The sequence below is a fragment of the Coturnix japonica genome, chromosome Z (assembly GCF_054131305.1).
Source record: "Coturnix japonica strain WE chromosome Z, WE-NBRP24, whole genome shotgun sequence".
In the NCBI taxonomy this organism is placed as follows: Eukaryota; Metazoa; Chordata; class Aves; order Galliformes; family Phasianidae; genus Coturnix; species Coturnix japonica.
In genome coordinates, this window is record NC_140702.1 from 39279445 (window position 1) to 39565387 (window position 285943).

The 285943-nt window shown below is 36.7% G+C and overlaps 1 protein-coding gene and 1 long non-coding RNA gene across 3 annotated transcripts; one reads left to right on the forward strand and one right to left on the reverse strand.

The window, feature by feature from the left end:
• Window positions 1–21102: 21102 nt before the first annotated feature.
• Window positions 21103–158044, reverse strand: RORB (RAR related orphan receptor B). The gene is made up of 10 exons (XM_015849152.3): window positions 157588–158044; window positions 59141–59226; window positions 54686–54827; window positions 51477–51878; window positions 35396–35517; window positions 33959–34091; window positions 32374–32481; window positions 29677–29787; window positions 24948–25060; window positions 21103–24588 (listed from the first exon to the last, which is right to left on the reverse strand). Exons 1-10 carry the CDS (start codon window positions 157592–157594, stop codon window positions 24433–24435), a joined length of 1380 nt encoding a protein of 459 aa, XP_015704638.1. The 5' UTR covers window positions 157595–158044; the 3' UTR covers window positions 21103–24432.
• A 164-nt stretch (window positions 158045–158208) lies between these two features.
• On the forward strand, window positions 158209–166430 carry LOC146753932 (uncharacterized). 2 transcript variants are annotated; one of them, XR_014939779.1, is made up of 3 exons: window positions 158209–158345; window positions 159491–159655; window positions 162418–162525. It is a non-coding gene; the product is annotated as an uncharacterized LOC146753932 (long non-coding RNA). The 2 variants fall into 2 exon arrangements; XR_014939780.1 differs by lacking the exon at window positions 159491–159655 and adding an exon at window positions 163913–166430 and having other exon boundaries at window positions 158219–158345; window positions 162418–162631.
• The last annotated feature ends 119513 nt before the right edge of the window (window positions 166431–285943 follow it).

Genomic DNA, 285943 nt, shown 5'->3' on the forward strand with positions numbered 1-285943 from the left:
ACCTGACCTTTTGCTGCAAGCTCTGATGTTTCTGCAATGAGATTTGAATATAAAGTTGACCTCAGATGAATTTATTCAGGAAACAAACACTGTGACTGAATTCTAGTGACCTCTGAGCACCAACTGAGCACCTGAAATTACAACCCAAGATATTAATTAAATCTCAGTTTTACCTTAAGTGACCTCTGGATTAAAAAAAAAAAAAAAAAAAAAAAAAAGCTGCATTGTCCTCAGATGAACCCAAACATCTCAGGTTTTCTTGTTGACCTCAAATGAACCATGGCAGCCTAATCAGATCTCAGGTTGACATTAAATTTCCCTACTTCAAATGAGAACAGCATTGATCATAAATGACTGCTATACATGTAATTGGATGTCAACTTGACCTCAGATGATCCTGGACTTCAATAAATAACTTAGTTAACCTCAAGCAATGTCTTACATATATCTGTCTCATGATGATGTCTGGTTACTCCTCTGGACAGCTTATTGAACCTTAGGTTGACCTCAGAGGATGTAATGGTGATTATCTAGCCTTCAAATTGACTTCATATGATCTCTGAGTAGGAAGTAATGGCTGTGGTGATCTCCAGTGATCCTGATCAATTTTGTGCACTCTCAAGTTGACTCGAAAATGATCCCAGGAATCTATTTGAATCTCATGTCCACTTAAATCTTGTGACCATTGGGCCTTCTAATTCAACAACTCCTGAAAAATTCTTGATAAGAAATTATCTATTTTCTCATTATTACAAGCCAAGGCCACATAGCTGAGCCTGGGATCTGTGGACCCCAGGTATACTAGAACCATGGTTTTTTTGGTTGTTGTTTGCTTGTTTATTTGTTTGGGATGTTTTTTTTTTTTTTCTGAAAAGGAGCACAGTACATCAGACTAAAGATGGTGGCTAACTTCAGATGACATCCGTTCAACAAAATGTAGTGGCACTTAAAAATAGAGATCCTCTGACTGACAGAAGTTGGGGTGGCAGATCTCATAGTAATATCCTTTAGTAGTAGTTCTATGGAGAACTGCTACTTCAGAAAACTTCAGATTAGAGAATATGTCAGTGTTTGATCTCCAACAATCTCCTCAAGTAGAAAGCTGAAGTGGTGTTTGACCTCAGTATATCTTTATTTATGAAACTTTTCACTTTGTGTCTTCTTCCTCCATTGCTAAATTGTGCCTCAGTAGTTCAGTGGATTACTCCAGGTAGTCCCTGAACAACACATGAAGTAGCTAGACAAATCGCCTATGCTTGACCAATAGTCTGCAATAACAGTTAAATTATACCCACCTCGTTATGAAGTTTAGAGCATGTGTGTCTAACAGTATGTCTACATGTGTAAAAAAGGTAACAATTGTCCATTTAGTCCCTACATGTATTTCTTGGGTATCCTTAAAATGAGGAGGACCTTCCACCATGAATTTGGGCTGCAATCAATCTTTACTGATTTCTGAGTTGTAAACGAGTGTGTGTACTGACCTCCAGTTACATGGGTTTGGTCATAAATTATTTACTGAGAATAAATGTAGATCTTGGGGACCTTACACAGCCATGGTAATGATAGTGGCTGTTCATTTCAGCTGAACATATTTTAATGATGAGGGCTGCTCTGAAAGGAGTGCTTCCTGTTTAATTATGTTGGCCAATATAGTCAGAGGTGGATGTTGGTGACATGGCAGTAGAGAATGAAAATTCCCACCAACATTCCATTATGTTTTGTTGCCACGTGACAGATGGCAGCAGAGAGGCATTTTGACAGAATGGTGTCTGACCTGGAAGTGTGTATGAAGCAAAGGAGTGTGATTGAACTCCTTCATTCAGAAATAATAGCACACAGTGACATTCATTGATGCTTGCTGAACATTTCTGGAGACCAGACTATGAATGTGAGAATAGTGAGGCAGTGGGTGATGCAGTTCAGTAGTGGTTACAGCTACAGTGGTTCAACTCAGCTGGCGTAGATTGTTACAAGTGTGGCATGCAGGCTCCTATTAATCATTTGTGAAGATGAGTAGCTAGTGATGGAGACTGTGTTGAAAAATAGTGTTTTATATCTGAGAATTTGCTCTATCTATCAAACAGTGCTCTTTTACGTATTGTATTTTCCATGAAAATAAATCAGAAACATTACTTTCAGAGTGACCTATGTATGCAGATAGCAAGTATACCTGTGCTGCTTGTGTATTAGTGCACGTGGCAGCATGTGGAGGGGAGACAGTGGTAAGGGTTGTGACAGAGGGCTCACATTTTCTGCATGGGCAGAGCTAAGGTGATGAGGTCTGGCTGGAAGAACGCCAGACATTCTTTCTTCATTTGGTGAAATCCTAACATGAATGGATATTGACCTAAAATTAATAGACTTTCTGGAGGGCTACAGCTCTGATGTTTGAATTAAATTTCTGTAGACACATCTATATTACTATATTTTAAGTACATAATAGATCATTATGAAACAAATTGGATAGTCTGAGTACAAAATGGATTTGCTGTCTTTTTCCTCTGCATGAATGTGTGCACTAATTGGAAACACTGGGATTCCCAAGAGACAAGTCAGACAGCTGGCTTTTTACCCTCTATGTGCCAGCAAATTTCAGATAATTGCTTTACCTACCTACATTCTTGCTTCTATTTAATGAATATGACAAAATTATCTATGTGAATAAATCTTAAATTGTTTTACTTTCTCCATCCTTTAAATATAGCCATGTTGGTTCAAACCCATGTGAACACTGAAGACACCAACACAAGAAGTGTTTTTAAGTGATGCATTTTTGGCCATCAGCAAGGTCTGACCACTGGGAGAAAGATCTGGAAACATCAGGGAAGCACAATTTTAATTAATAGAGAGCCAGTGAAGATTTTAATTTATCACTGACTTCCATTAGGTGGGCATCAGAAAATCTTAGTTTTCTTATGGCTTTGCACCTTCATAATAAGAGTCTTGCTTTTGCTAATTTTGCTAATTTCCTAATTAAAGGGATCTTCTAGAATCTAATCCTATAACCTTCCTTAGCAAGCATGGATATTAAATACCAGTATTCACTTCAGTCTCAGGCCGCTATGCTTGATCCCACTCTTCATTTTACATGGTCCACACTGTCATTTCTCCTCTTCTGCTTGTTATTTTGGGGCTTAGTCTAGCTGAAGGCGTTCTTTTAGTAATGTTTCCCATATTGCACTCTCCCTTCTTGCCTGCTTCACTAATAATGGACTTAGTCCTCAACACCCTCCTACTTGTTTTCATGCCCTTACCTATCTCAGTACCTCCATCCTATGGGATCTGGTCCTCGATCTTGTCTCAGCCTCAGTCATCTCTTTGAGCAGACCACAAAGGGGAGCAGCAGGAGGGATTTTCTGCTTCAGTGTGAGAACATGCACAAAAAACAACAGAACTATTTCTTTTTTAAAAATCTGTTCCACTGGAGGATCACTGTCTTCCAGTCAATACTTGCTGTAAGTGCTATACTCTCATTACAACAAGCCCGTTACTATATTCCTTATCAAACCAGATCTTAACCCTATCTCAGAGGTAGTGGCAAAATAATCCACTGGCACCCATGGAGCAGAGAATCACTTAGTATGCAAATGATAACCATATTAGAAAGCTCTCTATTCAATATGTAAACTGTTACCAAAATAATAAACATCATATATTATGCATTTGTTTGATACCAAGCATCTTATGCAGATGCTTCTTGGGACTCTGTGTCTTGAACACAGCTCTTGCCATGGTTAGATTTGCCTGCAGCCTCCTACTTTTCAAATCCCTTAAACCCAAAAGAATCAGCATACACAGTTCCTTTCCAGGCATGAAGGAAACAGTGCTAAAAAAGCACATTTTCAAACAGACACATCTACAATAGCTTTTTTTCTTTGATTTGTATTTATTTAGGTGCTAAGTCCGTCTCTTCTTTAGTGTCAGACATACATATTGCTCAGCAGTTGCACTTGGCTTCTCAATGCTGATGCTTATGTAAGAATGGCCTTGAGCAATGAGAAACCTCTATTACCTGTTTTGCAAAGCTCATATCCTGTTGCTCCTCAGCACCATGTCTGCCAAGCACTGTTTACATAATGAGTTATTCCAATAGCCTTAAGTTTGGAGTTTTATTGTTCTTTTGTTATAAATAACCAGACACAAAGGTATAAATAAAAAAAAACAACAAACAACCAACCAATCAACCAAAGAAATAATAAAACCTTGACAGTGGGGTTTGGAGACTCTCACATCTGTTGTTAGGAAATCACATTATAAATTACAAGTTCTGCACCTGTTTTTTGTGGCATTCAATTTTGGGTACGAATCCCTTCCTCATAGATAAGCTCACCAAAATGCCTGAGCTCAGCAAGGGAGTCTGCAGCTCAAAGGTTTACAATTAAACTGGTAGGTAAGGGAAATGTGGGCTCACAAAGCAAACCATCCCCTGCTTCTCCTCATAAAACTGAAATCAAGGGTACAGCAATTGCAGCATGCAGGGACCACAACATGGAAGAAATTATAGACAGTGCTGGTGCCAGCTTTCCAATTAACATTTGACAGGTCTTGTAAAATTACCATTTATTTTAGCAAGCATCTGTTTTACAAGAACAAAGACAAACCAAACAACAATGAAACAAAACCAACACCTCGTTCCCCAGCCCTCCGCAGCATGAAAAACACTGCAAAATATAAAGTGCTTTTTCAACTGCTGCTGATGTTTACTATCCAGTTCAGGAAAAGACAAAAGTAAATGAAAATAAAATAATAAATAATAAAAATGAAAAATGAATGGTAGGGAAAGAGAGAAGGATATTTTATTTTCAGTGTAGCAGTTCTAGGGAGCAGAGCCTTGCAGTTAGTTACACCCACCTGAACCCAATCTCTTCTTCTATTAGTGGGGTTAAAGCTTACTACTTGGATGACAAATGGATAATACAGAAGATAAAAATATTGCTTAGAAAGAATTTAGAAGAGTCTTCTTTCTCTTCCCCCCTCCCCCCCCCCCTTTATTTTTTTTTTTTTTGACCTACATCTCACAGCACACATAAAATCAAAGATTCAGACACAGTAGTAAGGCAAGTTTAAATGCTCTGTGAAGACAGACCTGTAGCTTGAATCCAGCACAAGATCCCAGGTGGACTGAGCTTCTGACATGCTTCTGGTTTTGCTAGTGTCTCCAGGGTCCTCTGACTGTCATTGCTGAGTGGCTCCCTCCCAGTAATTCTTGGTATTTGGAATAATTACCACCTTTCCTCTCCTTGGACTGGTAGATCTAAGCACCTGTTCATCCATGGGTTGCAAAATGGCTTATAGATTGGCAAAAAGCCTATTCTAAATGTTGTAATTCCCCCCAATTTTCCAAGCCCAAACTTTTGCAAAATTGTTTTCTGTGCATAATGCTCTCTATAACAATGTAACGAGTAGAGAGAGCTCTGTACGCTCACTTCTTCCTATAGATATATCTCATTAACTAGGTAAGGTCCTTAATTTAGTTTTCTGTCTTGAATATGCAATTGCATGCAGCTTCCTTAAATACCTGGTAGAAAAAGTACAGACATTAACTTGATATTGCTGGCAGTGTGCCCTCTGCTAAGATGGTAAGGTATGAAGAGTAATATCCTTTCATATTCACTGTTCTAGGCTGTGCTGAAGTGGAACATCACAGCAAAGAGAAAGATTCCTTCCTCTCCATTGCAATCTTAATTCCAGTCTCTATTTAGGTGCTGAATTCAGGTTAGTAAAAGAGATGGATTAAGGCATTGAGCTCCCATGCTGTCTCCATGAAAGCTTTTCTTTGAAATTCTCCATTATCTGAACAGCTCTGTTAACCAAACCTATTATCTTTCTCTGTTGGTTTTCAAGTTGAGAAAGGAAAAGCAACTTCTTTAATGGCCCACAGATTGATGATTAACATTTTACATGTCCCTGCTGGTAAGTAAAAGAACTGCTTTGTGGACAGTGAAAATGCTGGAGAGAAGGAAGCGGGAGTCAACTTATGTTACTAAGTTGCACTGCTTCATTAATCACAGTCTTTTTTATTGCATTGCTCAAAGCCAAATCCACTCAACTTCTTGCGAATGGATTAGATCAAAACCAAGTGCTCTTAATGCACCTTTGACATCTGGCCTAGCAGCTGGCTATCTGCTAATATTGCTCTTAAGAAGTGTCAGGAGCCACATTTACTGTGACCATTCTTGCCCTTCTGATTTAAGCTACTGTAGAGGGCAATGAATTACCTTAAAGGAGCTCCTCTGGAAAGCCCTAAGTTTTATGCTGGACCCCTGCCAGCCTCACTACTTCATGAGTATGAACAATCAGACAATTGAACTGATTTGACTTAGCCACTCCTGGTGTTTCATTGCCTTTAACCTTGGGATGTAATGATGGTAATGCCATGCTAAGTGCTTTTCCTACCAGGGGGAATAGGGTTTGTCAGCTCAAGTAGGGCACCCATTCTTGTTAGCTGAAAACTGTGCTGATTTGCAGTGAGAGGGGAAATAGATTGAGCATGATTAACACCACTTTGAATGCAGCTTATTTTCTTCCAACGCCTTTGAAGGTAAGAAGTGCCACCGAGATTTATTTATTTGTTTTAATTGTAAGTTCATTACCAAGAAAACTTGCCTGTAGCTTTTTATTGCTTTTCTTTATTTCCCCACTTTCCCCCCCTCACCCTCCCTCTCCGCCAGTGAGATTCTTTATCTACTGAAGACTCAATAATATCAACCTGAGGAGTTTGTACTCCCTGGCCTGCAGGCAGGGCAATGATGAGCTAGTTTGATTTGGGGCTGCATTAAACATGGAGGCTATTGTTCCTTTCTGATGAAGATGCTGTGAGAGGAATTTTCCTTTCCTGGCCCTTCAAGTTTAAGAAATAAGGTCTGGTCAGTGAAGCGTGCTAGTTCAAATCTGTCAGGACAAACTATGGAGTACTCTGCTTTCCATATGGCATGCTGCCATTTTTCTTTCATAGTTATTTTCCTGTGGCATCTCATGTTGTTATCTGCTTCTGACTCTCTTGACTTGACAAGAACCTGTGTGAGAAAATGATGCAGGACAGAAGAGGAGTTTGAGTCTTTATACTAACTTGGCCCTTCTCAGACAGAAGGCTCTTGGAGAGGTGTCAACTTCCATCATAGATGCTGTGGTCAGAAAGGGTTGTTGTACTTATCTGTTCTGACCCATAGAAAACAGAGACTTCAGCTATGTCCAGGGCACTGAGCATGAATCTGCTCTCTGGAGACTGTACAAGAAGCCTATATGCACAAGGAGCTTTTAAGGAATCTCAGAATTACAATGGTTGGAAGGGACCTCTGATGATCACTGAGTTAAAATGCCTCCTGAAGCAGGTTTCCCGAAGCAGGTGGAATGGATAGGCATTCAGTCAGGTCTTTAATATCTTCAGAGAAGGAAGATCCATAACCTCTCTGGGCATCCTGTTCCAGTGCTCTGTTGCCCTCATGGTAAAGAAATTCTTCCTTATGTTCAGACTGAAGTTTCTGTGTTCCAGTTTGTGCCCGTTGCCCTTAGTCCTTTTGCTTGGCACTAATAAAATAACCTTTACACATTTATAAGCACTGATGAGATCCCCTCTCCATCTTCTTCAGGCTTGTCATACTGGCAGCTGCTGGCTTTTGTTGAGAAGGGAGAAAGAAATTTCCATAGAAAATGTTCATCTTTTCAATTTCTCTTTCCCTATTGGGAAATAGGGATATTATATACATATATATATACATATATTATATGCATATATACATACACACACACACACACACATATTATACATATATTGTGTTATATATATTATATATACACACACATATATGTAATATATATGTACACATACATACATTATATACATATATATATACATATATATTTGTATATTATATAATATACAAACAACAACTTCCCAAAGCTTACTGCTTCTTATCAAACAGTAATGCATGTTCCAAAACTTTTTACAATGCTAGAATGAGTCCAAGTCTTCAAATAGTCAGTTACTCCCTCTTGGCATCTACTTAGATGCAACTCAGAGAATGAGGCTCAGGGCAGCTGGAGTTGGGGCAGGAATATGAGGACACAGTAGTGGATATAGCAGAGATCTGCTTCTGTTGGACTTAAATGGAGAGAATTCCTTGTTTTGAAGAGGTCCAAATTCAAACTGAAACTAACATGTGGAAGAACTTATTTCAGCAATGGTGTTGGAGCACAGGAACAGGTTACCCAGAGACACTGTGGATTCTCATTTTACAAAGATATTCAAGACCTGCCTGGGTGCTCACTTTTGAGGTCTGATGTAGGGAACTTGTTTTAGCAGGGGATAGACTTGATGATCTCTTAAGGTTCCTTCCAACCCCTGTGATTATCTGACTCTGTAGGCCAGCCAGCCTTCGCAGCAAGGGGAAGTTGAGAGACTTCTCTAGTGTATCAGAACTGCTTTTACACCTGAACTAGGGTGCAGACTCCATTTATTTAGGAATACTGCATCAACTGTACATCAGTGATGCCAAGCCTAGACCTGCCTCTCACATGGAGCACGTGTTTTCTTATTTTGGAGAGCAAGTTGTTAATTCTGGAACCTTCCCAGGTGTTTTCATGCAGATTCATCCATACTTCCTAGCTGCTGTGGCTGCAGCACATGTATGGATGAATTCAGCTGAAGATGATGGAGAGACTGTTTCTTTCTAACACTTCTCTTAACTACAGGTAAGTGGTTAGCAGAATTGCTTTTAGAAGTAGATACTGTACAATTAGGTAATGGCATTATCTAAATTTCAGGAGAAAACTTTTAACCTAGCTATAATGAATACTATTTCAAAGCCTTCTGTTTTCAGCCAAATTCTGTGTCTAAAAGCACTGCTGTGAAGGCAAATAACCAGCAACAACACAGACCCAGAAACTGAACACATTATATTCAACCTTCCAGGAACAACACTGGACTGAATTTTGTTCAATATCTTCATAAATGATCTGGATGATGGCATTGAAAGCACTCTCACTAAGTTTGCAAATAACGCTAAACTGGGTGGTGAGATGTACCTGTCATGGGAAAGCCATCTTACAGACAGACCTTGACAGGCTAGAATAGCAGGCAAGAAAGAGGTGCATGAAGCTTAACAAAGACAAGTCCTGCACCTGGACAGCATCATCAAACAGCTCAGTGTAGGCTAGAATCTTTGTGGCTAGGGGGATGCTCTGCTGAGTGGGACCTTAGTGTCTGCTTCTTGGCAGACAAGAAACTAAACTTGAGTTAGCAGTGCTGCATGCAAATCAGAATCTATATTTCTGCAGGCTGCATTTATATACAAAATGGTGAGTGTTTGGTAGCAGCTATAAATGGTCTACCATTTTTCTACTTTACATTTGAAAATAAGTAGCTTATGTATACATTTATTTAACCGAGTTTCATGCCTGTACAGTGATTTTCTGCCTCCAGTTAAATCACTGTCAAATAATGTTGCTGGTTTCATTGGAGTAACTATGGGTTAAAACTATAAAAAGAGCAGTTTTTTTGACTTTCAAAGGAGTAAGTCCTTCCTTGTTTCATGTGCTCCTACTTTCTTACAAATACTGACCAAACAAATCTTTTTGACCATTAAATAAATGATTATTGATTTAAAAACTCTCTATAAAAATAACATAATGGTTGCATTCGAAAAGTGATTTGAGGAGAATTTTCTCTACTTAACACTGGAAAAGCATAATTTCCATGAATTCTAAGAATGTAACAGATCAGTCCGCTGTGAGGCACACCTGCTTGCATCACTCTGCAAGAGGCTGGATTAAATATTTTTACTAAAAATTAATCGTTCCAATAGAGGGCAGTGTGTCAGTGACTCCCTATGTGCAGCACTGCCGTGCAAAGGAAAAGGAAAGAACATTATAGAAGCTCAGAGGTCCAAGTTAAACATAGCATTGTCAAGAAATTATCTTGGGAAATAGCCTAAATAGATACTGGAAAAAGCTTTTAATGCCTGAGACTTTTCTAATGGAGACCAATTGTTAGTTCAAGTGGCACTAAATTGTGGTCTGTAAATCTGAAAAAAGAACATTAAGGGTTATTCTTTGTGTTGTTGTTGCAAGCACTCACATTCTTGGTCATACTTAATAAATCCCACTGAGTTGCATACAGACATTAAATGACTGAAAAAGTTTACATGGAGCTTCTTTATCTGACTTCAGTGCTTTTTGTTCTGATTCCTATCCTTTCCATGGAATATCATACAATGATGCATTAAAAAAAACAAAAACAAAATCACACACACACACACACACACACACACACACACACACACAAAACAACCAAAAAGAACAAACAGAGAAAAACAATACAAAAACAAACAAACAAAAAACCAACAAAAATTAGATCTAATACTATTTATTTTCCTCTTTTTGTGTTTATTAGCATCAGCGGTATTTGGCCTTAAACAGCTCTTGCTGGATAACACCTCTTTCTAGAGGCTGAAGGTTCAACGCTTTTGATATTACAAAGCTTACTTGATTGTACTCACTGAATATTTTCAACTTAAGCAAAAATGACAAATTTTAATTTTCCTCATGGTACTTTACATCTTATAAGAGTTATGTATAAATGTGGTCAGTTCAAGGAAGTGGATATATATTTGTATGCAGAATAGGTTACAGTAATAACAATGAATCCTGATTTACAAAGAGCCACACCTTCTCAGGGAAGTTATTTCCAATTATACGATAGGATTACAGAATTTTCTCTTAAGGATGGAAATGTCATTGCTGTTCAGACTAACTTGCATAGAACAAGTCACTCTGAGAAACTGGAATAATAACTCACCTCAGAGAGAGGCAGAGTAGGTTTCATTAGTAACCCAGATGGCAGCAAGTGAGTGATGCAGACACTGCCAAGACAATCTGGGTTTATTTGATAACATCTGGAAACTTTACAGTAAAGACGAAGACAATGCTTACACCTTAAAATTGCCAAGAAATAGATAAATAGATATACAGATGCCAAATCATCTGCTTGCCTAAAATGACAGGAATAATAAACAATCAGAACAAAACTCTCCAAAAAGTATTTTTTAAGCTTGGTGTTGTGCTCGTTTTCCAGCAGGCCTCTCAATTAGCTGTACGATATTATTATCATTTAGATCATGAAGAGCAATATATTAACCTCTTAAAGTAGCATTTTTAAAATTTTCTTATTTATTCTGCAGAATAAATGGTAAAGGTTTTGGAAGTAAAGAAATTTGGAAGAAATAGTTTGGAAGGTAAAATATTCTGCACTAACTGAAGCTGCTTGGATGGCTATATTCAGATGGTTACTTAAGCACATGTCTAGCTTTAACCTCATTGGTAGAGGTATTGATTTCTTTGGATAGTGAATGGGCTTAATGGGTGCACACAAGCTAATGCCTCGGACTCCACTGGGACTCCTCAAAAACATGGCCTTCAACCTCTCCTCTGTTATAAGGCAGGGATGGTAGAGAAGAAAATGGATAATGGTAAGGAACCTTTCCAAGGGACAGAAATAGCAGAGTGCCCCCGGGATGTACTTCCCTCTTTGATTTGTTCTGCAGTATACACATGGCAATTCAGTAGCTGCAACAGGCAAACACAAAGGCCAGGAAACAAAAGGGAGAAATCCTGTATCACCCTGCACCTCTGCTGGGAGTGTCTCTAGAAACATTTAAATTTCTACTGTCGTGAGAATATGTGCAAGTTGATTAGGGCAACGTGACCATTTAAAGATGATGAAGATGTCTAATAGCATCATCATGTCCCCAGCAATCCTCTTTCCTGACATTTGATGTTCACTGTGCTACAGAATACATTGTAGTGCCTCAGCAGAATTGTGGGGGCCCACTTACAAGCCCAGTCAATGAGAAATCTGACTTCTAAGATGATTGGACATTTTGTTGTTAGGAAAGTTATGTCAAAAGATGTCTGATAATACTTGAAAGCCAAAAACTTTCTCAATGTTTGATCTTCAGCAATCACAGGGACACAAAAATACCCTAAACCTGTACTTTGTTAGTCATGTAGTCATTTAGAGAAGTTTTGCGAAGCCCATCAGCTGCTGCTGTGATTTTCATGGCTCTTTCATTGTAACTGAATGTGTTTTTTTTATTTCCAAATTGTAACAAAAACAGGGGGATAGAGAACACAGTTTTTAAAGCCCTCTGATAAAGGATTTTATTAATCTGAAGAAATTCCAGACAAGCTCAGCATTTGCTCAGAATTGCTATTGGTTAATTAGTTGAAATGGAAGCAATGTACACATCAGCTTTATTAGGGCTGGGCTGAATCTGCTGATCGTGGAGGTAATCTCTTAAGCTCAGTACTGCATTTATTTTGTGGGGATTTTCAAGGGAAATCACAACAATTATTTCTAAATCACAGATGGTGCCTGATCTGTTTACTCTTCTTCATGCAGAGTTCCAGGCTTTTGTATGAAGCATGTCTGCTACACACTCTCTAAGGACGCTTAAATGCCAGCTTTTGTTTCCATTGGAGTTGCCCTAGGTTGCTCAAAGAGACCATTCATGAGAGACCTGAGACCTTAAGGAGCAGCGGGCAGATGTCATACAGGGTACCCTGTATGACCAACAGGGTACCAACAAACATCTCGGGCCTGCTACACTGAGCCCCTAAGGGCAGGACACCACGTGAAAAATTTGCTCTGAACTTTGGAGAACAATAGGTACATGTAGAGTTTTAATGCATGTCAGTAGGGATAGTTTTTATTAGTCTGTTTAATATAACTGAGATAAAACCTTCTGAATTCAGTTCCTTGATCTAACTGAACCTTGTATGTCTTCTGTATATCTTGTTTTTCTCATGTACACAGACCATTGAAGATACAACGAAGCTACTGCATATATAGGAATGTAAGCAAGCCTTTTCCAGGAACAGAAGTATGGCCCATAACGCCAAAATTACCTTAACCTTTCACAACAAGCCGGCACTTCACATCAGGTACAGTACAGATTTGTCTCTACCCTACCAAGGGAACATTCAATCCAGTTTTCAAAAGATTTGTCTTGTAGATAAGGATGGGGCATAGAGGTGTAGAGTGGAGGTGTATGAAAAAGGAGAAGAGACAGAGAAATTGCTGAGTCAGACTTTGACTGACCCCATCTAAATGCTGGACTATTCTGGGGATGTTTATCACATTTCATGAGATCGTTCCTGCTATAGAGATATTGCTCAGAGTGCCTGGTAAGTGATCATCAGATGCACCTATCTTACAGCATGATGTGTAAGGCTATATTTGCATGCACATGTAATTAATTAAACAAATACCTCTAAGTGTGTAATCCTTCTGGGACTGACAATTGTTATCTGATGTTGTATTGTGTAAAGCATTCCACCAATGTGTTTCTTGAAAACTTATATTAATCTCTATCATCATCCATCTTCAAGGAACTGTAATGTGCAAAACGTGTAAGACAGTTTGTACATGCAGAAATAAATCTGCCATGAGGCTGTGGAGCTGCACTGACATCAACCGGGCATCATGGAATAGAGGGTCTGTGCTGTTTGCCAATTTGTGCCAATGACTGTTTGTTTGCCTTTCAAGAGAGGAAGGTATTTTACTATGTCTTTTCTTCCTAGGCAGGCAAGAAAGGTATTCTAGTCCTAAAACATCAAAGACCGAAAGAAAGGAAATACAAACTGCACAAAATCTGTTTGTATTGTTTCAGAATACATTGTTTCTGATTTTCTACCTTAAAAATATGTGGGTTAATATGAAATAATGATACTCTAGCAATGGTTATTCAAATACCACCAGCGTACTTATCACAGAGTTCTGTATTTGGAACACTTGAATACAACAATCATGCGACTAGTAAACTTCTTGTTTTCATGAAGTCTGAAACATAGATGCTCATGCATGTACTTATTATTACATTTATCTGCATGTCATGCATGTACTTACTATTACATTTATATCAGATCGATGCAAAATCTCTGGATAAGTCTTAAATCTCTAGGACTTGAAAACCTAATTAAGCTAAGATGCATTTATGGCATTTCAGAACCTAAACTTGCATGCTAGCATTGTGATTTGAGAGCATTTAAGTACATAGCTGGCTTTAAGTTTATCTTAGCAACTTGAAAAATGAGGTCATGGATATTCTTTCTGAATTTTCTCCTGCTTTGAATAACAGGATAGACTGCAGTTGTATTATTGTGCAGCACGCCTTCATGCAAATGTCTCTAGCTCTAAGTCTTCTACTAGCTGAGGCTTTCCTTAAAATAATAGAGAAATAAATGAAGAAATCCAGTAATTTACATATTCAAAAGTTGCAGCTGTAATTTAAATTGCAAAACTGAGCCACTTTTGGTGCACTGGTGGAGAAATACAATAGTTAACCTAATAGGCTAAGAGAAATCATGAAAGTGAATATAGACTCCTTATGTTTAGGCTTTTATTTTTACTCTTCTTCTTTTTTGAAAATGCATACAGAATATTTTTTCCTGACAGATTCAGTTGATTTCAAGGGTGTTGGGGAAAAAAAAAACAAAACAGGTTTTATTTTCTTATGCATATGTTGTTTTTTTTTGTTTGTTTGTTTTTAATTTTCTTCAGCATTAAAGAAAGGAACTTCATCAACATTGATTGTCATTTACAGAAAACATTCAAAATCATGTGTGCAGTATGATGGAATGCTAACAGTATTGAACTAATAATTTACATGATATAAAATAAGACAAATATCTATTACATTCTAAAGTAATATAGAAACTTTTCATTTGACAGGGTTGCTGGTCCTAGGAAATTTATGACAAAAAATAAAACCCTCAAATGGTCACTTTCTAAATGAATCAGGCTGTAGTTTTACTCACATACACATAAATTAGGTCTGTTATATTAAACAAGGGATAAAGATCAGAAGAAAACTGCAGGTGTAAAAATGCTGTGTGAACTCCTGGCTTCACGTAAATCAATGGGAGTTTTGCCATTGGTTTCTTTGGAACCAGGGTTTCACCCAGTTTGCCATTGCTTGTTTGTGGTTTTTGCTTTTTGCATCTAAAAGCCAGTTAAGATACATTATGGTTATTATACAATTAAGCTTCAGAACAAAAAATAAAATAAAACAAAATAAAAAAATTATTGTGAGGCATTTGATTTTAGAAATGAATTTTCATTCTGCTTTTCAGAGTGATTCATTTTGTTCTATGCATTTTCTTTGATTGTTTTGACAGGCAATGCAACTCTTGTGGGTTACCAACTGTGGTAGTAAGTGGTTTGCAAGTAGAAGCCCCCACACAATTCAAATTAAATTGATTTAGAACAATATAGCTACAGCCAGGTACCAAACAGCTTGAGACCTGGAGATCCGATCTTAGCATGTCATTTCACTCTAACAAAATGAACTGGAAATAGAATAAAAAAATTAAATATTTGAAAGTGGGAAGTATATGAAAAATCAGTTTCTCTCATAATCCTAAAAGCAAGGAAGCATTTCCAGGGATATTTCAAAAATATTAGGAAGTTTCATTTAAATCTAAACATCTATTTTAATTATGCTTTTCTTTTTGTACAAATTGGTAATCAGAAAATACTAGCCATTAAAGTCATACTGGGATGCAGGAAAAGCATCCAAAAAGTTTTTGTGTAATTTATGCTCCTACCTGTGTTATTATAACTGTTTATGAACTGGACACAATTTCTTTCTCTGTTACCATCTTTAAAACAGGTATCTGGTGAAGGTCAGTTATGGCTTCGGATTACAGCTAATGAGTGACCTGACCTCAGGTTTTAATAAGCAATTAAAAGCATACAAAAATATTTTGCTCCTTGGAAAGAAAAAAAATGTTTCTACTATTATAATCCATGCCAGAAGAATTCATAAAAGCCATAAGCTGTACGGAAACATTATTAGCTTAAGCAACCTTTCTTCAAATCATATTAGTCAAATGCAGTCTGCAGTTATTAATACAATTCTCACTGTACAGACTCACTTGGAGCAGGTTTGATTGACAGCCCCATCATTTCCCCCCCGCCCCCATTACAAACAGAAGTATACACTAAGCATCAACGGCTGGTCAAAAGGCTTTATCTATTACAATCAGTTTCCATAAAAACTGAAGAATACAATACACTTATAGGAAGCAAGTACATAATTTGCTCTTTGATGTTTTTCCTCTTTAAGAAAAATCATTACAAAGTCTTATGCTTAAACAGAGACATAGAAAAAATCTGTGTATTCGCTGTCCCCGGTTATATACAGCAAAAATTACAGAGACAGCATACATAGTATTAGACCTTCCACAAGCATATATTAAAAGTAATTACATTTGAAAAAATATTTCATTTGTCTTCTACATTTCTACAATACGTACTCAGGTTTCTTTCTTCTTGTTTTGTTTGTTTAGTTTTTAAGTAACTTTCTGTAGTGTTAATCAGAAGAGGCAGACAGTGCAGTTGTGAAATAAGGGATTTTGTTGCTATTCTGATTCTTAATTTATTTATACCATCCATCCATTACAGTCGGAGTAATTAATTTAACATGGGAATTATCTCACAGCGATTAGCATGAACCTGAAAATACCCCACGTGTTCAATTTAGCTGGGTGTTGATAACAGCATACTCAGAGTTCTGTTGTGCTTTACTCGTGGTCATAAGTACAATCGCAGAGCTGCTCTGCAGCCTGCCAGAGGTCACACCGCAGTCATGCAAGAGGCAAAGACTGCTGCGGCTAGTTAGTTCATTTGCTAGGATCTCAGTGGCTTTGTAAGAATAAGTGCATGAAAAAATCCCTGTCTGCTGCACGAGAATGTGTAGCCCACATTTTCTAAGGTAACGTATTGTGACAATTTCTGATTAACGACAAAACACCTTTTTTTTTGCCTGATTCTGACATTGAAGCGACATGTTATAAAAACACAACTGTAGTGCATCTGAATCTGAATCCCCATAGAAGCTGACAGCCTAATGTAGTAACTCTGACTTATTAAGCTGCGTGTCTAATCAAGACAAGTATAAGTGCTTTTTATTTATTTATTTATTTATTTTTACCCTTTTTTTTTTTTATTAATTATTTTTATTTTATTTTAAATAAGCTGGTTTTATCTGAAACAGTCTTCATGGAAAAGCCTGCTCTGGGGTTGCCCATCTGACCCCATTTGTTTTTCCATGCAACCAGTTTTTCATTAGTCAAATAATAAGGGACCAACACGATCATAGTACTGAAAACTAGGAGACAACTCTTTCATTCTGTCCAGACAGAGTTTTATATAGAAAACACTTTACTTTTGCCAATGTATCGCCATAAACAAGAGTCTCAGCCTAGTCCTGGAGCACATGCTTTTTTTACCAACAGCATTATCTTAGATCACAAATTAGCAGCTCCATCCAGTGTGTCCAACAAATATGCAAAACCACTGTGATATCTACATTAGATGAAGTTTTTTCTTTATGTTATTCTACAAAAGACCACGTGCAAAGCAAACATTTTCTGCATGTACAGTTACAAAGAAACACATAATTTATTTATTGCTGCTATATCCAATGGTGTTTTCTTTCTCTCCCTATGTGCTGCGCTTGAATTGTGAGGGTGAAGAAAATATGCAAATGTAGTACATAATGTTTCTGAACTCCTTGTGAGCAATATTGTCTTCACTGACTGCAGTAACACCCAGGAAATATCCCTCCTTTTACAGTGTGTTTTGTGCATTGCTTTCTTCCATCAGGATGCACAAAAAAGAAAGATTTTTTTTAGAGGATGCTGATGCATCCAAAATGCCACCAAACACTTGGGCTACCTTTTTAAGTGAGCTACTGACCTGTGAGTTACCACTGGAGAAATTTTAGGTCTCTTATTTTTCTCGATGGCTTTTGCCTGCATTTTAGACTGCATAAACAAGTGGCTTTTTCAGTTGAGTGGTCTGCTGCAAAAGTTTTCTGGGACAGCAAGTTTCTGGTGTGGTGGACTCTATGACAGAGAGTCAGTCTGACTTGCAGGGACAACATAAGCAGGGACAACACAGCTAAGTGAGGAGATGAAGGCTGGGAGGAAGAGACTGAAGGAGACTACCTCCTGTCTCCTGGGTGCAGCCGTCCCTTTAGACTGCATGTGAACTACATCTTTGGGTAAAAGCAAAGGTGAGTCATGTTAACACCCAAGGCCTCATTCATTAAGAAGTACAACTAAAAGGAGAAAAAGAGATAATATTGTCTGGGGAAAAATAGATAAGTTTTTCAATGGGTAGTTATCCCGCTAGCAAGAACTTCAGTCATTTAATTACAGTTTCCAGCAACCTGAGAATTAAACTCAAATCAGAATGAGACAGTTGGTGAAGAATACTATTAGGAAAGCATAGGCTCGGGCCTCTCCTTCCCAACTTTTGATGAGGTTATATACTCATCTACATGTTGGGAATTCAGAAGACAGAAATAATCAAAACTTACACAAAACCACTGTGAGCAAAGTGGCAACAGCCATAATGAGAAGTGCGGAAAACATATTGGTTGGAGATTCAGAGTCATGAATATGACTGGTTCATATGACTGGCAAGATAGCAAGAATTGCAAATTACGGTTATGTGCCGTTGTGATGTTAAGCCTATTGAAAACTCTTTATGTAAAACTAGTCATAAGTAGAAGTGCATTTCACATTTCCTATTAGTAGGAAATGCGAGACTTTTTCACCAGTGCTGTTTAAAAATGGGTCATGTTTGCTGAAGATGTGAAAAGGACTGGTAAGACCATGGAGAAGCACTGCTACAGAGGCCTGGGTGTAGCTGTGGTTTCAAGATTCCCTGAGAGAAAATGGCAGCTCATAGCCACTTCATTTTATACTGCTTGCTCTTTATAGGCATTTCTCCATGTGGTAGCTCAACAGCACTGTTGTTATCCCTGCTGACGTAACCATTTTTTCCACCGTTGTTTTTATTCCTACATGCCTGCAGCAATTCTGAATAGGATCTCACATTAGTAGTACTTAAATTCAGTACATTTAAACTGCACTTTCTCACACTGATTGTCTAAATTCAGTAACTTACACAGAGGTTGCTTACATTTTGTTCTGAAAAGGATATATCATAAACAGACTGGTTTACCTACTGACTGGAGGTTGACTTGGAAACAAGAGGTGAGGTGAGTCCTGCAACAAGCTGAGGAAATTCTGTCAGTGAATTCAGTTTATACCAATGCTACTTCTGATCACTGGCTGTAAAGCCTTGTCTGGGTCATGTTCACTGGGCAGCTCAACCAGTGCCCTTCAAAGCCTCTAGCATTCTCTTCCTTATTATCACCTTATTATATTTCTGTAGCTATTTTTAATAATGAAACATCCCTGAGTGGCATACAGTGCAATATCTGCATCGAGCAGTGATTGTCATTTACAAAGCGTGAAACATAAAAAAGAAAGAAGAGGACTGAGTCTCCAACACGCTGTTTCTAGTGGATGTCAGAGATAGGAGAGGCAGAAAGTGCTGGGATAGGATGTTAGACGTAGGTACTGTATTACTGCCAGGAGGAGAAAGCTGTTCCCAGGTTTCCACTTCACATGTACTTAAAAAAACCAAAACACTGCTGTGTTTTAATTTGATATGGTTGCCCAGGCTCTATATTCCTGGGATGCCAAATAGCCAGTGGCTCTGAAAGAAGGAACCTTCTTCCAGTCTGGACCTTGGTTCTTCTGGAAATGGCACAATCAATGAGAAGTCAGAAGGAAGGAAGATGTGGGCAGCTTGGATGTGACTGATATGTGCTTTGCAGCACAGCTTTACAGGAGGTGAGAGACAGTGTGGAAAAAAGCCATCAGTTGTGTAACTCTAGTTAAGCTGCCCGACTGCCTTGCAGACTGCTGTGGACTTGCAGTACAGTGGTGTGAAGCTGAGGGGCTGATGCATAGCAGTAGTTTTGCACCCTCCTTGTGCAGTAGTTGCTAGGTCAGAAATCCCAGCAACACTAACCCAAATGGGAAATGAACATCCATGCAAGCTGTGACCATGAAAGAAACAAATCAATATTATCTTCATGGACAAGTGCAGTAGCTGCTCCACCAGAGCGCCTTAACCTCACACAGGTGTTGAGACAGTGATGATGTTCAGGGCACAGCAGAGAATAAAATGGTGCCTTGGAAATGAATTTGAAGTGAACTATAGGAAGCATGAACTAAAAGTATTAAAAAGTAAGAGTGATGACATCTCATATCAGAAGGGACCAAGGGCCTCTGACTTCACAAGGGGTTGAGCACCTTCTGTGCAGTAGTGAGATGTCTCCATTTCTAGCAGCCTGTTAGAGCTATGGGAGCCTGACAACACGCAGAATCAATTCCTAAATGCTGCCTGTCACAAGACAGTCCTAAAATATATGTTGTTTTTGGAAATCAGTTGGTTCATATGAATGCTTTCTCTTGTCCTGTTTTTTGCTTTCTTGTTTGTTTGTTTGTTTTCCCTAGCAATTACTACAGAAATCCTTCCATTAGAAGAAAATATGACTCTTGGAATTAATTCTTTATACAAAGAGCTGGCAAGAGTGGTATTTACACCAAAATTAAGTCCCTGTGGCAGTGTAACAAATAGTCTGCATCTGCCTGCTTGATGCCAAGGATAATTTAGATCAGTGTGGTACAATGAACTGAGAGCAATGTGAGAAGACTTAATATATGTTTTGAATATTCTTTTGTCAAATATCTGGGGTTAATCAGTCATTAAAAATTGTGTCCCATCTGAAAGAATTATCATGAAAAAAATCAACAAGCATAGCCACTGCTAAAGAGCAGATGTGACAAGTCCTAGTTCTAGAGGTTTAATTGAAGGGCTTCAGATACTACTGTACATTAATGAAAGCCAACAAATAAAGCACTGTAGTAATATTGTCTGAATTTTGTGATTGGCTCTGCAGTTACTTAATTGAACTTGTACTATTTCATTGTTTACAGTCTGAGGATAACTTGAATGTAAAAATCTGATAATGAGAATTTAAAATGTCATATACAAATGACTGTATTAACAGTGATGACAGAAATCCAGCCTGTAGCATTTCATCACTATTTCTTGTTCTGTGCACAGTTAACAAAGGGCAGAAGTACTAATTTACCTGTGTAGCCAGACTGAAATCACAGAAAATTAAATAAGTTTTATCAGCACTGGTTAGCACCAGTAAATATCTGAATTAATTTTTGCTATGAAAATAAACAAATTTCTTGCTCAAATTCTGTATAAAATAGAAAAAAAAAAAAAAAAGAACAAACTATTTATAATATTATTTGAAGATAATAATTTGTTCAGCAATATTTGTAGTTGTTTGTACAGTCCTGCAAATTTTGTGTACCATTGCTAGTGCTTTTAGGACAAAAGAAAATAATCCATTTTTAATCTCAGACTGGATGCTGCTTGTTCTGTGGTCTCTGGTGAGTTATTTAACTGCTCTGATTTCATTTCATTATCTTTAAAAGAATGGAAATAGTCCTTACTGATTGAAGAGATCATGAGGTTGCAGTGACTTAAGAATAGTGCTTTAAGGATAAAACTCCTTATATATAATAATAATAATTGTTAAATAATATGTCTTTTTCACAGGTGATCTTCACTTTATCATCTAGCCTACGGCATAAATCATAATACCAGCTAAAGATGGATTGGCTCATTTAACAACAATAAAGCACTTTCAATATGTAATACATGAATGTGGATTATTTATAAGCATATCAAACTTCTTTGTTTATTAACCTTAGTGACAGTAATAGTTATCTCACTTTATATTCTGTGTATTGGCTAAATATGTTACTTTTAATGTACTGAAAATAACAGATTGTTATTATAATGGATTTCAAATTAGCTTATATATATCTAATATATATATGTGTAAAGATGGTCTCATACTGAAGAAGACAAGGAAAACATGAATCCCCTGCAGTTAAAATTGAACTCCTATAGGATTCAGTTTGATTTATTTTTCCAAATATATACAAATTGACCTTGCGTAAATACTGGTTAATTATTATTATTATTATTTTTAATATTAGAAGTAGGTGGAGCATGGAGTCCTGTTCATGGATTTGTCATGTAAAACAGTCTGCAAGCAGATAAAATAACATTACAAGAGGATGTCAACCTTAGGTCTTAAGTGGTAAAAAACAGCATCAAAAGCAATGTCTTACTACATCAACTGAAGACATTTTAATATAATCATTGGAGTATGTGATAGAAATTTGGTACAAAAAGATTATTTTAAATTTGCTTTATTCTAGGGATAAGAAATTTGGAAGATTGCATCATTTTTACAACAAATCTCTGAGCAAAATTAATTTGGCTGTGCAGATTTGTATCTGTTTTGTACTCAGAGTAGATTAACAGAGGAACATTTATTAGCTAAGGGTTTTATAACTGCTCTTGCATCAAGTCTAGGATTGCTAAAACAAGGATAGATACGGAGTCATGAGGTGTGTGTGTAAACTTAGATAGTGACTGGTGGTGGGCGAGGGGAAACTTTACCCAGAGTTTGGATTAGGGTGTGAATTACCTGTTGATGCAGAAAAAGGAATAGAGGACTGACATGGGAACTATGTGGTCTTCTGGATAAGCCAGGGGTTTTAATCTATCACTGGCACTAGTTTCTGCAACCACTCTCGGCCCCAGCCATGTCCCCATGGGTTCCTAGTGACACAGCTCTGCCCTTTGGCCTGGCAGTGGGGCCTTCAACTCTTCCTCACCAGCTCTCAGTTCATAGTGCCTTCTTGTGAGCTTTGAAATAAGGAAATACATCTGTTCACATCCCTGCCTCTGCTCTCTTTCCACTGGCAATTCCCTAAGGACACTTTTCTGGAAAAAACTCCCAACAGATAGACATGATGATATGGACAGAGACATGGCAAGAAGTGAATACCTGCTCTTCCGCAGGAAAAAGTTTATGGATTTTTTTTATTTTTATTTTTTTAACTCTGGCAGAATCCAAATACATTAATCATGACTGCAATTAAACTTAATCTACAAGACTGTGTCTGTGGCAGTCTTCCACTCCTCTCTGTATTCACCTTTGGTTTTGCATGCAAATGCATATAAGATCAATTTAGAGATGGACAAAAAGAAAGCCCCAGTCCTTTGTTTGCCTTCTGAAGTGAGCATCAAATCAACCCTATGTACGTATATATATATGTGTGTGTTTAACATATATGTATATATGTGGAATGGAAACCATCAGTCTTGTTTAGGTGATGGTTTTGTTGGAAACAGTGTTATGTTCGTAACACTCCATAACCATGGCTATTGTTCACTTTGACTTTCCTCCTCCCTTCCTTTCTCTGCTGCTACTTTTCAGAGCTACATTTTAGGCTTCCTAAGGTTTTCACCTTAGGTTTTATTTCAGAAAAACAAAACAAAACCGAAACCAAACAACCAAACAAAACAAAAACAAAAAAACCCAACAAAATACCAAAAACCAAGCCATGTCTTGCAACTATTTTTCAAATAAGCATATAGTAAAAAAAAATAATCTTTTGTGTAATCAGAGAAGTGGGTGAGATAGTCTATGCTTTTATTCTGTGTTTCAGATGACTTCACTAACGCAGGTCCCAAAATGTTCACTCTTACATATGCTGTACCCCTGTAGCAGGGAGAAAATTGACAAAAAGCTTTTCCTCTCTCCACTGAAATAATCCAGACAAGGCTTTTGCACCATTAGTATATTCCTGATGTTTCATTTACAGACTGCACATATGCACTACATTACACATTTCAGGAGTGATCCTGTCATTACACACTGGCTTTGATGATTTAACTCTGACTGGCAAAGCAAATTGTGATTGCCCAAAGTGAATCTAATATATTACTTGGAGAGCAAGAAATGCAGGACAGCCTGGCTGAGCATCCTTTAAAAGTAGGCATGGGACTTTTAAGCTACAGCATGTATGTATATAATACATACATACATACATATGTATATACAGCATATACATATATATATATGTATTTCATACATGCACAGTATTTTCAAAGACAGCTACAAATTTCCACATGCATTAAACTATCTAAAAACATAGAAATAGGCAAGACTAATAAGTGGAATTTTCTTAAATTATATTTCAACAATAAACAGCAAGAGTAATACTGCAAAGTACTGCTCTATTCTCATTTATATCTACAATAAAATTCTATGAACAGTTGTCTCCCAAAACGTATCCCAATAAAATAAAATTAAAAAAAAAAGTAACATCCAGTGTCCTATATTTGTATATTCATTGTAAGTTCAAAGACAAACAAAAAAAAAAAAAAAAAAAAAAAAAGAAAAAGAAAAAAAAAGGTAAACAAAGAAAAGAGAAAAAAGACATCCCCACTCAGAATTGCATATTTACATTCTTCAAACTGTAGCGGTGAAAAATAATTCTATTAAGTGCAGAACATTCCTAGTGTTGCAGTAGTGACATTTTTAATAAGTTCATTATGAAAACATTTCTTTTTGTCTTAACAGTGATGCATTCCATGACTACGTGAAAATTTCATTATCCCCTTCACTTGCAGCCAGTGGTTGAGTCTGGATTGAAAAGCTCCTTGTATAATGGAGGAAATAGTGTGTTCACTATATCTGGGTGAGACTGTTTAAATACCTGTAGTTTCTCTCCGTGCAAGTTGCAAAGTGCAGTAATGGTTGGTATCTTGGCTATTAACTGTGAGACATAAAAGAAGAGGGAGGAAACAAATTTAGTGCAAGTTACTGATTCCAGGATTAATTAATGTAGCATCTTGTTGGGAAACTGCAAGTGCCAAAACCACATTTAACAAGGAACTGCCTCTTGGGGCTCTCATTAAAATAGTCTGATTCTCACTAAGGTACCAATAAAATGATTCATGGACTGAACAAAATATGATTTAAGAGGAAAGAAGAGAGAGGAGAAGAATACAACAATGCTCACTTTGATACAATGGGAGCAAATAGTATGATAATTTTATGTTAATGTAGTAGTGGAGAAGTGGCTAGAAAAAGATATTTGTCTGAGAAAGGCTTAGCTCTTTTTTAACAATTTACCTTTGTCAAAGTCTCATCATCGAGGTGGTTCTTCTGGATCACATGCTGAAGTGCAAAGTAAATCTTTTCCTGAAGCTTCTGGACCTTCCTTGGCTCTATTAACCAGGCTCGATCTAAGAGAAAGGAAGGCAAGAGCTAAGGACAGGTGTGGGATATGTCATGGATGAACAGTGTCCAATGCTAGCAAGCGTCTATAGAAAATGTAATTCCCATGAGGAATGAAGATAGTTTTAGAAGCAAATTATCTTAATCAATTAAAGGATCACCTGAGAGATTAATCGAGATACACTAAGCATCCAACAACTAAATAATTGCTCCGTATTTCTGTTTAAATCAGTGTTAGAGAACGATGGGAGTAGAAATGAAACAAGATCCAAAGCATTTCACCACTTTTTGCTGGTACATTCAGTGCTCTAACTTCATATTGCCGAAGTAAAAAAACATAACGTGCAATTTCAGTGTCTTAATACATAAATGATGAGCATATTGATCAAAACAGTTATTTCTTTGAAAACAATGGAATGTAATAATTGAAAAATTAAAGCAAAATATATCTCATTATTTACTAGACTAACATTTTGAGACCATATGTTATACTCTTTATAAAAAGAAATGGCTTCCTTCAAAAGAATTTCTTTAATAATTCAAAAGAATTACGAGCTGTTGAAATGTCCTCAAGTGCAAATTTCTTGTTATTTAAAAATATTCTCTTTTTAAACAACGCAAAGGAGAAGATAATCTGGAAGAATTAACAATTACAGATATAGCTGTTTGGACTTATACTGAACTCAAAGCCCAAGTGTAGGAGGTCTTGCCACAGGGCTTGAATCTTAACATACACATTGAAAGGTGTGGGAATATCCTTTTTATTTCCAGTGCTCATTTCCCTACCTCCCTGAGTTACTAACATTATCCATAGAAATAATGTAAGTTAAAAGACTGAAGAGTATTTCAGCACATAAGAATCAGGATTCTGCCATTTGTCTGACTGTCTGCAGAGATGTTTCTATGGAAAATGTCCATCACCAAATTCTCTGAAAAGAGATAAACCCAAGCCTCTAGAGACTTAGCAGGTAATCAGACAAAGAAAACAATATTTGTGCATAGCTTAAAGAATCATGATTTTGGAAGGTAAACCAATACTGACATTGGCCACAGAAACAGAATTAGCTGAGAGAACACACAGTATTGACAAAAATAATCTCACAATAATATTTAGGCTTTACAGGCTAAGTGTCAAATTTTATGTTCTTGTAAAACATGCCTTTCAGTAGTATTAAATCAACACCTAATAGGTAGCAGGCTGAAGCTAGAAAGATTTATCACAGAAAACAATCCTTTAAGATTTATCTTTCTGCCACAAAGATGAGCTTAAAAATAGACTGAGGCTGTGGGAGCACAGGTTTCATCACTTGCCTGTCATGGAGTATGCTGTATATAATGCAAGAGTTCTTAAAATCACAGCGTAGGCTAGGTGAAACTTCTACTATGAATATTAAGTCCATCTCCCAAAATGTAGTTCCCATTTGCAAATTCATTTGGACTTTCCACATACCTCTAAATATATTCACAAAAGTGGAAGAAAAAGTCAATAGATCAATGGCTACCCATATGGGATTTGAAAAACTGATTCAGCTCTACAGCTTCCCTTTAGGTTTTGACTCTTCTATCTTTGAAGACTGCACTAGCCACTGGGTAAGAAAACACTGTAGAAAAGGGTGAAAGATAAAAGGAAAGCTGTTCAGCAAGATTTTCAGAAAAGATACTGGCAAGGTTAATGTCTTACCACCCATTTCCAACATATATGCAAGTGGAGAGTCATTCTACATCATTAACCTTAGAATCAGAAATCAAGTGCAAGAATCACCTCTGATAACCTTAAAGTACAAAATCTGGATATGTTCTCGTTGTCAAATGGAAAATGGGCCTCAAGCTTGACTTCAGAACCTGAACTATTGTGTTAACAGATGTTCTTAGGTCATTCCACCCCTGCTGCTATTGCTCTGTTCTCTGTAAATGCTGAGATTAAGAGCACAATAATCACCTTTCAGTGCAGTGGCCTCTGTAGAAGAAAAGCATGAATATGAGTGCTCTCCAAAGAGAGTGGCTATGTCCCTAAATTAGTGAGTGGAAGAACAGATGCAGTTTATTCTCAGAACCAGGGCCTCCTTTTTTTCACCTTTATGTATGTTCGCAAGATGAAACACTTTACTGTGAAGAAACCAGAACATCTAGTGCAGAGGGAAACTGATTATTTTTCTATCACTTTTTATTATTTTTCAAAGGAAATAAATGACAACTTTCAGTGTCATTACAATTCGCAGACTTAGCCCAGCTGAGATAGAGCTTATTTGAGCGACACAAATTGGCAGTCTTTTAATGGAAGAGAGGTTGCCTCCTCTCAAGGCTATGATGCTTCAGCCCATCCTGTCTAATTGCTTCTTCCATGTCTAAAGATACTCTTGCTTGCAGACAACATGAAGGGGTCAGCACACATTAAAAACTTTCACTTGTGTTTTTGGGTAAAGGAAAAAGAGATATTCAATGTGTCCTCTTGCTAGCAAGTAGGAAAAAAACAACTTGGTCATTAAATGGGAAACTGTGGGTCACTGAAGTATTTCCATTAGTATTACCAGCTTTAACCTTCAAGCTAGATAATGGTGAAAAAACTTGGAATTACTTTTGTGTATCTTAGCAGAGGATGCTATTCAAGAGATACCCAGCTTTGAAGGCAGTGTCATGGCTGATGTTTATCATGACTGAAACGTATTACTAAAGTTAGTGGAGAAGGTTTTACAACACATGCTTGCAATACAGTTGGCTCAAAGCCAGTGCTCAGTTGCTAGTTATTTCAGGCACTTAGTACAGCTGTGGATGTGCGAGAGATGTTGCTTAGCTGAAAGTCATTAAGAACTGCAAAGCTCAGAACTTTAATTTCCATCAAATGTCTACCTGTAGCTCAATGCACTTCATAAAGGACTTGATCAAAAATCCATTAAATCAGTCCACTAAAATCAATAGGAATCTTTTCGTTATTCAAATAGGCTCTGTCCAGGTCTAAGGACACTCAGAGATGATGGAATATTTCTGTGACCAGATTTTGTCTAATTGGGCTATAATTTTATTTGCCTAGATTAACTGGGTGACAGAAATATTACTTCTTTTTAGTTTGACTAGAAATCACATATCCGAGTATTTTTCTTTCTCCTTACAAATGAGATGCTTTCATCTGAAATAAAGTGCTTATAAGCCAGCACTGAAACCATTTTACTGCTTCTGTCTCTTCCGGGAACACATGGATGTTAAAATAAGAAAAACCTGCTTGTATGATTGAATGATTCAATCATTCACTTCATTTTTTGTTGCTTGGTTCTTAGCATGTTGCTCAAGAATTTACAGTTTAGATTGCCCCAGAATTCCCAGGTTGTCCTTAGCTTTGCATGGAGTCAGTCTGTTGACAGGTCCCTAATGTCAAACATGAGCAGATGCTGCACATCTCCATCACGGTTTGGTCTTATTTGTGGAGAAAAGTACTGCTAGAGAGGGACCTGTCAGGGTACTGTGAGTCCCCTGTCTCAGGAGAAATCAGGGCCCCTCGGAGGTGTTTTACAGGCAATTTTCACTTCTATGCAGAAATAGATGGTGGCTGAAGAACATATGTTGCAATGGAAGCACATTGGAGGGTCTATTCTGGAGCAGCCAGATCTCGTGCTATACACAGGCATTGGCTTGACCATTTCAACCCCAAGGAAGTGGCCACACACAGCTCAGAGGGAAATCAGGAGTAGAGTTCTTTCTGGAGGTAACATTAAGGAGGAGAACAAACATGTTGACACCATCTGTGCTAGTCTAATTCTGCCTAATGTAATCTCCTCCACAGATGTACAAGAGGGCAAAGTGACCTAGAGGAAGTCTTTAGTAGAACAGACTGGAAAAATAATTAATGGTGGGATTGTTTGTAAAGACCTTTCAAAAGGTTACTCTTAATGGTAGTTGGAAGCCTTACTCCCCTGAGGCATGTTTAAGATCCCATGCTAAATTGTAAGGCTGCTTATGCGGAGCTGTGGTATGTGAATACTTGAAGAAGAGCATTTTACTTCTGGAATTACTACCTCTTAAATGGAGTTAAATTCAGACAGAGCTTCATGGAGGTTTTTACTGCTCATGTTCTTATTGACATAGAAGAATCCATTCATAGCTGAAGATTTTAACCTGCTCAGGGATGTGAGGTTTGAGCTCACTGAGGATCCAAGCAGGAACGTGCACCACCTTGGGCAACATATTTCTCTGTGATCTGAAGCAATGCCAGCAGGCACAGCTTGTCTGCATGAACCTGCTCCATGCCTATTACCCTCATTCTCAGCACTTATTTCTCTCTCATTTTCCAGTCTGTCTTTCTCTTGCATCATGAAATAACTTACAGACACTAAGGAGATGGTCCTTGACTGAAACATAATCAGTCTTTGCCTGCAGGTTAAGATCAGGTAGACAATTCAATTTTATTGTTATTGTTTTTTAATAAATAACTGGTATGTTACATATTTTGCCTATCTGTAAACTTCTGTGATGGGTTCACCACATTTGGGTTTATCTTCAATATGTATAACTGCTGACATTCTACCAAAAAGAACTGGAGGTGTGTTTGAGTAATGCAGGTATTCTTCCTAATGCGTACATACATAATATTCCAGTGTAAACCATTATTTAAGCAGGTAGACTGGAACAATACCTGGTGATATCAGAACAGCAGATGAAAACAAGGCAATCTCCTCCTCAGTAAGCTGTAAGGAACATAAATTCTTTGCAAAGTCAAATGCTTCATTCACCAGATCATCTGAACCTACAGACCACAGAGGAAAAAGTCAAAATTAGATATTTATTAGCTGGCTTGAAAAGTATATAGGTTTTTTTTTTTTTGGGGGGGGGGGGGGCGGGGGGGGGGAGGGGGAGGAGAAGAAAAGAACAAATGAGCAAATGTCTGTGTCTTTAAAACATGCCTTTTATCAGCTATTAAAATTCCACTTGCTCTAAAGATCAACAATTTAACTAGTTAACAGCGCTCCCTGTTAACAGGTGAGGTCTTGGAAGACTGGAGGCTTGCCAACGTGACTCCCATTTACAAGAAAGGTTGTAAGGAGGATCCAGGGAACTACAGGCCTGTTAGCCTGACCTTGGTGCCAGGGAAGGTAATGGAACGGATTGTCTTGAGGGAGATCACGCTGCAGGTGTGGGATGACCAGGAGATCAGACCTAGCCAGCATGGGTTCATGAAGGGCAGGTCCTGCTTGACCAATCTGATCTCCTGCTATGATCTTGTGACCCGCCTGATAGATGAAGGAAAGGCTGCTGATGTGGTCTACTTATACTTCAGAAAAGCCTTCGACACTGTCTCCCATGTTATTCTCCTGCAAAAGCTGGCAGCCCGTGGCTTGGATGAGTACACTCTCGGCTGAGTAGGGAGCTGGCTGGAGGGCCGGGCCCAGAGAGTGGTGGTAAATGGAGTTAAATCCAGTTGGAGACCAGTCATGAGTGGTGTTCCCCAGGGGTCGGTGCTGGGACCTGTCCTCTTCAACATCTTTGTTGATGACATGGATGAGGGCATCGAGTGCACCCTCAGTAAATTCGCGGATGACACCAAGGGAGTGTCAATCTGCCTGAGGGTAGAGAGGCCCTGCAGAGGGATCTGGACAGCCTGGAGAGCTAGGCTGATGCCAATGGGATGAGGTTCAACAAGACCAAATGCCGGGTTCTGCACTTTGGCCACAACAACCCCAGGCAGCGCTATAGGCTTGGGGCAGAGTGGCTGGAGGACTGTGTTGAGGAAATGGACCTGGGGGTACTGATTGATGCTTGGCTGAACATGAGCCGACAGTGTGCCCGGGTGGCCAAGAAGGCCAACAGCATCCTGGCTTGCATCAAAAACAGTGTTACTAGAAGGAACTGGGAGGTCCCCCTGTTCTCGGCATTGGTGCAGCCGCACCTTGAGTACTGTGTTCAGTTTTGGGCCCCTCACTGCAAGAAAGACATTGAAGCCCTGGAACGCGTTCAGAGGAGGGCTATGAAGCTGGTGAGGGGTCTGGATCACAGGCCTTATGAGGAGCGGCTGAGAGAGCTGGGATTGTTCAGCCTGGAGAAGAGGAGGCTCAGGGGAGACCTTATTGCTCTCTATAACTTCCTGAAGGGAGGTTGTAGTGAGCTAGAAGTTGGCCTCTTCTCTCGTGTAATCAGTGCTAGAACTAGAGGGAATGGTTTTAAGCTATGTCAGGGGAGATTCAGGCTGGACATTAGGAAGTATTACTTCTCAGAAAGGGTAGTCAGGCATTGGAATGCACTGCCCAGGGAGGAGGTGGAGTCATCGACCATGGGAGTATTCAAGAAACGTTTGGATGTTGTGTTGGGGGATATGATTTAGCTGGGAAGTATTGGTAATGGTTGGACTAGATGATCTTCTAGGTCTTTTCCAACCTTGATAATTCTGTGATTCTGTGATTCTATTTCATCTACGACTAAATCATGCAGCGGAACACAAAAGTTATAAAAAATTAAGGGCACAACTCGTACAAAAAAGAACAGAGATTTAGAAAGAGGTTCTCTTTTCCCAGTGTGAAATGTTATTTATAAACACATATTAAAGCTAAGGAGGAAAAATATATTAATTAACAGTATGAATATTCTAAAAAATATTTGAAAAGGACCAAAATACATCCAGTAATACACATGAACACACGTTTTATTCATGCAAGGCAGTGCAATGTTATTTTTTTTTTTCAAGTAAATAAATCTATATGGCAAAGTTTTGCAGTAAATTACTGTTCTTGAATTTGGTTCTGCTTGCATCATGCTAAATTTGCCAATTATGTCTGCTCCATAACCCATAATTCCATGGATTGCCGGAACACACCCACTGACATTTCAGATAGAACTTTATATCATGTTCAGAAATGAAGTAATTGTTTCAAAAGACAAATCTAAATGAGCTTAAAAGTTTTAAGCTAAACAGCATATTTGCTAAGTCCCTTCATATGTTTTGTCATAGTTCATCATTTTAGTCCCCTCTTTGCTGGAATGAAATTTTTTTTTTTGCAAGACACAATTAGCGGGACTAATTTGATATATCAACTATAACTGACCTGTGGTGATAAACCACTTAGCTTCCACCATAACCTGTGTTTTATTCAGAGCTTTAGATGGCAGAGTAAAAAATCTGATAAAATCCTTATAGTGTTCTTTTTCTTTAGAGAAAAACGCCTTCTATTACTGGCAGCCACTGGAGCAGCTTTTCCATTTCAAGTTTAGAGATTCAGAGGTTTTGGTTTCAACATTTACTGAGGGTTTTTAATGTTTATCAGTGCTTTCAGAAGGATAAATCTGACATTATTTGGACCAATATTTATTGAAAGGATTGAAAAGAAAAGGTCCAACATACCCAAGGCTTTGAACATCTGCATCCCTCCATACTTCCCTTCAAACAGAACAGTATTGTTGAGTGGGTTGAAGGCACGGCACATTCTCACCAAAACCACTTCCAAGCAGCCTATAGGAGAGAAAAAAGAGCAGAAGTACCACAAATTATTGCAGGCCAAAGCCTTCTGGAGGAATCAAGATAATCTCTCACTGAATATGGGAAAAAAATACATCTCCTTGATTTAAATACAGGAAATGGGTAATATCTTTCCAGTCAGACTAACTTTTCCTTTGGCTTATTTTCTTCAGTGCAGCAAGTTGATACTGTGGACTTAATATGAATTTAGACCTGGGCATATAATGTTAATTTGAAATACTTTATCCTGCAAACTTTGGTTTCCCTTATTTTTCTTTTAGGCTGGGAAAGAACCAAAGGAACAGATTTTTTATTTTTAAATTTATTTTTCTTTAAATATTTTTAAATTTATTTGTTTATTTATTTATTTTTTCTTTTAATTCTTCCTACAGAATTTCCTGTTTAGGGAAAATGAAGGAAAAAAATAATTTTAAGCACCTTCTAAATAAATCTGAATTTCCTACAAAAGAAACTCTGAATTTGAGAATTCTTTTGCAGATACATTTTTAATGAAAGTCCAGATTTTGTAACTTCTTCTGCTGGGCATTAACTGCAAAACAGAAAATACTCCTGAGATGTCTGCATCCTTTGTCCTTTGCATCTCTGCTTCCTCAATCCAGTCTCACTTAAGCCACAAACCCCTGTGTTCAGAGCAAGGAACACACCCACTTTCAAATGGAATGAACAGTTCCCTCTTGAAACAGGAAGTACTTCTTATGCTTTAATGAGTAGCCTCACACTGCATCACACCCTTTACACATGGAGGGAGCGAGAAACTGATATGACAGGGTGAATGCAGTTAATTACCAGCAGTGGCTCACTTGGTCATGCCATTTAGTCCTACTGAGTTTAGTAGAGTTATTGCATAATCACAACAAATCTTGTCATGCTTCCTACCGAGGACAGAAATTATCACGTCCCACATCAGGGAAGGAAACCTTTTTCCACCTTGCCCTTAAGCACACATGTGCACACCCAGGCATGCACAGAAAGCATGGCCAGAGCACGCTGCTGTAATCCGCTCTCATTTAGTCGAAAACCAACTGGCGCCAGCATGGATTTTCCCTCCTGTGCACTGGCTGGAGGGTATCTCTGGAGTCTCATTAAAAAGATTAGAGATGACCACAGAAGCATTCACTAATGATAAGTGGGGATTTACAGGGTGGCAGATGACTGATTCAACCAGCTCAATTCACGGGGTCCTTCCACTACATGTCAGGTTGGGGACTGCAGTTGCTGCAATGACTCTCTGTGTGTATATTTAATAAGCACAAGTGGCTGTAGAAAGTAGTGGATCAGAAAACAGTAACATGATTAATGGGTAAGACTATAGAAGGGTTAATGCAGCTAATGAAACAGACTGAAAAGTAAGGTTCTATCAAAACGAAAATGAGCCAAAGAACAGGACATCTGAGCACATTTCTACTGTACTGGAAGCTAAACCAGTCTCAAGCATTTGGTGTTTACCCACCTGACTTAAGGAGGAGAATTTGGTCATTCTGGCAGAGCTCCATGAAGCCTGTTATCCGCTTTGCAAACTCCACCACATACTGGATAGCATGAGTGATCTGAATGGCACACTGCTGCCAAAGAGCTTCTCTGGTCTTCCGGGAAAACACAGAGGGAAGAGCAAAACAATAAGTAAGTGAGTTCATCTATGTGCTAAGAACTTGCAGGAATTCACAGTCCTCTGACTAACTCATCCCCTCAGCCCCCACCATGTCATAACCAGTGGCATCTCTGCTTTTCAAGGTGCCTGACAACTTTCATGAGAGGGCTGTTTTCACATGTTGGTTGCTTTAGTGGTCCAGACTGTGGCATTACCTCTTCAAAGAGGGAGAATACTTCAACCAGTGTTGAAATGTGATTTTAATGTTGACTTTTGCACATGAGAGACAGCGGAACAAACAATGTAAACAATTCAGTGTACTCTTAGGGAGAAAGTGGCACAGTGTTACTGAGTCATATAACAGAATATTTTTACTTGTTTGAAACCTTAAAAAATAATTGGGGTATAATTACTGTCTGAATAATGACTACAGGAAATTTTTGTCTCACTGATAACTATTTCCTTTGAGCATGCACATGTGCAAATGCACACTGGTGCCTTGGATGAGCTGCAATAACTCTGCAAGCTGCAGTATGTTTTCACTTCTACTTGTACTTAGCCCTATGGCTTTCCTAGGACAAGCAGGAGTCTCTTCAGTCTCTTGCACAATCAGATAAGCTCCCAGCTGATATCTGTCTGTAGAGTCAATGCTAGTGATGGAGACACAAGAGTGCAAGAGCACACCTTGATTTCTGTCGACTGAGATACATCTGAAGAGGTGTCAGTAAGAAATATTCTGAATGGGACTTAAGAATTACAAAGGCAGAACAAAAATTCATTGTACTGAGACCATTTTTTTTCCCCATCCACTTCTGAAAAACCTCACTTTAAAGAGAAATTTAAATTTATCATTATTTACTGTTTATGGGTGATATTTGGTTTCTCACAGTGAAAAGATCTGTTACTCATGTAGAAAAGGAATGTGCTTCTAACATCTTTCAAAATGATAAGGGAAAAACGGATTTCTTATAATTTTTTGAAAAGCCTTACAAGAGAAAATATCCAATTCTCATCACATTAAAGTTAACAGAATTTCTACATAAGGTTTATACATCTAGAAACAAGCAATTTGTAGAAATCTGGATTCTATGACCATGTCTGAGTTTTGACATTAACAAAAATCCCAACATGATGGAAAGCTATTTCTTGTTATGAAATATCACTCCTCTGTTTTCAGTGACCAGGGTCCTCTAAGATACTTAAAATAATACTTTAACCAGCTTGTCCTTGTCAAATAATTCATGGTTAACAATTTCAAAACATAGGGAGCAGCAGAAGAAGTATATTGTAGGATTGTACCTTGCTCTGGTAAACCTTTATTTCTTCATACGTGTGGGTCTGCCATGCTAGCTGGTGTAACTCCTCCATTGTATATTGGCATGTCTCCAAGTGAGATTTAATGATATTCTGTGCAATTCGATCTGAGGAGAAAGAAGATCTCACATGAGACATTTTGGTGAACAGTAATTTGCAACAGCAAAATGCTGAAAACATTAAGTTGCAAAAGAAAGATAAATATATATTTTTTAACCTTCCCTTCCAATTATACTTCTCTCTCTCTTTCCTTCTCTCCCTCCTTTGTCTCTCTTACAAATATTTCTGAAGTTGTCTGTTGCAAGATGTTTCAGTACCAAATACAAAGCCAAAGGATGTTTGACAACAGATCCGCACATGAAAATAGCAATGAATCTTATGAAACTATTTGAATTCTTTCATTCTGGAAGTGATTTTTTTTTTTTTTTAAGTATTATTTTTAATGTTTTCAAATAAGTGTCTTTCGGACATCCCAATTACTTGAACACTTCTGTCTGTCCCAAGACTGTGTGGCTGCCCACACCCGGCTGCTCAGTCCCAACATGGGCATTTGCATTACCTTGGTATGACTTAAATCAAAGAAGCAGGAAGCTGGCCTATCTTTCCTCCAGTTAGGTTTTAGCTGTTTAATTTCTGAATCATCTCAGTGGTCTCTAGCATAGACACTGGTGCTAGCAAGGTGTGAAAGCTGCAACTTGGTAGCCTATTTTAGAGGAAAGAGGAACAGCCCTCATGCTCTGTGGCAGCACATGATTAAGTTACATTAAAGTTATTCTGAAAACAGCTTTACATACTATTTCAGAACAAGAAGAATGGGATGCAAGGGGAATAGTAAGCATTCTGCGCTGGCTGGAAATCCCCTTGAGACTAACAGTAAACTTGCCAGGAAAGTAGTGAAAAAAGACCTTGGCTCCAAAAGCCACTTGAGTGGATTAAAGATTTTCACAAGAAAATTCTAGCATCATTTCATTAGCACTGGATATTGAAATGTCTCGATTAAGCTATTGAAATGTGATTTCTTAACTTGCAGCTTTGAGACCTGTATGTCTTAAGTGGGCAGTGGAACTGAACTGAAGCACTTGTGGCAGAATGTGCATTTATCAGAAAAAATATTATTCAAAACAGGAGAGGACTCTGGTAATGCATTAGCTGAGCCCAAGTGTGGGAAATCTAAAGAACTAGGAATGTCATCATTTACTCATCCATATCCTCAACAGTCTTCTTACAATGGGTGGATCAGGTTCTTTGGAGTCCCAAAATATGATTATTGTTTTGGCCAAATGTTATCTGAATTTAAAAGCACCAGCAAGAAGGAAAGCAGAAAAATGAATGTAAACATACATTTTGCCTGCAATAATGTTATAGGAGTATGATTTAAAGGAAAAATGTCTGTACTACTGTCACAGTTAATAAACAGGCTGAGTGGAGAGGGTCTGAAGAAAGCACAGAAGAGTTCCAGGTTTTTGTACCAATGAGAATATCTTCTCTAATCAGTCTTTACAGGTACATTTTACAGGTTGACAGTGCCCTTAGGTTTCCTATGAAAGAACGGACTCAAGAGTAATGATAGCTAAAAGTGCATATTAGCAATTACAGAAATCTACCCAACATTTTGCCACGGAAGAATGAATGCAAGTTTTACTTCATGATGTTAAGATATTGCATATAGTAGTTAAAACATCACAGATAAATGTGCACGTTGGAATAAAAATTGAAAAATGAAAATGAAAATGAAAAATTTTAAACTACTTTTTTTTTTTTTTCTAAGGACGAATAAAGGATAATTAAAGAAATACTAGTTAATAAACCCTGTTTTGTAAACATATTTCAGACTTTCACCCCCATATTGACATATTTAAAACAGTTTTAATAAAATCCATTTTCTGAAAACATCATAAGCTATAGTACTGTAAAAAGCATATACCAGTACCCTGTTGGGAGCATTCTCAACAGCTGTGTTTCTCCTATCCTACAGGATACAAGGTTCCACTACCATCTTTCCACACATCTGGTCTTGACTTCAAGTCATTTTCATTTTTGTTCTCATTTTCATTTTTATTTTAATTTAATTTAATTAAATTTCATTTCATTTCATTTCATTTCATTTCATTTCATTTCATTTCATTTCATTTCATTTCATTTCATTCACTACCTTAAGCCAGAGATTTCAAGGGTTCCCTGACACTAGGAAGCTGCAGAGATGTATCTCTAGCTAGAAATCCTGTTTCCATGGGATGCAAAGGACTAGAAAGACAGTAACAGTCTTGTGACCTCAGTGTACTTCTCACTGAAATGTTGTTGATGTCCATAAGGTACATCAGGTTTGCAAAATTCATTGTATGAAATAACAACTAAAGAAATGTTGCTATTAAGAGTGATAATAAAACTTTGCAAAAGTTGCCTTTATCAGGAGCATCTGCTGCAAGTTCTTTAGTAAAAATTAATGACTTCAACAAAAAGGAATTACTGAGACTGTATGAAAATATACAATCAGAAGTAATAATCACAACTGTAAACTGCATTATTTTAAAGCTTATCTGACATAGTATGTAAATGTTAGGTGTTTTCTCCTCTGCTTTCCTCTGAGTTTATTATATCAGAGTTATGGTATGCAGCAGGATCAGCTAAGACTGCATAACACCATGAGGAATCTCGAAGGCACAGCGTAGCCTGGCAGATTGACTCTTGCTGATATTTTTTGTTGGAAAACAGATTATTTTTGAACAAATGCTGTAATTCATTAAGAAAAAAAATGATCTCTAGAAGGAAGTATTTACTTCCAGAGAGGCACACTAGAAACAAAATAGGATCACGAGAAACAACATCATCCAAGAAAATGATTGATGGCTTTAAACAATATGAGGTCTTGAAAAATCAGAAGTAGTCAGAGAAGATACATCTTGGAGTGATCAGTCGTTTTTCATTTCTGGATTGTCCATGTACCAGTTTTCTGCACAGACTCCTAGCTATACTGTCGCATTCATTCCTAGTTGGTTTATAGTGCCTCTGAATTTCCAAAGAAAAGTAAAGCACACCAAAACAGTCTGTGTGGTAAGCACCTGTTCTGAAGTAAAACACACAAAAATGATAAATATTAGAAGTGGTACCTTACAAAATCCATGATCTTTAAAGAAAGCTGATTTTATGGGTTCATCCCTTGGATTATAGGAAAGTCTTCCAGTAGGACTGGTTTCCCAGCACAGATAAGAATGGGAGATTTAATATGTCCTGCTTTCACAGAAATCTCCAACACAACAGGAGAGACAAGAATTTAATTACAGCACACAGCTCAAATCCCCAGTGAGAGATGTCCCTACCAGAACTTGACTAAGCCCTGACAAAAGTGGTGCAGAATAGGGAAAATGTGCTTGAGATATTTCAAATTCTTCCCCCTTGCCCTTCCAAATAACTGATTAATGAGAAAAATTGACAAAACAGGTTCTTTGTCAAATAAATAAGTGGACCGGCAGTGAGTTTTGGACAGCTCAGACCGGGACAGAGTAAGCTGCAGGGCATAGGAGGGCTGAGGAGGTTCCCTCCTGCTGTTGGAGCCCAGAAAGATGTTGAATTATCAGGAAGACAGTGTCGTTCACTGGGAGAAATGCCCCCAGCATGAAGAAGACATCAGCCCTTTTGTTCCTCAGAGTGTTCTCATGTGACAAGATCTTGACAACAACAGCCTGTGTTTTTTAACAGCCCTGCTGCATGTACCTCCATTACACGCCTCTGCTGCCAAAGCTTGCTCCTGAAAGACTTGCCAAAGATTATAGTAAGAAAGAATGGAAGAAAGTAACAGAAAGTGAAACAAATCAGAAAAAAAAAAAAAAAAAAAAAAAAAAGCTAACTAAAATTTAGAAAGAAAGGCTGAGAAGCTGTAAGTTGAATAGTACTGCTACCCAGTGAGTAGGAGAAGTAAACAGCACCCGGCAAGACACAGAAACAGTATTCAACAATGAATTGATGGGGACTTTTCAATGCAGCACTGTAAAATATAGTCAAATTCATAGTAAGAGATGTCCAGAAGAAGCTGAAAATCATACTTCAGGAAGCTGAAGATGAGAGATTATCTGTCAAAAAGATTTGTTCCTATTCAGAAAACAATTGTAGGCTTTTTGAAATAAAACAATTGTGTATGCATGTAATTCTATGGTTTGTAAAATGCAATTGGTCAGACTAGATGGTAGCAGAGTTGTAACTAGAAGGAGTGACAAAAACATGAATGAAAGATGTACACATGTGCTGTGAGAAAAACAAAGGCTGTCCAACATGCAAGGGAGCCTGGTAACAAAACAAATGTCTACAGAATGTGCTCCTGGTTTTGCAGCATAGTGGATGCAAATTAGGCTTTTAAAGTCCATACAAGAAAGGGAGAAGAAAAAAACATGATTCTGCAATGCTGGCCAAATGAACAGAGCAGTAAGCCCTATCATCATTAGTGCAACAAAGCTTTGGATGTCACTGCCATTCCACCATCTGTCTTTCTTTCTCCCCAAGATTTACTGGGTAAAAGACACCTCAAGCACATACATGGGAGCAGCCTGCAAAGGCCAGCAAGATGCCAACTTCTGGGACAGATATAGGCCCGGCCATGGCTTCTGTCCTGCCCTTGTCTGTCACCTGCTGAGTAACCTCTTTACCAAAACTTGTCAGAACCTAAATTTTTGAGACACTTCCTTCTCTTTTTTGGAGTTGCACAGTAGTTAAAGTACTGGGTGCTCCTGACAGAAAGATAAGAGAAATAACAAGACTGAACGGCTGAATTCAATCAGCAGAATTGGCCAAAAGTGTATGTGGCAAGGGAAAAGCAACAGTGCACAGACGGTACAGCTATGTAGCATAAATGTGGGTCTACAACTTACAACTTTTAGAACAGCAAATGACCTTTTCTATTTCCATTTTTAGCTATTCATCTGAATTATTCCTTCCTTCCTTACCTATAAAAATTCTTTATTTTAGGTTATAGTAGATGCCTCACAAAAGGCACACTGAAAAGATTATGATCGCTCAAATATGCACTGCACCAGTGGGTTAGGAGCTGCTTAAATCCAAAGTAAGTACAGAAAGTTGAACATTGCAACCTAGATAATATAAATCAGCCTAGCACAGACCTGCAGGGGTCTATCATCAGCTGATGAGTCAGCCTTGCCTTTTTCAGACATTTCCGTGTAATATTCAGTGACATTCTACCGCAACACTGAGGAAAAGCTCCAGCTTGGGGTCAAGTTCAGTGCTGGTGGGTATGAGTGTAATAACTCCAAAGACTGCACACAACATTCACCAGCTGTGAATTTGGCCTGCTAAGTGGAAATTATCCACAGGATTTGGCAGTGTCTGCTTCCTACAAACTCTGTAGTTCTTTCATTTGCCACTCTTTTCTCACGAGAGATCCTAGTTTTTCTCACCGTTCCCTTATTTTGCACTGGGAACTGAAGAACTTTGAAGTATGCCTCCTAAAACACTGATAATCATCCCCAATTAAAATGAATAATGAATTTTTAATTTGCCACTTACCCTTAGGATCCAGTTGAGTAGCTAAGAGCTCATCTCAACTTATATCCTAAGTTGAGCTCTCACAGGGATCCACTTTGAATTAATGCTGCAAAAACATCACAGCTTTGCCTGGCTGCTATAAGCATGCACACCAGTTCATAAAAATATCAAAACTCCAGATATAAATTCTAAATAAAATTTATTTTATAATCAAAAACTTTTTTATACTCTAAATAACTCTAGTCTACTACTAAATCAACACTTCTCTGTGCTCTAATAAAAGAGAATCACAGCTACTTAATATGATCTTTTTTTGAACTAATTTCACTATGAAGATTCCAAAAAAAAAATAAAAATTAGACAGCAGTAGAGGCAGCAATGCAGGCAGTGAAGAAAAAGTATGTCCTAAAGTGGCTGTCATACATGAATAATGGGTCCCCAATTCTTTTTTCTTTAAATGGTCTGACTGAATTTTTTTTTTTTGCATAAAAACAAAAACAGTTTTTCCTTAAAGTGTTGGCAAAAAACAAACAAAACCCCCCAAACAAACAAAAACAACCCTCCATATTTCATTTATCCCCATTTTCCTCAAACCATAATGCAGAATTTCTTTCCAAAAACCTTTGTAGATTGACTTCTAATTTCCACAGCTCTCATTTATTTAACAAATTTGTAACACCACTTCATATGCAGCCTAGGAAGTTGATACAAAACATTAAAACTCCCATATGAGACTAGAAGAGCTTGAATATGGCTCAGGCATAACGTTCTCTTGTGTTCAAGTTATTGAATGCTTAGCATCAGGCACAGACTGAACATTAGGTGAACATTATATGTGTGAATTCTGTATTTCCTCTCTCTCTCTCTCTTCAAACAAACCAGTGTATTAATTGCCTTTCAAAAAACAAACAAACAAAACAAAACAAAACCTCCAAAACCAAACACACAAACAAAAAACAAGCAAACAAAAATGCAATCATTTACAAAACATGACAATAAAATTCAAGATCCTACTCCAAAAGAAGCTAGAGGATAGACTAGGAACTCAGTTAAATCCTAGAGGATTTACAGATGTGTAAAGGTCTCCACTTAATGATACTTTTCCTGGGTTGTAGCCAATTTAGTGTAGAATGCATAGTTTGAACTAATTAGAAATCATTTAGCTGGCAGCAAAAGCATGATCCAAGGCAATGGCTAGAGATTATAGGACATAGGCTCTATAGGCACCATATAATTATCACAAATTTGTTGAGATGAGCTGTTTCTTAGCTTCTTCCAGCAGAAATTTCACAATTATATTAAAACTGAAGTTGTTAAAAATAAGAATATGGTTTCATTTACTACGTTTGAGCAAACATGGTTAGTGTGGACATTGGTCACCATAAAAGCTAGAAATACACATGGAACTGTTTGAATACTAAGACTCTGTTATTAGAGTTGGAAGCATTTCCTTTGTAATAGTCCTCAAAATGTTGGAGTCTAAGCAACCATTGGAGTACTCTACTCACTGAAATAGATATATATTCAGATATTTATAAGTATTTAATATCATTTAGGTAAAAATGATGTAATATCATTTAGGTAAAAATGAAGAGTAATGACAAAACATCCAACAGCAGTTCTGTATCCCTGAAGACATCTGCATTGGATCAGAGTGACATCACCACATACATTAAGAAGGTGAAGCAACCTGGTTATTGTAAGCAATTCTAGATTAAAAATAAAATAATAATAATAAAAATCATGCAGTCACAAAAAAGAACACAAGACAGTGCTCTGTATATGAATATCTTGCCTTAACTATTCCAATTTTTTATGTAATTTTCATCTGTGCAGAAGTATTTCACTATGAAAAACTGTATTCTGATATTCATCTTCATCATTTGTCTGACTTTCAAGTTTCACTGTATTTTGCCTCGAACACATGCATATTCTCCTCTCATGTTTCACTTCAACCTTTTCCTTATATGTTTCCACTCTTGTACAAGAATAGTGTTGTTTTTTGAAATGAATCAGAAATGCATGGACTATAAAAAGGCATTATTCACTACAGAGCTGGGAACATAATCATAAACTGCATAAAAGGCTTCCTTTACTATGGGAGGGAAAACAGTCAAGTGCATGAGGTGAGCAATTAAATCTACTTCATAGAAGGTACGTGGTGTGTGGAAGAGAAGTATGGCAATAGGAACTCACAGCTAAGAAGCTGCATGCACATTGGGATAAAAAAGAAAAAAAAAAAGATAAAAAGAAAAAAAAAAGTTAAACCCAAGTTTTTATTGGCTTCCTTGTAGATGAAACTTAGAGAACGACTGAAAAATATTGTACGGGCTGACAAAGAAACACAGCTTAATCTGGACCACAGATTAAGCTCTCAGAAAGCACAGAGTAAGTGTACATACTGTCAGTGCCAAACTATAGGAAAACACCACGCAGAAACACTAAGGAGAAGGCAGCATTGACACTGGGATAAAGGAGTTGCTCAGATCAGGCAGTAAGCAATGTATCACTAATAATTCAACGCACATGGGTTTTTGAGATAGCATTCTAATTCTGTATACTGCAGTGATTCCTAAATCATCACTGCTTTGTCCTGCTGATTCTCATCTGCAGTGCTGTGTTTGCTGTGTCATGGCCTTGCCAGACAAAGGTCCATCATATGCCCCATACTCTCTATGCTCTGGCAGCCGTTCTTGCCTTTTCAAGAGTTTCTCACAGAAGGGCACGTATAATTTCTTTTGCTACTGTCATTACTGTGTTGTATGATAGGGAATCTGCTGAACAGCTATTCCTACACCTGACAGCACTAGCTCGCCTCAGTACTCATTATACCACTGGCTTTGTACATGGTTTATAATATGATCAGATTCACTGTACAGTGCTATTTCTGAAAAGAATATCATGATGTATGGTAATATATGGGATGCATGATATGGTATTTTACATATTTTGACTGCTAGAAATGGTTGCTTTTTAACTGTCTTTTGGATTCTCATTAAAGTGAATATGCTCTGTCATGTTTGCTTATGTAAAAAAATATGTCTTCTGAGAAAAGGAGGAATTTTATGTTCTTGCTTTATGTACTTGCTTTAATGTATTTGAAATATTCTATTCCTACTTTAAACAAATATATTATCACACTTCAGAAATGTGTCCAAAAAGCAAGAATATAATAAATAGAACAAAGATCAGAAAATGTTTCCCATGCTCAACCTCAGTTAAAAGATATCATATAAATGTACTAATTAAATACTTGATCCAGTGATTTATACTTTTCCAACAGTCATAACCACATGGACCTCGTTGTCCTGGGTGCTGCAAAGAAACACAATCAGTTGAAATTTTCAATTTCTTGAAAAGATGCATAATATGCCAAAATAATTATTTCCCTCCATGTGAAAAGAACTGCTAAATACATTCCTACTTGCAACATTTATCACTGTAAGCATAAAGGACAATAACTAAAATGACCTTTTCTGTAACTTCTATACTGCACAGTCTGTAGTGTGATCAAGCTCCATTGACTACTGTGGATAAAATTGATGAAGTTTTATTAGTCAGATGGCATTTGACACATGAACTTATGTAATTGAAAGAGAAGTCAAATTCCATTCAAAAATATACAGAACATTTTACAATTCACAGGAAAACCCACTCTTCTTTGAGAGTATCTATTGTAACTTCAAATAGTTTTAGATTAATTGCTTGATCATGTAAATTTGAACTAGACATAGTTAAAAAGGCACACTGTGTCTTCCTCTGAGTACAGTTCAGGAGAAATGCCAGAATCAATATGAGACCATCCAAAATCCACTGTAGATACGGTGAGACAGTGGATAGGCATTTGAAAATCACAGGGTGGAAAATCCAGTACTTAAATACAGTAACTTCTAGAATGCACTCTTTATTTTCTAAATCTAAATCAAGAGTCATAACACAAACTCTGCCCTCTCTAAATCTTCTAAAGCCAGTAAGTGCTAAAGCATGCATTTAGTTAAGTATAGTAACATAATCTGGTATTTATGAGCATTTGTGTTGGGCAACATAGAGTCAGTAAAACCTGTATGTAGACCCATAATTAGTCTGCTTCTGATCTATAAATTTCCTTCAGTAAATACATATGTTTACAAATAAGGATTGCTATTCTGGAGCTGAGATTAAAAAAAAAAAAAAAAAAAAAAAAAAAGCACACAAAGTTTCAAAAGTCTTACATTTTTTCCAACATTTCTGCTAACTATATGGAATTTTTAGTAGCTAAATCTATTTCTAAGTAAGTGTTTAAAATCACAATCTGCAATTATAAAAATCTATTTTCACTTCTACATCAGCCCAGCTTGATTGTTTCAGCATCGCAATACTCAAATTTATTCCTTCCCTTTTCTGTCCATTTTCATGAAGTAGATGTGTTTCCTAAGTAAGCTAGGCTGTCAGATAGGTTCTAAATCTATATCTAAATCCACTTTCTTCTTTAGTGTACAAAAAGGGAAATTAATAAATTAATTACTTAAACAACAACAAAACAATAAGGGTTATTCGTTTTCATACATGGACTGAAATGAGCACAGAACTGAAATACCTTTAAATAGGTAATGATGGTAAGAAATGGTGCCCTAAGAGTATCTGTACAGAAATGCATGTTACACATTTTTAATTCTTCACTAGATGGCAACGTTGCTCTGCTGAAACACAGCTGCAAGGCTTCTACTCTAGCTGTAAACATCTGTCCAGAAAAATCTGACAGTCAGCTTGGGAGAGAGGATATTAAACCATGGCTTAGAAAAAGAGATAAGGAAACATAGAGGACTGTGGTTATACAAGCATAATTTCTGTTTTACTGTGTGGTGAGCCATGGCCTTGAAGTTACAGACAAAAGGGAACATCAACATAGCTGTTACTTGTGTCACCTTAGGTATGGGTTTTAAATATGAATCAGCTGATCCCTACAAATAACCATTCAAATAACATCTAATGATGAAAGTGTGTTCTGTAAGCTGTCCATTAACAAGAAAAAGTTATCACCCTTGGAGAAGTGCTTTTGCAGCCATCCAGGACAAGGCACAGCATACTTCTTAAGAATAAGCACAGAAAATTAAATCACTTTCTTCAGAAGATAACGGGAAGGTTTCTAGTTAAAGAACAAATGTATGGGACCAGCTTGCAATTATACCATTTAAGAATATTCCCACATGAAGATTCTTCAAGCCAGAACAATGAATAAACTTAATGCTAAGCTCGTGCTTATGGCAAAGGAAATTATTTACTAACTCTACAGTACAGAAAATTGTGGACTATATGTCCTGAGATGAATACATGAAACCATCTAAATTAAGGCTTATATATGCACCAGGTGTTTTTTGCAGTTATTAAGGAGATTCTGCTTTTACATATATATTTTGAGTCAGCTTCTAACATTTTGCATGTTTTACTTTGCTGAAATTTTCTAGCCAATGAATAAGATTCAAGAAGGCTGTATGTAATATGGGTTTTGGCAAGTACCACAGGTGATGCCTCTAGTTTCCATCACAAAACTGCAATAGTGGGATAAATGTCCATGTTAAGATACAGATAAGATCAGGCTGGGGATAGGGAAGACAAAGCTTGATCCTATGTGCATTACTATTTAGCTTCAGTTTTGGTAGATACTTAAGCTCTTCAAGACACTGGATACTTTTAAATACTGCAGAAGTTGAGGAAATATAATGGAATTATAAATATTTTTATTTATTTATTTATTTTATTTGTAATTACAGGAGCCCTGAATATATGACCTCCTGTACTTTCTGACACCTTATCAACTACATAAATACATAGGGCACACTTCGATTTGACCACAAATTAACTTTTAACCCATCTGTTTTATCCATGGTGCTCACTGCTATTTTTTTTTTTTCCAATTTTAAAAAATCATAGTATGATAATCTTAATGACAGCTAAGGCAGGGAAACCTTTCCCTTAATTTCTGCAGACCAAGAACAGAGCCACACATTTTGTGAGAAAAGCATGATGCTCAGTTCTGTAACAGATAATGTTATGCACATATATTGAAACAAGGCTGTCTTCAATTTGACCAAGTCTAAAAATAAGCCTTTAATACCTGCTAATTTAAATTCACACTTAGGAGTGAGTATTACCATTCCTCTGTGGGACTACCAGGGTCAGGAAACAGAGATCCGTTTTTCCTTAAAGAGTTCCTGAGCACTGTCTGACCTCTGCCACTCTCTCTGTGAGGAGAAAACTGTTCCATGTACAACAAAATCCTTGCTTTGAACACAGGAGCAGATTTGATGCCAGAATTTGAGTTCTTCCCACAAAAGGAGAAATTTCTGCCTTCTCCCAGAACTGCAGTTGGCCAGGGAGAAACAGGACAAATCACTGTGTGATCATTAGGCCTGTGTGGTTATTTACCAGCATCAGAGTGATTTCTTGGTGTTGATGAAATACTGACTGGGACTGAGCATAATTCTACCTAATGGGAAATGTCTCACTTTTTTCTCCATCACAGGCTCTGGCAGTTACATGAGAAATTTGTTTCTGTATATGAAAGACTGTTCTTCCTTAGACTTAGCCTTCTCTTCTACACAAGACATTATCCTGCTTCTCCCATGTTCAGATAATATGCATTTATATCCTGGAACATTCAACTCATTTGAAGGAATATAATAGTTCTATTGCCTCTGAATGAACCCTATATAACTTTAATTTGTCAGCACCTCTTTCTCTTACACCCATTTACTGACACTGTATTGAGTAAGTAGGCATGCAAATCAGGATGAGCTATATTTTGCTTGCCATACCACACTGATTATATATTGAAATATCTCTTGAAAGTTTTGAACCTCGAAGTTGTTAAAAAGAACAACTTCCATATATACTACTAGGTCTACTGAAGATCAAGGATCTCTTACATTTAAATGAATGCATATAACAGTTAAAGATCAAATTATGTCTGACAATTTGTATTATTTGGAGGAGAATTAAAAAATTAAAATGTGAAGAAAAGAAAGTAAGTGTTACATAAATCGTTTGGTAGAGTATCTGTTGTAGTTTAAGCTGGAAGGTGGCTGAGCACCACGTAGTTGTTCACTCACTCCCCTCTTCCCCATGGGATGGGGGAGAGAACTGAAAAATGCAAAGGAGAACTAGTGGGTTGAGAAAAAATTATTCAGTAAGACAGAGAAAAGGGTAATAATTATGACAAATATATATACATATAAATATATGGAACAAGTGATGCAGAAGTAATTGCTCAGCATCCCCTGTATGATTCCCAGCTAGCTTCTGGGCAGCAGAAGAGAGCCAGATGCACTCCCACCTCTTTCAGAACTCCTTCCACTTGGCGTCATATAGTTTGGAATATTCCTTTGACCAGTTTGAGTCAGCTGTCCTAATTCTGTTCTCTCCCAGCTCCTTGGGTCCTTTGCTGAGAATGGCCTTGGCTCTGCACAACACTGCTTAGCAGCATCTATAAACTTCAGTGTATTATCAGTGTTGTTATGCTTAGAACTAAATCATAGCTTCACATCAGCATCTCTGAAAAAAACAACTCCATCCCCTCTGAAACTAAGTATCATAGAAAATATTATTTCTACAAGAAAGTCAACTTGACAGGGAAATGAAGAACTGATATTTGATTTCTGAGAGAATGTTACTGCTGCATAGTGAGCAAAAAGAACATGCTGAGATAATTTACGCAGTTGCAGCAAGTTGTTTAGTCAGTTGCAGCAGGGACCCTTATTAGAGCTTGTATTACAGGCATTTAACATTTTCATTAATAATCTGGAAGAGAGGTTTTACAGCATGTTAATTAAATGAGTAGATAGTTCTAAACTGAGACAAGTCACAAAACATCAGTGAGGACTGAGATCTAATGTAACAGGATTTAAAAGGATAGAAAAATAAGAAAAAGAGATTCAAGTTTAGTCAGAGATTCAAGTGCAATGAGAGTTGTCTCAATATCTGACCCATACATTAAGAATGTAAGTGAGAAACAAAGCAGTAACACTGAAGGAGTAAGAAGTGAACTGGATATTGCTTAGCATATGATGGAGAAGCTGCGAAGACTGTTTTGATTCTGGGCTGCCTGTGAAAGCATGACTTGGAAAGCTTACAAAAAACTTTAAGGAGCTCAAGGCTGGAAGGATTCTCACCGTGCCTTTTTGAGGAGTACTGCATCAGGTAAGTGGTAATTTTAATGTGTGTATTTGAGGAATACGGACACCAGAGGAGCACAAAAGCTGGAAAACTGAATCTTGCAGAAAGTCTTTAGCAAGGAAAACAACTAACATAGATTAGATACTTAAAACAACAGTCCGCTATATCATCAGGCAGGGTAGTATAAGAAATTTCTATCAGGTATGAGGACAATGTGGTACAGCTTTTCCAACTCTTACATTCTCTATGATTTCACCTACCAGTTAAGACCATAACTGCTATGTAACACGATTCGAGATTATTCCTAAGTTTCATTGGAGTGAGCAAAATACAATGCCACAGTAAAATTTAATCTCATTTTAATATGAAATCAATGCACCCTTCTGCCCAGAGTTTTCCTGCTTTGTCTGCAAGACTGGAGCTATGCAGGTACTTCCACAACCCACTCCAGCATTAGGAGATGTTTTCTGCTTGTTTCTAAACCCTGAAAATATAATTCACCTCCACACTAATCCTAGGACTTTATGGTACATCTCTTTTACTTTTTTTGGTAGTGTCATTTCTCTGTTATACTACATTATCTCTCACTAATACACTCACCTTCATGTTGCAGGTATCTTAAATTACATAAAAGCAGAACTTGGGTAAAATCTTAGCTATACAGAAGCCCAGTTTTCAATTTAAATGGATGAGAGGCAAATCCCTTCTTCTGTTGGCTCAGACACAGACCCTTTGTCATGTTTTACTCTCTATGTTCAGGGCTTTTTCTCCCTTTCTGTGCTCAAGAACTGGAACACTGGTTTGATGATATGAAAGACTGGTAAATGTGGTTTGAGGTATAGAGTAGTCAGTTTTAGACCTGGGAAAGCAAAAAGCTTGGTGAAAATCTAAGAGTGATGCATTGTTTCTATGTGGTCCTGAAAGAATTAAAAGTTAAATGCTTCTCTACACCTTCACAAGTCAGAAGATTTCACTGACTTCAGTGGAATCCTTTAGTAACTACAGATGTAGTCCAAAGGCCATATTTGCTCTGTTGAGCTCACTTCTATAATTAAGTGTAAAAACTAAATTGTAGATTATCAGAAAGGTTGTATTTTTGACACATTCTTGGGTATCTCTGGGAACACTGCCCATAACTGTTGAAATCCTTTCTCATCTGGTTCATTGTCCTGTTCCAGGAGTGAGGCTAGTACAAGTCCCTTTTGAATACTATTCATACAACAAGAAGAGCTAAAAAGGAAGGTAAAGAAAACATTCCACTAATCCTCTGCACAACTACACTGTGGGAATAGGTCTTTATTGGACAGCCTAAACCAAACGTGACCTAGAACATGTCACAGGGATACAACATGGGCACAACGACATGTCAAATCTCCAGGGCTAACTGCAAGTCTGACTAGATGTATACATGTAAACATCTTAGCATACATTCATGAGGCAGTAAGGCCAAATCAGAGCTGTAGGTGTTTATGGTGAGACATTAGTTCTTTTGTTACAAGTGCTCTTGAACATCTTTTCATCTTTTTTCTTTTTCTTCTTTTCCTTCCTCTTTCCTTTTAATTAAATCCCATTAGAGAAGTGTCACTGTTTTGATTATATCCTCAACCACAGCTGAATCAGCCTACTTCACTTGTTAAGGTGGGATGCACCAAATTAGGATGCAAATCTTTCATTACATTTTTTTTTACAATGGAGGTATTATCCCTAGTTAAGCTTGAGAGATAAGATGAGAGGCAGTAGATGTACACAGATCTCTTATAGAAGAATTACCTCTAGTCTTTCAAACTGTATTATCTAATAGAAAGGTCTCTTTGCATCTTTTCAAAGAAGAAATGAAGGGACAGATGCGTCTCCAGGGCATTCAAGCAGAGAAGTGGGGATATTCTCACAACTACCTTTACCCTAGCTGAGTTTGCCTATCTCACGAGATCAGACAGCTTGCTCTGCATGTACACCCACATACCAGAAACAGGGAAATGGTGCCTTCTGACAATGAATTAGATGCTATTGGAATTCTGAGTGTTGACAAGAATATGGCTGGCTAGCTGAGGACATCATTTAAGCCTCCTAGTAATGAGCACATTTGAAGCATGTGCCATACTACTAATTATCACTTGGTTCTGATTGATTCATCACCTGCTTCAGTGCTCCCATTTCATAAATAGGAACATAAACTGCTTAGTTTAAGAAACAGAATAATATGCCCAGTTTATTTAACACAGAACTGACTATATTTTGTCAATTACTGTCAGACTGATTTTCTTTCCTTTAGTCCCTGTATGTGTGTGCACATATGTATATGACTGTGAACAGTTAATTACTGTATGACCACATATAGAATGCTTGTATAGTATTTTAATAACAGCAATAGTATAATCTGGTTTGCATTTACACATTGCAACTGAGAAATAATAATTTTCCTTACCTATTTCAGTCATGGATATCCCCGGAGCTAACTGCCCATTGTTGAAAGAGCTATAGGTAAACAAGTTTGGTACAGAGGTGAGGTCATAGATAGGTTCCTGCTTTATCTGTTTGATTCCAGTCATGTCTAACCCAGACTGATCTGGAGAAGGCTGGGCAGAATCCACGTTGTAATAACCCTCAGACTTTGGCAGGTCGATGACATGCCCATTTGAGTAGGTGCTGCCCGTTTCATTATTCAGATTGCCCAAGCCATTGCTGATGCTGTTGCTGTAAACCCTGGCAAGGGCTTCTGCCTCACCGCTCTGTTGCTGCCGCTGTTCCTGCAGTCGCTGCTGGTGCTTCTGCACTTCAGCATACAAGCTATCCCTCTGCTTTTTGGACATTCTTCCAAATTTCACAGCTGAAAAACAAAGCATAGTGTAAGCCACTGTCATGTTTCTCTTCTCAATTTCTCTCAACAGCACTGCTCCCCTGATACTCACTTTTAGCATCACTTTTGCTGTGGAATCTTATATTTCTCTTTTGGAAGAGAAAAGATGCAGAACTTTAAACCATATTCATCTCACAAAGGAGAAACCATCATCTGCTTGGATTTACAAGGTGACAGTAACTCTTACTAGACAGGAGGGGCCTCAGTCAGGCAACTCACTTTCTCCTGTGAATGTTAGAAAGTAGATGCATCCTTTTCTTATCTCTGTGATCAGCGAACAACAACCCAGAGATGTATGAAACACACAGTCTATAGATTCATAGTTGTTGCATTTTACCAACTTTCCACAAACCTCTAAACTGTGCGCTAACAGGATTAGTACTCTGGTTGAAAACAAGCCCTACAGCCCCATTATCACATTCTTTCAATGGGGTGTTATCTTCACACTTCAAAAATAAAAATCTTGCAGGTTAGCTTTAGAACCTAGAGGAAAATAGCAGATTGGAAGGTAAACAGAACAAATGAATGTTGTCTTTTTCACAGAGAAAAGTCTCAGGGATTTACACACTCAATTTACATAATCTCCATGCACAAAATCCATGCATTCCTTCTAATGAGAAGGGCAGGAAAACATCAGAATGCAAACTACTGTCCCCAGGAATAGGGCTCACTACACTGAGATTGAAATTTTCGAAAATGACGGTCTGATTGCTAAGGAACTACAAGGAGTAAACATAGCCTATATACACAGTGGTCATTGATAATTATCTGCTCTTTATTTTCTCTCTCTCTCTTTAAATTCTGGCTTTTTACTGGCCTAGATATTGAGATGTCAGAGAACAGGAAGCTATTAATCATGCTTTAAGACAAATGAGATCCGTCAATTAGGATACATTCAGCAGAATTTATCAGAGAACAGATAGGAGGACATTTCTTTGGAAATACTTATTTTACATATTATGAGGACTATTTTCAAATGCTACTTCCCGTCCACCTGTAATGGAGATCATCACTCTTATTAGTGGCTTGGTTTCCATTTTGGCTCCATTTCAGTTATAGTCCTCCAGAAGATTCTGAGCCTACAGATGCTCATAAAATACATATATATATTTATTTTTTTTAATAGCAAAAAATACCCAAACAGTAACAATGAAACACAGAGAAAGAGAACTCTATTAGAAGGAAATGGCATAAAATTCAGGAGATGGTAGCCTTTTCAATTTATTTTTCTTGTTACCAGTACCAGCTTACTTGCAGACCTCCGCACAGACTGAGTTTACTTCACATAGACACTGGCTGCTCTGCAACCAGCCCACTGTGCATTGCACACTGTTATGGACAATATATAATGACTAGATTTTGAGAAGTACAACTGCGTGTTTTCTTCAAATGTAGGGTCTCCGTAAAAACAAATACCCACAGTTTACTCTCATTATGTATTCATTAATTGGATTCTCCAGCTGCTGTCAATTAGCATCCTGCCTCTGCATGATAAAAATGAATCTGTTACATGGCTGAAAGGTAAAATTCACATCCAGTTTTTCTGTCAAAAAAGATCCATGCAGGCTATTTTAAACTTGCAAGAACTCTCCATATGATTAAGTATAAACACTCTCACATCCACAATGAGAGAAGAAAGAGATGCCAACAAAAGAATCCCTCTTTGTACACAGCAGTCCCTGCATTATAGGTTGGGAAGACAATGTCATGTGTTAAATACTTCTGTGATATCTCAAATACTTGGACGGTATTACTTTTATTGGGAAAGTACATGCTGTTAAATTACTGAAATTTTCCTACAGTGCTCTCCAGGAAGAAGCAATAGCTATGGTGTGAAAGTATACTGCATGCTAGACCCAAAAGGACTCCATGAATTAAAGGTGAGACAGCAGGGTCCTCTCAGTCTGCTGAGACAGATGAGCAAGTTGTTTCAGTGAGACATGAAACATAGTGAGGTAGGAAAAGAACTATTATAGATATAAAGCAAAATTATAAAGTCTGAACTATCTTATGAAATAGGTCTTAAAGTAACTTCATCAGTGCCTGTTAATTCCAAAGAACAAGTTTTATGAACAAATGCTGTCACGTAATCAAAGCTAATATAGCCTTACTGAAGCAAATGTAAGCTGCCTTCAAGGACAGAACATTCTCTTCTCGTACTCACTGACCATTTCAAATGTGACAGTGAGCTGGACAGCCATTGCATTAGCAATGAAATGTTTCTCTTGTAGATCCAGGCATGGACAGGAGGCAGTGCACCAATTAAATGCTTTTTTTCACAAGGCAAAATGCTTGGTCAAGTGTTCTGAATAAAATAAACAGCTGAAAAACCTTAATATTATCAAGGTGTACTCTTTTTTTTAAACTGCCTATTCACAGTCACAGATCTTTAGAGATCACAAGGAAAGGGATGCTTCCTCACACCAGTATTGTGGTGTGTATAACCAGTATAACCAATGTTGTTAATATAAAAAGTTGTCTAAACTGGAATACAAATCCTTCTCTCCATAGATAACTTTCGTGATTTTGAGCAGAACAATGCAGTTCCTATCCAACTATTTCCCTTCTAACCTAACATTGTTTTCCATTTTGCTATCTTCCCACCCTCTTCATGAAAATAGCTTCCACTGTTAAGATCTGTGTCTCACAGTGTGTACGTTACAAAGCAAGGAGCTTCTCCTCTCTCTTTTTCTAGAAATCTACAGGGAGTTTAAGTAAGTCAGCAGAGAAGAAGAATTTCAAATGTTTAGGCATAAAGCAGGAATCTGACTCCTTACCATCTCTAGACATTCCCAGGGCAAGACATTTCTGCAGTCGGCAGTGTTGGCAACGATTTCTGTTGGTTCTGTCAATTAAACAGTTTCTCTGCCTTGGGCAGGAGTAGGAGGCATTGTTCTGCTGACTCCTCCGAAAGAATCCCTAGGGGCGACAAGGAAGAGAGAAGGAGTATTACCATGTGGGTATGTGCACACACACATGCACACACACACATGCACACATACACAGCCATGCAAGCTCTCATGTAGCATAATGTTATTTTTTGCTAGGACTTTGCAGATGCACTAGCCTTGTACAGTGAAATTAAAGAGCATTTACTGCTCATAAGGAGGATTTGTAATTGTTCAGTAAAGAATCTAACACTACTTTGCTAAAGGACAAACAATAAAGAGTTACAGAATATATTCCTATTATGTAATAACTACCATGGATCATCTAATTCTTGCACCTCACAGATGAAAAGCTTGTCAGCATTGGTAAACAGATAACATTAAAGTACTTTTTCTGACTATTTTCCATCTATTGAAAGAAACTTCTAACATCCGGCACTGGCTATACATAGGATTAGAAGCTGAAGTCTGCTGTTAAATTTAATCTGGCAAATGTTGATCTGATCTGGAGAGCCCATACACTTTGGGAGTGAAAAGTAATTCAAATTCAAACATTACAAAAGCACTAGGATTTAATGGCTGTATCAGGTAAATCTGACACACAAAGGAGAAAGCAACACCTTTAGACACTACCATGAGAAAGTACAGATATTTTCCATATCAATGGAATATAACATTAACCATTTAATCTATCAAAAATAGTTCAACACTCTATATCCTGGAGGGTTTGTCTGGCCTGTTGCTGGCCTATTTGCTAAATTTTTGAGGGTGAGAACATGTAATGATTTATGAGCTCCTAAACACTACAAACAGCACTAAGAGGTACTATTTCTGTAGAAATGAAATGAAGTGGCAGAAATTAAAAGAAAGATGAAACCAGGGAGAAAGCATTTTATAATTCTCTTTTCTTTCCTGTAAAATAAAGCATGAGAGGATCAGTGAGTTGAGAGTGAGGGATAAAAAACAAAGAAAATAATTTAATTGGCAAACTTAGCAGCTTTAGAAGAAAGTAATTGCATGGCTGTTTGGTGGGAGAGATGAAGGATAGCACAACCGCTGCAAGAAACTATGAAGGGAAAGCATCATTACTGTACTTAAACTAGTCACTGGCAGAAGTGACACCAAAGTGCTTGTGACTTTCCGTGTTGGTTTGTAAACAGCTCTCAGTGGAGTCAGAAAAGAAGCGCTGACTGCACTCATCAGGCAAAACCATTGTTATCTTCGTTCAGGCTGACAGAAGATACTAATAAGGGATGGGATTTACAACTCCTGTGGGTTTCTGGGGGAAGGAGTGGGAAAACAACAGGGTGATGTTGTCACAGGGCTTGATTTCCATGCTACAGGTAGCACCTGTAATCCCTCTTCAGTCCCTGAAAATCAAATTAGGGTGGCACGAGATGTCAGTAAGAGTGCAATAAGCATGATGTTCCACTGAAGAGACAGCAGTGATAGTTCCTGAAATCGATGATCCCAAAGAAGCTTAATTCATCTGGCCCATGCTGGCTTTATCAGTGATTACACTGTGCAGTGACTATTAAATTAAGGTTTATGATTTGCATGGTTAAGAGCATGGATATCCTTTAGGGAAGCTCTCAGGAAAAGTTCATTGTGGACTTACCTGATCCTAGTTGACCAAACATTTTTTTAGCAGTGGAGATGAGCTTAATGTTACTGCTAGATGGATGACAATTGCAGATATTTCTTATCTGTTTGTTGAACCTTACAGCCAATTTTGTTTTTGACGTGAGGAACATTTTCTGCTTTAGATTTTAGCAGCTCTTATGTGATATGGATTCGAGAGAACAAATGAGTTAAATTATGTTAAAATAACCCACACAACCACCTAGCATCAACTATGCCTTATCACATAGTACTGTTTTTATCTATTAAGGCTGATCTCCTCTCACAAGAATTTGTTTGTATTTTTTTCCCCACTAACTTCGATCTCTTACAAGAATTTGTTTTTTTCAGTCACTGCTCCTCTTAGGGAAAAATCAAGGATTACATAATGAAGTTAATCTACAGCAGGTAATTTATTTCTCCAAGGAGACTTTTGTGCTCTGTTCTTTCAGCAAAGATCTAAGTGCTTTCTTACTGAGAAACCTTTCATTTCATGTTGGAAGATTTTTACATAACATTAGTTATATTTACTGGGAATAATGCTGTTCTGGAGAAGCGGGACACAAGTCATTACTGAGGAGTTAAAGGACATACAGAAAGACAAGTCTTCCAGTGTTCTCAGAACCGACTAGAAGTCTTTCTGCATCTTAAACAGTTCACTTTATCCATCACTGGCAGTCTGAGAAGGGAATGGCCTCTTAAACTGTCCTCTAGATCCTTGCTGCGCTGTGGATTACAAGAGACCTCTCACCAAAAGGGGTCACAGAGACACTGGGATGGAAACATGTCTTTCAGTTTTGTTCTTTCCTTGGTGACTGCTGGCAGAGCCACCATTTTCTTTAGTGGGCCCAGCACACTGCTCAGCCTATGCAGGTGTGCAGTATGTAACTGCTGTAGCATTTACAATGCCCCTTAAGCTCTTACGATATGCATTTGCAGTGGCAGAACTAATGCATAGACAGAGAGTGAAAGGACAGAGAAAGTCTGTAGCATTGCCAGCGGGAGTGCAATCCTCCAATGCCATTCCCCAAAACGCTGAGGCCCTCTGGTGCTTGGCTTAATGTGCGCGGTCTTGTGAAAGCCCTTCTGGCCTACTTTGTAATACTCTTCCTCTTAATTAGTTCAGATTTCTAATGCATTCAGACAAAAGGAGCTAGAAATGACAAGTTATTAGTATATGGGATGAACAAAGATTTATTTAACTGCTGGGCAAAGAGGAGCAGTGTTGCACTACCTGAGACAGTGCTTAAATGAAGAGAGAGCTCACGCAGAGGGAGATGACCTCCACTGGGCCTGATGTGAAGGCTGGACATCTTTTTTTCACAAGAAGCTTGCAAAACAGCATTAGACTAATTGATGCGATACTGCAAAACTGGCACAAAACTCATAGATTTTAAACTGCTCTAATTGGAAGAAAAGCTCTTTATCTCAATAAGTGGTCCCCACATAGAGCTAAGGGTATTGTCTCTCCTTGAGGCACACACAAGGGTCAGAATTAAGCCTGATCACATCTACAGGAGACTGTACCCCTCAGTGCACTGTGGAAGCTGGATATAGAGTCAAGATGTTCCTTTTCTGCTCCAAATGTTTTTCTCCTGTAACTTTTATTCAAATATTAAAGTATTAGATCAATTAGTACAGTCCTGTTTCATGTAATTGTTGTAAGAAAATGCTTATTTCCAGTCCAGTCTCACAAAAAGACAGTGTCACAGGGTAAGCTTTTCATTTAACACCCTTAAAGTTTCTGAAAGAAATCAGATCTTTGAGAATATATTCCTTCTTAACACACTGACACTAAATGCATTGTTTTGTGAATGAGTTTATGGATGAGTTTGTAAATGTTTATAGACTTTTCAGTTGTTCTGAAATATCTTAAAGCATTAAGTATGGAGAGACTTTCCATTTCACTCTGCAATTATCTGTCCAGTTTTGAAAGTACAGGCTTGGGATTTTTTACGTACAAGAAGGAGATGCTGCCCTTCATCTTTACAGCTTTGCTGTTACAGTCAAAATAATACCAACATATATACTATAAAATTCTGGTGTTCCATAAGCAATTCCTTAGATAAAAAAAGGCACAGAGTCTTTCTAAAATTGTAAACAAAAACCTTTCTTGTGTTTGCTTGGTGTCTGATTAGAGATATTTGAGCTGATGTCTGGGATAATATGCTAATTTTTTTTTTTTTTTTGTCTAGCATTCTATTCCAAACAATTCCACTGTGCTGAAGCCTATAAGAAAGAAAGCAAAGGATCCTTTTACATTACCCATAATGTCATAATGTAAGGTATTTTTTTCCTTTTGGAGATCGCAGAATACAAAGTGTATAAAATAGGACTAAACTGACACCTGTAAGCTTTTAAGATTTGAACTGAGATATCACATCAACTTCTAATGCTGCTCAGGCTGTATAGGAAACAAGGTAACAAATCCAGTTCTCAAGCTTATTTAACATGTGTGACTTCAAGTTGCCTGCCTTTTTATCAGCACTTATGCTGCATCAGATGAGATTAATTCATGTTTCAAAAGAGGAAGTAACTCTAAAGGCTATTTGATGAAAAGAAGAGAAACCAGGAAAATTAGGCATGAAATGCATGTGTATAAGCAGCAGGCTTTATGGCCTTTGGTGTTACTTGCTTGAAAGAGTGTAAGAGTGTATTATTAAACACGCAGATGCCTGAGGCTAATGCAGATGCTGATGACTGTGCTGTATTAAAATCTCATACCTTGCAGCCTTCACATGTGATGACTCCATAATGTATTCCAGAGGACTTATCACCACAAATTTTGCATGGTATCACTTCAATTTGTGCTGAAAAATAAGACAAACATTTTGAGTATATAATTCTATTTCGTTTCTTTCTTTCTTCACACAAAATCTTTCCCCCCTCCCCTGAAAATATGAAACTGCTTTTTATTGTACTGTGTGTTTCTGAATGCTTTGATTTGGCAGATTTTAATTGCTTCACATTATGTATCTACTGTTATCCACATAACTTGTCAACATTTCAAGCTATCTCATGATGATTAGTTTTTCCTCATACTCTTCTCTTCTGTTTTTACTTGTTAATTTAATCATTATTATTGCTAATGACAGTCATTAGAAATTCTAAATAATTATTATCTGGATTCTTCTTGCTTACACTTTTACAATATTCATGACTTTACTATTCATTTTGCTGAGGTGGTTTTATGTGGTATGTTTTGATGTATTTTTCAGACCTGCAGAGGTGATGAAGTTTTCATATCCTTCAGATTATGGGTTAAAAACATTCACAAATAACAGTCTCACTGGCAGAGACAAACTTGTAAATGATGGCTTAATCTCTCAATCATTTCAAGCTATTTGCTTGAGAGTAAGGGCAGAGGTAGGTAAGATCCACAGACTGAGGTTAAGTACACAGTGGCTGTGTGATGTGAGAGACAGGAGCTATCTGAAAATGTTTGAGTCTGCATGTTTTTCAGATCCCTTGTTTTCTTCTGTGAGATTTCATTGTTCTCCTCAATTCTTTCACCACTTGGAACTAGTATCATGCTTGCTTAGTACTACTGGTAGATATCACTTGTTGTTTAACCCCAGTAGACAGGCCAAGAGCTTCTTGCTCACTAGTTGGATGAGTGAGAGAATAAAGAGTGAAAGCGAGAAAACTCATGGGTTGAGATAAAGACAGTTTAATAGGTAAAGCAAAATCTGTGTGTGCAAGCAAAGAAAAATAATTCATTCACTACCTCCCACTGGCAGGCAGATGTTATTCACTTCCAGAAAGCGTACTTTCATCACATGTAATGGTTACTTGGAAATGCAAACACCGAAACTCCTAACATCTCCCTCTCCTACTTCTCTTCCCCCAGCATTTTTTTGCTAAGCACAACTTTATATGTATGGCATACATCCTTTGCTCAGTTGGTGTCAGCTTTAATGGTCATGACCCCTCCCACATTTTTGCACACACCTAGCCGTATTATCATGAAAAGCAGAGAAATCTTTTGCTCAGTGCAAGCAGGTTTCAGCAACGAACAGAACATTGGTGCGTTATCAACATTATCTTCATCACTAATCCAAAACATGCATCAGGTCAGTTACTAAGAAGAAAATCGACTCAATCTCAACTAAAACCAAAACAGTATCTTCCATACTCAGGTTAACATTATCCTCTGTTTACTGCAACATTAGTCACTCATCAAATATTTGGGCACCCTGGGTGAGATCTTGCATGATAAGGGTGACCTTGAGGACAATAGTTGCTCGCCCTTAGTACTTTGGTTGAGTATGTTCAACTCCAAAATGGACTGATAGTCAGGGAAATAAGATAATAATTCATAAGTACATCCTAGAACAAGCATCATGTTTCAAATCAGTTGGTACACAAACAGTCTGCAAATGCTGGAGAATAATCATAAATGACAGCACTAAATAAGACATGCACTAAGCATAGTTGCGTTGTGAATACTGTACCATTACAGTCTGGATTTTGCCCATACTGTTTATTACTCCTTTCAGGAGACCAGTTTTCTAGGAGTTCTTTCCTAGACTTCCTTGAACCAAATCTCAGAACAATCCTGCAGAGTCATCACATTCCCCACTGAAAGGTACATTGCATCCCCCATTCCTTGGGAATTACTTAGAGTAGGTAAGCACTAAAGGTGAACATTAAAGGTCTCTTCTATATAAGTCACTAACTATTCCCCTGAAACACCATGCCCCAAAGGAAGGAGGAATTAGGGTCTTTTATCAGTGTCATAAGAAACTTCTGTTTTCCACTGTCAGCTCACTTTCCTGAGATGCTCTCTCTGATCAAGCACATTTCTAGGAAAAGTAAATATTAGCTTAGACAAGCAAACCAGTTTTTTCAGTTGCCCAGAGGCCAGGATGTATAAGATGAATTTTACTGTAGGGAAATGCAATTTATTGTTAATATATTTTAGGTGGAGATAACCCAGGCAGAAATCTTGGCTGCCCTTGAGCTTAAGAAAGTTCATATTTAGAAATGGAATTGTCTATGTCATCTGTCGTTTTGGGATTAGTTTCTGTATCCTGTTTTGTTTTTGCAGACCAAGAGAGGTAGATTTACTTCTTTCTTAAAAAGCTAATGTACACAAGCCATCCAAGCATAACACATAAAAACAAAGGAAACTCTGCATAAAACGTAACTTCAGCTTCTTGGTAATTTTCCCCTTATTCCCACTGCAGTAACTAAAACATTTCTACATGCAACTCCAGGTACTGCTTTTTCAGAAGACAGGTGAAGCCACTACTCACAGGTCTCTGCTTGAGAGTCATGTGGAGGGTGCAAGGCTAGGCTCTGGGACCTTGCACTGCTTTATGCACAAAAGTTCAAAGACATATGTCAATGTCAGAAGCAGAGACTACTGTGACAAGATGAGATCTTCAGGAAAAGTAATGACGTGGGAAGAAGAAAATAAAAACAGTGTGAAGGTACTTTTAATGCGACTTGCATATATTGTTTGTAAGTGATAGGAACAGAGACAGAATTATTGATCCTGTGACACACATTGCATTTAGCAGAGTGCTCATTACTGTGAGCAATCAATAATTCCATACGTGACTTGCAATTATAAGCACTACACTAGAGGTAAATATTTCTGGATCAAGGCACTAAATGTGATGGCTCTGGATTTCCATTAATATGAAATAAACACTCCAGGCTTGTGATTCATCAATTAATTCAAACTCTTATTCAAAATTAACCATTCTATAAATTAGTAAGTACAGGATCTCTAGAAAATTGCTGCCAGGCCTCCATAGAAAGCTCACAGAAAACACAGTATCTTTAGTAAAGAGAAAACACTTCAGGAAGTTTGGAAAAGTAGACTCTGCTGTTGCTTGCTAGATATTTCTTTTTGTTCATAAGACAGCAGAACAATTTAAGGATTCGTAACAGAAAACTAGAGTGATTAGTTGTACAGGCCGGATGAAAAAGAAGACACTGTATTCCCCAAAACATCTTGAATTACTGTAATTAACACCCACAGTACCAGGTTTCTTTTGCAGATTTAATGATTGTCAGGGACTACTACACATTTTCACATTGTATCTTTGTTCAGACAATTATAATTTAGCTTTGTTTTTCTTCTTTCCTCCTCCTCTAAGGGCAACAGTTTAGGGAACTGCATATACTTATCATATGTATAGCTGTTATGAAATAAGAAGCTCACTTCTGAATTTCTCATAAGTAAAAAATACATCGATTCAGTACTGACTCCTGAACACAGAAGTAAAAAGGGAACTGACAAATTGTGAAGTTGCCATAATGATAATTTCCAGCAGCATATGGAAACAACTTATTTTCTTCAAAAAATGAGGAAGTATATAACAGCAAAACTACTTATCTGTGTTATTAAAGCCTTTCCACTTGCCTTCTTATCCATCTACTTTAATAATGTGTGTAAGAAAAACAGCTTCTGTCTTTTTCAAGCAATAACACAGATTTTCAACTGCACATTTGTTCAGTTTTTCAGCAAGCACATTCAGTTTTCAACCTGTCTTGAGATGTATCACTCAATAAATGTCTGCAAAACCACCATCACCCAAAACATTAATAATGTTTGGATACATGCTGCATTGTGATTGCTCCTTATCACTGATTGTAACTTTTCTCATCAGTACCACAGGCTTGTCCTTCCTCTCTGTGATATTCATCTTGTACTTCATCCTTAAGGTTAAAGTTCACTTAGTCTGGGAACTTCCTGTAAGCTTATATGATATCCTACAAACTGGAAAGCAGCAGTGAAAATTATTTAATTCTACATGACAAGTATTAACACACCAGTTTACCACCTGGAACATAATTCATTTTCTCAGGACAACAGGAAGAGCAGAATTCTATTAAGTAAATACAAAATCCCTCTCATACATTTGAAATGAACCCTTTAAATATGAAACATTCACTATTTTGTCATACAGTGCCCCAAGAGAAAAAGGATTAAAGATTTGTCTCTTCATTATCAGAAAAAAATTTACTCACTAGCACAAAATTCATTATTTTGAAAGTAGGGCAATAACCAGATTTCCAGTACTGCTATTGTGGTGAAATCAGGAATAAATCAAGAAGTTACAGTTATTTGCTGAATTCCTCATGAAACAAAATAAAAACTCATCAGGGCAACTAATAGGTCTACATTATATTTATGAAAACTGCTGTTTACATGGATAGGTGGTCTGACAAGAAAAAAACAAAGCTTGCATTTCAGCTAAATACTCGAGGAACTTAATTCTCCATAGTTTGCTGATACAGGAGGAATCGTGTTGAAATCTCAAGGCTAATCAGAGCAGTGGTAAAAAATAAATACATATTTAAAAAATAGCTCCTTTTCCAGTGAAAGCTTTCCCAAAAATCTCAAAAGGAGTTCTTTTGGGGAAAAAAAAAAAAAAAAAAAAAAAAGATAAACTGACCCAGAGGTCTTTTATATTTGTATCCCTAAATGATTTCAAATGAAATACATTAATTGTTCTCATATAGTTGCCAGCTCCTTTGCTTTTTCCATCGTGGCATCTGTGACAAGTTTTTTCCTTACATATTACCACCAATAGAAGCTTTTACTACAAGCAATGTTGTCAAGTAAAAGTTGGTATCTTCTTTGCCTCCAAAATTAGCTATTATCTACAGCACTACTTGAGGTGCAGCTGAGGATACTAGCTGCATTTTCCAGCCTCTGCTGTACCTAGTGCAGTGAGAGCTACATCATTAACAACATCTAAGTCAGCTAATTAATACTAGGTAATGTTAATTAATATGTCTGTAGTTACATGTTTGCTGTCAGCCATACCACAAAAGACCCATTAGAGCGAGCAGACATGATCACTCTGCTTCGTAAAATAGAAACATTTATACACAGTGAGACATACAAGTCTGGACTCTGGGCTCTGTGCCATCTATGAAGACTGCTGGGTCCACCCAGCCCAGTGCATTACTGCAAAGCTGATGATTTTCAAATCTGTCAGTCCTGCTGCTCGAACGTGGAGACATGGAGATGCCCCAAAAGCAGCAATACTTATGTAACTGTACATCTCATGGAGTACACATGATAGAACTGATCTATACGCGGTTTGTAAGAACTTATCACAATTTTCAAGGAAAGTGGTAGCCCTGGCTGCTAGATATTAAGAAAACTGACAGATCATCACTCAAAATAGCAGAGTGATAGATTACTGCTAAAAAAATTGTTTTTCCCATAAATCCACACACTTGTCATGTCTGATTTCTTTCATGGTCTCACAGTCTCAGCTGAAGTTTATTTAGCTTATAGTGTCACTTGGAAGGTTTTTTTCATGACACATTTTCTTTTCTCCTTCCTCTTTTATGGTGTACCATAGAGAAAAACAAATAAACAAACAACAAATCAAAACAACAACAACAAAAAAACAACCCACATCACTAAACAAAAAGCACAGAATTGCATATCAGTTTATTTTACAGATCAGCTCAGGCCTTTAATGCATGGCTATTCTAAAGAGTACTGTAAAAGAAGAGACTTCAAGAAAAAAAAATCTGTTTTTGTTTGTTTGTTTGTTTGTTCGTTTGTTTTCCAGTGGATAAAACAAGCAGACAGTTCAAATGTGTATCCTTATTGTGGGACTTAAATTTCCTTTTAGATGGAATAGTCAGGATAATACCTTAGAAAATGGCATTACAATGTATGTAGACAAATGTTCTGGAGTTTGAAAATAAGGTGCTACATATCAGCCTTCTTGCAGGATTCATATGTGATAAAAAAAATATTTATAACCAAAGTCTGGAACTATATTTTAGATGACATTTTGTATCTGTTTCTACCATGACCATAATAGTGTTTAGAGACCACTGTCTAATGCTTTGAAATAGACAGATAAAATGAGTTCACATTATTATAGCTGCTTTAGAGCTAAAGGCAATATCCAGACTGCTTGTATAAGCTATTCTTTTTATTTATTTTTTTTTTTTTGTTGTTATGTACCAATTTTGCGATAAAACTTGAAAAAACTGTCTCTGCTTATTGTCTTTACATTCAGTTGCAAAGCTGAAATTACATGGAAAATAATAATAATAATAATAATAATAATAATAATAATAATAATAATAATAATAATAATAATAATTTAAATGTCATTTATTTTCTTTCTGAAGGGCAACTACAATGGATCTAGCAGTGTAATTTAACAATTGATGCACAGTAATTTTTTGTTATATTTGTGATGACTTAGGTATAGAGAGGAGATTTTTAGCTAGACATATTATCTTTTATTAGACTCAAAGATGTTTTTGTTAGAAAAAAAAAAAAAAAAAAGATTTTGGGCATCTAGCTTTTTATTTCACCTGAAATAGGAGCAAGAGACTTCAGGCTTAAGGCCGGTTAAGAATAAATGCTAAGAGCAGAATTTCATTATGCTAATCAACTAGAAAAGCTGCAAGATATGCAATGCTAGATGATTCTCTAAAGAACAAAGATGGTTGTGAGGAAGAGAACCATAAGGGTTTTAAGAGTACAGAAACAATGTCATTCTAGATTTGACATACATGTAATTTGGATTATCAGTTCTTTGTGACTTTTTTGTTTCTTTGTTTTGAGCAGAATTGATGATGTTAAGACAGAGTGGTTGGGGCGTGTGGGACGCTGTCTGGTTCTCAAGCTGGAAGGTTGCAGAAGGTAAGCAGAACCCCTTGTATATTGTGCAAGGCAATGATGGAAAGCAAAGATCAAGTACAGCTTAGTCACCTGATTCAAAAATATGAAAATCGACTCATCTCCCAGAGTCTACAGGTCAAAAGTCTGACCGCTGAGTAGCTGTGCTCAGCAAAGTCACAAAGGCTCAAAGGACTGGTAAAGTTTGACTCATTTTGTGCTGTGTAAGTCTGCACTGATGAACATTTCTATATTAATCCATTAATATATCCATTAATCCATTCTTTTTTCTGGTATCTCATATGCATGGAAACTGCATGTGTAACTTCAAAGGATGATGTTGCAGTAAAACAAGTTAATATGCAACAAAAAACAAGCTGCCAGCCAACAATTTGGACTCCTTAGTTGAGTTAAAATCAGAGATATTTAATTAAATACTCAAAGGCCCAGCCTAGGCCCTCTGGAGAGCTCAGAAACTTGCTTTATTTGCAGCAAAAGATTTAAGTATATAATAAATGCAGAGTTATTACTGTACAGTTTCTACTTCCCTCAAAGACTCAAGCAATGTTTCTGCTGATACTGCACACTTTCCCTAAAGAGATTATTATGGTAATCCCAAATATTATACTACCCAAGCTATCTTACATTTGAGCTCATCAGATCCAATGTTCTGCAAATAATCTCCAGCAGCTTTAGACAGTGTTTATATAAGCTGGTCAGAATGGTACTTTGAACAGTGATGACCATGTTTTTCTACGAAATTCTCTACAGAGAAAATGTGCACTTGTTCACAAAAAAAAAAAAAAAAAAAGAATAGCAGCTTGTACAGAGAATACACAAAGTTCTTTCCAGAAGCACTGTATCTTCGACAATCTATTTATTGTAATTAATTAATTAATTAAGAGTGTTTTCCTTACACACTTTACAATATTGCAGCAGTTTAGCAGAAACAATTCTTTTCCCTCCTTACTTGTCTTTATTTTTTTCAGATATCTATCCACTTTTTTTTTTTTCCTTCTTCTTCTTTATTTTTTGTTTTTACCTGAATAAATTGATAAATGGACTTTGCAAGGGAAAGCCCAGGTGGCAAAGGAAATGTTTATGATCTATTTCATCCATTGAAATTTTAGTGTAGTCCTCCACACCTCAGTTGTTATACACTACATATACAGAGATTAGTGCTATGCGGGCACAAAGCCCTGCAGCGTAGAGATTTCAGAGAACAGACTGAGAAATATTTGTGTTTTAACGTTGTGAGATCACACAATTTTATTCTTCTCACATCCAGATGGTGACCAAGTGAAAGGAGGACCACTGTACAGTGCAGGCCACAGAAGCAACTGGCACTCAGCATTTTCAACATTCACGACTCAAGTGCCAATAACCAGAGACTGAAGCCAGCCTCAGTATAACTGGAGGCTTCAAGTATAATCCTATTTAACTCCTCCTCCACTACTGCTTATCTTCTGAACTGCTTCCCAAGCACTTTTGCTGATAAGGAGACAAAAACGTGCAGCAACACCACAGCTGGAGATCTAAAAGAAACAGCAACATCCTGTGGGATGGGTGGTAGAAGTGCAATATTACACCGTAGTGCATATGATTAAGGATTTAATAGGGTTGTTCACTCTATGAATGCAAACAAATTAGAGCTGCTGGATCTACAGAGTGTAGTTTCAGAGAAATTGCCAGCTGGGTCAGAACTGTCTTTTATCATCCCACTTCTTGAATATTTTGTTTCTAATATTTTACTTCATGGAAAATTTTCCTACAAATTCTGGAACACTCAGAGAACATAGAACATTTTTCCTTTGTGAGCATAGGTAGATAAGATAACAGTATTTGATTCAAATAGTAACTACATCATTATTTCTGGAAATTTTTAAGTTCAACAATGCCAGAAATATATTAAAATTATAATAGAAACAGAAATATCTCTATGTGATACTTGGAAGAGAAAAGCATTTTACCTTTCACAGCAGCTCATCACTCAAATAACCAAGCATTGCTTCATTTTTTGACCATTCAGTAGTATTGAATGTTCAAATATATACTGACTTTCATTGAGGTCTCAGGTATGGTCTACTTTTTCTAAACAAAATAATGGAAAAAGTAAGAAGGGAGGCTGAGATTTAAAAAAAATCAAACCTAAAACACAGCCCGATAATTACTGCCATGTTAATTTTCACAGGAAAAAACTGCATGTTTAAAATTTCAACCATACTAGGGACAAAAAAGCACCTGAATGCCCAGAAACTGTTGCATGCAGTAGCATACATAGCAAGTTCCAAAATTCTTACATTCAGAATGAACCTTCAAAAAGTAAATACACTTATTTATATATAAACTATTGTTAGAGTTACCTGTAATAATACCTCAGCAGACACTGCACCCAAGTTTGGCATTTTACTTTACAACATAAAAAAATGTTACTTAAAATGACTTAAAAGCATTCTTGAAGTACCTTCAGTAGTTACTAATACACCTGGAAATTTTTAATTTCTACATTTGTCCCTTCTTCTATGTGTAATTAAGCTAGTGAGAACACACAGAAAAAATATTCACATCCATTAATGATTCAAAATGAGGGAATTTGTCATATTAAAAGTATCCTGCTGTGGGAACAAAACATAAAATAAAATACTACTTATGCTTTATCAATTAGCCTGATACCTATTAGATTAGCATAGCTGATGGCCTATACCACATTACTATAACTAGCTTAACACCCCTCTATATTTCCTTGAGTATGCATGACTGCAAAATAATTTAAATATTTAACTATCATTTCCTCAATGTCCTCAATATACAATCTCCAATATGAATTATTACAGTTGTATCACTTACTGTAGGAAGTAAATTTCACAATAATTACATTTCTGTAATTGGTATTTTCTTTTAGCAAATCCTGAAAATTAAGCACAGCACATAAAGCAGTCCAGCAATAAGCAGCAAAAAAGTATATAATCAATCATGACAGACTATGGACTACAAACCAAGGTGTGAGAATAACAAATCAGAATGAAGGGAAGCACAAAGGTTTATTTTGCACCTTGACAAGTGAGATTTTTGTCAACATCTGTGTCTTTTTTCCACCCCCTCTGAGCTTCAGAAGTCCTATTTCTGTGTAAGTTTCATTCCTAAAATCTTTGAAAATTTATTAAGCAAATGTAATTAAAAATTCTTAGTTGTACTACTTTCTGAATGACTTATGCAAGGTATCTTCAGACAAATTAAGTCCGATTCAATTACTTTTTTTCATATACTTTATATGTATAAAAAGTATACATTTAAAGTATATTCATATACTTTAAAGTATATTCATATACTTTAATTAACAAAATTTTGGCAAACCACAAGATGTAGTGCAATTTAACAAACTAAAACATTTTAGTAAGCTAAATATATTGCATATTTTCAGTCCTAAGAAACCACTAATTAATTCAGTTTTTTATGTGAAATGTGTCAGAGCTTAAATCTTCTTGCCAAAATAGCTAACTGTAATGTTCAACGAAAAGTTGGGAGGGAAGAATGCATAAGAATAGTTTATTCCTTTACTTCTGTTAATGACCATGATTCACTAGAGAAAGTTGTCTTAAAAATGGGTGAGTTGCTTTTACTTTCTCTCTGCAATTTTTTTTTTTTATTTTTTTTTATTTTTTCTTTCAAGACAGGATCATCAGTCTGAAAAGGCCCAAAAGGAAGAAGGAACAGCAAAGTGAGTTTCTACTGGTAACGATTCTGGTTCTGAGTAGTGCTAACTAAATCTGGAGTAATTCAACACACTCAAGTGGAATTGCAGAAGTGCAGCAAAAAGATCTAACATACACAGTTTGGGACTTTACGTAACAGTTATTACAATCAAAGGAATAATTCCCCATCCCCTTTTCTGGATCTCTCTCTTTATAACACCTTCCCCATCCTTTAGACACAATATAACTTCTACAAGGCAAAATGATAAGATGTATAAACAGCAACAGTAAAACAATAAAATTGATTTCTGCATGAAATAACTCAGATGTGTTCTCTGCTTAGAATTTCTTGAATTTTACCATATTTTTTTATCACCACTATGGATTTTCACTTTTACACATTTTTATTTAAAATCTTTTCTCTATTTTTTAAATAGCAATCAAATCAGCTGGAGATATTCTTGGATTTGCATCTGTTGCAGTCTGAAAAATGTTATACTTCCCAACTGTCTACTTACCAATTTAATCTGCCATTTTTTAACACAGTAGGAAGAATTAATCTTTAGTAAAAGAGGAGTTTTCTCAAGCATAGATTTGGTATGGTGTGATTAATATTTTCCTAATTATTTTTCATGGGAATACCAGACTTAAAAAAGTAAGAAGAAAAATATTTGAACTCACCCGTTGCCTCAGTTTTTATTCTGTGTTGAATATCACACATTTTATAGTAAATAAATAAGATGCCTAGGTGCAGAAGAGTGTTCTCTATGTGGTCACACCTGTGTTGCTGCAAAAATGGAGTCTTAACAGACTGCATTAACAAGATTAAGTGGAAGAAGTGCTAAAGGCATAGACTGTTCCATTTCATTAAAGAAGGGAGGAAGACTGCTTGAGGAACTATGTAATGAAATATTTTATTCTGATACCATCTTTTCATAGAACGCATTTCTTAATGCAGCCCAGTCATTTTAAAATAATACTTATTTTCTGGAAATTTGGCACATTAATCTCAGTTTTCTTTTGCTATTAGTTGCTTTCATTTCAATTGAATATTAAAAAAATGCAAAATTAGAATATCAGATATAAGATTATAAAATTATTACAAATTAAAAAAGAACACCTCGTGACATAATACATGTATCATACCTAAGTGTATCCAGACATAAAATGTTAATTTCTTCACAGTGTTCCTAGAAACTATGTGACAGACCTGACTGAACTGCACCTCTTGGACAGCCATCTCATTGAAGTAACATCAAATGAATTCTAGTTGACCTTGGTTTGTGCAGCTATTTAGGTAATGTAGGAGTAAGATAGAGGTTCTAGGGGCATGAAAGTTTTTGTTTTATTATGAATCTCCTAATAGTTGGTCAGAGCCTGGTACAATGCTTTTTTTCTAGGTTCCCATGTTGACCCTTGGCTAGTATCACAGCCTTGTTCACAGATAATACATTTTATAAATATATATATATTTATACACACACATATATATTATGATGCAGAAGCTGATGTAGACAAACACAGATCACCACAAGTTTTACACAGGCTTTCTGTCAAAAAGAAAGTGAAAGAAGACATAAAATGAAAGTACTGTTACAAGATAGCTAACACATTAGTCTTTGTGGGATCTTTGCACTCAGAAAGAATTTCCCTTACCTGCCTGTTACACATTCCCAGGCCTTTTTGCTAGGATGGCTCTGTCAGTTTATTTCACTTCAAGGTAACCTTTTCTTGCTACACCATTTTCTCATGTCCTAACCTTTTGCAGAAAGCAATTGTTGGAATAAGACATTCAGATTTTAGCAGTTCTGTTCTGCTAGCTTTGCATATTCATTCCCTTGGAATTTGTGTCAAAGATGAAACAGAGAGGACTTCAATTTCAATACACAGTAAAGCTCACACATAGAGAAGATTGTTAATCCTACCTACTATTGAAATAAGATGTTCAAAATTGCTACAGTCTCAGACTTCACTTTTCAGAGTTCTGATTAGACACAGAAGTTGAGGAATTTACAAGAAAAGAATCTGATGCAAGGGTAAAAACTTGGAGAGGGTTCCAAAGTTTACGAAAATAAGGATGAATATTGAAGATTAGATGTACAGAAAACAAACAAACACATGAGCTGGGAATAGGCAGCCTGAAAAAACATTTTTCCAATAATGAGGAAAAAATTCTTTGAAGGATAATAAGAAACAGGATGAGTTAGTTAGTTATAATAACTCATTTGAATCTACATAAACATTACACAGCTATTTTTTTCATGACTGTTCCAAGCACCAGTCACATAGGCTACATGTGATGCTGTGGGATCACATCTTAAACATCTGTGGGATCACATCTTGTGGGATCAATCTTAAACAAGGTACCAAACTTTTGGCTTGCTGTGTTTCAGATAAATAAAAATTCTCTGGCTTGCTAAAAAAACAGGAATTGCCTTCTCTCTATTATTTCATAAGTAGAAGTCTTTGATGTTATGGGGCATAATATTTCTCGACTGGATAAATAATTGGTGTATAATTTTCCTCCTGTTGCAACAGCATCTCATTCTGCTGAAGTAGTGATTGCTTAACAAGATTTCTATGTCTCACTGTTCCATAATATATTACAGTTCCCTATTAGACACACCACTTGCAGATAAAAAACACGGATCAAAGAAATGGCCAAAAGAAATGAACAACATTTAAGGTTTTTTGGGGGTATTATTCGTGTTTTTTTTTTTTTCTTTCTACCCCCCTTTTTAATTCGTGTAACTGAATATTATTTCTGCCTGAGTCAGAAAAAAATCAATAGAGTGCTGCCAAATATTACAAACCTATCTGATGCAGGAATTAACATCAAACTGGTGCTGAGAAACAACTCAGAGGCATACTGGTTTTCAAACTGAGAATCAACACTTGAGTACCAGCCTAAAAGTAAATTGTAGTCTTGTATGTCTTACAGGAGGTACTCCACCTCCATCAGCATTGATGCAGGAAGAATTTGGACTCAGAATTCTTTGGTTCCAGAAGAAAATGGCAGTATTTAAACTCTTACAAAAAAAAAAAAATACAAAAAAGAACATACTTTTCAAATCTAAATTCGCAGTGTTCAAAATTTATCTCACTGACTCAGCTGAAAAAAATGACACTGAAGTACAACTACAAGAGGTGAACAAATATAAAATGATAACTCCACTCATTTATAGGATAGAGTCTTGCAGGCTCTGATTTCCATGCATTTCTAGCTGCATTTTGACCAGAAAGTTTTCAAGTTTTCCTATGAGATTGGCCAGAAATAAGAGAGAATCTGAATAAAGGGCTGGCATATAATTAGTTGCCTTTTTTTTTTTTTTTTCCTTTTTTTTTTTTTTTCCCCCTGTAAGAACTGTTTGTGAGAGATAATTTTAACATAAAGAAAGGCATGAATGTGAGACTAATTAATGCTATGAAATACAACCTTATTCTTTAACATCCTGGCAGTTAATTCTTTCATCAGTCCAATTTGCTTTGCACTTTTAAGTATCTTGTAACACACAATCACAGAATTAGGTGATTTAGAAAGAAAATAAACATCAAAAGTTATTGCACAGACACTGACTATTGTACTACAGGAAAAAGCAAATAAAGAAACACAATGCTCCTGAAAAACAAAGGTATTCAAATAAAAAGAGGTAACTTACTGGATATTGTGGGTATTTCATAGGACTGTGAATACTTGAGAGCACAATTTTCTGGAGCCATCCTAGGCATGCTGATAGTTCATGGAGTCCTCCAGCTGTGTACGTAAAATCTGTTCTAAGTGATAAGCCTGGTCTAAATAGCTTGGCTGGGTCAAGAGTAATCTGGCCCTCATTTTAGGGACTAAAAAACATGGGGATTACCAAGCAGGTACAGTGGGATTCACTTCTACCCAGCCTCTTTGCTCTTGCTAAGAGCAGGAACAAGATGTCTCCACAGACAGAAATATTTTTCTCTTGCTCCAGATTTATTATTTTATTTTATTTTATTATTATTTTTTATAAATCACAGAAGCATCCATCTGTCTAGGGAGCAAAGGGAATGACACGAGTTCAGAGCTTGTACATATAGGTTCTAAACCTATAAGAGCTTGTACATATACAAACACGAGTGTATGTATATGTACAAGCTCTTATAGGTTTAGAACCTCGTTTGGTGTTAACTGGTGCAGAGCTGCTGAAGTAAGTGAAGTCAGTCAAATGATATTAACTGCAGGTCAGCTCCTCTATCAAATTTATTCCCTCATTACACTGCAGTTAAAAAATAAAGGAAGACAGTGTTATTAAAGAGGCCATAGACTGTACTGTTCTCCTCTTGAAGGCTGCATATTCAGGCCCCAGGTCTCAGCTTCCAAAGCAAGAAGAAACTGAGCAGCTGTTTCTAGTTGGTGGCTCTGAATGATTTCAAAGACGAAGCTTTTGCTCTTTCACTGTAAAAAGTAGGTATTGTCCTTGGGGAATGTGATCAGATGAGCATGCCGCTTGCTCTCTTTTTCTTTGTATATTCTTCAGCCATGCAAGCTCTGATCCACCTTGCAAATGTCCTTTCGGAGGTTGGCCTTCCTCCCTTGTGGATACAGAACAAAAAGAATAGCCTTACTGCATCCTGAAGTCTTGTGATCTGTAAATCTAAGTCTCCATGGCCTGGGGGACATTTCAACAAGGTGAATCAAGTTCTATTCCACTTGTGACATAAGATACAAAAATGGTGATTCTACCTCCTGGTTTAAAGAAAAATCAATATAATTGTATATAGATTCCAGGGGCTTTAATCAGGGCTGCTGTATATACAAGGGAATCACAGCAAAAGGATAGGTGGCAAGGTATTCTGTTGGTTCTTTCCTTTTTGTTCTGTTTTGTTTTCTGAGACTGGGTGAAGAGTCCCCCCATTAGAATGGGTGAAGAGAATAAAAGAGAGCATGCCATAAAAGGTCAATTAGAGCACTGTGCAGTGCTTTTTAAGTTCAAGGACTTCTGAAATGATAACAGAGGCTATACCTTTATGTACAGAAAAGAAGGATCTTTGGAGAACCTTATAACGTTAGGGTGACAGACTTCCTCTGTTGGTATGACCTCTAACAGCTTTGAAACATATTGAATTAGCTTTATGAACTGAGAACTAGATGGTTATCCATAGAAAATTTGAAGAAAATCATGGGCATGTAGGAAATAGTAACTCTGAACCAAGTGGAAATTGCTGACCTCAGACTTTCAGCTGGTCTATTATTAAACTTGACTGTAAAAATTTGCAGTGTCTGGGAGACTTGTTCTGAGTGAATATTTGTCTCACCACTTCTCATTTCACTTTCCAAGAAGCAAAATGCTCCTCTTGATAAAAAGTCTGTTTCTTAAAATGGATACTGCATCTCTTTGGAACACATAGGAGAAATCAAGGGCTAAATCCAAGAAGTAAATCAGGCATATTAGGCTTTCACAATTTGGATGTTCACAAAACTTCCTGGTAAGACTATCAAATAATGATTGGAAGCTACTGATTTTGCAAAGCAACCATTCCCAAGTATTCATTATTTCAAACTTCACATTACACCTTGCGTCAAATTCTCCCTATTGGATTTTAGCAGTGAAGTGAATTGTTTGCCATCAACTATTGCCTGAAAAGATGGGTCAGTTATTATGCTTCTGGAACTTTATTTCCACAAGTCTATTTTCACAGTGGTGCTACTTCCAGTGGGGCTGTAACTATCAGTATCATAAAAATGTACCTAACAGAGCTCTTTTGGAACCAAAGTGGTCATGAGTACTCCTTGAGATCCTTTGTAATGCTATATTGTGAACTATGCAATAAAAAAAACCACTTTCAAAATATAGTAGACATGGTACCAATGGCTCACCATTGAGTGATTAATTTGCCTTCAGATGAAATCTGAAGCAAGGTCCATGTTTACCATCACGAGTCAAAAGAACTATTCTGCTGAAATGTATGCTTAATATATGTGTGTAAATGCAGTTTTCTTTTATAAAAGCAGAGCCATTAGACATACTTTTATTATAACTGGAGATCATCAGAAAAAAACACAAAAGTTCACACTGGGCAAAGCATTTTCTTCCACTCTACATTTATAATGAATTGCAGAACTTCTGGACATGGAGCTAACACTCTTTGCATTCACAGGTTGCTGAAGATTTGAAGCACTGGATAGATTCAGTCAATGGGTTATGTTTCATACTTAAATGATTCACCAATACCATGCTAGTTTTACTATGATTAGAACTACCAATTAGTATTCTCTTGTTTGTTACTTTCTGAAAAGTAGAAATTCCTTGACAGTTGAACATATTGGCCCAATTTATTCAACTTTTTTTTTCTTTATAGTCTGAGTATGGATTATACAGTCCAGCAGTTAAAAAAAAAAAGATGAATAACTATATGTCCCAGGTTTTGGCCAACTACAGAAATGATTTTTTTTTAATGATAGCTTTATTAAAACCTTACAACACTCATCTCTATTGCAATAATGCATAATTTTATATTTAATATGTATGTTATCATCTCTCTTTTACAGCCACATTTACTCTAATAATCTCTTCTTCCCATAGATTGACATTTTGTCTGATCTCAGCTTTATAGCATATTGGGGGCTGGTGGTTATCATTAAGGAAGAGTTCCCTTTGAACCAAGGAAAAAATCTTACTCTGGTGGACTCTCACTGGCCATACTTACAGTAGCATCATAAGAAACATATCAGTTGAACTGCTGTGCAAAACATGGGATGGAGAGAGTAAATTTAGCAAGGCTTTGGTTTTGAGGCTCAACAGCCTTGATAAGAACAAAAGACTGCTTTCTCATGCATCCCCTAAACAAGCCTCATTCACTTGCCTGAATCTTTGTGCCTCTATAAGGAAAATAAATAAATAAACAAATGACCTTTCTGGAGCAAGAGAATCACTGTTGTCTGCTTCAAAGACCATACTGGCTGAACTGTTAATGAAAGCTGTAGCTTATGCAAGCCTCTGTGACTCTCAAGAAAAGCTAAGATAAATCATCCAAGGTTGAATTTTTGTCATTCCTGAGAAAATCACTCTCTTCAGTTCTTTATAAAGCAGCAGAAGCAGCAACAAGACATTTTCCTGAACTTACTGAATTGGTCTTGAAAAATAAAAAACAAACCACAATGACTTAAGCAAGTATTGTAATTACTTTAAGCATTAACTGAAATATTTTAAAGTTTGTACAAGCCCAAGTCTTCAATACTTCAAACTAAATTTGAAGTGAAGCCTCTTGATTTTACTCTCCTAAAGCACTCTGACTAGATTCTACCTCCTGCACCGCAGTGCACTTTAAACTGTGGATTACACTCTATAATGTCTGGTTGGAATTCTAACCAGACAGAACTCGTTATCCATCAATGACCACAATTACCTTAAAAAAATGAGTGAAGCCAGTGTAACCACGCACAGTTCAGTCTGAGGATTTTATATATCTACTTCAATGTAGGGAAACAATAAACTGTCTAAGTCATGATTGCATTGTATCTTTCGTATTTTATTGCCAGCAATGCTGCCTTTGAAGAGTGCCTGTAGTCTGCCTGGTCCAAAAACTGGAAACAGTGGAGCAAGATGACAAACACAGCAGAATTGTTTCAGTAGAGATCTTCTCATGAATTTTTGTTACATCCAGCTGGAGGGAGAAGGGAGATTTTATACTTTACAAATGGAAACACTGCCTGCCACGTTACAAGGTCAGCCACAAAGAAAGCTTCACTGCTGGGTTTCTAATCTCAAATCTTGTGCTCATTAATAATACAGAATACAACATCAAACCTTTCTAAACAACAAGCACAGAACTTTGCTTTAATAACTCTGTCAGCACTTTTCATTGCACCCCTGAAGATGAGAATTGTACTTTTGACAGAAGGAGTGAGTGCTTTTAAGTCACTCTACTAAACTCTAGCACTGGATTCTGTTACCAAGTGCAGTGTGTGAATAATCAATGCACAGGTCAACAATTAAAAAAAAAAAAATAAAAAATTACTAGCTAAGGGTCATGTGTGTGGCAGGCAATAGAAATGTAGTGGAGGATGAGGATGCACCAGCCAGTGTACTATGCTGATATTTTAACTGCTGTTTTCTATAGGATCTCCAAACACATGGTAAAGCCGCTAGCATCAATCTTGGAAGTCCTCCAGGATGGCATGAAATGGAGTACAGAGACACTGCGATCAGTATGACAGCTTTTTTCTGGTTGCTGACACATATGAAATGCTTCAAATAAAGGCCAAAGAAGAAAAAAAAGATCTCCAGAAATTTTGGTGCTTTGACAACTGTCATCTAACAGCATTTTAATTCAAGGTGAAGACGGTAAACCTGTATGAAATTACTAAATGCCTCCACAGGATATGACAAGTCAGTAATTTACTATTGGATCCATGTGTTTGTAGATTAGTCACACTGAAAATTTTGAGTAGACAAAGTAAATATCTTAGGTGTGTGTCTAGGATAATCTCATAAAGAATTTAATTCTGAAAGTTTAACAAATTTCCTCATAATTCATCTAATCAACAAAATGGCATCAGAACGACGGTAAAAGAGTGAATGGATTATTCTGGAACCAAGTGTAAGTGACTTCTTGCATTTATTTATTTTTTTTTTGAGAAAATCTCTGCCTGAAGTATCTATTTTATTTGTTTATTTGTTTGTTTGTTTGTTTTCTCATAAAATAATGTACATATCTAGAATGTGTCCAGAGAAGGGCAATGAAACTGGTGAGGGTCCTGGAGCACAAGTCTCATGAGGAGCAGCTGAGCAAGCTGGGATTGTTTAGTCTGGAGATGAGGAGGCTCAGGGGAGACCTCAGTGCACTTTACAACTTCCTGAAGGGAGGTTGTGATGAGGAGGGGCTTGGCCTCTTCTCCCAGGCAACAAACAGGACATTAAGAAATGGGCGCAAGTTGTATGAGAAGAGGTATAGATTAGACATAAGAAAGAATTTTTTCTCTCAGAGAGTGGTCAGGCACTGGAATGGCTGCCCAGGGAGGAGATGGAGTCGCCATCCCTGGCAGTGTTCAATAGGTGTCTGGATGAGGAGCTACGAGATCTGGTTTAGTGGCTTGTTGTACCATTGGTAATGGGAGAATGGTTAGATTAGATGATCTTGTAGGTCCTTTCAGACCTTGTGATTCTATGATTCTATCTGCTACTTCATTAGGACTAAATAGAATATTGCTTTCTCAGCATAACTGTACAGAGTTTGTGGTTAAAACTACAAGGGAAAACAGAATCTGTTTGTACACACTTCACAGTTAGTGTCTGTGAATGACAACCACAACAGAAACGTGGCCACATAAAGAGGCAGAGCACAATAGCTTTTAAGCTTCAAACAGCAGTAAAGACCCAGAAATGTAAAATGTAAACCAAACAGAATTTTGGGGACATTTTGTTAATTAGGGATATTTGCATTGTATATTAGAACTGATGCATCGGAGCTCTTTCTGAAGACACAATAAGAACCCTTAGTAAGAGGTCCTCACCTCTTTGAGCAACTGACAGAGTCTATCACTATCTACAGGATAAAAAGAAAGAGCAATACCAAATGAATCACAAATATAGTTTCTAACACACTAATGAAATAGTACATCTTAGAGTCCTAGATTAGAATCTTGATCCTAGAAACAAATCCCAGGTCCTTAGAATCTTAGAAAGTGTAAGAAGAAAAGAAACTACCAGTAGAAGAGTAATCTCTTGCTGGAGTTTTTTCATTGCTAGTGCGGTTCTGTGACCTAGGGCTACGTATGCTTCTCTAGAAGACAATAAAAGAAATAAAATTTATTGAAAACAAGAAAATGATTAGATGCAGTATTGCTGTCTCCAAAGGAGATATGGTACATGACAAAATTTGGTTAGAAAATCTCAATCAAATATGTGTTTCCTGTAATATTAAATCTGATACTTGTCTAAACAAGACAAGTCTTCTTGTCTGAGGGTGGAAGAGTTTCTGCTCTAGAGTCTGTGACTGAAAAATTTAAATGAATTTGCTTGAAAAAGTTAAATAGCAGAACAATTTTACTTATTAAAGTTAAGTATGAAGATACAGTCATATTCTTAAGTACTGAGCTGCAATCATATTATAGCTGTCAGAAATGGCATTGCTATTAAAAATGTTTTAATTGGATGGTATACTCAGGTCTGCTTATAATGATCTTTTTATCCATTTTTCTTTTCCCTACAAGTGCTTTTTCTGTGGGGGGAAATTTTATGACTTTCTATCATCTGCCCCTTTGCACAGTTCTCATGTAAAATGTAATTACTGTGATTTTCTGCACCTCAAAAGTGCAGCCATTTTCCATAACTACACAGACGGAAAGAAAATGACCTGAATTCAAATTATTGTACAAGAGAGAGACCTTACTAACATGGCTTTTATTACTCAAGATGACAGTGAATAACTATGGATAGCACCAGAATTTTCAACTCAGGTGGTTATCCACTTGATTATTAACCAGCCCTACCTCATGTTCCCTTGGACACTAATGACTTCTCATGGCATGTCTTAGAAAAGCTGCATCCTACCAAGAATTATCTAACTAGGTAAAGGGAAAAGGATAATGCTAAGGATATCTATTTTAGGTGCAGCCCAGGTTAACATTTTCCTATTTGGTGTCTTCAGTTCTTAGATCAATGAAGGCAAAAGAAATGTAAAGTCCTGCAGCATTAGAAGCCTTTCCTCTTACTTTCTTAGCAATTACTGTTAAGCAAATCTGTCATTCAGACACAAATATTTTGCTTTGCAAAACAATACTAAAAAAATAACAAAAAGCTTTATTAAACATGTCAGGGAACTGCTATATCTGCTAAAAATAAATGTAGAAATGAAGAAAGAAAAAGAAGAAAGAAAAGCAATTCAAAACAGATGTTTTCAATATGTCTACCTGAAACCTTTTATAACAAAGTTCCCTCTCCACATCAATGATCTAAAGCTTTAACTGGCAGACAGTAAAGTCTGATGGGAAAATAATGGTCTTTTAAATACCTGGGAATGAAAGGCAAATTGAGTTAGCACAGTGTAAGAGGCAAGTAATTACATAATGTCAATCCTGTTTTATACAGTTCAGTCTTTAAACAGCATGCAAAAAGAAGACATGTCTGGGAGAAAATATGAATCTTCTTACTTCCAGTGACTCATGCACTCTTTTCTCAATACAAAGTTAGGGACATTACATTTAACAACAGGCTCTTTGCTTAGGGGTATCTCAAATGCTGCTACTAACACTAGTAGTCCGTGACTCTAAAATTTTCTCTACCTTTTGTCAAAAATCAGTAACTAACTATGAGAATACAAATCCTTACTGGGTAACTTCCAAAATGATCCCCTCTGCAAAAAGAATGTCTGTTGTCTCAGTAAAGCAAAACAAAACAGGAAATACATAAAAAATTGACCTAAACTTAAGGCTCAAATCGTAAGCAATTTTATACCCTGACAGAGATTGTGTTCAATAACTGAAACACAAGTAAATCACTGAAAACAAGCAAAAGGGAGCTTTAGATGGCTCATGTCTAAGGTTTGCACTGATTCACAGCCTTGGTTTACTGTGTCTCTCATACTTGTATCATTACTTGTCATATACCACATAGACTGATTCAGCAGGATTTCATATTAAAAAGTCAGTGTCAGAAAAGGCATCTAGAAAACAGAGCAAGGACAGACCGGAAGCCAGAACTCAGTGCCACTTGCTGACTATATTTTCTAAGAAAGAAGGTCACATGGCACTGTGAATTTCCAAGGATATGCTATCTATTAGCCTATATTTGCACCAACAGCAATCATTATTTGTCCATCCTACATAGGAAATAGTAGATAATGATCTTGGTCCAAACTGGTATACTCACTTGAGGAAATTTAAATGATATGTGAAGATGCGGTCTTAGAATCCCTTGCGTAAGTGATGCACCTAGAGGTATTTTAGATAGGATCACAGACACTGAGCTGATGAAGAAGGAAATACTAGCTTGGAATTGAGAACAGCTATTATGATCATGATTTTCTTTTATTATAGACCTCCATTGTTAATCTTAGCAGGGTGCACACAATTAAATATGTGTGATACTGAGTATCTCAAAAGATTACAAGCTTTGACAGCTTGGCTTCCTCCAAAAAGGTATAGATTGCATGTTTTTCCTGTGTAGAGCTATGGAGAATTTGAAACTTTTCCTCCATCATGGTGCCTACAAGTGGTTAGAGAACAATGTCTGGATTAGAGTTCTTTTTTCCCTTTGCCTTCTCCTATCCTTTACTGCTTTCATAATAAACGAATTCAGCACTGTTGCTTGCTACTCAGTCTCCTTTTCCAAAAGCCAGCTTATGATACCTTTCTGCTAGACTCACAGCGCTTTAACTCCTTATTGTACGTTGACATTCTACTTATCATCTCCTTTTCTCAATGCTCTTACAGATTTAAAACAGACATACATAAAAATATCCTTAAATATACTTCCCATGCTTTCTGTCTGATAGAAACTGAATACGTGAATTCTTTTTTCAAATCCTTATTTCTTTCCAGGAGCCAGAAAAAAAAAAGAAAGAAAGAAAGAAAGAAAGAAAGAAAGAAAGAAAGAAAGAAAGAAAGAAAGAAAGAAAGAAAGAAAGAAAGAAAGAAAGAAAGAAAGAAAGAAAGAAAGAAAGAAAGAAAGAAAGAAAGAAAGAAAGAAAGAAAGAAAGAAAGAAAGAAAGAAAGAAAGAAAGAAGACAAAAAATAAAATGGGACACTCACAGTGTGATTTGCAACTGCCCATCTCTATCTCAATATAATGTGAGATTTTGAAAGTGATTGTCTATTGTCATGCCAACATGTCAACTATTTCTACTGCCTATTCACCACTGTATGAATGACTCATACTTCCTCAACTGCCCTATGCACTGGTCATTCACTGCAAACAAGTAATGTTGCATATGGAATTTTTCCTGCAAAATCTTGTTCTCCTTTAAAAGTAACTGCAGTGCTCAGCTTTTGTATCAAGGAAGTATCTCAGAAACAATCCTCTGCAAAGCATCCAATGACACTACCAGGCACAAGAAAAACAACAGCAGATCTGAAGAGGTTAGATTACAAGGCCATTAGAATGACCTTACTGTACTTCAGTAGTCAAAGTGTATTGGAGAAGGTCACGCCATAACCTACTGCAAAAGAAATCATTTGGTCTCTAAGTATCATTTGTTTTGATTTAAAAACTATTGATGAAACTCATATATAAACTGAGCAATGACACACAGAGCAATAATGTCAGAAATGTCAAGTCTTGTGAAAGAAAATTTTCACCTATCACAGGTGAGGAAGTGTCACATAGATTTACATGAAAAGTTAATTGAGGGTTTAGTAGTAACAGTCATGCTGTGATTGCTAATTATGTTTTTGTTAACTGAAGTACTATAAGGGATATATTTTCCAAAGCTAATATATTAGTTAAGGGCTATTCTTTCCTGAAACTTCAAAACTGTGAATCAAGCAACAGAACACAAATGTTCTCTAAAACAAAATTACATTTACATTGTATTTAAATAATAGTTACAGACATATTCAAGAATATCCCTACTCATAAATAGCTGAAACTCCCTTGCTGTGACTCAAGATATCTCAACTATGTACAGTTCCTCCAGATATCAAGAACAATGAGAAATACAAAGTAATTTATAACATTTGCTACATAGAAAACATGTCTAGTAAGTGAGAAACACTCTCCTCTAAGTGAAATCACTCAAACATACACACAAAAAACCCAAAACAAAACAAAGAAACTAAATCATAAATTTTAATACAATTAGTTCAGTGCATGACATGTCATACGAATCTGAGAAAGACAATTTTAAAAAGTAACTTCACATAACAAGTTTAATTCACATATGATTAGATAAAGTATAATTATATTAATTTTAGATAATATTATTCATATGCTGTTATTATTTATTTATTTATTTATCTATTTATATTTGCCTTAATTTTGTTTGAACTACGTGCAGGCATTAAATGTCCATGGTAATTGCAACACATATCAATGAAATAACTACTAGGTATGGTATATTTATAGCTCTTATCATTGAAAAAAATGTATTTTTTATCACAATAGTCTCGTTCAACATCAGAAGCACTGGACAATATAGTTAGATAAGGTATATAAATAATTAAATTAAATTAAATGCTATTATTTCAAATAATAGCAGTGAATTCTATATCCTAAGTGCTTTTAACAAATATTTTACTAACTCTCCTCATACATTTGAAAATGACTATTTCAAGAGATGGCCTGTCACTGCTGAAGTCTGTTGATGTAATATGTTTCTTCTAATAGCTGGGTAACTGGAATTTTTAAGTTGTCCGTACTCAGACCAAACATCTGCATTCATTTTTCAGCATATTTCCTTGTTCTTTCAAAGTGTTGTTGGCACCATCCCACTTTCCATTTAGGACAACCTATATAAAATGTATAGCCACTCAAATCTCCCCTCCCAAGCTAAGAAGTTAAAAATTTGCAATCTGAATTCAGATTCCTTTCAGTAGTACTTCGTTTATAATGCTTACAGAAAGACATTCCCCCCCACTCCCCCCCCCCCCCCCAAATAAGCACTGTTTATTTTAACAATTTCAAGTCAATAAACAAGTTCACTTAGAGGTTCAAGCTAATAAATAACTGTAAGGTTCCAAATAGCCCTTATAGTCATTAAGCAGGGACTTAGAAGGAGCAGAAGAGGTTTTGAGGTTTTGAGCTCTTCTTGATATGAGAATGAAAAAAAAAAAAAAATGCAGAAGGAATACAGTAGAAAGATGCAGTTGGTAGAGAGAGGGTTAATTTTTTACTTTTGGGACAGTGCTGACAAACAAGATTTTACCCCAGATATCTCCCAAGACTAATAAAAGCATATATTTCTATTTATTCCCTCTGGATTACATTTCTATTAATCTCCAGATGAAACCCTGAGTTCACTGTTTCTTTAACATACACCCCAGTAACCAAGTCATCTTTGAGCTTCTTCTTGTGAAATGTGCAGAATAATATTATTTATGGCTGCAAAACTGTGGCAGGTTAGTTGGACGGGTGCTCACAGAAAGCTAACACCACTTGCTGCTATTTCTCTTTGCTTTTCTACAGAAAATGATTTCAGAGAAGCAAGAGATTTAAAAATATAAGGGGAAATGTAAGATATTGGAAACATTTGAAGCCATATTGGAAACATTGGAAACATAGGCAGTAGAAATGTAACATATTGGAAACATGTCTCAAATAGATGAATGAATTTTTTTTTCTTTTCTTTTTTTTTTTTTTTTTTTTCTTTTTCTTCTCGTTCGTATTGTTTCTCCTTTTGTTTAGGGAAGGTTCAAGATCTGCCTAAGATCCAGAGCCATGCATTTGATTTCAGTCCGAGGTTTCACTTGAGTAGTACAACCCTGTTACAGTTTACACAGTATCACTTTGGTCAATACAATTGAAAGCTGATATTAGCTGATCAGGTATAAATGATTAGCAAGGCTGAATAGTCCTTGTGACAGGATAGTTTTCCACTACTATTTCTTCTTCTCCTGCTTCTACAATTTCAGATCCTAAAGCTACTTCAGAGTGCCATAATATTTGAGAACATAACAGCAGGTCTATTTTAAATTTATGACTTATCACACAGTTTATGTGCTAAGGCATATGAATTCCAGTTGTTCACAGAACGTCTTCTATTTGTCTAATAATTTCTCAAAAACTTATATTGGTCTTAGTGTGCTTAAAAGATATAACGTTCCGTATTTCTTCACTTGCATTGCTAATAAGAAGCTGCCTGCCTACATATGACTGTATGCTTTTTTCAACCAAACTGGAGAAATGAATACTAAACTTAGTGTTCCAAGAGATAATAATAGTTTGTGAAAAAGTAGTCTGGACCCATAAATAAGTGAATGACTTGACTTACATTTACATCTATAAGTAGTTTAATATCAATGATAGATACAGTATGGATAGCATTTGAGAGCTAATTCAGTTAATGTAAAATGTGGGTAACATGCAAATTAGACACATTATGCCTTGATAGCTTGGCACACTAGAAATTTCCATTCCTATTGTACTTTAAATCTGCATGAAGGGGCACACCACATGTTGCTTCAGAAATCCTATTTGTAAAATTCTCAATCAGATAAATATCAGGCTTAACACACATAGCAATTTGTGATTAGAGAATGCATGAAAAGAAGACAAATAGATGTGAAGCAATATAACGCATGACCTGGGAGCACAGCTGTCTATATTGTTTTAAGCTTTTAAAATTTGCTTCTATTTAACGTATCTACCAACTATGCTGACTGACAGTTTATCAGTCCAGTATGATGGGATGAATTGAAATGATAAAGGTTGACAGCTTAAGGACTACTTTTTTAAGCCAAGAACTGACAGAGGATAACTCCAACCATAACCATATGCTTACATAAAGATCTACCAGGACAAAAAATAGTAAGAATTATCTTTGTGATGATTTTGAAATATATAATTAGTGCATTTGGACAGTTGCTTACCAGAAGCAAACTTATCAATCAGCATGCTACCAGGTGATAAACATAAGCATCGCATGCAAACAAATAATTATGTCTCAGTTCACTATTTTTTATAATGTGTCATGGCATAAGCTGGGCAGTGAGCAGTGAATGAAAAGAATAGAGGAATCAGTTCCATGTAAGTGTTTAAAGCATTTGAGACTTTCATATCAAGAGCAATAAGGCAAAAGAAAATACTACCAGTAACTGGAAACAGGAGTCAGGAGTTGAGCCAGAATGTTTAGATGAAGTGTAAATGAACAGTTTTGCCACAAGGGCTGTGTGCCTAATGTTAACAAGGATCTAGCTAACTTTGGAACAGTACGGAAAATTGAACATAACATAATAAATACACATAAAGAATGGAAAATCGACCTTAAAGGAACAAATCCATTTATCTGTTACAGGATTGTGTAACTAGTGTTGATGGTACATTAAGACAGGAAGAGGAAGTTTTAGAGTTCTATGTATATAGCTACCATTAAAGACAGTTGACATGAAATCAGTCTCTCTGCAGTTTGATATAACACAAATATTTTCTTCAGTGTCAACTGCTTACAAGTTCCTGCCTACCTTACTACAGCGTTTTTTATCATCAAAAATATGATCTCTACATTTTTACATAGATAAATATAAAAATTTAGAAATATTTTCTAAAAGAGTTAGTGACTAATGCCTATACTTGATTGAAGCAATTATGATCAAGAGAGTGTATGTGAAGTCATGAGCCAACCAGATTGAATAAAAGCATCACAAGGGAATCAGACCATTGGTACATGGATGCAGCTACTTTGTCTTTCATTTTTGGGCACCTCAGTACAAAAAAGACATGGAGATATTGGAACAGGTCCAGAGAGGGCAACAAGGCTTCTGATGGGCTTGAAAAATCATCCATATGAGGAGAGGCTGAGGGAGCTGGGGCTGTTTAGTCTGGGGAAAAGGAGGCAGAGGGGAGACCTTATTGCTCTCTTCCAGTATCTGAAAGGTGCTTACAGTGAAAGTGGGGCAGGTCTCTTCTCACTGGTGACAAGTGATAGGATGAGGAGAAATGGCCTCAAGTTGCACCAAGTTAAGTTTAAGTTGGATGTTAGGAAACACTTCTTTACGGAAAGGGTAGTTAAACACTAAAATAGGCTTCCCAGGGAAGTGAACTCAAAACAGTAGTCTTCTTTACTTACCTTTGCTTTTTTTACAGAAACAGCAAAAAGCAAGAATGGCAGTGTCCATGGAAAGACCATGAAAAGCCCCCTCCCCCTCCCGCCCTGCACACACACACTCTCTCTCCCACACACACACACAAAGAAAAAAAGAAAAAAAACACCAAAAAACATCCTCCTTCTATACTTATAATAGAAATTCCTACAGTGCATATTTCTATGGAATTGTAATTGGACAGATTTCAAAACATTCCTCAGAAGAACTTGGCCCAAAGTGAAATATAGTGATTGATCTGAAAGAGCAAATAGGGAAAAATAGTAATTAAATTCAGCACTGAATAAAATAAGCTAATAGGGCAGAGAAGAACTGACCGGTTTCTGTTAATTATGACCCCTATATAGGGCGTAGCACATTAATATGGTGTTACAAATAGACTGAAGAGAGTAATTTTAGTCTTTTCATTTTCCACATAGCTGGAATAATACCATGGAGAGCCTCTTCAGGACTACTTAGGAAAGAACCAGAAAATTCACAGCAGCCAAACAGTAGGGAATATATATACACCTTACACAAACTTTATACAAGGAATGCTAAAATTGTATGTCAAATGCACATGATTCTCAGCAGTAAACTTTCAATTTTAAATTCCTTTGAAATTCTGTATAAATAACTGAATTGTTATTTAATTTTTGCATAATATTTATCATATCTTGTTTTGAATTATTTTTGTATTTCATACTGAAATACTCTCGTGAAAAGGTGCTCAAGTGTTATGCAAGTTTTGAAGCACAAGTCAGTAGATGAAGAAGAGCTGCAAAGATCACAGTGGTGAATAAACATTGTAAAAGAACAATCTAAGAAAAATTAAATCATGACCTTTAATTTGAACATAAATAAATTAATATTATCCTACCATTTTGAAAAGGGCAATATCTGAAGTTTGTTAAATTTCAGTCCAGTGAAGATGAACTACAGCAGAATCTTTCTTTTGAAGAAAATAAACAGTTTGAGAAAATTCATCTAACAATTTCATTCACTTTAATATAAACTACAGTTATTTACACCATTTAGTCCAAATGAGCTTTGTGAATAACAGTCCTTTACAGAATCTGCTAGTTGCTATTCAGTTACTTGTAGAAACAAATGTACCTATTTACACTAAGTATTACATTAACAACAAAAATGCATCACAAATACTTTCTCAAGTAGCTGGAGAAAGCATATTTCAGTACTAAGCAGATGAAAATGTGCATTTCAGTGTAAGTACTGAAACAGTATATCAGAATATGTATTTTGTATAATGAGAATGGATAGCTGTGGTAGCCAAATAACATAACTAAGAGAAAGTTTATTATGGAGGTTCAACAACTGAGAAAAGCAGTTGAACTTACAGCTAAATACACTATTTCCCAATGACACAGGCTTAAAATCACAGAATCACAGAATTATCAAGGTTGAAAAAGACCTAGAAGATCATCTAGTCCAACCATTACCAATACTTCCAGGCTAAATCATATTCCTCAGCACCACATCCAAGCGTTTCTTGAACACTCCCATGGTTGGTGACTCCACCACCTCCCTGGGGAAACAAAATAATTGTTTCCGAGCAATAGCAACATTTTGGGGAAATTTTATTGCTTAAAAATATTGAAAATGCATGGTTATCTTTAAAGAAAAATAGCAAGGAAAATCTTGTTCACTGACAACAGTGACTTGGGAACATGTCTGTTTTCCATGATGATTGCTTCCCCCAGTGCAAAAAGAAAGCAGTGATGGAAGTCAAATGTAGGTTATAAGCAAGCCTGGCTGAACAATCTTACTCATTTTAAAATTTTCTTCAAAGTCACAGAACTCCAGGGAAAAAAGATAAAGCAATTTTGAAAGAAATGATAACTAATGTGAATAAATTCTTGATGAGCCAAGCACTCAGGCAGATTTAAATAGTCTTACAGGACTGAGTTGTTCAAGTGGTCTCTGTTGTTAACTGATGTTCAAATGTTTACAGTGTGTACTCTATCTGCTGCTGTACTCACGCACTCTCAAAGCAATCCTTGTAAGTTTTATTTCCTGACCACATGTAGGCACCATTTCCCACAGTGTTTTAGTGACTATAAGTACTAGGCAAGAATAAAAGTAACACCTAATTACAAGAGGAACTTCTTGATAGGGTACCTCCATGTTTAACCCTTGACTCACACACCTCATTCAAATAAGTCAAGAAATGTAGGAATATAGAAAACTGATCTGGATAATTCCAGATCCAATTTTCAATTTCTGACTTTCAAACTGTTAGAAGGAACTGAAAAGAAGCCAAGAGGAGGATGATGCTTTATACACTGCGTGTCCTTAGCATTTACCTGATCTTTTCTGATGACAATCCTCAGTGCTACCCAAATACATATGTATACAAGCAATGGGCAGAGAACCACAACTAAGTGAAATATCTATTATTGCTTCACTGTTAGACATTGAAATAATCAGAGGGACAAATGAAATTCACTTAATGCATTATATTCGTTTTCTGAGATCACGTATTAACATACTGCAAAAGCAAGCAAAGCAGTTTAAAAATAATTAACTGAAAACAGGCTGGCAAAGTGTACAAAATGTTGTGTAAGCATCAAAATTCATCACTGCACCTCATTTTATTTAACAAAGCCCAAAACATAAACAGTATCTGTAGAGATTACAGACTACTCAGAAAACACTGTCCTTTCTTTCTTCCTTTTGAAAATTTCTTAATTTCAGCCTATTTTTCTCCTGACTCACAAATAAATTTTTTTCTTTGCTCTAACATGGCAGAGTTGCCTGGAGTGTTTTTCTGATATGAACCCAGATCTAAGATATGTTATTCATCCATGGATAAATACAATTCTCAAATATAATTTAAGTATGTTTTCTTACAGTGAAAATAATCACTGCTGCTTCACAGGATGTAAATATTTTCTTTATAACGACAGTGTGAATCTGAAGCTGTTGTTCATCTTTGTGTCAGTGAATTTCTGCTTAGCAACCACAAAGATTTAGTTTCCTCAATACTGTGAATGATTACTGCCTTCCTGTGTGGTAGTAGGGGAGAATCAGTTATGATAACGTAAATATAAATGTCTACAAGTTTCCCATACCTTCTGTTATTGTTTTTAAGAGGATCAACTTAAGAGGACTGAAGTTCAGTGAAATAATTGAATTACCTTATTTAAGTATTTCAGCTGACTGGCACAGATCTCACAACACACACATATCACATATCATAAGCAAAATATGGCCATCATTATTGTGTATTGTTCATCTATTTCAATACAGATGCATGTATGATGGAAAATTTATTGTCCTGTGCAAAGCTACAGCTGCCTTGTGCTCCTTGAATTGTAATAAGAAATAATCTATAGATACTCTATCTTCAGCATTCTTTCCTTTCCCGCAGGGTAATTTCTGCCATCCTTAATCTTCTGTATACCACAAATCTTAATAGCATTGGCTACTCCTGCCAGTGTTAATATACAGAACTTTGCTGAAGTTTAGCTTGCTTCTTCAGAAGTTCCTTAAAAATGTGTGATGCTTCAAATGCACTTTTCTTAGAATTATCATTCTAAATCTAAATTCTAATCAGATGAGGTTTAACAAAAGCAAGTGTAGAGTCTTGCACCTAGGGAGAAATAATTGCGTGCACCAGTGCAGGTTGGGGGATGACTTACTGAAGAGGAGCTCTGCAGAGAGGGACCTAGGTGTCCTGGTGGACGACAGGTTGGCCATGAGCCAGCAGTGTGCCCTCATGGTCAAAAAGGCCAATGGCATTCTGGGGTTCATTAAAAAGAGCACGACCAGCAGGTCAAGGGAGGTGATCCTTCCCCTCTTCTCTCCCCTGGTAAGGCCTCATCTGAAGTACTGTGCACAGTTCTGAGCTCCCCTATACAAAAAAGACAGGGATCTCTTGGAAACAGTCCAGCAGAGGGCCACAAAGATGGTGAAGGGTCTGGAGCATCTCCACTATGAATGAAGGCTAAGTGAGCTGGGTCTGTTTAGCCTTGAGAAAAGAAGACTAAGAGGAGACCTCATCCAGGTCTATAAATATCTGAGGTGTGGGAGGCAAAGTGGCAAGGCCAGACTCTTTTCAGCAGTGTGTGGAGACAGGACAAGAGGAAATGGCGAGAAACTGAAGCATAGGAAGTTCTGCAAAAATGTGCACAAGAACTTTTTTACAGTGAGGGTGACGGAACACTGGAACAGACAGCCCAGTCGGTTGTGGAGTCTCCTTCTCTGGAGATATTCAAGTCCTGCATGGATACCTACCTGTGTGACCTGGTGTAGGGAACCTGCTTTGGCAGGGGGTTGGACTTGATGATCTCTGGAGGTCCCTTCCAATCCTCACAATACTATGATTCTGTGAAATCACTTGGTTAAAGGAGAGAGCTTATTTGCCGCTGCTAGAATTGTAAAATCAAAAAAACCCCTCCAACAGACATAGAACCCTACTGGTCTCTTTTTTCTCTATCTCTTCCACCCAAAAATGCTTAAACCAGGAGCTTTTAAAGCCCCAGTGCAGTCTTCTTTTACAGTCTTTTAGTAATCCCACCACCACTAACATGAAATTCATTATTCTTTTGTAGGCAACATATAGAGATCAAATATCTGTCCTGTAGTTCCCTGAATCAGCCATACACTATCTAGATCTAATTTATCCCAATAACAATGGAACTCTTGACCTGCAGTGAATTAGAAGTATAATCATTGGTTGTGTAACATGGCATGCTGCTTTCACGGAGATTCGTGAGATGAGGCTGGAACAGAGTACATAATTCTGCTCATGTTGCATCTGGGCAGCTAACAAAATGAAACCCATGAAGAATATTTATTTCTTCAGCTGAAAAAATAATTTTTGCATCACTGGACATTACCAAGATGCTTTGCATTTGAGAAATAATATCAGGAGTTATGAAATTCAGCAGCAGCAATCAGAAAAGTCTTTTGTACATGTCCTCTACTCTACCTAGATCATTCTTTTTCCCATATATCATAAATTTCTTGTAAGAACTGACCTCATGAAAGTTTTATTTTCTGTAACCAATTAGGTGTACTGTAAACTAACAGGTATACTGAAAAACAGTAACTGTAAATTTGTAAAGTTCTGTAAGTCTGACATATATAGCTATGACAGCTACTCACACACAGATATACTGTTCAGATACACTGGTCATCAACAATGGAAAAAAAAGCCAGTGTGTTTGATTTCTGCTTGTATTCACTGGCCCTTGCTTAGAAGGTATATACATTCAAATTTGAAGGTTTAAATACAAATCAAATTGTCTGAAAATTTCTCTGATATTATGATCTGAAAATAATTCATATACAAATTAGCATAGTTTAGATTTATGCCACTGGGCATAAAGAATAAATATATATATTAAAATTATGCAGTAGGTCCAATTCCTCCTTATAAATTGGTAGACTTCTTTAGAGTCATTAGCTGTACAGTGACTAAGTCCTGATTTGAGATCAGTATGAGAAGTCTTACCATTGAGATCTCATGAAAAGGAGACTTTTTTCAGTTAGGTCAAATTAAAGGGCAGCAGTGTACAAAAGCATTTTAATCAATCTGCTTGACACCATCTCAACCTCTGGCTTCTTACAGAATCATAGAATCACAGAATTGCTCAGGTTGGAAAAGACCTTCAAGACCACCAAGTCTCATGCTTTTATTTCTAAGGATGATTTCACAAACAAAATAAAGGATTGCTTATTTATTTTAAAAATTTTATAAGCTATTATCAGGTGGTAAAAACAAAATAAAATCCCTAAGCAATGAATCTATTTTCTTCTGTGTTGACCTAGTGATCTAACTTAGATAACACTTCAGTAAAATAAATTCCACGTTGGCTGACCTATATTTAAAGAACTAATCAAAAGCCACCCAAACAAATAAAAATAAGCAGAGGAAAAAAAAATAATTAAAAAAAAGGATGATAATTATCTGACATAATTCAGCTTCTTGGTTATACTGGAACATCTAAAACAAAACAACAACAAAAATTGGAGCTGAAACAGTCCAATATTATGTGACAGCACTACTCACTATTTTCCCACAGTGAAAAAAAATTGAAATCCTATGTTTCAGGAAGAAAACCATAAAATTCACTTTTGAGATGTGGCCATGTTTTATTGTCTCAAGAAAACTAACAACTCAGTGATCAACACAGATAAATTTAAGATGTTCAAAACATCCAGGACTTATTCTATAGAATAAATACATACAGACACAGTGTCTTATGTCTGAGATAGATGGAACCTTGAGTTTTCATAGTATTTGCACAATTAATATTTTATTGGAGATAAATTTTAATAACTCCTGTAGAAACATCACTGAACACTTACTAGAGGGTGGATTCAGTCATGCCTACACTAGTAGACAAATGGGGTCAAGCTGCCATTCCATATTTAATCATATTTTTCTTCCACAAATTTTAGATTCACTCTCCATGCACCTCAAGATGCTGCTTAATTTCTGTATTTTCTTTCTTTTTCTTTTCTTTTTTTTTCTTTTTTCTTTTTTTTTTTTAAATTATTATTTTTATTAATTCCAATTAAGAGAATAACTGTCTGAATTTGAAAAGTCTGGTAAAATTGAATGAGAGGCAGGTTCTCGTAAACACCTTTGTCAGAGAGATATACAGGCAGAAGAGGACACTCCAGTTTTATTACAAGCTCTACTAGTTCCTGAAAACTCTTTTTGGGTGTTTTTGTAATTCCATTTTAATGTTTTTCAGAGTTTCCAGTAATCTGATATTTTTAAAATCCACAAGAGGCACTGAAGTCATTTTATTATTTCCAATATCAGAAAAATAACTGGATATGCAAAAAAGGTAGAGTAGAAGGTATCTATATTTTCTCTGTCATTCCAACACAGAATACCTGTCTCTTGAAGCACATGGCAGAGCATAATAAATTAGAAATAGGGTATAATATGACCTACTGCATATGCCCAGCACAATCACCAAGCCAAGAAGATCTGCTCTTGCACCCGTTTTCGATAAAAAAATATGGCTCAATTTTACTCTGCCTTTTTTCTTTTTCTTTTTTCTTTTTTTTCCCCTACAACTCACTTCATTGTTTCAGCTTTAATTGCACTTAGAGAGTTTCCTACTTCAGTTTCCTTCCAGAACCTGTGCCTTGCTGGTACTTAGACTCAGTGTGGAGTGGAAAGCATCCCTTTACTTTGTTGTAGGCTTGAAAGGAGGCAATGACTTAAAGTAAAATCAGAGTAGCTGTCATCAGCAGCGATGATAAAAGAAATATATTGACCAATAAATTTAAATGTCACCACAGCTTCCTTTTCACAGCGTTCTTATATCAAAGACTTTATTGAACTCATAGAAACACATGGAAAAGCAGCCTTCTCTTTATAGAGCAATAGGTAACCTAGCTAACATGAACAGACTAAGTTCCTAAAATATTTAGCACTGCAGTCAGCAATTTAAAATTCCATTTTGGACTATGAACTAAGACTGAATCAATGACATCCCTCAGAGAATGGCCATGATAAAGACACATTTGAAAACTATTTTCTCTTAAACAAGATATTACACTTTCCTAGATACTTTTGCACTTCTACCTTATTCTAAGAGAACCTATTACCTTGAATTTTTTTTCACAGCAGCTGTCTACTTATTACCAACATTTTATGTAGAGTGATGCAAGGCAGAGGAGGATGAAGTTTGTGTCTAGTCATCCAACTAGAGCACATACCAATTTTAGCATTGGATAAGGAACAAAAAAAGTGTGTTTTTAATAGTGCTCACACTGCTGTCTTCCCAAGATCAGGATAAATGCAGCTGCTTAATCCTTCAGCTCGAGAGGATTTTACCCTGAGATAAATCCTTGGTAATTATCTTACCTCTATAAATGGCTCCAGTATAGGGTGTGAGGCACTATATCAGTCTTTGTACAGAAGGTGTCCATACCCTATCCCTGAAGGAATTCAAGGCCATGTTGGATGGGGCACTGAACAGCCTGTTAAGCTGGTTGGTAACCTTGCCCACAGCAGAAAGGTTGGAACTGGAAAATCTTTAAGGCTCCTTCTATCCTAAGCCATTATATGAGTCTAGGATTCTATGAATAAGCTCAACTAACAAGGAATCATGGATCTGCTTCCCACTGCATCAGTGTCTTTTCTCTCACTGACAGCTTTATTCTAACCTCACATCTTTCTACTGCAATTAAATTGTTCTACAGGACTGTGAACTTCACAAATATCCACCGTACTCCCACATATGCTGAGAGAACTGGCAGAAGTGATTGCTGAACAACTTCTCTCTATCAGCTTGGAAAACAGGAGAGGTGCCTAAAGACTGGAGGATGGCCAAGGTCACGCTTGTCTTCAAAAAGGGTAAAACAGAGGATCTGGGAAACCACAGGCCAGTCAGCCTCACCTGTATCCCTGGAAGTGTGATGGAACAACTTGTACTGGACACCATATCCAAGCAATTGGAAGAGAAGGTTATCAGGAGTAGTCAACATAGATTCACCAAGAGGAAATCATGTTTGACCAACCTCGTAGCCTTCCATGATGTCATCACTGGCTGGGTAGATGGTGGAGAGAAGTGGATGTTGTGTATATTGACTTCAGCAAAGCATTTGATACTGCCTCCCACAACATCCTTGTTACAAAGCTAAGAAAGTGGAAGACAGATGAGTGGACAATTAAGGGCATTGGCAGCTGACTGAATGGCAGAGATCAGAGGGCTGTCATTGGTTGTGAAGAGCAACAACTTGAGGTGTTCCCCAGGGGTCAATGATGGATATGGTCCTGTTCATCAATAACCTGGATGAAGGGATAGAGTTCACTCTTAGCAAGTTTGCTGATGATACAATGCTAAGAGGAGTGGCTAACACACTTGGAAGACACTGCTACCATTCAACAAGACTGGAGAGTTTGGCAGGGAGGAAGCTGATGAGGTTAAACAAGAGCAAGAGTCTTGCATCTGGGGAGGAATAACCACATGCATCAGTACAGGCTGGGGGATGATCTGCTAGATGAACTTCTCCAGTGGAAGGAAGAGAGATGAACTTCTCCAGTGGAGAAGGTCCTGGGCATCCTGCTGGACAACAGATTGGCCATGTGCTAGCAATGCATCCTTGTAGTCAAGAAGGCCAATGGTATCCAAGGGTGCACTAAAAAGAACATAGCAAGCATGTCCATGGAGGTGATCCTCCCCCTCTACCCAAGTAAGGCTACATTTAGACTGCTATGTCCAGTTATGGGCTCCCCAGTTCAAGAAAGACAGGGATCCTTTAGAAGAGTCCAGCAGAAGGCCAAAAAGATCATAAAGGACCTGGTGCATTTCCAGTTTGAGGAAAGTCTGTGTGACCTGGGTACGATCAGCCTGGGAAAAAGAATATTGGGAGGGGATCAGATAAATGTTTACAGATATCTGAAGGGAGCTGGGAGGCAAATGCATGAGGTCAGGCTCTTCTTGGTGGTGTGTAGTGATAGGACAAGGAGTAATGACCTAAAACTTGTACATAGGAAGTTCCATAATAACGTGCAAAAGAAATTCTTTATGGTAAGGATAACAGAGCCCTGGAACAGGTTGCCCAAACAGTTTGTGGAGATATCTCTTTGAATATCTCCTTCCATAGAGATATTCAAGACATTGTTAAATGCTTACCTGTGAGAGTTATAGGGTACCTGTTTTAGCAGCGGGGTTGGACTTGATGAACACCTGAGGTCCCTTCCAACCCCTGTGGTTCTGCAACTCTGTGAAAGCAGACTCAAAATTTATAGTTCAATTAATACTATTCTCTGGACTTTTTATCTTCAACAGACAATGATGTAACCAGAGCTGGAAAATGGGAAGAAAAGAAGGGTTCGATTCCTGGTTCTGAAACTTGAATTACTCTCATATTAAGTATTAATTATCAACAAGATGTGATTTCTTCCTTCATGAAAACTGTGGAGCTTTTCTTGTACTGAAACCCTTAAGTTTAAGAAAGTTACACAGTATGCAAGGCATTAATAAAAAGTAGCTTCCAGGCTACTCAAAATTTTCCACCAGCCAGAAGTGAATCATGAGGTAATCACCACCCAAAAACAAAATAAAGTTTTTAGCTTTCAATGAATCATAGACTGACCAAATGCTATGATTTAATTTTTTCTGATACATCAATTTCACATACTTGCCCTAAGTAATATTCCCAATGGTAGACAAGGTATGTGAAATATTGTCATGATAGGAAAGAAAATAATCTCTTATTTTCTAAAACTATTTGTTTTGCCATCATGTGGAAGGGACAGAAAACTTCTGGAATAACTTATGTAAAAATTTTGTGTTTGAAATAAAGAAATAAGTAACAATTATACCCTCCTCCAGATCTTACATTGAACTTCTGAAGACAGATTTTGATCTGCTGTGGTCATGTAAATTGTTTTTGTTCGAATTACTTCAGGCTTACCAGCATAACCAAGATCAGAGGCTGATTAAATAATGTGCCCAGAGGCCGTTGCCAGTTTAATAGGAGAGTTTAAATTAAAGCTTTGGAGCTCCAGCCTCCTTTTCATTGGTCTTCTGCAAGGGAAAACGTAGAACATAATCTGATTCACTGGTGAACCAATACTTTTGTACTGTTTCTAACTGAATGCTTAGACCGCATGGAGCCATCCTATGGTCAGCGTTATCCTTCATGCTACAAAGCATGCATAACTCACAGTCTAAGTTAACAGAATCTCATTCAGTCAACAGATTCGAGTCTTCAAATTTAGGGAATACCCAAGTTAATTCTTCTGTCTAGTGTGTATGCACTATAACACAAACCTTAATTGCTCAAACCAGGGCTGACTTATGCCTAGAACTCTACCTCATTTACTAACAGGGTGGATGGTATTCATTGAAAAAGCAACCAGTCAATAGCTTATTCTCTTCTAGTTATTCATTGTTTGGCCTGGTCTTATCTACAGGACGCACTGCACGACACTGCTCTAGAAACAGAATTCCTATTTTTCTCAGAAGGCTTTTTTATGATGTTAACTGATATTCAAATACGTCATAAATGTTAGTATATTTATTTTTGCATTATTTTATACAGGTATAAAGGTATAAGGCCAACTTTAAACAGCAGCAGCTGAAGAATGAGAAGACTTAACTGAAGGAAGCATACAGAATCTGTGAAACTGTCCCCTCTCTGAGGAACGCAATTTGAAGCAAATGATTTCAGGAAGGGTCATAGGACCACAGGTTCCCAGATCTCAGCTCCAGTCCTTTACTCAGACAATCTCAGGGGCAATGTCCTGCTTACTACAAGCCTGTCAGAGGTCCAATATAAATAGCAGTTACTTGAAATATAGCTCCAAAGTGCCACAGTGTCTCTCCAGATCATGTGTGAAATGTATTTTCCCTGAGGTGAATCTCCATGGTAATCGGAGGATATGTAGGTCTGAGAATCAGTCTGCTTCTGTAGAACAACCAGTGTTTGCTCCAAAGTATGGTGCTATCAGTATTGCATTTCCTCACTCTTGTCCTTAGATCTATATCAGTGCGTCTGATGATTCTGATGGCTAGGCATAAATCATGGTCCATACAGAGCAAAACTAACACAGCGAACTGCAGCATTGGTGAATGAATTTCTTGAATGGCTTTGAGTCACAGGAAAATATTGGTGGAAGTGAAATAATAAAGTAGTGGATCAAAACCACTAGACAGACTACAGCAAGGGCTGAGCTGTTATGTACTAATTCCTTAGGTCTCGTTCACAAATTTTGAACAAAAAACATTTCTGTCCCAATTTCACTACATCTACCATAAAACTAGTGTGAACACAATGTGTTATGCATGATTTCTCTCTCTCTCTCTCTTTTTTTTTTTTCCTTTCTTTTTTTAAAACATGATAAGAATATGCATGTGTGCTCAAAAGTGATCCAGAGCCAAACCAAACAACTTAGTGACACAGTAATACATAGCTTGATTTCATGATACCTACAGTTTGGACAACATGAGCCACTGTTATCAAGCCTTTGACCTGGATGTAGATGAAATATTAAAATTTTCAGGAACATTTATTCAGAGGGAGATAAGCGGTTTTGGAGAAAAATATCATCCCTAATTATGAAATCATATGATATGATCTCATATGATATAAGATATGATTTCAAGACTGTGACATTGATTTTATACATACACATTAAAGCTAGGAGTGTATGTGCAAACCTAAGGAGATGTCACATCCAGTAACAATTCAAATATTTCAAAAAGTTAAATTGAAATATCACAGTAAGCTAACATTGACACATTCATAGAGGACTATAAAGGAGACAATTCAGTTTGAATGACATACATATAACTTGCTTAGAATTCAGTGCTGGACTTGTCAGTTATCTTAAAGAGGAAACTATTATTGTTAATGCTATCCCATAACTTAAATGGAGAGCCGTCTCATTTACATGTCATGAAATAGATTTCAGCATGTTCTTAACACAGCAGACACCGCACCCACATGGATAGGCCATTTAGATGAACAAGTGGAAGACAGACGAGGGCAGCAATGTGTCTGCATGCACCTTCCACTACCCATGGCATGCATTAGAGAAGCCACCATTCCTACGTGAGGGCTCATTTGACTGTGCCCTGCTGGGCAGGGTGAGACCTCAGCCACCTGGGCCAACTGCAGAGCCCTTCTGGTAAAGGCCTCCTGCTTCATTGAGCTGCCTGTGGGAGTGCCGCCTGTGGTAGCAGGATGTGCTTCTGCTGCAGTGCCCATGTCAGACATGCTGCTTTCTGCTGACGCAGCTTCCCCTGCTCTCCCTGCTATGTGCTGGTCTTATAAATCACTTCAAGAGCACTTGAGGATAAAAAAGCTACTTGTGTTTTCTTTCCTGCCACCCCCCTCTCCAGTAACACATAACGCATTTGTTCAAGGATTCATTAGCAAAGCATTCTTTGACATTAATCTAGGGAGAAAATCCTGCAGTGGTTCCTTAAGCTATTGCTCTGTTAACACAGAGAATAACTAGTCTGCAGGCTAGAGATTGCAAAATGCTTTGTCCTTTCTACTTTGCAAAGCAGTATAACTCATTAGCAAGCCCTTGCTAATTGAATTTGATTTAGTGTCAACACTCACAGTCACACAGAAGCACACCAATAAAATTTAAATCCTGCTTGCTGTGATCATTAAGTCCAGTTGTCTAACAACAGGAGCTTTGCCTTTGTGGTGTGGGTTGTCAGATCAGTCTCACAGGAACTCTGCATTTCAGTTGCTACACAAAATAAATAAAAGCGCCAAAGCTGCCATCTAAAATATAAGATTAATGGAGAAATTCATTAGCTCAAATGACATGCATAAATGCTGCTGTTGGCTGTTTTATTTTATTTTTTTTTTTGGGGGGGGGGGGGGGAGGAGATTCTGATTTCAGCTATCCTCTTCAAAACACAAAGCCCTGTAGATGAATAGAGATTTGAAAGAACAAGTACGCTAAGAAAATGTCTGGTTTTTTAAAATATAAATCTTCTTTCAAATAACAGAATGAAACTGAGAAAGTAAAGATGAATTGGAAGTATGTGGCTGAGAATTATGGGATTTCATATACTGAGCTTGCTGTTAGGGCTTTTTTTTTTTTTGCTTTTTTTTTTTTAAATTTTTCTTATATGTTTGAATAAATAAAAAATTATAAATGGCAAACAAACATTTGATTTACATTTTCTAACCTGACTACTATTTCTACAAACACATCCAGGAACATTTATTGTTTAGATTTTCAGCATTAATGAAAACAGAAGAAAAATACTCAAAAACAGAAGGTGCCACTCACAACTATAAGAACGACTTAATTGTCTAAATGATTTTCTTCCTTGGCCCATCATCAAATCTTGACTGCTTAAATAAAGCTGTGCTTTCCTCTCCTGAGGTGGAAGCTCTATTCTAGGGTTCACAATACCCTACCTTCTCTTCCCTATTTTGAATTCCATTAGAAAAAAAAAATAAAAATCTTTTCAGTTCATTATTGTATATCTCCACCAGTAATATACCATTTACTTTCTCTTACACTGAATCTGAAAAGCCTGAAACAAACTACAGTAAACTTTAAACTGCAGATTAACTCAGTTTTTCACTCATAACCACTTGTTTATTCTCTCATTGTGTTCTAAATTATACTTAACAATTTAATAAATTCAAAGTGATTTCAGTGAAGCATTTAAGGATACATTTTCTGGGGCTATGGAGATTTTACTGTGAAGGTGTGGAGGCAGAACGGGGATGATGTATCTCCATCTGTGCTCTTTATAATGCAAGTGTCTACCTAGCATTTAGTTGAGCTCTCAGGGATCTCTGACCCTCCCCTGTCATATGTAGTTTGGACACACCCTGAATTCATTTACAAAAGGACAACAGGCTGATCACACACCGCAGACATGGTATTTTTTGTTTCATGCATAAAATTACACTGTTCATTGCTGTCACACACTGTACCATTTTAACTGCATTGACTACTGGCAAATAGAAGCTTCACATATTCAGAAACTTTGGGCAAAAGCACAGCAGTGCAAGCCACTGGGGAATATTCTGATGATAGTAAGAGTCTAAACCACTGAAAAACACACTGTATGGCTGTGTCTAAAAACACCTAGACCACAGAGCATAGACCTACCCACATTGCAGAAAAATAAACTACCCTTGAGAGATCTGTATATTTACATACAGTCCTTGCAACTTAACAGCAATGGGTTAGTCAAAGTTTCCTTTTCATTTGTTGATGATGCATTCCACTTACTGCAGAAATGTTTTACCCTATCAGTTTTCGAAACTTTCTCATCAGCCTAAGATCTGTGCTCTGATGGTCTTCAAATCTCCCTCTTTGCAATGAGCTTTGAGTGGAATGGTGAAAGATCTGATGACTTGTTTAAAGGAGCAGATACTGGATTTCTTTCTTCCTTGCCAGACTACAGACATCAAATACTGGGCAATACCACACTTCTAAGACATTTTTTTCTCACATTTTCCTCTTCCATTAATGAAGACTCTATGCCTATGATAACATTCTTCTGGAACATAACATTTTTCTTTTGGAGATTTCCTGACAAACTGTTGCTTCTTCTCCATGACTGACTTTCAGGGACTAATGGTCCATTCTTTCTCTATTCTTTGTGATTCATCCTTAGTTCACAAAAGCATATAATTGAACTTCTCACATGTAGACTTTTCTCTCTGCACTAACCCGTACTCAGAGGGACCCAAAAAGCCTCAGAATATGTTAGCCTCTTCCTTATCAAAATGCCTGGGTGGGAGAAGAGTCCAGAAACCTGCTTAAGCATTTGGTCCCCAAGTTGTGTGTGGGATGTTGCCTCAATACATTCTGCCACTGTCTAGACTATTCTGTAAAAAATTCTAGTCCATATGTAAAATAAATAGACCAGACTATGTGTCAGTTGCCTAGTACCTATTTTTAAACTCTGCAGCTTTGTGTCATTACAGTTAACAACAACCAACTGAAGTACAAGAAATCATCCATTTTTAAGCTTACTTCATGCATTCACAGCGCACTTTTGGTGAATAAAGAAAGACTGGATTACTTGCACAATCGTCAGACAATGGTACCCAATTGATACATGCCTGAACCCCTTGGCTATTAAGTGTATAAAGAGGAAGGTTAAGACTGAGAAAGCAATGTTTGAAAACAAGGCTGCTTTTTTATCCTTATTTTGGTCTGATGATTTTTGGTATTGTCACAATTTAAAAAATTTCTTTTGAAAAAGGAAAGCTAAACTAAATGTAAACTCTGAACCTTCCCACCTGTACTTCCTTACATTTTGGTGCCATATGATAGATCCCAGCAGAGGGGCAGTCTGACAAAACAGAGTCTGACAGGGAACTGCATATGAAGCAAAGGTGTCATTGAATTCCTCCATGCAGAAAAAAATGGCACCCACTGGCACTCATTGACACTTGCTAAAGATTTCTGGAGACCTAACAGTGGATGTGAACACAGTGAAATGGTGGGTGGTGCATTTCAGCAATAACAAGAGCAACAGTGGGCCACCTACACTGGCTCAGATTTTTATGAGCATGGCCTGCAGGCTCTTCTTCATCGCTGGAGAAAATGCATAGCTAGTGGTAGTGCTTATGTTGAAAAACTGTGTTTTGTAGCTGTGGTTTTGCTCTGTCAAATAGTAATATTTTACTCTTTGCATACATTGTAGTTTCCATGGAAATAAAAAGGAGGCATCACTTTCAGAGCAACCTACCTGTTTTTACTACGATTACGCTACGCTTTACCATGAAAAAGTGTACACAGGCTGGATTTTTCCATTAGAAAAGGCTTCCAAGCAAGTATGAGGGAAAATAAATTATTTTTTCTTTTGTTCTTTCTGACCACAAATACATAGATATTCTGTAAAGGGCCAGAAAGGGAATGGATAGTGTGCTATGTTTTCTCTACTTTCAGAAGAATGAAGATGATGAAAAGACCCTATTTAACCTACCTTCCTTGCCTCATCTGAAAAGATTTTGTGTTACATGGTCAGAGCACCAGAACAGCTGAAAAACCGTAAGTAAAGCACATAAAACATTTTCACAGCCATTTTACTCACTGTCTACATAAGATTCTGATACTTAAGCAAGTATGACAATAACTCAAGACAAAGTCACAATTACAGTGGAATTGTGATTCTTAAAACTGCAAGTGATATATCTCATATAACTGCTATTACTTGAGTATTGTATGAGCAAATATAAATACTTACTATAAAGGCTTATGTAATTTTAATTAATGAAACATTATTTGTTGGATGTGTTGATATCTGTGAAGGAGTGCACTGTACAGTACTCTCTGGAGTAACTGAAGAAACGTTCTATCCATAACTAAGGATCAGATAGCAGCATGGAAAACACTTTCATCTAGACTTACTTATAGAGTAATGCAGAAATATCAATGAGACTGCAGAGGAAGCTTTATTGGGTTTCACAAGTTGCATATTTTTAATTGCTGTGGTTATTCTTCCAATTTTACAATTATAAAATCTTGGCACTGTCATAGAGAACTTTATAGCAAAAGATATCTGTGTAACTGTTCATGTTTTCAGCTGTTCACAATGCAAGTTAGGGAAATTAGGGAAGAGCTACCATTTCTGTCCAGCACAAAAAGCCTTTCACACAACTAAAAGCTGTGAGGTTTGAGGGATGGTTACAGTGAAAATAGCCTGGAATAACAGATTGAATTAGAGGAATGCCTGCTCAGATTGAAAAATTCCCAAGAACGTAAATAAAAACATATGGCTCCATCTCTCCAGATTTGGCAAAGTATTCTATAAATGTATCAGTTCTAAACAGGGGAATAGAAAAGCAAAAACATGTACAAATCTTGAAACTGTCAACTGAACTGACAGTTTAAGTCACAGAAGAATAATATCTGAACTATGCACGGCCAGTTACTTGGCTTCATATGTTGCAGCCCACTGAGCAGTCTGCAAAGGACTCCTAATGTTGTTTCAGATATAGTGGGAAAGCATTTTGCTACTGTGTGAAAAATTTGGGTATTTCACAGGTTTTCTCACTCTGAAATGGGAAACTCAAGGATCCATTGGAAGCAAGTTACGTAAAGTGCATCAGAGACATCTCAACTTCAGCTTTGCATGAGACTAGATAAATTACATGTATGAACACCTGATTCTGATCTGAGATGTATTTAACTCCCTGTCATTTCATCAATTGAATGTCTTCTTGTAACATTGATGATCTTCCTTATTACTCATATACTGTGCCTTCTGAGGGTTCTACCCTGAAGGAATACTGAACACCTAACTTGAACAGTCCGCACAGTTATTTTTGCCTCTAGGAAAGGCTGTGTTTATGGTTGGGGAAAAAATAAAACAAATCGTTAGCTCTTTCACTCCTCAATACTTTTATTTTTTATCCAAATGTTCCTACCTCATAACGTGACCTATCTGCCCCCACAAGTAGTTCTGAATTTCAAGACTGATCACCTTCAGATTTAAACAAAAACAACAATAGGGGAAAAGAAAAACTATGTGTCTTTCTTTTAATCATCAGAAAAAAATATAAATCTCAGTCAAATCTGACCTGTTTTTCAAATGATAGAGTAGTTAAAACAATGTTTATTTTTCTGCATTAGTGTAACAAAAAGCATTTTAATACTCTAAAGTACATTTTCATTTCACAGTGGTACAGTCATGTTTGAGCTATGACTTTACGATTTGATAAAACAGACAGAACAGTTATAATAAATTAATTTAGTGAAACCTAAAGAAAAGACCAATATTCAATATCTTCTTTTTTTTTTCTTTTTCAAACCCGGTGTTCTTAAAGCTATTTTTTTGACTGGGGTTTAAAATAGTATCACTTAACAAAAAGTTTTGTTCCATTACTAAGTTTTCCACTAAGATAAACAAGCTTTGGTTCCTATTTCAGTGTTTGTTAGTCCAGTTTCTAAAATCTGAACATTGTGCCTAAGTTTCACAAATTACTCACCACAAACTGGAATCAGATACTGTGGAGAACAGAAGTTTTCAGTCTTCTACTTGTCCTACTTCTTTCTACAAATGTTAAGGGGCTCTCCTTGTTACTGCAACTCAGTTGTGGTGGGTAATTCCAGCAGTGAAGCTAGCCCTCTTTCCTTGGGCACTCTCAGTTTGGAGACAAGCCCAGGAACATCCAGCTCCTTAATTAATAATGCATCACAGCTATTTCAGAAATGTCTCTGATTTCTTCAGGCAATAGCATTTCTGTTAATCCTGTAATTAATTAATATGCACTAAAATCCTTAAGAAAAGGGTGGGTCATTCAAATGTTTCTTCATTAAGTGTAATACGATGATAAAATAATATATCATTCCATACCTCTCTAGTAATGTTCCACACAAGTAAAACTACAGGGCAAATACTCCCTCTTATATTTCAATTTAAAAAGGAGAAAAATCAGGTTCTAATTATAAATTAACAATGAAAAAGTTCAGGCAAAATTATTATTATTATTATTATTATTATTATTATTATTATTATTATTATTATTATTATTATTATTATTATTATTATTTTGCAAATCAGGAACAATTAAATAGATTAGAATGCATCTATTTTAAGGTAACAATTGATTTGTCACACTAGCTGGATGGAACTATACTTATATGTCATATGATGTTACTGACAATTACACTGTCCTTAAGATTATAAAAGTCATGTGCAGGAAATTAAGTTAGATATCGTATATTTATTTTTATGTTAGTTCAGAGGGACAATTTCATTACTGAATTGCAAGGTTGAGTTAGAGTTTCTAAAATTTCTGTCTTTCCACACAAAAAGGCCTCATTATGATTATTATTTTTAATATTCTCTTGCAAGTAATTGCCTTTTCACAGTGGAAAACAGTTTTTTGTTTTGTTTTGTTTTGTTTTTTGACTTGGTTTTAAGGAGCCTTTCACATCTGAAATTGTAGAATACATTTTTTCTTGAGAATGTAGTACCCAGAGATCACCAAAACACTCGCAACTATTGTTGCTTGTATATCTGCACAATTGGAAGGGAATTCAGGTATTTCTCCTTCAGAGCACTTAACATTAGTAACTGTGGTAAAGCAAAGCTTACCTTTGTCTGCCATACCACTGTAGCCTGTCATACTGTTCTGCTCCCACCACAATTTATATTCAATTTATGAACCCGTCTCATTCTGCGTTAAAACTTGACAAGTTGTTTTCCCAAATTACTATTACAGAAAGATAAAGCCATGGAAGGAAAGGCCATCTATAATTAATAAGTAGCTTGATAAACATCTAGCGATGCAAACTATGCTAGTATGGTTTCCTTCAGTAGCATAAATGTGTTATTTTACATAGAAGCATGCAGGAACCAATCTGGTCCCATCTAGAGGAAATCAATTTACTTGTTTTTAACATAAATGCTTAAAACTCTTTACAGTAATTTATATATCTGATCAAAACTGCATAAATCATTAAGAATGGGCTAAATCTATCTGAATATTGGACAAATTAATGAAAGCAGAAAAGTAGATATTATCTCTGAGAATGAAAACCAGAAAAGCAGCAGTTGCACGACTAAGTTGCCTAACCTCAGTGACAATTTGTTTTTCAGACTAATGAATAAATTTCAAGTAACAAGTGCAAAACTGGCAGAAAACAGGAAAATTTCTCTTGGAAGCCCTTCAATATTTACTGTACTCGCACTGTAATAGTAAAAGATTATGGCAATTTAAGAAGCATAGGCTTATATGCAAGATAATTCAAATATATGTATTTACAGTTAGGTGATACATATACATATATATGTTATCTATTTATATGTATGTGTGAGTTTTATGCTGTCCAGCTGCTAGTGATTTCAGGATGTGCAGTAAGTATTAAGAATAATGTAGTAGTTTATTTTTAGAAATATACATTGTACCTTTAGTAAACATTCCCTACACCTGCAGTACCTCAGTATACTCACTTCTGAGAATGAGGTCCTTCAGCACCTGTGTACCTGAACACAGGTACCTGATCTGTGAAATTCATGCCAAGTAAAACTCCAGATCCTAGTTTCATAGCTGCTGTAAATTCAGATAATTACACTGACTTTACTGGAACTACTAATTTACCATAGTTGAGGGCCTGTCCAAGTTTACTTTTATGGTGTGTCACATTTGAGAATAACAAGATTAAAAGGGCAATTTATCACTGGTTCAGAAGGTGTTACCAAAATGTTGTGCATCTGTTAAATCAGCTGCTTGTAAATTTCACTCTTTCTTTAGGTTTCAAAAACAAGCCATTGTTTTCTGATGAGAGTTTATTACTGTAGGATCACACAATTAAACCAACACGTGTATGTAAATATCTAATCGCCCTTTACAAACATCAATTATTGGGGTAGGTTATTAATTAATACAATACCTCTTCCAAAGTGTTCTGCTGTGCTTGGATGATTTTTCTAAACTCCGACAATCTACCCTTCAAATATTCAGTGTTCTGCATCTCTGCATCTTTGCAAGGTTCAGTATATGGTAGAGACTTCGTGCATGCTCAAACAGGACGTAATCCTACAAGATTTGTGGTTTTTTTTTTTTTTCCTTTGGTTATGAATATACAACGTCGAAGCTAATGAACTGCATCATTTAAATTCACAGCATGAATTCCAAAACATGGAAGGCTCAGAAATAGTTACAATATATTTATTTTTCTTGATGAGAGTCAGAGCTATTTCTATTTTGTATTTTAAAAGTCCCAGTATGTTAAGTGACAGAACAAATTTAATTTTCTTGATTTTTATTTATTTGTTTGTTTGTTTATTTATTTATTTTCTTCACGAACAAAAGATTGAAAGCTACAGGTTACTTATTATGAGAAGAAATGTGTTATGTTCTAATTGGTTCTTCTTGGGAGAAGAAATGATAGCTCTGTTTATAGCCACATTCGTGCTGTCACTTTCCTCTGTCACTAGGTAAAACAGGAAATTTTATCATCATCATCACCACATTGACTTTCATTTTTGGAAAATTAATGTAAATACATGCTGCAGACAAACACAGAAATGAAGCAGTTTTAACTTGATTCACTCATCTTTCCAAAAGTGCTGTCCAGTGCTGAATTATATTCAGTTTTGTATTCAACCATGTCATACATATTCAGTATCATAACTGCAGGCTGAATTTTGATAAATGTTTCAGGGCATAGAGAAGGGAGGCCAAAGGAGGACACTGACATATATAAAAAAAGTTAGCATGTTTTGCCTCTGAAATATTTACGTTAATTTCTAATTTACCATGTGTAGACTTGCTACAGAAATTATACTAGCCAAAACAAACATCAGTTGCTCAGAATCTTCGAAAATTTTTTTAATAGTAAGCTCCTAATAAAATATCCTCTATAACAGATCTACCAAAAAGTCCTGCTTTTTAGCACTTTCAAACCTTGCTTTCTACAAGTTATATGTTATATGAAATATATGTAATACTATATATTTATGTATATATAAATTATATACAAATTATACACTGTTAATACAAATTATGGCCAGTTCTACAAGAAATACCAATGATTTGCACTCCCCCTTGGCTTTCAGGTTATTTCATGTGTGAGCCAGCTGCAGCTGACCTGACCTGATCCAGAGTAAAAAAAAAATAATAATAAAAAAGCCTAAATGAACATATCACATTTACATGAGGAGGAGAATTTGGCTGCATCCAGCAACTCTAACCTTCTTAACAGAAACAAAAGCATAAATCCTTCCAAGACAGTTTTGTGGGCTGATGTCCAAGATACCTTCTTAATTTACGTTTTCTATAAATTATAAAAATCATTCTTGAATTTTTAAAATTCTGTGGATGAGCTTGATCAGAGTTCAGTGACTGTTGCTGAATGAAACTGAATGAATGAAAATTTCTTCTCAACTTCTTTTATTCTTTCACCAAGAAGTAGTATCAATTTCTGCATTCCTGCAAACAAGTTTGATTTGAGATTTATAACTCAGCTGCACGTGATTTTGGAATTAACTTTCAAGCTAACGGTGCTCAAATATCTTGATTTATTTCAAAATAATGACTCAAAATATCAAGTATTAGATGAAGTTTGTTTTCAGCTTTGAAAAAAAATTTTTTTTACTCATTTTAATCCTTCGAAATCCACAGAGGAATCTAAGCCCAAGAATTTCAGTGATTGGCAGACAGTGCTTCCAAATTTTCTTGCATTTTTTGCCTCCCTTTACTCTTCTGTTCTCATATATATATATATATCTATTTTCTTGTTCATCAAAAACACTGACAGTTGAACAGTTCAGCTAAATATAAAAATGTGTAAATGTAGCTCAAATCCTCTATCTCAGCAGTCATTTAAAATATCATTCCTAAACTTCTAACCGTTTCAATTAAATCCGGTGACTTTTACAGGGCTTTGAACATTTCTGAGATTACACATTTTGATCTCATTTATATTTTAACTATTTGATCACACAATTGTAATGTTTATAATAGAAATAATGAAATAATATAATAGAATAATATAATATAATATATAATATAATATAAATAATAGAAATAATGAACCTACAAAAATATTTAATAATTTAAAATAATCGAGGACTCTTTTAAAGATTTTAGTGGATTAGAAAAAAAGGTAGTGGAGGACAAGTAAATTCAAGTCCACTACTAGTGTTAATTTTATTTTTTCTCTTACCTGTTTGATCTTATTTCATAAGCTGCATGTATATATATTACTATGTATTTCATATGAAAGGAAATTGTTCATGCATACCAACATATATATGAACAATCAAGCTAACTCTCATGACTGCTGTAACAAACTGCTGATGAAAACAGATAGATTAGGCTATTCTTCTTTAATGCATGTATACACATGCACAAATAAAGGTATCTGCTTTTTGTTTCCAGCCTTGATACAGTAGTATAATTTAGGAAGTAAAAAGTCTGGCCAGAAATTTCAGGCTTTGTGGAAAAAAACTGAAACTGGGAGGGTAAGTTTAGTTCTAGGTATTTATTGTGCTGATGTTACTTAAAAGATTTATTTTAAAATTATAAACTATTAAAACTATGCTACCTTTCTTTTCTCTTCTGCTCCACTTTGACAACATTACACGTAATATTTCAATGCGAACATCTAATATTTTGTGATGATTTCTCCCAGTGTGACATCATTTCTGCTGCTTTATGGCAACAGTGTCTGACCAGCAGCACAGAAACATTAAGATAGTGCTGACAGCTGACCATCAAGCTTCCATGACATTTATTTGTAGATGCGTTTTTATGTCTAAACTGAATTGAAATTAACCTTAGCCTCTGCAAAAAGTAACATGAATGTCTAGAATGCAACACATTTCACACATTTATGGTGGAAATTCTACTGCAGTCATCCCTGTAAGAGTGTAATTCACACCTTTTGTATGAAGCCAACATAAATAACAAGATGGACAGGCAAGAGAGAGCTGAGCATTTTTACCAACTAACTACTATAAAATGAGTGTCTGAAATTTCACTTCAGATGATTATTTGAATAAATGAACCCTAAAATGTGATAAGAATTTTCACATCTTCCAAATGCTGTATTCTAATGTATAGTTTTGTTTAGACCTGTGAAAACTCCTCTCAGGAATTTATAAAACAACTCACATTTTATCCTCAGTACAGATAGAACATTGAATTCAACTATCACATAATTTGTTTTACTATTTTCACAGCTTCTCACCCACTCAGACCCACTCAGTACAGTTTTCCCACCATATTTATGTGTAATACAAAAAAAAAAAAAAAAAACCAAAAAAAAACCAACCAAAAAACCCCACCAAAAACAAAATAACAGCCAATAAAAAAAAAAAACCCACAAATATTTGAATTCCAAATACACATATAACTGCACAGAAAATACACATACATCCCCCTCCTTTCTGCCTTTGTAAGATAATTAATGCAACCTAGAGAAACCTCTCTATTTCCTTATTCATTCACTGTTTTTTTCGTCACATACATTTGCATTTTTTGCTTATTGGAGCATCTTGTTCAGAATGATAGTGGGCCCGTCTTAGATCTTCTGCCATCTCAGATAGTGTACGATTGTGAATCATCCCAAGGCACTTCTTCACACTATGCAAAAGCAGATTTTTTTCCATGCAAATTCTTATTTAAATTCACATTGAAGCTACTTGAGTTTAAATGTGAACTGTACTGAGCTGCATGTTTATTCTTCTAGCTGTTTGCAGAACAATAGATTGGCCTGTGCATGCTGTTGGTTGTTGCGGATCAATAGCAAAATCAGCAACTTCTTGGCAGTGTGTTTTTACAATTTGTTGTGATACCAGCTGTAAGGAGGGAAAAATGTTACACTGGCTAGTTAAGTCAAATCATTCTGCAGAGATCTGCAAACCTACCCAGAACTTTGTGGGAGATGTCAGTGTTAACGGTGATAAAAATTGGGCACAGTTTATTCAAACTAATTTATGTGAAGCTTCTTAAAGGCTCAGAATTTTAGTGTATAATGGGTTAATACCATGGTTTAAATCTCCAGAAATGCTTTATTCAGAAATCTAGGTTGAAATGACATATAGGCAGAAGATAGCTGACACTTAGTAGCAATACAATACATGATTTTTGTGGAATGTAGTTAAGTCTTGGCAATACAAATACAGTAACTGACAGGACTTTAAGGCTTAAATATATGCTTTTAAGAAGTGTCTAAACTGTGTGTTCAGCACTGTTGGCTTGATGTACGTCTCCTATGAAAACTTCTGGTAGTCTTACAGATGCTAATTCCTTCTTTCTGACATATACAAACTGCCATGTCAAATCTACATTCAGAAGCAGCTAAACGAAGCATTATTAGCACTTGTTTGCAGCTACTTCTAAAAATGAGTCCAAGCCCTAGCTTGATTATACAGTAGTATAAAGTTAAACAGTAAAAACTTTCAGGAGCTTAGAGACAATACATAACAGACAAAATACTGTTTCCTTGACTGCAGGGACTTCCAGACTTGCCTTTCATAGAATCACAGAATCACAGCATCATTTAAATTAAATGGGGCCTTAGGGATCACCCAGTTTCACACCCCTTCTGTGGGCAGGGCTGCCACCTACCAGATCAGTCTGCCTGGGGCCCCATTCAGCCTGGCCTTGAACACCTTCAGAGATGAAACATCCATGGCTTCTCTGGGCAGCCTGCGCCAGTGCTTCATTACTCTCCAAGTAAAAAATTTCTTCCTTACATCTGACCTATATCTTCCCTCTTTTAGTTTAAAGCCATTCCTCCTTGTTCTATGACTATTAAACTGTGTATAAAGTCAGTTCCCCTCCTGCTTGTAAGATCCTTTTAAGCACTGAAAGGGTGCAATGAGGTGTCACTGGAGCATTCTCTTCTCCAAGCTATACAAGACTAACAGCCTCCAACTGCCTTCATAAGAGAGATGCTCCAGCCCTCGTCATTGTGGCCCTTCTCAGAATCTGCTTTAATAGCCATACAGGACTTCCTGTACTGGAGGCCCACAAGCTTGACATGAGCTGTTCTCATCAGGAATGCTCTCAATGAGTTCTCCCAGTCTGTACTTGCATATGGGATTGCCTTGCCTGCTCTGTGATTTGCAATTATTAATGCCAAAGTTATTTAGACATCACATTTTGTAAGCAAATATATATTCAGAATTGTCACAAAATGAAAGTAAAATGTAATCATTGTCTTGGTTCTATTTCCTGGTGCTATTTTTTCCTTTTCTTTTTTATTTTTCTTTTTTCTTTTTCTTTTTATTTCAATTTTTTTTTATTTTTTTCCTAAAGTACTCTATCTCTATTTTATTTTATTTTATTTTATTTTATTTTATTTTATTTTATTTTATTTTATTTTATTTTATTTTATTTTATTTTTTGAACCCCCCCAGGAGTAGTTAAGCCCCTCCTGAAACAGCTCTTGAACACCAATTCCTTTTACAAATGAATAAAACCTGGTAAATCACTAGGGGCAAAGGTCTTCACTGTAGTGTACGTAAAAAAGAAGATTTACAGTCATATGCTGTATTGAGCAGCCTTGTTTAATAGAATATAGCATTCTGCATCTTTGATGGGCTGAAAGAAACCACATGCTAGCTCTGATTTCAGACTTATATAAGAGGCAGAACCATGTTATATCTTCAGCACATCAGGAAATCAAGCAGTCAAAGGGAACTGGGAAAGAAAGTAAGGTTCAACCTGTTTTTGTTGTTGTCCTACTTAATAAATAATATTCCCAGCTTCGTGGGTGTTTTTGTTTTTGTTTGTTTGTTTGTTTTCTTGTTTTGTTTTGTTTTTCTTCTATTTATTTACTCCCTGGGGCAACTATATGGCATTTATTCACTTTAACAATAGTACGAATGAGAGACTACAAAAAGATTTTGTGTAACACCATTTAACCCAAACTGTCTCAGGGAAAAGGAAGAATACGTCACTCAATATGTGTGGGCTTCTAAAAGCGCTTTTGGATCATCATAGCAGCCAGGTTAGTATTTCAGCCACCTAATGTTTCTTCTGGAACTATCTGCAGTAATCCATTCTTCAACAAAAAGAGACTTCAAGTTTCAATCAGATAATGATTCTGTGAAAGGAATAATAGCCTTACCTTTACTTCTTAAAGACATTCAAACAGCATTTACTATGGAGTGCTAGACAGGAAGGACATGAAATTATGGCACCTGTGTGAAGGTTTCCCAGTTGTTCCGAACATTCAAGAAAATTTGCCTATATTATGTGATACAGGACATGAGAAAACAAGCAAAAGCCAACAGCTGCTAAGCTCATATGTACTCTTTCTCACGGTACAGATAGGAGCAGTGAGGATGATGTAAATATTGAAAGGATTATACTTAAGAGAATAAGGACCTTTTTTCAAATGAAATGTCACTAACTTTTACAGGGGTAAAAACAGATCACATTCATGATTTCTAGCGCAAAACTGGTACATTACTATAATGGCAAATTCCAGACAGTCAAAATGTTAACTTTTGAGATGTTTTTGTTCACATTTGATTAATGTATGACCATATTTTGTATAAATTAGCAAAAAATTTAACTTAAACTGTTTAGGAATACACCTGATTTCCAGCCCTCAAATTAAATGTTAGTTTGTTTAAAAATCATTTATGTTAAAGATGAACATCAGTCCAAACTGCAGACTAAAAAACCCTGCATATGGTTTTATATCCTAAGCACAGATTTTGTTTTGAACATTATGCATGCTATTCTCTTGGTTATCCAGCTACTACAGTACATGAGCTCTTCATGCAGATCTACATGCTGTTGCTTGAGTTGTCCTTATTACAAGTATATTGATTGGTGTAAAGAGAAAACCTTGAAAGTGGTAATCATTCACTTGCAAATGACAAATACACCTTTTTAAAATATGTGACTTTTTTTCTACTCCATCCAAGGCTCTTTCCATAAAACTGTATTATGGATGTCTACCAAAAAAATGCTTTACTTTTTGAAGCTACATTTAAAGGTTGAATTACATAGAGTTGTCTAAAATATATAAGGTATGCAGGGAGCAATTATGCAGCATTACACTTAGGAAAGTAGAATATGTTAAACAGTTTTAGAGAAGATACTCCAATAAGCCTGATATCCTCCTTCCATACTTGCCAGTCCTACTGTTTAATGGAATACAAAAGTCTCAACCCTTGCTTGCCTGAAGAGCTGAACAATCACAAAATCATGGAACAATTCAGGGAGCTCTGAAGTCATCCAGTCCAACCTGTTGCTTGAACAGGGAACTGAACAATGCCTTCCTGACACCAGTAGCAACTAGTTTATGCCAGAAGATGACATTCTGTTTTTTTTGTTTTTGTTTTTTTTTTTTGCAATATTTTGTAATGCACACATATAAGCTGCAGATGATACTTCTGGACACAAAATCGTTGAATATTACTTTCTTAAAAGAGGTTTAAACAGATCTTTCATTTTATCTGTAAAAGCCAGGCAGTTTGTATCCATAGGCATATCCCTGCTCCTGGTATAATATAATGTACTTAAGTTTATCTGCAGAATACTTTTTTGGTAGAATGCTACTACCTGCATTTTATTACCTGTATTTTCTTGGCAAGCATTTCAAATCTATACAGTTCCCAAAGGGCTCAGACCCCCTAACTTTTCCCCAAATTATTACTTATCTGCAGGACAGAGCTGCTGAAGAGAGATCCTATCTATGTCTTTAAAGCTCATCAAAACTTAATTTATCAAGTAAATTATGTCAGGATAATAAGAACAGAAGATCTGATTCATTTTTACTTTATGCAAGTAGAAAATAATTTCCTCAGTTTAGGGAAAGGTATTTGAGAAAATGTTCAGTTTCCTTTTTTTTTGTTTTTAGAAACACATGCATAAATCTTGCATTCAGTTACATCATTTTCCAAATCCTTTTTGATTTATGATTCTGGTGGATTTACTAGGAAATCAAAAGCGAAAGACAATTGACTTTTCTTCTTTCTCTTCTTCTAGTTATTTAGTTTTTGTTTTTTTTTTTAAAGCAATGTGTTTTTTGAGAAAATACAAAACTCACATAATTCCTCAGTATTCTATTGACTTGATTTCTTCTTATCCTTGGGAATATATATTACCAATTATTCATTGACTTAGTCAAATGAAAGAGAACTGAAGCTATTCTCCTAAGCTTGCTATTCTCTGAAAAGGCTTACTAAGAAATGGATACTTCAGCAAGGGAACAAACACAATAGATGTTGCACACTGCATGGAAAAAGAAGCCCTTTATAAACCAATCAATTTACTTTGTGTCTAGCACATATCCAGTGACTGTTTGATTGTCTATCTTCAGTGATAAAGGGTAGTGAATGTCTTTCTCGGAGAGTGTTCTCACAGATTTGCACAATGGTTTATACATCACAGGCAACAGGAATACTGTCTCCCCAAAATTTCGCACTGTTCAAGGCTCAGATATTGCTTAGGCATCTCTTTGGAAAGCACGTCTTTAGGTAGTTGCAGAGCACTTGCTCCTGTTTTAGATCATTAGACAGTGACAAGAGCTTTGCTGTGGACTTGAGTATTCACTGTTTTATCCTGATGCCTTTGACACAGCTGCCGATCGGCACCAAGCAGAACTGCTACTCTTCCCTTCACACTGGCTGGGTGGCTGTGAATTAAAAATAGAGCACATGCTAAATTACCCATCAGCAACGCAAATCCCAAAAGTGCTGGAAGAATTCTTTTCTTCACTTTTTGTGTGGTGTTTTGTGCAAGTGAGAGCACCAGGATAGTGATTTCAATATGATAAGGATGTAAAAGCTCCAAATACAGTCAACAGAAAAGTTAACAAAACAAACAAACAAACAAACAAAAAAAAACCACCAAAAAACAAAAAAAACCCACCCCAAATAGTTCCACAACAAACACAATAACAAAAAAAAAGAAAAATCAACACCGACTAGTGAAGCAAAAACCACACAGCATGAAATGTAGAAACTTAAAATAACTTCTAATCTCCTTCAGCAATTAAGAGAGAAGCAGCCAGATCTTTCTGTGTTTAGAAATGGGTTCCAGCCACCTGAACTTGAATACCTGCTGCCTGTTGAAAAATGAATGTAATTTGATGTACTAGTTTCATCTACTGTAAGAAAAAGTTTGGGGATAGAAAATGCATTATGCATTTTCCTTTGAGTCAAGGTTTAATAGAACTGGATGTAATTTTGTCTCAGATTTGTGATTTTAAATGTTGCTTTTGTTGCACCATATTTATATAGGTCTATGTGATAACAGCGAGGCATGTGCTTACTTTCTCTACTGAACTACATAGTCTTAATTCACAGCTATTTTTCCAAATCATGCCTTTCTGCAGGCTTCTAAGAAGGCCAAGTGATGCCAAGGAAAGCTTTATCGCCTTGGATTTGGCTGCTTTCTGAATTAACATGTAGGATTAAAACGAAGGTCCTCATTTCTTCTGTAACTTCAAGGTTCCTCTTTTCTACTTTGCCTTTAACTCTTATAGGATACTCAGTTTACGCAAGGATTTGTCAGTTAAGGAAATGTAATGTTACTTTACTGATTTTATGGTTTTTTTCCTGAAAATTTAATATTTTGTTCTGTTTGAGTGATGTTGAATATTGAAAACAACAACAAAAAAGTAATCCATCTATTTTTAAATATCAATGATTACCTCATTTCCACTGAGATTCCAGATATGGCTCTAGTCACAGCTCTCAGGTGAACTCACTGAGAGCAGTCCTATGGAGAAGGACTTAGGGAATCTGGTAGACAAAAAGCCAGACATGAGACAGCAGTGTGTGCTTGCAGCCTGGAAGGCCAACTTCATTTTGGAATGCATCAAAAGACGGGGGGCCAGCAGGGAGAGGGAGGGGATTGTCTCCTGCTCTGCCCTCTTGAGGCCCCATCTGGAGTACTGCGTCCGAGTCTGGGACCTCCAGCACAGGAAAGATGTGGAGCCTTTGGAGCAGGTCAAAAGGAGGCCAACGAAGATGATCAGAGTGATGAAGCACCTCTCCTTCAAAGAAAGGCTGAGGGCACTGGGTCTCTTGAGCCTGAAGGGAAGGCTCTGAAGTGCAGTCTTCCAGTACTTAAAGAGAGCATATCAACAAGAATGAGATCAGTATTTGACATGGTCTGATAGTGGTAGGATACGTGGGAATGGTTTGAAACTAAAAGAAAGGAGATGTAGTTTAAATATTAGGAGGAAATTCTTTACACAGAGAGTAAGGAGGCACTGGAATATGTTGTTCAGAGAAGCTGTAGATTCCCCATCCCTGGAGGTGTTTGAGGCCAGGTGGGATGGGGCCCTGTGCATCCTGATCTAGTGGATGGCAACTCTACTGACAGCAGGGGTTGAAACTGCATGTGATCTTTAAGGTGCCTTCCAAACAAAGCCCTTCTATATCTATAAATCATAAAATCTCTTTGATTTTATGATTTATAGATATATCAAAGTACCTTGCTAAACCTTATTCCTATCTGTTATGCTCATTAAAAAATGAAAACTTTAAGGCTTCACCTTTCACAGAAGAAAATAAGACACTTCAAGTATATGTTCTCCTTGCTACAAAGGTTAGTCCAGACTATCATTATAACCAATGACAGTCCAGGCACAGGAAACCAGCAATTCAGAACAATACAACCTGCATAATTAAAATACTGACTGTTTAAAAGCTTCTATTATTCTGACACCTGAATTTTCTAATCTAAAGGGCTATAAATCAGGCTTTCTCAGTGGTCTCAGTGACCAAGGTCACCATAAACTCCATACATTCTTTTATTAGTCATTCTCACTGCATAGACTACTGCAGTGGAATGATGTTTTCCGAATTCCTGCATGCTGGCACTTCAGAAATAAGTGACTGTCTCTTGAGCAGACTGCTCTATTTCATGTCCAAGTTTGTGATCTCCAACAATGAAATTGTGGATTTTAGAAAGTGGATAAAACTCTAGGGAACAAGCTGAGCCCAGTTAATTATATGCATATTTGTAAAATTTTTTATTTTTTTTTTATTTTTTAACCATCAGGTATGCCCATTGAACACCAGCTTTCAGACCGTAGTCTAGAGTTTAGTGGGTGGTCTGAGTCCATGCTCAGCACCCTGCAGCTGGTCGAGCAATGCTATAACTTTGGTTTTATTCGTATAACCTTAAAATGAGTTCTCAATTAAAAGTTCAGTGTTTGCATTGAATAGTGAGGATTTAAAAAACTGGATAATTGATACAAGGTTACTGGTTATAATGAACAAAAAAGTTTGAGAATCATCACATTAAAAGTAGTGTCAGTAATAGTATCTACTTGATAGAAAATTTCATGCTTTAATGGGCAAGTCTCTAGTAGACTCACATCAGTTAATAGAACCCATAGCACCAAGTCTCACATAGAATACGCTTTAAAAGCCTTATTTACTAATATGTCTTTCTACAAGTCCTATTTCTGCATTCTGAACTGCAAACTCCTTTTTTTTAGTTAACATTTTCACAGAAAACTGTAAAGCTGATACAGCTGTTTTTCATTGTTATCAGCATTGTGAAGGAGAGCAAGAACATTTCATTTGTGTCCCTGATTTTTTATTAATAATAAAAACGCCTGTAAACTTATCCAGTTAACTCTTCTACTTATTAATTTCAACTGAAGTTTTATGTATTTCAGTTCAGTTTCCTGTATTTGTGGTTACTAATGGCATCATTCAACATACAAATGTTCACATTCTTCAGCACACTCTTGAAATATGGTATTTCTAAGGCATTTCAGTGTTTTTAAATTGGAGCCATGTAATGGGTTTTCTGAGAAGCCTGACATGCAACTATTTTAGCAATTCAAATTCTATAGAGAATTAGTGAAACTGGTAAACCTACTTCTAAAATATCCTATATCAGAATCACCAGCCTCCAAGAACAAGTCATATATTTCTACTTTTCACTGTCACGAAAGACAGCTGGTACTTTGAATATCTTTAATATTTGTTTTCAGGAACACCTCTTTAACAACATACATATACAACATACATATATACTTAATATATGTATACATGTATACTTATACAACATGCTTAACTTTTTATCTTAACATTAAATTTTTTAGCTTTACATTTCAAATGTAGCATACCAGGCAGGAATCTCTTTCTTAAGCATTCCTGATCTGAGAGAATGAAAATATATTCAAGAAACAGAAATAAATTGTACAGAGAATTCATATTGAAATGTTTGTTTTCATTACTTCCTTTCTTTGCATGCTTTTCTATGTATTGGAAGGCAGAGAGAAGAACATTATGTTTTCTTGTAAAAGGATTATGGGGGGTGGAAGGGTAAAAAGTATCGGAATGGGAAAGGCTGCTACTTTCATGTAAAATAGATGCATGTTTTTCCTTGTACTCTGGAGTTCCAAATTGCCAATCTTGTGATGCGTTGTCACAACTTATGCGTGACTGGCTGGCTGCAGAGCCTGCTGATATATATGGAGAGGTGAGAATTTGTCACTGTGCATAAGAAGAGAGATCAGTCAGATACAGTGATAGATCTGTTCTTTGCCTGAATTCGTCTGCTGTTATATTACAGTGGCTCAGCAGCTGCCAAATCAAATTCTGAGCCTAGTTTTGTACTTTAAAAAAAAAATACATCAGAAAAAGAAGTAGTGATGTCCTGACACAACCATTTTGGGATGCAATAACTGTGGAGAAAAGAATAATCATATAACCACTGTAGTGCTGTGATTCTGTCTTCCAGGCCATCTACAATGGTCCTGAAGTTATTCCATAATCTTTCCCCAGTCAGAATGCAGTACAACATAGAACTACACAGCAACAGGCACCTGCCTCTCCTAGTGCTCTAATAATAAAGATATTTTATAAGTATTTTATTTAGTAAACGTGTCACTATCAAAAAAGACAAAACAGTAGCAAAATGCCTAAAAGTGCTTGCAGGAGGAAGGAGAGTCCTTAGATAGTATTCAAAGTATTGTACAATGGTCTATTGTTTTTTATTTTATTTCAGTTTTGCTTAAAAACTGGAGAGACCTTCCTTCAGATAGACTAAGCTCTGAATGGTCTATTTCTCAGGCTAAAGTGTCACTGTCTTCAAGTCATTTTAATACAGTTGTACCAGCAGACATTTTTTTTTTATTATATGCTGACTTTCTTATTGCTAGGATTGCTATGTAGCAACATAACTCAGTGGGCTGACAGGGCTTATGCTTCTTCCAGTTTGAAGCTCAGATACAGAATGGAAGAAAGTCATTGTCTCTGCTCAAATATCTGGCACTCCAAGGAAGAGCTGATAAAACGTACCGGGAGCAGTGCCCTTGTCTCTGCAAGTCTGTCCTCCCAGCTGAGAGGTCATGACTGCTTTGCTACTGGAAACACAGGTAATACCTTAGAGAAAGCCACTTGAAGCATTCACTCAAATGCAAGAATGAGAGCATGTGGGAATGGAAGAAGGGATAAAGAACATGAAGAAAAATTGTGCCTACCTGCCCACCTGCCTAGCTTAGTTTTTATTCCTTCCTGTGCTTCCTTCCTCTACTCTCTTTTGCTTCCAGTTCTGAGAGTATGTCCCAATCTCCCTCACACACCATGCTTTTTCAGAACTCTTAATCACAGGCAGATTAGAACTAAAAACTGAAAAGTAAGCTTAACTAGCTTAGCAAAACAAAACAAAACAAAACAAAACAAACAGAACACCAAAAAAAAAAAAAAAAAGCACATCACAAATGACAACTGTCTAACAATTAGTTTTTGAGAGAGCAGTAATAGTATAAAATAGGCAAAGTGAAGTGTCAAGTACACAAGATTTACAGACACCTTTTTTAGCTCATCACTGTGTTTACCGTAGAAGCTGTAGTTTCTATGTTTGCACAAGTGGCACAAGACTGCTGGCCTGAACAAGGTGTGTCCTCACTTCAGGATTTTAGGCAATCCTATCTATGCATGCCTGTGCAAGTGCCATGAAAACTTTGTACTAATGTGGATGCTGATTGCAATGGTGATTTATATTCTCAGTTATTATTTTTTTTTTAACTAAATGAGTAATTAGGGAGATAATATCAACTGTATCAAGTGTATTTAATTATAATGCTTAATAGCTACTTTACTGCTGATGGACAGAAGACTCTGCTCAGCATGCTGCATTCCTTATCACTTGTCAGAAGGAATAGCAGTAGAATGTATTTTATCTTTTTTTTTTTTTTTTTCACACTCTCATAGAGTAATAGTAGCTCTATTAGTTTACATCTTTATAGATTAAGCTAACTGCTGCTATGCAGTAGTTGGTAATGGGAAGAAAATTAAGAATTTGTTAACTCATTTTCAAAACTTTGTCTTACAGCCTGATCTTTGACAAGTTACTAATCATATCAACCACACCAAGAACCATGCTAGGGCTGTAGGAGCTCATTCAACATACTGTGGACACTGCTCTATGCTCAAAATTTCCTGTCTAGTCTACAGGAGAGAGACCTTGTTGCCATCACAGTAAACTTATTTGATCATTAATTGTCTTCGTGGTTTGTATGGTCTCAATAAACAGGAGGCAATAAAACAAACCAGTCACTCATCATTATGGTGCAATGCAACTATCGGTTGCCACAGAATGAAATAATAAGCTGCTTCTTCAGCAGCACCTTCACATCTGAAGCGCAATCCTGTTAGGAACAATGTATTGTTTGCAAGAGTCATTTTATTTAGAATTCCACTGGATGTAAAAATAGCATTGTTTTATAATAAATTGGCAATGAAAAAGTCACACATTAAACAGAGCTCTTCAAGTACTCCAACAAATTCTGGAGGAAAATATAGCACACATTCTCACTTTCTTTGAAAGCAGCAGCAACAAATAGTAATCTTGCAGAACAGTTATTGTTATGTGTTGTGCTGTTTCTTACAGAACTGTTTGTCACTGGTGTCTATTTAATTGTGCCTGTTATGCTGAATTTTAAAGCTTAGTAAACACTTTAAAAATCCACTCAGGTTTTAGACAGGCTTTCTTTCTGAAAGCTAAAATGACTGGATTCATCAAGGGCAAAAGTCATTCATGGTGCAGGCATAATCTTTTGTGTGTTCAGTAGCATGATAAGGAATCAAAGTGGCTGGAAATGAGTACATCAAAGAAGACAGGGTTACCTAGTTAGTGTTCTTGAAGTATTTTTCTTACTTTTAATTTGTATAGAATAAAACACTGCTCTTTTCATGTAAAACAACTGTCTTTTCTAAGATTTTTCAACTGACATGCATTATCACTATTAAACAGAGCCTTTTGGGCCAACAGGCTATGCAAAAGGTCCAGCAAAAACACATAAATACATAAATAACACCGTTAGGTAATGTGATGATTTTCAAAAATCCTGAATGTGCATGTTTACAGAACATAGCAAGGAATGTCATGATCACACTGATAGTATTTTTGATTAATAAAAAGCTTTAACAATTCTGGTTTCAATATTCTGGAATGAATCAATAATGAATATTTAAAACAGACAGCAAAAAGTTGGAGGAACATGGCCAAAACATAACTTTAGAAGACATGGCTATATATGCATACATGCGTATCTGTGTGTGCATACATGCGTGCGTGCGTGCGTGTGTGTACAGATACACAAATTCATAAGTACATAAAGACATACATATATATATATGTATTTATGTATGTATGTATGTATGTAGATCACAATGAAGGTAAAATATCTCCTATTTATTTCGATGGAAGCTACAACGGATACATAGAGCACAATAACACTACTTGATACAGGACATTCACAGCTATAGAACCCTGCTTTTCAGCATAAGCACCACTCTTGGCTATGCAATTTCACCATCAATGAAGAAAAGTCTGCATGCCACATGCATAAAAATCTGAATCAGCAGAGGTTACCCACTGTTGCTGTCATCGCTGCTGAAATGCACCACCCACTGCCTCATTGTGCCAACACCCACTGTTTGGTTTCCATCAATATTCAGTAAGCACTGATTAAATCAATTGGTGCCATTTACACACCTTTGCTTCATAGGCACTTCCACATCAGAAACCATTTTATCAGACTTCCCCTCTGCTGCCATCTGTCACAAAACAAAACGTAAGGGAGTATTGGTGGGAAGATTTAGCCTCTACTGGCATACCAGCAACATTACACTTCTGACACTGAAGGTCAATATAATTAATGGGAGGCATTACTTTTGGAGCAGCATTTGCATATAGACATATGCAAAAAACTAGCTACAGATGATTTCAAATACACTTTTATGGTATCTGACAGTAGATCTCCCTTTCGTTCATAATGTGACAGTGGTGTTAGTAATGAAGACTACTCATAATTCACTAGTTATCATTTGCACAAAAAATACCAGTAGATGTCCTATTACCTACTACATGAAATTGATATATGTATACTTTTAAGATTAGGCAAGATCTGGAGAGTCACTTAGAGAAAAAAAACCTTGACAGAAAACTCTGCTTGGAATCTGGCTTCGGCACTCCATATCAGTTTATTATCAGTTGGAAAGGCAATATGTCAGTTCGTCTAAAGATGACCACAGATGTTTCTGCATGTAAGCGTTGGCTTTAAAGAAATTTAAGAGTTGCCAAAAATCTCTGAACTCGTGAACTCAAACATAAGCTGTTTCCTACCACTGTGTGCCCCGGTGGCACAAGTGGTAGGAATGCCACATTGCAACACCAGAGGCCCGGGTTCGAATTCCCCCTGTGGCGCAAGTGGTAGAAGTGCCGCTCTGCTACACAGGAGGCTCGAATCCCGGGGGGTTGGACTTGATGATCTCTAAGGTCCCTTCCAACCCGCACGAGACTATGATACTATGATGATGAAGCTAAGCCAGCGTTCTCAAGGTAGAATATTTTCAGTAGAAATATTCCAAACAAGTGGCTGTATCCACATCTATGACTCATAGTCTGAGCCCCAAGGATTGTGTATACGAGGGCAGTGAAAGAGCTCATAATGTTGAAAAAAAATCCTGCCTTTAAAGGTCAAATAGTCTCCTAGATTTTAATGAGAAAAGTCATTTTAATCGGTCATGTTTATAACAGACACGGATAATCAGACTATTCCCCAAATATAAGATTATTAAAAACATTAAGGCCTGTATGTCAAAGTAAGTCATGCAACTCCGAATAGATTTTCTTTCAAACACTGGGGCAGAACTGAAGGCAGAGTACTATTCAGTGTAGATATTATATCAAAAATCACTGTTACATTGGAAGTATCGTATATGTAGATGCTTGGCTTGATTTCTGAAGAACTCAGTGTTTTCCACAGAATATGTTAGTCAGCCTTAGATAAGGGAATGCTGGGAACCTTGAAGATTTTGGGCTGGCTGTATGGATACTTCGATTTTCCTTTAAGATTTCCTTGGATCAATATGTATTCAAGGACTATGTTATATCCAGCAGATGTCTCTGAGGGAGAAAAGTCATAAAACTACAGAACAGGTAGGAAAAGAAATAGTGCCAACTATTGTACAGGCCGCCTGGCAGTTCGGTTTGATTAGTCGTCGGTTGCTTGGTAAAATAATTAGTAAAAATGCCAGTGTGCTGCTTGTCAGTTTACAGCTTTAAAGAGGTGTTAGCTCATACTGATAGACAGCACTGCTCTTTCCCAGTGTAGTGAAAAAGAAGAGTACAGTAAAGCAAAACCATAAATATTAATATGTATCATCAGGTTTACCATTTAGGAGTGTCACCTTGTGATTAATAGACTGATACTGAGAGCTATAAAGCAAATCAGAGCTGAAGAAGACTTGCTTCTAAGTTAAAATATAACCCTAATTGTACATTTCAGCATACTGGCAATATTTAAAATAAAATAAGTATTAATCATAATACACAGAATAATAAACTGTTTCATACTGGAACAGAGAGAAATATGTTCATTCAGTTTCAGGCACTTCACTGTGTGAGTTCCTTCACGAACATGCTTAACTCTTGTTTTCTCAGTGCTTACACTAAAATTGCACTAACAGTTTCAGCAAAAAGAAGCATTTGCCAAATTTTCCCAGAGGCAAAACTTGTCTTTCTTTATTGAGTGCCTCCACAATTGCGCTTGAACATTGGATCACTAAGTCCATATTTATAAAATGTAATAGTAGTGGCAGCTTATGTGCGCAGGCAGACTTGAACACGGTGACACATTCAAACTTTGGGAGATTTGTAGAACTTTCTGGAGACCTGAATGTATGCCAGCGAGTGAAGAGCTACTTTATATAATATGCTTTATGTAAGACACTCTTTATGAGTCATTCTTCTCACAATATAGCCATTGTGTGTACCAGCACCCTGCAGAGGGTTCAGCATCATGTCTGATCTAATTCATGTTAAGGTTTTGCTCTCTAAATGGTTGAATCTTAGAGACTTCATGGCCTATTATGAGAGAGCTTTAGTTCCACTGACTTCACCACTACAAAGTTTCTAGTGTCATACAAAATAAACACTTTGCTGCAACACTGTAATATCCTCTTAATTAAGATTTATTTGTGGAAAACTTATCAGGCTAAATTTTGTATTCCTTTACAAATAAATAAATATGTATATTACTGGATATAGAAGAGTCTTGTTTACTACCAGGCTTACTATAATACAAAAATTATAGTTTTTTTTCCTGTAGTCACTCACACTGTACTACTTGTAAGACAAAAACTACAACCTTTCTAGTCAGGGACAAATGCAGACATAGTAGTGATGCCACTGAACCATGGATCCCAATTCTTGTTGGCAGTTATGAATAGGGCTTCATACATTATGAGCAAGCTGACTGCATTTCGTCCTTAAAAACCAAAGAATCACTGATGTTTACTGAAGATGAGTAATGTAATTGCAAACCTATTGGCAAAATTTGTTCTTTTTACTTATACCATGCTTTTCCCACTGGACAATAGAATAAAATTTATTTTAATCTTTTTATTTTATTATTTTATTTTATTTTATTTATTTTCTGGTCTGTGATTTACTACCTGCCTGAATGCATGTTTCAGTGTTAGCTAGTAACAGCTGTATCACATTCACAATAGCTTATGTGCTAGCTGAAACAATCCAATTATTTACAACAATAGTGTAAGTAGCGTCTCAGCTGAAACTTTTATTGTGACACATTCCTCCACCAATTAAGAACTGGAAAATTCCCTTAGTTCATAGAAGATTGTAAGAGATCTGGAGGAATAATGTGCTAAAACTCCTTCCCATAAATTCTCCCAAGGACTCTCTCAGTATCTGCCTAAAGTACTGTTTAAATCCCAGCCCTACCCCCCCAAGAAAGAGTGTAACAACAACAAAAAACCCTTGTTTTAAAAAAGGTCTGAAAACATTGTCTACTAAAAGCTCCTGTGATTTACTTTATTTCTCTGCCATATGGTAGTCTGATTTAGAAGCAAACGTTTTCTGTTCTGCAGCTGCTAGATGTATATGTGTTTGTGTGTGATGGAGGAGAGCTCAAACCTGGATTTATATGACCGGACATTGAAGTTCAATACCTCATCATTCTTCTCCTATGTAAAGGCATCAGATACACAAAACTACATGTGCCTTAACCTGGCTGTTCATTTGAAATTTAGAGTCTGTGCAACAGTTTAGAAACATCTCAGTATTATTCTAGAAGACAGTAAGATACTCTTATTTGGAAACAGGTGTGTCCTGACAATCTGTTACTAAGAGGCAGCCTTTATGTTTACCATCAACACAGTCAACATGATCGTTATGGTGGTTTATTATTTTCCTTTTGATACTAGAAAAACCTTTTTCAACTTTGAGTAACAAATTAATCTAATTCCTCCCTTTTCCTTCTCCATGCCACCAAATATAGGTGCTATTTATGAATCCCTGTTGTGAATCAGCCATCTTGCTTTTATTCATGTTACTCAGGGCTCCTCTGTAGTCAGGCTCTTGTTATTGCTGAAAGTGCTGTCTTGATAGAAAAGCTCTGTGAAAACATTTCCACAAAGAATGCACTTTAAATGAATACTGAAAAGATGCATAAACTTTTGGTACAGGACTGTAAATGCAAGCATAGATCTCACAAAAATACTCCTGTGTTAGATGGCAAAACAAATTTTCTGCATCTCAGTTTTCCTTACTTCCATGAATTGGTAGGCAGTAAATAATTATTCATTTCTCACTAAAACATTTTTATATAAATGAAATAATATAGGAAACATAAGATTTTGGTTTGCATTTAAGAGGAGGTTATAGAATCATTTACTTCTGTCATATAGTCTCGTTTTAATGAAAAATAATAAGAAACACATATTTTCAGAAGGATTTCTGAATCTTCCTGCTTCCCCTCAAGCATTTATTTTGTTGCTGTTCTGTGATCTTCTCCCTTTAGCAATTTCTGTTTTTCAAACTATACTTATCATATACAGTTTTCCATTAATTCTTCACTTGCTGTTCTGAGTTCTACTCCTCCTAGAGGGTCTTGACATCAAAATACTGTCAAGCTGTCAATACTTCTTTCAGCCTTCTCCTCTCCCAACTTCAATACAATCTTGAATCCTTTGCTCTTGAGTTCTACTTGCATGGAAATGCCAAATCACAAGAATTCGTACTATAGAATTAAACACCAAGAACAACATTTCTAGTACACCTTCAGTCATAAAATACACACTAGAATGACAAAATAAGCATAGTCTCACCAATTCGCATTGTCAGAGATTACTACGCAACATTATTTTAAATATTCCATATTTTCCCCTGCAGTAAGGATAGGGAAACTTTGGTTATATGAAATAATATATAAAACAAAATGAAATAATATGAAATAATATATAAAACAAAACAAAAACTACAAAAAAACAACAAAAAACTACCAACAAAACTATTTATTTAATGACAAACTGGAAATGTTCTGAGCATTTTCAGTGCTAATGCATTGGCATAAGTAAAGCAACATAATAATATATTCAGAATTACAAATATTTAATGTCATAATGTTCAATGTGGAAAATGGGCATGTTTTGCATTTTCAAGTAGATTTTTTTACATGAGTAAAGTTTTTTTACATGGGTAAAGTTATAGAACTTTTCATCCTAGTGGTACACATGAAAAACCTTCAATATTAGGGAAGAATATAACCTATACTCTGAATGTTTAATATGCATTGAACATGGTCTACTCATACAGTAAGGTTTCTATTCTGTATGAGATTTCTGAATTCATTGAGAATACTTTTGAAGGATAAAACACAATGTACAGCCAGATCCAAAGAAAACCAAATTGTTCCTGTTTGTTTGCCAAAACAAGTTCACCTACTGAATTACATTAGATGTTATATGGTAATAGTAAACTCAGTAACCTGAAGAACAGTCCTATTCTGAAAACAGGAACAGCTGAGAAATGGTAGGTATACACCCAGTGTACAAGCATATAGCTCCTTTCCCTAATGAAGTTGGAGTCCAAGGACACATTCCTTCTGGAACATATAAATAAGAAACAATATTTAAACACTTCAGCAAGGTCACTGGAGGTTTTGTTTCTCTTTTTCATTTAGATTCTTCTCAAAAATCATCTGACATCAGCTGCTGAGCAGCTGAGTACATCCCACAAGCAAATTTCGGCTAGGGGAGAAAAAAATTCAATGTGGAGAGCTGATATCCCACTGATAATTTCCCTCATGTTCAGAAGATATATGATTTCCACATAGAACAGGAATTCTACTTACACATGGATTTGCATCAATGATTGCACATGACCAGCAAACTTGCTCTAAGAGCCCTGGTGGTCCAGTATTTCATTACATTTCTTTACTTCTCACTGAGTTCTCATTCCTCCTCTACCCTGTCTTTGGGGAACTGCCACTGACTCAAGACTATCCTACACAGTCAAGACCAGCAGTAGGCATAGATGGTAAAAGCCCTTCTTGGAATCTTAGGCAGTTAGTTCAGTGTAAATTAAAAGTCTCCAGTCATATAAATAAGCTAATTAACGAAAAGCTTTTTGCATGCCCTTTGAACCTAGCTTCTCATTACAGATCAGTAAGGTGGAGTTCTGAGCTTATAGGGCCAGAATGGGATGCACGCAGCAAGCCCTTTTGCTTTTTAATTTGCATCCGCATGTTATAAAATAAAAAATGTGTATTTATTTATTCATAACAGCCAGATTTCTTGTTATATGAACTACAATGCCTGGAGTAAAGTTCAGTAAGTGTCTCAAAAGAGCTGTTCTTTTATTCAAAGAGAAGTCAAACAATATTTGTTCAATTTTTAATGATAATCTCATTCATATAATAAAGTTACCAGAAAAAATGCTCTCAGGAATATGTGAGTGTCAGAAATGAATTAAAAACTGGCAATAACAACACATACATCTCTCCAAAAGAAGTTTTTCATTCAAAGGGGCTAGCAGGATAACAGTATCAGCTTTTTGCCTTTTTTTTTTTTTTTTTTTCCCCATTTTAAAAAAAAAAAAAAAGAGTCCTTACTGTAATGGGAATATATGTCTAATTCAAATGCATACTGTCCACATAGTTGCAGAATCACAGAATCTTCTTTCTGAGCTGGAAGGGACCTTTAATGGTCACCTAGTCCAACTCCTCTGCAATGAGCAGGGACACCTACAGGTAGATTAGGTTGCTCAGAGCACTGTCCAGCCTGGCCTTGAATGTATCCAAGGATAGGGCTTCCAACTCATCTCTGGCAACTTGTTAGAGTGCCTCACCACTCTCACAGTGAAGAATTTCTTTGTAATAATCAGTTTAAATCTACCCTGTACCAGTTTAAAGACATTTCCCCTCATGCTGTCACTACATGCCATAATAAAAATTCCCTCCCAGATTTCCTGTAGGCCTCCTTCAGGTACTGGAAGGCCATTATAATGTCCCCCTGGAGACTTCTCCATCCTGAACAGACCAAGCTCCCTCAGCCTGTCTTTGTAGGGAAGGTGTTCCATCTCTTCGCTCATTTTTGTGACCTTTCTCTGGACACTCTCCAACAGAACCATATCTCTCCTATACTGAGCACTTCACTAATGACATGGTACTCACCTGAGGTCTCATCAGTGCCCTGCTGACCACACTATTTTGCTGAAGCCCAGGATATAGCTAGTTTTCCAGTCTGTGAGGACACATTGCAGGCTCATGTCCAGCTTGCCAGCCACAAGTACTTCCAGACCCTTTTTGGCAGGGCTGCGCTCAATCCTTTCATCACTCAGCTTGTATTGGTGACCATTTTTGGTGCCAGAAAAGATCTAATAGTGTCTTAAGACATAATTCAGAAATTAAGAAAATAACTATTCAGTTATTCAAGAGGTTATTATGCCAAAGCTAAATTTATAAGAACTAATATTGAAAGATGCTTGCTGACGCCCTCAGACGCTATGAGCAAGTACCACATGCATCACTGTGGTGATGAAGTACCACAGTGTCAGGCCGCAGAAACCACCTACATATCCCACAACTGCACTCCAAATACCTCATTTTGTACATAAGATAATTATTTCGATGGAGATTGGTGTATATATATATCTATACATATATACATATACATATATGTATGTGTGGATATATATAGATAGATATACAGATAAATTATTTGTCAGTGTGCTGATAAGAGGGTTTTTATGCCATGTGGATAAATATTTATAAAAATATTTTCAGAAAAATATACTTGAGAAGAAAAAAGATGCATCTAACTTCACTTTATTTCAGTGTAGTTCAAACCTTCTGCAAATATTCTGGCAAACAAATTTACTAACTCTTATTTTAAAAATTACATTAAATAAATATTTCAGAATGTTAATGAAGGTTGAAATTCTGAGCCCTTACACCAGAATGATAATTGTTAGAATAGCCTTTGTTGATTACAAAATACAAAGTATTTCATATGTCGTATTTTCCAACAAGGATGATAACACTTAGAATTTTAAATACCACATTTTCCCAACAAATTTTTTATGTGCATTATAGGTAATTAAACTTCTCTATGGGTCAAATTCATCAGCTTAAGGTGAATAATTGAAGAAAACAGCAGCCAGACTTTTCACACCTGAAAACACATATGAAGAATAAGCTTGAAAAGGAATAGCTTGCCTGCATTCTGTAGGTTTAATTGCTACCCCTCTAGAAACAGCAAAACCTTCTCACTCCATGTTCCTGACATCAGAAGAAAAGAAAATCTTGCATCACAGAATTGAAAAACTAAGGCAGATGGCTGTTCCCTTTTCTGTTAGTTTTCTTAAAAGAATTTCACAGCCATTACTACTTGCTGCCTCAGGTTTTGAATTGTAAGCAAACTCCTTAGTCTTTAAAAATAAATAAATAAATAAAGCAGTTTATGTCTGCTTTTTAACTCACTGAGAACTTAACGATACAAAGTAATGCAGAAATATTCCTTAGTTTTGCCAGTATTTTTTCCAACTTTGTGAACAAGATACCATTCCTGTAATTATGTTAAACTGAACTGATCATTCTCCACATATAAAGATTGTATATAATATTAAAAAAAACAACCAAACAAACAAAAAGTCATCTTATGCATGTCTTAGGTTTCTCCTTAATTTACTAAAATAAATATCTTGATTATTTAATCAATCTTGATTTATGTATATTTACAATTGTAAAATTAGTTATCTATTTGTACACAAGTAAACTCTGATAGAATCTAAACCCTCAAAGCATTATACTTTGACTTTCTAACAATTTGACATTTAAGAAAAGTCAGTGTGTGAATTATCTCTAGTATTCCAGTTATACTAGTAAATGAAAATTACCAGCTCTCTTATGGTATGAAAAAAAACAGAACTGAAAAGAGATTTGTTTGCAAAAAAAACCCACAAAACCAAGGTCAGGTAAGTTTTAGAGTAAATTAATTCCATAACCTTCTTGTATGCCCACATTTTGAACAGAACAACAAAATCACTGCAAATGAAACTCTGATAAAAAGGCAAAGAATATAAACATCAGCTTCTAGCCTCAAGTTATATAAATAATTTTCCTTACATCAAATATCAAGAGGTATGGTAGGAAACATAAAAGAGACCCACTTAATTTTATTGATTTTGTTTAGTTATTTATTTGAGGTGGTAACATTCACCACAATGAAAATTTTTCTCTGTCAGGGCAAATACTTTAAAGCCAGTGAAATTATGAGAATAACTTAAATACATCAAATAATTAAGAAAGGCTATGACAGAGCATAGATAGATTGAATGCCTGTGCAATGAAATAATGTATTTTTAGCTTTACAATATTAATGCAATTATATATACTACATTTAATATGAAAATAAGCTTGAAAAATCAACATAACTTGGTTAAAATCCAAATATTTTAGCACCTTTCATATATGTTTCTCTTTTAAAATACTAATGGCCTGCATTAGGTCTTTCTGAGAGCCTTACTGAAGGCAGAAAGACCAAACGTGACAAAAATACAGGGAAATACTCCAACATCAAGACCTTTTACATCTTAATAGTCAAATATTTACAGATACAGTTCTCAGAAAAGTCCAGACAGTTTATTTAAGGCAATATGTTAACAGCAAGTAAAGACAATTAGATGACTTTATTAATTTGTTTTTTGTGTGTGGTGTGTGTTTTTTTTTTCTTCTGTTCTTGTCATTGTATTTTGTTATTTGGTTGTGTGTTTTGTTTTTTTTCTTTTCCCCAAAAATGTTCCAACAGCTTTCTCACCTGCCAAATTCTGATTGCTACCATGCTAATTTCAGCACAGTGTTTTTATACTCTCTCTTTGTTTCCTCTTCTGTTTGTAATCAGTATTAATTTTCATTAGTTTGTAATATGGAGTAGGGTAAAAATGGTGGCTGCAACCAGTTTCAGCTATTGAATGACCTAAAAGTATCAAGAACTTAAAAAAAAATAAAATAAAATGCTCTGCCTTGGATATTAACAACATACAGAGCCTTCAAGAATTTGGTTAATATTTAAGTGTCCCAGGAATGCAGCAATTTTGAACCCAGGAGAGCACAGTAAGTGCTACACTGCAGAAATAAAGTTTCATAAAGCTGAAATGTAACAGGGAAGAGAGTTTGAGAAAGCTAACTCCAGTGCATCATCTGAACACACTGTCCACCACTTCCAGTTTTGCAGGAGAATTTTGGAGAAGAGTTAACGATTCAAATAACTGTGTGAGCCATAATACAGGAAAAAACTCACATTTTATAGGCTGGCCCCAGTTACCTGAACACTTCAGAATTACTAGCCATTAGCTGTCATAGTGTGTCAGGAATTGACTGGAAAAGTGAGCATGATTTGATCCAGTAATATTAAATAATATATGACAAAAAATATCACAGAGAACCATGTACATTGAAAAGTGTTGGGAATTCAACTTTCTGTAGTGGGGAAAAGTAATAGAAAGAGGCAGATTTATGGTGAATTACTTAGTACAGTTTATTTAGGAATGTAAGAGAATGCAAGAAACAAAACTGATGTCAGAATAGCAATGCAAAATTCAGAAATGAAAGCAAAGATGAAGATGCAGCAGAAGGATGGATAAACTACCAGAACTCTGTAGCGAATTCACGCTTTGTGAATTTGGAGCTAGTATAATGGCAACTGAACAGAAAACTATTATTATCCAAAATGTTTCGTGTTACTAGAGACACCATGATGTTCTTATTTCATGATATGACATTAGAATTTGGGATATTTTATACATCTGTGATCCAGTTGGGCAGTTTGTATTTTCACTTTTTTTCTGTGATGCTGTTTTGATTTGTTCAGGTAGACCTCTTCAACAGGTCTTTCCGTTGAAAGTTAACAGAAAGCACAGCCATTCTAGTCATGTACTATACAAAATTCCTTGTGACTTGATTAGTAAATGTTGCTAACATACAGAAAGTTTGTTAAACACATATCTGAAAGGAGAGACAATTAGGACACTGTTTCCAACAGGTCAATCATAAAAACACTTCTAGGATAAGAGAAAACAAAATAGTGTTAAGGGCTGCTAACCTAGAAAAAAGACCAAAGGAAACAGTACAAGTTAACACGAAACATGCAATTGAAGAGTTATACAGAGCAAGGTTCTTAGTATGTTGTTAGTAACAAGTGTATTGTTGAGGAAAGAGAAATTAGAGAGTAGTTATAGGTTTCAGGTGGGCTGACAAGGAGAGATCTGCGTAAGTGGAAAAATACTGTAGACCTGCTTGCAGGTGTGATGGCAAGTCAAAATACAGGGCCACATCTGTGTATGTTACCTCAATGCTATGATAGATGTACATAATCTAAACAACAGTCATGAAAAACAACCTTGCTCTTGATCAGCCCCTGAGTAGTAGTATAGAAGTGATTAATATGGGCTGTGTTCTACATGCCAGAGATGCGTAAGACAAAAGAAGTTTCACTGGCAGAGCAAAAGTGGTTTGGTTCAAGTTTACTTCAAACATCAAGGAAGTACATAAGAATCAGCTTGAAAAAATCAGCAGAAAAGACAAGAAGAATGCCAAAGAAAATGATCACAAATATTAAGGCTTGCTAAGACAATATGGTAGTATGTACAAGCAAAAGACTGTGGAGACACATTAAGGACTAAAGCAGAGAAAATATGAAGAATATGCATGCATTAATTCTACACTAAACCAAACTTTACTGCATTACTGTATACATTCTCCTGAGCATTAAAAAAAAAAAAAAAAAAAAAAAAAAAAAAAAAAAAAGATAAGTGAATGCTTAAGAAACCCAGGCTTTATTTTTTAATGAAATGGATTTTTGTCGTTGTTAAAAAACACCTTCAGTTATCTTGTGTTGAAGTCAGCTACACCAGCTCAAATGATCATTGTATCTTTGGAGATCCTCTGTCTTTGTCTTACAAATAGTGAGTGGAAAAAGATTGAGTGATTTTACTTCTCCAGATAGGAGGATCAAGTTTGGCTTGTACAAAAGAATAAATTATTCAATTGGATATTTAATAGCTTAGTAGAACTCCAAGCAACCCCCACACTGAATTTCTGACAAATATTCTTATTGTGCAAGTGGGATGGAGTAGAGAGACACATAACAAACACCCTGAGTGGAAAATCATCCTTAAATTCAGTAATTCGTGCTCTATTCTATCCCCAGTGGAACCAAGGGGACTATTTGAAGAACAAGCTGCTACTCAGGGTGGTCCATAAATTTGTGTGTGTTAACATGACTGGCAATTATGTTCAACAATATTCTGAAGCTATGGTAGAACAACAAATGACAGAGATACAGCTACTCTCCCAGCCAAACCCCCACCCACAGAGGTGCCCGCAGCTGGTAGCAGTGGCACTGAGGATGACACTGTCCAGTGTTAAGACTGTTGCTGGTCCTCGCTGCTTTTCTCATCACCTTTAAAAAGTCTTACTTTGTGAACTCCTGATCAGTGTAGACACATAGTCAATATATAACTAAGAGCCAAGATAATTTACTTGATTACAGAGCATGGAAAAACACTACAGATGAAACAGACCATTGTTACACAGCTTCAGGACCTCACTAGTCCTTCAGAATCCTTGTTTACTATGTGGCAACAGATAGTGTTGATTTAGAAGGCAGCAACTTCATTCCTTTAAAAGTGAATGATGACTTCTTGCTTTGACAGTGATCTCCTAATGTGCTTCCAATTATGATCTTTAAAGACACTGATACAGCTCATCCATTCTTGCAAATTACAAGCTAGAGAAAATTATTACAGCTTTAGCATTTTCAGCAAACTGATGATGATTAATACAAGTTGAAAACCAAAACAGCTGCTTGTATTGCTTGGTAGGACAGCAGCTAAGGTCTACATATGCAGAGGTATAAGGACATCACAATACTCAGTTTCAGAGATTAGATGAAGAACGGTGAACATTCTTAGTCTTCTCTCAAATGTTGAATTTTGGACATTTTGCAGATGCCCCATCCTTGGAGGCATTCAGGTCCAGGCTGGATGTGTCTCTAGGAAGTCAGGTCTAGTGGTTGGCCACCCTGAACACAGCAGGGAGGTTGAAATGAGATGATCTTTGAGGTCCTTTTCAACCCAGGCCATCCTGGGTTTGATTCTATGATTCTATGATGCTATGAAATGTTCCTAACTGGGTCCTAGCAATTAAAATGAAAAAATAAAAAATAAAAAGTTTTTACCTTCTTCCTCTCCATTTGTGTTTTTGCTGTTGTTTTTGTTGTGTTTTTTTTTCTTTTTTTTTTTGTTGTTTTTTTTTTTGTTTGTTTTTGCACAACTTGCTCTGCTAGGTATATTCTTATGTGTTTACGGACTTGATCCTCAAAAGAACACATTGCATTGCATCTTTGCATTGTAAGAGAGTACGCATGTGATATACAAGCAAGGGGAAAAGAAAATACAATCCTTTAATTCCTGAGGAACTTTAATATAAAAATCAAATCATCTCATGAAGATTAAGTGTTCTGAAGACAAGGAGTAGCTTTGAAAGTCACAATTTTTGAGTTAAACATCTATCACAGGAATTATACTGCATTTATAATGATTTGGTGTGTGATAATCTAAGTTTTTACACCATCAGAAAAATGCTACGGCAATCTCACCAACACAAAATTATCTTCAAAATCAGTGAAAACATTACAAAGAAGTCAATAATTTCTATAATATGTTTAACTTTCATGGATACATCATGAAAAGCTGTATCATCTAGTTAAAAAAGTAATCAATTGCCCAGAACAAGTACTAAATAATTCTGCAGGCACACCCTCATCAGAAAAAGTATCAAGAAGAAAAAACTTCATTTTATTAGAAAGCCAAAACTGCACCCATATGCTCTGGAGATTCAGTGGCTTGGAGGAGAACACTTAACCCTTAAAAATTATGACTAAATAAAATTTTTGATTTTTAATTGTTAGTATTATTGATTCAAGCTTAACAGAAGGATGTAATATTTGATAATTAACAATAAAAAAATTACTGGAAACAGCGAAGAATGTAGAAAATTCAGATGAAGGGAAAACATTAGTGGAAAAATACTGGTAAAAGTGGATGAAAGCCAGAGCATATGTAAAAATATATAAAATACTAACAATAGAAACATATGTTATTTTACAGTTTTAATAACTATCACAGAAACATCACGAGATGATAGTTGATTGTTACCAGAGTAAACTTAACTTGAATTGAATTTGAAATCATGAAAAACATTCAGGGAATTGTTCTTACAGATAGTGAAGACTTTTCTAAAAATCCTGATTTTACTGTTTTAACTTGAGAAATGCTTGACTGATCTTACGCTCACATGAAAACAAGACTTAAAACCAATGCTACCAGCTACAAAAAAGGTCAGCACTAGAATATCATCTGTATCTGTTTTTCTGACACACAGCTCTTCTGCTACTCCCTAGTTGCCCCTACTTTGTCAGAATATGTCAACCACGGTATATTGTTTGAGTGTCCTGTGAACATTCTTACCAAGATCCATTCACTTTGCAGACTTAAGGAATATAAGATGCCAGTATGATGCAAAAAATTAATATTTTTACACTATCCTAGGGGACAGAAATTCTTTAGCATATGTACTAACTTTACTTTGGGGTATACCTGAAAGCATATTTTCTTCAGCTTACCTAAGGCTATCAAGGAGCAACCTTAGGAATGCTTACTGGAGACAGCACTCCACAGAGACACAGTGATCCCCAAAGACAAGTTCATTTCTGCCACAGCTTTCCTGAAATCAGCCTGCAAATTGTCATGCTTTTAATCCAGACAGAGATATTCCTTAGATCTTGTCAGTATAGCCTTCAATAAACATTACACTAACATTCCCAGTTTAGAGGCAAGCTATGCTTACAGGTTGAGAACACTGCAACAATCATTAAGTCCTAATAACAGTTTGTGTTATGAAAAACATTCTTTTGGGGCACTATTGGTTACTTTTTTTCATTCAAGTTCACTGTGCAGAAAGGAAACCCTCACATTTAAAACTGCAATACATCTATTTTCAATGATCGTCAGTATTTTCTCTGAAGGTCAAGTGCGGTGGACACAGAGATACAGTTAATTTAAATTTTTTCTTGTAGATGGCTACAGAAGAAGATGTTTATCTTCATAATATCCTTTTCTTTTTTCATCTTGGTAGCTTCAGATTGCTTTCTAAACAAGTGTTGAATTTTGTAGCATTGCATAGTATTCCCAAAAGAAATTCCTTATTCATTGGTTTAGACAGCTTTGGAAGGGAAAGGGGAGGAAGGGAGGGAGGAAGGGAGGAAGGGAGGAAGGGAGGAAGGGAGGAAGGGAGGAAGGGAGGAAGGGAGGAAGGGAGGAAGGGAGGAAGGGAGGAAGGGAGGAAGGGAGGAAGGAAGGAAGGAAGGAAGGAAGGAAGGAAGGAAGGAAGGAAGGAAGGAAGGAAGGAAGGAAGGAAGGAAGGAAGGAAGGAAGGAAGGAAGGAAGGAAGGAAGGAAGGAAGGAAGGAAGGAAGGAAGGAAGGAAGGAAGGAAGGAAGGAAGGAAGGAAGGAAGGAAGGAAGGAAGGAAGGAAGGAAGGAAGGAAGGAAGGAAGGAAGGAAGGAAGGAAGGAAGGAAGGAAGGAAGGAAGGAAGGAAGGAAGGAAGGAAGGAAGGAAGGAAGGAAGGAAGGAAGGAAGGAAGGAAGGAAGGAAGGAAGGAAGGAGAAAAGGCAGAAGGAAGTAATGGTTTGTATGGCTTTCTTGAGGAGAAGGGGGGTTGTACTTGTTCTTTATCTACTGTTTGAATGAGGAGAAAAAAGTACCCAGTCTTTCTTAATAATAAGCTTTGCTAGTTCTTGTTGAGTGTTAAGTGCACCATATGGTACCCTGGAATTTCTGTGTCTTGACTCAGCATCCTGCAGAGAAGCCTCTTCAAGTTTTCATTCTCTTCTATATGAATATGTTAACAAATATTTCAGCTTCCTGCCTACATTCCTCTCTGTAAAGTCCCTTCTGTGCTACCTGCCTCCAGTAGGTGCTGTGAAGTCTGCATGGAATGAACAAGGAAATGATGGAGGACCCCCAGGAGATGAATGCGGCACCAGACATGGAAGATACACTGTGAAGTAGATCATGGGTCTCTGTGTGGAGCTCTAGTTTTATGTATGAGGGTATTAGGATTTTGCCTTCAGATTTCAGAGATGATCTGAGAACTCATGAATTAAGTATCCAGCTTGACTGTGCCCTAGAGGCCATCTCTGACAACTGAAAATATACTGGAAGAGTGAATCAAACTTCCAGAATTATTTAGGAGGGCTTGAACAATTGGACACCATCCAAGAATCAAATGATTATCTAAAAATGCAAACATGCACCTCCTTCTTTCGAAAGCATAGGAACATGTTATGTATCAGAACAGAACGTAGCGAAAAAGTCCCTGGACACCTTAATAACAAAACAAAATTCTTAATAAAAACTATTCTCTGAAGTTACACTTTGACAAATGAAACAACAGATTTGCATGCCTGGAGCAGATAACAAAATAAAACTTGCAACACAATTCTCTGGGTTGCTGTGGAAAACTTCGTAGTATGTATCTATATTTTCTCAGTGTTTCTCTAAGCAATGTTTTTCCACGTAAAGCCTAAAGAGCAGATCAGTCCTCTTCATTATTAAAAACTGGTTAAAAATGCAGCAATCATGAAACTTAAATTCAGCATAATTCTGAGCAGCAACTTTTGCACCACTTTTGGTGTCTGATACTAAAAATGTTGACGAATAAAACATGAAAAAACATTTTAAAACAAGAAATAACTGGTTAAAAAACTCAATGGGCAAAAGTGACATACCAATATTTTGTTGAGTAAAAACAGCCACATGACTACAAAAAGGTTCTTCAATCTGTGTTTTAAAAGGACTAAAAAAAATTAACTTAGAATTTAATAAAGGATGGCATCTCAAGTTCTTCTTTTTCTGCTTCCATTTTTCTAGTAAAAGATCAGCACATGAAGACAGATTCCTCGAAAAGTTTCCTATTTTGAGACTTTTTTTGATTTCCTGAATCCTCAACATACCCAAAGTATTTCTAGAAATGTTACTGTCTTCATTTCAAAGATTCTTGTTTAATATCAAACCTTTTTGTTGAAAATATAATATTTTCAAAACAAAAATTTCTGAAAATTTCTCCTATACTTTCTTCTTCAGATTCATTCTGAGGAAAACCTTATTACATTTTAGATAAAATTGAGGTTTTCTGTGGGTTTATATTCAGATGCTTTTCTCCTCAACACTCCATGAAGAGGATAAAATCTATTTGGAAAACAAAGGAAAGAAATATAACTGTAAGCTCTTATTTCCTGTTCAGATTGATGCATACATTTATAGAAAACAGGAACACAGTGTATTTAGTGTTTTAAATATTTTTGCTCAAACTGAATTCAGTAAAGAAAACTTTAAGTGATCAAACATCTGTGCAGAACTATTCTTGATGGCTTTCCTTTCACTACCAAACTGACCAGCTGAAGAAATCAGTTACATTTCTAGACCTTTAATCAAAATCTGCTGCCAAAGAAAACCATACAATTCTATTGATTGGTGTAAATTCAGCTGCTTAACAACAAGAGCAACAAGTTTCAGCTAAGTAATATGACATAAACTAGCGATTGCCTCTGTGGGCATGAGTTTATGGAACTAGGATATTTACTAGCAACCGCTCTTCAGAGAAGAAACGGGAAGTCAGTCAAAATTAGATGATAAAGTATAAATATGACTAGTTCAAGAGTATGTACTTTTAAGTGTATACGTTTGAGCTGACTCAAACCAGCTTTTCATATGTGTGGACAAGCTTATTTTTTATTTATCAAATAAACTTTGAAGAAAATGTTCAAGGAAAACACGAACTTGTTGGGACACAAGGATCAGCCAAAAAAAAAAAAAAAAACAAAAAAAAACAACCAAAAAAAAACCCCAAACCAATAAATCCTAATCTTAAATCAATTAGTATATGTTTCACTTCATCTCATTTATCTCATTTTAGCCTAAAACATATTTTCACAACTGTTCATAACACTGTATGTCAAAGCAACATTTTTGTGTTGATAGCATAAACATGCATTACTCCTAACAAACTTCTCCAACATCTTTGTACAAAGTGATACTCAAAAAGCACATCTGTAGTGTGGCAAAACAGGGCTTTGATGTCAAGACTCCACAGAAATGCTTCCTACTGACTAACATTCATGGAGTTATGTGAGCACATGACACAACTCTATTCCTGATGAAAAGATAGCCTTGTAAAGTATAGGGGAAAATATATCCTAACTCATCATGGTGGCCCCAAATTCATGGGGATAAAGATGACCTTTTCAAAATTACATGCTAGAAGAAAGCAAAGCCATTCAGAACTCTCAAAGGAAGTAAACTCATTCATATAATATAATGATATAAACTCAAATAATAACAAATGTCATACGTTAGGTTTGAGACTTCTGAGAATGTTTTCATGATATTCTCCAAATATGCTTCAAACAGTGTTATTCAGTCCAAAGATGCATTAATGGCTTTCTGCCTGTTATTTAAAAGTAACAAAACCCTGCTGCCCTAGAATACACATTTGTACCATTCCTTCATTATCAAAGCTGAATAATGAAATAATGTTCATCCCTAAAGTTCAACACTTCTCTAGCAGAAAAACTAAGTCAGCATTTTCGAAGAGAACTTCTTTTAAAGGATTTACAGAAGCAACATAAGTATCAATATTCACAGTGCAAACTTATATCTTTGTTCTGGTCTCTCTTGTTCACTCTGTCTCTTTTTGAATTTCCTATAAAAGCTAAATTAGGTCTCAGAGGCACTGCACCACTAAGCAAAGATCTCTTCTAGTCCATCGTAATGGAAGTAAATGTACTCAGGAGGGAGATGTACCTAAAGGAGAGACTAAAGTGTCTCCATCCTCCAGTTCTCTCATCCTTAAGACAGATATTTTCACCCCCTCCCTTCATGAAGTCCCTCACACTCATGCATTTGTCTTTCCTCATTATGGCATTCTCACTCTCAGGTGTGTAGACAGTTGAATTTACTCAACTGGGATATAAACCTTTTCTGGCATAATGTACTAAGCTACTCTAACATCTATATACATAGCTCCAAAAGTAATGCTTGTTATTTATTTCCATGGAAACTACAATGTGTACAAAGAGCACAATAACGCCGTTTTACAGGGAGAAAAAAAAAAAAAAAGTATATCAGCTACAAAACACTATTTTTTAACACTCACCATCATTTGTTATGCATTTTTCTCAGTAACGAAGAGAGCCTGCATGACATGCTCACATAAGTCCACATCAAGGGAGGTGACACACTGTTGCTGCTGCCACTGCTGCAACACACCACCCACTGCCTTACTGTGGTTATATCCACCATCCACTGTTTGGTCTCCACTAACATTCAGCAAGAAACAGTGAGTGTCAATGTGTGCCTTTTCACACAGCAACAACATGTAACGGAATACAGGCAGAGAGGTCCATCCTCTTCTATCATGCCACCAGCATCCTTCTCAGATACTGTGGGCAAATATAATAAGATAGGAGATTTTACTTTAAGAGCAGCCCACATATGTATGATTGTTTCTACAGCTTCTTCAAAGATATATATATTGAAAATAAATAACTTTTTTTTCTTCTTTTTTTTTTTTTTTTTTTTTTAATTATTAGTATTAGGACAGAAATTTGCAGAGTATACATGCACGGTCTGATCTGCAGACTTATTATGACTTAATAACAAGCCAGTTCTGCTCTCCTTGTTATTTCCAGTCTACTGTAGCTAATAAAAATAAATAAATAAATAAATAATCTAACATTTACTTAACTTTAACGTCAGTGAATTAAAAGGTGCAGGTACAATTATAAGCATGTCTCATTATTGGGGAACACAGATTTAAATGAGAGAGGGAAAGAAATAAATGAAAAATACCCCCCAAAAATTAATTTGTATGATTTATTTTCTGTTCACCTATTAAATATATATTTTAAAGGTTTAGAATATTAAATGTACAGTGAAAACATAAAAAATAGGAATGCTGTATTCAGTTGAAAAGACCAATATACAAATACATATATATTACTTGAAATTTGCTATTATAGATTAAATGTAGATTTATGATCACCTTTTTGATTGGACATTGAGAAAACCTTGCTGCCATACATCTAAAAAGGATTCCTTTGAACTAACTTTATTGCCAACAGAAAAACACAGAATCATGTTTCAGAACAACTGATTTAATCCTGGGCTCCCTGCAATGCTTATGCACAACTGTATTTTTCAGCTCAATTTTCTATCACTGAAACCTTAAAAGTCTGGAATATGTCTGAATAGGTTTAAATATTTTTGCTGGAAATGCCCCAATAAATAGAAAATAAACCACAATTGCTTATGAGAAGTCCATAAGACAGAGAGTCTCATGTTTGTATATTAGATTGCAAGGTTTATTGTAACACATGGGAATCTCTCTATGTGATACAAAATTATAATGCTTCTTTCATTCCTGCTGTGTTCTCTTTCTGTGTCTGGCAAATTCTTTAGAGCTTTGATAAACTTTTTGAAGTTTGTAAAAGCAAACTAGAACTCTAACCACAAGAAGCAACTTGAACTATTTTTTGTATTTGCTACATATGATACTATGTTAACTTACTGTACTTCAGAAGCAAACTTATTCTCTTATCAAGTGAAATGATTTAGAATTAATGACAGATACAGAACCTATAAACAGATTGCAGATGTAGGTTCAACACCAGGTCGGTTAGTGACAGAACAAAATAAAAATGCCATGGCACTTGGTGGCCTGCTTGAAGTAAGCTGGTGGTCTCAAAACAGACCTCAATGGACTTTGTTCATAAAACAGGAAAACAAAACCCACCACATAGCGCTAATTGGCACCCCTGTTGACACTGTCAGTAGCAAGGCCAAGGTTATAACGGCCACAGGAAAAGGGTCTTTCAAGGTCAGTGTTGAGGCACAATAGTGAAATGACACGGGAGAGAGACTGCCTCAGTGTCATGGCCAGTTTGGCTCCTGGGATCTCATCTGCACCTAACGAGATCAACCTGACAAAGACTTTTGTTCAGTAACCTCACCCATACAGCTATTCAAATGAAAAAAAAATAACCCTTCTAGAATAGTTTAAAATCTTTGCAACTTACAGAAGAGTTAACATCCTGAAGCCTTTGCCAGTGAAGAACACGTTACATATGAAGGCAAAGATAGCACTCCCTGCCTTAGAAAAAATCCTTGCCAAAGCTCCGATTTAACTAATTTGACAAAATTCCATTGCAATTTATTGTAAAAAGTAAAGTTATTTACTTTATAGAATAAAGACTCTGACTGTCTCCAGAACAGAAAGGGAACTATTACCTTCAAATATGTACGAATAGTCACATAGGGAAGAAAACGACACAAAATTACACCTTATATTGGCTGTCTTGTACACAAAGTTGTCAAAAACAAATGACCAAATACAAAAACCATTCATTCAAAAGGATAAACAGCTCTAGTATGGACATATACAAGCTCGTCTTCAACCTGCCTTTCTAAGCAGTACAATATAAAAGGATCTTCTTCCTGTTCTGCCCTTTATTCTGCCATTTATTCAATGGCCATTTTCCATTTAGTCAGCCAATAAAACACTATTTGTGATAGAAGCAGCTCCTTAAGTGAAGAAGCACTTACACTACAAGAATCTGAGACATACTAAAGCAACTAATAGCTCACTGGAGTTGGGGATTAATAGTAATACTGCACACAGAATGTAAAAACTTAAAAATGCAACTTCAGTGAAAATCAAAAGCCATAATCATACATTTAAATGTCTCTTAGAGCAAACAATACTGGAAAAGGTATACTATTTCCTCCTTTTCCTCCTCACTGTAAACTATAAAAATTCATAGATATTTAAATTTGTATGCTTATATGTGAATATATCTGGTGAAAAAGTTGCATTTTTTTTTAAAATTCAAAAAATGCTAAAATAATATTTATTTTTACATATAAGAATATACTTGAATTTATTCTTTAATTCTTCAACACTTTTTTTATTAAGGAGTTTTCAAACCACCTTATGCATAGACATATCAAAATGTCACACATTCCCTAATAAAATATGAAATCAATCTATATACACATTTAAAATGTAAAACTTTTTCACTTATCTTCCTAAAATAAAGTAAGTAAAAAGTTAATGACGGTTTAGTAGTCCATACAATAACATAATTGTTGACCTTCAGGTCAGTATTTTCACAGAAATAACTTCATTACTTAAAAGAAAAATAATTCCTAAAGAATTTATATTATTCTTAATAGCAAAATAGAAGCATTTCCTTCGATATATTATGAAAAATTACAATATGCATTTAATAGTATTTCCTCTTTTGAAATGATTTCATCCAGTTGGTCATTTCTGCCCAAAAGATAATGTAGGTTAACACTGGGTCACAATCTGATGCATTCCCAAACATTTCAGTAACAGCATAAACTCTTCTCTGAGACGAATAACCTCCTTTAGCTCAGCTGATCCTGAGAATGGATGAAATAGATGTTAACGGATGACAGCTTGGCTCTCTGCCTGTTTTATGCTTAGGACTTACAGAAAACTACAGGGGGGAGGTGGGAAAGCAGAGAATTCATGTAAATGAAACTCCTACGCTACCAGAGTAGTTTTCCGAAAATTCAGACTTCCTTTTCATTTTGCTTATAGAGAATTCTGCGATCATTTCCTTCTGTAATGAACTCTGCAGGGTTGCTACAGAAGAGAAAGAAAATCAGGGGCAGATACTTAAAAGCCACCCTGGTCTTGGGAAAATGAAGAGCATCATGGCAGCATTCTTTGCTTCACTTTGAGGAGAGAAGATTTAAAGGAAATATTTCTATTTAAATATAATTTAAAATGTTTTGTTCTTATTAGGGAGAACATTATTTCTTTAGCATTATTATATGAAGCAGTAGAATATTTTCTCAAAAAAGAACAAAAAACAAAACAACAAAAAAAAAACAAACAGAAAACAACAAACAAAAAAACCCACAAAAAAGAACAAACAAACCCACAACAAATACAAAAACAAAAGCAAAAACAAAAACCACGCAAAACCCCAAACTAACAAAGCTACAGGCAAATTCTTTTACCATGCAAGAGAAAGAGCAGGTGCTAGCAACCAGGCAGTACACAGGGAAGTAGAGATTCATCTCTCAAGCACCTCTTCTATCTCCAAGGCTACAGGCACACAAATGTAATAGAGGTACATGATGGAGATGTACCCAAGCCAAGTTTTAACAGGTTATTTCTACAGCATATCCTAAACAAAAAATAAACCTCTATTTGAGAGGGGAAAAAAAAAAAAAGAAAAAAAAAAAAGAGTGAAAGGGGCAAAACATTCTGTACTACATGGACATGTATCATGATCTAATGAACTAAACATCTAAACCTACATTTTCCAACACATGAATGAAACTTAGTGTCCAGCAGCTTTCTGTGTGCTCTTTAACTACCGTAGATGAAAAAAGAGAGTAAGAATGAGAGACATAAAATAAAAATACATATATATATGAAAGCTAAGGGAAAAAAAATAAAACCACAAAATCAACAAACCACTGCATTTGCTTTGATCCAGAGTTTTAAAAGATCAGGTTTGGATGTATTTTGTAAATGACATTTTAATTTTGCAAATGACTAACTTGGCTGAAACACAGTGAATGCCAAGCTCTTACAGACAGCTTACATAACTGCATATGTGATGTTCCAACTTCTAACACTTCTGAGTAGCAGAGCTCTGGATATACATAGTGAAACGAATGGAAGCGGATTTCTAATGTTAGCATTTAGCTGAATGCCAAATAGACTGAAGCCCTATTACAACAAATATAAATGCAACACCAAATAATTGGTACGAGGAATAGATTCAGATTGCATATTCCATTTTTTCTTACTTCACTCTTTCTTTCTATTAGTCCCACTTATCTGTTTATTTCTAAAAGTATTCCAACTGCAGTTAGCTCACCCTCCAACAAGTAGAAACTGAAGAGATCGGTACTTCCAAGTACATGACTGTTCTCACCACCCCTAGGTCCCCACAAAGCAAACCAAGTCAAACAAACCCCCTCCTTGTCCTTCCTTTTTCTATACTTGTCCTTCACATTTCAATTTTTTTCTTCCAGGTCCCAGGTCACTATCCTTCTTTTGAAACACCACAATTTAGAAACATTTTCTTTCCCCCACTTATTCCTTCTCATCTTGTCTTGCACTTGTTTAAATTCCCTCTTAAAATTATATATTTTTTTCCTTCAGTCTTACTGTGCAACTGAAATATCATTTCTCCCCCGTATTCTGCTGAAACATGAAAATGACATGCTGCAAAAGGTCTTACTTAGTGGGAGTGCTGTGAAGGACAGGACTCAAGAGATTGTAGCAATTGCTGATTTAGAACACATCTTAGATCAGGTATTTATTAAAAAATAAAAATAAATTGCTTTTTCACAAAATTAAATATTAGAATTTTGGCAAACACAAATCAAGTAATTAACAGGGAAAGGAACTTCTGTATAGGATCATGAAATAAGATGGTGTAAGTTCTCTTCTGTCTTATTCTCTCAAGGTGATATTGTTTAGCTCCATCAACTAAATCATTATATTGTCAATAACCAATAAACAATATTTGACCATTAGGTTTGGACCAAAATGCTTGAGCTAAGTCTGTAGGGAATTCTATTTCAAAATTAAAAATACAGTTTGGATCAACTACAGCTCAGTTTTGCAGAGACTGCACCCTTCTGATGTATATATACACCATAAAGTACATTTCCTTGAAACACACATATGAACAATTTCTCAGTAAATCTTTGTGTGATAATTACTGTTTATCAAAATGTTTAAGTAGATATTCCACACAAAACCTCACAGAAGATTATTATTTTATTTTTTTTTTAATTATTAATTGTGAATTAAGTTATGGATAGTAGCTTCCAGTTACTTTTGAAATTTCATCTTTGATATTGCAACAGCTGCAAAAACACTGATAAAGACTTAATTTTCAATCCACAACAATAAATAATTCAATTTCATAAACATATAGTAGTGCAGAGTGATGGTAACATTCTTTAAGCCACTGAACAACTCCCAGCTTGAATTATTTTTAATGGGTCTTAATGAGCAATTCTTGATATTTATTGACATTGTTTTAATCTTCCTGCTTAATCATTTGACAAATTAATAGAATTAGAATTTTCCAAAATCAGCTACGGTTAAGAAGTATATATTAACAACCACAACTCAGAAGTAAAACACATCCCAATAAAATAAATATGTTCAGTGTGTGGCTTTAGCTGATACTATCTCACAATTCTAGGTGCAGATTTAGGTTATTTAGAATACATAGGTATTTGAGTAAAATAATGTCAAATAATGACAGCTTGAGCATAAATACACAAACATACTTAAATAAGCTCTGCTTGATCACCACTGGAACCTTCTCCAAAGAAAAAAAAGTTTCCTCTCCTCACAAATGTTTGATGACTGAATGGTGTCACGCCTTATTAATACACTTCTCTACTGCCATTGCTTCTCTGCGCCACTAGACTGTGCTACATTTGTTCATTTCTGTATTTCCACCCTATATGAATATCTGGACTCAATTGCTGTGCATGGTCTCTCTTTCAGTTGATTCCAATTATATATTGACTCTATATCTTCATACAAATATTGAGCAAAATCCCCCAAACAACGCATGCTGAAGTAAACAATGCATTTTAATAGCCATTTTGTTGCTTCATTCTTCTTCCAGACAGACAAATACGAAAAGAAACAATAAAGCACCTGTTCCACTACTCAGATGGGATCTGAAATGAAACATTTGCTTTCCTTTTTTTCCATCTTGCTTTCAGAAGCAAAATCAGTGCTACGCTGTTGAAGTATAAAAGTGCTGAAGGAAAGAGTTGCTAGGAGTGTGGCAAAGAAGCAGTTTTCCAAAGGACACCTCTGGCAGGCTCTTAAATTAAGACATTTACAGGAAGCAGTTTATTACCCAGTAAAACAATATATTTGTCAAGATGGAAAGAAAAGACAACACAAACTTATTTAAGGAACCAAAACACCACTGCTTTGTTTTTGCTTTTTTTATATACAGTTCATATACCAAGTTCATATATTCCTATATACCGATGATGTTCATCTCCAGTTAAAGATTCTCACTGTCAATAAATCTTTCAGAAAATGATCTGTTCCATACTGAGATAGCCAACAGGAACATGCTATTGACTCCAGGGCTGAGTGTGGTTTCCAGTCATTCTTGAATGCGTATGCTAAATATCTACCCTCCCCTTAACAACCCAACTGGATAAAGCCTACTGCACTTAACCTTGTCAATGGTAATTTAATTGTTATGTATTTATATACAGCCTTGGCTTCACTATTCATGCTTTAAGTTTATTTTAGGAGAACAAGAATTTCACCTGAGACCAAAACTACCCTGCTCCAAAACATAGTTTGCTACCCTCTTGACAGCTCATTATTTTGACAGAACAGCAAACTGCAATCTAACAATCTCTTTGTCTTCTTTTGATCTAATTTTTCTTCCCCTACATGAACACCTACACAGAACAAAACAAAACAAAAACAAATAAACAAACAAAAAAAACAAAAACAAACAAAAAAAAAACAAAAAAAACCCCACACACCTCATAATACATATTATTTGTAAAAAAGTAAAAGCAGTCTAAAGCCATGGAGGATGTAAAAATTAAATGCATGAGAAAGTATGTCTTGTTTGGAAGCGTTATCCTGAAAAACAAAGTCACTCTTAGATCAACAAAGCAGGGACAAAAATCTTGAAGAGTAATTTTGGTGTGAAGATTTTCTTGTTTTGTTCAGGAAACCTTCCAAGTGATCATATAAAACTAAGCAGAATGAATTTAACTGGATTACTACCTCTTCTATAAGGAGAAGATGCATTAAAGACTGACTTTGTAACAGTCATAAAAAACAAGCTTATACCATAGACTCTTTTTAGACACGCTAAAATGTTATCTCATATATCATATTCATGCCTAGGTATATTATGAATGTATGTATGTTTTTTCATACATAGAGTTAAGCCTTTTTTTTTTTTTTTTTAAATTTATTTTTTAAAAGCCTGCTGAATACAGTGCTGTATTCAGAGTAAACACAGCAATTAAAGTGATTTATTGACAATTGGTTAGAAAACAATGTTTTCAAATAGTTTTTTTTATACCTCCACATCAGCTTGGAGAACAAGTAACATATTTACTGACATCTTTTTCCAGCAAATAGAGATTTCCAGCTGAGCCAAGAGCTATATCTGAGCACCAAAGAGATCAAGACAGTTTGGAGAAGTTCATTTTCTTTTGTTGTTTATTTTTTTTTTTGTTTTTAATACAATTACAAAACAATGGGTTTCAAAGGGACACAGAACAAACAGCCTCAAATTTAGCTTGCCCTATTTATGTGACTGGGTCCCAACAAATCTAACTGAACTACTTGCATAAACAAGGCCCATGATAGCAAAAAACAAAACAAAATAAACAAACAAAAAAAACCACAAAAAGCTACTTCAAAATGAGTTTCTCTGTCAAGCAACCACAATTACGTGATGTTTACTCTTTACTGAGCATGTCGGTTTTAGTTTTAAGTGTATATGATTAAATTCCAGATAAACATATGATTTTTAAAATGTACTACATTTTTGTGCAGTACTAAAGGCGTTGATCTTCCTTAAAAATTCTATAGATGCATTGTAATTGCCAATTCATCAAAATAATTAATCATTAACATCATAATAACCACATTTATGTCAAACTGAATTAGCTTATATACTTGCATAAGAGGCAGAAACAGCTGTCATTCTGTTTGCATAAATTTCCAGCAAAATGTGTCTGGCAAAGTTAAGCATGAGTATTACTTTAAAAATTATAGCTCCAGCATACAGAGAGGCAGCAGAAATACAAAGGGCTACACTTCCCATCCACAGGACCACTCAAATGAGCAAGCACTCCTCAGTTAAATAATAATCAAGCCACAATCATAGCTGTGATTATTCTCAATCCTGAGTATAAACAGAGTTCTGAGTATACTTATGAAAGGAATATTAGAAGCAAACAGGAAAATGGCACAATCCGAAAATGCACCTTCTGTCTGCCACCCTCAGTGACACTGCGTGATGGCGTATTCTCAATGCTGCACTACAGACTTTGCCCAGACTGCAAACAGAATCTGAAGGAAAAACAGAACTGAACTTTATAAACATGAAGCACAAGGAACAACATTTTGACATCTATAGCTTGTCTATGAAAGTCATTATGGAAAGCCCCAACTGTGCTAAACACTCAAAGCTGTTAAAATTACTCTTTAAAGGAACCGATTTAAATTCAAATGTATCAGGTTCTATAAAATTTACACTCTGGATGAAGTTAATTTAGCAGGTTTATTACTAAGCTCAACATCAAGAGATTTAGGACCTAATGTGTAAAATAATGAGTAATACTAATGCAGTACTGTTATCTCCTGATTCCATATAGAGCTTGAGTGCTTAAACAGAATTTTATTTTTATTTTTTTAATCTACATACAATTATTTATACAACTATACTATTTAGCCTGATTTATCATAAATGCCGTTATAACACCTGTGGCTTCCCTCATTAAGTGCCCAATAGATAGGGTCGCGGGTTGAAAGGGCAGCATATGGGCTACGAAAGGGCTAGTTAACATAACCCATTATAATGGTGCACTGGTAAAGCTCATTCCTATTCATTTGATGATTAGTTCAATCAATATTTATTCCTGTGTGTTTCTTTTGTCTTCAGCTACAAAGCATGCATTCTTCAATTTCATAGCACAGACCTTGTTTGTGAATTTGTCACATTATTTGAGAACAAGGAAAACAATTTCCTGGATAGCTTGGGAATCACTCACTCCTCTGATTTTGTTTTCCTGTGTCAGGCGACCAGTGTCCATACCACCGTGGATCCTAGTTCCTCAAACTGCTTAATAACATGCAGTGCTGTTGAAGTTATACTTCATCTTCACATTTCTTAATACACATATTGCAGAATCCATGATAACATCCTATAGGCATTCCACTAGATACTGCATTTTAATCACAAAATTCTGGCAACTGATTCACTCAAAACATACCTATTTTTTGTTTCTGATATATTTTTCCCTGTATTGCTGTATCTTAAATCACAAAAGGCAAATTAAGTAATCTCTTAATATAACCATGACTACATTGTTAAAGGGGTAAATTATACCAAGTTATTGTTGATCAATGCATTTATTTGTAAAAAGGCCAATAGTGCACGTCAGACATTTTCCGTATCACAAAAGAGAATATTTCCAGCTAACGCATGCCGTATCTTTATAGTTTTAAAAATTATCACCATAATTCAGGTCACTGTATTTCTACTAATCAAAGCTCATTTTCTGCATTAGAAAATATTGTTTTTCATTATTTTTTTTTAAGTAAAAATTCCCAAGATAATGAAACAGATAGATGGTTATAAATAACGAAGCTTCAATACGCTCTCCTTCCCCCCCACCCAAACACCAGCATGATAAGACAAAGAAATACAAACACACAACACCCTCTCGGAGCATAAACTTAGTGTAATTCAACATCAAGCATTACAGAAGTATAAATAGACTCTCATGCTTCAGACTTGTTTATTCCAAACAGAGATATGTGCCTCTATATAAAAAATAAATGTTTGTATTTCCTACCACGTAACACAGTAGCAGCTTATAACTGACTCGTTATTTTCTGCACATTTACTGACACTTATTAAAAATTTACCTGCAAAGGCCTAACACCAGAAACTTCCATCACATTTCAAGAAGTCTCAATGAAGTCAAACAACGTTATTCAGGTAAGCACCAGTCGGGTGCACCACGCTGTGATGACAAATACGTTTTGATGTCGTGGGGTAGGGTATTAAGTCCGTCAAAAATCAGCATTACTTCCATTTTACCACATTTGTTTTAAATAGTCTGTGCATCTTTCTCAGTTCTTCATTTATTTATTTATTTATTGTTGTTGTTTGTTTGTTTTTAGGATAATAGTGCTAAGTGTTCCATATTCAGTTGGATTTCTTATTCCTGGAATAAGAATAGATTTCATTTGCTTTAATGAATATATCAAGATTTCCTGCACTCCTCTATTAAATTAAGGAGAACTTGCATATTTCTCAGTTATCCAGACTATCAGTACACGTTACTTAATAACCTCTCTCAGCAGTACCACAAATAGGTTTTGTTTGATTCATGCTTTCCTAGTTGCAAGGATGTCAGGAAAACAGAATAACCCTATAACATCATGTAATCTGTATCATTGATTGCTCAGTCCTAACACTAACATGAGCAAGCTAGACAGAGAAACTTATCATTGGTTTCAGGGTCTTGAGTACCACTTTAAAACATCAAATGCTTTTGCAAGATTCTGAAATGAAAGCTTAAATACTTCTTCAATAAAAGGGCTACTCCATGCAACTGCTTTATGTCACCTTCACAGATCAAATAATTGTAATCACATACTGTTTTCATGTGCATAGAGGTAACAAGTGCCCAGATTAAGCAGTTTGACATAATTTTTAGCAACTTGTTAACTATACGTTAATAATAATACTCAGCTGTATTATGTAAATCATTCACTAACTTCTCAGCTTTAACTTCACAAATGAATTTAACAAAAATTAGACTAAAAGATACAATCTGTAAGCCTTATTTTCCTTTTATTTATGCAGCAAGTTTATTTCAGAGCACTGAATAGCTGTCTTCCACTAAGAAGACATTTCTCATAAATTTTCTACAGTCTTTACCCCCTCATGAGGTTTTTGAGGGGTGGGGGAAGGACGGAAAGGCCATTGTGAATGCTGCTCTTTTTTATCTACATCCTACACTTTACAGAGGGAAAGCCACCAATTTCCTACGTCTCCATTCCTTGTTCAGAGGGAGAGATATGGATCCGCTCTGACCACACAGCACCAACAGACTGAGTGCGCAGCCTCCTGCACTAGACCATTGTTTAGCTGTAAATCAGCATGGCTGTGCTTCCCCTGAAGAATTTAAGCTGGAGTAAGCAGAGAGAGTCATCACTCTGAATAAGGCATGACCATAAATGCAGTGTCAGTGTTACCAATGCCATCGGGGATGGGATGGCAGCAGCCCCTGCCCAGTGCCTGGGGCAAAGAAGACAGTCAGTAGTACAGGGTGGATCTTTTTGGGCAGCTCTTTGGCCTCCATCTCTGATGTGGAGCAGGTAAGCAGCCACAGCAATGACTGCATGCCCCCAGCTTCTTGGGCTGGGAATATCATCCTGGTCAGGAAAGCCTGGGAGAAAAGCTCACAAGTACAAGAGGGCGTCTTCCTCCAAACCCAAAAACAAGTCTAACCGCTAAACTCATTAAACCCTTAGCACGGATGTTTATAGCTGTCTAAAAAGCATTAATTCACAGAAGCACAGAATCTATTAATTGTGATATTTATTTCATTTATTAGGCAAGCCACAAATGCGATGGATATATATTCTATTAGCATATAGTGTTCTCATCCATTTGATGATGTGTAAAACGCTGCTCTCATCTCTTGATGCAAGAAGTGCTGAAGTAGTCAGTGCAAAACGTGCCCAAAGAGGTGTATTACAACAGCGACTTCTGCACAAGGCTGAAAGTTGACTGCTTGTTCTCTCTGCCCTCCACCCCAACACCTTTTTCTCTCCCCACCCGTGAATTCACAAGCGTAAGCAAAATGCACAAGCTAACACGCACCCATCGAGCTACAGCATCACCCTTCTGCACGGGCCGCTGCGGACAGCGCAGCACAGCCCTGCGGGGAGGTGCTCCAGGTGTGCCGCGGTCCCGCTCCCTGCTTCTTGCAAAAGAAAGCATCAGAGGAGCGAGGCCACCGCTCGCTCTGCTCGCAGTAAGGTGGGGAGGAGGCCAAGGCAGCACGGGACGCAGGGCTGCTCTCGGGTAGAACTGATGAGCACGTTTCGAAAGTAACTCTCTAACCACGGACTGGGTCTGCTCCCACTGCCGATACTTGATTTAAAAAGCAGAAGAGCTGCAAAGGGTAGCTGGGGGGGGAGGGAGGCAGGAAAGAGGGGGGGAAGGGACAGTATATAGGTTTGAGAATTTCCCCCTTTTAGTTTTCTGGTGCTCTCATAAAAGAAATACTGTATGGGAAGTTCTTCCTTAGATACTCCCTGTTTCCTTAGAAAAGAAGGGAAAGAGCTTTTTTGTTTTCATGAGTTAACGTCAAAGTTACAGTTTCTATAAAGGAAAATCAGACACACGCGTGGTTGTTAGCTCTGCCAACACACGCAGCTGAAGGAACGGATAACCCGTACGAGGAAATCCTAGCTAGAAGTTGTTCCTAGCGTCTTCGCCCCCATTCATTACACAGACCGCAGATCCGGGAAACGTGCACGCCACGGGGCTGTCACTCGCGAGTGCGTTCCGCTCCCCGTGAGCCGTCCTCGTCCGGCCCCATACACCGATGAAGCCCACTTTGCTCCCCATTATCTGATGTGGGGCGAGGCGAGCGACTAGACAGAAGAACGGGGATGGAGGAGATGCGAAACATCCGCACATACGCGGAGCTGCTCATCCCACCTCTGTCTGCCCGTTTGATCCATGAAAAAGTCCGCGAAGAGCCCGTCCCCGAGACGCGAGGGAACAACACGCCCCTACGAAAGGACCGGAGTGGGATACCCAGCACGCAGCTCCCCAGACCCCAGCGACCCTTCCCCGTGCCCAGATGACCCCAGCTGTGAGGATGCTTCGCACTGCCCGGCGCAGAGAACAAGGTTCTGGCTGCCCTCCGTGAAGGAACGAACAGGGCTGCGCGGGAGGCTCTCACTCGGGGAACCACGGAGGAGAACTTCGGGCACGGTGAGGTGGTCCCGGGAGGCGCTTCCTCCCCGTCCCATCAGCAGACCCCGAGGAGGCACCTTCTGGGGAGCCGCGCAAAGCCAAGAAAAGTCTGGAGAACAACTTTTTTGAAGGAGGGGAACAGCTCCCCTTGCAAGTAGCGAACCGGGACCACGGGACAGGCGGGCCCAGCGGTGCTGACTCTGCAGCGAGAGAACGCGCCCACCGGCAACACGGGGACGGTTTGGACGCGGGTGGGGGCCTCGAGGCACAGACATCGCCTATCAATTCCCTTCCTCCCTGCCCTCCGCGGCCCAGGGCGGCGCCGCATCTCTCCTCGCGCGGTGCCCACGGAGAGCACTTAGGAGCACTTAGGGCTGACCCCACATTTGCGCGCAGCGCACCCCCCGCAGCCAAGCCTATGGGGATACGCGGCCCACCAACTTTCTGCCCCGGGCCTCCGCCTGTCACAAAGCCTCCTCCCCGGCCCTTTCCCCAGCATAGACCCGCTCCCCCTCCGCCGGCCCGCTTACCTCGCATGGTGTTGGCGACTCCCCGCTCCGCGCAGTCATGAAGCTGGGAGCCCGGGAACCGCACCACGAAAATCCCGTCTCAGAACCCGCGGAGGCGGCAGCCGCCGCGGCTCTGCTCTGTCGGGAAAACCATCCCTCCCAGGCGGCTCCGCGGGGCGCGGCTCCGCGGGTTGCCCGCCGCCGGGCGCGCTCCTCGCCCGCCCACCCTCCGCGGAGCTCTGCGGGGGATCGGCGGGGCCGCGGCTGGCTGGCAACAGGCAGGGGAGGGGGAAGGAACTGAGTTACGTTAAAAATAAAGGAAAACACACAAACACACACAAACAGGAAAAAGAGGAGGAAGAAAAGCGAGGAGGGCTGGAGGGCTGGCGGAGCATGTGCGCTTTCACATGACACCCGCGCCCCTCAGCAGCTCCCCGGTGCGGATTTCCACCGCGCAGCGACAGGGACTCAGCGCAGAGCGGGAGAAAGACCCAGGGAGGACGCGGCCGAGCGGCTTATAGCGGGGGGCGGGCGGCGCCGCCGGCACGGCCCCGCCCGCTGTCAGCGCCGCCGCCAATCGCCGCCTGCCCGGCATCGCACCCGCGGGCGGCACCGCGCCACCGCCTCCAGCACCGGCCCGGCCCCGGCCACTCGGGGGGTCCGCGCCGCACCACCCTGCGCCCGGCAACTTCTGCCGCTCTCGGCGGGTGCTGTCTGGCAGCCGGGGCTGGCTGCGGTGGCGCAGAGCTGAGTGTTGTCCGCCGGAGCTGCGGAGAAAGGTAACAGCGCTGGAAGTCCCCTCGTGCCTTAATGTTATTGTATGCTGAGAGGGTGGAGCGGCGGGGCTGCTTTGGGGTGGGAAGCGCTCACCTCGGTGAGGTTGGCCCTTGGGAACTGCTACCCCTTTCCCGACAAGAGCTAGGAAGTTTGGTGGTGATTTATTTTCTCACGAAAGAACGAATCTGGATGTCCAAACCTTCTTGCTTTCCTGCTGTAGGACATGCAGACAACGGTGCAGGAGCTGATCTGTTCCGCGCACATGCGGGGTATCTCCTGAGTTATTTCACCCCTTTTAAATTAACTCATGTTTTGCCCGTGAGAAAATTGACCACAGTCGCTTCCCAGTGCTTTCATATTTATGTTCTGTCTGGTAAATCATGGATTACAACCACAGGTCATATTGGTGTGTTGTTTTAGAAACAAGTGCCCAATGCAAAGGATAGCAGTTTCTAACTCAAACCATAAAATGAGAGAGAAGCAACAGCAACAACAACAACAATCCAAAAGAGATTTAACACAACTATGTCCATATAAAATTATTGATATCAGCTCCATAAATCCAAATAGGATGCACTTCAAAAAGAGGTTCTGTTCAGTTAAATGTGAACCTGACAAAATGGATTTATTCTTTCCTAGGTGAATGTTGAGATGAAATTTTATCAGTTCTGTTATACAGGAAAGCAGAACTTTCAATGCATCACATTTGCACTGAAAAGTAAGTTACATATCAGCGTAGAAAAGAGGCACTATGATACTTTCACTGGGTACAAGATAGGAAAGCTTCAGTCCTGGGAGTGAGCGACTGGTTTGCAGGAAGCCTCTCTCCAAACACCTGTGTGAAAGGAAACTGAGATGTGAAGAAAGCTCAGCCATTGTTAAAAATGTTCAAATCTAACTGATCTTGTTAAATTTTGTTACAACAGGATTTAATGTCTAGAAGGTGGAGTTGTTAAAATATCACAGAGACCCAGCACACAAATTTCTTCAGACACTGTATACTTTTCTTATCCTTGACCACCTGATTTTATTTATTTATGCAGTTTATGTAGTGCAATTCATAGCTGCTTTTTAGCATTAATTTGGGACACTGAATTAGAATCTTATTCACAAACCCTTACGAACTGTTTATATTTGCTAACATCAGCAGACTGTCCAGTACCTGTAAGACATTGTTCACAAGAACAGGAACTTGCAGTGGCGTATTGTCTTTTTAATGGAGACTCTAACAGGCATGAGTGGCTGCAGGTGGGTCTGACTGAAAGGCTCTTCAGTGGATTTTCCCATCAGCCTTCTCCTCAACCTGTCCATGGTGAGCAAAACTTTCAGAGATAATTGCAGTAAAATGACACTTGTACTTCAATTTACAAAGCAAGTTAGAAAGCATGGGATATCAATATATATATAATCTTTCTATTGAGTATAATTTACCTAATATCTAATTTGGAGTTTGGGCGAAGCTTTAATTAGCTCCTGCCTAGTGCCTGAGGGTTTAGGAAAACAGACGGAAGAAAGAGATATTTCACCTGGTTCTCACTTGGTCTGCTGCAATCAAGACACTTTTATTTCTCCTGGATGCCCATGCAGCAGCCGCAACAAAGGCTAAGTGTATTTGAAGAGGAGGCTATGACTCTTCTTTGGTATTCTGAGTCTTGTTTTTATTGTCTATGGCAATATGACTTTTAATTATTGTAGATCTTCATCTTAGTACCAGTCAAAACTTTGATAGGTACAAAGCAAGCTGTCTACATACTAAGCAGCATGTTCAAATACCTTACACTGCTGCAGCAAGTACCAATACGAACTGATTTGCAATTTACAGGGTCCATTTGGCAAATAAGGAAAGCAAGAGAAACCAAAATGCCTCTATTTGATTTGATTTTGATTTTTTTTTTTTTGGTTTACTTTCTATATGTATATTTTTTAAATCTACAAAACCCAGGTCATTACAGCCCAAAATTACCCTTATTTTTTCCTCTACCATATGGAGTGGCAATTTTTATGATTTTGTTTTCAGAAGTCCTGATCATGCTTTCATTCCTCTGTCCTGGTCCAGCAATGTCTGTATCTGTGCTCAGACATATTGATGTCTGAGTTAACATCTACAGCAGCTGGAACAAGTTCTTGCATTTGCAATTTACTCAATACTTAAGATGAGGTATTGTTTGCCAAACATTAGTGGTGGCAATGAAATTATACGTGCGGCAAACATACGTGGATATCAATGAGTTGTGAATACTGCACTGCAAAATGTAGGGCTTCTGATATCATTGTGTACCCAATGCAGGAAAGAGTCAAGACCTGAGGTCATGCAGGGAATTCCTTTAAAATATAATACTTTTCAAAATTTAACACTTTCCTTCAGCAGTTCAAAATAAACTGAATGCTACTCACATCTCACTGTTCTTGTGAGATAGTAGCTGTCCTAGATTTCAAAGAGCTTCTCAAAGGATTTCTCATTTCATGAGAGCTTCAGAGAAAAAGCTTAGGAAAAATAAGATGTAAAGAGTTAAAATGGGATAAATAAGTTGTTTTATTCCAAATGTTCACAATTACTTTGTAGAAGATGTAATTGCTGTCATACTGGAAACTAAATGGAAAAAAAATGCCTTTCAGAACGTTGACTTGCATTAGCACCTTGCCCAAGGCTCTTTGGAACCACCTCTAAGACAAGTTTTATCATTTTAACCATTTGCAATATATTCATCAGAGCTATATCAATCTGTACCTAATATAGATTCTTCCATAAAAATTACTGAATGCAAAATAGTCAAAACAGCATCCATGGCCCCCAGTCCATTCCCTTGAATATCAGTGGCCAATTGCTGTTGGCATGAAAGGAAGCCAGATAATTATGTAGCCATAACTAGTTTCTTAGTTGTGATCAGAGTAAGATAGGTCTCATCTGTCTCCAGCAGACATAATTTCAGTGCCAGACATTCCTAACTGTATGTAAGTCATGAGACAGAGTTTCTAATTTTGCTTTTTATGACTTGAAATTGTTGGATGGAATGGAATTATTGAGACACTCATGAATCTGAACTTCTCTCATAGATTCTTCACTTTTAATTCACTTTCTAAATTCTTTCCCATGTCACTATGCCTGCACTCTGAAAAAAAAGAGTGACAAAGCATGCACAAAGACTACATTGGGTTTATGTCCTAAAAGCCTCATAACCATTACGAAGTTTCAGACTTTCTATAGAATATTATTTAATTCAAGAACTGCATTTTTTTTTTTTCTGAACTAGAAAAATGATTTTAAAAGCAGCACTAGAAGTTCTGATGCATTCAGAAACAACATTCAGTAACAGAAAATATTTAATTAAGCCAGTTTAGTCTTAGAGGCTAAGGTTGTAAGATATTATATGCTTGCTTTCTCTCTCTCTCTCTCTTTTTTAATCAAAATGGAAAAAAAAATATGCACAAAACATACTTCGTTTGTTTCCTCTGTATTGTTAGGCAAAAAGCAATCCCTACCCATACAGAAAGAATGTTGACTCTTAAATACTTCATGGCATTTAACATCTGATGTTTTATGCAATTCCTCAAAAATTTATTTTAATGTGTGTACAGTTGAGGTTCTTTTTCATACCAGTGTATTGTTGTTTAAGTGTTATGGAAACCTCATTTCTCTCCTTATTTTCTCCCCTGGCCCAAATGAAGTTTGACAGGGACTTACCCCAGCTTTAGGTGAAGGGTGAATCACTGGGCCATTGTATAAAATGTCTCAGTTAAATATACCTGTGAGCAAGGGTGAATAGCAGATGGGTAAATGTTCTGTTTTGTTTTTATGATGTTTAGCTAAAATGGCTAGTAAAATCTTTCTAAGAGTGCTGTCACAGGTCAATTGCACTGAGCTTGAAACCTTAAAACAATAGTTTGGCTCATAGCACTCAGACTGGGAAAAGGCTACATTTGATGGCAGCACCTAAGCCCAGATAACGCTGTGTTTGCTCTGGAGATAGTACAGAATATCTGAATGCTGATGGAATGAGGAGGCAGCAGCGAAAAAATACTGCTGAGAGGTGATGACCTCCTGGCATTTACATCCACATTCTCCTTCCTCTGCAGAGCCACTTGTTCCTCAGTTGTTTTGAGGCAATCCAAGAGCAAGAATGGGTTTGAGGAAAGGAGAAGGAGAGACGAGATCTGGAAAGAATACAAAAATGCAAAATAAAACACACTAGCAAAGAAGCAGGAGGCAGAAGACCAACCTACAGATGAGTCCTTCCAACTTTCCTTCTGGGAGCATATGGGGGACCAGGCACTACAGGCTGACAACAAGGTGATTTTTCAGTATGGTTTAATGTCAGACAGTAAATTAAAAAGTAAGGATCTATTGCATATAAAGAGTTTTCACTTTAAACACATGCTGATCTCTCAATTAAGTATACTTTTTGCATCATGGAAGCAATCTTTTTTTTTTTTTTTTTAAATATATTATTTTTAATGCTTTTTTACTGGAAAGGCAGAATACGGATTTTTTTGTTAATCAGTAAATTAATTTATTTTTCTCATTACATCCCAGTTTTGCTATTAATGCTTTTATAATATTTCAAAAACAAAGAAGGTAAAAAATGAATTTTAAAATAGATTATTTTTCCTGTTAGTAGCTAATGTCCACTTAGAAAATCATGCTAGTTCCATCCAAGGCTCAAACGCTCTATATTTCTTAGTAACTTCTCTTTTAAAGCAGGTAGAGATAAGGGAAAGTGCAGCACTTTTTTTGCACTTCCATACTGATTATGCCTGGAACTTGAATCTAGGATGCAAAAAAAGTTATATGAATATGAAACATAAACATTTAGAAAAGGTCTTTTGTAGACTAAAAAATCTACAGAGGGTTAACTCCTGTTTTTATGATGAAACTAAAATTGATTACAGCTTAATCACCTATAAAATTCATATCCTAAAATACACTGATTTTTAGATGGGTGAAAGTATGCTCAAACACTGCCCAAACAGTAAGGCTAGGAATGTTCAAAGTGCCCAGTGTTGAGTGTTGGCCTAGTTTTTGAAGCAGATGAGAATAGATGTAGGCTTTTGAAAATACACATGCTAAAAAGACAGATTTGCTCTTCCCTCCCCCCCCCCCCCTTTTTTTTTTTTAAATGTTAAAGCAGATATTTAAAGAGAATAAAAGAGCCTACAGATTGCTTACCCCTATTTTTGGCATGATCCATTTACAGGCCACCACAAGGCAAACAAGATAGTTACGTCAGATAACAAAAACAGTCTCTGAAAGCAGAAGTGAATATCCATGCTCTCCTTTCATTAAAAAAAGCTCTTCTTATAAAGCTATTAACACCACTTTAATTTGTGCAGTTAATTTTTCTTTCCAGTTCATAGGCTGGTCCCAGGAGAGGAAAAGTGTCCTCAGTTCAACCCCTTGTACAAGGCAGGCAGATTTAGCAAGTCTTGATCTGACAATGTATTAACGCAAATACTTAAGATTAAACTCAGTTATGTGTGGGGGGTTTTTTGAATTAAAATATATGTCAGGATGCTTATTTTGCTACATTTCTTTCTCTCTTTTTTTTTTTTTTTTTTTTTTTTTTCCATTTAGTGAGTCATCAAATAGAGAAAATGACATTGTTTTGAATGTGCCTTTTATTTTATCAGTAAATTTTATCTGTAAGTTATGAATGATGTATAAATAATTTTAAAAAAGATGTAAGCTAACTAATTAAAACTGTCTAATTTCACTGCTATTTTTTTAAAATTCACTATGATTAGGTATAGCTACTGCTGAGTCCAGGATGTATCTCCTAGATATAGAGGTATAAAATTACTGAGCAACTCATATTTGTGGAAAATGTGGAAAGGAAAGCTCTCATAAGATATATTTGAAAATAATTTCTGATGTAAAATCAAATTATTTGGAAGAGTACCATCCCTTGTTAATGTTATCATGTATCAATCCAGCATAAAAGAAGTTAATGGTAAATATTTTTAGTATTAAATAGCTCAGCAAGTACTGTCTGTCTCAGTATCTCCAGCATAACTAGCTTGTGTATGTAAAAGTGAAAGACAGACCAAGGATCTAAAACCCTTTTAAATCTCTGATTTCCAGGATGGCAAGTTTTACCTGACACACTGCAAATATTCTCTGCTGGTGTTTTACCCTTAAATCCTGAGAATAGGAAAATGTTTTAAAAGCCCACTAGGACACACTGTGGCGTAAAGATGCCAGAACTAGCTTTAAATGAATTATTTTGGGTACTGGCAACTGTCAAGCTGTGATAGCAGAGAGCTAACTTTGTGTAAGAAGTTTATTTTGCTGCATGGGCAAGTTTAGCACCCTGTCCTGCACTACTTGCAGCTATTATAAGATGGCTGCAACATAACATTTTGCATAATACCTCTCATGCAAATGTATCTAACACAGTGGAGGCACTTGGCAAAAAGCAGGTAGCTAGGTTAGACTTGCACTGCCCTGTAACATATACATATTATTCTAATGGTTTTTAATTCTAACTATTATCTAGTGATAACACCTTACTCCTTCTGAACTTTCCCAAGTGAAATGTGCCCAGTTTTAAGATGCATAGTCTCTTCATACATTAAATATTCATTGAACATGAAATAGAGGAGAGGTTTCTGAAGAAAGGCTACTCCACTATTAATGTACAAATGTACAAATCAAAAGTCAGTCTCCAAACATATGTAATTATTGCAAAACTCTCACACGAAACAAACTGCTTCCAGACACAGCAAAAATGTGAATCTCTCTGTTTGCTGTGAATGTCAGTCATGAGAACAAGATCCCAGGCACTCAGACCCATTTAGGTTTGCCACTGCGTGTTAGTAAAGTGGATCATGCTTCAAAACACATTAAGTTTCTTGATATGTGGACAAGGAACAACTGTCCAAAGAGGAATTAAGCCCAATGATGAAGGGGTATGGAAACACAATAGTTATTTCAATCAACAGGCAAAATATTTTAACTAATAGACAAAATATAGAATCAGTCAGAAAAGTTTAGATAATGTTCACAAAAGAACAGCAGGGACACAGACTCAGTTTTCAATACAGCAAAACTAAGAGTGGAAAGATAGGCTAAAACCCCATATTTACAAATGAGTGATTATCATCTACAATTAGAGATCTACATGGAAACAGAAATGCACAAAGATCACTGTGTTGTTACCACAACAAAATAAAATGAATATAATGTTCATATACCTTTTACCTTTCCAAAAGTTTGTGATTTGTAAACACTGCCATCTTAGTCATATAAAATTAAATAGAGAATTGCTTAAAAGTGGGATGGAAAATTGTACTTCTCCATATTATGCATAATTTTTAGGCTTTTGTGGTAAAATGACTGTCTTACAAGAACAAGAAGGTAAAGAGTAAACAGAAAGGTAAATACCAATAGATACAGGCACACACAGGAGAACAGAAAAAGAAAAAATAGAAAACACAGATTAAAGAACCACATGCTTTTACTGAAGAAACAGTACTTGTTGTTTTCTACAATGTATTTTGCAATAAGTGTGTCCAGCACCCTACAACTACCATGATTATTCCAAACAGAGGAAATACTGAGGAGATGCTCATTAAGAAGTTGATAAACAGTTGAGATTTAGATTTATTTGTATGTAAAATGTAAGATGCTTAAAACCGTTGGAGAATAAACATTGGCTTTGACTATTTCATGATACAGTGTAATAGTTTCTGTATTCCTTTAAGACTGCTGGAATGTGCAGGTGTTATCATTGTGCAAGTCTGTATGTGTCAACATAATTTTGAAAAGCTCCATCTTTAGGAGAAAAAAAATACTATTTTTAAAACTTTGGTTTGATTTTAGAAAGATCAAGTAATGCTTATATGTTGTCCTGGTTTCAGATGGGACAGAGTTGATTTTCTTCATGGTCTTTGGTGTGACTGTAGAAATTTTTGATTACTATATTCAGTTTTTCTTTTTGACTGAAAGGATAACACAAAAATAAAATAATATCACACACTACCAAATCATTTCAAAATAACACAAGAAAAAATGATTATAGGTAGTCAAAAGTATAATGGTAAACATTCCTTGGAGGCCATCAAAGCTGCAAAAGGTTTACATCTTTATTCTCAAAAAAAAAAATAAAAAATTAAAAAAGACTATAAGTGCTAATACTTCTAGTAAATGTTGTTTCTTTTATCCAACGAACCATGTCTTTGAAACTGGAATAAAGCTCAAATAAAATAAACTGGTTTTCTTTGTAAAATATACAATAATCGACTCTAAACCAACCAACTAGCCATTCTGCATATATTTCCCCCTCTGGCAACCAGACTGCATGTGACACATTTGGAGGAGCTCCTTCTGAACCAAATCTTTCACTCCTCAGTATATCTTCCCAGAGGAAGCCAAAGACCAGGATTCACTTTCAGTCTGTAACAGTTCATTTTTAAAATAAATAAACTTGTTAAATGTGGTTTTACTAATTGACTTTGCACTCTTGTTGCACTAAACCCACACTCATTCTTCGATATATTTTTTTACAACTATAGACCATGAGTTACTTGCCTGCAAAACTACACCTCTGTCAGTTGACAAGTTATAAAATTCCACAAGGATCAATTTTGTTTTCCCTTAATTCTACACATAATTTCTATAAACCACTAGAGAAGTATAGAAATGTCACACAGCAGGCATGCAAAGCTCAGCTCTACCTGTCCTTCACTGTATTTTGGCCACCAACTTTGCTAGGAAGAGTTGAGATGGTCAAAACCAATCATATCTGAGAAACATCAAGTAAAAATGCTTTCAATCATGTCTTTTCATGCATGACAATCCATCCAGTTTTTCCAGAAAAAAATTACTTCGTGTGAGTATAGTACAGCCTTGAATTACAGTTGGATGTAAAACCACTGATGATCATTAGGTTCCTGCTAGCTCAGAAAGCTGTCACACATCTTTAGCAAAAGAACTATCATAGGAAATCTTCCACTAATTTCCTATAGAATTTTTATTCAGGTCCAAGGACTCTTACGGTTGGGCTCCTGGGTGTCTTGGAGACTGCTTAAAGCTCTGGAATGACATCTAGGTTCTTTGGGCACAATGGAACATTCTACAGTAAGGGTAAGAAGTAGGAGATAAAGATTTCTTAGAGGCTTCTTTGGTACTTGAAATTCATTTCTATAGCAAAGAAGACCACAAAAAAATGTTTGCTTCCAAAGAAAAGAGTAATTAATTATATATTTCATTTTTTTTCTATTTTCATATCTGTATGACTTTTTAAAAGAAGTTCTGTACTCTGGAAAGTTGAAACGTGCAGTTTTGGTTACATAACTTCTCCTCACTCTGTATCATACAAAAAATATTATTTCCTAAATGTGTAGTAAGAGTTTTGATACCATGCATTTTAGAAGTGCAGTTTTCTGCAAATCTGTTGTAAAAATATCATTTTTTTTAAGTAGTATGCTGTGTTTGCAGTGTCAGATTGTGATGTAATGGAGGATATCTGTGAAAAATAGGGGTTATTTGATGAGATGGAGTGATAGAAAATCTATTGGTACTATATGGTCAAGCTACTAATTACAGGCACTAAGAAAACAGTCGATTAAGTGAAGTATGTTATAAGATTGTACTGGTGCTTAGAAGAGAATAATATGAATCACCAGTATGAGAGAAAACTATCATATTTTCTACCTTATTGATGTCTGAGGGTATATTCAAATATCATTCCGGATTTTCATCTGATACAGATGTAAATACAGATGTAACGTTCAATTAAGACATTTACCTGAGGTAATTTTTATTTATTTATTTATTTATTTATTTAAAATGAAACTGAGAAATAATCATTACAATATAGTGGTTAAGGAAGGAAATCCTGGTCATTGGAAGAAAATACAAGGTCCAGCAGCAAAATCTAGAAGTAGAACCTTGGCGTAATTTTGTACTTTGAACTTTTCAAATTCTTGCTTGAATAAATTTTCTGCAATGCACCACCCATACATCATATTATCTTGGAAGAGCAATCAAAGAAAAAAAATAGAGAACAGAAAAAGTGACAGGTTGATGCACTTGATAAGCTTCTTCTACATATCAAAACTGAATTTAACAAGGTCGTATACTGGCTATACTCAGCGGCATGTCCTACATTAGAAAAAAAGAATACTGAAAACAACAGCTGTGTATCATATCAAGTCATTTTGAATATGATTTTTTAGTTTAAAAGTAATAATAACAATAAAGTAAAAAAATAGAAAAACTCCTTTGTTTCTGATGTTGCAAGAGTACCAACTTAAACATTGTAAGAAACTATCAATCAAAATAACAAAATTTTAGAAGATCTGGATCAGCTCAGTTTGACCAGTTAACATCTAACAAAAATGCAGTGCTTGAAATTATCAAAATTTTCCATTTATAATATTAAGAAGTAAAGAATAGGCTCAAATTTCACTAAGTATGATGCAAAAATCTGTAGAAAAATGTACTGATAAAGTAAAAAGCAAGAAATAATCGTCATACTTACAGAAATTCTACAGGTTTTCCACAGGAATTTGTTTGAGTTAAAACATAATTCTTAAGCAAAATGTCTGAGATTAGTTCAAGATTTGTCACTAATGAATTACTTACTATGTCCTCCTCTAAAGCTGTCCTAACAACTTTTATTCATATTGCTAAAAATTTGAGCTGCCATCTCCAAACTAATGTCATATCTGTCTACAGGGGCTCTATCTTTAAAGCTTACCCCTTTCAGTGTTGTGTTGCTTTCTTACAGTAACTTGTTGGCTATCCTGCTCTAAAGAACAAGGTACAGTTGGCACAACATGAACATCAGCCCTGATAGTTCTCACTCAGAGGGACAGAGGTTTGTGGAGGGAGCTTTGTCCATGAGTCCTTGGAGCAAAGAAGGTGCAACAGCTCCAGTACTGGTTCAGTTGGCACATGATAGCTGCAGCAGCTTTTTCAATTCATAGACTAGTCTTAGCAACTGCAGCCTCAGCCAAGCATACTGAGCCAAGTTCTGTTCTTAGTTACACTGATGTAATTCTGAATAGATGCTGGCCTGTTTTATTCATTCATAGCTCATACTAGTGTTAATGGATTTAGAAATGAAAATAATGCTTATTCAAGCAACCTCCCACTCACATAATATTCCTGTTCCCACTGAAATTAATGAAAGGTTAGACTAAGTGAAGACTTCAGAATTTTGTAAATATTCAGTTAGTGTATAATTTGCTGCCAAATTCAAACTCAGTTAAAAGCAACTCTACTGAATTTATTGGAGCTGCATCTCATTTAAAACTGCCTCATAGTTTCATTTAAAGCAAAAGAATCTACATGCTTACAAGAGGAACTTGAGATAATAAATGTTTCAGCAAGGCTGCGTAGAAAGTGTTGGTCTTTATTTCATTCACCCCAGCATAAATTTGCGAGAATCAGCTTTTTCTCTCACATATATTTGATGCAAGACTGTTAAAAATTGAGAATCCCACTGGGCTTTTTTTCCTGTTTTTGCTTTCTGTATGTGAAAATAAAAAATAAAAATAAAAACTCATACTGTTTCTCTCAATAAATAAATATCCCACCTAACTGTGTTCTGAGCTTTATAAATGTGCTTAGAAAGGGCCAGTTCTGTACCTAAGCAGTAATTCCAGAAAAAAAAATATAATCCATCTTTATTAACAAGTGATGAGTTTTGACTTAATGGCCTAAGGTAAAGCCAAGGGCAGATAACACTCTAGCAAACTGTCTGTTAACTTCATTAATGACCAACTTCCTCAGCATTATTACTATTATAAACTAAATTCAGTGGTTTAGAACAGAAGTTATACAATTCTGACTACCCTCCCTCCCCCTGCTTTAAATTCACTATGACATGATTTGAGGCACATTTAGGAGAACAGCTATTTTTAATTTAGCTTTTCTGTCCTTTTCGTTATCCTGACTACCTTGGACACATATATTTTTAGCAGAAACCCAAACCCTATATATTAGAAATGTATAATTCAGATAAAAATCTAAACATTTAAATTTGGCAGGGAGGGCATTAAGAAAGAGTGAGTATACTTCCGCTTTATGGATGGATAAAACTGATGCCAATTAAAATTCATCTGAAACCTAACCGGGTGTATTCTGCCTGCATCTGTTAGGAACTTTTCTCTCTGCGCATTTCTTTTAACACTGTTACAAAAGAAAAATGCAGTCAAATGGAAACTAGTATAAACTTCATGCAAATGACTCACACTGCTTCTGTATTGCACAAATCCAACCTGCCGTATTTTACCTAAGCAATGCAAAGGGTCATAATACCAGCACAATGCTTAAAAAACAGCAGTGGGATTTGAATAAAGAGCTCTGCATTCTGCTGGCAGCCGAGGAGTTCAAACAGAAAACATGCCAGCAGTATAGACCAATGCATTATCACCCCCTCCCTCTTGCTGCATAACTGTGCTTCATAATGTGCCATAACATTGGCAAGCAAAGCTCAGGGCTTTTTAAGAACACAAGGAAGCTCATGAATAATGGTTGAATCAGGAAAGTGATAATTAAATGAGACAACTGAATGCCAGTGGAGTTCCCAGTGGAAAATACTCTTCAGTGAAGATCATCTCCACCCTTTATTTCACTGTTTTTTAGCATGCCATTGCTATAGATATTTTTCAAACCAACAGTTTAAAGAAAACATTCAAGTTCCTGAAAACCATTTGTGATATTTTCATATATAACACCTTTATTAAAACGTAAAGTATTTGCTTTTCTCCAGAGAAAGATTAAAAATAATAAAAGTAAGAACTTCCATTGGGATATGAGTTCTCAATGAAATAAGATATTTTCCTGTTTTACTGAACAAACGGATGCCATCAAATTCATATTAAAAAAACTGCAGAAACCATCAATATCTAAACTGCAAGCATCCTTGCTTAAAAGTCTCTTCTTTTACAAGAATGATGGCTGTTTTCTTTCTACCTCCACTTCCACCTATTCAGTAGATGCAGAGCAATTGTGAATAATGGGGGAGGGCTACTCTTCAGCAGCCCATCCCAGAGAAGAGAGTTCAAAGCTTTCTGCACCAAACCCACCTCTACTGATCTCTCGTTCATCACAGCACCCCACTCATTCTGAACTTGTGATGCAAGGAGATGTTGCTTTTGCATGTTATTTGAATTGCAGTGGGACTCTGAGCTAGAAGCTGCAAGTTGAGGACCCAGCTCCTTGTTGTTATTTGTACTTGCTAAATAAGTGCACATTCTTCTTCTACATTGCAGGAATTAAACTCTCAAGAAGGAAATGAGAAATGAGCCTCATTATGGGATGAAAAGTGGTTTTCTGTTAAAACACTAAAGATTCGAGTAACTCCAGTATGTGAACATGACAGTGAAATGTGATTGTGACTGTTAGCAACACTTCTGTGATTTACACTGTGTGTAACAATCATTCACTTATTTTCATTTGAAATAAGATCTTGGGTGTTGTTTTGTTTTTTTGTTTTTTTGTTTGTTTTATTTTTGCTTTTTTTGCTTTGTTTTGTGTTTTTTTTTTTCTTTTTAAATCACCTGCCTCTTCATTCTTAAAAGAGCCAAAACTGACTCACAGTGAATCTCAATGTTCCTTTTCAAACAAACTCAGAACACTTTTTTTAATCAGCAGTGCTTAATATATCTAACCTGACAGCTTTGCATTCAATGTTGAGAGGATATTTTTAGCATCTGAAATATGTAAAAGATCTGGAGAAAATTGATTCAGGGTAGTTTATGTAAAGCAACACACAAACTACTAGCATTTAAAGTATATTTATGTGATTTTCAGAAAAATGTCTGACTTACATGAGAAGGAAGATGTAGAAATCCTTTTACAAAAAGCCATAAAAGGTCAAATGCTTCATCACACCTACATCACAAGATTGCAGAAATAGATTTCTCTCATACTTAGAGGGTGGTTGTGAAAGTATCCACATGATTTATTCACAGACCACTGTAGTAGTTGCAGAGTCTTAATCTACAGCAGAATGTTCTGTGTGGGGTATGCAGAAAGGCAAACAACTGCTCTTAAATCACATAAGAATAATGGAGGGAATTTCATATTATTTTTCAATAAAGTATTTTCATACTTAGTCTCCTCTCTTTATTCTGTAGATTGCCTAGATAAGTTATGCAACTGAGATTTAATGTCTAGTGAGTACACACAGATATTTTGGGGCTTTATTATTGGGGAAATTGAGCCATTTCCAGATTTGTTTCATGCTGTTAAATTACAGTCTGTGGGTGTTTTTTTGTTTTTGTTTTTTATTTGTTTTGTTTGTTTGTTTGTTTTTGTTTGTTTTTTATTTCAAAATAGACAAGTTTACTGTATGTTGTTATAGTTATTCTTACAAGGGTAAGGACTTCAGGATAAAAATGAATCTAAAATGTTTTTGTTTTCGGTTTTTTTTTTTTTCTATTTCTTTTTTTTTTTTTCCCCCTCCACATATTGTATCTGTTAAGTGAAAGAAGTAAAAATAAAAGAGATTAGTACTACCATACTCTAATGACACAAGCACATTTTATTCCATGTTTTAGTAGATAGTGCTTATGCCACTGGCATTAGAGAAAAAGATAGTGGAAATAAGGCTCTGCAGAGTGATATTGCCAATTTCACATTAGAGATCATTCACTTTATTTTTACACAACATCAAAAGTAATAAATGACTATAAAGAGATCCTTATAAATCTCCATATTCTAACTTGTAGATAAAAAGAATATAAAATTTCATAAAATGTTACATGGATGAGAAACTTAAAAGTTTTAGACTTGCTCATAAAGATGCAGGTGTTGATAGCCGAATACAGTCCTTCTTAAAAAAAATAACAAGGTGCCTTTGATGGTACAGGTTGCCGGAATCAATTTCAGTGCTAGTGTTTGCCTTTGTAATCTTTAGGGAGAATTTGTTTGGCGAATAAGACTATCATTATCCTCTTGAAAAGGTTAGATTATTGCCCACATTTGGACACGGACTTAGGTAAAGAATGTTTGCTTTTGTCCAGAATATCAATGAGGAGGAGAAAAAAGATGGGAAAAAAGGACAAACATCAAAAGTATACAGACAGAAACATTCATCTTAATTGGCATTACTATTGCATGTTTTGTTTAACATTCTATTTTAAAAATAGCAGTGCATATTATTGTACTTACAATAAAAATAAAACTGCAGTATTACAAGTTCATATTTACACTTTTCTTGGACAGAAATTTGCTCAAGTACATCATTCTCTAAAAACAACATTTAATGAAAAAATACAGCCTTACATAATGTTTAAAAGCTCTTTGTCCGTTGTGAGATGCATATTTAAAGACGTGACGTAGGATGTGATGTTCATTTAAGTGACATTTTAAAACATCTGCTGTATAATTCTTGTTGCTGAGAGAATGGAGAACTCTTCAAGGTAAGATGGTTGATGGAATTAAGAGTGATCTGAAAACCGCTCCTGCTTTTGAGCTTTAAAATGATTACTTTTTTCCCTGCCACTACCTTTCATGATATTTTTAACCTCCTTTACCTTTTCCAGCTCTGAAGCATATAATAGTATTTTACAAGTTCACTAGATTAAAAAAAAAAAAAAAAAAAAAAAGTAAAACATGAAGGCAACATATCTGCAGTCCTGGCTCACAGCAAGGCTGTGGGCAAGAGGCACTGTAATCCTGAGAAAGTCTGTGTCACTAATAAAAGGGGTATTGTTGTCCCTTGTTTTTACTTGCATGTTACGTTGATGTATCTGCACAGTGAGACAAAATAGGAAAACTGGCTATCAACTAGCCTTGCAAAAACAGCAGCACTGGAGAAGTGGAGACAAGAGGAGCCCTTCTTGGGAACAGAGCTGGCTCTGGAGTGAGGTGCCTCTAAAACCATAGAGTGCATCTCATGACCTTTGGCATGAACTAATCTCGCAGTCGAAGAAGGCTGGAGAAATAAGACCCTGTGGAGAATGGCAAAATGTCCTTCTTTTCCCCGGTTATTTTCATAGGTAGGCAGTATACCCAGAAATACTATCAGATAAAGTGAAAAACACAAGGTTTTCAAACATTATCTATTTTTGTCTTTGTTTTCTTTTCCTGTTTTCTTTTCCTTTCCCCAGTTTATTTTTTTACTCAAGAGAAAAATTGTTTAAAAAATTGTGAAAGTGAATAGGGTAAAAAAAAAATAAATATGATCTCATCTCTGAGTAGCCACTTAATTAATTGTGATTTGCTTGTTATTTCCATTCATCAGTTACCCAATAATAAGTTTAATAAAAGAGCAAACTTTTACTTCTTTAAAGCACAAAGAAATCTCAGAGATAGGAAAAGCTGATTTAGTCAGAATTTTACAGAATTTTCAACCTTTCTAATAGTATATATTTCTTTTTCTTTCATCAAGCCCTTTGTTCCAAAACCACTGCAAATAAATTCCTGTGGTCCTTCAGGAGCAATGTTGAAGAGAAAGTACAGTTATGACGAAATAAGAGCATTATTTTTGCATGTAAATGGGAAGATAACAGTGGAAATTGTTGGCAGCACTACAAAGGTTTGTTATTAAAGCATGTTGCTAAAACCATAAAGCTTTTAACACAAGCATTACTTTGCACTTTTCTGCCCTTCCTGTTTAAATATCTCCAGCTCTATTCTGAAGTTCAGACAAAGGATAACTCAGGATCATAATATCCTTACAGGTAAAACTCGAGTATCGAATCTGAGATCTGTGTTCTCTTTCAGGACAGCAATGACTGACAGAAAATCATCTAAGACAACAGTGTTTTAATCATGACTTACGAACAGCTCACTAAATTTACTTCTTTCTAAGGTTCTACCAAGAATCACCAAATCATAATGGTCCCAAACCAGAGCCTGATATACTCCTGATCTTAGCAGGAAAGGATTTAGCCTACTCACTGCAAATTCTAAACCTTCGCTTTGGAATTTGGTTCTGGAGGGATCTGGAAAAGGCCCTTCCTTGAATAGACTAAACAAATGTTGTCTTGTTTGTGTTCCTTAATAAGCATTCTCACTCTTCATTAGGAATATGCATTACACAAGAGACAATAAAAATCATGTATACAGATGTAACCTGCTTGTTCCATGTAGACATCAAGGACAATGCTATCATGAAGTCTATGAGCTGCTGAGGTCCTCGCTGGAACCCAAATAATTGAACAACATGGTAAATTATAGCAGAGGTTGTACCTCCATGCTTCAGGAAGTAGCCTCATCATATTTTTTACCTAGACATACAATCATCTGTTGTATTAAACTCTTCCAACCTTAACATTTTTAGATAGAAATCCCCCCTGTGGCGCAAGTGGTAGAAGTGCCGCTCTGCTACACAGAGGCTCGAATCCCGGGGGCTGGACTCGATGATCTCTAAGGTCCCTTCCAACCCACACGAAACTATGAAACTATGAAACTATGAAATTTCATAGGTCTGCTGTCATGGCTAGATTGAATGTGCTTCAAAAATCTCAGCTAATACTTCAGATACTTCTGAGAACACTTGTTTTTCAGTGTAAAATTTCACAGATAATTTATTTAGAAAGTTTTAATGACCCTTCACTATAGTACAGCTATCAGCAATTGGAAAAGATTAATTTTTACCATCTTCATGGGAATCTGTCTTAGTTGATGAAGTTAGAAACCTAATTGAAATCAAAGCTTGTAACTGACAGATTAAATGTTTAGCACAGCTTAGTAGATAAAATCTCTCACATCTCCTCTCCTTAGGATATGGTTTAGGTCTTTATCAGTCTTCATTAGTCTTCACATTTGCTCCCTCCTCAGAGAATACTTCACTTCTTCCCTCTATTTTAGGAGACCTGTGTTAATCCACACTGATTTTAGGACCCAGGAACTATTTCATTACAGCCCACATGGGGGTCATCTCTGTCATGGATCAGGATTAAGATTTTAATTTAAATCTTTAATTGCTAACTAAGGTAGAAAAATTTAATAAAATTAATTTTAAAACTCTAAATCTTATTTGCAAATATCGGTAATTAAGGGGATTCTGATTCATACATTCATAGCTCTAAAAGTAATACAAAGTGCATTACAATACTGGCCATTTCACTTTCTGCAACACATATCATCCACAGCCCTGTGAGACTCTGAATGCCCAGTACTCTTGGTAGTTTTATATCATAGATCTATTCAGGCTTTTTTTAAAAGAGTGGCTTTCTAAACAGTGAAGATTCCCAGTGATTTTCCCAGCAGAAATGCTCCCTGCTTTTCTGGTGCTTACTGGTGATATCAGGTATGCAAAACCCAAGTATTAGAAATTAAAGTTTAAATGTAGTTCTTCATCACAGAATGGCTTGAGTTGGAAGGTGATCAATGTTTAACCAGTTCCAATCTCCCTGACATGGGTAGGGGCACCTTCCACTAGCCTATTCTGTGGAAAGTTCCATCCAGCCTAACCTTCAGTTCCTCCAGGGGTGAGGTGTCCACTCCTCTGGGCAGTCTATGCCAGTACGTCAACACTGTCTGAGCAAAGAGTTTCCTCATATAACCAAAATCTCTTCTCTTTCAGCTCGAAACCGTTCCCCTTTGTGCTACCAATCGCAAGCAGAAAAAAATGTCCATCTCTTTCTTGATTTTAAGCTTTCTACAAAGCAGCAATGACATCTCCTAAGAGCCTTCTCTTCTTCAAACTAAGCAGGCCCAGCCCCTTCAACCTTTTTTCACAGGACGGGTGCTCCAGCCCTCTGAGCATCTTAGTGGCCCTCCTCTATACATATTCCAAGAGCTCTGCATCCTTCCCCTGCTGGAGGCCCAGGGAAGTAGCAGAGGGAGACAGTTCCCCCACTCTCCCTGGTGGCCACCCCTCTGTTGATGCAATCAAGGATACTGTTGGCTTTTTAAGCTGCTAGCTCATGTCCAACTTTTCATCCACTGGGACCTCCAGGTCTTTTTTGGCAGGAGTGCTCTCCATGAGTTAGTTCTTTTGCCAATCTGTACTCATGTTTAAGATTGTCCTGTCCCAAGTACTGCACTTTGAACTTGGATTTGTATACTAAAAATGCCTTTCTTGCTTTCAAGCAAAGCTTTTTATAACTCCTGAACTAACAGTATTGACCCTAATCATCCAAAGATACATATTCCTTAACCTGTGGAAATTTCAGTGAGTCAATTACACTAAAATACAAGTATACCCCCTTTTTTACCTCCATTACTTTCCGATTTCCCAGGAGATATGCTTTTCAAGGCATCTCACAGAGAGTTACACTCTGAGTTATGGGCTACTGCAGAGCATTTGACTAGATTCCTGCAAGAGCAGAACACATAGTGCTCCCACTGAAATGTTGTGGCACTATGTGATTGTCAGCATGCCTCTCCACAGAACATCATTACAGAGGAGGAAGCTATGGTAAAGACAGAGAACAACTGAGAGTAAGAACTACGTTTACATCAGCTAACACTGAAAAATTCATGAAAACCACTAAGCTCAGTATTTCTGCTAATCAGAATAATCTCTGACGTCTGTTTTGAGAATGAAATGTAAAATAAATATTTAAGAAAGCAGAACAGAAGACAAATGAATATTATGGATATTCTTTAATATCTCAGAAACCTCTACAAATAAGTCCTACATTCTAAAACCAAAGCTTTAATTAAGTACCTGAGATCCTCATTGGACTATGGAGTCTTTAAGTGATTTTTGATGCTGGTCCAAGTGACACATGGAAGATCATGCAAGCTGACAGTGAGTCACAGACCAAATTTTTCACTCAGTTTTCATGAATTCCAGTGCAATAAATTAATTTCTGGATGATACTTAAAATCTGTTTCAGATTTTCAGATTTTCTGACTAGAATATTTCTTCCTTCCGACCTTCTCTTCCGGATGTCTTCTTTCTTTTCTATATTTCTTATATCCTAGACCATTTCCCACCTCAGAGCACCCAACCCTGAAACTAATGGGGTTTTTCTCCAAATTTCAAAGAAACGGATATGGGTACAGTGAATCAGCACAAAACATTTCTTTGCAGAAATAATAGATTTTTCAGAATTGTAGTCCAGTTTATGAGGTAGGGTTTCCCAGTTTGGGCTATGGCATCTAAATTAATTATTCTGTAATTAATTTGTGTACATATTGCATTAGAGAGTGGTATTAAAAATTATTCATTAAGAAACCCATTATAAACATAACCTTTTGTTGTAAAAAAAATGTCAAGCTTTTGTGAAGAATGCAAGAAACTATTTAAGTAGTGCTTTAATCTTTTCCCCCTCCAAAATTACATGGATAACACAGTTTTAGTGGGCTTCAAAGTTCTTTCCTCTTTGTGGAGCATGTCACTATCTCCCATCAATTTTACATAAGAAATGAACAATTCCAAGCTCTTCTCTGAGATCTGAGCTATTTCCCGCATCCCACAGATTTCTTTGCTGTGATGAGTTGATTTGGCTTATAAAAAGATGTCACTTTCAGCTAAAACATAAGTGACTAGAATATTCAAGAAGTCTTTTTTTCTTTCCATATGTGAAAAGATGTGTAAACATATGCTGTATATATTTTCCTCACTTGGGCCATGCACTCTTCTCATTGATTGATCAACTTTATCCATTATTAGTACAGAGTATTATTTGTTGAGCCAGAGCAATAAAGACAGAGGATTTAAATTTATTGTGGTTTACAGACATGCATACCACAACCATATGAATCTTGTTCCAAGCTCAGAGAAAATCCCATTCTCTAAATTCAAAAATGCCTACATAAAATGTAATTATGTGTAGCAGAGAAATTGGTCTTTAGAGTACCTCACTTTGGGCTAAAGCAGATGAAGTCTTTTGAGTTAAACTGATCTACACCAACCAATAATTACCCATTTAATCTCAACAAAAATTATTTTGCTATTAAATATGTCACATTTCACGTCTTTTATAAAACCAATAATGCCACAGCAGTCAGAGAAGAAAACAGGGTAGGAATTGCACTTTCAAGTCTGAATGCTAACCCCTGAAAGTGCTGATTTATTTTGTTTAAATGTAAATGGCATAGGGGCCATACTTTATATTTTCATTTTAAAGATTAGCAGGTATCTTTGTCTTTATGAATAAGTTGTACAGAAAGCTTGAGGACAATTTTTTCTGACTTTCTACATGCGAACATAGTTTTGAAGGAGCCCTCCAGATCTGGCATAAAGCGCAAAACATACTTTAATGTACAAGTTATTAGATCTGAATGGCAGATTTCTGGGTCAGTGTCACTGATATCTCTTTGTTGTGCATTTTCTGAGATTCAGGATATTTTTAGGTTCTAAATCTGCATTTCTTGACAACACTTCTGTGAAGACCCAGTGCAATTCTGACAGAACCCTGATTTATTCAGGTTTCTTGCAGTCTCCAGATCTAACCATGGTTAAAATGTTTTGACTTGGTGCAACAATATCACAGGTGATGCGCTGCTGGACATAGGCTTCCTCTTCTCCAGCTATGCATTTTTAGAGTGATGCCTCTCTTCTTTTCTGAGCAACAGACTTATGTTGAAGTATTTATTAGTCATTGCTGAAGTATTTTTTTAAAATAATTTATGGACTGTTTTAATTTAAATCAAGAAGTAAAAATGAAGTTTCCAAATAAAGTGACTATACTGTGTTGTCAGGCATCTCAATCCCCCGATTGGGGGAAATGAAAGTACATGGCCAAATCCTAAGTAGTCACATTATTGTTACTACTCCAACATAGCTACTTAGGAATTGGTTCTAATCTCTTTCCTTAAAATTATACAATTGCTAATATTTCGTTCTTCACCCCCACAACCCCTACTGTTTTTCTCCAAGTGTTAGTCTATTAGTGCTTCTCAGAAATACACGACACTGATTTCAAATGAGCTGATGAGTTTATCTCTGCAGATAATCACTGACTGAAAAATGAATAGTCTCCTATCACATGGTCAGAAAGTACCATGTATGCATATGAACAGATCCCATCCCAAAACTATTTCCCTTAAGCCAACTACACACTTGAGAAGTCCAAATGGGTGGGGAATAGAGAAGCATGTATATAATCATTCATCTGTGGTTTTCATTTCCTATTTTTGATTCAATATGAATTCAGCACTGCTAATAACCTGAAAATTGTAGCACATCTAAAGGACATTTGGTACACATTGGAAATGTCATTATCCTTTTCATAGCATCCTGGGAAGACAGGCATAGGAACCATTTTGTCTTAATACAATTTTTATTTGAGGTGATTCCCTGCCTTCATGTCAGTTTTCAAAGAAAAACTGCACTGCAGATGACACCAAGCTGAACAGTGCAGTCGATACACTGGAGTGAAGGGAAGCCACCCAGAGGGACCTGGACAGGCTGGAGAAGTGGGCCCATGAAAACCTAAAGAGGTTCAATAAGATCAAGTGCAGGGTGCTGCACTTGGGTCAAGGCAATCCCAGGTATTTATACAAAGTCTTGGAAGATCTCCTTGAGAGCAGCCCTGTGGAGAAGGACTTGTGGTTACTAGTGGACATGGAGCCATCAGTGTGTGTTTGCAGTCTGGAAGGCCAACTGTGTTCTGGGTTGCATTAAGAAAGGGGTGGCCAGCAGGGAGAGGGAGGTGATTGACTCCCTCTACTCAGCTCTTGTGAGTCCCCATCTGGAGTACTGTGTCCAGGCCTGGGGCACCCAGTATAGGGAGAGCATGGAGCTCTTGGAGCAGGTCCAGAGGAGGGCCAAAAAGATCAGAGGGATGAAGCAACTCTCCTATGAGCAAAGGTTGAGCGAACTGGGCTTGTTTATTTTGAATAAGAGGAGGTTCTGGGAAGACCTCATTGTGGCCTTCCAGTACTTGAAGAAAACATATGAACAGGACAGGGAACAGCTGTTTAGTAGGGTAGATAGCTATAGGTCAAGGGGAAATGGTTTTAAACTTAGAAAGGGGAGGTTTAGGTTAGATATCAGGAGAAAGTTTTTTACACAGAGGGTGGTGACGCACTGGAACAGGTTGCCCAAGGAGGTTGTAGATGCCCCATCCCTGGACGCACTCAAGGCCAAGCTGGAGGTGGCTCTGGGCAGCCTGGTCTGATGGTTGTCAACCCTGCACATAGCAAGGGGGGTTGAAACTAGATGATCTTTGAGGTCCTTTTCAACAAAGGCCGTTCTATGATTCTATGATACAATATGATAGATCTCAGTTAGATGGATACATGAGGAGTGTTCAGCAAGATGTTAGTCAATTCAAAACACAAATTCACAAGCACAAAATACAGATCATTGCCCAGCCCTGTAGGGAAGGAACTTCTCCTCCTTACCTTTGGGTTAGGAACCTGTTTTGGGTTTTTACTAGCATTCTTTCTTTTCTCAGCACACTTGATGGTCCATGTGCAATGGAATCCACAGAGCTATCAAAGAAGGAGTTGTTAGTTCATTGTGTTACAAGATAAACACCTAATTGATACAAAAGTCCTTCAGCATCAAATTATGTAAAAGGTAGAAATTAGTGTAATTTCTAGCTATGTTTGTCTATTTCCCTCCAATTTGTTTCCTGTGTTTGTTTTCCACAAATAAATTAATTTCACCAAGAGCAGTGAAAGAATTTCACTCAAAGAATTTCTCTGTTTGGGACTCAGGAGCTTGTGTGGAAAAAATGATTTCTTTTTGATATCCCAGTTTAGAGAGGAAAATTTCTCATCTGACAGAAGTACTTGGCTGGGAAGTGTATCTGAATTTGGAATACTTGACCAGAGTAGGCAACTCTCAGTTTCATCGTTTACACAATCTTTTTTAACAAGGGCTCATAGAAAAACTCAGTATAATCCTTCTTTGCTCCTAGGGGTCATTTTTTCAAAACATCACCAGTTTTTTTTTTCTCCTTACTAATTTGAAAAATAGTGCAGCATTTGAACTGTGAAAAGCAAAGTAATGATTATTTAATTAAAAGCTGTTCCTATTGGAATTTTTTTCTTCTTGGAATGACAGCATTCAACAATTATTCAGCTAGGCTTTGGTTTAGCTGCACTTTGAAATAGAAAAACATCCAGGAAATTATGCATTAAAAGCTTAGACATTTCTTACTCCATCATACAACTTACAAATTCTGTTACCATTTTTTTAATTCAAATTTTTTAAAAATAATTTTTTACATGTTTTATCAAGCCCAGCTCCATGATTCATTACATTAAATAATCACATTCACATTACATATGCTTTTCCAACCATTGTTTTGCTGTTCCCTCTCCATATCCCTTCTGTCCCTTTTCCTTGTATTAAAAGGACTCCTGGAATAATTTAATTTTGACTTAAATCTCTTCCCCCTCTCCCTTAGGCTGTGAGGTTGAATTAAATAAATCCTACTAAAAGTAATAAACCACTCCTAGCTGTCGCCTGGTGATATCAGTTGTCAGGTTGTCAGAGTAAATGTGAGGACTGAACTCACTGTCACTTCTACTGGGAAAAAGAGAATCCAAAAGACCGGGAAACTGTCAAGGGAAGAAATGCTGAGTCTCAAGCATGAAACTACATGAACTGATAGAGAAAAAAAGTAGTCTTCCTAACAAAAAATATTTATTTGCGTTGTCCTAATAGCAATTATGTCTTTCATAGTCAGTATTAGAATATATTTACATGAAATAATTGCTGCAGTACTCACTTAAACACACACTGAACTTTCCAAGGGAGATAACCTTCACCCAGACAAAACTCACCAGACAAAGAGAGGGAAACCTGAAGAACTGCCCTGTCCAAACTCTCTGGGATACTGCAAGTGAGCACTGCAACACTGCAGAATTTATGGGTGTGACTAATACAAGGTGACAGTTCAGTTCAGATCTCTCTGCTTGTCTTTAGTGAGACTATTTTAATGAAATGTTTGTTTACTCTTCAAAAGCTGAACTCATCTTGCAGGGAATGCCTATATTGTCTAAGTCTGAGTCTGGTTTGGAAGAGCTAGATATTATAAGTGACTAACAAACCATAGCGTTGGTGAGTTGGTCTCTCACGGGAACTGCAGTTTAGAAAATAACAGCCACTACTTCAGTAAAAGCAGCAGATCCTTGCCTTCAGGATAGCCACAGCTACAGGAATTCCCAGGGGAATGAAAACAGGAAGGGATCAAGAAACATACTTTAACAGGTGTTATTTGAGCACATTGGTGTATATTTTCAATGATGACTATAATAAATCGATGCAATGATTCTATCATTTCTTATGAAAAATATGTGCAAATGCTACAGCAAGTAATTCTAGCTGAAAAAGATAGATTTTAATAAAAATAAAATAATATTTTAATAAAAATATTAAAAAATAATAATGATGACAAGTAGCTGCATATAGTAATAAATATAACCCATCTAATCATTCTCCATTAATGAAAAATATAAATAAGATAGGCACATTAATACTGTGATGATAATTTTGTTCCAAATTAAACTAACTGCAAAATATGAGTGAACACGTTACCCTAAACCCTGCCTATAAACCCACATGATCGCAAAACAATGGACTCTACTAATATAGGGAGATAAAAAGAAAGGGAAAAAAAATTACAATGTTTTAAAGCATATATTTCTCTCAAAAGACTGAAAAGATGTTAGCCAGCATGGCATCTGTATTTAGTATGTGCTTTTGCATGAGAGAAGAGAAAGATGCACAAAGATTAACTATAGAAAATAGCACTGCATGGGGTACCACTGAATGCCCCATGGCATGCCTGGACATTCCTAGCATCACAAGCCTTTGCAAGGAAAGAGCATCATTCTCTGACATAGCCACAGCAATTTTCCACCAACTCTCATTGGGTCTGAGACCTGCAACCCTGCAATAAGCCTTCTTTTTCACCCAGCTTCACCATCATGGATCTGTGGTCTTCTGCAGACAAGGAACAAGGCAGCATGAGTCTGCCTCAAAAGCTCCAGTTGCCAACACTGTCTGGAAGATGATTGGTCTGTCTTCTCTGTCCCTTGCAAGCTATACTGGCATTCCACACAATTTATTCTTTCTGCCAATTATTGTTTATGATTATCTTTTTCTTTTATAAATTCTTTGTCATGAGAAAAAATTTCTTATTATAATGATTTTGCTTAATTACATTTTACTTAGGATCATGAATATGACAGGTTCCCATTCATATATACAAATATCGCTGCTCTGAAAATGTGGTAGTGCTACAGGGGAAAAAAAGCTTAATTGGACACCCATGTCTGCAATAGGAGAGGGCTTCCTGCTGTGGCTGCCGTCAGCAATTGAGTTGGACTTGATGATCCCTATGGATCCCTTCCAGCTTGTGATATCCTATGATTCTATGACTCTAATGAAGACTAGACTTCTGATTTCTTTCCTTAAGAAGCTACAATTTGAATGCACATGATTACAAGGGAATATCATCGGCTAATTTTTCAGCATCTCAACAGCTAACACTAATGAGCACAGATCAATTTCTGCTATTTGCATTAGGAAGTGTACCAATCATTTAAATGTCTAAGTTTCAGCCTTATTAAAAACAAAAAAAAAAGACACTAAGAAACTGTAATGTTCACTTAATCATTGATGAGTACTCATATAACTTTTATGGTATTTAGGTATTTAACTATACATAAATACATGTTTTAAGATTGCTATGTCTGAATAGTTCCAATTTAAGATGGAATTGTTACACATTTCATACTAAGTAAGGCCTGAGAGTTGCCAATTTAATATTCACAGTTATTCATTATTAATTTAATCACACACACACACACACAAAAAAAAAAAAAAAAAAAAAAAAGATTAATCAAAGATTAATCTGCTTACCATTGACATGATTTTTGGAAGACTGTCTTATGAGATGATCTCCAATATTCACATTTATATCAGCAGGAGCAAGAGTTAATTTTTTGTGTTTCAGCTTTTGATTTTTCTCACTTTTCTTATGCTATGAAAGCTCATAACACTATTTTTCTTTGCTTTTACACTGTCCCTTTTAATGGATCATCCTTTTTATTTTTGTTTTTATTTTTCAAGATTTTTGTGTTGAAATATGCCAAATACACAAATAGAAATTATAGATAGTGCATAAGGGACACGTTCTAAAGAAAATAACTAAGTGCACTTTGATATACACAGTATAGGGGCATATCACACACAATTTTATCATAGACCAGATTAAAAGATTTTGCTTTATGTTCAGCTTCATTTTCTTTTTCTCTGAATACGACTTTTGTGGAAAGTACAATACTTATGATTACAATATTTTCTCTACAACACACTGTTATTAGATGCTGTTAGATTAGATGTTATGAGATGCTGTTATTAAGACAGTTTACTAGAAACAGCTACATCTTCACCACACCCTAGCTAAAAAAGTGCACCTGTACTTGGATAGCAACATTTACCATATTCCACCGTCAAAGTTAATGGTTGTTTTATATACAAAAACAAGATTTCACTCAGATACTGAAATTTTCAACCAGACAAACATATTAGTAGAATTCATAGTGATGGAAGTTTTAGAGATTTGCCTCATAATTTTCCTACTCTAAATAGAATTTTAGTACATATTCATGAATACTTTGAATGCAAGATTTATTTTGACCCCTGAAGTTCTTAACTGATACATAAAAACTCTCACTGTTTTATTATCACCTTTGTTTAACAAGTTCACTTGTACTTTCTCATCATGAAGCAGTGTACTGTATTTTGCTATTACACAGGCACTGGGAAGCATGACTTCTCTTTCCAGACAAACATGCCATATATGGTATACTTAATATTACTTTAGATACATCATAACAAAATAAAACATTATTTTGTGGGTTATTTACTTTCCTATAAAGCTGAAAGATAGCACCTCACTCTTTTATTAAGCTCCAGGCTTATATTTTACAATTCCTTCAGATAATCATTTAAAAATAAAACCTTCTTAGTTATTAATTCAGTGGTAAAAGTGACATAAAAAAACACACTTGTAACTCAATTAACAGACCTTTATTATTATTATTATTCTTTTCTTTTTGAGATTAAAATAAAATTGATCTCACAATATAATCTTTTTTCTTTTTCTTTTTTTTCTTTTTTTTTCATTTTCATTTTCATTTTCATTTTCTTTTTCTTTTTTTTTCTTTTTCTTTTTCTTTATCTTTTTCTCTTTCCTTTTCTTTTTCTTTTTCTTTTCCTTTTTCTTTTCCTTTTCCTTTTCCTTTTCCTTTTCCTTTTCCTTTTTCTTTTTCTTTTTCTTTTTCTTTTTCTTTTTCTTTTTCTTTTTCTTTTTCTTTTTTTTCTTTTTCTTTTTTTCTTTTTCTTTTTTTTTCTTTTTCCTTTTCTTTTTTTTCTTTTTCTTTTTCTTTTTCTTTTTCTTTTTCTTTTTCTTTTTCTTTTTCTTTTTCTTTTTCTTTTTCTTTTTTTTCTTTTTCTTTTTTTTTCTTTTTCTTTTTCTTTTTTTTCTTTTTCTTTTTCTTTTTCTTTTTTTTTCTTTTTCTTTTTCTTTTTCTTTTTCTTTTTCTTTTTCTTTTTCTTTTTCTTTTTCTTTTTCTTTTTCTTTTTCTTTTTCTTTTTTTTCTTTTTCTTTTTTTTTCTTTTTCCTTTTCTTTTTTTTCTTTTTCTTTTTCTTTTTCTTTTTCTTTTTCTTTTTCTTTTTCTTTTTCTTTTTCTTTTTCTTTTTCTTTTTTTTCTTTTTCTTTTTTTTTCTTTTTCTTTTTTTTCTTTTTCTTTTTCTTTTTCTTTTTCTTTTTCTTTTTCTTTTTCTTTTTCTTTTTCTTTTTCTTTTTCTTTTTCTTTTTCTTTTTCTTTTTCTTTTTCTTTTTCTTTTTCTTTTTTCTTTTTTCTTTTTTTTTATTAATTCATGAAAATAGTAGTTAGTTCTATTTGCCAATTTATGTATAAGGGAAGAAAAGTACTATTTTAAAGGCTTGTCCATATTTCATTCCATAATGGCCAATAACAGCCTCTTCTACATATCTATGTTTCAATAAGTTAAGATTTTCAAAATGTTTGGTTAAGAACAATTTTGTTTATTGTTACTGAGTAACTTGCAAAGATCTTTTCAGATCTTATCTTCTTTCACATAATTAAAATGAGCCTGTGATAAAAGATGTGAAAAACTAGATACCATCCACAGAAATCTTATTTAGCAAGAACAACATATATGGTTTTTGGGTACCTCAGGGCAGTACTTGAACAAGACTGCTGGAGCTCAAGAAGTCTTTGGATAATCCTCTCAGAAATGTGTTTTGATTTTTGGGTGATTCTGTGTAGAGCCAGGAGTTGGATTCATTAACCCTGAGGGTCCTTTCCAACCTGGGAGAAATCCTGTAATTCCATAAGAAGATAGTAATAAAGCAAAAGTAGCTTTATCAGCTGACTCTTTGTCAAGATGTTTTCTCCAGCAGAAGTGAACCCAGACAGTGGTGGTCAATGGTTCCATGTCAAGATAGAGATCTGGGGACAAGTGTTGTCCCCTTGGGTTAAGTGATCTTATTATCTTCATAAATGACATTCACAGTGTAGTTCAATGCACCTTCCACAAGTCTCTAGATGACATCAAGCAGTGGGGTGTGGCCTTCCAGAGTGACTTAGAAAGTCACAAGCAGTGGGTCCAGGCAAACTTACTTCATGAAGTTCATTAAGTTCAAATGCAAGGTCTTTGTACATCGGTAGAGGCAACATCCATTACTGATACAAGCAGGGGGATGAAAGGATTGAACATAGCTCTGCTGAAAAATACCTGGGGAGTACTGGTGGATAGGAAGCTGGACATGAGCCATCAATGTGTACTGGAGCCCAGTAAGCCAATTTTATCCTGGTCTGCATCTAAGGAAGCATGGCCAGCAGGTTGAGGGAGGTGATCCTTTCCCTATTCTCTGCACTTGTGAGGCCTCACCTGAAGTACTGTGTCCAAATGTTGAGTCATCAGTGCAGAAAAGATATGGACCTGTTAGAATGTCTACAGAGGGGGGCAACAAAAATGATCCAAGGGTGTTGAACTCCTCTCCTACAAGGACACAGTAAGAGAGCCAGAGAAGAGAACGCTTCCAGGTGACGTGTTAGTATCTTTCAGTATCTAAAGGGGATCTACAGGAAAGAAGACAGATGCTTTAGCAGGGTCTGTAGTGATAGGGCAAGGGGAAATGGTTTCAAACTTAAAGAGGGTAGATTTAGAATGGATATAAGGAAAAAGTCTTTTACAACGAGGGTGACGAGGCAATGGAACAGGTTAACTTGAGATGTAGTGGAAATGTAGTGTGTGTGCCCTGTTTCTGGAGACGTTCAAGGCTGAACTGGACAGGGCTCTAAGCAACATGATCAAGCTCCAAACATCCCTGTCAATTCCAGGGGAACTGGACTAGCTGACTTTCAAAGGTCCCTCCAACTGTGAGGATTCTATGATTCTATAGGCATCTACTGCACCCTACACATATGCTCTTGCAGTACTTCTAGAAATCACACTTTTTAACCTTACAGAGTAAGTAAATTCTAAAATCTCTTAATCCTTCTGTAGAATAATTGTCTCTCATATAGTCAAAGTAATTGTCCATGTTGTTAACGTACAAGAAGGAGAAAAGATGAACCACGAGATGGCTAAAGTAATATTTTGCTTTATGCATCACAGGTAAATTTAATTTTGTGCTTTAGAACTACTCTGAAATACCTTTTTATTTTTTTTTTCCCCACAGAGTAATGGGAGTTTTTGTCTGACACATACATTTTAGGGTTAATTTCACAAACTTCAGAGGAATGATTTTGGATTTTATGAACATCACTGCCAACATATCCTTTAGTCCCTATGATGCTAAAGTTTATGATGAATAAATACTAAAAGCAAATGATAATCCACACACTCAGAAAACACCTGAACACTATCTTAGGAACAGTGGTGGCAAAAATGACAGGACAAGCATATGCATTGCAAAGGGAGAAGCTTTTTGATGTGAGTGAGTGTAGTGAATATACTGCCATTTCCAAAGTTAGTAAGGAGAGCCATCAGTGTCAAATCAGAGTCTGTGCCACATCTGCTTTGCTGATATTCTTGTCTTATCTGCGTGACAGATAGCAAGATCTAGGAATTCAGCATAGTTTTTAAACTTCATTTCTGAAGCAGCTGTGAAGAACTGAGCATTTAAAAACTGAACTACAGCTTTCTGAATATACACACATTAGAAGGAATTTAATAGAATATGAGTCAGTGACTATATTTGAGAATTCTATTATCCAGAATTTGTGTGTAAGTTGTTACTTCCACCTGTATAAGTTACTCTTCAAATCCAGGTTCCAGGTTCACTTGAGTTTGATTTATTGATGTCTGTTCTGCCTGGTTTTCATCTGGGTCTTGTGTATTATATACAAAGTGTGTTAGATTTATTGCTCTGTGACACAAAGTAGACTGAAGTACAGAAGAAAGGCAATGTAGACTTTCTTGTTATTATATGCAAGATCTTAATTAAAGTATGGGCACATTCAGTTCTATCATGGACCTGAATAAATTTGGAATAACCCCAGTGACTTTGATGATATTAATTTCAATGTACACCAGAAAGAAAACAGCTTCTAGTGTCATGTTATTTATTTATTTTTTTCTTTTTTTATTTTTATTTATTTATTTATTTATTTAATTTATTTTATTTTTTTATAAGTGCCCATATAACACCTATCTGAGAAAATATCTGATATCCTATATACAAGTAAACTGCATTTGAGCAGTTCATATTGTTTTGGACTGCACAAGTATTCTACTGCAGCATGTGTTTTCAGCACATTAAAATAAATTATATATAAATTGAAGAGAGATAATGCGAAGAAAAGTTACTGTAAGAAGAAAGGAAAAGAAAAAAGATGAGAATAAATGGTAAAATGAAAAAGATGGGCAAAGTTGAGAGGAGAGAAAAGAGAACACATCCATAGAAGTGAGCAATACTTAAGTGAGGAGTTATAATAAGTATCTTTTATTCCAAACAATGCCTTTTTCTCCACTTTTTTTAGATGAATGGGCTGGAAATATCACACCTAAGTCAATTAAGAGTTAGATACCCTTTTACTTTGTTCATTCTGAATCAAAGCCCCTAAGCAAGTATAAATGTATTGTACATTGAATGCAGAGGTCAGTGAGGGAGGCATAAAATCTTTTCATCAGAGAAAAATTGTGGTTTAAAGCTTAAGCTCTTTCAAAGGCTCTTGGGGGAAAAAATAACACTCTACTAAATGTAGAACAGAAAGAATACCCAAACAGTCTCTCTCTCATTATTCATCACAATTAAATAATCAGAGACACAGTCTTGACTGGCTAGAGCATATTTCTGTGCTGTTTTGGTTTTAGAAGTGCTAGTTAATCAGAGCTTTTTATATTTCAGTTCCAAAAGCCTATAGAATCATTGACTTTATGAATTCACATGAAATTAAATAAAAAATCTGTTTTAAACCCATACTTAAAGACAAATACATTATTTAGGCTAACACCAGGATTTTTATTATATTTCCCTGACCTAGGACTATTTAGGTAACTGCTTGATCTACATTTCAAATGTTGTGAGTGAAAATGTTAGGATTTTTATGGTGATTTGATGAATTCACATTAAAATATTGAACTCAAAAGTGCAATTAGGAGACTGTCTGGGGAAATGAAGTGATGCTTGCTAGTCCTCCCACTTTCTCAATTTCCTAGATTCCTGGCTCCATCATTGCTTCTTTTCTTATATCCCGGTCTTGCATTTAAAATATTCATCTCCAGTATCCACTGCATCTAGATCACTGTCCAGATGCCCAGCATGGAATTAGGTATCATATTTGGTCTCACAGTTCTTCTAAAGTAGGGGACGCTCACAGGGGGATCACAGCTCCTCTAAAATGGAAATGCTTCTCCCTTCCTGTTCCAGGCATGTTCCTGAGAAAAAGTTATCAGTTGAGTGGAAAGATCATTTCACACTACATCTTCTCCTGGGGCACACCAGTAACCTGATCTAGTCTAACTGGAGTTTGGTAGGAGAAATTCAACTGAGCACTTAATTATTCTTCATGCACCTGCAACAGCTTGTGAGAATATTTAAAGAGGTGTGTTTCAAGTGCTTGAGGACCACAAGTCATGTCCATGTCAATTCAGATTAAAACAGGATTTCCATTCAAGTTTTCCTACCACAGCTTCTGATTTTCTGAAATCTTTCTCAATGAAAAAATAAATTTTATATAATTTCAGGTGGTATGGTTTTCAAGATGACATTCCTTTCTTTTCTGTCACTTTTATTCTGGTTGTAAGGATGGTCCTCCCTGATACATACAGAGATTTGTAAATAGTCAGATCTCTTGGTGATATTTGTTGAAGTATTTTATTTTTCATTAGGATGATTCTAAAGCTCTTAAATGAACTACTTCAGGTTCTTTCTCCTCTTTGTATCTAGTAGTTGTTGCAGCTCTTCAGGCATCAGTCTCTAGGCTTTTACTAGGACCCTGCTACACACTTTTCAAAGATCCGATTTCCTTCCTGTATGTATAGAATAATAAATGTCAGTCTTGTAGATGAAACATAAGACAAACATTCAGTTATGAGGGGACCAGTAACTGTATGCCAGTGAGATCTAACCATGCATGTCCTTCACACACACACACATATACAAATAAAAAAATAAAAATAAAAAATATAAAAAAGTCACCTTCCAGGAATTCCATTCCTGGCGGGCAGTGAATGTACTTAAACAGATTCTCTTCACAGGTTTCTCTTTAAAAATCAAATACTTATGTGTTATGTACAAAGAACACCACAGAAACATCTTGGAGAACTAATATCTCTGTTCTGTTGATTAAATCTGAAAGAAAGAACTTTGCTACTGTACACGCTTATATGTTCTCTGAATTCACAAAATTCTCTCAGAGCACTCCCAAAGAAGACTGGTCATGTCGTAGAAGCTGAGAAAGGTCTATTGCTATTTAATATTAAGATAAAACAACAACAACAACAACAACAACAAAAAACACAGGCATTTAAGCTTTTGAAATAATCTGTATTCTTTTCCTCTAAATGTCACAGAGTACACAATAAATTGAGATAACTTATTTATTTAAGGCATTGTCCTTGAGTCCATTTGCTGTCTGTTAGAAGAACAGGTAATGTCTGGTAACTATTATGGAAAGAGTATGGTCCAGCTACTCTAATATTTTGTCTTCTGGCTTAAATGTAGCCAGTTTATTTACACCAAGAATTCTTACATGACTAGAAAAGTTTGTTTAAATCATGTTTAGTATTTCATGCAATAAATCTTACTGATAAAAACTTAATTTCACATGTGTGTATAAATGTTTGTGCATATGAATGCATGCTAACTGGTCTCAATGAATTTATTTTAAAAGCTTCTTAATTCAACAGTTGACATTATATAACATTATAAGCTTTCAAACTACAGATTATTCTTTTACTGTAATTATGGCATTATTTCAGCCATTAGAGACATTGCCTTCATTACAGAATACTACATTTTGGATAATTTCCTCTCATATAAATCTTTATAAATAGTGGACTTTCTGGCTCAGCTTCTAAGCATCATCTTTTATTGTTATTATTATTATTTGTTTAGTTGTTTTTGTTCAGCAATTTTATTTGTTTGTTTGTTTTAGCTGATTAGCTTATTCCCGAAAATGTAAAATAAAAGGTGTTTTATAGGAAAGAGAGGATATAACTGCCACTGCTATTGGCACCTAATTCTCAACATAATAACTCTGCAGACATTCAAAAAAATCTTGGACACAAACTTTGCTTCTTCACTCATGGGAAAGATTTAATTCTAAACTGCTATAACTCTAACAAGTTAATAGTTATTTTTCTAAAGATTTTACTTTGTATAAAATGTTTATTTATTTTCTGGGCTAGAGGGAAAGAAAACAATTTGTAAGTCTTGTTACTCAAAATGTTCCTAAATAATACAATAACTGTAGAAATATTTCGTTTGTAGTGATTCACAATCGTGAAGGGTTAAATCAGGAAGGCAGCCAAGTCCCACACAACTGCTCACTCCTTTCACTCTCAAATGAGGCTGTGAAAGTGAATCATTAGGGTGAAAGCAAGAAAAGTTGCTAGCTGGGATAAACACAGTTTAATATTTGAACGAAGGAAAAGAAAAATTTCAAATGATGCATAAGTATTCAGTTGCCTCTGGAAGACTCATATCCAGTAGCCAGTTCACAAACAAAGCTAGCTTTGGGACACTCTCCCCCAGTTTTTATAATTGAGCATGACATTGTGGTGTTTGAGATATATCTGTGATTTATGATTTGAATACTTCTGGCCTGCTGTACTGAGAACAGCTCCCTGCACTAGCAGAGTGGGGCTGAATGAGATGGAATACACTGTTACTGTGCAAGAACTATTCTCCCTCAGCAAAACAACGTTATCAACATTGTTTTGGTCAAAGACCTGAAGCACAGGGGCATTATACAACTCAAATAATGAGTTATTTTCTACTGAGGTTAAATTTCCTTGAGGCACGCATCAGATTTCCACGTTCTTTTTATCCACCAAGTAACTAAGATTCTAGAGAGAAAGAATACCGGAGAATGGGTTTGCCTTTTAGCAGGGAAGGTGTAACTGTATAGTTTGTTGCCAACAGTTGCTTACATTCACCAGGGGGACTTCACCTTATTCCACAACAACTAAGGGTTTTGTCTGGTCAGTTAATAGATTCTGCAGTGTTAATCAGTCTTCCTACATGTCCTGAATTATTATGGACCCTCTGAGCTATCACAGAATCATCAGATGGCTTGAATTAGTAGGGATTATCCAGTTCTAATTCCCCAGCAACAGGAAGGGTTGCCCAGGGCCCAGTGTGGTCTTGAACATCTTCAGTGATGGGGTATCCATAACTTTTCTGAGTAACCTGTTCCAGTGTCTCACCGCCCTCTTAATTTCCTCTTAACCTCTAAACTAAATCTCCCTTCTTCTAGTAGAAAAACATTCTTCCTTGTCTTCTTACTATTAGATAGCATAAAAAGCTGGTCTCCCTCCTGTTTATAACTTCCCTTAATGGTACGGAAGGCTGCAGTTTGGTCCTCCTGAAAACCTGTGCTCTCCAGGCTGAAAAAGCTCCACTCTCTCACCTTCTCTTTGTGGGAGGAGTGCTCCAGACCTTTGATCATCTTTGTGCCCCTCCTCTGGACCTGCTCCAACAGATCCTTATCTTTCCTATGCTGGGCGTCTTGGACATTGATACAATATAGGTGGAGACAGAAGAGGGCAGGCTGGAGGGTAACAATCAAATCTCCCACACTGGCTGCCACCCTTCTTTTGATCCAGCAGGGTTACAGTTAGCCTTTGGGGCTGCAAGCTAATGCTCCTGGCTTGCATCAGGTGTTCCATTCACTGGAGTCCCCAACTCTTTCTCCACAGGGCTGCTTTCAATGAGTTCTTCTTCAGGGGACTGTACACATATCTGAGATTGCCCCAACCCAGGTGCAGCACCTCTTACTTAGCATGTTGAACCTTGTAAGATATATATGGGTCCACTTACATAAGCTTATCCAGGTCCCTTTGGATGGCAATCCTTCTGTTACACCAACTGCACAACTCAGCTGAATCTTTTAAGTAAACTTGAGTTTGCACTTGATCCTACTGTCTATTTTGTTGCTGTTAAAGATGTTAAAAAGAGCACTGGACCCAAGAAAGACCCATGTGGGACAGTGCTCATCAGTAGCCACAATTTGGACACAGAGCCATTGACCACAACCTCTTTCGGTGATTCAGTTGATGGTCAATTCTGTATTCATTGAGTAGTCCACCCTTCAAATCCATATCTCTCCATCTGAGATCTCTAAGAATGTGGCGTGGGACCATGTCAAAGGACTTGCAGAAACCCAAGTAGATGACTTCAGTTGCTCTTCCTTTATCCACTGATGCTGATATTCTATCAAAAAAGACCAGATTTGCCAGACATGACTGACTCTGTTTAATTTCCTTATTGACAACTTGGATGAGTGGACTGAGTGCACCCTCAGTAAGTTTGCACATGACACCAAACTGGGAAGAAGTGTCGATTTGCTTGAAGGTAGAAAAGCTCTACAGAGGATTCTGTATGTGTTGGATTGATGGGCTGAAGCCAACTGTATCAGCTTTAAAAACACCAAATGCCAAGTCCTGCACTTTGATCACAAAACTCCATGCAACACTACAGCTTCAGGACAGTGTGGCTGAAAAGATGTACAGAGGGAAAGGATCTGGAGCTGTTAGTGAAAATCTGTCTCAATATAAGCCAGAAGTATGCACAAGTTGCCAAGATTGTCAGTGGCATCCTGATATGTACCAGAAATAGTGTAGCCAGCAGAACTAGGAGATGATTGTCTCTCTGTACTTGTTCTTGATGAGTTTGTACCTCAAGTGATGTTTTCATCTCAAGACATTGAGACCCTGAAGCACGTCCAAAGACAGGCAAAAAGACCCTTGTGAAGGGTCTGAAGTACAAGTCTTATAAGATTTAGCTGAGGGAACTGGAATTTTTCGGCCTGGATTAGAGGAGGCTACAGAGAGACCTTACAGCTCTTTACTACAATCTACCTAAAGGGAGATGTTGGACGCTTTTTCAAGCTAACTAATAACAGAATGAGAGGTAATGGACTTTAGTTGTGCCAGAGGGGGTTCAGGTTGAATATTTGGAAAAACTTCTCAGAAACAGTTGTCATTGGAACACTGGAACATTGGAACATTGGAACAGGCTGTCCAGGGAACTGGTAGAGTCACTGTTCCTAAAGGTTTTCAAGAAAAGGGTAGAATTGGATTGAGTGACGTGGGTAATTGGTATGATCATGATGAGTTTTTGGTTGGATTTGGTGACCTTAATGGTCTTTCTAGCCTTAATGATTCTATGATTCTCTGTTTCTATGAATAGTTCTTGATGAAGCCATGCTGGCTGTTTCAGATCACCCCTTCATCTTGTATATGCTTAAATACAGTCTCCAAGAGGATCTTCTCCATGATTTCCAGGGCACAGAGTAGCTCAAGGTTCTATTGTTCCCTGGCTTTTAGATATCCAAGTGACCACAGCAAATTTATGTGGTGAAATCATGTATTGAATCATAGTCTGTGTTTGAAGGGACCTTTAAACATCATCTATTCCAACTTCCCTGTAATGAACAGGGACACTTACTGCTTGATAACTTTGCTCAGAGCTGATTCAGCCACACCTTGAATGACTCCAGGTCAGAGCATCCACCACATCTCTGGGCAACTTATTCCACTTCACTATTCATACTGTAAAAATCTTTTTTATTTTGTCCAGTCTAAAAACCCCCATTTCAGTTTGAAACAATTTCCCCTTGTCTTATAAGAACTGATACTACTAAAGAGTTTGTTCCCTTCTTATTTCTAGCTCCCCCTTCTTACTTCTAGCTCCCCTTTAGATACTGAAAGGTGGATATCAAGTCTCCCTGGATCCTTCTCCAAGCTGAACAGCCCCAGCTCTCTGAACCAGTTCTCATAGGAAAGGTGTTCCATACTTTAGATAACTTTTGTGGCCCTCTTCTGAACAGGCCCCAGTAGGTCCATTGCTCTCCTGTATTGAGGACTCCACATCCGGATGCAATACTCCAGATGAGGTCTCACCAGCATAGAGGGGCAGGATCAATTTCTTCAGTCTGCTTCCTTAGATGCAGCCCAGGATATGGTTGGCTTTCTGGGCTGCAAGGGCACATTGCTGAGGGATTCTGGATGACCATGCCTAAAGCATCACTGAAATCCAAATAGATGACACCAGAGTTTTTCCTCTGGTCCATTTATGCTGTTACACTATCATTGAAGGCTACCAGGTTGGTCAGCCAAGACTGTGCCTTACCACATGCACTAGCTTCCAGGAGGATGTGTTCCATAATACTCCCTGACACAGAATTGAAGCTGACAGATTGGCAGTTACCTGGATCAACATTTCCACCCTTCTTAAAAATGTGTGTGACATTTTCCACTTGACTTGGACATTAACAGACTGCCATGATTTTTTAAATATCCTGCAAGGTCAGTTAGAAGTGAGGTATGTGTATTTCATTTCAGATCCACTTTATCTACTGCCCTGAGATGCAAAAACAAAAGGAAGGAAAAAAAAAAAAAAGAAAAAAAAAAAGCCCACCTCCGAGAAAAATGAATTCAGATCCAAGTGCAAGCTGTAATCAAATAAGGATTAAGAATTAGATTTTTGGGTGGTATTATTAAGAAAAGAATGTGAAAAGATGATTGGAAGTATGCTTATCCTGTGATTTGATATAGAGAACATTTCACATAAAATTGATTGTAAATGCAAATTAATGGATTTAAGTCATTGATTTGAGATCTTAAGTGACTAATTATAGGTTTGAAAACAAAGCCCTTTAAAAACAGGAAGAAAAAATGAGCACCTAATGGTAAAAGAAATAAGTAATGTTTCAGTGTTTAAGTGTTTTCATTTCATTTTGTATTTCCTGAAAGGGAAGGATTGCTATTAATTCAGATATTTATTCTATCTGTCTATCTCTCTATTTAAATTGCTTATGAATTATTATCTTCTTTAATGAAGGATATTTCCTTCTTAACCACTCATTACATACTGCCCTGTGGAACACAAACTTGCAAAAATAGAGCCGTTTCTACAGTTTACAAGAAAAATAGAAAATATCTTTTTATTTCCCTTTGAAATCTTTTTTATTTTCTTCAAAAACATTATCTTTATCAGTTTCTACATTACAGAAGGAAATTGTCCGTCAAAATACCTGAAGATATATCCAAAGATTTCTGTGCATATGAACCAAAAAGTTGCTTGGAGTTGACATTTAGGGATTATTCTAGCATGAATAAGATAGCAATTATATATTTTTTTAATAGTTGGAGTGTGAACACTACCCTCCTCTTAAGCTTGTATAATATCTAACCCATTTTTGGTGCTATAGGAATGGATTCAGATAGATAGAAATAATTAATAATGGGTGTGTACAGGCAGGTCAGAGATTTAGCCAGAGGCATAGGAGGATGAAATTGCAGATAACTCACTCCTCTATCTTTTACCATTTCCTACTGTAGATTCAGTAGACAAGTGAAAAAATCAGGGAAAAAACAGCCAAGAAATGGTATATGATCTAACAGAAGAACTGTGGAAACTTCTTACTGATCTCTGCATATGGGTTGCAATTCTGATATTCTTAGTATTGTGACATCTCTGGAAGAACAGAGGTTTACATCTTTCTCATATGATATAGATGTATGCTTTCATTTCCTTCCCCAACCTCAAATTATTATTAACTGTTATTAGTAGTAATAATAAATACTGAAATTTCTTTTGAATATCTAATATACTCAGAAAATCCAGGAACTGTCCATTACACTCGTCTTCTTACTTTCCTCAGTAAGAAGTCCAAGTTACAAACTTTGAGAGTTTGTTAACTGACTTAGTAGCAGGCAAGATTTCCTCTTGAAACACTCTTATTTTGTCAGCTATTAGCTAATGGATTGTATTATTAACTGTAGTAAGCTAAGTGTGCATGAACACTATTCCTAAAAGATAAAAAGAGAAAGAACTGGTTTATCTCCTACTTACACTGAAAAATGACTTTGAATATCATCTGAAGAAGGAGTATTTCATTCTATCATGTACTCTTCAGTAAGAAATAAATATAACTGTATAAGAGACAAAGCTGTAATGGATTTTTTGTTCACGTACATATTGTAATCATTTAAAATCTGATATATCCAGTATTTAGTATCTTTTCAGAAGAAGAGAATCGGGGAGCATTCTGGTAATGGGGGATGCTGTGAAGGCGGAAATACTGAACGCCTTCTTCACTTCTGTCTTTAGTGAAAGGGCTCTCCCTCAGGAATCCCAGACCCTGGAGGTTAATGAGAATCGGGGGAATGGGAGATTTCCCTTTAGTCAGGGAAGAGGTGGTCTGTGAGTGCCTAGGAAACATTAAGGTCCATAAATCCATGGGACCTGATGGGGTGCATCCACGGGTGCTGAGAGAGCTGGGGGAGGACATTGCTGAGCTGCTCTCTGTAATCTTTCAGAGGTCTTGGAGAACTGGGGAGGTGCCTGAAGACTGGAGGATGGACAATGTCACTCTGGTCTTCAAAAAGGGCAAGAAAGAAGACCCAGGTAATTATAGGCCAGTCAGCCTCACCTCTGTCCCAGGGAAGGTGATGGAACAGCTTGTGCTGGATGCCATCTCCAGACAACTGGGAAAAAAGGAGGTTATCAGGAGTAGTCAGCATGGGTTCACCAAGGGGAGGTCGTGCTTGACCAACCTGGTGGCCTTTTATGAAGATTTCACTAGCTGGGTGGATGGAGGGATAGCGGTAGATGTAGTCTACCTTGATTTCAGTAAGACTTTTGATACTGTCCCCCACGACATCCTTATAACAAAGCTGAGGAAGTATGGGATAGATGAGTGGATGGTGAAGTCGGTCGAGAATTGGCTGACTGGCAGAGTGCAGAGGGTTGTCATTGGTGTTGCAGAATCTGGCAGGAGGTCTGTAACTAGCGGCGTCCCCCAAGGGACTGTGCTAGGTCTGGTCTTGTTCAACATCTTCATTGAAGACATTGATGAGGGGATAATGACAACCCTCAGCAAGTTTGCTGATGAGCTGGGCAGTAAGAAACCGGATGAGGTTTAACAAAAGCAAGTGTAGAGTCTTGCACCTGGGTAGAAATAATTGCATGCACCAGTACAGGCTGGGGGAAGACCTGCTGGAGAGGAGCTCTGCTGAGAGGGACCTGGGCATCCTGGTGGACGGCAGGTTGTCCATGAGGCAGCAGTGTGCCCATGTAGCCAAAGAGACCAATGGCATACTGAGGTGCATTAAAAAGAGCGTGACCAGCAGGTCGAGGGAGGTGATCCCCCTCCTCTAATCTGCCCTGGTGAGGCCTCATCTGGAATACTGTGTCCAGTTCTGAGCTCCCCAGTACAAAAAAAACAGGGATCTCTTGGAAGGAGTCCAGCGGAGGGCCACTAAGATGGTGAAGGGCCTGGAGCATCTCCCCTGCGAGGAGAGACTAAGTGAACTGGGTCTGTTTAGCCTTGAGAAAAGAAGGCTGAGAGGGGATTTGATCCAGTTTTATAAATACCTGAGGTGTGGGGGCCATAGTGGCGAGGCTGGTCTCTTTTCAGAAGTGTGGGGGGACAGTACTGGGGTAATGGGATGAAAGTACAGCATAGGAAGTTCCGCACGAATGTGCGGAAGAACTTTATGGTGAGGGTGATGGAGCACTGGAACAGGCTCCCCAGGAAGGTGGTGGACTCTCCTTCTCTGAAGATATTCAAGACCCGCCTGGACGCCTACCTGTGTGACGTGGTGTAGGGAGCCTACTTTGGCAGGGGGGGTGGACTCGATGATCTCTAGAGGTCCCTTCCAACCCCTACAATTCTGTGATTCTGTGATTCTGTGAATCTTTGAGGCTATGGCAGTAAACAGCATGATGAATAACTCATCATTGTCAGTGATATTTTATTCAATATTTAATAGTCCTTCGGGTCTTCCCAGTCTTAAGACTACTGAAGACGTCAGTTATATTCCTGTAGGAGCATGTATCACATATATCATCACACTGAGTCAAAAACTTAATCTGTCCATTTTTATCTGTATTTCATAAAATGCGTATTACATTTCCAGTTCTCTGGTGGTAATATTTTTGCAGTGCTTGTAAAATTTATCTTTTCAGTGTCAAATTAATAGCTTTAGAAAATCAACCTATTTTTTCTGTATCAGACAATTTCTGGAACCAAAGAATGCTATCACATATGTGTTTGTGTGGTTGTGTGTAAAAAATCATTGTGGTTTTTTTGGTTTTTTTTTTTGTTTTGTTTTGTTTTTTGTTTGTTTTTTTTTTTTTTTAAATACATATATTTTATTTAACAAAAAAAAACCAGACTATGCAGACTGACTTTGAGATAGACAAAAATACAATGAAATTCCTCCACTGGATGAGAAAACTAGATATCATTAATATGGCATTAATACTGGTAAAATTAAATAAAATCCTTGCCATAAAATTTGGTTTAATCAAATTTTTTGTTTAATCTCTCTGGTAAGATTAAGTCGCGGTCACAAAAGCTCTTTATTTGGCAAGCCTACGCTGAAAGACTGAGTGGTACAGTGGAATTAAGGATATGCACAGATGTTACCATATCAATTTTGAATTCTAGAAAATTTCTGGGATGTGTCTACAAAAAACAGGCAAGAACCATTCCAGGAACTCATGTTTCTGAGAACATTGTTTCTTCAGTGTCACAGAAATACTTTCATTTAATATAAAAGTTCAGGTCCTTGTGTGCACTTAGTGAATCAGATATAGTTTAAAAAAATAAAAATAAAAATACTTAGATTGCTGTAGAAACACAAGGTACTTGTATATAATATTCAGATGATGAGAAATTGAACTGAATGCACCAGGCTTAGACAGTGGTACAAAATTTCATAGCTAAGTAGTCTTTGCAGAACTGGGACTGAACTCAGCCGTCTCACCAAAGATCTCAACAAAACAATATCCTCAATTCACAAAGGAAATGTGTCTGTTTGGAACTGAATATACACAACATATAAAAAAACAAGACTTATTAATGGTGAACTATAATGCAGTTCAAAATAAGATGTTTTGGATTACTCTGAGAAGACATATTAAATAGAAGCACATACTGGATAAAAGTAAAACATGTGCTAAGGAAATAGGATGTTTTAATTTCTTGCAGCAACAAATAGATATATTTCCAACAGAAACTACATGGAAACAACGGTTTAAAAGTACTGTGGAAAACAGACCAAAATTTGTTAAGTCAGAAAGCATACCCTTTCAGAAAAGCTGATTCACTTCGGCCATCATCATATTATATTTTTTTAATCTTTAAAGCATTCTTACTCAACCCACCTTCAAACAGGAGAACCGTAAGTTCAACATGAAATACAGTTGCCCGGCTGTTCTGAATGCTGAGTTCCCCTAGTACAACTCAGCTGTAGATCAAAAAAATATCATCATAATTGTCATGGTTTATTATTGGTATTCCACATCATAACATCACACAGTGCATTGGGAGTTAAAGAGTTCATGCTGCATTTCCAGTCCCAGAAGAGAAGGATAAACCATGGTTCCCAGAAGACGTTGCTTTTTCATTTTTGTCTTCCAGGGAGAGGGTAAGAAAAAACTGACTGGATGTCATGAGACTTTCTCTTGGCTCCCTGGCAGACCGATACCTTCAGTTTTTAGAAAACATTCTCATTTATTTGACTTAATGGCTTCAATCCCAATTAACTTGCATTTTTGCCACTATAGTTAGTAAACTAGATTTGTTTTCCTCCCTAGATTGTTGCTGCTATTTTTTGGTTATTTTTTCCCATTTATTTTCTTTCACCCTTTCCTACCTTTTTGGGCTGATGGGCCTGTGGGCCTGCTGTCTCCCTGTCAGGAACACAGACCTAGAGATAAAACCATGAAAATAATCAATTTCAGAAATATACTTAATTTTATGTAATCTTCATTTACTCAATCTACTTCTTTAAATCTCAATTCTCTGTGTTCAATTTCACACTGTAATAGAATGCAGTGAGAAAATTCTTGCCTCACTAAAACAAATGAAGACAAGCTTTTATTCACAGATAAGACTTACAAGAAGCTGATAGTAATTTGATTTGATAATTTTCACTGGGGACTTGCTAGTGGTTGAAATACGAAGGATGAAAGAGAAGACAGTACAGAGTTAGTCACAGGACAGATCTGAAATCCATCACTTTCCCACCTGTGACCATGAAACTTACATATTGTAGTTATAACAGATATATTGTGTTTCTAGCTGGAAAAGGTTAAGAAGCTGCCTCCATTTCTCAATCCTAACCAACTTTAGGATAAAGTCATCCAGTTTCAGGCTTGGTTTAAGATAACCCAGCTCAGCTTATGCTATCATAGACAAAGAGTATACAAACTAATGCAAATGTCTGTATTGTCAAGGTGACCTCTACTCTCTCAGAGCAAAAGAACATCCACCATATTTATTGTTTCTTAAGTGGATGTGTAGCAAAGCCTCGAAAGCAGCTGGGTTTGTAAAGGGTTTTGGGGAAGATCAATCCTACTCTTTAAATCCCATAAACTATGCTGCTGACTTAGTTGCTTCAGTTTCAAACACAAGCTGTATATCAGATCTAAACTAAAAAATATTTGTGACCACAGTGAAACTTAGAGGAATTCAAGCCCTAATGTTTACCACTCAATGTCATAGCATTGTCCCAGCAATATTTGTGATGTATTCATCCTACATTACTTAGATCTTTTCTTATTTCTTTTGCTAATTTATCTGGTTTTGCTTCACAGATAATGTGTCAGGAAATCTTTTGGTGTATTTTCCAAACATAAAATAAATTTGTCTTCTATAACTCTCTCTGAATAACAAAATAGCTATTACAGCTATTAGTCAATACTGAAAGTCTTTTCTTTACCTTTTGTGAATCCATTTTTCTTCATTTATTTCTCATGCTGAAAAGTGAGAAAGGACATTTCAAGACTTCTGAATATACACAGAAAATTGTTATGATTGTATATACAGTATCTGGAAAAGGTATTCTGTGGAGGACGACCTGTAATTGAAGGATCTGTGATTGTAGAGTGGAGAAAACATTTTTTTCCATGAAAGTTCAAATCAGGAAACTAAACATAGACTTGAAGTTTAGTACTTATATCAGTGCTATTTCAAATTCACACCTTATTTCAAGCCTGCTTTTTAATTTTATTAATGCCACTTTTGTGTGCATGTCAAATGATCTTTCTGTAAATTTAATAGTACAGCTATCTCAAGAACTTGCAGCTGCTGTCTACTGTCTACCAATATTTTTTTAAAAAAGATAAATAGCCTTTGAAAGAAATATTTTGTACTGATTTACATGAACATGGTTTTATCATCCGCCCTGCCAAAATATACTCCAAGTGCTGTTGTACATTTACAGATCTTGATTTGCTGAATTAGTTCTAATTTTCTTGCAAATTGTATTCCTCTTTGTTGGATTACAGGTTTCCTGCCAGTGATCTTCTCATTATAGACAACTAATAAATTTTGTTCTTCTGTCTTTATGTGTTTCATTGCATACTCTCATTCATGACACATTATTCCACAAAGCTTCACAGCTTTTAATGGCTGGGAGTTTCTTGCTCTCATTTAACAATATCTTAATAATTCATAGATGATTTCAAATTGAGATGTATGTCCAAATTCAAACAATGTAAAGAATATTGCTCTTGATAAAGAAACCCACAATTTGAAGAGCGCGTTCAAAATAATAATAATAATAATAATAATAATAATAATAATAATAATAATAATAATAAAAACACTTGAAGTTTGTTCTGTTTTCCTTACTAAGAATTTCTGCAGTTATCCATACTGATAGAAGCCAAGAACTGCAGCAAGGTATTACTGAGTCTTCATGACACAGTCTACCTCTGCAAGGGATCATGTCGTATCTGCATTTTGAGGGATCTCATCATAAACATAAATCTCACATATGTTCTGGATTTTCAAGAACAATATAATGAACCATAAGCTTCTGTGAATTCCTTCTGGAAATGGATTATGAAGATGAAATTAGTCATATAAATGTCACATATTGGTCAATATTAAATACAATCGCAGATACATAATTTTTAAAGAATTGCGCTCAATAGCTTTTTTTATTATGTTAGGGATGTGTTACTACTCTCATGAAACAGCAATAATAAGTACATTAGCAATGAGCGTTGCTGCCAATTGATAACAATGTTAATTGTTATAATATCCATAAAAAAGTTTTCTTCAAGCAGGAAAAAGGTTCTTCAAAACCAAAACAGAACTTTGAAATCCAGAAATATACGTTGGAATATTCAGCTGCTTAGACTGAAGATATATTCCTTTGGATGTGATAAAAAAAACAACTTTATTTATTATGTCAGAAACTGCATTGTCATATCCTTGACTGTAAATTTTCTTACATTAGGTAGTGGGTTTCCTAATGTAATACAAATATAATGCTTTGTTTCTTGAAGGGAGGGGAACAGAATACAGATCCTTCAGAGATAAAAATGGCCGAGTAGGGCTAGCACAGATATGCTTCAAATATGATCTTCAGACATTTATACCACATAGATCTTATGTGTACTTGGGCCTGCAGACACTTCGTCAATTTTAAGATACAGACATACTAGTCAGAAGTTCAGTAAATTAAAAAAAAAAAAGTTTAGCAAAAGAAGGTACTCCAAGTCAGCTACAAATATCTGCTTTTTGCATAAGTGTCACAACATCCTAGCTTTATTATCAGTCTTTCTTCATTCACTTCAAGAATGATAAAATAAAGATATTTTAATTTTAGTTATCACTTAAACTTGTGTTCCTTAATATAAACTGTCTGTCTTAAGAATATAACACAATATGAAAATGACTTTTAATAGTGGGAGGAAGTTTAATGGCCTTGTTTATAACCAGCATCTTGCTGTTGTGCAGGAGAGCTCAAGGGACTCTTGGGCTACACACTATTTGTAGAATAAGACAATTGACTTACAGTATTTGGTGCATGCTCAACTGGCTCTTGGCTACAGAACCAGGTGTTTGCTACCAGTTCTTTCAGCCTGCCAGTCTGAAACAAAATTGTGGTCTCACTGAGATGGTCTTATAACTACTGTGCTCAGTGTCTTAGTCAGGCCTTGTGCATATTGACTCTGTCAAAGGAGCAATTTGGTGGGGATGTGGGAAGCACCTTGTCATACTCCACATCAGAATTGTAGTCAATTCACCTTAACTTTCACAGAGCTGTGATACAATTATTTTCTTGCCTGTGTGTCATGAATAGTATATTGAATGGTTCATGTGCTTAAAGATTTGTAGCAAGTGAAATGCTGCTATTCACAATAAGCAAACAGCTTAGTCATAAAGAATTGCTATTAATTTTGCACTGCTTTTCAAGTTTTGAGTGGTAGGAGTTGGATTATTTGTTTTAGCATATGCTAAAATTATATACACAAATAATAATCCCATTATAAAAATATTAGAAGCAATAAGCACATTCATGTTAGAGTTAAGAGAAGCACAGGTAGCTGAAACATGGAATTAAAAACTCACACTGCTTTTAGAATCCATCCCAGAAGAGTTTTCTACCTGCTCTGTTTTCCATAATTTGCTCTTTCCAGGACATGGTGTATATCTTCTGTATGGTGAGAAATAGTGATTAGAGGCTTGTGTTCAAGGTTTTGGATGTATTCAAAGCAGTTGGCATAAATTATCATGTAGTAGATTCTTTATTAATGTTAAGATTCAATTCAGTGTCAGCAGGTAATAAATCTTGACTTTATAACAACTGAAATGAAGTAACTTGTTAAAACTGGCAAGCTATAACTGAAAAATCACTTAGTGAAGTTACAAACACAAATATTTACTTGTATCTACAGCAGTGATACCATTGGACCTACTCTGTTCAGTGGTTCTAATTCTATTCAGAAACAAGAAAAGATATCCCGGATTTTTCCATTCAATTTTTTGTCCTCTGAGCTACTCATTACCCACCCTCATATGTATGCAACATCCCTTTCCTAGAAACTAATGAAAAAATTTCTACCGTAATGTTTTCTCAAGTTATTTTTTATCTTTTTTTTTTTTTTTTCTTTCTTTATTTCCTTGCATAGCTCAGCTCCCTCACATCAATATTTCACACACACCTCCTGCAAGATTTTCCATGCAACACTTAATCTTTGCTTACCTGGCATCTTCTAAAGAACACTGTCTTCTTGAGCAAGGCCTTGTGTGTAACAGCCAGGCCAAAGGAGGATATTAGAAAGTAGGAGCATGCTGTAACATCATCAAATTGAAAGCCAGGATTTATACAATGTGTTTAATTTTTTTATTTTTATTTTTTTTCCCTTTTGTGTGTGTGTTGATGTAGACAAGTTTTTAAGCAGGTATCAGCTCACTTTTTTGGGTTAATTTAGTATAAGAAGGCCCTTTCTTTGTACAAGTAAAAGTTATAATTTTTGCTTACTTCTTACAAGTCCTCTCAGATTACCTATGTGAGCACATTTATAACAATAAACTCACATTGCTTTTTAAATTGCTATTTTAACATTGAATTTTAATTCTTATTGCTCCAATAGGAAATCGTTTAACATGGTCTAGTCTAAGTAGTAGAAGTCTTCTGTTTATGTTTTGTAAATTGTTTGAAATTTATAGTGGTCAGATATATTCAATATCTAAGCCGACTAGTTTTCCTTTTCATTCTCATACGTTTTGCATAATTACATATTTGGGGTGGATGGTAGAGAAAAGTTTTTTTTCCATTTTGTAAGTAATACAGGGAGTACTTTAGCCAAAGCATTGTATTCATCTTGTTACTTTGTAGATAAGATCCTGTTACAGAACACTAAGACTGCCATTTTCTGGAGAGTTTGACAGTAACCAATATGATTCTTACTGACAAAATAAGTTGCTGTCATACAAATTAATCAAATACATAGCCTAACTTCCAAGCAAAAGAAAATTTGCTATAACTGAAAGCCAGATGGACCACTGTTCATTTTGATGTGGGAGATTTCTTATGCAGCAAAAAAAGGCAAGAGAACCAGATGCAGCTGTCTCAGCAGCAAGAGTAGGCATTGAACACTTTTTAGTAATGTCTAGGAAATACATACATAGGAAACACATAAGAAACATGTACACATAAGATATCTGACCACAACAAGAAACAAAAGAATTCAGACATTTATCAGCTCCTGTTCAACAGCATTTTGGCAGTCTGTGTGAAGGAAGTGTTCAAGAAGTACAAGATCCAGAGCTAAAGGACATCTCTTTCTCTTGCCAGTGGGTTTCTTGTTTGTGTCTAAAAATGTTGGCATTGTTAGACATACAGGTGTGTTTGATCTTCCATCCCCATTTCCTTTAAGCACCACAATCTGTGGCTCTTGACTTCAGTAAAGATCTCTTCCCTTTGTTTTACTAACGATGTACATAACCAGATCTAGCAGAAAAACAGCACAAGTGAAGTATAACAGTTACCTCAATTTTCTGAGCTTTCTTAGCTGAAGCAAAGGCAGACTTGACAGTGTGACCCCAATGGCACCAATATCAAAATAAACAGGAGGAGCTCCAATCTCTTTGTGCTTCTTTTAAAACAGAATAAGGATTTTCATTTATTTATTTATTTACAGTTTTGTACACTGAATATGCCTTATTCATATTGAGTTACTGTCACTTAACTGTGGAATAACAGAATCACAGAATTTGTTGGGTTGGAAGGAATCTTAATGATCATGCAATTCCAACTCCCTGCTGCAAGCAAGGCTGTCTTCTACTAGGTCAGGCTGTCAGGTTGCCTAAGGCCCCATCCAGCCTAGTCTTGAAAACCTCCTGGGATGGACAACTTGGTCCAGAGCCCCACCACTCTAAATAATTTCCTCTAAAAGATCCAGTCAAAATCTCCCTTCTTTTAGTTTAAAGTTGTTCCCCTTAGTCTTACCTTACCTACGACATGTAAGCAGTCAGTTTCTAGCTTGTTTATAAGCTCCCTCTAATTAGTGGAAGACCACAAAGAGATCTTCTCAGAGTCTTCAGTCTCCAGGCTGAACAAGCCCAGTTCCCTTAGCCTGTTTTGTAGGTAAGGCACTCCAGCTGTCTGCTCATTTTTGTGACTTCTTCGAGACCTGCTTTAACAGCTTTTTGTTCTTCTTATGCTGGGGACACCATGCAGTACTTCAGGTAGGGTCTCATGAAGGCAGAGCAGGAGGAACCCTTCTGGCCACATACCTGCTACTTAGGACTTTAACAGTATTTACTGGAGTTCACATCACAAGACATGACCACCTGTTTTGATAGAGCAGTGATCAAAGGGATGAGCACATGGTACTATGTTAAGAACAAAGCATGCAAGTTATGACAATGATTTTGAGGCCATGAGAGGACCATTGAGAGTACGGTGGGACAGCAAAATTCATTTTGCAGTTTCAAGTACAGTTACAGGTTGGGTGGAAAATAGCTTGAGAGAAGCCCTGTGGAGAAAGACTTTGGGGCATCAGTTGATGGAAGACTCAATATGAGCTGGCATTGTGTGCTTGCAGCCCAGAAAGCCAATTGTATCCTGGGCTGCACCAAGAGAAGCACTATCAGCAGGTTGAGGGAGATGATTCTGCCCTTCTGCTCTGATCTCATGAGACTCCACCTGGAGGATTACTTCCAGTGCTGGATCTCCCAGCACAAGAAGAAGATCAAGCTGTGGGAGCAAGTTCAAAGGAGGGCCATGAAAATGATCATTGGGCTGGAGAACATCCCGTACGAGGACAGGCTGAGAGACATGGGGCCTTGTCAGCCTAGAGAAGAGAAAGCTTCAGGAGGACCTTATAGCAGCCTTCCAGTACATGAAGAGGGCCTACAGGAAAGCTGGGGAGGGACTTACTAGAAGGGCATGTAGCAACAGTATGAGGGGAAATGGTTTTAAACTGAAAGAGAGTAGATTTAGATTAGATATTAGGAAGAACTTCTTTACTGTGAGGGCAGTGAGACATTGGAAAAGGTTGCCCAGTGAGTTTGTAGATGCCCCCTCCCTGGAAACATTCAAGGCGAGGCTGAGTGGGGCTTGTTTAGAGGGTGGTGTTGCACCTATAGCAGGTGATTCTATGACTTTTGGTTAAGAAGAGTAAATTCCTCCAGAAGGAAAAGAATTTAAGTCTCCCTGTAGAATTCATTTTGCCCTGCAATCTTTTGGATTTATGTTCTGCATTTTAAGAGGACAAAACACAGCAAACTTTCGCTTCAAAAAGCTACATGGCCAGAGCCATATGCTAGCATATAACAGGAAAAATAAGTGCCTTTTCAGTCGAAGACATTCTACAGCTTACTAGAAATCATATACTTGCCCCAGTAAACCATGTGGTACTACTACTTCTCAGTTGGAATTATGAAGGCTGCTCTAAATGGAATAGCTCCTATTCACAGAGACAGAGGCAGACATTGTGGAATGGAAACATTGCGGAGGTTGAACCTTCCAGACAAAATTCCATTCCCTTTTGTTGCCATTCAACAGGCAGCAGCAGAGGGGCAGTCTGACATAGACGTGCATCCGAATCAAAGGTGTGCCAGTGAATCCTCCATGTGGAAAAAATAAATAAAAATTGCACCATTTGACACTCATAACTGCTTACTGAATACTTAGGGAAACCAAACTGTGGATGTGAGCACAGAGAAGCAGTGAGTGATGCCTTTTATCAGTAGCCATTTCCACTGGAGCAGATTTTTACAAATGCAGCATGGAGACTCTTGCTGATTGCTGGCAAAAATGCATAGCTCATGGTGGTTCTTATGTTAAAAGGGAGTGTTTTGTAGCTGTGAATTTGCTCTATCAAATAGTGTTATCATGTTCTTTGTATTTGTTGTAGTTTCCATGAAAATAAGCAAAAGACACTTCTTTCAGAGTAACCAAAGAAACCTTGTCACAACATAGACAATTTACTCTGAAAAATTAAAAAATGGTTCCATGTTTTTATACTGTCAGTACTAGCATTACTAGCATTTTCAAGGTGCCTTTATTTGGCTAACAAGATATTAAAATTTTTTTCTGGAAGATGGCATAAGTACTTGTTATGGTTTTGTAATTTGGTTGGTGTTGGTATTCCACATCAGAACATCATGCCGAATAATGGGAGTTAAGGGGAAAAGTTTTTTTTTCTGTGGACTGCCTTAAATGGGCATGTGGGGAGCGGCGCTGGAGGGGAAGTCGGGTTTCTGCTCGGCTCCCTGAGAGGAGACAGAGCAGTTGGAGCTTCACGCCTTCCACAAATCATCGGTGAGACTGGGCACTTGGTTTTCTCTTTGTTGAAACTCTCTTGTTGTTGTTTAGTGTTATTAGGTTATTAAACTGCCGCTCGTTCTCAGATAACTCTTTTTTTTTTTTTTTTTTTTTTTTTTAGACCCAATCGCAATCTCCCTTCCCTTCCCTTCCCCTCTCCCGAAGCGCACGTGGTTGGGCCGCGCCGCGCCGCGCCGCACCGCGCTGTTAGAGAAGGGAGGCACTTTTGTTCCTGCTCCCCTGGGTTTGTTCCCACTGTCACGGAGTGAGCTCTAGAGGGAAATCCGTGACAGTACTACATGTGATAATACTAATTTTTGGAAAAACACCACCACCACCACCAACAACAACAACAAAAAACAACCAAAAACAACCAAAAACACGAAAAGTCTCAAACCTAAAATCAAAACAAACAAACAAACAAACAAACAAAAAACACCAAAGAACACAAAACCCTAAGTATTTTAATTTCCAAAAGAAATGCAGAAGAGCCCTAAATTAGATTTATTATCTTGTGAAAATAATTTCAGTTAAAAATGTAAAAGGGAATGGGACTCATTACTTGACAACGAACCGTGTTTTTTATATCTTGCTGCAAGATCAATATCTGCTTTAAGTACTCTTTCAAATGCAGTGAAAGAATGAAGGATGGACCAGAACTGGATCTGAATGAAAATGTGTTCTTTCACATCAGTGTCTGTTTCTTTCACTGGTAAACTGGTAGCTCAATAAGCTAGGCACTCGGGATTCTTACAGCAACTTTTCTTGCCTTTTCAGAATGTGGAGTGGGACACACAGATTAGCCTAAGCAGTTAAATCCTCCAGCCTCTTTATTATTGAGATACAGATCTGCCAGGGTACTTTCAGACATAAGCAAGTAAAGAATTTTCTTGTTTATTTACTGTCATTAACAAAGGAATCATGGAACTAATAAAAAATATCTACATTTACTAAAACAGCTTTCACTTGAATATGAATAAAAGATAAAATGATGTTTCCAAAATCAAAACATTAAGGAAGAACAGAGTGTGCAGTTATCCATAAGAACAGTGGAACATGATCAGCAGAGCTCTACTACAGAACAACTAAAAGAAAGTGAAAATATAATTGTGAAGTCATCTTCCAAGGGATTTATATACCAAAGCTATGGAGGAATCCTCTCAGACCGAAGTTTACATGGCCTACTGCTGCAGCCTTATCTGATGTACAGTGAATGATCTTTCCAATTATTGTAAAACAAGGAAAGTCAGAATAATTCCTCATTGGAGTAGATTGCCTTGCAAATGAAAAAGGCTGAAGGCTTAATTGTGTTTGTCACTTACAGAGCATTGCTCTGAGCCAAAGTTGAATGAAAACATACTGCACTGGGTCTGAGCACTTATCAAACATGAAAGTTCTTTATTTTCCTTCTTTCTGTTTAAAATTCATGAGAAAAAATGTGATTCAAACCCAGCAAATCCTGACTCAGACTAGCAATGAAGCAATTCTGGAGGCTGTCTCCTGAGTGGTGGGAAATGTTTGTGTAAGGAAGAAGATATATCTCTCATCTTCATATAAAGGTCTTAAGTTTTGATACATAATGAAAATAAATATTTTTAAGGGATTGGGACTATGTACAGCTGCATTGAACAAGATCTGGAAGAACAGTCATTTTAAAAGAAAGATCCTTTGTTAAAAGTTCTTTACTTCCTGGTCAATCTGTCCTGCCTGTATGATGTCTTTGGTCCTTTCCTGTGTGAACTCCATAGCAGTGTATCAGTGACTCATGGTCTTCAGTGAGAGAAAAACACGGCCAAAAAGACAGAAATTTGAGCTCACTTTTAAGGTCTTATACATACAAAAAAAAAAAAAAAGAAATTAGAAAGAGTATGCTTAGGGAACTGCTATGAAAAATATTGATGTCATATACTCCTTGAGAAATGATCTTCTTGCCCTCATTGTGAATAATCTGTATTTATACTAGTGCAGTGGAAGTCAGCTTTCTTGTTCTCTGTAGGAAAGATTCAAAACAGACTTTGTTAAAATATAAATCCCATTCATATTTTGGGACACTGAGCCATTAGATAAAGCATTCTGTGAAAATTCCTTCTAAGATACATATATTTTCCTTTGTGAACTTCCCATCTAGTGTCACCTGGGTATGATGTCTTTCCTGCCTGGAGCTTTCTGTACCAAGGCACACTGGCACACTAGCAAAGGAGGAAATATGTATTTGCCTTCACAGCATTTTTTAGGATGAATGGATGATTTTACTTTAATAAATATATGTGTATTTCATCTTTAAAAAGATGTACTTATAAAAATTTCTTAAGGCTACATATAATTCCTCCCGTAGGTTTTATTGCAATCTTTTCCATGGCTTTATCATCCTCCACTTTTATAGGTTCTTTGTGCCACAGACTGCAGTTCAGTTCAAATGGCACACCTTTAAGTCAAATCCAGTGCTATTTAATAAACTGGCTGGCAACAAGACATATAAAGAACATTGTAGTTGCTCGACTTGTCTAGACAATGTGTATTTCATTCCCGTTTTATATTTAGCCCCAGTCATTAAGCAGGTGAGTACAAAGGCCGTAGCCCTCCTGCCAACTATTTTGTTAGTGTTTTTTGTGTTTTGTTTTTTTTTTGCATCACATTTGCTCAGATGTTTGCTTATAGGAAGCCAATCGTTGACTTTATTTTTAATTAGTTTTTGTTAAATGTTAATATTTCATGGTCTTACAACAAAGAAATGCTTTGGCCAACCCCAAAATGACCTCTTCCCTTTCCCTCTTTGGGTCAGGTGTAGGTTATAACGTACTGCTTCCTCTACACACGATCTCTCAAGCATAGGAAAACAAATTCAGAGGCCTCAGGTGTCCTGTCTGAATCTTATCTGACCATCAGCAACTGATTTTGTTTCTATGTTATGTAATAAATCCATCTTCAATTGTGACTTGGCTGGGATGTACTGCATTTGCCTGTCCTGTCAATTATACATTTCTTCTGGCACTTGAAGAAAAATGTCAATCACAGAGCATATTATTCGACTGATGCTTTTGATTCAAATTAGTAAAACCCATGGCAGACATTTCTTTAAAACCTTTCCAAAAGGAAGGATGGACTAAAAGGAATAATATTATCTTGCTGAATTTTAAATAAATACAAACACTGTATTTTTGTAACAGTTTTATGCCGCTGATTTGCTCTGCATTTAACATCATACTATGTAGCTTTATAAGGTACCGAACTACATTTTTGTTTTAATCTGTTTTCCACTAAATCAGACATACTGTAAGTGTGACTTGCCCTTCTATGTTCCATGAAGCAGATAACACTGCAAGGTCATCTGCTGGCCCTTTCTGGAAGACACAAAATAATTAAGAGCTGTAGACAGTTATGACAGGAAGCGAAAAAAAAACATGCAGTGTGCAGTCACCTGTACAAAACAAACAAACAAAAACAAACAAACAAAAGCAGTGACTTAAGCAGGAATTGAAGCTTTCTCTCATCACATAGCTACTGTACAATTTCTTGCCATGGTTCAAATCAACAGCAAAAATTTTTTGAGGTACTCCAAACAGGAGGCATATTCTACACTTAATTAATCCAGAATAGTTAAGGAGATTTAAGAATAAATTTCTTTCCTTTCTCCATCATAAACATATGAACTTTTTTTTTTTTTCTTTAAAATGAATTTATGTGTCTCTTTTACTTTTTCCATCATAAACATATGAATTTATTTTTTTAATGAATTCATATGTCTCTTTTACTTAGCTGACAAGAGTAATATTTTTTACTTTGAGTGGCAGACACCTATTTGAGTAACAAGTCAAGAAATTTTCAGTGCCCAGTGCAGATCCCAATATGTCTTGCACATTAGCAACACAGAAACAAAACAAGGAGTTTCTGTAATGCAGTAAAATCTCAAGGTCTCATAAGGTCAAAACAACATAATCCTAGAATAGTTTAGGTGGGAAAAGACATCTGGAGACCATCAGGTCCAATCCCACTCGTCAAGAAGGGAAACCCAGAGCAAGTTGCCCAGGATCATATTTGGACATTTTTTGATCTCCAAGAAGGAGAGCATACATCTCTGGGTTATCTTTGCTAATGTTTCGTTACCCCTACAGTAGAGAATTGCTGCTTGATGTTTGGTCAGAAAATCTTGTATTCTGGTTTGTAATAATTGCCTCTTGTCAATGATCACTTTGAAAGAGTCGGGCTCTGTCCTTACTGCATACTCTCTTCCAGTACATATTTGCCATGGTCACCATGATCATTCAAAGATTTTTGACAGCAGCCTCACAATCACATCTTCAAGTTCCCTCAGCTCTTGTGGTGCATCCTGTTTGAGACCGTGGGCTTAAGTATGCTCAATTTGCTAAAGTATTCTCTAACCTGATCCCCTTCTACCACGGGTATGTCTCCCTTGCTCAAGGCTTTGCTTCTGGTCTCTGGGATGTGAGATTCATGAAGGCCAGACTTGCTAGTAATGACTGAGGCAAAGAAGCCATTTAGCACATCAGTCTTTTCACTATCCTGTGTAACCAAGCCTCAAAATTCATTAATTTTTGCAGGTCTTACTTTTGCCACCAATGTACTTGCAGAGAAACTTCTTGTTGTCTTTTACATCCCTGTCCAGATTCAATTCCATTTTGGCTTTAGCTTCTCTAATTTAATTCATACATGCTCAAACAATCCCACATTGGTTCCTCCATTCAGTTTTTCTTCTTGTGTCTTAACACATCCAAGTGTGCTGTTGTAGGAACTCAGAGATGCACAAAGTGACTAACTGGAAAGAAGAGGCAGAAATAGAATCCCATGAATGAGAGCTGTAGTATACTGAATTACATAGCAAAGACTTACACAGTTCTCATGAAAGCCTGCTATTGATTTCTATGGCTTTGAACCAGTCTTTGCAAACCGCATAAAATAGCAATTACTTATGTCAGTCCTTTAGCTTTTGGTGTAGATATTGAAATTGCAAATAATAAACACTTCTTAAACTTCCTCAAAACCCTCAGTTTACATCTGTACTAGTTCAACTTGTGATGGGCTTACACTACTAAAGGGCTGAAATAGCAATATTTCTAAAGTACTCAGGAAAGGATAATTCTATCTTCAAAAAAGCAGATTTCCAGATCAAAATACATATATATGTGTATTATTTGATGCAAAAAGAGAAAAAAAAAATTGGAAAAACCTTTTTTGGGGAAATAAATACAATAAATACAGGCAAGAATACAATCTAATAGTGATGTTATGCTGTAAACCTCAGGGGAAGATAAACTTAGATTTGTGTGTCATTGGAAATTTTACTTCGAAGAGAGGGAGTTTACACAATCAAACACCAACAACATCTGTCACTGTTCCTAGCAACTGATCTCTTAATCATGAGGTATTCATTTCAAAATGGCTATAGGCTTTAGAACAATACAGATCTACTCAGAAGACCCTCTTTCCCCCAGGTAAGCTACCAAAAACAGGCACAAGAAGGCCATGGCATGCCTTAGAACCACTGTCACAAAACATTAAAAGGAGAGTAATAGAGTGGTTTCAGCTGCCCTATCTCTGTAGAAGTTCTGGCATCTTTTGATATCTTTTCTCCCAGTGCAGACTTACCATACTGTTGGAATTATTTTGTTTCCTTCCTTTTTTTTTTTTTTTTTTTTAATTTTTATTTTATTTTTAATGCAGTTTGTCTTGAGGCTTGAGCTCCAGATGTTTTATTATTGTAATTCTTGAATTGCTGGCAACAGCTTTCAGCCCATGGTTTTAAAGCTGTGTATTTCTGGCCTCTTCATTCCCTTTGTTTGGAGGCTGGATTATCAACAGCTTGGCAGTGGTGGCTCTAGGCATGTGGCACAGGCACTGGTGCTGCTGTATGGGGATCTGCACTTTTGGAAACCCTGCTTTGTCAGCAATCCCTGGCAGCCCTCATTCACTTCAGTAGCATGCTAGGACCCCAGAAGGCATATTCAAAGATGAAATGAAAGCTTTGCTGTTCTACCTGCCAAAAGCTGCCTGCATCCCTGGTCACACTGTTCAGCTTCTTTAGTCCTTGTCTGCATTTAAAAACAAACCAGGCTCCCAGTAAAGAATTTGCTTCTCTTCAGTGGAGACCAGAGTGCCGACTCCCTGGTTCTCTTCAGCTAAAACCTTTCCTTCTCTCAGTTTGGAACTGCCAAGCTGTCATATCCAACTACCCTTAGGTTTTCTGTGTGGTTACAGAAGTTTGCCTCAGGCAAAACATACCTTACAATGTGAAGTATTTCAGGGTCTCTAGCACTGCAAAGATGAGAGGTGGGACAACTGGCACTATACTGTTTGTCTCATCAAGCACACCAGAAGGAACATGGATCCAGGAGTCCTCTCTTTCCTGTACAGGCTACCAGAGTTAACTTACTATGAAAAGCAGATCTCTTTTCTTTTTCGAAACACAGACGAAGACCCATTCTCCAACAGAAGCTAGCAGTGCTCTCATTAACAACATAAAGATAATTAAAATTAAGATGAAAAGAGTTGCTGTCATTTCCACCAAAAGTAAAATGAAAGTGGTAAAGACATCATAGCTAATAAGAATTAGCAGTGGCAGAAACTAAGTTAATTTATACAAAATAATAATAAAGGTCTTGCATTTAATAGAACTTTTCTTTCACTTTGGAAGCTTGCCGATTTTATATATGCTGAGGTAAAACTTTGCTGGTTCCTTTCCTTATTTAACCCAAAGGTTTTTATGTATTAATAGAATTATTTTATTATTTTTTTTTTTTTGACAGCATTTTCTCCTAAAAATATAAAATTTATTTATTTATTTACTTCTCAAAGTGAAATATTTCACTGGGAGTACTGGTTGCCTGCAAAATGAGACCATGATGAGAGTAAAAATGAATATTTTCCCCCAGTTCTTTAGAATACTATAATGTTTAAAAAATAATCAGTTTTATTTTAATGACTTTGGTCAATCTTTCATGAATAACAGTCATGGTGAGGTTAAAATTAGTCAGTTCTGGAGATAAAACTGAATCTTTTCACCTCAAAAGTACAGGGATGACACCCGACCAGTTATACTTTTGTTACAGGGAAAGCAAAGGCTGCTGCCCCTCAACTACCAGGATAACAGAATGAGTGGAAGTGGAGATGCTGTTCATGCATGTTTTGTCTGTATCTGAATAGAACTGGAACAGCATCAAGAATCTGTCCAACAGCCCATTAAATGTTGTAGGCTGGATGTAGGCAAGAGGTAGGGAGAGGACATAGCTAAGGTAGCTGAACTGCACGGTCCAAAGGGGTATTCCATAGTTATGACACCATAACCATGAGGAGAAAGAGAAGACTGAGAACTCTTCTTATGAAAATTCTCTTTCTTAGCAATTGTTGTGTGTATTGAGGTACTGCTTCCACAGATGTGGCAGAACATCTGTCATGTTAAGAGCACAGTTCTGACTGCCTGCTAGAGCCCCTCGGGAGTTTCACTGGACAGATTCACAAATGCCTGCCTGCCAGAGTTCCCCCAGGGCTTTGACTGGAAAGATTCACAAACATTTTAAAAGAAAGATGATTTACTGAAGTGACAGACATAACAGGTTTGGGATTGGGATTTGTTGATAAATGCACTAGCTGCAATAGCACTCGTATATGATAATATTGCTAGCAAAATACATGCTTTCCCAGGTATCTTTCACCAAGAGGTGAAGTACAGTACTTTTCAAGGAGGCACACTTATACTGATGAAGGAAGAGGAGTGCAGCTTCACATCTCCTGCCTCTCTAATCTCTTTACTACTTTTCCCTGTCTCTCTTCCTTCTTCTCTTGGCTCTATTCTTCTCTGCTCTGCTCTCCCACCAAGATACTTTCCCTTGTATCCTAAACTTCATCTGTTTCTCTCCCTGGAGTGATATTTAATATGACTTAGATGGAGAGCTGAGTAGTATCGTCATATATGTTTAGCACATTCTTCTTAGAGATAATTAGTGTACTAATTATATATTATTATTAAAATAACTAAGGGTGTTAACTTTAATATTAATTTCATGATTAATAAAGCAAAAGACCTCACCCTGGTCTCACAGTAGCCTACGAGATTTTGTGCTGAAATGTTATCTTTCTATTCCCACGACAACTGAAAAGACAAATGTGCTTCTTCTGCAAGACTCCCACCTTTGGCTGCATCTCATGCTGGCTTCAAACATAACCGTCCCCAAAGTTTACACAAGTGATAAGCAGGTACCAGCATTTTTAACCATTTATGGGAAAATCCTGTGTCTCTTGCAGATGAAAATCACAGAGAATTCCCATTTTCTGTATGAATCAATACTGAATCTGAGTCTCAACATGTAGAACCCAGACTTGTTATCACAATGGATGTTTGCAGCAGCTGAGGGAAGGGAGCCCTTGTCTCCTGACTTCTAGTACTTTAACCACAAAACCACTCTGACTCAAATCACTGTTTCCACTGTTGCATAGTAAGCCATACAAAGCCACACTAGATCTATGTCCTCTCTTGTTTTGTGTATTTAGTTAGCAAAGAAAATCTGGGAAAGAGTCCAGAGGGGGCAACAAAGATGGCTAAAGGTCTGGATTATCACCCATGTGAGGAAATGCTGTGAGATCTAGGATTGTTCAACCTGGAGAAGACTGAGAGAAGATGTTAATGGTTATAAGTATCTAAACAGTGAGTGTGGATGGGCTCTTTTTAGTGATGCCCAACAACAGGTCAAGGGTCAACATGCACAAACTGAAATACAGGAACTTACATCTGACCATAAAGAAAACTTCTTTATTAAGAGGGTGACAGAGTACTGGAAAAAACTGCTGAGAGGTGCAGCAGAGACCTTTCTGGATATATTCAGTACTTCCTTGGACACTTTCCTCTGCAACCTAACTGTAGGAAACTACTTTAGCAGCAGGTTAGAATAGATGATCTCCAGAGCCTCTTCCAACCCAAATGATTTTGTGATTCTAACTCAAGCTTTTCTGTGTAACAGATAGAAACTAAAATCTTGTTACTACCTACTTTATTTCACTCTAATTTCATTACATTCTTTGAGGTCCGAAGATTTATGTTTGACAGAAAGCACATCCGGAATTCAACTTATAAGAGTTACGATATTTTGCTCCTATTCACATCGCATTGTTCAAGTGAAAATGCATGTTTTAAGACCTGTATATTAATTTTTTTATTTTTATTTATTTATTTTAAGGTAATAAAACATTATGGAAGATTTTTAGCACAGTGAAACAGATTTTCAGTTATATTGTAGAATAAAGAATTAACAGGTGATGGTGACAAAATTCCCAAACAATTCCCTCTTGACAGGTCCTGATATAACAGCTGAAAGTACTCCAGATGCAATAATCAAGTCAGAAGACTGTAAGAATATAGAACATCTTAGGCAGGCAGTGTCAGCCAGGATAGTATTATACCTTTTGAGAAGCTAGTGAGTAATTCCCCCTCATCCTCTATAATGTAAGATTGAGGGAGAGAGAGATTTCTTTTGAAAATCTGTGTTTCATTTTGATATTTACCAAATGAAATGTTTTGAATTCCTATTTTAAAATGCATTTTTATTTTGAGACTTATCTCATTTAAAACAAAATTATATAAACTAAAGCATTTCCATGCTTCGCAAATAAATAAAAAAAATAATAAAAGAAACCAAAATTAAACCAAATCTAAGGATAAAAAAATTGATGACTGGTTCATTCAATTATTAATGAATTAATAAAGATAAGTTGCTTTTTCTTTAACAGACAGTGAAAATTTTTAGTAGCTCTAACTTCAAGTAGAGAAGCCTGGGAGAATGTACAGTTATACTACACTACTTGAGTAAGATAAAACTATCAGCCAACAGCTACTGAAAATATTTAATGACATTTTGCAGAAATGTTCATTTAAATACCTAAAATAAATGAAAATTAGTGTTATCAAATGTTCATCCTTGATAAATCAACAGGCAATAGGCTGACTTGTCTCATATTTTCTCAAAACATGACATGTTCTTGTGAATAGATATAATATTTTATTCCTCTATCAAATGACTACCCAAATATATTTTCTAAGCTCTTAGTGAGCCAAGTTCAAGTAAGGTAATCCTGAGCACTTCTCCCCTGTCATGAACCTAAGTGTTTCATATTTTAATTGACAAAATTCACATATTTTAGCTTTTCATATAGATTTTCATAAAATGTGCTCACAAAGGCAGATGGTAGGCTGTTATTTTTAATTCACAAGACATGTTAAATATATGCCATATGTTATAGAACTTTTCAGGCACAGCCTTTTGAATTCTATCACAATAAACTTACAAAATTACATAAAAGGGAACTCTGACAGACAATATCACCATTTCAGGCCACATTTTTGGAAAAGGAAGTGGAAATGACCAGTCTTTCTGCTTCATAAAATATAACTATCAAAACTACTGAATTATAATTGAAATGCCAACGTCATTTGGGGGAGCGACACAGTGATCTCCCTTCCAACCCTTCCAACCTCTGCAGTTCTGTGATTCTGTGATCAGTGTAGCGAGAGAATACCTGTGGGCTTATGTAATTATATTTAGATATAGGGAAAAACTTATTCTCTCAGAAAGTTGTCAGCAGTGGAATGACTTACCCAGGGAGGTCGTGGAGTTGCCGTCCCTGGTGGTGTTCAAGAAGCATCTGGATGAGGAGCTACAAGATATGGCTTAGTGGCTTATGGTAGCAATGGTAAGGGGAGGATGGTTGGACTAGATGATCTTGTAGGCCCTTTCCAGCCTCGTGAGTCTGATTCTAATTTTCTGTTCTGCATATAGGAAATATTCCCTATATGCTCAACATGATCAAAATAATATGCTTTCTTGTAAACAAAAGGCTTATGGTGTTTGACACACTACTGTATCTAGTTATCTTCATGGGAAAAGTAATGGAAGCAATGATAAAAACAGGACTGAAGTAACTAAATTTCAAAGAACATTAAAGCTGCACTTGAAAGGAGACATTCAAGCTGCAGCGGTCCTGTAACAGAAGCTATGAAAGCTGAAACAGCAACAGTAAATCAACACTGGAATACTGTTATTTGTTTGTTTCTTGAAGGACACACTTAGTGGATGACTTCCACTGCCTGAGGTACCAGTGAATGGCTGAGAATGATGTATAGGGCTTTAGTAGTGAAAGAGAAACATTGCAATATCTACATCCAGCACATTACTCAACTTCTGGTCTGTGAATGTTCAGAGGCATGGAGACACATACAACACTGACAACTTCAGTTCAACCTAATAGAGGTAGAGATATGACTCCCAGGGAGGGAAATATATGCCCTGACAAAGATGGGGAAAAGGAAGTCACGTTGGAAAGACTTCTGCATTCCAATTTTATCAGAAATCCTGTGTCCTGTTGTGGCTGGGACTTGTGTCTGGAAACTCCAACAACAACTGTTTAAAAAGGGTGTACATTTGATAACCCTTGTGCACCACTGACCAGACTGAACTACAACAGTGAGAGTGTGAATGGGATTGTCACAAGCAAACATTGTTAACAGTCCTCTTGGTTTGCATGGGCATGTTACTGTGGTCCTGTTTATTCAGCTGCCTAACACTGCCTGAAGCCACTGGAAGAGAAGCGTTAAAGAAATGGTATAAATGTATGTGGAGAATAGCAAGAACACTTCTATATAGTGCAGGGATGGATGAATTTATTCATTATGAATTATTCATAATACAACTTTTGGCATTTTTTTTTCCCTGAATACATTTCTGATTATCTTAATTATTCAGCAATGCGATCGAATAATTTCTGCACTTTTTGTTATCATCCATGAGAACACTTTTATAGGTTTTTGGTTTCTTTATTCAGTATTTTTCTTAACATATTCACTGGCACTTGATTAATCCAACCATTTCTGGAATTCCTGACTATCTTAGATTGCTAAAATCAGTAGACTAATGAGATCCAGCTTGTTAGAAATACTGTTAGAGAAAATGGATAACATTGATTTTTTAAATACTATATATATATATATATATATATATATTTAAATTGTGAACACAGCTAACTGTTTTCAAGACTAAGTAGATTTACAGATATTCATTTGTTTGTAATAAAAATATTCTTAGAACTTTTAATAATGTTGTGCTTGGACAGCTTTAGTATTGCAGATACCAGCAAATGCTACTTTACAACAGTTTCTGAAGTAGTCACTGACATTCACATTTGTTAAATGCAATTAGACTGAATTTACTTTTAAGTTAAATCCAAGATGTGTTAATTTAGCACACTGAAGGTGCCTGATTTTATATACTGAACATGAAAGAAATGAAATCAGGATTGGAACTTCTGTCTTCAGTGATATTACTTCAGCTTTAAACTAGAACAAGAAGAGATTCAGAGACTGTGTAAATGCAGGCTCTCATTTTGATAACAGAAAGCTGTGAAATGAATAACTATCTTGTCGATATGTACAGATTTGTAGTCTGTACATCAGTTGGAGCGTAGAGAACAGATAAGAAACTCCACACAAGTAATATTTTTCTTTCTATTATTCTCCTGTTTAGTAATTCTCTAGGGAATAAAACTGCTACTGAAACATCAAATCTTTTGAGACTTACAACATAACAAAAGCACAGAGGGTAATAGCATCACAATAAGTATGTCCAGTCAGTGCACTTTAGATATTGTAGCAGCATCAGATCCCCCTTGCTAAAAACATCAGTGATACTTGAACTCCCCTGGATATGGTGGACTAATTCTCATCTTTGTGAATTGAGTGGTTGGGCTAATATAATAAAAATTTAAAAAACGTAAACTTTCTACAAACTTTCCTTGCCCAGTTACCATGGAAATGAAAGTGGAAAGACTGCTGGCAGTCAGTAACTTAGTGTGAGAGCTCTCACTTGCAGATGTCAGTTCCTGGCTGTTCTCTGAAACCCGCAAGTGTTGGTTTAAAAACTCAGCTGCAAATGATGTCTTCGAAACTGCAGATTGAAGTTGAAGTTGATAAACCAGTTTTTAAACTGGAGCTTTTAAAATGTGAACTTCTTTATATTTCTACCTGGCTGCTGAGACAAGTCTTTTATAAACAACAGGACTGGTGACTGTTTTTCCAGTCAGTGTCTTCTATGACTGTATTTTCTGTTGGTCCACAAGAGCTGCAGAGTTTACTGAAGGGCTTACCTATTTAAAGAGGGCACAAGGTTGCTTGTTTGTTTGATAAAACTCTTGTGGATTTTGTTTATAATTTAATTGCTAACGTTTGCATAAGTGTAAAATAACAAGGAAGATTAATGATCAGATATTAAGTCATCAAATGACAGTTTTGCAGACAGTTGAAAATAAATGTTAAGTTTAATAATATACTTGACTTTTTATTCTCTTGTATTGATAAAATAACACCATTTGAACTCAAAGCCAGAGTTGCCACAATAAACTTATTACTGTAATAAATATCCATTCTTCATATCACAAAATGCCAGAAACATATACACTAGGTATGTCCAGTGAACATTTTCTGGATCATTGGTGAATTTATTCCACTGTGTATTTTTATAGCTAATTTATGCTAACTAATTTATAGCTAACTATGCTTGAGTAATACACAATGTGTATATGGTGTTTTTTCCTAACATAACAGTCTGAAAAACAGATAAGGATTTTTTAAAAATTTTATTCTATTTTTTTTAAAGTATAGAGTAATTATCATAGTAATGCATTATTTTACTGGATTGACTGCCTGCCAGTAGTCTAATTCAGACAGCACTAACTCATTCACAAACAGCACCATTAGGAGTTTAGGCAAATAAGTGGCTGATGTGGTCTGTATAGTACACTGAAGTCTTGAAACTCCTTTTCCTTCTTTTTACCCTACTCATTAATTCAGTTTTCATGGCTGCTGCAGCAGGTGGAGTATTTTATCTTCTCATCTCATTAATCACTTGTGGGTTACTGAGAAAGCTATATTAATATCTGGTCAGGAGATAAAGACAGTGTAATCCATAACTGCTAGCAATAGCACAGCCAGCTGAGGCGCCAACAGTCTGTAATATTACCAAGACATAAGTAATGTATACCAACTAATATGAGGCACCTGAAAAGCAAGTTAGTATCTGTCATTCAGTAACAAATATTACTGATTAAGCTGCATGAAAATAAGAGAACAGGACACAGGACTGTGGTAAAACTTTTTGACTGGATGATAAATACATTTGCTTTGCTTTCTTGTCTGTTTTGTTGCTTTCTGTTTGTGATTATTTGTTACCAGTTTTCACTGTCTGTCTGTCTGAGAGCAGCTATAGTTTTACTTTCTGAACTTAAGCAGTTTTTTTGTTTGTTTGTTTGTTTTTTAATGTTTAAATGAAAGGCACCTTGTCATAAGCTTATTTATATTTTTATTTTTATTTATTTTTTTTCCCTAAGCTACACTAACTCCTGGCTGCCAAGATTCATCAATAATTACTCAGGAAAGCACCCAGCAAAAGGATTTACTGAAATCCCTATATGTATAATTTGCTGCTGTTTTATGCACTCAGGAGCACTAGGATGGAAAAGAAAAACACCGCAGCAAAGATTCTCTGAGACACTTTACAGGAACAAAGATGCTTAGAGGACACATAGGACAGCATATCATTTTAGCTTTTGTTTTACAAAACAACATGTCATAATATTTTGCCAGTTATGGGTCTTTAGTAATGAGAATAAAACCACTGAACGATCTGACCAGTCACAATTAATTGGTAGTTTCAGCCATGTGTCGAGCTCATGTTCAGGGAGCAAGTTTCAGGAGAGGTCTTCATTTTCTGATCACCATACACCACCTCATGAGTATCTGGAGCTTGTTACTCACTTCTTGCTGTAGCTGTATGCCTGTCTTCATTCTTAATGACTGTTAGGATCTCAGGTCTTTTGAGATGGATCAGAGTGCATACTCCCGCTAGGATTTGTGAAGAAGGTGCTAATTAACACAGGTGGACTGCACAGTTCTTCTGAACTCTGTTGCCTTGAAGTAGACCAAGACACAGCTCTCCTTCACTGGATAGTTAGTTACAGTCATCAGTCACTGTAAATGATCCAGTCCCTGATTTTCCTTCTTGAGACATGTTCAAACTCTTGAAGATCAGCATTTCTAACTAAAGTGCTATCCTGGTTTCAGCTGAAACAGCATTAATAGCAGACTGATGTCTGGCTGCTGCTGAGTAATGGATTTGCACTCCAGGTCAGGCTGGGCCAGTGGGTGGGGAAGAGTTGCTGCCAAGATGGCACAGTGACAGGAGTGGGGTGGAGACAGGGCAGCAGGCCTGAACAAGAGGCTATTTCATTCCACATTACATCATTCAGAAGGCTGTGAATTTGTGGGGTAATGTATGGAAGTTGGCTTCTCTTGAGGGATTAGCTGGGGGTTGGTTGGTGGATGGTGAGACACTGCTTTGCTAGCATGGGTCAACTGGTGGATAGTGATATTGTTAGCTGGGTGTCACTTGGCAGGTGATGAGTAATTGTATGTACAGATATACATATAGTCATAATCACAATTTTGTTTCTATTGTCTTTTGTTTATTTTATCTATGTAAACAGTTTTACCTCAGTCTATAAATTCTTCTTTGTTTCCAGTTCTTTCACTCATTCCACTAGGGCTGTGTGGTACTTAGCTGCCAGCCGGGTTGAACCACAATAAACACATTTTTGCATCTCTTGCCAGACAATCCTCAAGCCATTTATAATTCTTTCCCATTGTTGTCTCTCCTTCAGAACTTTTGCATTCCTTATTAGGAGTAATACATAAATGAAATATTAGTTTGAAATTGCTGTCAGTAAATTTTTGGAAGATTTTTTTCTGCAGTTTGGACAAAATACTAAGGCATCTCAGCAAAAAGTGCTAGGGTGTATCTCCCTAGGACCAGTACACTGTACAATATTTATCATTTAACTACACAAAGAGTTTGAGTAAGCAAGTAACTGGAGCCTATGCAGACAGAGAGGATGTGTTTACTTCACATTTATTTGGCTTTGGCTTCCTTGTGACCAAGGGGTTGATATAGCATAGTAAGCAATAATAGCAATGTCATATCTTCTAGACGTTTTTGGATCTTTTTTGTGGCTTCCAGTTTGCCTGTCTGTCCCAATTCTTTCTGTATAATCAGCTTTGCAGAGGTGGTACTGCCAGCTGGTTACATAGATGCTAGGCTGATGTAAGCTAATTTACACTAGTTGCGACGCTGGCTCTCAGCAGTCAGTTACCCAAAGAACACTGATTTTAAACTAAGAGACTACAAAATGATCTGAAACCTACTACAACAAAAAAGCAGCACTCCAGTAGTAGGGGAGTGACTAGTAGGAACTAGTAATTCACTCTGACCATGATAACATCTGATTTGTGAGTCAGTAAAATCTAAATAATATGTTTTTAAAGGCATGTACATGACACATTTAATTATTCTAGTTTTCAATCAACTCTTTATTACTGCTATAAATACAGTGCTATCTTGGCAGAATTCTGTAAAAAGGTGGTGACGGGCATCAAATAATTCTTATAAATCCAGCTTCTGAAAATCAGGAAACATCAGACATCAAAGTGATATATAAAAAATTTCAAAATAATATCAAGTTCCTGTTGGATCACAACTGCATTTAGCTTCTTTTCCACACCATGTCATATGTTTCTTATAAGCTTGCCTTGAATATTGTGAATACAGCTGTAGCGGGAGTCAAGATCCATTAACATTCTTAGGCCCTCCCTTACTGTCTCTTGAGCACACTTTCTATTTATATAAAACACTTCATGTATCCATAAGGTACTAGATTTCTCCTTTTTTTCTGACTTGAAAATATTCCCTCTTCTGCTTCTCATTTAAGCTTCTTATGAACTAAAATGTACACAACACTTAGATGACAGAAATATTTCAGCTGTTTTCAATGGTCTTTGAATCATGAGATAATAAGAATACCAGGAAAAAAAAAATCACATATATTTTTTTAAAAATAAAATGGCAAGAAATATTGCTCTGTATATCTCATGCCCTTCTGCCATGAGATAATCTGAAATATTTTTCTTTCTCATTATGTGGAGTAGGGAGAAAAAGGAAGAGACAGAAATGCATTCTGGAAATGCGCATATAGAATCTTGCAGACCGCTATCATAGCATTAGTTAATACTGATTTCTTGGCTGAAATTTCATATAAGAACTGTTATTCTGAATTCAGAAACTCTTTAATTTACAGCTGCAACCACTGCCACTTTGAGTTGATCGGTGTTATACTACTCTTCAGGTTTTCTCCAAACTAGTTTGATCTGATTTCTCAGCGGATTCAAATTTGAAAAGAGATTTGAAAGAAACCTAGCTCTGTTTTATTAAGATGGGAAATTTGAAAGAGCATTTTTATTGACTATCCATATCCTGCATGTAGAAGTATTCTTCAGTTGAGTGATTCATTATAAGTATTCTACTATAGCACATGCTTGTGATCAAATGTCCCATCAGAACCTTCTTTAGACAGGCAGAATCAAAACTAATGAGCCAGGGCACCCAATCAGAATTCATATTGATCTTCCTCTAGGAAAAGAACTTTTCTTCTCATTAGCATACAGCTGCTAAGTGTCATACAGTGCAGGCTGACTTGAAGTTTACAAGTTTTGCACAGTGCGTGTGTCACTGCTTTCTAATGGCAAATGACAACAGCCAGAAAGGCCACCCTGCTAACTGTGGGAATACAATAAAAATAGAGAAATAAACAAGAAATATTCCAAGCTTTCCAGTTAATATTCCTTGGCATACTGTATGTGATAGACCACTAATCACTCTTGATTCTATGATAAATTTGAATACTAATCCCTTCTGAATAGGGATTAAGCTTCAGCATGTAGAGGAGGGATTCATTAGAATTCATCTCATCAAGACACAGCTTGAACAAAGTTCCACAGCCCTCTGCACTGCAGCTTTTTCAGTGCTGACAACAAATTGCCAAAACCAGCAGAATTAACAGTGAGTGGCTAAAATCAACAAACTCTAACCTATGAATGTCCATATTTTCTCAGTCAGAAATGTCGGTGTTGTAGTTTGAAGAAAGCTATTTTCAGGCAAAACACTTATTGGGTAGTTACAATAAGCAAATCATCACAGAGTCCTGAAAGTGATGACAGTAAGTAAGGGAAATACAGCAGTGATCATTTTGACAGAGCATGATTGTTCTGAGGCCTCATCTTTTGATTTATGCATCATTGGCCACAGACTCACAACAGTTAAATTACTTCATTGATTCAGCATGAATCAGACTAAATATTAATACATCATTGGGATGCCCTTTCTCTGGAAACATACACACTCTGGAATGGATTTGACTTCCACCAAATGGTATTTACGTAAATGCATAAAACAGTGCCTAATGTAAAATGTAACATACTTAACAGTAGGTTTTTTTTTTTTGTTTTGTTTTGTTGTTTTTTTTTCCCCCTGTTGTCTAGTACTGAAGAGTATTTTGACCACCAAAGGCAAAATATCCAAACTTTTAGGACTCCATTCTCAGTTTTGACTAAATTGGCAGCATTTGTGAACACATGGAGCTTTGCTGATCACATAAGCTGAAGATTTGGAATTGTCCACAAAACATCCTGCTGTTGCAGGGAGAAATAGCCTCAGGTGTTCTGAACTCCAGTGCTTTGTTTACAGTAAATCGTGCACAGCTATACAGCAATACAATTCTACAAGCTCTGCAAGTGGAATACTGCACAGAAAACTGACAACCACTCACAAACAACACTGCTTTTCTGTGTGACCAATAATATCTCAGCAAAAAGGACTATAAATAACAACATCCCTTCACACAACACAAAATAAATTTGATATATGGTTAATCACACATTTAAATTTCAAACAGAATATGTCATAGTTTAAAGTCTCATTCATTAGAAGCAGAAGAAATTGTAGCTAATAATCTTGAAATATATGTAAAAAGTCAACCAAAGATTGAAGTGAGAGACCTATTACTGAGTGACATCACCTGCTAAACTCTCTTGTGTGCACTGCAACCGTCCAAATCAGTGCTCTGTAATAACTGACTGCAAAATGAAGTTGTTTCATGTGGAATAGCAGATATGGATCTGTCCCAATTTTATGGTCACCCTTTCATCTATAAGAGAATGTTAGTGTGAAAGTGCTCTTCAAAGGAGAAGTCACCTTATAATACACAGAATTATAACACCGTTAGAGTTGGAAGGACCTTTCAAGGCCAACTTCCCTTCAATGGACAGAGACACCAAAGCTAGATCAGGTTGCTCCATATTTCTATGTGTGAAGTAGAAGTACAACATATTCTGTAGCAACTTTCTATTCATTTTGCTTGGAAGCTTACAAATGCTGTTACCAAACACCATGGTATAGTTAGTGATAAAACAAATGGCATTACTAGATTGTAACTCTCATAATTTTAATTAGATTCTTGTTGCTACCTCAAGTTTTTCTACATAATGTACTAATGTTAACTAACATAGCCCTTTTGACTATAAACATGCTATACTTGTGAGCAACCTGAGGTTACAGCATAACAAATTTTCTTAGGCTGAATTAGAACCACTTCATCATTTCCCTACATTGATATCCTTGACAGTAGAAGAGATGTTCATTGAAATAATAAAAATTGTGCATGCTGTGACTGAAAGAGGCATATTTATAACTGAGGTTATTGGAAGTAAGTAGCCAAATCTGAAAATTAAAGTAATACAGTAGTAAAAAGAGTATCGTATCGTGTATTGTTCAGATATCATACTTAGGGAAATAGAAATTACTAATAAACTGAACCACCACCACAACAACAGCAACAAACAGAACCAAAACAACAACAACAACAACAACAACTACTACTACTACTACTACAACTGATATAAAACAATGCATGGGCCTCTGCATGTTATGTAACTAAAAATGTTACAGCACATTTTTTGTTGCCTTACCAATACAGTAACAACCAATGCCCACTGGAGGGAGCAAAGGAGAAAGTGCTGGAAGGCTGCCTAAACCGGTAGGTAACCAGGAAAGTGGCTGCACTGTCCTAGCAATGAAGTTTGACGGTCGTTATCTTGCAGTACAATTCATAATTTATTGTCATGTAAATCTGACCGTTCTTTTGCTGTAAGAGTTAGAATATTGTCCTGCACACTGCACTAAAAAGCCTCTAACTTTCCTATTTCTCTATGGGTAACTTCCAATATGCTTCAGAAAGTACATATACAAAGTCTCATAAATGCATTAAGAGTGTTATATAAGCTCCTGACAGCTGTAATTTATTAGGACAAGTTGAACATAGATTTTCTCGCAACATAGGGTAAATGTTATACTCAATATACAGACAGAATGTGATTGTTTATTAACACTACATTCAAAGAGGAGTGAAATTTAAGTGGAAAGTGAATTTTCCTAGAATCAGAGAATCTTTGAGTTAGAAGAGATCTCTTATGATCATCTACTCCAAATCTCTCACAATGATTACGGGCACATACAGCTAGATTGGATTCCTCAGTGTCCTCTCCAGCCTGACCTTGAATGTCTCCTCCGACAGGGCATCCACCACAACTCTGGACAACTTGTTCCATTTTTTTCCTACCCTTACTTTTTACTTACATCGAACCTAATTCTCATTTAGTTTGAAACCATATTCCTTTGTCCCGTCACTCTTGATCTTCATCCAGAGATCACTGAGCCACTGACCACCACCCTCCTGCATATGGTCTTGCAAGTTCCTCATTCATTGAGCAGTTCATCTAAGGCTGGCAGGTTGATAGTTTCCTGTGTCATCTTTTCTACCTTTCTTAAAATGGGTGCAGCATTGCCTTTTTTCTATTTACCAGGAATTTCACCTAACTGTCATGATTTTTCAAATGTACTTGGGAGTGATATCAGCCACTTCCCCAGGACTGAGGGATGCATCTCTTTGGGACCATCGACTGATATACTTAGGAGCAGATTCATAATCACAGAACATGGTCCTCATGGGGTACTTCAACCACCCTAATATCTGTTGGAAGAGCAACACAGCTGGGCACCAGCAATCAAAGAGGCTTCCAGAGTGCACTGAAGGTAACTTCTGCTCCCAGCTAGCATAGGAACCCACAAGAAAAGATGTTATGATAGACCTTGTTCTCACTAATGAGAAGGGGCTCATGAGTAACGTGAGGCTCAAGGGCATCGTTAACTGCACTGACCACATAAGGGTAAAATTCAAGATCCTTAGGGCATCAAAGAGGGTGCACAGCAAGCTTGCTACTCTGGACTTCAGTAGATCAAACTTCGACCTCTTCAGGGAACTGCTTGGCAGGGTTACATGGGATAAAGTCCTGGAGGGAAGAGGAGGCCAAGAAAGCTGGTCAGTATTCAGACTGACCATTCAGACCATATCCTTCAAGCTCAGGAGCACTGCATCCTGAGAAAGAGGAAGGCAGGTAAAAATGCCAGGATGCTTCTGTGGATGAACACGGGGTTCCTGAACTTACTTTGGTGCTAAAACAAAGTCTTTAGGGAGTAGAAGCAGGAACAGGTTACAGAATCACAGAATCACAGAATTGTAGGGGTTGGAAGGGACCTCTAGAGATCATCAAGTCCAACCCCCCTGCCAAAGCAGGCTCCATACACCATGTCACACAGGTAGGCGTCCAGGCGGGTCTTAAATATCTCGAGAGAAGGAGACTCCACCACCTCCCTGGGCAGCCTGTTCCAGTGCTCCGTCACCCTCACTGTAAAGAAGTTCTTCCGCACATTCGTGCGGAACTTCCTATGCTGTAGTTTCATCCCATTACCCCTAGTCCTATCCCCACGCACTACTGAAAAGAGACCAGCCTCACCACTATGGCCCCCACACCTCAGGTATTTATAAACCTGGATCAAGTCCCCTCTCAGCCTTCTTTTCTCAAGGCTAAACAGACCCAGTTCCCTAAGTCTCTCCTCATAGGGGAGATGCTCCAGGCCCTTCACCATCTTAGTGGCACTCCGCTGCACTCTTTCCAAGAGATCCCTGTCTTTTTTGTACTGGGGAGCCCAGAACTGGACACAATATTCCCGATGAGGCCTCACCAGGGCAGAGTAGAGGGGGAGGATCACCTCCTTCGACCTGCTGGACACGCTCTTTTTAATACACCCCAGTATGCCATTGGCTTTTTTGGCTACAAGGGCCCACTACTGCCTCATGGTCAATCTGTCATCCACCAGGACGCCCAGGTCCCTCTCAGCAGAGCTCCTCTCCAGCAGGTCTTCCCCCAGCCTGTACTGGTGCATGCAATTATTTCTACCCAGGTTCAAGACTCTACACTTGCTTTTGTTAAACCTCATCCGGTTTCTTACTGCCCAGCTCTCTAGCCTGTCCAGGTCTCACTGAATGGCAGCACAGCCTTCAGGCGTGTCAGCCAATCCTCCCAACTTCGTGTCATCAGCAAACTTGCTGAGGGTGGTCACTATCCCCTTATCAAAGTCTTTGATGAAGATGTTGAACAAGACCGGACCCAGTACAGACCCCTGGGGGACGCCGCTAGTTACAGGCCTCCAGCCAGACACCGCACCGCCAACGACAACCTCTGCACTCTGCCAGTCAGCCAATTCTCGACACACTTCACCATCCACTCATCTATCCCATACTTCCTCAGCTTAGTTATAAGGATGTCATGGGGGACAGTATCAAAAGCCTTACTGAAATCAAGGTAGACTACATCTACTGCCCTCCCCCTGTCCACCCAGCTAGTGACATCTTCATAAAAGGCCACTAGGTTGGTCGAGCACGAACTCCCCTTGGTGAACCCATGCTGGGTACTCCTGATAACCTCCTTATCACCCAGTTGTCTGGAGATGGCATCCAGCACAAGCTGTTCCATCACCTTCCCTGGGACAGAGGTGAGGCTGACTGGCCTATAGTTACCCGGGTCTTCCTTCTTGCCCTTTTTGAAGACTGGAGTGACATTGTCCATCCTCCAGTCTTCAGGCACTTCCCCAGTTCTCCAAGACCTCTGAAAGATTACAGAGAGCGGCTCAGCAACGACCTCCGCCAGCTCTCTCAGCACCCGCGGATGCACCCCATCAGGTCCCATGGATTTATGGACCTTAATGTTTCCTAGGCACTCACGGACCACCTCTTCCCTGACTAAAGGGAAATCTCCCATTCCCCGGACTCTCTCATCAACCTCCAGGGTCCGGGATTCCTGAGGGAGAGCCCTTTTCACTAAAGACAGAAGCGAAGAAGGCGTTCAGTATTTCCGCCTTCACAGCATCCCCTGTTACCAGAGAGCCCCCCTCACTTAGTATGGGGCCCACATTCTCCCTAGCCTTCCTTTTGCTGTTAATGTATTTTAAAAAGCCTTTTTTATTATCCTTTATCTCCTTAGCTAGATTCAACTCCAGGTGGGCTTTGGCCTTCCTGGCCGCATCTCTGCAGTCCCTGACTACATTCTTGTATTGTTCCCAAGTGGTCAGACCCTTTTTCCACATATCATGTACTTTCTTCTTTCCGCGGAGCTTGCACATGAGCTCCTTACTCATCCATGCGATTACCTGGGAGGTCTGCAAAGAAGTTGTCCAAGCAGTTAAGGATCAGTTTAGGAAAGCTAAAACCCAGATAGAATTAAATCTATCCAGGGACATAAAGGGAAACAAGTTGAAATTCTACAGATATATCAGTGATAAAAGGAAGTCCAGGAAAGAGATGGGCCCTCTCTTTAAGGAAAGTGGAGACCTGCGCACAAAGGATACGGAGAAAGCTGGGTTCTCAATGACATTTTTCCTCAGTCTTCACCAGCAAGTGGTCTAATCACACCACCTGAGCTGCAGAAAGCAAATGTAAGAACTGGATCAAGGAATATCTGCCTGCTGTAAGTGAAGATTGAGTTTGAGACCGTCTAGAGAACATGAAGGTGCTCAAGAACATGACACCCAACAAGATTCATCCATGGGTTCTGAGGGAACTGATGGATGAAGCTGCCAAGCTACAATCCATTATATTTTAAAGGTCATAGCAGTATGATGAAGTTCTCACCGATTGGAAAAAGGGAAACATAAACTCCATTTTCAGGAAGGGATAAAAAGAAGATACAGGGAACTGCAGGACAGTCAGTCTGGCCTCTGTGGAGAAGGGGCAGGAGTGCCCAGGTATACCTCTCTACCACAAATAAATTCCTAAAATCAGTTAAATTCCATCTGGAATAGAACATGGTAGAGACTGGAAAAGCACCCTCAGCATCTACAGTATGTCATCCTTCTGAAGCCATCACCACCCCTCTAGGGTGTAAAGCATCCATGTTAGACTGTTGCCCTTTAAGAAATATGCATTTTTAAAGTTAGATTCTTCAGTAAGAAACCACATTTTGTTCTGGAAGATCTATCACTGAAGAGTACCAGTGAAGTTAATAACAGATTGTTGAAAGAACTGCAGGACCTCCATTTTGGAGATATGAGCCAAGAAATGACCAAGAAAGAGATCTCCCAGAGAGTCATGTTTCCAAATTTGTGAGGAAAACATACTTACACATACAGGGAAAGCAGAATATATTTTAGAAGTGTATGTTTGAAGACAGCCATTAGAAACTTTGCAGCTGAGCTACCAGCACTAAATGATTGTGGCATCCTGAAAATAACACATGACCATGTAACTACCATGCACACACAGGCAGGATGAATTAAAAGTGCATGTGTTACTTTAATTCTGTCACTTCTTAACTTTTATGTGCTTTGGTTTTCAATTTTAATTTTCCTGTAATGCAACTGTTCCTGTAATTAATAAAGACGCTTAATGAACCCACAGCTGGTATCCTTCCCTTATAGATGTTGTTGGAAAAGCTCCCTGACTTTCTTTTCACCATCTATCATTGTTCTTTGTACTAAGCAATTGTGGTACTTCAGTAATAAGATCCGTCTTTACAGAGGTAGGGCTTGCTTTAACCTTTTATATCTGCAACATTTACTGTGTTTAGTGCAGAAGTGCTAGAGAACTTACTGGGAACACTTCATATTTAGAGAGCACTCTATTTCAAAGAGACACTGGAAAACTTCTTCAGAAAAGAACTGAGGAATGAAGAATATTTCGAGTATTTGATAGTTTGCACAGTGCTATCCTTTCTAATGTAAATGATTAACTCAACAATACAGACTCCATTTCATCGCCTTCACTGAAATCTGGGAATATTTCTAGTAAAGATTCTTCTGATGCTTAAGTACACAATAGGAAAAAGTTCCTTTCTTGAGTGTATACCGCCATTATATTTACCACTCTAAGAGCTTTCTGTCATCTAATTAATGAGTATCTAGAGTGTATTCAGAATTGTTTCTGTAATCTTCTGTTAGAGAGTGTGGTTGTTTCTCATTCATTCTGTTCTTCAGCCAGTACCAAGCCATACTGGGACATCTCTGATTCTACATTCAAGATTATCCTATGAATCTACAATCAAGACTATGTATCTACAATCAGTGAGCAATAACCAAACAGTGTTATTGACCACTGTATATTGGCCACAGTATCATCCTTCAGGAGATGAGTCATCTAAAAAGAAAGCAGTCAAAATCACACAACGCACATCTAGAATTTGGGCTTAATCACTTTCCTTTCTCAGAAGGAGAGGCAATTTCTCATTACAGTGTGAAATAGCATTACTAAAGAGAAAAAAATACTATCACTTACTAAGAATAAAGAATACAACTGACAGTATTTGTTTCAGTTATTATATGGCATATAATAATAAGAAGAAATTAGTTGGGAAATGTTTACATGCAGATGGAATCATGGGAAATGTGCGGACAAAATTTGTAGGAAGTTAGGGAAATTGTTATGCTTTAAGAGATTTGTACTCAGTGGAATAAATTTTCCACTAGGACACATGTTTCAAAAGAATGAAGTAACTGATTTCTTTCCAGGGAAATATATTAACAAAAAGTTGACAAAATATGGGGTTTTGTTTTGTTTTGTTTTTTGTTTTTGTTTGTTCTGTTTTGTTTTGTTTTAAATCACCTTGGCTTTATTGCTGAGGATACTGGAAATTTGCTACTCACAAAAACACTGGCTGTTACTTTTAAGTAATAGAATCATAAAATCATAGAATGGCTTAGGTTGGAAGGGACCTCAAAGATCATCTAGTTCCAAAATCCCTGTCATGGACAGGGTTGCCAATCACTACATCAGTCACTACGTCAGGCTTCCCAGGGCCTCATCCAACCTGGCCTTGAACACTTCCAGGAGCAAGCCAACCACAGCCTCTCTGAGCAGCCCATGCCAGCACCTCACCACTCTCTCAGTGAAAATCTTCCCCAGACATCTAATCTAAATCTCTCCTCTTCTAGTTTAAATATTTCCCCTTTGTCCTATTACACATGTAAAAAAATTATTTCCTTTATGCTTATAAGATCCCTTCAAGTATTGGAAGGCTTCTATCAGACCTCCCCAGAGTCTTCCCATCTCCAGACTGAAAAAGCCCAACTCCTTCAGTCTGTCTTCATAGGAGAGGTATTCCAGCACTGATTATCTTCATGGCTCTCCTCTGGATCTGTTTCGAAAGTACTGGGAGTACCAGGCATGAACACTGTATTCCAGAAGAGGCCTGGCGAGGACACAGTGGAGGGAAACAATCACCTCGCTTTGCTCTGCTGTCCACCCCTTTTGATGTAGCCCAGGATGTTGTTGGCCTTTCTGGCTGCAAATATACACTGCTGGCTCACGTTAAGTTTTTCACCTGGGAGTGCAGTGCAATATCTTACATTTGGCATTGTTGAACCTCCTTAGTTGTACGTGGTCCCACTTTTCAAGCCTATCCCCTCTGGACTGCATCTCTTTTGTCCGTTGTACCAACCGTACCATTCTGCTTCATGTCATCTGTAAACTCACTGAGGGTGCACTCAATTCCATCATCTATGTAACTGATAAAGAAAAATGTTAAAGAGTTAAAGAGGGCCCCTGAGGGACACGTGATCATCTGAACATGGAGCCTTTGACTACAATTCTCTGTGTCCGTCCATCCGTCCATCCATCCATCCATCCATCCATCCATCCATCCATCCATCCATCCATCCATCCTTGTTTTCAAATAGTCCATCCTTCAAACTTTTATCTCTCCAATTTAGAGATAAGAATGTAGTGTGGGTCTGTGGCAAAGGCCTTGCAGAAATCTAGACAAATGTCATCAGTTGTCCTTCCTCTGTCCATCAATGAAGTCACTCTATGTATTTTCATAGATCTGATTTTGTTAAATATTGTAAACAGTTAGTATTAGATTGTATTTCCCATTACATCTCCTCAATCCCCAGCTACGTGGTAACAAATAGTCATTTAATCTTGCCCTTTTGGAGTAATGGAGTCAGGGATGAAATTAACTCTGTTTTCATTCTACTTGGTCACTTGTATATACCATCTCCTATATACCCAACATATTTTAATCTTCTGAAACAATTTACAAGACTTGAAAGTGATTCTTTAGGAAAAACTAGAGAAGATCTTAACAAATTGGATTTAAATTATTGTTAGCATATAAATCCATGAAACTCCTAAACCTGGACCTATAAATATTAGACTTTGATGTGCATACACACTTATAGACAGAGAAGGACACACATTTCTAATTGTTCCTGCACTTACAATATGTTTTTAATTATGGTATTCAACAGGCATTTTTCTCAATCAATCTGAAGTAACTGAAAGGAGAATTAGTCTCACCATATCTATCCTCTCACAACCATACAGTGTGGCAGCCAGTAGTTCACTGGTGTGTAGAAAGGCAGAATCATGGGATACAGTTTTCTTTTGCAAGGTATGAACTACCTAAGGAACACTATAAAACCTTGAAAACATAATATGTAGAATTACTTTTACTTGATGGGAATTAAAAGCATTGAAATAATGTTTCCAACATTGAAAAAAACTTGTTTCTACTAGTTGATATTTTCTACTCAACAGACTTTTCAAAATGGTAAAGCTAGAAATTTGCTTTAGCAGGATCCAAGTTGATTTTATCTCTTACACTTGGAAGTCCTTGTCAATGTTATCAGGGAAACTTGGAATTTTAAATTTCACAAAAGAGCCTGTTGAAAATGATTTAAAGTGAATTTATTACTGACTTGAAATGGGAGTTATAAATTTCTGTAAGAAAATTATTGCTTTCTTTGTCAACTTTCTGGTTGTGATTTCAAAGGCCATGAGCCTGTCTTGTTCAAAGTACAACCAGAGAACTTTAAGAAAAATAAGGATATCCAAATTCTGCATGGGTTTAATAGAAACTGTTATGACAATTTGGGCTGGATTGGGGTGAAAGGGAAAATGTGAAACTCATAATAGATTAATTCTGTAGCATAGATAACCACTTCCCAATTTCACATCTCAATTAATTTGCACTGTATGTGGTTAGAGTTTGTGAATACAGATGATAAGATCTGATTAAGCCTAGCTGTAGTACAACATTTTGTTAGATACAAAATTCAAAACAGCAGTACCCTTAGAACTCATGGTTTTATTTTCAGAATATGCTATCCCTTTATTCCCTATTTCTGATCACTAATACTATCACAGTTTGGAAGCGTCTAATGAGAGATATATGTAACTGGAAGGTAATTTAACAGAACACATAATACGCCATTTTAAAATGCATGATGTGTATATATATATATATATATGTTCCTCTGAAATGCATTCGGTTAGAAGCACTTCAGATGATAGAGCTGTCTATGAAAGTGTTTGACATCAATTACTGAATATACTTATGGCATCCTGTGGCCTAGAGGCATGACTTACCATTTAACTATCATCTGTCTAGTAAGTTCTGGCAGTTGCAAGTTGACAATGACATCATGCGAGTTCAACAATCTGCTAACACATGCTTTTTTTATTCTGGTAGAACACCCTGATATTGTACAGACAACTTTCTAATCCATACAGTCAGTAACGGATGAGTCTTTAGTTCCTGCCTTTGAAGAAAGCCTTTAACTGGGAAAGCGCTGCAGAATTATGTAACAAATGAACAACTGCAGAAAATTTTAGTGAAATGTGTATGCAACAAAAACAAGGTGAGAAAAAAAGATTTTTGACTGTTGTGTGACGTTTTTCAGATGTTAAACTTTCCCACAGTCCTTTGATAATCCTTTGAACCAGCTGTTTCTAAGATCCAGGCTTTTTTTTTTTTTTTTTTATACCTTTGATAATCATTGTATTTTATTTTCTTACTGATATTGTTTTCACATTTTAATAAAGGAAATCTGTTATAAGGATCTAGATCACCGTTTTGAACTGGACATCCAGAACTGGACACTGTTCTCTGGATGTGGTCTTATGAGTGTAGAGTAGAGGAGGATAACCTCACTCAACCTGCTGGCCACACTCTCTTTAATGCAATCCACATCACAAGGTCACACTACTGGCTCAGCCTTTTGTCCACCAGGACACCCAGGTCCTTCTAGAGCTTCTCTTCAGCACATCAGCCCCCGACCTGTACTGATCTGTGCAGTTTTTCCTCCCCATATGTAGGAGTTTATACTCACTCCTTGTTGAACCTTACAATGTTCCTACTCACCCAGCTCTCCCGCCTGGGCAGCTCTGTGGGTCATCCAATTCTTAGTCCACCTCACTGTCACTCATCTGTCCCACATTTCTTAAGATTTCCTATGAGGACATTATGAGTGACAGTATCAAAAGCCTTGCTGAAGTCAAGGCGAACAACATCCACAGCTCTCTCCTCATTTACTCCATCAGTCTTGACATCATGGATGGCTAATAGATTATTCAAGCTTGATTTCCCTTTTTAGTGAATCCATGCTGATTGCTGATAACGTTCTTCTCTTTCACTTGTTTGGAGACAGCATCCAGAATAAGTAAGTTATGCCATCACCCTCTCAGGGATGGAGGTGAGGTATGTTTATAGATGATCACTTAATTGGATTCTTCTTGACCAAGGGAAAGTCTTCCTATCCCTAATCTCTCTTGCTTACCTCTAGGGCTTGGAATTCCTGAGTGCCAGTCTTAGTAGCAGAGAGTAAAGCAAAGAGGGTATTCAGTTACTCTTCCTTCTCAGATTTCTTTCTGTGTTAATACATTCAAATGATCTGTACTATAGGACAGATGTTAGTGAAGGATGGGCAGCTAAACTCCATTTTAGAAATGAAAAATATTTACTGGGAAACACTAAAGCTGTTTCTCATGCAAGAGCACATGTTCCTACTGAATTCACTGGAAGGCTATGGCTTAAAAGAGAAGCCGTAAACACAGTCATGTGACTTGAACAAGGTGACACAGAAAATCTTTGGCAGAGTTGGATTTCCCAGCTTGGGTTAAAATTTTCCAAATACTGTGCCATACTGTCTGCATGTCATCATGAAATCAGTGGAGGTTAACAGCCATAAAGTTTAGAGAAAATGTAGGATATGGAAAAGTTCCACATTATTTTTTTCCTCTCTACATGTGAAGCAGTAAAGTAATGAGGAAGGTTGCTGTAGTGGCTATGTTTGAAATCCTGTACATAGCTACTTTAGCAAAATCTAATTGCTGTATTTGAAGAATAAAAAATCAATTATCAGGACCAAACCAAATCACCATCACCAAAAAGAAAACAAAGAAACTAACAAAAAAAACCCACTACACTAAAACAAACAAGAAGCAGCATTTCTGCTTGACTAATTTTATGAGAATAGTTAAAACAGTAGATGTCAATTCACATTCTCCTTACTGTCCATATTTCAAACAGTGCTAAAGTCAGGCCACACAAAAAGTGTCAGGTACCTCAGTGAATATTTTAATGAAATCATATTGAGAGTAATTATGGAAATTAATGGAGATTATTTTAAGTGGAAATTGAAAGTGACAACCTGGATCTTTCAAAAATATTTGGTAATTTACCCTGGATAATGTGGGCAAACGGCTTTTCTGTATGAAAGCACATCAAAGAGAAGGGACAGCAGACATAGACTGCCACAAAAGTCAGGCCCATTGTGAGAATAAGCTTCATATTTGTCTGCATAAATATGATATTCATAGCAAAGCTTGTCCTTGTGCTGATTTGCTGTCTGGCAACAGAGAAGATGATGAAAAAAGAAGTAAATTGTCCATGTAGGTTATGCATACATCATGGTAAAAAAAAATGTCTTGGATGAACAGTTTGTATTTCTTCTTCCCAATGCCAAAGGAGACAAAAAGGACAAGATGTCCCTATATAACAGGCTTGAGGATTTGGAACTTGAGAGGAAGTTGAGTGAGGGTGCGGTTGGAGGTTCACCTGCAAAGTTGTCTAGGGTGATACAGTTGACTCCATGCCTCAAGACTGCCTCCACCAAGAAGCAAAGAAAAGTGATTGTTGTAGGTGGCTCCCTTCTGAGAGAAACAAAGCCCAACCCTATCCATATGGAAGTTTGCTGCCTCTCTGGGACCTGGGGTCAGGGGTGGTATTTATAGGAAACTTCCAAGTCTGATTTACCCACCTGATTGTTATCCTTTATTGATAGTTCATTGGCAGTGATGAAGTCATTGAGAGAAGCCTGAGGATTAAAAAAAAGGACTTTGGGGAACCAAGATGGTAATGGATGAAGCAGGCACACAGTTCATACTTTCCTCTGTCCCTTCAGGAAAGATACTGAGTGGAGCAGGAAAAGCCATCTCATAAATACATGACTGAGAGGCTGTTGCAAACACAAGAATTTGGTTGTTCATTATTTATTTATTTATTTATTTATTTATTTTTCATTATGGGACAGTTGACTTAGAACCTGGCCTGATGTCTGCTGTTGGTTCTCACCTGTCTTCAAAGAGGAAATGGATTCTAGCTCAGGAACTGGCAGGGCTCTCTGAGAGGGCATTAAAGTAGATATAAAGTGGGAAGGAATTAAAACCAGACCCTCTAGATATGAGCCTAGGAGAACATAGATGGGACTGGGGGAGAGGCAGGGTGTTCAGTTGAAGTGCATTTACACCAATGCATTCAGCTTGAGCACCAAACAGGATAAGCTGGAATTCATTGTGCAGCAGGCCAAATATGACATAATTGCCATTACAGAAACATGCTGGGATCACTCTGATAACTAGAGTGCTGCAATTGATAGCTATAAACTCTTCAGAAGAAACAGATAAGGAAAAAGGGGTAGTGGTGTGGCTCTCTGTTAGAGAGTGTTCTGATGTTGTTGTGTTTGGGGCCGGAATGATAAGTTTGAATCTCTATGAATAAGGATCAAGGGGAGGGGCAGCAAGGCAGATATCCTGGTGGTGGTCCGTTATAGACCACCCAACAAGGATGAAAAGACAGATGAGGCATTCTGCAGACAGCTGGCAGAAGCTGTGCGATTGCCAGACTATTTTCTCCCAGGGTACTTCAACTTCCCTGATATATACTGGAAATACAATACAGCATAGAAGAAGCATTCTGGGAGGTTTCTAGAGTGTACAGAGTGCTTCCTGGTGCAGCTAGTAAGAGAGCCTACCAGGGAAAGTACCCTGTTAGACTTGCTGTTCACAAACAGAAAAGGACTGGTGGAAGATATGGAGGTCAGGAACTGCTTTGGACAGAGTGACCATGGAATGGTAGAGTTCTTGATTCTTGGTGAAATCAGGAGCAGGGGGACAATAAAACCTGGACTTTTGAAAGGCAGATGTTGAACTGTACAGGACGTTTGTAGGGAGAGTCCCTTGGGATTCAATCCTGAAGAGCAAAGGGGTCCAGGGAAGATGGCCACTCCTTAAGAAGGAAGCTGAGGAGCAAGTTATCTACCTGTGTCACAAGATGAGCTGATGGGGAAGAGGACCAGTGTGGATGAACAGGGAGCTTTTCCTGAGGCTCCAGGAGAAAAAGATGTACCTCCTTGCAAGAAGGGATGGGCATCTTGGGGAGAATACGAAGAATTTGTTAGGATGTGCAGAGAGAAAATTAGAAAGGCAGAAGCCCAGCTTGAACTCAACTTGACTGCTGGGGAACAAAAATAAAAAAATAAAAAAATAATGTTTACAAATATATTAACAGTAAGAGGAGGGCTAAGGAGAATCTTCATCCTTGAAAGTCTGGTCCTGCTTGACCAGACTCATCTCCTTCTATGACCAGGTGACAAACCTGGTGAATGAGGGAAAGGCTGTTGACATAGCCTTCCTGAACTTTAACAAAGCCATTGACTGTATCCCACAACATTCTCGTGGAAAAGTGGGCAGCCCATGGCTTAGATAGTACAATTGTTGCTGGGTAAAGAACTGGCTGGAGGGCTGAGCCCAAAGAATAGTGGTGAAGTTAAATCCAGCTAACAACTGGTCATGTGTGGTGTTCCCCAGGGATTAGTACTGGGGCCTGTCCTTTTCGATGTCTTTACTGAAGATCTGGAGGAGGGCATTAAGTGCACCCTGAGTAAGTCTGCAGATTACATGAAGTTGTCAGGAAGTGTCGATCTTCTGTAGGGTAGGAAGACCCTACATATGCATCTGGACCTTCTAGATCACTGTTCTGAGGCCAATGGGATGAAATTCAACAAGACCAAGTACTGGATTTTGCACTTTGGCCACAACAGCCCCAGGCAAAATTACAGGATTGGAGCAGAGTGGCTGGAAGACTGTGTAGAGGAAACTGAGCTGGGGGTATTGGACAACACTTGGCTGAACATGAGTTAGCAATATGTCCAGGTGGCCATGAATGCCAATGGCATGTTGACTTTTATAAGAAATACTGCTGCCATCAGGAGCAGGGAAGTGAACATACTTCTATACTCAACCCTGATAAAGCTGATCATCAAATTCTGTGTTCAGTTCTGGGCCCTTCACTACAAGACACTGAGGCCCTGGAGTGTGTTCCAAGAAGGGCAATGAAGCTGGTGAGGGGTCTGGAGCGCAAGTCTTTTGAGGAGCGACTTCTGCTCCTCATAAGGGTTCTGACATTATTAAGCTTGGACAAGCGAAGGCTCAGAGGTGACCTTGTAGCTCTCTACATCACCCTTAAGGGAGACTGTGGTGATGTGGGGATCAGCCTCCTCCCCCAGGTATGTAGCTGGGACTAGAGGAAATGGCCTCAAGTTGTGCCAGGGGAGATTCAGGTTGGATGTTAGGAGTGAGCAGTCAGGTGCTGGAATGAGCTGCCCAGGGAGGTAGTCGTGTCACCATCCCTGGACATATCCAATAAATTTTTAGATATTTATATGAAGTGATATGTTTAAGTGAGAAATACTGGTGATAGGTGGATGGTTTTACTGGATTGTCTTAGTTATTTTAAATTGCTTATTTTTCCATGATTCTGTGATTCTGTGTTTCTGCACCTTACTCATTTGGTTAGTGGTGAAGTTTTTTGTCATATTCATTTTGATATTTACATCATCCACTCTACCTGGAAGCAAAGAGATCATTTAATATTGCGTCTGATCTCCTTTTGAATCAGAATCATTCTCTAACTCTTGCATGTAATACCCAGTAAGTTTCTATCACAGTCTTTTCCATGTAGTTAAATGGATTTAATCATCAACAACTTTATCACTCAGTAACTCTGATTAAAAAAAATAAATAAATCTGGAACATTTTAAGGAATTGTTTTACTCTTCTGGAGAGTAAATGTATTTTTATTTTTTTTAATTAACAATTTAGAGCTCTAACAGAGTCCTGTTATATGTATGTGTGCATTTATATGTGCACATTTGAAGGTAGCTTTTTATTTCTTTTAGAGCAGATCTCCCTATTAGGGCAAGGAAAAGACTTAAAAATTAGTGAGAAATGCTTTGCCTACTTTTCTACCAGTGCATTCAAATTATATTACAATTTAAAATACACAAATTCTAGATAGAAATCCACCTTATTATCATACCAGCAATGGTCAGAAGACTAATTAATTCCATTAACTTGTTTAATCCAGGAGGATAAGAAAGGTGAAAGAGGATGGATATGCGTGAGAGAGGAATTCATATATATATATATTTTTTTCTTCTCACATTTTCATATTTTCCATTCATATGTAATGACAAATTATTATAAAAGATAGTTAAGCAGCTGCAGATTTCAGACTGTACTTTATGCGTCCGTTTTCTCATGGGACCAGGCAGCTGAGTTACAGAGAAAGACAGATGACTGACAAAATTTTTGAGAGCAACTATACGGCATAATGAATGCAAAGATACCTGAGGAAACCTTAAATAAACCTGTTTACCTACAGAGGCAATTTAACCATTCTTACATTGCTTCAATATGGCCAAATTGGTATTATTTTAAAGATTTCAGAGACAAATCTTAGTTAAATGTAAGTGATCGGTTTCTGATTATTATTACTATTTTTTAAAACCTCTTTGAGAAACTTGCCAAGTATCACAGCTTTTAGGTATGCATCTATTAGTGAGATAATTATCATATTTAAATCATATTTGATGTAAATGGACTGGGACATTCATCAGACAAAGAAAGAATTCTCAATTGAAACAACATTGTAAACTAGATAGAACAATCCTTGAAAACACTGAATATACTGTATATATTTTTTTTTCAATGTGGAAAACATTTCCTCACCTTCTTTTTCTGACAGTTTGGAACAAGAACTAGCGAGGTTATAGAAACTGCTGCAATTGGAATATGCTGATGATCTCTAAAGCCAGTCAGTAAATGTGGAGGATAAGTATATACAGCATCTCAGCAGATAATTTTACACTCTGTACTGTAGCTCCTGGCTTTTGGGAAGTGTGAACAATTCAGGCAATTCCCAGCTCACACTCCATAGCCCATTCAGTGTCCAGTACATTTTGTTACATCAGCCCTTTGATGCAACAGACTGCAGCTGAACCACCTATGTTCAACAAATCCAGTTATGTGAGAGATAAAGCCAATACAAGGTAGATGTATTGCCAGTTATATGGATCAGCAACACACTATAATAGAAAGACTGTGTCCCCCTAAAATACATGTATCCAAAACTTCCAGAATGATTTGGAACTGCAGCTGAGGTTGAGTTTGGAAACCACTGCAGCTGTAATACTGCGCAAAGGAAGAACAACAGTGAGCAAAATTATGCTACTTTCCTTTTCTGGAAGTTGACTCTTCTTTCATGCCTCCTATTTTAATCGACATAAGACAAAAAAAAAAAAAAAAAAAAAAAAAGAAATGAAACTGCTGCAAAAACATGAAAGTACAATTGAACCGGTATAGCACTTACATTTCCACTGGAGAGCTGGAATGATAAACATGATGGAAATTTCCAAAGAGGATGATACTTCATATTCATAGAAGTTCAAATATTATTTCATCTGATACAGAAGGATGCAAATGGTGAAAAAGGATAGCTTTGTACTTGAATATTTTAGATTTATTCAAGAACCTACTTTGACATTGAAACTTCTCTACTGGTAGTAACTGGAAGAGACATATCCAACCACATGGCAATACTTATCATGGATTTGTGCTCAGCTATGGCTTTATTTAGAGTGAATTTCTGTGGAACTTTCTTTTTTGAGTTTTGTAAACTCAAAACTGACAGGCTTATTAATTGTGAGAACCCAGTGCTGTTTTAAAAAATATTCATAATTCTGGGGGGGTTAGATTTTTCTTTTTCTTTCTTTTTTTTTTTTTTCATGATTCAGCTTTTTTCCTGTTCTTCTTTCAAGTATTTTAGCCTTTTGCTTGGCAGTAATTTATGTGCAAGGGTTGTAAGTCTGTAGGTATCTGTTCCATGTTTTAGCAGAGTATGGTACTGGTGCTGTTAAATCTACAGCCTTCTTCAATGTCAGTAAAAGTCAATGAGAAGATTAGCTTCAGAAGTTTCAGAACAGGATGCGGAGTTGTTTATTAGCCAAAAATTTAGCAACTGCTTTTTTTTTCTTTTTTCTTTTTTCTTTTTTCTTTTTTCTTTTTTCTTTTTTCTTTTTTCTTTTTTCTTTTTTCTTTTTTCTTTTTTCCTTTTTCTTTTTTCTTTTTTCTTTTTTCTTTTTTCCTTTTTCTTTTTCATTGTTGTTGTTGTTTGTTTGTTTGTTTTTCCAGTAAGACATATATTCCAGTCACTGTGAAGACTCACTAGGACTAAGATTTGACTCAGTGTAAACTGGGAATGAAAGAATAGAAGAGAAAAGCAACAAATATCTTTGTGTGTAGCACTGATGCAGGTAGCCATTTCAAAACAGTAGGCAAACTTTCATATCTCTCTTTGACAAGAGAAAAAAATAACACCTAAACAGTACTAAGAATTTCTGTCTTTCACTGTTTGAGAAGACTCTACAAACTTTATTTCTGCCTTTAGCAGAAATAATTTGCACTCCTAAAATTTTTGAAACTTCTCCAAGACTTAAAAAAGTCATGTAAAGTAGTTGCTGACTCTGCCTCCTTTTCAGTCGTACACCCTTGAGGTGTGTTATTGAGGCTGTGAAGTTCGATATGTTAGGTGTAGGTTGATGAATATTAAAAATAGTAAATTTGTATGATTGTGGCGTATCAGTCATTGAAATTCATTCTTATTTAAGCTGAAAGTATGTATCAGTCCATAAAACATTTAATTAATGAACACTAAATCTTTAAAACAAAAGCTAAAAGAAATGAAAGAAAGAAGAAAGAGACAGATTTAACATCTAAATGCATTTCATTTTTGAGACCCTTTCAAGATCATCTCTGAAGATCTAGTGTCAACACCATTGCAACTTCAAAACTCATTTCTGCTGCCTGTTGCACTGTTTTAAACTTTTACTTCTAAAATCAAAACAAGGGAATGTAACCTCCCGTTTGTAGTTTCTCTTTTAAAAAATGAAAGGCTTCAAATGGCACAAGGGCAGCAATTATGCCATCCAAACCCATCATGACAGAGTTATAGGGATAACAGTGAAATGGGCTAGAAAAAGGCAGAAGATATCAAAAGCAGACATGGTCTTTTTCTTTCTTTCTTTCTTTCTTTCTTTCTTTCTTTCTTTCTTTCTTTCTTTCTTTCTTTCTTTCTTTCTTTCTTTCTTTCTTTCTTTCTTTCTTCCTTTTTTTTTTTTTCACATTATTATTTTATGGTTACTGGAGATCTCAAGATTAAGCACACTGATTTGTTACTACTTTTCCCTTGTATATTATCTTAATTAATATGAATAAATATTATCTTAATTAAGGTAGGATATACATTTTAGTGTTTTAGCATTAACAATAAGCCAGGTAATCATAACCACAGTTATTGTGTAACTCTTGAAACAATTGAGATATACTTTTGAAACTGGTTTACAAGAAATTACTTTTGCTGGAAGACTACATCTATTTATTCAGACAAAATTATTCATAAATATTTTGGTGCACGTTTTCCAGAATACACAACCTTAGGTGTCATATTCATTTTTGAGGAAGTGTATTAAATTACCAGTGGTAATTTAAAAATATACTACTATCTTCTGCAGAAATTACATGCAAACTGTCTCTCTTCATAGTAATTAATCTTATGCCTCTCCTCTCCTCCCCTCCCCTCCCCTCTCCTCTCTATCAAGTCTATCAAATAGACTTTGATAGTCTCTTCTATTTTGATAAGAATCTTCTGTAAATCTGCTGATTGTTTTCCATTCTAGTTTGCCAGATGGTGTATACAGGATGCACAGTTAACTCTGATAGTGCTACTTTTGTGGGTGTGTGCATTGTAAATTTTCTACTAGCCATGCTGAGTATCAAGAATGGTCATCAAGGAGAGAGTGCTCATCTGAGTTGTTCATGAATTAAGCTGCCCAATCTGGGTCTCTGCCACTGTCAGAACTGCACAAAGTTCTACAGCCAAATAGGATTTTAATTACACTATCTCTTCAAATAACAGATACTTCGAGGGAAAAAATAAATTCCTTCTTTATCCTGGCAAGTCCAATGGAAACTAGGCTTATTGAAGTACTTCCTATGTCTATAGTAAACCCTAAATAATAGAGCAGAAATTTTGAAAATCTTTGTATTCATCAGTTTTAAGATAAAATAAGTGAGCTTCATTTTCTCTTTTCCCATCCTTCAATAAGATTTCTTTTGAAGACATTTCTTTAATTTCACAAAGTCACAGAGTGATTCAGCTTGGAAGAAACCCTTGGCGGTCATCTGATTCAGTCCTTCTCTAGTTCAAGAATGGTCATCTGAAGCAGGTTACACATGTTGCTAATGTTCAGTAATAAATAAGCATTCCAACTGTATGGGTATATTGCTAATCATTTTATGTATAGAGACAGAAGAGTTGCAGGACTTGACAACAGCATGACAGCTTTATCTGTCCAGGTTTTGAAATGATTCTTGAAAATATAGAGCAACTCTAAGGGCTCCAAAAGCAGATGAGAAATATCAGAAAGCTGAGTTCACTATAATTTTAAAAGCTGTCTTATTTTGAGCTCACTTTCAGGGAGTGCTAATTTTGTTTTGTGCTTTCACTTCTAAGACTTCACCGATGAGGCAGTGGCATTCGATATGAAGTTGCACGACTGCTGTCATTATTGATCATGTCTGCACTATCAGACAGATCAATAGACTAACTGGCTAATACTCAGTCCCAGCATGCATTAGGTTTTAGCAAGTGGCAAATTTAGAACCATTTAGGGGTGCTTTGGTTTTTGGTTTGTTCTAGGAGAGTTCCATGGGTTTTAGTGGTTTCTCGTTGCTACACTGGTACCTACAGTAGTATGAGCAATAGAGCTGAGGGAATGGAAGAATTAACTTGACAAAGAAGCCATAAAAATGCAATGCTTCTACTCAATCTTCCCTGTATTTTGAAGATGGTATTTTTTTAATCCACGATTTTCTTCTTCACACTTTCTCACTTGACTTGTGACTTGAAGGACATCTGAGAACATTGTGGGAGGGTAAGAGAGAGGCCAACTGCCTGTGACAAATAAAGCATAAAGATTTACAAGCATGTATAACAGCAAGGATGTTGTGCTCAAACTATTAGCAGAATGAACCAACTCTGATTTTCACCCAAGTCAGAGCAGAATGTCCAGAGTGAAACTGTACCTGGTACCAAATTGTAATTATTTAAAATGCTTAATTTAGATGTTGCCTGCCTTTTACTGGATACACTTACAAAAACAAAACAACATGAAAACCCCACAAAGCAGGACCAACTGGAAACAAACCAAAATCCAGAAACACACAAACAAACAAGAAACAGCAACAACAAAAAACAGCAGCAACAACAACAAAAAACCCAATCCTGGTACTTTTTAGAAGGACACGAAGATATTTCAAGCTAGTCTTATAAAAAGAGAGTTTTGTTCTACAAATGTTTTTCAAAACATACAAAAAAATCCACGTGGACATTATTCCAGCTATGGTCTGTATTATTCTACGGAATGCAGCTCTCAGAAAAAGCACAGGTAGCAAAACTTTACTTCCACAAAATGCACTTCAATATATTTTAAGTAGAAAATCCTAATTTAAAATAATGTCAGCAGCTTTCGTCTGTAGAATATGAAGCTCAGCATCTTTAAATTATTTAAGAGGTCCTCAGAGAGTCAGTTATGCTTATAACGTCAGATTTACTCAAAGAAATGGAAAGAGCAAAGCAAAATGTTGAATAAGGACTTCCTGTGTGATTCTACCAAGTTATTTTTTACTGCCTGTAATTGAAGCAGCATTCTCACCTCAGACAGTTTTAGCCAAAAATATATGTTGTATAACTGCCACTTGCTTAACTTTTTTTTTTTTTTTTTTTTCCCTAAGTAGACTAGGTCTGCTCTACTGAACTGCACTTTTCCCCAGGAGGATTCATTTACAAATAAATACAAGGTCTACTGAGAGTCAATTGAAAGTAAATTTGCACAAGGGTTTACAAATCCTAAGTATGCCTCCTTCTAAAAGGAAAAATATAGAACTGTATGAAACTCTAAAGGGGAGAGTTTACCAATAGTAACCTCTCTAACAGTTTTTATTCTTTTGCTGTGTTAGAAGGATCAGAGTTAATACTTGTGATGTGATTTTAACAGTTTGTACTGGGGGAAAAAAAAAAAAGTTATGAATGTCAGGTTTGGTGCTTAATTGGGAAAATACTGCATGTGGATGCCATACTGTCATCTGTAAACAGCCTTGTATCTCCTATACTTTTTATGCTTCTTTAAGAAAAAGAGAAACTTCTGTTCCTTCTTTTCTTTGACACTCTTTCAGCACCAGTAAGGAAATTAGAAAGTACTCGGAGAATGTCTATCAGAGCGAGAACATGGAGAACAGGCCAATTCCTTCTTTACCTCCAGACACCTTGTACTGGCACACCATGTACCACTGGTGTTTGAAACACTTTGTGTTTGAACTACAGCACAGGCTCTCTGGGGAAGCGGTGCGTCATCTCATTTGCTTTTGAACTGAGCACACGTTATTGACTCTCTGTACATAATATGAGGGATTGGTAGCACTCATTAGTATTTTGAGAAGTGATTTCTCATTATCATAAACAAGAGTAGTCCTTTTCAATGGAAATAAAACACACATTGTATGTATTTATACAGTTCATAAGACAATGTGCAGTGATCATACCTTCTGACATGATATGCATTAACAGGAGTTCTGGGTAATGCTGTGTAACAATCTTTCTGTTTGAATAGGAGCCTCCTGGCTTCACAGGTTGCCAGATAATTTGCATATTGGAACTTATGCAGAGCTACACTTCACCTGTGCTAAAATACAGCTTCTCCTGAGGACAAAATCTTCCCACCAAGAGCTACTTCTCAATTCTGCCTAGCAGCTTAGCTTTGGGTCTGAGGACCACCCTTTCAAATACTGAGAATAACATAGCACCAGTAAAAACATTAGGAAGACTAATCTAACTTTGTTACCAAGTATTGTCTTTGCCACAGAGAGTTTTCTCTCTTATCTCTGTTCTTAACACTTACTAATAAAGGATAATAAATATTCTGATTCCATCAAGGAGAAATATAAGCAAATAGTTTTACTGGATGCTAATTGTTTTTGCTGTTTTGACAGGTGCCTACTCACAGTTACCACGGAGTGGTAGATTAAGGAGGGAGCACAGACACAATTCATGTACCACTGTCATTTATCTCTTGCTTTCATTCTTTGACTTTTAAATCCAATTTGAGGTTGTATTCTAAGGAAATAATCAAGGCAGATGTTTAACTTCATGTTTCTAAGGCATGGATCACTTTGTTAATTAAAGCCTGGCAAATGGAGTAGCACTTCTTTTAAAAAGAAGGAAAGATGTGTAGGTGTATTCATTATTTCATGTGGGTCAGAAATGCAACTAGCATGCCTGAATTCAGTTTGACTACTGTTTCTTTCTTCATGCTTCTGCTTTTATTGCACAAAAGACGTGAGAAGAATTATTTGGGAAGTAATGTTTTACTTCTCCCCATTACTGTATTGTCTCTTAGTGACATATATTCTCTACTAGTTGTGCCAAATTCATCTGGCAGAAAATGGTGAAGCTACACGAAAGCCACTGTTCATTTAAATAGCTACAGATGCCTTAGGCCTTGTTTTATGACCTGACTGAAGCTTCTGCACTTTTCCATCCCTTGTACTTCCATCAGTATGCTGCCCATGACTCTACTTATCTTGGCAGCATGAAAAGGATAACTTCTCAGTTCAGATCAGTTGCAACAGTGCTTGGACAGTGGAGGGGCATGTGAAGTACATTCACAGCAGCTTTCTAAAACCCTCCATTCTTCAGAAAAAATATGAATTATTTTAACAGTAACTTAAGTAATTAAATTCTGTAGATAAAACAGGAAAAAATAGTGAGGGAATAAGCTAGACATGATAGTCAAAGCAAAGACTTTTGATTTATTCTATTCCTTTGCTTTTCTTATTTTTCTCTTGCTATTTTTATCATTTTTCTTCTATTAACATGGAAGAAAGTTATTATTATCCTCATTATTTTTCTAAAAGGAACTTTCTCTGTAAAACATGTCTGAGAAAAAAAATTCCAAAACTAAAAACTTAATTTTGAGAAACAGCAGGTCTCTATTTATGTTTTCCGGCAGACACGTCTCACGCAATCTACTGATTACTATACATTATATTTTTTGGTTTTTGTTTTCAAGTATTTTTTTATTTATTTTTAATCCTGATATTTCTGTTGGAGAACTCTTTCAGAATTCTTTTAACAGACAGGATTTTGCTTGGTTGCCTAAAAACAAAAAAACAAAAACAAAACCCATCACCAACAAAAAAAAGCACCCACTTTTTCTTACCACAGAATTCTCATGTGTATTGTCTAAAATATTTCCTTTGCCTTCCTGTCTCTTGTTCAATAGCCTATTACTGCTATTATGTAACCAAGTATGCCGATATATTTCATAATCAGTCTTCATTTTCTAGAAAATCATAGCCGGAATTCTTTGGTCTTTGTGGGAATCCCTCACTTATCTTTTGGATTCTGTTGATGTTTTGATCTCTCTCCGAGTTGTACAATAGATATTCCAAACAATACCTACTATGGTCTTTTATGGCAATTTTATTAACAAGTCCTTTTTCTGGTGGAAACATATTACGTGATACATCTTTTCTGATCACATTCACCTTTCACACCTTCATTATTTTGGTGAATTATTGTAAAATCTTGTTAACGCCAGTTTTATTATTTTCTGTCTCTTTATCATTCTTAAATGATGGGCATACAATTTATAATAGTTGTTCTCATTAGTACTTATATATATATATATAATTATGACCCTTAAGGTCATCCATTTCTTCCTACCTGTCAACATACCTCCATTTTCTAGCTCTATAAAAAATCCAACAAGATCAGTTGCAGAACTTACTGAATAGCTCTTACTCATTGTACAGAAAGCTTTTACTTACCTGTCAGATCTCTGTTCATTCCCCCTGTTCATCCTACAGTGTTTAACTGCCCTGATAAGTGGAGATTGCCATAGTTTTGTTAAAAAAAAAAAAAAAAAAGTCAGTAATGTAATTGGGGCCTGGTTTGACAATATATCTTTGCTGAAGAGGATGCTCTTCCATCACAAATAACCTAACATCATAAATATTCTATTTCACTTTTAAAATTACTGGAAATATCATAACATTTAAATTTTCCACTGACATTTAGCATTTTTTTGTCATGTCAATTAGCTGGCCATGTCATCTTTGTAAAATATTCATTATTCAAACTTAGGGAAAACAATTTATTAAAGACCTAGTTATATGAATAATTGCAAAGAATCCATACCATACAGTACATATAACTTCTATAGTCTGTATTATGGTCTCCTGTAAAGGCTTCATCCTTTGTGCAGTGATGTACAAAGGCATAAATGAAGCTTAAGCAAATAAGGGATGTCTTCAGAAATGTAAGTGGCCTTAACGATAGCTACTCAAATGGTACATAGATAACTCCAAAAGCAATACCTCCTAGATATTTTAATGGAAACTACGTCATATACCAAAAGCTCAAAACCAGTACTTGATTGTAAGAATCTGTGTAGCTGTCAAGAATGTGCCTTATCTTTCATGTTGCTGTTTCCTCTGCTGGAATGCAACACCCACAGCCTCACTGTGCTCACATCCACTGTTTGGCCTCCAGAAATGTATGGCAAGCATCAATGAAAGTCAATGGGTGCAATTTTTTCCACATGGAGAAATTCAATGACACACCTTTGCTCCATATGCACCTCAGTGTCAGATACCATTTGTCAGACTGATCCTCTGCTGCCATCTGTCACATGGCAACAAAAAAGTAATGCAAGATTGGTAGGAAGTTCAACCTCAATTTCTGTACCACCAGCATCTGCTTCTGACATTGTGGGCCAACATAATGTAATAGGTGGCTTTACTTTTGCCACAGACGTTGTATAATGCCAGGATTTCACTTGCTCAAGTTGGTTATATAAGAGAAAGCAGTGCATACAAACTGGCATTTCAACAGTTCAGACATTTTGCCGGAAGTTAGCACACTAATCTGTTCTCTGAAAACTTCTAACCTACAGGAATGTTTCATTTATTTGTTTACTGTTATTGTTTACTCTAAATACTAGAAAGAATTCAACAGTTGTAGTTGTGGAAATACAGTAATGCTTTACATGTTAATAAAAGCAGTACTTAAGGAAAATGCAAAAGAAGTGACGTAAGTCTGGTAAGATGCAGGAGGTCACATTCTTTGATTATTCATACATCTCACAATCATCAAAACACATTATTTGATGTACAATATTGTTTATTGATCAAGTCTTTTTTAATATTTGAACATGTCATATTTTTACAGGAATGGTTATTTAGTAGAATGCACTTAGTAGGTCAAAATAAGTTTCTCATAGTCTCAAAATTATGCATTAGTCTCAAAATTATGCATTTGCCATATTTTGGACTGAGGTCAGAATTCCACACTTCCGGCACCAAATTTTGAACAAGGGTAGAATTTCATTTATGCTATCTTCTCGGATGACTATACTACCTTTTGTAGCTTCTGTGAATACTTTACACAGCAGTACAGCTTGTATATTTCTTTTCCCAAACCAGGCCAATATTATTATCCAGCATGCTTTTAATTTTTATGAGGATTTCTTTTTCATGCAGACACTACAGCAAACAGGATTGACAACAAAAGGATAAAAAGTACAATTTGTCCAAAATCTTCTCCCTCATTAAGCGCAAGATCATCGTGTTGTACATAGCAGTTCATCAGCATTTGAGTCTAGCAAAAAAGGCAATATGTTGGGTCTGTACATAAACTCTTGTAAAACAAACCTTTGGATTCCATGTTTCTTGACAAATATAAAGTAACTGAGCTTTTCATAGGCTTATCATTGAACATTTTTATACTATAAGGTCATTTATGAGCATTTTAATTATAAAACAAGATCAGAGTATCATAAGTATTGGTATACTTGTATCCATGTTTGGACTACATGACATAGTTTAAATATCCTCTAGAGAGTTGTTAGGTGCTGAATATTTTGAAAAGCTGACTTTTGCTATCCACTTATATATATATATTTTTGCTATATCCACTTAAACTATGACACTGTCACCAAATCTACTATTTTCCCATTAACTGATTTGTGTACTAGAATCATATGCCTGAAATGTTACTGAATTTGACTTTCAGACAATGTACATTTTCATTAACTTAAGAAATTTGCATTCCATAATAACATGAAACACATATTTGAGAAAGCAAACAACACTGTTAACATTTCAAATAATTTTAATGATATAGGATTTTATGCTGACGTTAAAAGCTATGCTAAATTGCTACTTGGATTATTTTGAGCATATATGTGTTACTAGTATGACAAAAGATGACATTAATGGCATAATAAACCAGTAATAAGAAAGTGTTATTAAAACTTGCTTCATAAAGAGTTACTAGTCTGCTATCAGTTAAGATGTTCAGACAAGATGAAATTTCAAGCAAGATATGCAGAATGACTTTGTGTACTTTTAACCAGCAGTGCTTTAAAATAATTACTACTAGATATTTAAGCTAAAAAGAAGAAAGAATAAAAATAATTATTTTTTCCACTATAATCCAGAATAAATATTATCGGACAGAAATAATTGCACATCTCATAAAATCTAGACACATCTGCTGAGAATCTTTCTTCTCCTAGTTTTACAGTGAAGCATTTGTTTTATATATTGCCCAGTTTAGCCATTTCTTCTTGGAATCAAGACATTTAGTTTGGTTTATCCAATAAAATTAGTTACTTTAAGATCTTATGTATTTGCAAGAAACAGAGGAGCGATACTCTACATTCCTTTCATTAATTATTTACTTCTCTTCACTATACTTGTATTGTTCTTTCCCCTTTAAAATTAGCTGCTTGTGGAGTTGCCTTAGCAAAAGCATAGGGAAACTATTTTGGAGAACATCATCTTGTTCATAGCCAACGGATTAAAAAATAACTGTACATTTTAAGGTCCAGGATTGCTCCCATCACTTGTTCATTAAAGTGTTTTTGCTGACAAAGACTTTTAGAAAAATAGAAAACTAAGAGTATAACGCCCTCTTACATGTAGTTCAGATTTAGATCTACATAATTCTTATAATTACAAAAATTATAAATATATATATATATATAAATATATATAAATAGCAAAAATTAAGCATTCTGTTTCTGGAAAACATGATGAAACACAAAGATCTACTGGGAGGATCAAGAATATATAATGTATTATCTTTTATGCTTGAGTTGTTTTAATGGTAAATTTTAATTAAATGACAAACAATGTCCAGATTTTAAGTACACAGATAAAGTCCTGCAAGAACTTCTTTGGATATACAACAACAAATGTATTGCTTACTACAGAAGCAAAGATTAGGTACAAAATATACATCAACGACAAAAGAATATTCCTAGGAGCTACAGTTTTCTCATAGTAACTACTGAACAAAACTTATTTTCTATTAATTTCATAGTACAGCTACAATGCTTTCCCCCCTCCCCTACTGGGATGATTTACAAAAGAGTTTTGGTACATTAAAATGGAATTTAAATAGCAAATGGGGGAAACAAATCATTAGAAAGGGGTGAGAGCATGCAATTCAAAATCAGAGAGAGAGAAGGTCTGCAGGGAAAAGAAAAGAGTTCAGCTGGAAGAAGGTATCTTGGAGTGTTTTTCAAATAAACACTCAAAAAAAAAAAAAAAAAGAAGCGTTATTAGGAGAAATAATTTGTGGCAGATGCAATGGTAGTGACATGTAGATTTGCAAAGCTATCCTACAGCAATCAAGCAGGAAACTACTTCAACAGAACACTTCTATACTGAACACATTTAAATCTTCTGCAGTACTCATGATCACTGGTCTAAAATATTGCTTACTCTTTATTGCTTGCATTTTATTTACAGGTCTGGTAGCAGGAGCATTCTGCTTGAAAGTTCAGTGTGAATAATGCACAAGCTGGAAATGACATGAAACTAAATAGTAAAGGATAAAAGGAAACCAAACTGGAGTTGTTTCCCCAGTATCTGTTGCTCCACAAACTTTACTGTCATCTTGATAATGTATTTTGTACATTATCTGAGATTTATTTATATACGTATCTGAGATAACTGCACTGTCATTAAGTTAGTTAAAAAAAGAAATAACTGACTTTTTTTGCCATACTACATTGTTCACAGAAATTTTATGAACTACTGAGTATTCAAGTGCACTTGTTCAATAAAAATATTTGTAAAAAAGGGAAGAGTATTCTTTTGCCATCTTATCAATAATTTTCTTGATCAGCTAGAGCTGTTTGCTTTTTAGTGCAAGCTAGATTTACTTTTTAATTCCAGGAAGAGCTAGGAGTCATGCTTTTGCTCAAAATCATGTTAAAGCCACTTGTAGAGCTGGGGACAGAAATAAAGGGGGGAAAAAAACTATCCAGCTTGAAATGGGGTGCCACTGAGGGCGGAGGTCAAGATGTATATTCCTGCCTCCATGGCTTTCCATTGCCTTGTACCTGTTCCAACAGCATGTAGAAATGTACATGGGGTTCAGCAAATACAGCAGATAGATCTGATTTTCATGGAAGGAGAAGAGCAGCCTTGTGAGATTTTCTCTGTTACTTCTAGTATAGACAGAGTCTGGACTGGAGTTAGTAAAGGTGTATCAGATGGAGTTTTCTGTCCCCTTATATTGTCTCACTGAGGCATCAGGATTTTCAGACCCTACAGAGTCTTTTTCATTTAACAGAAATAAGAACTGGAAGACTCGCTGATTTCATGTTTTCTTGTGGGGAAAGAAGAGAAGGCATAATGCAATTCAGTGTCTCTCTTTGTGATTATAACAATATGTACTTTTATTTAATAACATCAGATTATTTCTGTTTGTTGCTGTAATATGTGGCTGTACATTAAAGCGTTTGTATAGAATCTCAAAGAATTGCATGACGCAAATATGATCATTAATGTTCTTACATTCAAGACAAATTTATCTGGTAAATGAATTTCAAGTTTAGCTTTTGCAACATCCTTACTTGTGATGCACTGAAAGAAAACAGTCTACAGAAAGCAAGAGAATGCATTTTGAAGTTTGCTGGTTATGCTGATTTTTGGGAGATGATTAAATTTTAAGTTTTATAAAATGTAAAATTCCTGAATCACTGAACTTTCTTGACTAATAGAAACCCAGCCTAATTGATGTACACTTCCTAATCCTCCGAATACAAGGGCCATTTAAGATGAAATTAAATGAAAATGAGTAAGAAACATATGATTAGATTAATATCCATAGAATCTCTAATCTGTATACGACAAAACATTGTTATTTATAATGATACTAATGAAGCTGTCAGAACTTATTTTAAACTAGAAACTTAGTTTACAACATATTCGTTAGTTTCCCTACCCTTCCTTGTTTTTACAGTCCAAGTGCTTGAAATTTCCTGATAAATACTATGCTAAAGTTTGTTCCATGGTGGGAATCTTGAAGGGAAATACAACTCCAAAGCAAACTGGTTTTCCTTGGCATTACCTGTGTATAACAACAGGCACAAAGAGATCATGCTGTGGACTTTCTGAAAATGTAGATCAACACTGCATAAATCAGATGAACCTTGAAACCTTCATTAGACCTGGGAAGGAACAACCCCAATCCCCAAGTACCAGTATATACTGGGAACTACACAACTGTAAAGCAGGTTGGCAGAAAAGAGGCTGGAAGTCTCAGTGTCAGTCAACTAGAACATGTCAATCATGTGTCCATGATGTTAAGAAAACAAAAAATTACTGGCTATTATGCAAAGTACTTCCAGTAGGTCAGGGCAGGGGATTCCTTCACCTCTACTCATCAACATCTATGAATACCTTGAGGGAGACATCTTTATGACAGAATCAATCTCTTTCCAGTGGTGTCCTATGACAAAACAAAAGGCTGTGAATACATACCAGAGAACCAGAGTCGGGGTTGGACTCGATGATCTCTAGAGGTCCCTTCCAACCCCTACAATTCTGAATTCTGTGAACAAGCATTTTCTAAACATCAGGAACTCTTTTATTACACACTGGAACAGTTTGGTACAGGAGTTTTCTTCTACCTGGATGTGGCCCCAGGCACCCAGCTCTGGGTGTCCCTGCCTGAATAGGGGCTTGGAACAGATAGACCCAGAGACTGCTCATCACCAATCTCTTTGAATGGTAAACATAAAAATGAAATTGTTGTAAATTCTTAGAATCATAGAATGGTTTGGATTGGAAGAGATGTTTAAGATCATCTAGTTACAATACCCCTGCTATAGGCAGGGACACCTACCTCCCCCTGGACCACATTATCAGCCCCATTCAGCCTAACCTTGAATGTTTCCAGGGAAGGGACAACCACAGCCATTCTGGGGAACCTGTTCCAGTGTTTCACCATCCTCACAGTAAATATTTTCTTCTTAGTATCTAGTCTAAATATGCCCTTTTCCAATTTAAGGACGTTTCCTCTTGTCCTCTCTCTATGTGCCCTTCTAAAAAGTTTCTTCACAGCTGTAGGCCCCCTTCCAGTACTGCAAGGCTGCTGGAAGGTTTCCCTAGCGCAACATCTTATCTAGGTTGAAGAGCCCTAACAGTCAGCCTGTCCTTAAAAGGAGGTGTTCCAGCCCTCTGATTATTGTAGCCTTTGTCTGGATCCTCTCCCACAGCCTCATGCCCTTCTTGTGTTGGAGACCCCAGAACTGACACAGTACTTCTGGCAGGGTCTCAGGAGAGCAGAGTGGTAGGGCATAATCACCTCCCTTGACACACTTGATGCAACCCAGGATATAGCTGAACTCCACTAGTTCACATCAACTAGAGAAGCACATAAAAGACATGCCTGTACTATGTATTTCATACTCTAATTAGGTGAGCAGCTCATTACATAGTGCATGATCCAGCCTACACTCTTTGTCCAGTTGCATTTCCTGAATATGAAATTGCTTTGAAGAGAAGTTTGCAAAATGAGACCTTTCAGTGAAACTCAATACATTGTCTGTCAACTAAAATGCAATTTAAAGTTTTTGATATAATCTTAGTAATTTGAGATTATAAAAAAGCAAGAATTTCTCACAATTTTCATTTATACTAACAAATAATTTACCATATTATCTCTTCCAACACTGAAATGGAAAACATATATCAATATATTAAAGCTTTAAGCTATCTGTGTATATTTTCCTGGGTGTCTAACAAGTAAGTTGATGAGTGTTGTTTCAAATGTTTTTAGCTGTTAATTATATTTCTAACAGTACTCTGGATCAAACACTCAGAAATGAATTTGTGGTTTCATTTCTTTTTTAGCACCATAATTACAAATTGTAAACAACTTCCCTTTTCCCTAATGGTTGAGAAACTTTATAAGAACAGAAGAGAGGAGCGGAGAGTATAGAACAACAGAAAATTTAAAAAATAATAATAAATAAATAAAGGGGAAAAAAAATAATCTATTGAAGTAGAAATTAAAGAGAAATGTTTGATATGATAAATAATGACTAGATAATGGGTTTCACTGGGATATGGAAATACATCCCATAAAAATAAAGCAAAAACCTGTGTGGAGGGGCTTGGGGAAGGACAACACCAACACCATCCTGATTTTATTTCCCTTATGCTTGATACTGTCTCCAGGCCAGACCTTGGGAACAGTTCACAGCTGACTTGATAGTGAATCTCCTTAGGTCAAAGAAGACTGTGGTTAAAGAACAAATTAATAGATGTCTTTATTGCTTTGGTAGACAAATGAAGAAGAGATACTCTTTGTATTGAATGTTTACTGTGAAGAAAGAATATTTGTATAATTATTGATGACATTCAGTCAAACTGCCTCCCAACAATATACACTTTTATTCATCTGTTGAGTTCTTTCATGTCAGTAGTCAGCTGTCCAATATACTCCTGAAAATCCAACAGTCTGTTGGTTTAGACATTATGGGTCAGATATTTGCATGGTAGAAGAGTTAATTTATTGACTTCAGGAGTCTAGCATACCTCAAATATGTAATTAATTCAGTTACATCTATTACAAGAAGAGGTTTCAGAAAAAAATTAAATAAAATTGTATATTCCACTAAGAGTATACGCTTTAAGTATAGGAATGAATTTAAATGAAATACCAAGAAACACCTTTACAACTGTATTTAATGACCAGCTCACTAGTGTTCTTCATTAGATCTGTCTAATTCTTCTCCCAAGCTTGCAAAACCATACAGAAGTCCTGATACTCATTTTTCAAACTCTACCACTGTCAGTGATGATGACTTGAGAAGTCCAAGCAATGCAATCTACTTCTTTTGTGTGTTTGTTTGTTTGTTTGAAATGCAGTGGCCACAGTTTTATTATAGAATATTTGTTATACATTTGTTATGATTGATCAGTGAGTTCTCTAGTAATTTGGAGATCATAAGTTTCTGTCTTCCACCAACCCAATATTGCTAAATTCACCAAAAAAAAAACCAAACAAAAAAACAAAAAATCCCACCATATTTCTTAATGAGTACAGACTAGTTATAAATTTGTTTTCTCTAGAGAATTTTGTGACATCACAACATAATAGGAGAACTAGCAGATACACACAGCTCTCAAAAGTGTCAGAATTTTAATTTCTCTGTAAGAAGTTTGAAGATCCTGGATTTTCTAAAAAGGCAGTAGTATGATTCAAGCAGAAATGGCACAACTAAGCACTGTCTCATTTGGACTTTATTAGATTCAGAGAAATCCTTTGGGATAATAGTCATATATGGTTTAACAGAAGTTGTAGCAGTGAACATGTCTGTACTAATATTCCTTCTCCCAGTGATGGGAGCTATATTCCAAAAATAACCTGACGAAGAAATCAACACCCACATAACTATTTTAGGAAGAAATAACAATAGATGTACAAGATGTATATGACAAACTTTTCTTCCATGGCTTAACATGATATCACATGTTCTCACCAGTGTGCAGTTTCAGGTTAGCAGGAATTTATTCAAAGTCTTTGGGCTTTGTCTTCTTCCACCTGAACTTCACACTGCTCTTGGGGGACATTTAGTCTTCCAGAGTAATGATGCCAAGCTAATGTCTCTTGCTGTTGTTCTGTAAATAAAAGTGATAAATACATAGTATTGTTGCTTTATCTTTAAATATTCATGTGTTCTTTTTTTGAAATGAAACATTTAGGCCACTTTGTGTACAACCTATAAAAAATACAAACACCTGCAAACCAATTAGTGATGATTGTAGTAGCTTTCATGGAAGTGACTGTATGACTACATAACTATCCATACTAGTTTTATAAGTGCTTTGTCAATCTATCATTTTTAATGTGCTTTTCTTTCCGTTTATATCTTTGAAGTTTTCATGTCATACCTACAAATCTATTTCAGCAGAAAGAATATACAATGTGAAGCAATTAAATGCTTTGTGATCCTTTAATCTTTCATGTCTTTAACAATAGCTAGCTGTTTTCTCTCTTCCTATCTATTCTATTTCATAATCAATTATATTAATCTTTGCTTCACAAAAACAAAGAATCTTTTCAGGGAACCATGAGGATCATGTTGTTCATTAAGATATCCCATAGCTAACTTTCTGACATGTTAATGCAGTTCCTCCCTACTTCCTCATCTTCAAATTAAATCAATTCATGTATCACCATTTATCATCTTGAAATCTAGCTCACAACTGTAGTCTCCAGTTCTGTCCTCCAGAAATGTGTCAGAATAATTCACACTTGCTTCTATCACTGCCTTTGACAATTTGTTTCATTATTCAGTAACCCTCTGCATAAAAAAATTCTGTCTGAACTGCTTATAGATTAATTCTTTCTTTAACATCAATCCATTATCTCCATTTTTGAGTAAATTATTATCTCAAACAATGCCTTACTGACATTCTACCCTTTCTGTGTATCTGATTTCAGATATTTTAAACTCTTATTTCACCAATTACTAAAAACTTTTTTTTCCCCCTTCTTACAAGAAAAGAAAAGAAAAATCAGCCAAACTTCTTGCAACCTACAGTAAAGTAGGAGTATCAGGAGAGCAAGGCAAAACAACTGAAAAAATTTTCATGCTTGAGATCACAGTTAGACGTATAAGAATTCTTGTGGCTTGGCTGAGCTCAGAGCTGTCATGAAAAAAGGGGACTTTCAGGAAATACCCTTTGTTTGCATCACTCTCTCTCCACTGCACAGTTTTAGGGGTCAGACACTTTTCAATGAGTATTGTGTAACTGTTGGGATTTCAGATTTGGTAATGAATTTTTATCACCAACCTAAACAGAATATCTTAGGCAATGGTCCAAATAAGTTGATCCTTTTTATCCTTTTTTTGTTTTGTTTTGTTTTTTTGTTTTCAGTTTTTTGTTTTTTGTTTGTTTGTTTGTTTTTTTCCCTTACACGAGAAAGATAAATCAATGCTCCACATACAAATTGATTATCAAAACTTTCAATCTGGTGTACAATCCAGCATAATGGCATTTACTTTTTTTCTAAATCTAGGTTACAAAGACACAGAATTGTTTGTGGTGAGATGAAAAATTTTTTTAGGTTTCAGTGAAAGACACATCATATTTTTATTTCCCATCCAAAACGGATTTTCTTTTTTCCTAATGCATTCCTTGCTCTATTTCACCGACTTATCCCAAAGCTTTTTATTATGTAATTCTGCATAAGAGCTGTGTTGGTTTTTTTTTTCTTTTCTATTTTTTTTTTTTTTCCTCCCCAGATTCAGGGATTAAAAAAAAACCGAACCAAACCAACCAACCAACCAATCAAAAACTCACAGAAAAGTCCCTTCCAAAATTAAGGCATGCCATATTTTCTCCCCTAAATTCTGGTTATCAGCAAGCACATTTTTTATTAACATCATTAATATAGAAAGTCTTACCAGCTTTAATCATGGCAGAACTTTTATTATTACATTGCACTATGTATATATATTGTTACATTAATATCAATTTGATACTCTGTGATTCATCCACTAACTCCACTACCTACAATTTCAGCTGTACAGTGGTGAATAGAGACTGTGTTTAATAAAAGCCATTTCTGTCCCTAAAAAGTATGTGAATCTAAAAAATGTCCCCAAAATTTCCATCCTAAAAACTGTGTCCTATTTTCAGTATAAATTTAATTATTAAAAGTTTCAGGAAAAACAACAGTTCTCCAAACCGTCACAACATGTGGGAACATAGAAAGTATTTCATTTCTTTTTTTTATTTATTTTCTATTTTTATCATGTAAGAAAGTTGTTTATTTAGATTTTTATTAATTTTACTAGCTTTATATTCAAATTTTAAATCAATAGATTGTTAATATATGAAATATTAATTTTTCATTTTGGGAAAAAGTGAAAATAATGATTAGTATTTCAACTATTACTAATTTTTTTCTCCAATGTTTACTTAGCTGAAAAATTAATCCAAGGTTATTTTCCTTTATTCCTAATTAACCCAGCTTTTTTTGAACTGTGTTTTCACAACAAAACAAAAAAAGCCTTTCCTACAAGGGCTCCATGTTGTGTGATAACAAACAGATATACTGTGTAAAATGGCTCAGTATTTTCATGTGAAGAAATAAAAGATGAATAAATTGGATTACATCTCTTACATTTCTTTTGTAGTGTTATCTACAAATCTAAGAGTGCACTCTTGTTTTCCTCTAAGCATGGGCAATCCCTGATAGAAAAACTCAACCTACTCCTGCTGCTGCTAGCTACCACATTAGAAGTGTAGATAGCTTGACTATGTGTGATATGTGATAGGGTTCCCTGATGACCTTTCATTGTCAGTTAATTGCATTTTGAATGTTTGCAAAATTTCTGGTTTTTTTTTTTTTTTCCCCTACTTATTTTAAAAATTTATTTATTGTGTTGTTTTTGTCTGCATAAACAGATAGATGGATAAAGGGTGGACATACACTTATGTAAATCCTCATTTGATGTTTATGTTTTCACCATACTACTCTAATATTTTATATTTGTGCTAAGCTGATTTGTTTCCTTTAATCCCTTTTTGAAGCTCCTTATTCAGCAGTTTACTGCAGGTCTTTTTACTCCTGCTGTGCCTATTACTAAATAGCATTTGATTTTGCACACATATATTTTTCTTCTTATGCTCTTTGTTTTCTTTAATGATTGTTTTCTCCTGCACTTCTCCCTTTCAGATTTCACCCAGTTTGCTTCAAAATCCATTTCACAGTCACTGTATAGAGTTGTCTAATGATCATAGACTCTGATTTTTTAAAAAGATTCACCTTTCAGTAAACAGCAGATTCAACCTTTTAGTAAAAAGAAACCAAGAAAAACATCTGTTGATCTTATGTCTTAAAATATTCAACATTAAGCGTCCTATCTTTCCATTTTTCTTTTGTCTGTTATGCCCTGAGACACTGCTAAAGTGTCTTTCTAGACACAGACGTACAGGTTCACACATGCCAATATACATATGCAGAACTGAAGGAGATTTCAATGAAAACACAATCATGCTCAAAAAGTCAGACGTGCTGTGTGGCAACTCATACAAAAGTCTTCTTGCCATTAGGGCCCTGGTCTATTTAAAGAAGGCTGGGAGAACTGCTTGGAGGCAGGAACAGTGAGGAGGATGTACAAGGCCTAGGCCACTGTCAGCTTGCTCACACACTTTATACACCTGATTCAGTTGCTAAGCACTTGCGGTCTTTTTTGACTAGAGCATGTCAGGGAAGGTAAGGAAATAGAGCCTCTCCGCTGCTGTTATTACCATCTACAATAGAATATTACCCAAAAAAAGCACAAATATTTTTGGTTTGTTTTACTGATGACATCTAATATGAACCTTTTGGTGGCTGATGCACATCTGTGACACTTGCCAAATGCAGTTTTAGCACATCTACACCCTCTTACAACAGCAGAATTCCACATCAGCGAACACTCCACAGCCTCTTTCAGGTGATAAATCCCAGCTTAACATGACATTGTGTTGATTTTTTGTTGTTGTTTGTTTTTGGGTTTTTTTTTGGTTGTTGTTGACTTTTTAGTTAATTCAGAATTTCCTTCTCAAAATCAGCTTTGGAGTCTGTTGTTTTCTGCACATCATATAAGACAAGGATATAAAAATGAGAAAGTATTCAGAAAGCAGTAACTTGATTTAGTTACTATATGGAGTAGATGAGAATAATATTCATATTGCCCTTGTCTCCACTGCTATTGTATACTACATTTGTGTAAAATCAGTTTGCAGTTCAAATATCTGATCCTGAAAGGTGCAGAGGATCTTCAGCTATCAGCAGCCAGCTTTACAGGTTTTCATAGTAAATGCTTAACACTACCAGTCTTTGGTCCTACAGAGCTACGAAGAAATATTAGTTTTCTTCCCAGTGCTTTCATTTCTTGCTTACAAATGTAGGGTTTTTTTTTTTTAAATAAAAAAAGCCAAATCTTAATTACAGGCAAAGTAATGAAAATCAGAAACGCATATACAAAAAGCAAGAAGTAAAAATGTATATTATCTTGTGCATAGCCTGCTTGTGCAGCAGACCTATTAACATTAGTATTCAGATCTATGGAACAGAATGCTATTATTAAAGTAACTGAAGAGTTTTTAATATTATAAATATGTATGACTTTATAGAACAGTAAGGAAATATATTCTGCTCAAAGTTCTCCTAATGCTGAATATATTAATAAAACTTACAGCATTTTTTTGTACAAGTGCTATAAATTATCCACTTTAAAATTAGATAAAAGCTATTCGAGAAATAATTATGAGTATATGTTCATTACACCGGAGTTGGAGGACTGAGAGATAAGGGCATTAGGTCAAGTCTTTCAATCTGCCTCCAGATACTCATTTCCACTATAATGCCTATAAGAACATTATGGCAACAGAATCTCAGTGTTTAGAGAATTCTAATTCATTCCCACTCTCTGGCTGTGAGACAGTCATTCTTAGCTAGGGTATGAAAAAAACACAAACACTGAATTTTAGCAGACTCAGCTAAGTTGTTCCTCTGTCTCCCTTCCCCCTCTCACCTCACCTCCCCATACACTGCCTCTTTTCCACCCTGCCTGGTGAAGCCAATCAGCATGCAAGACTTTACAAAGCAGTTAGTAAATGTTGATTCAGACTGCAGTATTTACTTAATAATGGCATTGCTTTATCCTTGCTTTTAAGTTAATCACAAACAATCCTCCTCCAATCCTTGCCAGGAAGCCTCCCTTAAGTCCATTGCAAATCATAGACATAATCTGTGTAAATAATTAATCTGCCTGAATCTTATTCCAGCAACACCTGCACCAACATTGATTACCAGATGTGTAATTGCATTTTGCTTGTATTTAAATGGATTTGCCTCTGTTTTCTGTAGTGGAGGGTGCCTTACTTTCTTCGTGGTCTAGGGCAGAATCTCTTGACTTTTCCTTGGTTTCCCAATACATGTGAGTACTGAGATTAATCAGTCTGAAGTTAAACCAAGAGGATCCACCCTGTCCAGCTTGCACTGAAATGGAAGGTCGTTGTGTGGATTGACAAGAGGCAAAATCAGTCTCTAACGAGCTTGATAATAAATGTAATTCAACTCTACACAGCTTCCCATTGGTCCAGAAATTTAACACATAAACTGCTTTCATTAAGAAATTGTCCATGAGAAAATACAAGTCAGATCACTCAATTAATGTTTTACATGGAAACTAAGTTTTAATGAGTCTTCTGCTTACTAACCTCAACCAAATGGCTGAGGTTAATGATCCTCACAAAACATACTTGAGATGTACATACATATACAGATACACATACATGATGTAATACATACGCATGCACATACAGGCCATATACAATACTGAAAATAGTGAGTTTGCTCCTCAGTTCTTTTCCTCATTATCTGTACTTTTAAGACAGAAGGAACAACTTCAGCTTGAAGCAAATGAACAGCACAGTGTCTACTGGTGTTTTTGATTTACTTCAGTCCTAAATAATCCTTGGTCTTTAATTCTGAGTTATATTCATATATTATGCCTGAACAACTACTTTTTGGTGATAAATATCTAATACTGCATAATACACTACAATAATGTATAGTCTGAAAGCTGCAGCAAGTTAGTGGAAGAAGGATCTGATCACTAAAGGAGTTACCTGTAATTTTCCTTGTTATGAGTGTTTACATAATAATGTAATACATAATATACATACTTTAGTCATGAACCTGCCCAATCAACAGTTCGTATTCTATCCTACTTGGGATTATTCTTCTCCACTTCCCTCCCATTCCCTTCCTTCTTCTTTCCTCCCCCTCCCCTTTACCACTTCCCTCCCATTCTCCACTCCCCTCCCATTCTCCTCCCTCATTCTCCTCTCCCATTCTTTCTCCTCTCCTCTCCTCTCCTCTCCTCTCCTCTCCTCTCCTCTCCTCTCCTCTCCTCTCCTCTCCTCTCCTCTCCTCTCCTCTCCTCTCCTCTCCTCTCCTCTCCTCTCCTCTCCTCTCCTCTCCTCTCCTCTCCTCTCCTCTCCTCTCCTCTCCTCTCCTCTCCTCTCCTCTCCTCTCCTCTCCTCTCCTCTCCTCTCCTCTCCTCTCCTCTCCTCTCCTCTCCTCTCCTCTCCTCTCCTCTCCTCTCCTCTCCTCTCCTCTCCTCTCCTCTCCTCTCCTCTTTTCCTCTCCTCCATCCATTATTTTATTTACCAGCAATCGTGATGTTATAAATTAACAAAAGCTAATACCCTGAATTTTCGATGTTATTTCAGACCCATCCATTCTGATTTGCGACCAATCTTATAGTTAGTTTTATTTTTTCTTCTTTTCAAAGCATTGATGCTGTATTGCATAATATCTCTGGTATTATTTGCTATTTCAGGTAATTGCAGAAATGAGTGTCTTAGCCTGAGCACACTTCTCTTACACATAATAACTTAAATGAGGCAATGAGATAAATTGGATAAAGACAAGGAATATTTTTATCTTCAGCACAGGCTTCAAAGGTGACCTTAACCCTGTGTCTGTAGGGGAAGGCAGACCAAAACAAACTAATTTATTTAATGAGATTAAAAATAATCTAAACCAACAACATAAACTAAAAGAATACATGAGAACACAAAGTTAGGTAGGAACTCAACTGAAAAATATCTGGGACTGATACAGGTGCAGAACAGATCAAGCTCCCTTTGGTCACAGCAACAAGCATTTTGTTGTTTAAAAAGTTCAAAGACTATGTCCTTGGAAATACAGTTTGAATTTTGGGTGGTCCTCTGTGGAGCCAGGATTTGATTATCCTTCTGGAATATTCTACGATTGTATGAATTATATACTTGAGCAATATTGTTAAACAAAACAGACTTTTAAATCTGAGAAGGTTGGATGTGTCTTCATCACCTCCAGTAAACTGAAGAAAGAGAAGCACTGTTCTCCCAAATAAAAACTGTATATTTAGTTTTATTAGAAGATAATAATTTATGGTTATTTGTCTAAATCCTAACATCTGAACTTCAAGCCTCCATAAATAGCTGTTCTTAGGTGGTCATCCACTGACCAGAAAATCATCAGAGATAAGTGATATGAAAAAGGACAAAGCAGAACCAATAGCATTAGTAGTACAGTCAAAATGACTGGGATGTATTCTGTCATTTGAAGTAAACATGATAATGCAGACCTTGCATTAGGATCCTAAAGACAGAGAAACTGAGGTAGAATGCAGAATTAATGGGAGCCTATAATTTTTACAAAGTTAAAAACAAAACAAAACTTTATGCTATTCAGGGAAGTGAAAAAAAAGAGCTGCATGAGAACAAATGTTGAAGAAAGGGCAATGATGAAGCTTTCATGAGACAATTCTGTTACTCTGCTTATAGCATAAAGTCATACATGAACATGCAACATACAGCAATCTCTAGCACATGCAAAGAAATTTTGCAGACTTATTATGATATAAAACAACATTCAAAGTAGAGTCAGTTCAGCCTTACAGCTTTTGGTCTATCTCTTACCTGCCTATACTGGAATTGCTACTGCCAGGAATTAGGGTTAGTAAGCAATTTCTAATCATATATTTTACGGAGATAGTTTTAGCGATACAATCAAGATATTATAAAGATTTATTAAGGACTGCAAAGTCCAAATGTCACTGGAACCGAACATTGATGTACAATGTCCTCTGCAGGAAGTGGTAAAAAAGATACATTGTGAAATGTGGTTGCCTATCTGGCACAGTTTAGCAGACTTGTGCACATGGATTTGTAGCTTGATGCTGAGGAAAGCTACACTATTAAAATTAGCATTTACCTGCTGTGCTTCTTTCTGTGTGTAATTAGTGTCATTCTATAGTCCCTGTATTTATGGAGAGAAGAAAAAATTGCCCCTTCTTTTTTTTTCAAATTACCCATTTTATGGTTGTATATACATAATTACATTGCTGGAGGGGTTATTTCTGCCAAGTGACATGTACATGGGTACATGTACATGCGACTATGAAGCCTTAATTCATTTTTCTTCTCAGCAGGAATTTTTCTTTAAAAAGACATTTGTGGTTGTCAAGTCAGATGGATCATTGTTCTCCACAAACAAAGTGGGACTACACCCTAATTAAGAATATTCAATTTATATACTGTCCGAGAATTTAGTTGAATACTGTATGGCCTTTCTGTAATTCTTCCTCCAAATGTAGTTCAATAAGCTATTGACTGGCTTTACCAAAAGCTTAAAATATTGTTAGATTATACACAACTTGGTGTCCACCAAGAGCACCACAAAATGCATGAGGTTCATGTAAGCCTGTTTCTCCAAACTGCTGAGGTTTCTCTGAATGTCAGCATGACCATCTGGTGGATGAGCTATTCCTCAGTTTTGTATTGTCACTAGACTTGCTGAGAATACACTTGAACCATCGACCATTGACCTGTTCATTAAAGAGATGTTGAGCATGATGGAGGCCAGTATTGAACTCTAGGGTACAACACAACTTAGTGACCTCCAACAAGACTTCGCACCACTGATCAGCACCATCTGGGCCCAGCTGTTTATCTGATTTTCAATCCAACTAATTGTTTGCTCATCCAGCCCATATGTAATAAACTTCTCTATCATGATCTTCTTGGAAACAGTGTTGAGGTCAAGCCAAACAATATCAGCTCCTCCTCCTTCATCTACCAAGCCAGTAATTTCATCAAAAACTGTTATTAGATGGCTACTTATGATTTTCCATTTGTGAATCTATGTTGACTACACTTAAACATTTTCATTAATTTCAAATATCTAGAAATATTTTCAAGGATTAGCAGCTCTATCGCTTTCCCAGAGTGAAGCCAAAACAAACTATACCAAGTTCTACCTTTTCATCTGTGAAACCAGTTAACTGTAGAAAATTATTGGGTTGGTCATGTATTATTCCAACTTCATGAATCTATGCTGAGTTTGCCTGATAATCTTCATATCTTTCATGCATCTGCAAATGGCTTCCAAGCTTAGCTGTTCCATCACTTTCCCAGGAATAAAGAAGAGGTAATGTAGTCTGTAGTTCTATAGATCCTTTTCAACTGTACTTGGTGAGAAATGTGAAAAATAACAAGGAGGTGTTCTATAGGTGCATTGGTCAGAAAAGACAGCCATATCTCCTTTGATGAATGATAAGGGAGAATTGGTGAAGGCTTTATGATCGTTAATGACTTTATGATCTTGCCTTCTATAGAAGCACGCAGCTAGACCAATTACTGAAGTGACACTAATGTGGTGGGCAGTAAAATGGCGATTTATTGAAGCAAACACACACTTATATAAACTACGTCTTTCGTGTACGCCTACTGCATTAAATGTCACTAAGATTCTTCCAGAAATTGGGGAAGGGCCTGCCACATAACATCCCGATAAGCTCCCCGTATTTTGCCTAATACAACATCTCCCCCTCCCCATGCTAAGAAAGGCTAACCTGTTACAATATGCAACATTATAACCCCTTAAATCCTAATACCTAATCCCTAATTCCTACCCTAAAGCCTATCCTGCATCTTATGATATTCTATTTGCATGTCAATCATTTTTTCAGCCATACATTGTAAGCAACCTAGTAAGCAGTGAAACACACATGGCACACGCAACATTAATGCAAAAAATATAAGAAACCCTACCACTAATATCTTAAGCATTGCTTAAGATATGCTTGAACCATGGTGCAATACTACCAAACCAACCCTCCAACCTGCAAGAAGTAAGAAATCAATCGCCGCTCTGTTTTGAAGCATGGCATGTCTAATGCTATCAATGTCCACGAGTAGTTCACTTAGCAGTGCGGAAGTCATGTTGGCCTGTTTTGTAACAGCAGAGGCCACCCCCTCACATCAAGGTCTGGTATGGCATGTGTCCCCATCGCTCAACGCCTACTGGGTTGCAGCCAGCAGTGGAGCTAAAGGTTCTTCTTGGTGGCAAACACAGAGGCCAACCCAGTCTTGCCCTTGACTATGGTAGGAGGCGCTTGGCCATCTCCAGTCCCTTCTGGCTCTCAATGCAGAGCCTCACCTGCCGTATCATTGGGCACCTGCTGCGATCTCAGTATCTGCAACTCTTGGGGGTACCAGGGGAGAGTAACATTCAGTGTGCAAATGACACATGCCATCTTTTTGCTGGTGAGGATCACAGTATCATTCCCTAGCCTCCTGTCTGTGATATTAGTCACTGTTGGTGCACAGAACTTTCTGCACGGAACCTGGATGAAATTATATGGTCTTACATATCCCTGAAACTCAGGAGTCTTCCCACACAGGAACCCCAATTGAGCATGTTTGAAATGGTGAGGTGGTTGATTGCAGGCTAAGACAAAAATCCATCCTCCCTGTTTGTTTGGTCCAAGTAACCCACAAATTCCCAAGTTGTTTAATCAAATGAACACCCCCAACCGGTGATCAACACAAAGACAAAAGACACAACAGCATTAACATGGTGTTTCTCGTTGGCAGCAAGGGTTGTTTCTCCGGAATCTTAAGTTTCTTTTTCTTCGGTAACCACAAGAAAGATCTGCGCTCTGTCACAGCCTGAAGCAATCTATTCCATTCACCATACCACAAAGTGTATTGCATGGGCTCAAGAATCACTCGCACGAGACTGACCACATCATACGGCAGGAGACTTGAGGTCATGAGAGCCTCAACTGCCGACATAGTCACTGGAGAATGCAGGCCCTTGTTCTTAACTAAATCTGCAAGGTGAGTAATCACCTTGGAATCCAGAGGGGTCCAAGCTGGGCTGTCCTGCTTTACAGCTATAGGGAGAGCAAAAGTTGTTGCTTCCAGGTCCGCTGTTTGGAGGTCCTCCCTTGTCTGGGCCCAATCAGTGAGAGTGGGCGGGCTCCACAGCATGGGTGCCATGGGGCCACATCCCCCCTGGGCGGGCTCCTGGGCTGCCTGCATTGAATCACCACACCCACATTCACCTTTACTAGCATACAGGGCGGTGCGATCCACCCCTTTTTGGAAGCGGACACAGGAGCAGGCAGAACCCAACAGTAAGGAAGTACCACCCACCCCCTCACATTTAACCGGCGGCACCATGCCTCCCCCGTTCAGCTCACCCGCCCCCTCCGTGTTCTTATCAGGTATGCAAATAACACCACATTCCTTGGGGGCCCCCCCTCCCCCTTTGTCTCTGAAAGGTTTCAAGGAAGGATATGGGGGCGGAGGCAGGGCATCATCCTGATCAGAATGGTCTTTTGCAACTTCCGTCTTCTTCTCCATTCTCAAAGATGAAGCATCAGGTGTGGCCGAGGGGGCCTGCACCATCTTCCACCAAACCTGCAGGAGAGACAAGACCCCCCCCCAATTCCACCCCTGCTTCCAACCCCAGCATCTCCCTAGTGCGCTGGTTCGCAAGCTTCTCCTCCCGCGCTGATTTTAGCGCCTCTAATATAAATCCCCATACTCTGAATCCGACACCTTCCAAGTGGCCGGTGACCTCTGAAATAACATGGCCGTAATTCCATCCCAAGTTCCAGGATCGTATAAATCAGAGGGGGTTGTTAAAAGACCTTCCTTTTCCAACAGTAAGAGAACTGCTGTCACCTCCATTTTAGAAGGAGCCTGTTTTCCACAATGAAGTTTACAAGCGTGAAGAATTACCTTGATAACAGCTTCCATGTCGCCTCGGCCCAAAGTAGGTCTCCTGGCTGCAACCTGGTGCTTCCCCGAAAGTACCTGGGGGTTCCGAGATCTCTCTCCCACTTGTAGAAGAGTAATGGCCACTCCTCTCCGACCCTGGGCTTCCACCACTCTGTGAAGAAAAAGGTATGCTACCGCAGTGGGTTCCTGCCACCACTAGCAGACAGCTGCTCCGCTTCTATCACCCCTAATCACGTCGAGGGGTCACCATTTGAAGGCTTTATGATCGTTAATGACTTTACAATCTTGCCTTCTACAGAAGCACACAGCTAGACCACTTACTGAAGTGACACCAATGTGATGGTCAGTAAAATGGTGATTTATTGAAGCAAACACACACTTATATAAACTACGCCTTTTGTGTACGCCTACTGCATTACATGTCACTAAGATTCTTCCAGAAATTGGGGAAGGGCCTGCCACGTAACATCCCGATAAGCTCCCCGTATTTTGCCTAATACAACAAATTGGCTACAGCAGATGTGGAAAAGGATGAGGTACTCAAAAAGTTATTTGTCTCACACTTCAGTGGATGTTGAGCTTCCCATGCCTCTCATGTTCCTGAACATCTAAGTGGGTACGAGGGAGCAAAATCCAGCCCACCGCAAGAGCAGAGTGAGTCCTAAACAAGCTCACGGGACTGAATATTTACCAGTCTATAGTGGGTAAATATTTGATTGGATGGTTGGAAACAGAGGGTTGTGATAAAGGGATCTACATCCAAGTAGATGCTGGTCAAAAGTGGTGTTCCCCAGGGGTCAGTCTTCAGACTGGTTCACTTTAACATCTTTGTCAATGACCTAGACAGTAGGACCGGGTGTGCTTTCAGCAAATTTGCTAATGACACCAAGCTGAATGGAGTAGCTGATACAAAAGAAAGGGACCTGGACAAACTTTGGAAATGGACCTGCATGAACCAAGTGAGAAAGTACAAAGTGTTGCTTCTAGGCTGGGGCAGTTCCAGATATGTGTACTGACTGGGAGAAGAGCTCATTAAGAGCAGCCTAGATGATAAGGACTTAGGGGTCCTGGTGAATGAAAAGCTGGACATAAGCCAGCAGTGTTTGCTTGCAGTCCAGAAGTCAGTATCCTGGGCTGTGTGAAAAGAGAGTGACCAGGAGGGAGAGAAAAGTTATTGTCCTGCCTCTGCTCCACAATGGACAATTGTAGAAGGCTTGTCTGGAGTACTGCAGTCTTGAGACCCTCAAAAAAGATGGAATACAATTATAGAATCATAGAATCAAAATGTTAGAATACAAACTCATCAAGTCCAATCGTCCAGTCGTCCTCCTATCACCATTAGTACCCACTAAGCTACTAAACCATATCTAGTTGCACCTCATCCAGACACCTCTTAAGCACCACCAGGTGTTGTTGATGTTTGTACTCATTTTTGTCATATCAACACTGAAAAAATAAAAAATAAATTAAAAAAATATGTAGAACTGTAGGAAAAGCAACTTGCATTTCATTTTTGGAAAGTATTTTAGTGCCAAATCCTTGAAAGGAAAGATACTTCTTTATTAAAGTTTGAAGATTATTATGCATTATGGTAGTCCATTTACTGGATTGGGGCATTTACTGGATTGTTTAACATGACGTTTTTAAAACATTAGTAGATAAATAGGTTAACATCCAGATACAAATTCCAGATTTGCAACTCAGTTCTGTTTCTAATAAATTTTCTTATATTCCATCCTTATGTGCTTTAACCATCTTCTTCCTGGCAGCATGAGTCAATAACCACGTGGAATGAAAAAACTGACTTATGGAAGTTTTAATTTTATTTTGGTATCAGTGCACCATGAAATCTTACTTCCAATTTTACCTACAAGGTTGTGGTCTCTGAGAAAAAAATAGTTTAGTTTTCTGCCTGCCACATAGAATTTTTTTTTTTTTTTTTTTTTTTTTTTTGTGATGCTAAAAGAGACAGTGAGAATGAAGATGCTTCATGTCTCTTAATTTATTATTATTTTCTTTTTTTAATTATTATTACAGTAGTTATGCCAATGACTTTGCATTTCTGTATAAGAAGAGCAGTGAGGCAACTTTTCTAATTTTGCAATTGCCAGCTTGCTTGCTACATTTTCAACACTGGTATGTTGGTCAAAATCCTGTGGGTGTGTTCATTAAGTGATGGAGAAAATAACTTAATTCTACCAGACACACTTTCTGTACAGAAACTGCCAAGGCATTTTGAAGCCATTGTTTCTTCACAGTGAACCAACTTTGGTCTTCCTTCATAAAATATAATTCCCAGCTGATGTTTTGATGTTGCCAAGTGATTATTAAATATAATATTAATGCTATCATGTTTTACATAGGGCTAATCAATTGGCACAAAATTGTAACCATATCGTCTTTAATTTTTATCTCCTATACAAAGATGTGTTTGTTACTTATCATCTTGGATGCCTCATTAATATACTAGGTCTGGAAGCTGATACTTTGAAGACACTAAACAAATGACTGACTATTTTAAATTTATTCTGAATGTGTACCTGTACAGAAGGCAGAGGTGCTGGTAGAATTTAGATGGGGAAGAACTATCACTGTGAAGAATTACTGCAAGAATACACTGGTGATTGTACATTTATATCTTTTTTATATTAAAATTGCCAATAAGAAGATGAATATTCAACACACTAAAACAGTAAACAAAGCATTGTGGAGTGAGTGTGCAGCAGGACATCTGTTTTGCTTTAATGGGACTTTCTGTTAATCAACTTTATGTAAGCAAAAATTCGTTAACCACCAGAATGCATAGCTTGGTCATAGATCCTCTGAAGAAGATCTTGTTGATGGAACAGGATCAGCATATGGGGGGATGGGGATGGAAGGAAAGCACACGACTGCCAAAAATTATCCTCGTTACAGAAATTAAATATGTCACTTTCAGACTTGGGTATTGGCCAGACATTTCTAAAGACTGAACTAAGAATTATAAGCAGAGTGCTATGAAAATGAGAAGTGAGACAGAGTGTAAAGTTCAGAAACCTTCAGTTCAGACTGAACTCTAGAAGACCTATAAAACTTTAGAATTTAGAACAAGTTTACAGTAATTTCTTTTTAATATAAATAAATCTTAAAATCATCATCTATCTTCAACTGTAATATCTTTTAATGTCTTTTCATTCATATATTTGAACTATATATATTTGAACTTCCTTCCTCCCTCCCTCCCTCCCTCCCTTCCTTCCTCCCTCCCTCCCTCCCTTCCTCCCTTCCTTCCTTCCTCCCTTCCTTCCTTCCTTCCTTCCTTCCTTCCTTCCTTCCTTCCTTCCTTCCTTCCTTCCTTCCTTCCTTCCTTCCTTCCTTCCTTCCTTCCTTCCTTCCTTCCTTCCTTCCTTCCTTCCTTCCTTCCTTCCTTCCTTCCTTCCTTCCTTCCTTCCTTCCTTCCTTCCTTCCTTCCTTCCTTCCTTCCTTCCTTCCTTCCTTCCTTCCTTCCTTCCTTCCTTCCTTCCTTCCTTCCTTCCTTCCTTCCTTCCTTCCTTCCTTCCTTCCTTCCTTCCTTCCTTCCTTCCTTCCTTCCTTCCTTCCTTCCTTCCTTCCTTCCTTCCTTCCTTCCTTCCTTCCTTCCTTCCTTCCTTCCTTCCTTCCTTCCTTCCTTCCTTCCTTCCTTCCTTCCTTCCTTCCTTCCTTCCTTCCTTCCTTCCTTCCTTCCTTCCTTCCTTCCTTCCTTCCTTCCTTCTCTCTTTCTCTCTCCCTTTCTCTCTCTTTCTTCTTTCTTTCTTTCTTTCTTTCTTTCTTTCTTTCTTTCTTTCTTTCTTTCTTTCTTTCTTTCTTTCTTTCTTTCTTTCTTTCTTTCTTTTGGTTAATTAATACTTTGTAATGGTTTTGTTTGATAAATCCAACCATTTTGGTTTTATTTGTTAATTATGTTGCTCACAGCTGTTGACTTTCCCTGATGATGTACAGAAATATTTTCCACATTATATGCAAATGTTAAAATGATCTGAAGGGTGAGAACAATACTTAGACTCCTCATCTATAATTCATTTTAACCAACAGTGTTTTCATATTTCTAACTTATCAATATCACTCTTTGCTAAAAAAAAAAAAAAAAAAAAAAAAAAAAGCCATGTGCTGTCTGTGGGTCTGAGAATTTGACAATATGATGAAAACTCTGTAAAGGATCAGTTGCCCTACTGGAAAAGCATGGTTTATCCAAAGAATTGGAGATTCATATGGCAGCTCTAAAAATGACCTATTCAATTTCTAAGTTCAAAATGATAACTTGTATAATTGATTATGAAAATTACCAAATTTATATGTGACATGAAACGTATTTATAGAAGCATATTAGCTCTAAGATTACAAGAGAATAAAATAACCATAGTGTCCACAGACTTATGTGACTTCAATTATTGATACAGTGATGTTACAGTGTGATTGTGATGACAATAGCAAATCCACAGAGGAAAAGGACTGGTCCTGATCATCTAATATCTATAAGAAACCTACCAGGAAATTTTTGCTTCTGACTAGTAGTGTTCTGGTCTTGCGGGCTAAATTTGCACTATTGTATTGGAAAAAAAGATGTGCTTCAAGAATTCTGGGTCCTGCATTTCTGTTACAACAATCCCATGCACTGCCACAAGCTATGAGCAGTGTGGCTAGAAAGCCACACAGCACAAAAATTTCTGGGGATGTTATCTGACAATCTGCTCAACATGAGCTAGCAATGTGCTCAGGTGGCCAATGGTGATGACATCCTGGGCTCATCAGAAATAGAGAAGTCAGCAGAACTAGGGTGGTGATTTTCTCCTAGTACTTGGCACTGGTGAGGCCACACCATGTTCTCAGTTTGGTGTTCAAATACTGTGTTCAGTTTTGGGCCCCGTTACTACAAGAAAGACACTGAAGTGTGTGTCTGAAGAAGGGCAGCCAAACTGGTGAAGGGTCTGGAGCAGAAATCTAATGAGAAGTAGCTGATGGAACTGAGATTGTTTAGAATAGAGCAGGGAAGGCTCAGGGTAGACTTTATCACTCTCTATAACTCACTTAAAGTAGGTTATATCAAGGTGTGCCTCTTCTTCCAGGTAACTAGAAATAGGACTGGTGGTAATGACCTTGTTTTGGTGCTACGGGAAATTCATGTTGGATATTAGGAAAAATATTATTCTAAGAAAGAGTTGTTAGCCTTTGGAACAGGCTTTCCAGGAAGTGGTGGAGTCACTACTCCTGGAAGTGTTCAATAAACATGTATTTGTGACACAAAGACATGCAGTTTAGTGAGAGTGGTTATGATGGGTTGACTATTGGATCTGATAATTTTAGAGGTCTTTTCCAACATTAAGTATGGCATGATTCTGTAATTCTTTCTGTTCAGTTTTATTTTAAGTGTTTCTTAACCATATGCTACAAAACAGTAGTGTGCGGATTACAGAACTTCAGCTGAGGACTTGGAAATCCCATATCAAAAATCTATTTTGAACCAAATAAAATATTAATGTAGACTTGCCATCTATGTTTCCTTTGGAAATGTCCTATAACTATTTAATTATCTTCCTTTGAGCTTTAGGTATTCATTTTACACTTCAGGACTTCAGATATAAGATGTTACAAGAATGTTGAAATATAAATTATTATAATAATTATTAAAGCCACTATGAAGATAGACATTGCAAATATCCCTAAGAAGCAGCTGTGTTTGCATGTAAAATTTGGTTGAAGCCCATTTAAATCTATTCTGAATATACATGAGAACTTTTTTTTTTTTTTTTTTTTTTTTTTTTCAATGAAGGGCATGTTGGATGATGAGCAGGACAGACTGAATGCAGGAATCAGGTGCTGAAACTGGGTGCATGGGTACTGGAACCAGGTGATCTTCAAGGCCCCTTGCAACCCACACCTTACCATGAATCTATGATAACTTAATCTAGCCCGAACACCAAGACCAGGTTCTTAAGAAAATGTTTCTATTGTGAAAAATTACCCCAGTTTCATCACATTTTTTTGTGCTGAAAGTGAAAATGATCACAAAATATCTCCACTTACACTGATTACTGATTCCTAGAGGAGCCTAAAGGCCTAAAACAGCAGACAAATGGTTCAGTATGCTAAAACACAAGGCAAAACTATGTAAATAAAAGCAAAAATATGAGGGGAAAGAGAACGGTTAAAAGGTATTAAGAGAAAGAAAAGAAAGCAACATCCTAAGAAACTCAGTGCTGTGTGACCTGGGATAAAAAAAATCTGTTATAAGTTACAGTTTTTTCTAATTCCTTTGGTACAATAAAGATGGTTTGTTAAGAAAGAGCAATTGGATTGGCTTTTATTTCATGGTTGTACCCCATCATGTATTTATGCTATGGCCTTTTGTTTCCTCTGTGAATTCAAGATGAACATATGAGTAGACCTGTGATCTGTCAAATGGCATTGCACGTGAGTCAAATATCTGACATTATTCCTTAGCCATTTCCCGTATATAGTGGAACTCATGTGGACTCACTATCAGCAGCTTGTACATCAACAGTAAAAATATCTTTGGTCATCTCAGTTGAGTTCCTTGTTTCAGCATGTTGAATAACATAATTCAGTAAAATTGAACACTCAGTGGATATCAGATTGCTCAAAGAACTGAGGGCAAGAAAAATGCAGCAAGAATGAGCCTGCTTCTATAAACCATTGACTGATTTTTACACAGGCAGATCGTGATAGGACAAAGAGGAATTATTTTAAGCTAAACCTCACCATGTAGAAGGTAGTGAGGTGCTGGAACACACTGCCCAGAGAAGCTGTGTATTCCCAAACCCTGGAGATGTTTAAGGCCAGGCTGGATGACGCCCTGGACAGCCTGATCTAGTGGGTTGCAGTCCTGTCCACAGCAGGGTTTTGAAACTAAATGGTCTTTAAGGTCTCGTCCAACACAAGCCATTCTGTGATTCTATGGTTGACAACATCTAAATGAAAACCAACAAAATTATAGTGGTTTTTTTTGTTTTTTTTTTTTTTGCTAGTCAGGCTTGTAAATAGAGTTTCACACAGATTAGAAGAAATATGATTGCCAATCCAATCAGTGAAACAAAAAAATAGGTACATAGACAAACATTTTATAAACAGATGTACACAAGCACAGACACACATAAATTCATCTAGCTACTTATTTACTTAAGTATATAGACACATATGTTATAATTAAACAGTTTGACCTATGATGAATTCACAGTTGGAAAATCTACAAAATTCCAAAAATATTATTAATAAATAATTTTTAAAATTATTTTTCTTCTTTATATTCTGTGAATGTCTTTTCTATGTTTTCACGGCTGCTCATTATCAACAAAAGATATCTTGTATTTTCACAGTTTTTCTCTTCTCTTTACATTCTCTCTTCAGATTACTTCTGCTCTTCTTTCCGTATATAATGCCTCTTGCTCACTAACGTTTTCCCAGTGGTTAAAATAAGACTGGTGTTAAGGTGTCCAGTTTTGTTTTGTTTTGGTTTTTTTCATACAATACCAGGTTTAGTTAGACAAAATGATTCCATGTGGTAGGATGCTTCACACTTCTGCTTTGTTGTGCTGCTGGTTTGGCTGGTACTAGGAGGAAAGACCTTTCTCCTTTCAACAGCTGTTGAACACATAAAAGAGAGAAGAAGCAAAGTATTAATATGCTTTTGCACAACAGTGGCTTTGTAGGTATATAAATAGAGGTAGAAATTACAAACAGCATCTACAATTTCAGTCTTCACCTGTTTGCATGCCTTTGTAAATGCACCCTGCATGTTCCAGAAGTTGGCTATAAGAGACAGCTTTCTCCTTATCCTTTACTGTGCTGCATAAGGGCTTTTTACTGAAACTGTACCTTCAGATCTCTGCAGCTTCAAGCTGGACTCTTTACTTTTAGGGAATGTGTATATTGTTTTTTCAGGTAATATCATTCACAAACTGCTCTACCTTTAGTTTTAAGGCTAAAAAAGTACAAGAAGCTGATTGATTTAGATGAAAGTAAGGTAAGTCTTCTACATGCTGCTCCCTGTGTTGAAATGCTACTGCATATACAGCAAAGAAGATGACTTGCAACCATCTTTCCTAGTGACAGCATATTTCAAAGACTGTTAAAGGACAAATGACAGATTTAAAATTAGCAGCAATGTATAATAATGAGTGTGGCTCTCTGCCCAGATTTCTGCCATAAACTTAATTGATTTTGGTAGTTATAATAACACTTGACAACAATAGCACTTTCACTGCCATTTTGAGTGCAATTTGAGAACACGTTCTCTATCTCACACACACATAAGAAAGGATTACTGGTGGAAATACATATTCATGTGTACATCTGTGTGCATGGAAAAACATACATGAATAGGCATTCCTAAAATTCTGCTGGCAGAGTTTAATTACACTCCACAATAGATGTAACATCAGTACCCAAAAATGTACTGAGGTACTCTCCATTCCCAACCTGAAGCTTTTGCTCCCACCTGTTACCTCAGCTTAGTTATTAAGTTCATTGTACTGAATATGAGCAAGTATTGTAAGCAGGCAATTAAAGAAGGAACGCTTCCCTCTCTCCCCTAGGCTGATTAAAACAGGTATGTGAATACTAAGAACAATACAGTAAATGAAATGACTGTATACATAAGCAAAGCAAAGGCTTAAAATGAATGTAGTGGCAGCTGTGTTTGCAGTTCTGATATTCACAGATGTTCTAACAACAGATGACAGAAATCAAGGAACCAATCATTAAATAATTGCTTTTAGAATGAAAATATCATTTAAAAGTATTTATTAAATGCTGTTAAATCAGAGAATAACACAGACAGCTCATAAAAATAAAGGGCGGAAAATGAGTATACAATAGAAGAGAGATAAAGGTTAATATATGTGTGACACAATCACATGTTTCACTTGCTTCTGTTCATTGTTTTGACATCCACATGTTCTAATCTAAGCACAGCTGATGTTTCAGAAAATTCTGGTTGAGACAGTTAAAGAATAGTTTAGTGCATGTGTACATTAACACTTTAAATATATCTGTCTCCCTCACCAAAATCATCAGTATCTTTTCCTTCCTAAGGCTATGTCACCTAACTAAAAAGAAAAAAATAAAAAAGTAAGTCACATCCTGTTTTACTGTACAGGTATTGTTCTATACAGAATACTCATAGAAGTTAAATGAGGTAACTAATATTAGGTTACAAAATTTAGTCTTTTAAAAATGAGATGAATAACATTTTCATTTAAAACTGTCAAAACTGACAGTGTTAACTGAATCAGTTACAGGCAAGGGAGCAATTATTACAGAGAGACGGTAGTGAATTTACTATCCACACAGAGAAAAAAAAAAAAAAAGAGGAAAATGTAATATACATCAGTCCAAGTACCTTCTTTGTAGGATTTTTTCTAATAAACCTTTTTTTTTTTAAAAAAAAAAAGAAATAATTATTTTCATTTATTTATTTATTTATTTATTTATTTATTTATCCAGTTCTCTTGGAAAGTTAAGTAAGTCTTGAACGGTACTTCAATTCATTTTTAAGCATCTTTGTTTTACATGCAAATATAAACTTTACTCTGCTTTCTTTGAATGCATCTTATATACCTTTCCCGACTTTGAACAGAACTCAAAATTTTATAACAGTATGCAATATCTGTATGCAATGAAAAGACTATAAATAATTTTCATTTTAAAAATGTTTTATTAAGATGTAATCCTTGTGGGCTTGGGCATGTACAGTTCACTGAATGTATGCTGTATTTACTGTTTTCAGTGATTTCAGGTTTTCTTGTAGAAAGTATTCTCTCCTAAGTATTATTTCTCTCCCTTTCAACAACTATTGAAATGATGTTATTAATTTAGTATTTTCTGAGTGAGAAAAATGTGCAAAAGGAAAATATAATTCACAGTATGTAGTTTTTCTCTAGTTTTTGATGCTGGATTACAGAATAAAGGAATAACTCAAGAACAGGAAGCACCAAAGATAATTTTAGCTTTGAAGAGTTTAATTTACAGGAAAAGGAGGTTTTGAGACAGACTCATCTTTGATGTTTTTTTTAATAAGAAATATATCCATTCCTGATTTTGCAAAACATACTAGAATGTCAAAGTGCATTCTTTAATCTGCATTTATAAGTAATGATCTTGTTTAATTATACAGAGCAGGAGTTGTACATTACCATACTGAATATGCCATTAGAATAGTTTTTATTCTAAGTTCTTTTTTTAATGACATTTGGTTACTTAAATGTGAAAAATGAGAATA

What these genes read in the sequence shown, in the direction of transcription:
- RORB (XM_015849152.3), bottom strand. An exon ending in TCACATGTGAAGGCTGCAAG is followed by an intron (nt 54,828 to 59,140) that starts GTATGAGATTTT and finishes TGTCGCCCCTAG; the next exon opens with GGATTCTTTCGGAGGAGTCA. An exon ending in GATATCCATGACTGAAATAG is followed by an intron (nt 35,518 to 51,476) that starts GTAAGGAAAATT and finishes CTTTCTCCTCAG; the next exon opens with ATCGAATTGCACAGAATATC.